Source organism: Melospiza melodia, chromosome 1, assembly GCF_035770615.1.
Source record: "Melospiza melodia melodia isolate bMelMel2 chromosome 1, bMelMel2.pri, whole genome shotgun sequence".
Lineage (NCBI taxonomy): Eukaryota > Metazoa > Chordata > Aves > Passeriformes > Passerellidae > Melospiza > Melospiza melodia.
Window position 1 is genome coordinate 4,959,445 of NC_086194.1, and position 285,568 is coordinate 5,245,012.

The window sequence follows — 285,568 nt, forward strand, 5'->3', positions numbered from 1 at the left end:
GAAAGTCACACTCAGAGCTGCCCCACTGCTGGGAGCATTGCTGTGGGATCCCAGCTCTGAGCCCCTGGGCTGCACAAGAACCAGAGGATACAACCCTGGAACTGCTGTCTGGGCTTTGCCTTTGAGTTTGTGGCACCTCAGGCACCTCCCCAAGCTCCTCAGGGCTTCCCTCATCCACCTAGTATGAATTATGCTCTTACCTACCCTTATGCCCACCATGTGATGCTTGAATTGGGAAAACTTCACATTCCTTGCTGTCTCTGGCCACTTGCTTGGTGGAGCAGAAGGGGAGAATCCCCATCAGACATCTATTTTTCTATAGAAATAGTTTGTGTGGTATTTTCTGAGTCCCTCGTCGTTGGGAGGAATGATGAATCTGACTCCATGTTCTTAGAAGGCTTATATTATATTATACTATATTATATTATATTATACTATATTATATTATATTATATTATATTATATTATATTATATTATATTATATTATATTATATTATATTATATTATATTATATTATATTATATTATATTATATTATATTATATTATATTATATTATATTATATTATATTATATTATATCACATCACATCATATCATATCACATCATATTATGGAATACTATACTAAACTATACTAAAGAATAGAGAAAGGATACAGACAGAAGGCTAAAAGATAATAATAAAAAAGTCGTGACTCCTTCCAGAGTCCTGACACAGCCTGATTGTGATTGGTCCTTAAGTTGAAACAAATCATATGAAACCAATCAAACAATCACGTGTTGGGTAAACAATCTCCAAACCACATTCCAAAGCAGCAAAACACAGGAGAAGCAAATGAGATTATATTGTTTTCCTTTTTCTCTGAGGCTTCTCAGCTTCCCAGGAGAAGAATCCTACACAAGGGGATTTTTCAGAAGATATGATGGTGACAGCAGACAGACTCCTGCTTTTTATCAGTGTTGGATCTCCTTTGGATGAAAGGTAAAAAGGGCTGCCCTGCCAAAGCATAAGACAACCCAACAAACCAGCTTTGGCTGCTTAATGAACAGTTTCACTTTAAAGTGTTGAAAGCCTGTGGAGTTTCAGCACACCACCATGCCAGGAGGACGTGATGGGACCTGCTCTCACTGGTTTGTGCCTTGTATTCTTCAACTCCAATCAGGATGAAGACCTGATGCATTTCATTCCAAGGTGCCAGCTGCAGTTTGGGTTAAAATGAGCTTTTGAAGGGTTTTTCACACTTTCTAATGCATCAGGCATAATTCTGTGCTGCTGGGGGGATGCAGGAGTTTGTATTTTTAAGGCCAAGTGCTATCAAAAAAGAATTTGTCCATTCTATCGAATAATAAAAAAATGGAGGAGCCTCCAAATGCAAAAATTTCGTCTTGTATTAGGTAACTGGCTCTTTCCAGGTGAAAATCAACACTGTAGTGAATTTAACGTGAAAGTGTAGAACTTTAGGTCATACTTTGATTTTAATCAGTTGCTGACAGTTTCTGAGTGCTCCTGGAGGGGGGAAAAGTGCTACTCCTCAAACTTAACAACTGTAAAAACAGTACTTGGCTGTGTAAACACAAAAGTCTCTGTGTCATTTCAAGTGCTGCAGGTTGTCCCAGCTGGCCACCTGATTTTATTCCTCAAGGCTGCCAATCCCTACAGAGGCTGGATCAATGTATGGATCGTGCCAGACCCTGGTACATGTATCTGTATCTTTGGGCACCTCACATGACATGGGGGCAACTGTAGACAGCACTGTCCCAAGAGCAAAACCTTCCCTTGGGAGACCTTTCCTTACTCAGACCCCTAAGGGAACTCCTGTGTTAGAAATAAGCCTTAAAATGTTAAAATATGATGTAAGTATCTCCTAGAGTAGCCTGCCCAGAGATATGTTATGATACAAACATAATCAGCTCAACAGATGGGTTGTTAGGTGTGGGCAAAGCATAATGGGGAGAAAATCAGTCATTTTGGGACCTCCACACTGGGGCTGTTCCTTGTCCCAGTGCCTGCAGTGAAGGCCAATTAGGTGGCAATAAATTAAGGAAAATGACATCTACATATACCTTGTTCATGATTTCCTGGGCATGGTAAAAGGGTACCACTGATTGTGTCCTGCTATCCTGGGCAGGAAAGAAGATGCTGATTTTCTAGGCAGGTCCCAGTTCCTCTGGCTGGTGAACTCACTGCCTTTGATCTGCTGCAGGGCCCACGTGGAAAAGCACATACAAGCCTGGAGGTTTGGCTGAGCCAGCCTTATCTTCCCCTACCAGCAAAAATGAAATAATACACTGGGAAAGCAAGGTGATAACACAGCTGTGCATTCTGCTGATGACAGGCTCTGCCTGCCCTCAGGACATCACCACCTCTCACTCTCTCCCATCCCAGCGGGATGGATTTTCTTTCTGTCATACAGAGTTATCTTGACTGCTACAAACACTTTCCAGTGAGATTCCTCCCAATCCACAGGAGCTAAGGCACAGTTTGGAGAAATTAAAAATGAAACCAGGCCTCTTTAGCAAATTCAAATCCCTTCCTTTTCATTCCTGTCACCAATTCCAGGTTGCAACAGATTCATACCTTCCCCTTGTCCTCTCCTTGCACTCCAACCCTTTGCAGCAGATGACATTGTGTTTCCTGGGATGAATTTACTTATGCTTCAACCTACCCTTGCAAGGGCTTTTAGAAATAGCCCTAGCAAGCCATACCCATGTTGTCCAAAAGTGAATAAAAAGCCTCCTTGAGATGATGTTTTGAAATAGAGCAAGATGTTCTTGATCAGTTGTGCAGCCCTAACTCAGCTGGCCTTCTGGGTCACTCATCTGTGCCCAAGTTCCTGGGGATAAAGGGATAAAAATCCATTTAAATCTACCCTATTCATCACCCTGAAACAACATCACCAGGAAAGATATTGTTTGGAGCTTTGCCTAAATTAGCAGTTTTCTGGGAGCTGAAAATAACTCAAGGTAAAATGTAAAAAGCTTTTTTCCAGATGTTCTTAGAGGGGTTGGGATTCCTTTCCCTTTTGAGTTAAGTGGCAGTTCCTCGTTGCTCTGCACTTTACAGGAGGCTGATTTTGAGTTTTCTCCATCTCCTACTCCAAATATTCAGACCTCAACCCATCCTTTACCAACTGAGGGCACATTACAGACACCTGGATCACAATCAGGCATAGAAGAATGATTTGCATTTTTCCCTCTAATTCACCTGAATCACTCACCCAAACCAGGAGAGCAGGGGAATATCTGCAAATCAATTGTGTCTGAGAGTTCGCTGAGAAAACACTTGCCAGATAAAGGTAAGAAAAAAGAAGTTTAATTCCTTGTGCACAAGATGACAAGACAAGAGGGGAAATCTGGTAAAGTACTGAGACACTGGCACAGCACAAGACAGGCCCAAGCCATGGCTTTGTGACAGCCACAGCCTGGATGAATGAGCCCAGACAGGTAAATCACAAGAGGATAAAAAGTAAGTAGCAGAGTGATTTCAGACAGGAGCTCCCAAGGGTGATGAGAAAAGCAGAAGGAACAGACTGCAAGTTTCTCCTCTTCCAAGGTTTATTTTTGCGTTTATAGAAATCCTGGCTGCTGTGTAGAAAGAACTTCCAAAAGAACTGAAACCCAGAAAGGACCATATTTCCTACTAAAAAGTGTCAATCATTGGGTTATTCCCAGCAGCATAAATTAGCTCCTGTGGAGTTCTGCCATGGCATGTCAGATTGCTTTGAGGACAGAAGAGGTTCATACAAACCTAATCCATGTATATATGTGTATATATATATGTGCAAACCTGGAATCTGGGAGCGTACAGCTCCCCAGGGATGCCCCTGAAGGGTGGATGAATACTATTAAGTATCAGTTAAACATTTTTCTACAGCAAAATCTTTAAGATCTGGAGAGATGAAGGCTGTGATCCACCACCAGGTGCCAAGAAATTGATTTCTATCAAAACTAGCACTAAGTAGAGCCTCTATGATCACAGGGGAAAATTTTTTGGAGTGTGAAAATGCTAACCTTATTCTTCAATTTGGGGACAAAAGGTGTATCTGTAAGAAGAAGCCAAATACTAGCTTTTAAATCTATTTCCTTGTTAGTTTTCATGACTCCTTATAAATAATTGATGGAACTCAATATTGTCATGGGACCACAAGAGGAAAATCTCTAATTTTAACAAAAGATGTCACTGGGTTAAATTGTCTCGGGTTAGAGGTAATAACTTTTGAGAAAAGGAGGTTAGACTCTGTAATCCAATAACCCTCTCTGACCCAGGGATCTGGGGGACGTGTCAGTGGAGTGGGAACCCCTTCTTCTGCTCTGCCTGAAACCAAGAGTGTCACACCTGCACTGCATCCTCCAGCTGGACCCCTGTGTGGAGGGCAGTGTGAAGGATCCCAGGATCTCTGCAAGGAGGGGTTTCTTGGAGGATCTCAGGATCTCTGTGTGGAGGGGAGTGTGAAGCACCCCAGGATCTCTGCATGGAGAGGTTTCATGGAGGATCCCAGGATCTCTGCATGGAGAGGTTTCACGGAGGATCTCAGGATCTCTGCGTGGAGAGGTTTCATGGAGGATCTCAGGATCTCTGCGTGGAGAGGTTTCATGGAGGATCCCAGGATCTCTGCATGGTCTCATGGATTCCAGGATCTCTGCAAGGAGTGGCTTCAGGGAGGATCCCAGGATCTCTGCGTGGAGAGGTTTCATGCAGGATCCCAGGATCTCTGTGTGGAGGGGAGTGTGAAGGATCCCAGGATCTCTGCATGGTCTCATGGATCCCAGAATCTCTGCATGGAATTGTTTCATGCAGGATCCCTGGATCTCTGCATGGAGAGGTTTCATGGGGATCCAGGATCTCTGCATGGAATGGTTTCATGCAGGATCCCAGGATCTCTGTGTGGAGGCGTAGCCCATTTCCAGTTTAATTAGAGTGATGTATCTGCCCAGACACTGCCAAAAAGGGATGACTGGCCCCTTTGTGTATGCATTTTCCACATGCTTCTCCTACTTGCTGGGTGTGTCTGGCTTGTAAATCCCATGTGGCCTGAGTGAAATTACAGCATAAGTATTTCAGCAGAAGCACAGCAATATCCACTGACATGTTTTAGAGAGGGACTGACTTCTAGGTACAGGAAAGAAGTGCAGGAAACACAGAAATGCTTAAAATCAGGAAATGTAAACTGGAAGCAAGTGATATGGTTGGCTTATGTCAGGAAAGAGTGACAAAATAATGAAAAATATCCAGGGGGAACTTCCAGTTGCAGGTTACTTCAGACTGCCTCCAGAAGAACTGGAAATGACCACAGCACATCCAGCAAGGTCACATCTGTAAGGTACAGACTGTCTCCAAACCAGGACATGTGAAGAAAAAAACAACTTTAGCAGGACAGGAAAACAGTGCATTGGGAGAAGCTAGCTTTTAGAAACTGAGCTCTTTATCACTTTTCACCTAAAAGTGAAAGGTTATTTCTCCATTTTCCTTATCTGCAAATTTTACTTGGGTTTTAAAGTCATTCTGTGGATGTTGGCTTTAGCTCTTCTTCAAGAAGAAGGAAGAAGGAGTGACTTCCAGGGTAACATGCAAAGGAGAACTGCATTCCAGTGATACCTGTTTGGCTGCATCTGCAGTAATTACAAGTTAATACATAGTTCTGCCAGTGAAAAGCATTTTACCCAATACCCTGTAAGAGAATGTGCCAGATTGCATAGATGGAAATATTAATGCCTGCTCAGTTGCCTGAGCAAAACAAAGATTTAATGCAATGTTTGTTTTTAAAGGCTTTCCTGAAAACATGGAAACCTTAATAGGACCACTGGAGGGCAGCAATGTCAAAGTGAATCATTCATCATTGCACTTTTAGGAATTACTTCGTGAACCACCCCCCCCAAAAAAAAACCTTGGCAAAAAAATATAAATAATTAGGAATAATTATTTTCTGCTGCCCAGATGCAAGTATGCAAATCAGGGCAATGCCTCCAGAGCAAAAGGCAGCACTGCAGTGTCAGTTCCTTTGATTTTTCACTTCTAAAGAATGCCATCTGAAGCCTACAGGACTTGTCTTGATGCCAGAAAATGCTAAAAATATATATAAAAAAAAGTGGAGTCTTGATGCATTCTGAACTCCAAGAATTTGTGTTTTTTAAAAAAATCAATATACAAGTGAAGGCTATTTTTTATATATTTGTATATACATATATGTGTATAAATATATATATATATATAAATAAATTTGAATTATGTTTACATTTGAGATAGGTACATATTTCTAAATTAATCCATACTGTTGTATTAACACAAAGGGGGCGAATATTTGATTTTTATTTTTAAGTGTCATAAATTTAATCATTTCAAAGAAACCTTTCAAACACTGAGTGGAATCAGTATGATGAGTGGTCCCTCTCTAAAGAGGTCCACTGATATTAGTGAAGATTTTGGGATCACTAGGAAAATCAATGTATGAACTCTTCCCCAAGCATAGAAAGAATGTTATTATTAGTCCAGTGTTTGTACATTTAAGAAATACATGTTCACAATAATTTAAGATTCTAGTTAGACATAGTAGTCCATTGGTTATAAATACAGAAATAATAAGAAATGTACTGGCTGACTTACAGATCCAGGACATAACACCTATCTATATTTTTGATAAAAGAGGAGTAAGGTAAATAAAACTTGATATTTTTGTAAAAAATGTAAGCTACAGTTCTACTCTGCCATTCTGTTATGTACACATAACCTCTTGCTCAGTAACTGAGCTCCCAGTTTGTATTTAAATCACATCCAGCTATTTTATATGCAAAAATGTTCTGTTATTTTCAGTCTTAGAACCAGGAGAAAGAAGGAGCTGGGCTTGTCCTATCATGGTGTCATTTGGTACCTGGGTGCCTGAACAAATCACCTCCTGGACTCTGATTTTGTTACATTACCACTAGAATGACTTTTTATGATCATGTGGCTACCAGAAGAAAGAAGGAGTTTGGACAACAGAGGAACTTTGAACAGTCCCCATGGGAGAACAAAGAATGTGTAGGGACCACCTGGGGAGTGTGAAAATAAATACAGAAAAGCAATATGATCTTGACAAGACAAAAGTCTGATTCCACTTAAAAAGTGGAATAATCTGTATTTTAGCAAAATGTATGATTTCTCTAAGGTCTGTGCCAGGCATTTGGGCATATTTTATTTCAAATTAGCTTGTTCCTGGTCCTGTAGACTGAGCCCATTTGCTGATGGAGCAGGTCAGGTGATCCTGGACAGTTCAGTTTCAGATTAATTTCCTCCAAGAAAAATCCCCCTGTGCTCCACGCTGCAACAGACATCAAGGTGGGGCCTTTGGGAGTCTGTTCAGATCCACATACCCAATCCAAACCTAAAACCCACCATAAAATTCAGCCTTACATGGTACAGAGGGGGAATCCAAGGTGAAACACCTGTTAGAAGTCATACATAGCAGTTAGAGAAGGTGTGTACATTTACACATATAAATATTTATACCTATACATGTTGTACCTATAAAGTTGTTGTTTGAGTTGTTTTTTGGTTTTTTTTTTTTTCCATTCCCTTCATGCATGAGTCTCTCTTCAGCCTTTGGAACTTAAATATTTTATAATGATGATATAGATAAAAATAGATGCAAATTGTTCTTAATGTTCATCATATTTTTATGAAAATGTGTGTCTGTGACAGATAGATATGTGAATTAAACAGTTTTACAATAGGAACTGTGGCATTTATTTTTTAAGTTTATCTGAGTAAATGATGATGGCATAAAAATGGAAATCTAAGGAAAAATATCCCATTGTCATATGGGAAACATATCCCATTGTCATATGGGAAACAATTGTGCATTGCTCTGGAGCAGTGGTTTACACCCCTCCTTCTGATCCTAAAGTTGGCTTCTGGGCAGATGGATCTCACCTTCACTTCCAGATTTTATAGACTGTCGTTAGAAAAACAAAATCCAGCCTCTAAGCTGAGATGATGTGCTTGGCAAGTTACTGAAAGACAGTAAAGATGAAAGTACAGAAAGTTTTTTCCACAGTCAGTTTTCATGTGCTTCTATATACTGTTTTAAACAAAAACATCTGCTTTACTGTCACCATTTTAAAGGCTGGGAAAGAACTCTTTTTTAAAATGCTGGATTTTACTAATGTTCCAGTTAGCAAACAGATGTTAAAATCAACTGTAATAGCACATGATGAGAAAAGTTGGACTTCTAATATGGAAATGTGTTAAAATGTGCATGCAGTGAATTTTAAAGGCAAGAACCTACAAGCCTGCACAGAAACAAAATTGTTTGAGAACACAAGCTGGAACAAGGAGCAGCTGAGGGAGCTGGGAAAGGGGCTAAGCCTGGAGAAAAGGAGGTTCAGGGGGGACCTTTTGGTTCTGCACAACTCCTGACAGGAGGCGACAGCCGTGGTGTCAGGCTCTGGTCCCAGGCAATAAGGGCAGGACCAGAGGAAATGGTCTTGAGTTGCACCAGGGAAGGTTTAGGTTGAATATTCGGGAAAATATCTCTGCTGAAGGGTTTATCAAGCATTGGAATAGGCTGCTCATGCTAGTGGGGGAGTCACCATCCCTTGGAAGACTTCAAAACCCACTTGAAAATGCGTGTAGATGTGGCACGTGGTGACAGGCTTTAGTGGTGATCTCAGCAAAGGTGGAGTAATGGTAGGAGTCAATGATCTTAGAGATCTTTTCACCCTTAGTGATTCTGTGATTCTATGAAAGCTGTGAACCTTTTCTATTAACCTGGTCCTATCCTTGTCGGACATCTGTGATTTCTCTGCCTTAATCTTTGGAACAGGATATTGCAGATTTGCCAAGCCTTCTCTTGGGCAAGCTTTCCTTTTTCACAGGGAAATTAAAACCACATCAGTGTCTCTGGCTTTAATTTGGTGGTTTATTCCAAATGCAGACTCTGGAGAGCTGAGGACCTGAAGCTTGTGACACTCTGTAGTCTCAAGCCCATGTGCCATATACCTAAAAAAAACCCCAAGCTGAATTTCAACCACCCCCATGGCTGCTGTGGGGTTTACACCCACAGCCTTTGGCTTATCTGCTGGTGGAAAAACACCTGTTGGTAAATTCCAATTATTTTTGCCATAGTTATTTTCCGTTCAGGGTATAACATTGCCCAACTTCATCAACAGAGCCAAATGACCCCGTAAGTGATGGAGCAGCCTGGGGCCACAGTTAGGTTCCTTCATATTGAGCAAAAAGAGTGGAGGAAAGGAAAGGAAAGGAAAGGGGAAAGGAAAGGGGAAAGGAAAGGGGAAAGGAAAGGGGAAAGGAAAGGGGAAAGGAAAGGGGAAAGGAAAGGGGAAAGGAAAGGGGAAAGGAAAGGGGAAAGGAAAGGGGAAAGGAAAGGGGAAAGGAAAGGGGAAAGGAAAGGGGAAAGGAAAGGGGAAAGGAAAGGGGAAAGGAAAGGGGAAAGGAAAGGGGAAAGGAAAGGGGAAAGGAAAGGGGAAAGGAAAGGGGAAAGGAAAGGGGAAAGGAAAGGGGAAAGGAAAGGGGAAAGGAAAGGGGAAAGGAAAGGGGAAAGGAAAGGGGAAAGGAAAGGGGAAAGGAAAGGGGAAAGGAAAGGGGAAAGGAAAGGGGAAAGGAAAGGGGAAAGGAAAGGGGAAAGGAAAGGGGAAAGGAAAGGGGAAAGGAAAGGGGAAAGGAAAGGGGAAAGGAAAGGGGAAAGGAAAGGAAAGGAAAGGAAAGGAAAGGAAAGGAAAGGAAAGGAAAGGAAAGGAAAGGAAAGGAAAGGAAAGGAAAGGAAAGGAAAGGAAAGGAAAGGAAAGGAAAGGAAAGGAAAGGAAAGGAAAGGAAAGGCAGCATGACAAGGAGAAAACCTACACCGGGATGGTTTCTATGGAAAATATCAGCGGATTCAGCGGAGCCTGTTGTTAGCAACCAGCGTATACAGCCAGGGCGCCGCAGGCAGAGAGCGCGATGCATGGGTTGGAGTTGATGATGAATGTTCCATCTCCCAGCCCGGTTCCAGCCGCAGGGATGAGCCCAACCTCCCCGTCCCATGTGTGGGCAATCAGGGCAGGATTCAGCCTCTTCCCTCAGCTCCCACCCGCGACCTGCACAGCGGCGGAGGGCCGAACAATCCCCGCCATGGCCAAATCCCCTTCGCAGGTTTCAAGCCAGTATTTTATTTAAGTCACGAGGCTACTGGTCCTTAAAAGTTCACAAGTACATGGCAAGGAAGAGAGGGGCTACGAGCCCCTCAGAGTCTCGGGATCCCGCACTCAGCCCCCCGAGCGCCGGCGGGGCTGTGAGGGGCGATGGCACCGGGGACAGGGAAGGGGGGGGCACCGCCATTACCCCGCCAGGCCGTGCCCTGCCCGCCCGTGCCCTGCCCGCCCGCACGGTCACTCGGCAACGGCGGGGCCGGCAGGCTGAGGAAGGGCCGGGCCGGGCATGGCTGAGGAGAGCCCGAATATCAGCACAGCGGATCACAGCGCCGGGCTGGGCATGGCTGAGGAGAGCCCCAATTCACACACACAGGATTCCGGCGCCGGGCTGGGCATGACTGAGGGGAGCCCGAGTATCGACACAGCGGATCACAGCGCCGGGCCGGGCATGGCTGAGGGCAGCCCGAATATCGGCACAGAGCATCACGGCGCCAGGCCGGGCATGGCTGAGGGGAGCCCCAAATCCGGAGCAGCTCCAGCGCCCGAGTCCGACGCCGGGCTGGGCATGGATGAGGGGAGCCGTAGCGCCGACCCCCAGGTAACGCAGTGGGGCCGGGCAGCACGGGCACAAATAGCGTAGCCCCCAGCAGCAACTCAGCCGTGTACACAGAGCCTGAAAACAGCCACACACAGAGACCTGTCCCGTTGGGACACACAGACACATTCACAGACCTCCTGCACATAGAGACTCCCCCTGCAATCAGCTTCACACACGGAGATCCCCACTGCAAACAGCCACACACACACACACACACACACACACACACACACACACACACACACACACACACACACACACATATCCCTGCACACACACAGAGCCACGTGTAAACAGCATCACACACAGACCCCACCATGAACAGCCTGCCAAACACACAAAGCCTCAGACAGACCCCACTGCAAACAACCTCTCACATCCCTGCTCATACAGATCCCCCATACAAACAGCCTCTCACACACAGGGCCCTGCACACACAAACCCCCATACAAACAGCCTCACACACACAGATCCCTGCACACACAAACCCCCATACAAACAGCCTCACACACACAGAGCCCTGCACACACAAACCCCCATACAAACAGTCTCACACACACAGAGCCCTGCACACACAAACCCCCATACAAACAGTCTCACACACACAGAGCCCTGCACACACAAACCCCCATACAAACAGTCTCACACACACAGAGCCCTGCACACACAAACCCCCATACAGACAGTGTCACACACACAGAACCCTGCACACACAAACCCCCATACAAACAGCCTCACACACACAGAGCCCTGCACACACAAACCCCCATACAAACAGCCTCACACACCCTGGGGCACAAACACATGCCCTGCACAAGGACTGACACACACACACATATCACCTGTACAACACTCATATCTCCCTCCCACACACTCTCCCCACTCCCACAGCCCCATCCCTGCACAAACCATCACACACACTTGCACACAGAGAACTGTGTCCATCACCATCTCCTACACTTCCAGCCAGCACAGACACACAGTCCCACAGCACGCACACACAGACATCCACACCTCAGTGTTCATGTGCACACACATCCCCTTTCCGGGTACTTTTTCCCATTTGCTAATTACAGCTGTTTGTATGCACCCAGTGGTCTCTTTCCATCTTATCTCTTGCTTTAAGCTCTAAACATCCTCTTTTTCTTTCCCCCAGGATATCTCCCATGTGCTGGCTAGTGCCTTTAAGGACCTGTACACTGAAGGTGTTTTGGAGGAGGATATGGCAACAAACTGGATTGAGTCCCAAGGAGGAGACAGTGTTTATCAAGACAGTTATACAGATGAACTAGAGAAGGTACAACTCCAAACCAAGTCAGAGTTTGGAGCTCTTTAGTCCCTACTTAGATCTTCTGTAAAAAAAAAAATTTAAAGGCAGGTGTTGATCCTACAATTGACATTTTAATGGAAATTTAGTTGAGCACAGTTTCCCACAGAACCATTCAAGTAAGGTAATATTCACATGATCCTTCATGATATTATCTCTAGTTGGCTTTTCAGACACAGAGTACAAGCAGTGAAAGCAGTAGCCCTTTAAATGCCTGTTGTACTGGCTGAAAACTTTCCCCTGTACCTGCTGATCAGTGGCCCGGGTTTCTTATCTTGTCATCTCTCCAAAAGATGTTGTCTGTGGATAAAAGTAGAGGCTGATGCTGGATGATTTGAGCCGCTGTTGTTTTTTTTCTGGTTTGTGTCATCATGGAATGACAGTGTTTTAGCAGGCCAGTTGATGCTTGTAAAGTGGTGATGTTTTACAAATATGTCTGTGTTTACCTCTCAAAGACAAACAGAAAACATCTGCCTGTAACAACTCAAATTTCTCTTTATTCACCCATGCCCATGGCAGCTTCTGGCTGAGTACAGGAGCCGACTGACAGAAGCTGACAGAGCAGAAAAGGAGATCATTCGGGCCCAGGCCCGAGCAAAGCGTGAGGAGGCAAGGGTTCTAAAGCAGATGAAGATTCATGCAGGGAAAGATTTCCCTAAACTGGGGCTGCCTCCAGGTGAGGGTTCTGCAGTGTTGCTCCCCAGTACATGCTTATGGTTCCTGGACACCAGTTTGGGGTTGGCTTTACATCAACAGAGCAACTTTGAAAGATTTTGTGCAGAGGTTCAAGTAGAGTAACATGTGTTTAACACTGAGAAACTAAACAACCAGCTCATGTTCAAGGTATTTAATTTGGATTCAGGGGTTACCACCTAAATATTACAAGCATACCTGCCTTGATATGTAGCAGCAACAAACAGATTAAATATTTCTCCAGAGGGTGCTTAGCTGGGTTTGAACTGAATTTAGAATTGTGGAGATGCATGTCCAAGTCTTGGGATTAAAATACCAGATAATTTTCTATAAAATATAATATGTATTGCATTCTGTATAATACAATATAACATATATATTATAATGTATATATAATATATATGAGATATATATAATATATATAAGATATATATAATATATATGAGATTAATATAATATAATATAATATAATATAATATAATATAATATAATATAATATAATATAATATAATATAATATAATATAATATAATATAATATAATATAATATAATATAATATAACAGGGATGAGGTGTAAAAACATTACTTTGGATTGATCAAGATTGTCTCTATTAAGGGGCTATTATTTTGCTTTTTTGATTTTTTTTTTGTTTGTTTGTTGGCTTTACTGTGCAGTGGCATCCTCTTTTCGGTGGATTGTGGATAATGAACTTCTCAGAAAAAATAATTTAATCTGTCCTGAGGATTACATCACTGAGAAATTACCTCTTGCCAAAGCACCAAAAGGTAACTTTTGAAGCAGAAAGTAATTTAGACTTTTTAGAACACTCTATAATTGAAGTATTGGAGTATGTAGCAGATCTGAGTATATTTTTATAGTTTTCTGCCAAAGCAGAAGGGACTCAAGTATTTTAAGCATAAGATTCCACTAAGAACATATTTTCAAAGTATAATTGATAAATTCAAAGCTACTGAGTTCAGATGTTCTTAAATATGATATTTGATCATTATTGCACATTTATTTACAGTTCTTCCCATCTCACACAAAAACTGCATTACTGTTCTGTCCCCATCCAATTTCATTACACAAAAGCTGCAACTACATATTGTATCTAAAGAATGGAAGTAGTTGCATTAAAGTAAAAACTATTTTCAATGAGATAAAATTGTATTCCTTATTTAGGGTTTAAAATTTTCCAGTTCTGGAAATACATTGGTTTTATTTGCACATGCAGGTCAGTAAGGAAAATATTTTGGGCAATGTCAAGATTACTTCTTTTATTTATATGTGAGCCAAGATGAAAGGTTTTAGGATCATTGAAATGAAGTTTTTCAGTCAAGCCAAAACAAACCTTTCCGGGCAATCAACTTAGTCACAGATTTCAAGATTTGTGTTTTGTTTTTTTCCATTCTAATTCCAAACAAAAAATAAAAATCTCACTTCCCTTACAAGGTTAACATATCTTTCTGAGAGTAATATAAGTGTACACAGCCTGTTTAATTAGTGCTTCTGAAAGCTTTCTTATAAAGTACTAAGCTTTGGTTGTACAAAATAAGTTCTAAAAATACATTGAATTCTAGAGGATTTTTGCCAGCAACAAGCCTTAAAATAAACTCATACACCTATGCTTAGACTAAATATTTGCTATTCATATTTCCCTCTTACAGAATTTCTTTTTCTTTGAATTGCAGGAGAATCAGAGCCTGGATACCTGAAAGGGACACATAGACAACGTGCTTTCTCACTGGATGAGACTATCTACTTACCTGACAGTGTGACAAGTGAGTCTTCAGCTCTGTCCTCTGTCCAAGACTCCAGCCTTGAGGCTAAAACCATCAGTAAGGTACATTTTACAATTTACTTTTAGTCTGCCTGATTTGTAAGGCCTGTTGCTCTTCCTGCAACAAATGGTGAATATCAACCCATTGTTGATTTGACTCCAGTACTTATATTTACTCTGTTAAAGAAGGAGAAATACTGTGTTTTCCAAATAAATTTTCATTGCTGTGTAGCTTTAATTACACACATGCAGCTCCCTTTTTCCTCATCCTCAAGATCACTGTGTTTCATTGTGCACTCTTGTTTTTCAAAGAAAACTAAAGACTCACAGAAACGAGCCAGGAAAGAGAGTAAGTCTTGGAAAGCAGAGGAATTGAGTGAGTACCTCTCCAGACTTGAGAAAAGACAGAATTACTTGAAGAATCCACGCTTTTTCCCACCAAATACTCTGGATGGAGGCAAATCTCTTGTAATTTCTCAAGACAAAGTGGAAGAAATCATAGCCAGAAGAAAAGCAGAAGATGCCAAAGGGTATGCAGTGTGTACAGTTTCTGGATTCTGGGCTGCAATGAACAGAGCTCCACTATAGAAATTGCTGTGGATTTACCCAGAGATATTTTGAGCTAAATTTTTAATATGGTTTCTTAATAACAAAGTATGTTGTATTAATGTTGTATGATATTTTAGTTTTGCCAAAGGAGACATTTTGCAATTTCTTGTTTTATCAGTATTTAGAGAACCAGGCAGTAAGATAATGTCTCCTTTTTTTTTTAATCTTTCAGTGATACCTCATTTGTTCCTGTGTTTCTTGCCAGTCCACCTTCTGTCCTGTTTTTGTATGATAAAGCTGGGCAGGTTTATGAGGTGAGAAGGTTCTTTGTAGAGAGTTAATTCTGCCTCCCTAAAGAATTATATCCTATCATGATCTACATATTTCACCCAAAGTTTGGCCTGTCTGAATTTTAATAAAAATCTGAGTTTCTTCTGTATATTGAATTTATGACCCTCTAACTTCCTTGAAGATTTTCCACCACACCTGCCACTGACACACAAACCAGTGAAGACTAAATGGGCTCTTCTCAGTCTCTGCTTTGTTTTGGTACTGTCTGATTCAGCCTCTTTGAATAAACTGGGATTTTGGGGTTGGTTGTGATGATGAAGTAGTTACTCCTAGCAGTAGCACCAGGGAATTGCAAATATTTTAATGAGTGATGATAATTAAAATGGAGCATTTTTTATTTTTTTTTTTTAATGAAGATGACTGTAGAGGTACGGAACATCACTTCAACAGGTCAACATGTGAGACTTATCCCTCCCTCTTCTTCAGTATTTTTCATTTGGCCAGGTAAGGGTTCTTTTCTACCTTTAAAATGTTAACATATAAAATCTAATTTACCTGCTCTAACAAAGATTTTCCAGAGAAGTTCTGTTTGGTTCTGTTAGCCATAGTGCTCACTTCTTTAGAAACTGAAAGCTGACTTGGGGCCATTCACATGCAACTCAGAAGCAGATTGAGATGGTCTAATGAGGAATTCAAGAAGACTTAATTAAAGTGTTTGATGTTAGATTGAATTGTGTCCATGGAATACCTAGATTGAGTCTTATCCAAAATTCATCTAGGAACAGATGGGAGTTTCCACTTTAAAAAAATATGAGGAGAGGGCAAGAAATAACACACTGCAATAAAGAGGGATAGGTTAGAAAGTTAAGAAAATTCTCTTTCCCACAGTAGGATAGCCAGGCACTGGGATAGATTGCCTAGGGAGATTGTGACACCCCAAGAATTGGAGGAATATTTAGAAGTTAGATGCCTCCATGGAAGCCCTTTTGTCTTGTGGTAAAGCAAAGCTGGGAAATGTCTCTAAGTTTCTCCTCACTATTTTCTGTGTTTCTGAGGAGTATATTTCAGACAAAGCAATCTTTGAGCTCCCTGGAACATGTGCACATTCTCAGATTGCACTGCCAGGCCTCTTGTGCTCATCCCTTTTTATCAGCTTGATTTAGGCAATAAATGGGGAGAGTTTCCAGGCATCTTTGCAGAGAAAGATGTGATCATAAATACTACTGCCAATCTGGGGAGGTTTTAATTTTTGTTTTAATTTTCTGCCCTTTTTTTTGTTTGTTTTTATTTTTCCCCCCAAGGAAAATATCCAGGAAAGGGAGGAATGATTGCTCCTGGGATGGCATGCCAGTACACAGTCCAGTTTATTCCTGAATGTCTGGGAGAGTATGAAGATCATATATTAGTGGAGAGTCAAGTATCAGAATCTTTTGTCATCCCAGTCCAAGCTAAAGTATCACTTCCAGTATTAACATGTCAGTAGTGTCCAAATACTAAATTTCTCTGAAGTTAAGCAGACTTGGGTTTTTTTATGTGACTGTCTTCAATTTTGTGTCACAAAACAAATGTGGAAAAAATTGACAGTGCAGTTTCTGCATTTTGATATCTATCTCATTTTCATTTATCCAGATTTATTAGTTATTGAAATGTCATCCTGTTGGATTTTTCCTCAATGATTTGTTCTTGCCATCTTAGGCTCTTCTTGCTCACTATATTAGAGAAGTGAGTAGGGGCCACATTTCTAAGTTTGTGTTTTGTTGATTCCTGAACTCCCAATTTTAATTACTAATTATAAATATTATGGAATTATGATTTAGTTTTTAATTAATGCTATTAATTAATGTTCATTGAATGTGCAATTAATGGATTGGTATACCTGCACCTCTCAGATATCTAAGCTCAACTATAATAAACAGGATTACTTTTGCAAAAATTTGCTTTGATTTTTTTGTAAATTCACCTTACCTGTTATACTGAGGTTTTCTAATAATATAATCTTTTTATCATTCAATAATCTTTAAGGAGGAAAGATCATCTTACATCATTAAAATGTAAGATGAATGTAGAAATACACATCTCACACTGTCCAACTTTGAAATGGGAGGAGTTTGAGGGGGTTTAGGATTGCAAAACCTGGTGTAGTCTCATGCAGTAATGTCTGTAAAGAGTTTTTTAATCAGCAGCCTTTGCTCTCTCTGGAGTCTGATTTTCTGTGTTACTCCTTGCAGTGCCTGACTATATAAACTGTGGTTCCTGCCTTGTTGGAGGAATAAAATCAACAACAATTTTGTGCAGAAATGAGGGAGTTAGGACTGGGAAGTTCTCCATAATGCCAGGGAAAGCCTGGCCAGCTCCTGATTCCGGGGTGAGTGTTCAGAAGGGCAGTACTGGACCCAGCATGGTGTGGGTGCCCTGGTGTGAAGGCTTTTTAAACAATCATGTTGTGTTAGCACAGAAGTCATAAGGCCTTGCTGGGGATGTCTGCATTGTGCCATTCCTTCAGGAATTCACTTTATCCTGGAAACCAATCTCCCTGGATGGCTGTACATCCTTCTTGTGCTCTGGTTTTCCTGTGGGAGAGCTTGCCTTGCTCAGGTGAGGGGTAAACTGAGGCATAGATGAGGGAAAGGAAAACTGGCTCAAACTTTACCCTTGCCCTTGAAGCAAATAGAAATGCTGTCAGCTCTAGCATTGCTTGTAATTTCCTCTCCTTCCTCAACAAAACCATCCCTTACTGACCTTGCTGCACCTGTAGACACAGCAATCCAATCCAGTCCTGTTCTGTCTGTAGCTCCCCATCACAAACCAGGAATGGGCAAAGGAGATAAAATGGGACAGGCAGACTGGCATTTTTGATGCTGGAGAAAGAGAAGATGGGCCAGGTTGTCCCTCCAGAGACTTTACAGTTCCAACTCAAAATGAGTTTTAGGTATGGAGAAACAGACAGAGCCCCTCTCTCAGGTGGAGCTGTTCTGCTGTGAACATGAATATTAGGGCTTCTGACACTGTCATTTGTCTTCAGAGACTGCACTTTCCCTTCTGCTTTCACCAAGGTCATTATAAAGCAGGGAGAATTTTATTTTTTAATTAAGCCATATTTATGAGCCAGACTCTTTTGAGATGTGTGAAAAAAATGTGTGGTATCAGGTAGAACAGTGATGTTGTAGAGTAATGCCTGTTTCAGGTAAATCTGAGTTTTAAACACAGCAATCTGATCCATTTAGTTCATTAATCTGTTTGTTCGTTTGTTTTGATACCTTAGGTGGCTGCCACTGCTGATTTTGTGGTACAGGATCCTTTTGGGATCCAGCCTGCTGGTTTGGAGCTAGCTCCAGGGCAGAATGCAACAGTACAGGTTAGTGCCAACTGCTGTAGAAAAGTTTTTTGCTTCACAAAATAAATTAACAAGCAAGATAATTTTAGAAGACCTGGCTGGACCTTTCAAGTTTGGGTTTATGTGAGCAAAAGTTGATTCTGTTTCTTGCAAGTGTTACTTTTAATTTCTAATTACTGAAACCGTCCTTCAGTTTTTTGAAGTGTATTACTTAGGGGAGAGAAGACAGTTACAGACCTTGCTATTTCCCTTCTCTCTTTCAGGTTGTGTTTTTCCCCTCTTTGCCAGAAGCCTCGCAGCAAACATTCACCATTTTATGTGACAATTATCCAGCCAAATTTGTTACAGTCACAGGTTTGTTCCTAGCACTTTTCTAATTCTGTAGATATTCAGATAATGTGAGTGGTAATTGTTGGCATGAAGTGATGGTAACATTTTATGTAATTGGATTAAGCAAATACTTAATGTGTCCCCTGCTGGTTTTTTTTTTGGTATTGTTATTACTGCTCCTTCCCAGTGCATGGAATACACTGGATTCAGAAAACATTGAGCTCTTAACCTTCAGTAGGCAAAAATCCAAATGTAAAATATCACCAAGTCACAGAAAAGAACACCAGCTGCCAGGTGCAACTCATCTCTTTTACTTTTCTGTCAATAAGATAACTTGACAAGCTATGAAACACGAGGTGTTACAGGGCAGAAATTAACCTCATTTGGACCTTTTGAGGCAGGCACTCTTTGGATTAACTCATGAAACCAGTTCAAATTCATGTAAATGTTGGTGCTTGTACTGTAATATAACTGTGAGTGCTATAACATGAGGCTTGGTTTGTATTTAATGAATCACTTTGTCACATGTATTTACTTTGGTATTTTTGTAATACTTCATTTGCTGCTTATTTCGATTTTAATCTATTGCGCAAAACATCTGGGAGCCACATTGTCAACCCCTGTAAACACCCTGCTCACTTCAGTGAAACCATGCTGATGTGAGTGAGCTGAGGCTGGGGCCCTGAAATCCCTGTCTATGAAATTCATGAACAGAAGGTCTCTGTTAATACTTGTTGATAAACACAACATTAGGATTGTACAACTAACACATTGGAGTTCTGAAACTTGAGGAAGCACCGGATATAATCAATAAAGAACATTAATTACATGATGTGAAATATCTTAATAGTCAGATGGTAAACAGCAAAACCTAATTATTTCTTCCAGGGCTTGGAGAGATGATTGCTCTGGAGCTTTTGTTTGTCACAGGAGGAGAAAGCAAAGCTCTGCTGGGTGAAGTCACTGATGCCACAGCACAGCACCTCATACGCTTTGAGCCCCAAAACCCCCGGAGCACTAAGGACAAGATCCTGGTCATAAGGAACTCCACGTAGGTAGCTGCTGTCAGAGTAATGCTCTGCAGTGTGGGCATGCTGCTAGGGATCTCATTTGTCACACTCTGCTCTCTCAAGCTGGAGAAATTTTCATGCCCTTGATAAACTTCCTACAGAATCTTTGCTTCTTTTTTCTCCTTATTTGGTAATTAAAGTTCAGGGAATGTTGTACATTGTTCAGGTGTTGTGGCAACCATTAGCCAAGGTCAATATATTTGCTTTGATAGAGTTAAATCTACAAAAGATCATAAATATACATGGTTGCAGGAAATACAGGGTGATCCAGGTGAGATTTATCTAATTTTAAATGTCTGCTGTATACACTTGTGCAACTGAGATGAGTGCTCTTTTCCTTTAGTGCAGGGAACAGATGCTTCCAGGCATACAGTTCTGACTGGAACATCTCCTAAAGAAAAATCATAATACATCCTGGACTCCACTGGATCAAAATGGGAGCTCAGTGTGTAATTAACTCACATTAAAACTCTCACATGGTTCTTGCTATTGAGTCCTTACAGATTTAAATATATATTCAGTTTGAAGTCAGCTAATGTTTCCTTATGGACAATTACACCATACTGAACATAGTGACATCCTGATTTTGCTCAGAATCAATCAGACTTTAACAGAAATACACTTGTGCATGATTGCAGCAGATAGAGGCTGTACACTGTCAAAGCAGTGAGCAGGTCAGTGCTGGGTTTAGGACCATTAATCTAAATTGCTGTTTGCAAGCAGTGAATATCTGGAAGTTTATTTTGTGGCCTGGAAATCACACATGCATAATGCCAGAACAGGCTGATGTTTGAGTAAAGAAAGTGTGATTGGTGAACTGGATATTGTAAACTGACAAAGGATGTGACTGAGCCAATTTCCACATTTTCTCTGTGCTGTACTCACCACAGCACTCCCTGCACATCTGGTGTCAGCATTTGTATAAAACAAAGCTGGCCAGGCTGAGAGTAAACTCCATGGAAGCAGGAAGAAGAAACGTTCTTTCTGCTACAGAAAGTGATACAAGAAATTGTAAATGTCCAGTTTTATCAGTGATACTTTCAAATTCCTCCCCCTGACTAAGGCAGAATTTTTGAGGTCAGCATGAGCAAAATTCTCAAACCCATGAAGACATTCCATGGAAAACACTTCTGCTGAAACAACCTAGTTAAGCAACCTTTTCTGGATTACAGAGTGGGGCAGAGCCATGGCTATAATTTTAGATGGAGCCATTGTGTTTGCTGACATGTTAAGACCACATCTTGCATTTGGATTAAATTCAGAATGTGATGTAGGTCATCAGCAGTGATTCAAGGCAAATGTACTGGTGTCAGCAGGAATAGTCTTGTTCATCCCAGATCTTTGAAAAAAGAATTGCAGAGTTTCTGAAACCTGGATTGCATGACAAGTTCAAATAAGGCAAGAAAGTGTTAAGGTATCTTATACATTTAATGAATTTACTTTCACATATTTGTATGATTTATATACTCTGACTCTATGATGCCTCAGCAACTTTGTGACTCACAAAAACTGGGAAGTCAAACCCCTGTAATCTGTAAAGAGAGGAATTTCCTACCTGGAAAAAGAATCTGAACATTTTCTTAATATATTTTACTCAAACATGTCTGACTTTTTAATCATAGCTTTTCTGTTGTTCATTGACTTCTTTGCAGCAATTTAGAGCTTCCCTTCTTCTGGCAGATAACAAAGCCTAATCTGAAACCATTAATACCAGAAGAAACTGCAGACTGTACAGAGGTCAAAAACAATCAAGACCCAGAGTCAGCCTTCTCCCTAAATCCTGAGCAGGGCGTTTTGCTTCCCTATGCAGATCATGAGTTTATTCTCACTTATGCTCCACAGGAGGTATGGCTTGTGATTCCTTCCTATCTACAACCTCCAGCTGTGTATTTTTATTCAAGTCATAAAATCCTTGCTGTGCAACTTTTCTAAATTAAATTTAATTAGCTGGTACTATGCTCTGATAAACAGCGTTCAAAATGTAGAAAGTTACTGAAAGAAAACATGTTTTGACTGCAAAATTTGAGACAGTTTCTGATCTCATGTCATTTTGGGGACTGACTGGACACAGTTCATTTTACACTGAAGTTGTGGACACATCCCCACACTGCAGCTGTGCTGGCTGGTGAAGTTACCACCCTCACCCTCTGTGAGCTCCTCCACCAGCTCCTGAGCCTTCCTCCTCTTCTTGGGGGATGTGCCTTGTACCTACTCCAGCCTAAATAACTTGGTTAACAAACACTGATGATTTAAACTGTTTCCAGCTGTAGTTTTTTAGGCTTGAAATGGGTTCTGTGAACAGCTGAGTGGTGAATTAAGGGGATAGTGGGAGCCTTTGGCAGAGAAATGCTGTGTGCAGCTGTGGGTAAGAGGGGTGCAGGGATGTTGGAATGCAGTTAGCCCAGAGAATGCTGTTCTCTCTGTTTCTGCTCCCCTGTAAATAAGGAGCATGAGCTCACTGTATCTAGAGAAACCTGATCCAAAGAAAGCCCAAGAGTGGGAATGTCCCATGCAGTGTTGATTGACAGACATAAGAAATACCTCCAATTTGTATGGAAGAGAAATTAATTGGCTTTTTAAAAATAAATAGTTCCTAGAATATATATTGAATTAAAATATTCATCAAAATTAGGCTACAAACAAATGAAGCTTTTGTATAGCCCATCAGATTTAAGGCCTTTTTCTGTGTTTCTTTTTTCCCTCCTCCATTAAAATACAGAAGGCATTCTCTTCCCATGATGGAAAAGTCATGTTTCTTACTCCAGATCAGATTGATGGTCAATCAGCTGAATACTCTGGAGCAGTTGGAAGAAACTTCTCAATTAGTACAGCAGTATTGAGCTTAATGTGGGGAGCCTTTGCAGATGCTTGTGTGTAGTATGCAATATACAGGGGAAATAATAACAGGCATGTCAAAAATGAGTATTTTTCTTGGAACCCTATACCATGAGATCAGAATCTGGCTTAATGTTTTGCAGTCAAATATGTTTTCTTTTAGTAACTCCAGAGTTTGAATATTGTTTATCAGAGCTTAGTACTCTGATGGTGATCATTTATCCTTTACATGTAAACCACTCTTCAATCTTTTTTTGATCTTCAGCATAAATGATTACTTGACACTAAAATATTTTTCTCCTTCATCTGTGCAGCTGAAGAGTTATCACAGTGTGCTGCAGATGATAGTGAGGAACACCCCAGACTCACCTTGGTAAGCTGAGAAACATCTCCCATATGGCCACAATTTATCTGTGCTATTATGTTAAGTTATTGGGATTTTTCTTCTTTCTGGTGATGATGGATTGACAAGTATAAAGAATATTATCTGCACAAGTAGCTGTGGTACAAAGAGCATCTCTGATATCCTCCCCCATGCCTGGACACATGCCTGGCCCAAGCTTTTCCTCTCTTGGAAAAAGATAATACTGTCATTTTGTCTGCTTATTTTCCAGGGTTTCCTGCTGTTACTCTTTGTCACAGCAGTATGTCACTTATATACTTGTTCATGGACAGACTGGGACAGCTAGAATACCTTAAAGTATAATGAAGTTTTTAATTGGCTGAGCTAATTGCCCACAGGCAGTCTGTACTTGAGAAACTTGTGATGGTTATCAGTTTTGATCTGGCAATTAAAAGACAGGATCCAATTTAACACAGGTTTAACATATTTAATGATTCTACCATATTTCCTCCCAAAGTTTAGTAGAAGAGAGGATGCTTCAGAACATCCCAGAATGCAGAGTAGAGGATGTAATAGCACTGAAAATAGAAGTTAAAGGCTCAACAGAACCATACAATCTTCTTCTGGAACCATATGCCATTATTATCCCTGGAGAAAATTTCATTGGTGTAAATGTCAAGAAAAAATTTAAGGTTTGTGTGCTTTTCACTTCACTGTTGTCATGTGGTTTGTGTCACTGGATGTCATAGGTGTTATTAGAAGATATCAGACAGACATTGTTGGTTTAGTTTTCCTGAAATGTTTTTAAAGGAGGCCATGAATCCAGAAGGGTCTGCACTGAAATGCCCTACCCAGCCTGCTCAGCCCTTCACTCCAGGCAGAGCCTTTGTTCCTTTTTCATCTCTCTACTTTGATACCACAGAGTTTGACCCTGCTCAATGTTTTTCTGGGTCCCTAACCTCTTGCTTATCACTTTGTCACTCCTGTAGTGTAAAAGTTTTCTAGCTGGGAGGAATAGTCAATGGATGATTAAATAGTTCATAACTGAGGCACTGTTCATGCAAAGAATACAGGAAGCACAGAAGAGCTACAAAAATCACACATGCTGCAGCTTCCTATATATTATTCTTTCCTGCAGGTTCTGGTAATTTCTCTTTGGCCATTCTGGGACAGAATGCTGCTGCAGTTGTCCCTCACACAGCAGCCCCTTCACTATAGATCAGGATAATTTTGATCTTAGACTCACTTGGGAAAAACAGGCCTGTTGGCAAGAGCCAGGCAGGAAGACATTTCCCAGTTAATGGTTTTCCCATTTTTTCTTAGAGATCCTGCTAATCAGCTTTTGGTTTTAAGATTTCTCTCCCTAGAACTTTTTTTTTTTCAATTTATACTTCCCAGTAACCCAGTATAACTACACATGTGGTAGATGTAATTAAGCCACTTACTGATGATATAACAACATCCTTTGCAGTTTCCAATTGGTGTTTTTTAGTCTTAAAAAGATAAGAATTTGAACTATGCTTAGAGATAATTGTACTTCAGAGAACAAAGTTATTTGCTGTAGTTAAGAAATAATGTTTTGACTAGATCTGAAGAGCAGGCCAAACATTTCAAGAGCTTGTATCTCCTTCACAAATAGAACTTTTGGCAAAAAAAAAAGCTGCACTCAAAAGATTTTCAGTTTATGCTTAGAAATTCTGTTACATTTTTAAAAAATGGGGGGGAAGTTTAAGAGTCTCAAATATGATCATGCTCTTGGAATGAATTGTTAATGGATTCTCTTCAGGTTTGAGGGAACACCTTCACCTATGTGAAGGAGACACTGTTAAATAAATGATGACTCAAAACCCAGTTTGCAGTGTATCAGTGCTCTCAGCAAACTGACTTGCTGCTCTGAAAGCTTAAAGTGCATTAATTGTCTCATTAATTTTAATTGTTTCAGCTGTGGAACAACAGCAAAACATTGATCAAGTACACATGGGAGAGAATCACAGACTGTGAGATCATTGAAGTTGAGCCTCGTACTGGTGTCATAGGTAAAGTTTCTGTGACTTGCAAGCAGTAATTAATGAAAGAGACAGTAATTGATTATATCAATTTATGACAGTCACAGAGCACTACAGTGCAAACTGAAAAATTACCTGATCTCCAGCCCTGTGGAGCCAGCAGGAGACTTAACTTGATTCCAGTAGCTTCATGCTTGAAGCAGGTGGTTTCTTACATAAAAGTGAGACAGGAGCCTGGTGTTCTCTCTTCTAGATGTGAATTTCTGCTGTGAATTTCTGCTGGCAATTTCTGGGAGCAAACCTGGGGTCATCAGCCGTAAGCTGCCGTGTCATGTTGAGCTGTGTCCAGAGCCAGTTATGCTGCATATTGAGGCTGCCTTTAAGGTAAGGAGCAGTTCAGTCTTGCAGGAGGATGAGCTGTGTGGCCTGGCCATTGTCCATATAAAGCTTTTATGCCTCTCAATGGCTTGAGAAATCTGAAGTGGTGACAAACAGGAGTTACTTTTGCTATAGTGACTATTGAGTCAATGTTGATATTCCCATAACACACAGAATTTTTCTGCATTACACAGTGCATTTACTTTCTGATATTCTCTGTGAAATCAAATGTTAATCCTAGATAATGACATGTTTCTTAATGAAGCAGTTTTGGCAGAGGTGTCCATTCTAAAGTCTGTTTCCTGCTGTCCTAGGGTCCATCTCTTTGTATTGATGTTCCATCACTCCAGTTTGGTTTGACTAAGCAGGGTGAGACTGTGTCAAGAACCTTTGAGATTAATAATCTGTCTCAGGTGCCAGCACAGTGGAGGATGCAAGAAAGCCAGGTTTTTCTAGCTCAAAGGAATGAAGAGGTAAGTCACTGCTGCAGCTGCCTGTAGTCCCTCCTTAGATATTTTATTTCTTCTGCTTAGGAGTTGTATTATTCATTCCAGCTATCAGAAGTTCTTATTGTTGTAACTTTTTACAAAACTAGTCCTGCACAGTTTCATAAGTGCATGAATGCTTTTGAGATTGAATGCTTCTTTACAATTTTTCTCCATTTCCCTTTATTACAAATCCTCTGCCAGCCTGATCCAAAGAGACACAGAGTATTTCCTGAATGACAATTATTTCAGCTACTGCTGCTGTAAGTAAGAGTTCAAGGCTTTAACAGAGCTGAGACTGCTGAACACTCCTCCCACACACCCACATCAGCATCTTGGACCAGAATCTGAGCCCCACTCCTTGCTGATGCTCTTCCTGTGCCACTCTCCCAACCCTCCTTCCTCACCCTTCTGTCCAAGAACCTTTCCCCTTGTGGCACCTTGCTGCTGCCTGGGAGCAGGTGGTGCTGCTGAGGCTGATTGCTTCTCCTTCATGTTCCCTGTCAGTCCATTGCTTCTCCTTCATTTTCCCTGTCAGTCCATTGCTTCTCCTTCATTATCCCTGTCAGTCCATGCACAGCTGACCCTGCTGTGCCCTTGGCTCTGACTGAAGCAAAGCCCTGCCTCCTTGTGTAGCCAGGCTTCCACAAAGCTGCCACTGTGCTTCCTGACATCAACCCAGGTGGGACTCGAGGGGCAGAGAGAAAGGAAACATCTGAGGAAAAATTAGACACTTGGAAGCCTTAATTAGATTCTGTGGCTTCAACATTTTACCCTTGCTTTGCACATGTCAGAAAAATTTCTGTTCCCTCTCTCGTCTCCCAGGTATCCACCTTCACCATCCAGCCATCAGCTGGAGAAATTCCTCCTTTGGGTCTGTGCACAGTTTCAGTTCACTTCACATCACTGCAGTGCCAGCGTCTCCAGACAGTGCTGGAACTGGAGGTGGAGAATGGAGAAGGAAGGTAAGGAGGAAAAGCAGCATTTGTTTTGTTTTCCCTGAGGTTCACATCTGGTTTTCACTTCAGGTAGTTTTCCCTCCTGCAACAAAACTATGAACTCACAGTGGGGTTGTGTAACCTATCAATGAACTATCAAATTTCTAATATTGCTAAATAAACATAAACATCATTCTTCCCAGCATGCTGTTTTGTGTCTAGCACGTTTCATTAACAATAACAATAGACCATCTGTGTGTTTATTTCCAGTCATCTTCCTGTTTTTGTTGAAGTTCAGACCCCCCAAGTGTGCCTGATATCTAGTCATCTAGTATTCAATGAAATTTATACTGGAGTTCCTGTCAAAGCAACCAATAAACTTTTTAACCAGACACTGCTGCCAGCAAAATACTTATGGGGAAAGGTAAATGCTCTTCTCATGGGTGAAGAATACAGCAGGGATGGAAATTGCAATTTCTGTAGGAAATACAAATAATGACTATTCTTAAAAGCTTTTCTGATGTGTCTTTTGAGTAGTCATTGCTGTTTTATTGGCTTGGAAGCAGAATTTCAGCTTTAGACCAAACTTTATTAAAAGATTAATTACCAGTTGATTTCATTATGTTCTTATGGTCTGTGGATGCCTGGGAAAAATGGATGAGCAGATGTGAAGGGTCATAGGATGTAAAGCTACCAGGGTGTTAAACAAAGTACCATAGTAGTTTAGGGTTTGCACTTAATTTAGTAAAACAAAGAAATTTTAGTGCTTTTGGATTGTGTCTGAATTCTGAATTGTGTCTGAATTCACATTCTGGCTGGGATTCAGCTTACAGAGTAGGAGACCTAAATTTAGTGTCAGTTTTTAAGCTGTGTCTGAACTCTCTTTTCAGTCAATGGAAATTGGTCAGTGCCTTGGTCATTCAGATCTGGCATCCATCACATCTGACATCCAAAGTTTAGCTCAATTTTCTACATAAAAGCACTCAGTGCCCCTCCAGATGTCCTCAGGTGCCCAAGGGATCCTATCAGAGCATGTACATGGTATAGGACCTACAGGAAAACACTTTGGAGCATCTGGAGCCTGGGAGGAATATCTAGAGCATTTTTCCTGATGTGTGAAGAAATGAGTGGAAGCCCTGGGTACATTCCATGCTGGTCACTTAGGGAAGGTGCCAACACCAGGATTGTGTCTCCCCCACATCTGTAGTGGAGAGAGGTGGGGCACATCTGGGACCTGCTCTGGTATCAGATAGATTGGGTGCACCCTGGAAAGGCCTGAGACTGGGAGAGGGGTGGGAGTGGCTCTGCTCCCAGCCCAGCAGCCTCAGTGGGCCCCTGAAGTTACTTGGAGTGAGTGTAGGTATGAGGATCTTACCAGCCATGGGGAATTGTAAAGCCAGTCTGGACAATATGTAGGTGCTGCTGCCTGGAAGTGTCCTAACCCTGAGAATAGCTTGGTGTTTTCAAAAGAGACAGTGTGAGGGAATCAGCATGAGCTGTGTCCTTTCTGTTGGCAGCCCATTGGAAGCCAGGCAGCCTCCTGCTCCGTCGTGGTGTCCCCTGCCAGTGGCACCTTAGGCCCAAATGAAGAGAGGGAATTCTGCATAGAGCTGTCAACTGACACTGTGGTAAGTTCACAAGTTTTATATGATGCACTTTTATAAAAACAGCAACACTGGCTTTTTCATCTCACCCCCATCTGGCAAAAGGAAGAAATTCTGTGTACAAAACCACGTGCTCTTTTTCCCAGACAATATCTCTGAAATGACTTTGCTTTAGGGATACCACAGTTGAAAGCAAGAATTAAAGAAGTGTACATAGTGTGCAATTTCTGCCCTGTTCCTGTTTTCTTCCTTTCTTGAAGTCCTGTACAATTGCTCTTAATGCTTATCACTCTTCTTGGAGCATACAGATCCTCACTTTGGATTATCTGGAATGATAAGGAGCAGAGTGGCATATACAGTGTATATTTGGTTTTCTGAATACAGTTAGAATCTTAACATTTTGATATTTGAAAACTTAAAAGGGGCTGATGGGACTGAGAGTATGCAAAATACAGGAGCAGAGCTTACAAACTCTAGGAATTCAGAAAAATACTTTACAAGGGCATTGAAATACCTGAGCTAAAGCAGCTAAATTCAGGATCTTCCTATAGATATGGTGTCTTAGTTCCCATTACAGTCACTGGAGAATTGGGTTTCATTTATTTGCTTAAAAGTAGGTGTTCTGTACTATCAGAGTTAGTATTTAAAATTATGTATCTGTGGCACTTGGGAACATGGTTTAGTGGTGGCCTTGGCAGTGCCAGATTAATGTTTAGACTCAGTCATTTTAGAAGTCTTTCCAACCTAAATGATTCTATGATTCAATACTTGGAGCATAGGAATTATGTCAGAAATCAGTAATGGAGCAGTTTTAGGCTCACAGACAGCTGCAGGTACAAAGCTGAGAAACAGCCACAAATTTTTACCTCAGTGCTGCCTTCTAAGCAGCTCTGATGCTGCAGAAAATGCACTGAAAACAATTCAGTAAAACCTCTCACAATTCTGTTGTTCTGGGTTTAATCCAGGGAAGTTTACACACTTTTAAAAATAAATACCTTGCCTTTCTTCTGTGATAGATGCTTCATTCCCAAGGAAACTTGATTCTTTGCTTTTCAGGGGGAGCTGAAAGACCTCACACTTTGCTGTAGCATAGAAGACATGGCTGAACCCCTCTTCCTGAGCATTTCTGGAGAAGTGAAGGGACTTCATGTCACATACTCAGTAGCTTCTGGCAGTGGAGCTGACAGGTAATATCTAACTGAATATTATTTCATTTTTCTGATACACAGAATGATGACTGTATTTTGGAACATGCTCATCTTTATATCTTTTCATATAAGTAAATATGTCTCTAATTTGGTAGACTGGCAGGTTATACAGGATAAAAATCTGACCCCAGATAAATCCTTATATGGGTAGAAGTGAAAAAATGAAAAGCAGAAAATGCTGATGGCAAAAATCATAGACTGCATGGTCCTTTTACACTGTGCATCACAACCACATTGCACATTTTTAAATGTCCTGAAATCATCTGTGGCATAAGAACATAAGACCCATGTCTAAATACTACTGTTATTTTTCTGGCAGTGATGAAGGACAAATGCCACAAAGCCCATGTGAGCTTCTTTTGGACTTTGGGTCTGAAGTTGCAGTCAAAGATGTTGTAAAGCATCAGCTGATTCTTACAAATCTCTCAGGAATCAGAGCTCCATTCACACTGGAAGCTGAGTATTTCAGTGCCTGTTTGGTGCCTCCAGAACAAGGAGCCTGCCTGTGAGTCTTGCTGTTCTGCATAATGATTCAAATACTAATTTAGGTCTGGTTTAAACCTGAAATCAGATTAATTTTTTTTTCATGCTCTCCAAGCTACCTGGTGAAAAAAAGGGGGCCTGTCACAGAGCCTGCAGCCAGAAAAGTAAAGTCAGGTATGAAAATATTTCTTCTGTGGAGAGAAAGTGAAAGCCAGCTGAATGCCAGCACTCAATGTGCCAGTCAGGCACATCTTCTCATTGTTGGAGTATTTGGTGAAGTCTAAACTGTTAAATTACTTAATTCCTCTGTTCATTCCTGAGTTTGAAAGCCCAGCTTGTATAAGCATTAGGTCAATCTCTCCTTTTTCCTTTTTCCTTTTTCCTTTTTCCTTTTTCCTTTTTCCTTTTTCCTTTTTCCTTTTTCCTTTTTCCTTTTTCCTTTTTCCTTTTTCCTTTTTCCTTTTTCCTTTTTCCTTTTTCCTTTTTCCTTTTTCCTTTTTCCTTTTTCCTTTTTCCTTTTTCCTTTTTCCTTTTTCCTTTTTCCTTTTTCCTTTTTCCCTTTCCTTTCCTTTCCTTTCCTTTCCTTTCCTTTCCTTTCCTTTCCTTTCCTTTCCTTTCCTTTCCTTTCCTTTCCTTTCCTTTCCTTTCCTTTCCTTTCCTTTCCTTTCCTTTCCTTTCCTTTCCTTTCCTTTCCTTTCCCTCTTTCCTTTCCTTTCCTTTCCTTTCCCTCTTTCCTTTCCTTTCCCTCTTTCCTTTCCTTTCCCTCTTTCCTTTCCTTTCCCTCTTTCCTTTCCTTTCCCTCTTTCCTTCTCTCTCTCTTCCTTCCTTCCCTTCCTTCCTTTTTTTCTTCCTTTTCTTCATCTTTTTCTTGCAAACAACAGTATGAAACAAAGTTGGTGATTCTGGTGACAGTCCACTCCCAGAACCCTCCCAGCACATGGGATGGATGACATGCAGAATGTTTGGCTCTTTCTCTCCCACACAGTTTTCCAGCACCAGTGCAGCAAGTTTTTCTCCCTCAAACCCTTTACCATACCTTCTCCACTGTGGAAAGCTACAGCACAGCCCCATCTGTCATTTCTGATGTGTTGTACTGAAAAATGATAATATTTACAGCCACATGAGACTGAGGGAGGGAGGAAATGGGAGCAAAAAGCTGTGAAGTGTGGATGTGTTTTCTGTATCCAAAATAAAACTTGCACATATTGGTACCTTGCCATAGAGTTTGGTATCTGTTCCACAGGCAGAGCTTTTCAGCTGTTGAGTTAGTGCTTAAGATTAGAAAAATGCTGTTCTGACAGATTCCATGCAGGCCTAGGTAACTCAGAATGTGGAAAGGCTTTGCTCTTTGTAATTAATTCTTTGCATGGAAGAGCACACAGAGGTAAACGGGCAGCTGCTAGTGAACAAGAAGCAGTCAACACAAATCCCAGCCTATTTTTCTCAGTTTTTTTCAAGTAACCAGCTAGTGCCTTGTATATCCCAAAGAGTTCTGGATCAGGTTTCTGGAAGGGTTGTCCTGCTGTAAAATATTCTGGGCAAGCACTAACTCTAAAAACAAAGTAAGACCCACTGCAAAAGGGAACTTGGGTAAAGTGGTACAAATGTGAGCTGTGCAAATGATCCCAGGGTTTCTAAGTCAGTGAGGTTAAGCTGATTAAAGGCAACTAAAATTGTGGTCCTGTGTATTCTTTGAAAGACTAACTTTGTTCCATTTCCTCAGAATTCATGAAATGCTTCTTTGCTCTGCTCCTTCAGAGTTTGCAGCAGCGTTGTTGTCCCAGGGGAAGGGAGCAGCTTTCCATATCCAACCTTCCTCAGGAACTCTGGAGGCTTTCCAGCAGCTCACCATAGAAATAGCAGCTTACAACAACATGTGGGGAGAGTACCAGGATTACCTTGTCTGTAAGGTAGGTGAGGTTTTGGTTTTACCATTGCAGATTTTACACTAATTATATTTCCCAGATGCCTTTCTGTTAGAAATACTTTATCAGTTTTTTAAGCCTTCAGTAAAAATTCAGGATGGATGGATGGATCTTGCTATACCACTACTTTCAGTGAATGTAAGGAGCAATTGTTTGGTTTTAGGGGGACATGTTTATTCTTTGGGAGGTTTTCATGTGCCTTGAAAATGACTGGAGTAGTTTTGATTTATAACATCTGCTTGGGAGCTGGCCAGTGCACTGCTCTGCTCTACCAATACCATAGATTGTGTTGTGTAGAAAAGCAGCAGGAAAGCTGATAAATGCATGAGGTATTGCATTCTCCTGCTGAGAAGAGTTGTTGTTAGCATATAAATTAGAGGTTGTCAAAGGAAACTAGTCAAAATTATTTGAAAATCCAATCAGTTTGCAAAACATAATTTCATAACACAGGAGAACTAAGGTGTTATCTTGATTCTAATAGCAAAAATTCCTTTTAATAGGTTGGACACTTACAACCTAAATTAATTCCTATGCAAATGACTGTGAAAGGCTGTCCAATCTTCCTGCAGGTGACAGGACCAAAACTAGAGCCACCCATTGTCAGGTATAGTGCAAAATACTGTCAGACAAATCAGTAAATGAAATGCCAATGGGCTGCAGCCAACACACACACCTGTTCCATCTTGTGATATAATGAGAAGGTCAGCAAAGTGTCAGTCAAAGCACAGTATCTGCTTCTAGAACATCAATACATTTTTTTTCTGCCAACACAATTAGAATATAATCTGCACTACAAGTCTGCTGAAGTGTGCCAGCTGTCTCTGTTCTGGGCTTGCAGCTGTAGAATTTCACCCAGTGCAGCCTCATCTGGCTCTGTGGAGATGGCAGCTGGCACATGGTGGCAATTCTCATCACCCACAGCTCATTTCTCCCTGGCCCTTTACCTGCACCAGGAGAAATGCAGCCCTGAGGTCAGCAGGGGAAGGTTTAAACCTTCTCATACAGCAAATGGCATCTGCACCTTGGGATGAGGGGTAAGGGCTGGTTTTTGGGGAGCCCCAGCACTGCACATGGTTACTCTGAAATGTCTGAGACAACTGAAAAAAATTGGGGAAAAAAGAAAAGAAACAGATAAAATAAAGCAATATTGTACTTCACAGTGTAGGCCATGTGTGGTGGTGTTCACAGGGGTCCCAGGATGAGGGAAGAGACAAGAATGTTGACTCCATGTTTCAGAAGGCTGATTTATTATTTTATGATATATATCAAGACTATACAAAAACAATACAACAAAGGATTTCATCAGAAGGCTGGCTAAGAATAGAAAAGGAATGATAACAAAGGTTTGTGACTGACCAAGACAGTCCGGACAGCTGGGCTGTGATTGGCCATTAATTAGAAACAACCACGTGAGCCAATCCCAGATGCACCTGTTGCATTCCACAGCAGCAGAAAATCAATGTTTACATTTTGCTCCTGAGGCCTCTCAGATTCTCAGGAGGAAAAATCCTAAGGAAAGGATTTTTCATAAAAGATGTCTGTGGCAGCCATGCCTTACCTGAGAGCCACTCCAGTGCAGCCAGATCATTTCCACTTTTAAACAACTCTTCAGTGATTTCAGACACTTCTGTTCTCTGCATGCACTGACAGCAAGCTTCCCTGTCCAGGTTTGGCACTCAGATCTCAGGAGGGTCCCCTGTGCTTCGGAGGGTCCAGCTCAACAATCCCACTCCCTTTGGTAAGGATGGCTTTTGAACAGCAAACATTGATGCCTTCATTGTGTTCCTTATAGAAATAAAAGTAGAAGGACTCATTAACCTGTTAATTGACAGGCATACTTGTTCCCTAATGAAGATGTTTTTAGCAAAAAAAAAAATAGAGGGTGACTCAATGTGTTGCCACTATGCAATTGCACCTCCCATCCTGATGTAGGTGGGTTTCCCCTCATTAAAATTGTGGGAATTCAGGATTTTCCATCCTGTTTTTATGGATTTCTTACAACACTAAGCCTGGTCAGTCAGGTGTGCTACCTGCTTTTTACTGGCATCATCTGGCTCTTCTGTTCTATCTTTTTAGCTTTTCAGATCAAAATAAGTCAATAACATTTTTTAAAATTTTAATTCTACTAGATCCATTTGCTTAAACAAAATACTCATCGTTTATTTTGATTATAGTTTAGGACATAGAAAGTGGCCAAACTGTAGCAAGCTCTAAAATAATTTTAATTTACAGCAAACATGGGAAACCTAAGAGATACATTTTAATACAAATCCTGTTGCCAGACACAAATTTGATATTCTGGTACCAACTAAGCCATGAGCCCTCACTGACTGGAAGTAATTGTCCTTTTTTCCTTTCCCATTCAGACATCCGGCTGGACTTGGAAGTTTACAACCAAGAGCCAGATGATGAGAAGCTGGTGGACCTGTTGGTGCTCTTTGGAGACCCTTTTCCTCCTTTGGACATGGCTGGAAAGGAGGCTGCATCAAGTGGTAGCCCCTCAGAGTCAAAGGTAGTGTTAAAGCTGGATCCAGCTGCCATTCCCTGTGGGAGCATTTATCCAGCTCTGGAAAGCACAGATGAGGTCAGCTCTTAGGCTGTTTCTTGTACTGCTGCTGAGATACATGATGGGATTTTGGCATGAAGGGTTGAAAACAATAACAGGAGATAGAACTTGTAACTAAGAGCTGGATTGTTAAAAGGAATGTCAGCTCCTCTCCCAGTTAAACATGCAATATTGTGGGTAAGTGGCTTTGGGGATAAGCAATCTGTTTCCAGAGTGAGCTATAAGCAATTGGCTCTCTTTAAAAATGTTTAAAAAGCTAAAGAAATACTATTTAAAATACTGTCAGTGACAAACTATTGTCATTATTACATGAAAGAATTAAAATAACTAAACCTCCTTAATTTGGCTCTGCTTTTCTCATGGGTGCTTTCTGGTGTCAACAAGTGCTGTAGTCAGGGAGCAGAACCTACCCTGCAAATTTCAAATTGCACCTAATGATATGGAGGTATTATCCCAGTGCTAAAATTAGATTGATTCTTTTAGAATATGGTAACATCTATTACACATGAAGTTTGATTATAATGTGGCAATTTAGTGTCTTGAGGGGCTGGCAGGGACAGGGAGAAGGTATCCCCCAGGATATTCTCTATTTCTCTGGCAAAAGCTTCACAGAAAAAATATTAAAATCATATTTTCTCTGCTTCAGCTCAGCATGCACAGTTATTTTGAACAGAGCTCTAACCTTTCTTGTGCACAAAAGGAACAGCACTGCCCCAGAGTGCTGGTTTGTATAATGGGCCAGAGGTGTCAAGATTGGGTAGAACTGGACCCAAGCATGCACATTTTCCAAGGAATTCAGGAGAGCTACTCTGTGGATGAGAAATTTAATGTACAGGACACATCCACGTGTCCAGCCCCTGTGCCAGAAAGAAACTGGAGCTGGCCATGCTTCCTGAGCAGTTCCCTGTGCACATCACTCACATTCCTCCCTTGCAGTGTAACAGTTTTAACCATTCCCCACCCCTGTGTCTCTGCAGCCTCCAGGTTCTGACAGCAAAGAGATGGAAATCAGCAGCCAGGAGTCTGCAGGAGAGAAAAATATCTCTGTACTCATCCGACCTCATGAGGGGGTGCTTGCAGACAGCCCCTACTCCGTTGCTCCAAGGCAGATAGTAAGCTTTTACATTTCCTTTGGGCTTAGTTTTAGCACATTTTCTGCAGGGCAGAGAATACAGAGAAGGAGAAGGAGGTAGCTTTGAGTTTGGTTTGAGGTAGACTATTAAGCAGTGAAAGGAAGGCTTTGGAGATGATCATGAGAGGAGTTTGAAAGGTCAACAGAAAGTGTCCTATCTATATCTGAGCAGTGACCTGATGACTGGACTTAAGTGTTGTACACCAGAGTGACATCTCTGGTCTTCTCACTTGGGCTGGCATGGTGAAATGTGGGAGCCATCCAGCCTGAAGCTGTGGAAACATGCAGAGCTGGAAATCAGGCTGCTGGAAAGGGGTGCTCTGTAGATAACTGGTGAATAAACCATTGTAACCACAGTGCTTCACAAGTGAGATCTGCAAATACACAGTGTCACAATCCCTTAGGAATATCATAAAATAAAGTCAGCACTAGAAAGATCTAGCTGTGACAGGGCTGCCCAAAACATCAGTGTGCCAGTTTTATTTTTAAATATTTTTTGCCAAAGGGTTTCAGTTACAAGTTAAAATGAGCTAAATATTACATAAAAGGAATGATGATAGAAATGAAGCTGCAGTCAGCTCTGAGGTGGCTGAGGCTGAGAAAGGTCAGACAAACAACTGCCTCACTGTGGAGGCAGCTTTTGTGGGGTGTAGCCAGCAGCAATATCAGCATTTAACCTGCACAATTCACCTAAAGAAAGTATCATCTAGCCAGCCTGTAAATCCCAGAAAATCCACTGCAGCTGGCTAGTGCATGTGATTACATTCCCTGCTGTCATGTAAAATTAAAAAATAGCCAAGACTAAACTGAGCTGTAAAATACTTTTAGTTCACACTTGTAACTCTTCAAAAAATGTTTCATATATGAAAGTTGTGGAATAATCACCTAAGGTAGCCAAGGAGTAAGAGTGGGCAGAACTGGGTATTTTTAAAAACAAACAGATGTGTACATATGTTTGTGTACTTAGAGAGTTGGTTTGTGACCGTGCTTAAACTCTGCTGATGCTGAAAAGTGGCCACAGTGATATTTGCAGTTGAAGTCATTGTCAGTTTGGCTGTCACATGTTGGCATTTTCGTGCAAGCCTGAGCCCGTGCCCGGGGGATTGCGTGCTGCTTGTGCAACTCCGTTTTGGCAGCCGAGTCCCGAGGTTCTTGTGCAATCCCCGACGGCTCCGTGCCCTGAACGCTCTCTCCCGGCCGCAGGTGGTTCCAGGAGGTGGCAGCAGCGACATTTACATCTCCTTCACCCCGCTCGTCATCCCCGACACCGAGGCGGAGCTGTGCTGTGCCGCGCTGCTGCTGGGCTTCATGAGCCTGGACAGCAAGGTAAACTGGCTGTCACCGCAAGGCCAAAGGGGAATGTCATTTCCCTTCCTGTATTTATGTACAGGCTGCTGTTACCTGGCCAGTCTGTGTAAACAGTCCAGTTCCTGCCATCTTGTACATCCTTCCTTAACCAGGGTTGTTCATCTGTTGCATTTCTCTTGGAGCTTGGAAGCGTTCTGGGGTGGGAATGTCACCATCTCCTTGCATTGTCTGGGGCAGCAGACCCCAGACAAAAGCCCAGGGGTTTGAAATGCTGTCACAACATCAGGTTTTATTGCTAACAATAATTAACAATGGAAGTGAGACTCAGGACTGCTGAGTCCTGTTCCTGGCTCTGCATCCACCTTCCTGTGTGAATTTGGACAGCATATATCTCCTCTGGGAAACTTCCTCTTCAACAACTGCTGATGTGAGGCTTGATCAGGGTTTTATGAATGGCTCAGTGATTCCCTGACATGAATTGTTGCAAAGGTGCAAGGTGACCTGAATGAATGCTAATAGAATGTTCAATAAAAACAACCCTAATAATCCTTATTCCTGAAGAAAGGGAATACATGATGCTCACTCACCTGGCTTGCAAAGGCTTCATTAATTTCATATATATCAATGTCACTCAGAGTCAGACCTATGGGCCAGAAAAGCCAGGAGTAGAATAATAGAGTCCTGGAATGGTATGAGTGGAAAGGACCATCTAGCTCCAACCCTGCCATGGGCAGCAACATCTTTAACCAGAAAAAGTTACTCCACACTCCATCCAACCTAGCCTTGAATGTTTCCAGAGATGGGGCATCCACAGATTCTTTGGGGAACCTGTTCCAGAGTCTCACCACCCCCAGAGTGAAGAATTTCTTCCCAACATCTGACCTAAACCTTCCCTGCACCTGTATTATCACCCACAGCCATTCAGAGTCCAGCTACTGCTTGGCCTCTGCTGTTCCATCATTGCCAAGCAGAGCCCTGTTTTGGCTGCCAGCTCCAAGCAGCATTTCAGGTTCAGTGCTGCCATTTCTGACAGGATTTCTGTTCCCATCTTGTTGGCAGCTGGCCAGGGGGGTGCCCAGCAAGGTGCGGCGCAGCCACGTCTACGACGCTCCCCCGCTCCGAGTGCACGTGGAGGCTGTCCTGAGACATCCCCTGTGAGTGCCACAGTCACAGCTGCCACCCTCATGGCAGGCTCAGCTGGGACAGGGATGTGACAGGGATGTGACCAGCCCTGCTTCTTTACACTCAGGTTGGAAGTGGAGATGGATCACGAGAGAGGAATGGTGTTTTATTCAGTGGCGAGTGATCTCCTACCTGCCAAGCCTTTCTCTGGAGTGAGTATTTCCCACACTGATGGATTTGGCTGCTTTGTATTGTTGTGCTGCTGGGAGAATTCAGAGCTGTGTGCACATGGATGTGAAAATGCTTCCTAATCACCAGTAGCCTCATTTTCTGTATTGCACATAACAAGAAAGGAACAACAACAACAACAAAAAAAAAAAGCATACAAGCACTTATTAGCCAGGAATAAGAAAAGCTGATCTCAGACAATGCCTGTTTTATTCAATTTTTTTTTTCATTGTAAGGGAGTTTTTAAGTAGAAAAATAAGTTCTGATTTTCAGGACATGAAAGTCCAAAAAGCAAAATGAGTCACTTCAGTTGGGTGACCCTTGGCATTTGAAAACTTAGACTTTATTATGTTACTTTTATTTTGGCTTTTCACTCAAGAAATGTTGAGTAACGCAGGTAGAAAATAGTGGATTGTTTTGGGGTAAAATCCTTCAGATTTTACCATTACCAAACAGAGCAACACAGACCTCTCCAGGGAGTTAAAACTGACCAGTTCTGAATCATTTCTCCCCCAGGTTTTGACAGATGCAGTAATTACTCAGAGTTTGAAACTCATGAATTGTACCAAGGTCCGGCTGTACTTCAGGCTCTTTCTGTCTACACCCTCTATGCCCTTCAGCCTCTGCAGCTCAGATCCCAAAAAGAGCACAGAAACATCCCACAGCAAGAAGGAGGAAAGGAAACAGCAACTGCAACATGTACTTTATCCACAGCAAAACATGCTGGTAGGCTCAAAAATAATAATCCTGTGCCAGATTAGAGAGTTTAGTAATTGGTGTGTTAGTGTGGCCTGCAGGAACCACAGAAAAACACAGCTGGTATAGAAATCTCCCAGTTTCAGGGGAAATAGTGCTGTATTAGCAAATGCTAATTACTGCCATTTTGCCTCCTACATTGCAGGTGCAGGTTTTTTTTCTGTAAATAATCTTTTTTCTGTTCCTGATGTGCTTTTCCCATCAACTCTGACCTGTTGCAAACTCTTGCAGAAAACCCTGTGGGTTTGCAGCTCACTTAAATCAATAGCCATATATATGTTGGACAAATTAAAAGATTTCCAAGGACTGCAGTCTTCCCTCATTTCCTTAAATTAGATGTGGGCAGTGCAAGGAGAGGAAAATTTGATTAGTTTTGGGTGTACAAATTACATTAAAGGAAATGAAGTCCCAGAGTAGAGAATTAGGTAACCTGCAAAAAATGAGTAACTGTTGCATTTTTGAAGTGTGCTTCTCATTTTGCTGTGTTCATTTTGACACACACATCTCAATTCTGCATGTGGGGGAAGAAAGAGGATTTAGATGTCTAAGACAGCTTTGGGAATGTGGTATTTGTACCCTCAGGAACTCAAAACCTTTGGCTTGCTAGAGGCTGTTTCTCCCCTGTGGTTCAGAGATCAGCTGTTCCCCTTTACACTCCATCTCTGTGTACTGCATTCATAGGAAATAGCTGTGGTTTTTTTCTTTAATTGTATTGCTTTGTTCCAGTGGGAATTTGGCTGCAGGCATGACACCTTTGGGTTCCAGTGGGAAAATGTGTGCCTGGGCCTTTGTGTACTTTGGATTTCCTGCACACAGTTGTCATCTTATGTGATGGTCATCAGGATTTCTCTTCCCACAGGTGAAAGTGTCATTCCACACAAGTCTGGAGTTACTCAGGTATCAGCATTTGCCAGAGACCCAGCTGCTTCCTGGATGCCAAGTGCTCCAGCTGGAGAGTGGAGAGAGAAAGCTGAAGTTTCATCAAAATCTGGTCATTGAGCACAGTAACTGCACTACCCAGGTGAGGTCAGGACAGGGCTCTGGGCCCTGGGCAAGGGCTGTTTCAGCAGCATCTCTGACTGGGATTAGGATTTACTCAGCCTTGAATTACTCTGGAGTAAATGGGGTCATCCAGGGAAGTAAATGGCTGTGGGGCTGCTCTCTGCTGATTCTGCAGGTGATTCCCAGGTGGGCTGTGCAGGTTGGGGTCACACCCTGGTACCCCAGCTCTGCATGGCAGCCCGGGTGACACTCAAAGCACCACACACCCAGTCTCAGGATGACTCTGAGACAGGAGTCAGGGCTGTCTCAGGGAACAAGCCATGCCTGAGTCACCAGGCAATGCCTCCTGCAGCAACCAAGGGCTTCTGGAAAGGCTCCTGAGTCCATTGAGCTCCTGCAGTGTGATCATGTAAAAACTGATCCCTTCCAGTCAGAAATCTGTAACCTCTTCCCAGCCTGCAACACCCAGCACACTGCAGGCACTCCTGAGTTCCTTTCACACCAGGTATTTCTGAGGCAGGACCTGTGTGAGACTGAGCACCATACCTAAGATACAGTCAAGTGAATCATAACCTTGGGCAATCTGCACAAACTGAATGACTCACAGTGGGCCATACACAGTCCTGAGGGACCAGGAGATGCTGTAATGTCTGCAGCTCCACAGAAAACCCTAAAAACAAATGAGAATGTTCACTCTGTGTTACTTCATTAAGACCACAGTGTCTGGTTTGAAAACCTGTCCCAAAAAAGTAACACACAAGCAACAACTTCATTCACTCAAGGCTGTAGAATGGGAATTGACTCTATTGTGAAAGAACACAGAACAATCATTCTTGATTCAGTGGTTGGGGTTAAGAATGATCCAGCTAGAGCAGGAATTACTAAAGCTCTGTAAAACTCAGGTGGGTTTTATTCTCTTTTCCCTTTCCCCTGTTTTGCAGCTGGTCCCAGTGACTGCCTACCTCACTGTTCCAGTCCTGGAGCTCTCCTGTGACAGGGTTGATTTCCAGAGCTGCTTTGTTGCACAGACCAAGACAGAACATGTCTTCCTGTATAACAGGAGTGGCTGCAGGAGCTACTGGACTGCTTTGCTGGGTATTCTGGTTTTGCAATTGATTTCCTTGTTACAGAGTTTCACTAAGACTGCATACACTCACTCAATATAGGGGCAAAATGTGATGATCCTGGGTGCAAACATGGTTTGCTTTTGTTCTCACTGATGTGGCCTTTTTCCTTCCTCTCTTTCCCCTCCTTTTTTTTCACAATATTATCAGTACCACTACTGATTTCAGCAGTTACTCCACATCTAACCAAAAGACTGAGTCTCAGCCCTCACAATGCTTGGACATGCTCTGCTCATTTATAAATCAGTCCTGAGGGGCAACAAGAACCAGCAGCTCCTCATGGGTTGTTTCAGCATGAGCCCAATGCTGTTAATAATAGATGTTAATAACAGATTCCAGAGGAAAGAAGATCAGGGCCTTATTATTTCAGTGTGGAGACCACTGATCACTGCCCTTGATGAGAAGATGAAAGCAGAGTCTGGGCACATGCACAGAAACCCTGACAGTGTGAGACATGATGTGTTAGTTGCTCAGCAAAGAGGAGCATTGCCATGAGTGCTGCTTGCTGTACAGTTAGAGGGTGTTGGATGGCTTTGTTTGACATTTGCCCCTTCCACTGCAGATGAACAGAAAAGCCCTAAGGCCATGCAGGTATTTTCCATCTTCCCAACCAAAGGCATTTTGGAGGCACGTGAAGGGGAGGCACCTACCAGAGAGATTCTGCAGATCAGCTTTGCTGCAAGGTACAGTTAACTGTAATTGTGACTGAAATTGTGCTCTTCACAGAGAGCTGGGCTTGTTCAGCCTGGAGAAGGCTCTGGGGAGCCTCAGAGCCCCTAAAGGGGCTCCAGGAGAGCTGGAGAGGGACCTGGGACAAAGTGATGGGAAAGGGGAATGGCTGCACACTGCCAGAGGGCAGGGTTAGATGGGAAAGAACTTTGCCCTGTGAGGGTGGTGAGGCCCTGGCACAGGCTGCCCAGAGAAGCTGTGGCTGCCCCATCTCTGGAATTAAGGCCAGGCTGGATGAGGCTTTGGGCAACCTGTTCCTGTGGAAGGTTTTCCTGCCCAGGGCAGGGGCTTGGAACAAGATGAGGTTTGCTGTCTTTTCCAACTCAAAACATTCCATGATTATATGATGACCAAAAGATTTTAATTTCTTTGTTCTGATTAGGGAGATGCAACTCATTTTAAAAAAATAATTTTTCATTACAAAGTATTTTTGGAGGTTATCACAGGGTGGCAGCAAGTTAGAATAAGTCTATCCTAGTGATTTCAGTGAGCTCTGAAAACTGCTGACAGGGAAATTTCAAGCAAGCTGTAGGTGAGTTATTGCCATAACTCCCATCTCCTTGGAACACAACCCAGTGTTTTCCATCACTGGAGCCACTGATGCTGCAGTGGGATGGAGCCTTGAGCAGCTGCACTAAACTGTCCCTACTTAGAGGAGCATGGTGGTCCAGAATCCTCCCCAGGGTCCTGGCTGCCTAAATTTTTCTGGAATTCTGCTGAATATGCCTAAAGCATTTCTTTTTGTCTGACAAATACACTAATCAGCATGGCTGAAAATGCCTGGAAATACCAGAAAGCAAAGATATTTCTGTTTAGCAACCAGCTCATCTGTGGGCCTCCATAGGAAGAATTCCCAACACAGCAGAGTGTGGGATCAATGTGGCAGTAGGAGATAATTATATGCAAGGTGTGAGGTGATTTTAATAATTCACCTCCCCACTTCAGTGGTCTTTCTGCAGGGGAATTGTTTTATGAGAAGGAAAAAACAAAGACTGGTAGAACAGGCATTTGCTTCAGGCCCTTACAACAGCTGGCACTTGGGCACAGAGAAATGCTCCACAGGAGCACTGAGTGGCATTAGCCTTTGCTCTTCAACTTAGTGCAAAACTAGAGTTGTTGTAACCTTTTTGATGTTAATTTACAATTTGGACTCCACTGCCTGCCCCTTGTCTCAAGAGGAGTGACAGAAACTTTTCCCTTCAAACTTTGTCACAGGGAGGAGTTGTCCCATCAAGGCAGTGCAGGTGTTTGCTCCCAGCAGAGCTTCATTTCATTTATTCACCTAAACCAGAATTTCCCAAGTAGGATGATATTCTCATTCTTGCAAAACATGAATCCAATGTCTTCAGGCACAGAGCTGAAGATCCTTTTCCAACACCTGGTACCCAGGGAACACAGCCCTGTGGACTTGGCACTAACATTAGTGACCTGAGCATTCTTAGGACACCACTGTCCCCTTTTCATCTCATCCCTAAACACAGGGCTGCATGTAGCTGTAACTGAACTTTTTGCTGTGGATTGTAGGAGCAACACTGACTATGAAGCAATTGTGACCATTTCTGGAATGCTGGAAGAGAAGCCTTGCAAGCTGCACCTCAGAGGGAGGGGAGTGCACTGTGGGAAGGTGCATTAAGCAGGATGTGCCAGCAGCTGAGCCTGTATTTTCATCTACTTCTGTTTTTAGTAGGGACTAAAATTTCATTTTAGCAGAATGAAAATTCAGGTTATGAGGAAAGAAATTCTTCTGGTACCTTAACCAGTCATAATCACACTCTGTACTTTTACTTTTATTGCTGTGATAAGCTCAGCTTTAGGCACAGCACAAGGTTTTAAATTGCAAAGCAGCTGTGTAAGTCAGGCCAAAGCCCTCTGCAGAGCCCAGCATACCTTGAATCACAGCTAAAGACTATTCATACCTTAAAGTAGCTTTTGTTTTGCCTCATTTATTTGTTTGACATTAAAATGGACATTGACACATAATAAAACAAGAATTGGTGAATAGGCCAGCATTTCCCAGGCTATTTTCTCAGTGCCTTACATGAAAAAGGGAAGAGAGAACTTTCCCTGGTCTCCTTGGAAAATTACCAACCTGTGTGTTTCATCATGCTTGGGCCTTGAGAACATCCCCTTCAGCAACAGAGGGAGGAACCCTTCTTCATTTTCATTCTTTCCCCCCACATGGTTCCCATTTACTCTCACTTCTCTTTAAACTATTTTAGTATTATTTTAGCTAAAGGTCACTGGAATTCCCACTTCTGAGTTTGTTAAATTTTCCACTTCCATGAAATAAAAGGCTTTTATAAATGGCTCATTATTCCCTCTAAATAATTCAATGTTTTGGCTCTAAGACAGGACCTGTGTGATTGCTGGGTGAGACAGGTTACAGCATGGGATTGTGAAAATATCAGAGAGCTCTAACTCATGATGACCTTCAACTAAAAATCATCATAAAAAGGAAACAATTGTATTGCAAGAACCCAATTGTATTATTAAGTGCAAAAACAAAAGTCAGGACAAAGAACTTCAGTTTGTTACAAATTCAAAGCAGCAACGAGTACATTTCTTTTTCAAGCTGAGTTTCAGTGATCTTTCTGTTCAGACAGGAGAAGAAATAAGGGATGACAAAAGACACAAGATAGAACATGTTTGTATTAGCACTGAAGGACTGAGCTGTCACTGATGTTCATGTGCCTGCAGTAAATGTAATGCTGCTCTTTGCTTTATGTTAGGTAGGTAAATATGATTAAGCACAAGATTGTCCTTGGAGTCACACAAACTGACACTCAGACATGTAAAAGAAGGAATGGCCACAGCCAAATCCTGTCTTCTAGCAATTCACCAGAACCTTTCCATTCTGGCATTTCCTGTGGAAATTATGTTCAGTCCTTCCACTTTCTCCCACTGGAGAGAGGCTTCAGAGCAGCTGCACCAGCAGTGAGCTACAGCCCATCCTCCAGTGTAGGGACAATTTCAGACACAGACAACTTCTGACACAGTTGTAAAGGCAAGGATGTCAAGTCTTTGCTTCAAAACAAGCTCTTTTAAACTTCTTACAAAATGGTGAAACCTTTTAAGGAAATGCTGGAAAAGTCTTTTCACCTGGACTGATGTCTTCGTTTTGAGTGACTCTTTTTGCCAATTTGTCATACAAAAATACTGTCCCATGAACTATTACCCTTTGGTAATATTCACAGAGTAAAAAGATCAATTAAATTTAAAATAATCACCACATCATTCATAATCATCTCACCACAGGCTGTAGTTGAATTTCAGCTGAGCTAATTAGTTATGTCAGGAAGCCACGTGCCAGTTTTGCATTTCCTCACCTTCTTTGCAGAACTGCACCATTAATTCTACTTCACAATTTCTGCCTAAAATGTGTAGATCTAGTAACAAATCCCAGAACCCACTTGATTTCAGTGGCAATCACTTGCCATGCCTGGGGAAGGCAGAGAGGGAGCTGTGGTGGTGTTGTGTCAGCCCTGGAGCTCACTTCACTTCACTTCCCCGGGTACTCGAACACGGCTGCAGCTCCCATGCCAGTTCCAATGCACATGGACACGACTCCATAGGCTCTGAAACAAAGAGCACGTGGAATTAAGGGAAAGAAAAACACAGCTCAGCTTTACATCATCCAAGGAAAAAATAAAAATAAAGAATACAATAAATATGAGCTGTCTACTGCTCTCCTGTTTTGCTAGGAGAGCCCTGGGGAATTCAGGTTCGAAGCCAACGATGGGATGGAGAAAGCTTTACCCAAAGGGACAGTTACCTCATCCAGGGGATGGAGAAAGCTTAACCCAAACTTGTTGTGGTGTGCTGTAATGTCCCATTTTGGCCTTCCAGGTCATTCCCCCAGGTGTGCCTGTGCCTCTCTCCCTTCCCCCTTGCCCCCATGCTGAGTGAGTCCTGTCAATCAGGCTGAACATTCCAGCAAGGCGTCGTGTGGTTGGTCAAGTTCAAAGGATGCCCCTCAGCCCAGGGGTCATTGGCCTGTCTGGTGTCATCTTCCCCTGAGACCCTGCCCCTCTCACCTGGTTGGTGCTCACCTGTACCTCCCCTCCCCCTGTCCCTGAGCTTAAAAGGTGATCAGAGCATGCGGCCGTGTTCTGTTGGAGCAGTTGCTCACGTTCAGACCTCTGTAACCATGGAATAAACCTCTGGACATTAAACCCTCCAGCAGAATCCTCTCCTTTTTCTCTTCACCATCGCCTGAAGCCATTCCTCCTGAGGTAAACGGGGTTCCTACCAAGCCTGGACTTGTTCAGTGCCCAGCTGCAACCACCAGCGAGCCAAGGTATCTCTGGGGTGACACACCGCAGTTGCTGCCTTTGGCCCAGCAGCGAGGGTCAGACTGGCCCAGGCACAATCTAACTGGGAATATTGGGAGCATTATTCCAATACAAACTGGTGAGCCCTGAGCCTGTGGGAGCTGCAGAGGCAGCAGGTGAGGCCAGTGCTGATGTGAGCACTCACCTCTTCCCTCTGCGCTTCAGTTCATTGAGCAGAGTGACGACCTGGCGGGCGCCGGTGCAGCCCAGGGGGTGTCCCAGGGCTATGGCTCCTCCCAGGGGGTTCACCTTCTCCATGGGGATGCCCAGCTTCTCCACACAGTACACAGCCTGCAAAGACACAGGGAGTGATTTCATGGAGGTGCTCTTGTCTTCCTTAGTTCTCAGCTCTGCTCCTGCAGGTCAGAGGCCTGAGCCCAGCCAGACCATCGTTCTCAGGAGGGGAACTGATCCAAGGCAGACAAGTGAGATAAAACTGTTCACTCATCTCAAACTGAGCCCACACACATTCAGACAACCTGACAATAAATCACAGACCTGATGAAACAGATGTTGCAAGTTGGTATGAGAGCACAATAGCCAATTCTTACTTAGTGGACTTTTTTTCCCCAAGATTAAGCTGTATAAGCAATGTCCTGGTCATTTTTATTTGAAGGAAAAGGAAAATAGTCTGCACATGTTATTAACATTTGGCTGAAGATGTAATATGTGGAACAAGTTAAAAATCTTAACCTGGAGACCGAGCTGAAATACATTCAGTTGCCAAGCAATGCAGCAACACAAACATGATGCTCACTCACCTGGCTTGCAAAGGCTTCATTAATTTCATATATATCAATGTCATTCAGAGTCAGACCTATGGGCCAGAAAAGCCAGGAGTTAAAAGGAGATATTTTTGCCTCATGACTATATCAAAGAGAGCAACTGCCTGACAGCCTCCCTCTATGAATTCCAGTTCTACTCCATCTAAGAAAGAGCTCAGCTCCATGTGGGGTATCTGCACTTGAACAAGTTTATGCACAGCAGTGTCTAAAGACTGCAAAACATCCCAGCTCATGGCACTGTGCCACTGAGTCTGCCAGGTTTCCTCAGATTAAGTGTGGTTTCTCTGCAGAGAGATTAAGGATTGAAGGGTTTGGAGAGTGAAAGATAAAGCTCCAGGCAGGCATGGGACTGTAGCCAGGCCAGGCTAAATCAGCCCATCAGCCAATAAAGCTCTTTAATCCAATGAGTGTGGTAAAAAACCTAAGTGAGATGACAAAACTGTACAGAGAAAAATCCATCAAAAACCAAACACAAAACCACCCCCTACACATTGGCCATAATAGAGAAAACAGCACTGAGCACTGAATCCCTTGCCACATGTCAGCTCTTGTTGAGTCTGTGCAGGGATTTACTCCTGAGCTCCTCAAAGGTGACTGAATGACAATTTACACACCAGTACAAGGGAAAGGCATTCCAACAATCTGAGGCAGGACCTTTTTTACAGTTTCAGATTTAACTTCACTGTTCCTGGGGCCAACAGCTGCACAAGCTTGAATAATATAAGCTTAAATCTCAGTGCAAGGAGTCTGATCTGCTTTGCCTGAACGGCAGCTGGTTCTCACCTGCCTTTTCCACAGCAACAGGGATGGCATAGGCTGGCCCTATGCCCATCACATCAGGTGGCACCCCCACCACAGCAAAGGACCTCAGCACCCCCAGCACTGGCAGGCCCAGCTGTGCTGCCTTGGAGCGTTTTGCCAGGAGAACAGCAGCTGCTCCATCGCTGACCTGGCTGGCATTCCCTGTGGGAACAGACCTGTTAACATGCTTTTTGTTCCAGAAAAGCCAGCTAAACCAGAGCAACAGCACAAATGGAACAGCTGAGCTCACCTGCTGTAGTGCTTCCATCCTCTTTGAAGGCAGGTTTCAGCTTTGCCAAGCCTTCCAGTGTTGTGGAGGGTCTGATCCCTTCATCTTGGTGCACAGTGATTGTTTTTTTGTTGCCATCACTATCTGCAACAGTGGTCTTCACTGGAACAATCTCTGTTTTAAACAGTCCCATCTGCTGAGCTTTTGCTGCTCTGGTAAAACAAAAAGAGTATGAAAGGTTAAAATATTTTGGGGGTGAAGTGCAAGAGAACTAAAGTGAAGGAAAGCAGTTAGACAGAGAATGAACTAAGGTGGGATTTTGTTACTGTCATATTTTTTAGAAAAATCTCCTTGCCTGGAATTCTTCTCCTGGGAAGCTGAGAAGCTTCAGAGAAAAAGGAAAACAACATTATCTCATTTGTTTCTCCTGTGTTTTGCTCCTTTGGAATGTGTTTAGGCATTGTTTATCCAATAGGTGGTTGTTTCATTGATTTCATGTGAATTGTTTTGACTTAATGACCAATCACAGTCAGGCTGTGTCAGGGCTCTGGAAAGAGTCAGGAGTTTTCATTAATATCTTTTAGCCTTCTGTCTGTATCCTTTTATATTCTTTAGTATAGTTTAGTACAATATTCTTTAATATATTCTAGTATCATAAAATAATAAATTAGCCTTCTAAAAACATAAAGTTAGATTCATCATTCCTTCCTTCGTCTGGGAACCCCACAAATACAAGAGGATTTGGTACCTTTTCCCTTAGTGGTGGTGAAGACAACAGGCAAATTCTTACTTCCATTCATGGAAAGACAGACTTTTTACCTCTGCATCAACATTATGGGCATTGTCCCTAAATCTGGGTCACAGGATCCCTCATTTCAGAGCAATGTCCCCATTCTGTTCCCATCAACATCTGTGCCTGACTGACCAGCACCACCACCCAACATGAAGTTTTATTTTTTTCAGGGGTACAGCCACACCACAACTGTAAGAGAATAAATGAGCCCTAAACTAGCAGCAGTCAACAACTGTCATGACAAGGCAGAATACAATTAACTAAACCTGAATTAGCTCAAGCCATGTAGATTTAATCTTTCCTATCACCAAGATATTTTAAAAATCTAAATAACCTCTTCAAAGCAGAGCTTATTTAGATTTACCTTCCAGAGGTAAATACTTCAGAGAATACAAATTGGAGACTAAAAGCTTGTTTTACCTCCTTATCACTTTGCACTTTTACCCATAAAAAATGAAAATATTCAATGCTCCCAGGTAAGTGAGAGTTGTAGCAAAGTGCTGAAGGACAGGTCAGTAACTCCACAGATATCCTGAGACCAAGGCCAGAAAGTCACCCCTTGCCTCATGTGAGCTGAGGATCACATTCACAAACCCTTCTGGTTATCAGCTCCATGGCAGTGAGAAAGGCTGGCATGCCAAGTTCCCTGAGAGCAGGGCCGGAATTTAAAGGTTAACTACCCTGTGCAGTGGCTTCCTGTGTTAGATAAATAACTGGACCAGGCTGATGCATGAACAGAGCTCTGAAAGCAAGTTTAACTCTTTGATGGCAGGAACTTTATCACCTGCCACTGCTCTGGCAGCACAGCCCCATGGATTCTGGGGTCAGTTGCTTTTGGCAGTGATTTAACCCAGGGAAAGGTTATCAGAGCTAGGACTGGACTCCCTCAGAGCCAAACACCTGCACTGAGGACAAGCCACTCTTCTCACAAGCTCAGCAGTTCCCTACCAACAGCCACACTCAAATATTCCCTCATGGGAAAGGCTCCTCCTCCTGCTGCTGCCACGTTCAGGTTCCAGTGATCCTGAGCCAAAGCCACTGTGAAAATACCTCACCAGACACTGGTTCCAGAAACCTCCCTGAGGTTTGTCACAGAAACAGAATGGTCTGGGTTGGAAAGGACCTTAAAGATCATCCAGTTCCACCCCTACTGCCATGAGCAGGGACCTTTGGATGCTGGAACAAGCAGGGCACTCACTGTTCAGGGTCTGTGAGATCAGTCCCACAATCCCAGCACAGCTCTGGACTCCAGTTCCCCCATCACCCACAACCCTGCTCTGCATTTCAGTTGGATCCCTCAGGCCTCTTTGCTCACTGTTAAGGACTGGAAGGCAACACAAAGGCTGCACTTCACCAGGAAGTAGCAGTGTGTTTTCTAGCTGTTCCTATTTCTTAACTAAAAGGTTAAAAAACCCCAAAAGACTAACAAAACCAGCATTTACTTCTGTTGGGAAGCCAAGGCAAAGGCATCTTGCTTCTTCCGGGAAACTCCAAACTTCTCTGCCACATTTTCTGAGGTGATTCTGGGGAAAAACATCACAGAGTTAATGCAAGGACCCCTCTCATGGAGCTGCACTGGCTTCTACTGAGATCACACGAGGTATAAGCAATGGCTTTAGCTTGAAAGCCAAAATATGGTTAAACACAAGATTGTTCTTGGAGTCACACAAACTGACACTCACACTTGTAAAAGCAGGAATGGCCACATTGAAAGCCAACTGCTGCCTTCTCAACTCAGAACTGCAGGCAGAAGTTAATCCTGAATCCAATCTAGGACCAGAACAAGGTTCAAATCTGTTCTCCTTGCTCAACAAGCCACTGATCTTAAGACAAGAAAATCTTTGATCAGAGTTGTTGATTCACCTCCATTTCACATCATTAATCTTCCACCACAGCCAAGGATGCCAACACACACAGCTCCAAGCTCACCACCTTCAGGTTGATTTGTAACTGTGGTGTCACTGAGGAGACAGAGCATCTATAAAACCCTTAAACTGTGGCAAGGGGAAACACTTACCCCATAGGAATAAGGCAATCTCGAGCTTTGGGGTTATCCATCATGTTGGAACTGATATCACCAGGGTTATTTGCACTTCTGAGGGACATTGTTTCCACTCTAAACACAAGAAAAATTTGAAATGCTCCATTAAGACTGATCAAAACTCAGTATCCTGACAACATGCTTTCCCATTATCCCACAGAAACACAGCTGCTAATTAGGAACTGGCTGAGGCAGAAGCTCTTTAATCATCAATTTAAGAATTATTATGAAATGAAAACAGATTGTGAGATTCAATTGGTTCTTGCTTCACTAGAACGGGATATCAATGTCAGCAGTTAATTTTTTGTGTTTCCACAGTTAGGAAGGAATTGCTATGATTCTGGCACATTTGTCCTGAAACATAATGAGGTTCAAAGGCTGGAGTTTTCAGTGAGATTGCCAACAGACATAAAAATACCATTCAGATCTTAAGAACAGGTTGGCAGTAGAAAAAGAAGGATTGAGCAAACCATGGCAAAGAGATTTCAGTGAGTTGCACCATTTGTGTTTTGCAATAGAAAGAATTTCAGACATGGATCCCACAGGGTGCAATCTTTGACCCACAAATGAATTAACACATTGAAGATACTCAAATTTACTGCAGAAATACAAAGCCATCAGTTAAGACTCATGAGCTTTTGTAAGATCAGTCTAGATCATGAAGCCCACAATGGGAAGAGAGTTTGAATTCTACTCTGCACCACACAAATACCTTCATGAAGAATAAATAACAAAGAAACTACTCCTGGAAAATGAAAGGCAAGCAGAAAGTAAGGCAGCTTGTACTAAGTGCTATCAGCAATTTAAACTAGCTCTAAGATGGGACACTCCATCACTGACTTCAGCTGCATCTGCTCCTGAAGGAAGGCACAGGACTGGGCTTTAAGTAAGGGAAACCCCAGCTACTGTTTTTTGTGCTTGAATCCAGGGTTTCTCCACTCTGTGGAAGAGTAAGACTTGGGATAAACCCAGCTCCCAAAAGCTATTTGTAATTTATGGATTGTATGTCTTCTGCAGGGCAGAGGCCAGAGAGCTTCCCACAGCCAAACCCAGTGTCTGGCACAGCCAGGGGTGCAAAGGCCATCAGTCCCTTTAAGCACAACATCTTGGTGGACATTACTGTGTGCAGTAACAATTAATGAAAGATTAGAGTCATCAAGTTTAAAAAAAAAGAGAAACCCAGTATTTTGGCCTAAAGATTACTGAATAGTTTCTTTTCACTCCTCCTTCTAAGTCAATGTGTATGTGGTCACTACTATTTCCCCCAAATCAACCTAAAGTTTACATAATCCTCCAAAAAATGAACACAGCTTGTGATGTTAGGACTGAAGCACAGAACAGCTCATCTGTCCAGCACAGGACAGATCCTGTAAGTCTGCAGAACACTGATTAGCACACACAGGGTATTAATTTCTTCACCCAAGAGAACTGCTGGTCTTTCAAGAGGCTAGTTAATTGCAGATTAGCTATAAAGCTAATTTTTTGGCAGGCTATTGCACAGGGACAGTGTTACCTTCAGGCTAAGCAAGCACTGTGAAAATCCTTCCTTACCCACAGGCCAAGCCAATGTCATACGCTCCATTTCGGATGCCACCTGTAACAGCAGTGCATAAATGTTCTTACTGGCAGCAGCAGCAAAAGCATTTGCAGCCCAGCTGCAGCTTCCAAACACCTGAGCACCCACAACAGCCAAATGGGCATTTCCTCACCCTCCTGCCTGCCAGAGGGACAGCCAAGGAGCTGATGGGGCTGAAGGCTAACATGGGGCCAGAGAGAGCTGGAAGGATTCTTCTGGGAGCTGCCTGATATGGAAGTGATGGTGGAACTTATCCCCAGAAAACCAAGTCCCTTCTCTAGGGATAAACTTGGCCACTCGAGGATATAAAAGTATTTAAACAACACCACACTGCAAACTCCCTAGAGCACAAGACATTATCAGTGTTTTACTGCTCAGAGACACTGGAGGACAGGAGGAATGAGCCCTTGGGGTGGGACAGGCTCTGGGTGGATTGAGTCTGATGCCAGTGCCCACAACACCTACCAGCTATGTTGATAATGGCCTGCAGCCCGGAGGAGCACTGCCTGTTCACACTGGAGCACGGCACTGTCTCTGGAATGCCACTGGAAAACAAGGCAATGTTGGCAAAGACTCAGTGATAAAAACAAACAACAACAACCCAAAGCTCTAAAGAGTGCATTTATCCACCTGATTAAACTTGAACCCTCAAGTTCCAGGCAGATCCCTTTATCCAGCTCTTGATCTATTGGTCCTGCACCAAGGGAAAGCAAAGTGCAAAGATAATTTCCTCACTTCAATTGCAAGTGGCTCCAAGTGCTGTTTCCCCATGGGTCTGTCTTCAGAAGGTGCTCAGTAAACAAGGCCCTGCCCTGGAGATCCTGAGCTCTGACCCAGGCCAGAAACCCTAAAAAGTTCTGTAATATTCATAAATTATGGCAAGCTGTGCCTGCACCTCTCTAAAGTGGTAGTTGTGCAGTGATTGAAGCAAACACTGGCAACAGAAATTGACTGAAATATTTGGAATCTGGGATCCAGCAGAAATATCTGGGATCCAGCTCAGTCCAAGCCACTGACCAGCACTGAGCAAAGACAGAAAGATCTGAGCCCATCCATGGTTTGGGGACCAGCAGAGAGAGGTGCAGCCTCAGAGTGCAGCTGGGAGCCCACAGAACATCGTGTGCCTGAGAAGCCCAACACAGGCAGCACAAACAGATCAAACAGCTTCACCTGCCTCCCTGTCTCTTTGCCATCAGCACTCAGAGCTCGAGCAAAGTCCAGTTTCTAGGCAAAAGGGGATTTGCTGTGACTCCTGGGAGTGCATGAGCCCCACTGCAATCTCTGACCTGTGCTGCTCCATGGCTCACTGAGGAGAGCAAGAACTTCAGTCTGGCTGAGAGCTTACCTTAGAAACTGTGCAACTCTTGCAATCAAGGCACCAGCTCCAGGCTGCAGCACATTCCCTGAGTGCAAAGACACAATTCCAGTCAATTGGCTGCACTCCCCTCACAGGCACTGAAGGGATGCTCCCATCACCACAGCTCAGTACTGCCCAGCACCACGTCAGAGCCCCACACCAACAGGACAGGCATGAAATCTAATGTTACACACTAACCCAGCTTCACGAGACTTGTGAGTATCCCACATGGGGAGCCTGTCCCACAGAGCTGCCCAGAGCAGGGGTTCCACCAGGCAGAGGCTGGCACTCACCCACACAGATGTCTCCCAGCACCTCAGGACGGAGGTTGACATCCTGAAGGACAGCTGTCATCACAGCAGCCAGCAGCTCATCAGGTGTTGTGTCCTAAAAGCACAGGGGATCAGCACCACCAGTGACCACCATTAAGTGCCCTGTCACCAGCTCAGCCTCAGAGCACTTCAGAGGGCTGGCCTGCGGTGCTAAGGCAGCTTTACTCCACTCCTTAGCTCACTGTGGTTGTTGTTTCCCTACCACAGTGGAATTATTTGCATGGCTTTACCCCAGGTTTCCTTCAGGCACTGCAACACAGAGGCTGCTTTCTCACCTTTCTTGGATTTATAGGAACACGCTCTGCAGGGCCTTCAAAATCACACAGCTACAGAGATTTATGTGGCAAGACCCAGTGAATGGAGCCCCATTTGTTTTGTGAAAGAAGCAAGGCTGACCCCTCAGCTGCTGGGGAGCACTGCCAGCATGAGGAGACCTGTTCGGGAGGGTGACAAGGAACGAGCAGCACCCTCTGGGCTCAGCCTGGCACCGTGTTCTTCCCCAGCACCCTGTGAATGTCACCCAGGGAGAAGCAGGTTCCAGAAGGGTGGCAGGTCCGTGCCAAGTCGTGCAGGTGAGGGACACCGTGGCAGGGCAGGTGACAGCGGGCTGTGACCGCTGCCAGGGGAGCTGGGGGCACACAACGCCCGGCTCCTTCGGGGGATGCCACTGGCGCCGCCACCCCCAGCATTAAAACCATCACACAGCGCTGGGATTCAGACTCTCCCAGAGCACAGCAGCGGTGTCTGGGGGCCAAACAGGGGCCCAGCACCCAGGAGGGGAGGCGGAGAAGGGAGCAGCCCTTTCCCAGCAGGGATGCCAAGCCCCTGAGGGCACCCGGCGGGCAGGGCGAGATCCCCCGGGCCGTACCTTGAAGCCGCCGCGGCGGGCGCGGCCGATGGCGGTCCTGCGGCCGTGCACCACCACCACATCGTCGGGACTGGCGGCCCGCGGGGGGCCCCCGGAGCACGGCACGGCTCTGGGGGCGGCCCCCGGGCCCGGCGCGGCCCCGGCCAAGTGCCCCAGCACCAGCTGAGCCCGCCGCGCCGCCGCCGCCATCTTGTCACGGGAGCGCCTCGCTGCTTTGCATGAGCCCGCCCCCTCATTTACATACGGGAGGCGGGGCAACCCCTTGCTCATTTGCATTCCCCGCCCACCTCATTTACATGGCACCGCCCCCGGTCAAACCGAGCTCCGTCCGCCAAACAGCACAAGAAAAAACAAAAAATAAAAAGGGGGAAATAAAGGAAAAAAGGAGGGGAAAAGGGAAAAAATGGAAACAAGAAAAATAGAGGAGGGGAAAAAGAGGTGGAAAAAAAAAAAGGACAAAAAAAAAAAAGGACCGAGGAAAGGAAAAAAGAAGAAAAGAAGAAAAAAGAGAAGAAGAAAAAGAAAAAAGAGAGGAAGGGAAGAAGAAGAGAAGAAGAAGGGAAGTACAGAAAAAAGAGGGGGAAAAAGGGGGGAAAAGGGGAAAAAAGGAAGAATGGGAAAAAAGGGGGGGAAAGGAATAGGGCAGAGACAATGGGGGAATGAGGGGAGGAGTGGGAAAATGAAGAATGAAACAGAAATAAAGAAAAATACTCCAAATTTTAAAATAAAAAGAAATTAATTAAAATAAAGGAAAATTGAGTTTAGAAGCACAAAATCCTGTGCAGTGGGAGTCCAAGGTGGAACATCAGGACAGAGGGACACGCAGAACCATGGGCTCAGAGAGCTGCACAGATCCATCTGTCCCAGAAAAAGCCAGAACCATCCAATCTTTGTCACTGCCCCCAGGATGGTGACACCAGTGCCCCCGTGCCCCCCACCCTTGCTGGGAGGTGCTCTGTTGGGAGCAGGGGACAAGCAGCAGGAATGCAGGCTCATGGAGACATTAAGGACAGAAAAGATCTCCAAAATCATCAAATCCAACCATGTTCATCACCAAACCACATCCCACATCCACAATTCCAGGGATGGTGATGCCACCACCCTCCTGCCAGCCTGTTCCCATGTCCTGCCCCTGCCCACCCCCAAAAGGAATTTATTTCTCCATGGACACGCAGCACTGTGCAGGGAAAGCTGCAGGGCCCGCTACAGGGAAAATAAAATAAAAACAAACCAAACAAACAAACAAACAGAAAATGACTTTACATGGTAGAATAATTCCATTTGCTTCTCCTAGTTCCATTCTGTACATCAGAACACTGCAAGGATTTTACAAACCAGAAAGGCAAAGGCACCTGAGGAGTGTCTCACACTCACACTCACACTCACACACACTCACACTCACACTCACCACATCCATCCATGGGAGGACTGAGGTGGTCTGAGGGCCCTGGGAGCATTTTGGGGCAGCCAGGAGCCCCCTTTGGCTCTCAAATCTTTGGGGAAAAGGGAAACACCCTCCCACCATTGAAGGGCTGAGAAAACCCAAACCAAACAGATTTAATGAAAGAAGAGAAAACAGCTTAAAAATTGGTTTGATTTTTTTTTTTTTTAGCTTTGGTGAACACACACTTTTTACCCTCTTCTGCCAAACCCACTCCCAGACAATGCTGATTTTTTTTCCCCTTGTGTTTGTTTCCATCCATCCCATATTACTGACCAGGCTGATGGATTTGGTCCTATTCACAGAATAAAATTCTTCATTCCCCTCAGCAAAAGGAGACTTTTCCCCTCCCCATGGGGGCTGCCCATCACCCCATGGCTGACTGACACAAGCCCCAGTGCTGCTCCAGCATTGCACCCAGCTTCCCAGAAACCTGGCCTGGAATAAATGGCCTTGATAGCTTTCAGAGAGATCTACAGGGAATGCTTATAGGTATTTCTTTTAATTTGTCCAAATAGTGTTGTTTGGTTTTGTTTTTTTTTTTTTTTTAACTGAAATAATTCTTGAAATCATGAAATCTTTGAATGGTCTGGGTTGGAAGGGACCTTAGAGCTCATCTCATTCCAACCTCTTGCCACGGGGCAGGAACACTTTTTCACTTGACCAGGTTGCTCCAAGGTTGGCCATATCCAGCCCTGACCCTGAATGTTTCCAGAAATGGGACATGCACAGCTACACTGGGCAGCCTCCTCAATCTTGCTTTTCTATTCAGAGCTGAGGACATGGACACACCAGTGATGCAAAGTCTTGATCTCTTCCACACGGAAGAATTCAAGGATGTGTTCACACAAACAACCAATTTGTCACTTTCTTCTTAAGTCTGAGCAACGTTTTTCATTTTCACTGAAAACCAGCATTAAAATAAACCCTGTCTGACACACTGGCCTGAGGATGGAGCCTCCTGGTAACTGCTTTTTGGACCCTTTGCTGAGTCGGTGGAAACAGCTAATGCAGCAGAGAAGGGAGGTAGGATAGTGCAATTAATTTATCCCAAACCCCCCAGATCTGATTGATTAATTAATTAACTAGCTTCCAGGGACTCTGTGCGTGCTTCCTGCCCAGGTTTTCCAGCAGGGCAGTGCTGGTCAGAGGCTGTAGCTCAGCTCTGCTTTTGACTGGCCCATTTTCTCATACAACTTCAAACCTACTGAGGGAAGGAATCTGCTTCCAGCTGCCCTCCACTGCTGCAGCTCCGCTTTCCCAGTCTGGGGCTGCATTGTCCTGTAGCTGCTCCCTTGGGCACCACTGATGCTCCACAAGGCACAGAGGAGGTGCCTGGAGGAGGACACACCCAGATTCACATGCATCAGTCCTCTCTGCCTAATTTTAGGCACTCTCTTGGGTTTTAGAGATGCACTGGGCTCTCCCTGCAGCTCTATGTCCAGAACACGATGGCATCCCAGCAGCACGGGCACAGTTCAGCAAACTGTGGCTATGAGCAGAGCCGTCCTTGCTGAGATTCCCGTCAGCTCCCCCCTGAATCCTGATGGCTCCCAGCACAACCTGGCTGCTGTTCAGCCCTGCCCACACAGCATTTATCCCCCACCACCACCATTTACCCATCCCTCAGCCCATGGCAGGGGTCCCGGGCATCCGTCCGCGGGCGTACCCGGCAGAGACCTCCTGCACCCCGAGAAGACCCCCTGGTTCCCAGACTCACACACACACACACACGCCAAGGCAAAGTCAACACGGCTGCTGCATCCTCACACCAGATCCGAGCCGAGCATCACTCCTTGATTGTAACCGCGTAAGGCACAGGACAGTGTGAAACGCCGCCCCGCTCCAGCGGGGTCAGTCCCCTCGTGGACGGGGACGCCCAGGTCCCCCCGACTCTGCGGTCTGAGGATCATCTCCTCCGGCTTGGCTGAAGGCCCTGTCTGTTCCTCTGCAAAAGGTGCTGATGGCCACTGAGCACCTCATTCCCCCGCCGCTCCTGGGGATGCCGCCGGCACCGCCGCCGTGCTGAGGGGACATTCCCCGCTCGCTGAGGGGACATTCCCCCGCTCGCTGAGGGGACATTCCCCCGCTCGCTGAGGGGACACTCCCCGCTTGCCGGGGGGGACATTTCGCTGAGGGGACATTTCCCGCTCGCTGAGGGGACATTTCCCGCTCGTCACACTTCCCCCAAGAGAGCAGTTACTTGGCGAGGGGGACGAGCCCGGTACCGCTGGCAGCAGGGAGGTTCCGTGGTCCAGCACCCGCACAAGGCCGGGACATCCCTGGCTCTGAAGTCTCCACAGTCCCGAGCGCAGCTTGAAAATCCAACAAGGCGGCGGGGCCGAGGCAGCAGCGAGCGAGGAGGGACAGTCAGGACAGCCCCGGGTGAGGCCCGACCTCCCCACACGGCGCTCCCCGGCCCCGCTGGCAGCGCTCAGAGCCCGCAGTTGACAAAGGGGTGCCGCAGCAGGTCCTCGGCCGTCGGCCTCCGCTTCTCCTCCACGAAGATCTGCTTGAGGAAGTTGCGGCAGGAGCTGGAGACGCTGTCGGGGAGCTGGGGGTTGGTGGGCTGCGTGGCGATTTTAAAAATTGCCGCCATGGCCTCGAACTCTGCCCAAGGCGGCTTCTCCGTTAGCATCTCCACCACGGTGCAGGCCACGCTCCTGCAACAGGCGGAGCACAGCGTGAGGGACTGGGGAGATGTCACAGACATATTTTCTGAAAAATATCTTTGCTAGGGTTTTTCTCCTGAGAAACTGAGGCCTCAGAAACGAAATGTAAACAATAATTATCTGCTGCTGTGGAATGTGGCAGGTGCATCTTTGATTGGTCTCATGTGGTTGTTTTTACTTGATGACCAATCACAGTCCAGCTGTGTTGGACTCTCTGGTCAGTCACAAGATTTTATTATTCATTCTTTACTAGCCTTCTGATGAAATCCTTTCTTCTATTCTTTTAGTATATCATTTTCTTATAATATATATCATAAAATAATAAATCAGCCTTCTGAAACATGGAGTCAAGATTCTCATCTCTTCCCTCGTTCTGGGGACCCATAAACTCCACCACACTGCAGCTCAAGTCTAACCAGCCCTGGGACTGCACCTGCCTAAAGTGAAAAAACCTGCAGGAGATGGGCACATAGCCCTGGAATGTCTGGTCCCCTGAAGCTCCCTGGTCACACAGGTCCTTGGCACTCAACTTTGAGTGGGTGGATGAGCCTTGCCTTAAAGCTGAGGGCTTTTCTGCCCACTTTACAGAATCCCAGAATAATGAGGTTGGAAGAGACCTCTAAGGTCATTGAGTCCAATCTATGCCCTAACACCTCAACTAGACTATAGCACCAAGTGCCATGTCCAGTCTTATTTAAAAACATCCAGAGATGGTGATTCTACCACCTCCCTGGGAAGAGCATTCCAGTACTTTATTATTCTTTTGGGGAAAAATTTCTTCCTAATATCCAACCTACACCTTCCCTGATGTAACTGGAGACTGTGTCCTCTGGTTCTGTCAGTGCTGCCTGGTGGAAGAGACCATCCCCAGCTGTCTGCAACCTCCCTTCAGGAAGTCACAGAGAGCAATAAGGTCACCTCTTAGCCTCTTCTTCTCCAGGCTACTAAGTTTCATAAAAAGGTCAGGGAGACACTAAGTTAACTGGCAGATCCTAAGCCTCATAAAAGCTCACTGGAGCATCCCCTGAAGGGAAACCCATGCACAGCTTCAGACAGCAGAGTTTCAACAATAACACGTAGTTCCCAGGGAAGCTGAGCCAGAATGAAACGTTTGCCTACATCCCACTTCATCTCTGAGGTGCACCTGAGAAGGGACAGGTGGAATGAGCAGCAAAGAGCCTGAGAGGTTTCCCTTGGTTTGCTCAAGAATCCTGGTCTCAGCAGAGATACTCTGCCACCTCTATTCATGAATGATCCTAAAAAAAATTAAACTTATCCTATTGATCCTAAAAAATTTAAAAATTGAACATTTGCCTCCCATCAGCCAGTGCAGGTGGTGCAGGGCACATGGACACCTGCTAAGGACTTTCTAGGTTTTCCCACCCAATTAAGGCTCTCTTGGAAGGATTATTTTTTGTTGACCCTCTTTACTTGGGCACCTAACAGAAAGCAGACTGGGAAGACATTGCTTCCTCCTCATATACTGGGAAGATTAGCAGTGTTATCCAACTCCTCCAGGTTCCATCTGCCATCCTCCACAGATCAAAACATTCACAAGCAGCCAATGATTTTAGTTGTCTTTGTGCCTGAGCCACATGCAAACATTCAGCAGCACATTTGGGAAGACCATGAAGATCCCCTGAGCCTCTGAGCTTAGTGCACCCAAAATCAGGGCCACCAAAACTCAGCAGGTCTTTCAGTGAGCTTTGTTATCAACCTGCTTTCCAGAATCAAAAAGCAATTATGGGGATGAGCTGGATGTGAGACTCACACAAGACAAGAGTTTCCAAATGCAAGTTGTGATTCTGAGTGCTCCTGTTTGGGAACTTGGCTACAACAGTTTTACTCTGGATATCTGCACAGTTGATCCTAACACATATCTCCCATTTTCCATCCTTTGCACTACTTCCAGCTACTAGCAAAACCTGTTGCTCCCATTACAGCTTCCCAAAAGGACTGTTGGATTTAAGTAGCAGTGGTGGGGTTTTTACTGTGTTCCTTACCACACATCAGCTTTCCTTCCATAGCCCTCTCCACTGATAACCTCTGGGCTCATCCAGTATGGTGTCCCTGTGACAGATTTAATCCCAGTCCCAGACATGCAGATGGTCTGGATGCGTTTGCTGGCTCCAAAATCTCCAAGTTTCACATTTCCAGCAGAATCTCTCAGAATATTGGCACCTGGGGTGAGAAGCAAAGACAAGACCCCCAAGAAATGAAGCAGGAACATGAAGTGGCTACAGTGAGGAGAGCAGGAAGGGCACAGGCAAAGAGCCAGGCAGGGGGGAGCCCAAAGGGCTGTGGTGGGGCTGCACTCAGCATTATTTCAATTTATTCTCTCCTAAGGCAGCTGCTGTCCAAGAGGTTTGACTCCCACCAGCATCCCCTCATTCAGCAGGTTTCCCAAAAATGAGCAGTGCATGGGGGCCAACAGATTATCCCACCCACAGACAGCAGAAAGCAGCTTCAGACCTCTCCAAATGGCAGAGCCTCTCAGTTCTTGGCTATGTTACACCAGATTTTCAGATGTGTAAGGGCAGTTAACAGTAATGCCTTGAGAGAGAAAACAGCCCAAGATTTTTGGTTTCAGCTGCTTGCTCAAGATTTTCATGGCTCAATCTGGTGAAGGGCAGGGGCAAAAATACTTCAAAGAGCAGATCCCAGCACTATGCTGGATTTGTACTGGGGCAGGGGGTGGCTGGGCTGAGCAAACCCAAGCAAGCAAGAAGTCTCTGTATTATGCACTCACCTTTAATATCCCTGTGGACAATCATATTGCTGTGTAGGTAGAAGACCCCCTGCAGGATCTGCCTGGTGTATTTCCGTGTGACATTCTCTGTCAGAGCACCGTAAGCTTTCAGCTGGTCCTTTATTGAGCCCTGTTGTGAAGAAACAACACACACCAACTGTAAGGACCAGAGAAACCATCACATCACAGCAACTTCTTAAACCTCCCTGACCACTCTGCATTCCAGCTCAAAAAAAAAACCAAAAACCCAAACCCTACTTGTAGAAACAGCAGAAATCCACTAAGTGGTGAACAGAGCAAAGACTTGTGCCCGTGTCCCAGATCCCTGGGGAGATGAAGGTGACACAAGCGGGTGCCTGGCACAGCTTCCTCCTGCCAACAGCACAGACCTTTTCCCCCCTCTAGTGGCTGCAGGGGGGGTCACTGACAGCTCACTGAGAAGGACCGAACTGATGAGGAATTACAACTCAAATGAGAAGATCAACTCGATTAATTAGACTCACAGACTCTTTAAGATTGGAAAAAACCTCTGAGACCATCCATTGCAATCATTAACCCAGCACTGCCAGTTCCATCACTAAACCCAAGTGTTCTTTTGAGCATTTCCAACAATGTTGATTCCACCACTTCCCTGGGCAGCCTGTTCTGATGCCTGACAACCCTTACAGTGAAGAAATTGTTCCCAGCACCCAATCTAAATCTCTGCTGGTGCAACTTGAGGCCACGTCCTCTTTTCCTATCACTTGTTACCTGTGAGAAAAGACCAACTCCTACCTGCCTACAATCTCCTTGCAGGGAGTTGCAGAGAGCCAGCTCTTTAGGATCAAGATAATGAGTCAGTCTTTGAAAGGCTCCTCCCAAAACTCTGCACAGCAAGGATCACCCACAGCCATGAGGGACAACCAGCCCCAAAAGGGGCTGCACCAAGACCACCCACAATAGATAATTTACAAGTCCTTGAATTCCTGACCCAGGCATGCAGGCTCAAACTGGTTTGATGGTATTGATCAAAGAAAAAAGGGAGCAGGGGTGCAGACATTTATCATCTGCAGCAGGTTGATGCCCTTGGCTTCAGCTGTATTTTTGGGCCACTTGGAAATGGATGTATCTCACTGTGCCAGAGCTGGGTTTTAGCAGGGATGAACCAGAGGCAGATTTGGGGTTCACACTCAGCTCTACCTCCAGTATTCAGGTTAGCTGGGAAGTGGGAGGGGAAACCCATCCTGTTTCTGCCTGTCCTGCAGCTCTGGGGTGGATCCATGACTGCCAGTCCTGTTCTGGGAACAGTGGCTGCTCTGCTCCAAGCCAGCCCATCCAACTGTATCAGCTTTTCCACATCCACCCATCTCTACTGTTGCTCTGCCCAGCTACTGTTTTGGCTTCTTTTGAGGCTGGTGGTGATCCTGTGGATGGGCCTCTCCTTCTCTTAGCACTGCTGAAGCAACCTGAGATGCTCCAAATGACCCCCTCAATATAACCTGTATGCATGGTACATTCCCTCACCACAACTAAAAGAGATTTCTTTTTTCTTTTCAGGGGATATCAAGCAAGAAGGGGAAACTGGTTCTTTGAGGCCTGTGGTCAAATGGACCACTCTGTTTTCCAAGCATAATTTAAAAAACAGTTTATGGGCAGGACAGAAACTACAGAGTCAGCTATTAACTGGGGGCCAGCAAAAGAATGGCAGCCTCAGGATGTACCCAAAATTGGCCCTCTGAACATTTTGCCAAGCTGACTGTCTCAAACTGGAAGCTTGGCCAGACCCAGCTTTGCAGAGCTGCTGTCCTGCAAGCTTTGGGAACTCCCTCACTCCCACTGGCCTTGGAAACCAGAGCCCCAAGCTGCTTTTGTCAAATGAGCTGTTGTTGCAGCAGCAAAGTCAATCTGTATTTGGTCAGAGCTCAGCTTTATCATTTAAAAAAACAAACACTGAATTTCCAGCCCTGCTGGACACTGCCCCAGCATCGAATGCCGGTTTCCTGGCTGCTAACAAACATCAGCAAGGGGACTGCTGGAATTCCTGGGATTTACTCCTCTGGGTCCATGCCTTGTGGCAGGGCCTGAAGGCAAGATGCCCACAGGGAAAGAGGGAGGACAGGGTATGGAAGGGACTCAGGCATGGAAATCCACCTGATCACTCACATGCAAGATTCATTTAGAGAGCCTCTAGCACATTTGCCTAACTACTAAAATTATTTGCAACCAAATGACTTAATTGTCCCTTCTGACCTTACAAATCTCTGTATAAACAAGGGTTTATTCTCCCACACTCTGGGGAACAAATCCAGCTGGACAGAAGGGACTTAGGAGAACACATCCTCCAGCAATGTAAATAGCATTATGCTGTTTTACACCACCAGTCTAATGGCTGATGTAATTCACAAGCTCCCAAACACAAAGAGATGCTCAACTCACCCATGCACATTCTCCAGCCCCTGCTTAAACTCCCTCAAAGCATTCTGATCTTTTTCCCCATGACTATTTCATCCTATATCAGCAAAGCCACAAATGAAGCCACTCCAGCACAAGAGGATAATGCTGCCCACAAAAAGCTCTGTCCTCACCAGAGGATTCTAATGAACACCACTGTTTTTAATACACACGTGCTGAAAGCCACAAATAATTGGTGACAGCTGTGGGTGGACAGTTGTACTGTTAGCTTGTCCTGCAGGGAGTTGCAGTAAATACTTAAGGATGGGCTCAGGCCACAGTGTTTGGAGCAGGGTCTGGATCATGTCCCACATGCACCAAGCTCAGATTCCAGACTGTGCACACACCCTGCTCCAGGATTCAAACCTAAAACCTGCCTGCAAAGCTCTTCTTTTCACCCAGTGCTTGTTGAGGGGTTTCACCATGAGATCTGACTCACATCCTAAGCTCTCCCAAGCCTTAGGGATGCATCCACTGGTTTAGTTTGGTTCATCAGCTGTAAAACAGCTCAGCTGGACAAACACAAATTTCACCGAAGTCCAGGAAACTCGAAATCAGTTTTCTGCCGCTCAGGACAATGTTTAGCAGGAATCACACTTACCCCTGGCATGTATTCCACAAAGATGGACAATTTCTTTTCCTCCGGATCCCGCAGGCACCCGTAGTACTGCACGATCCTGTCGTGACGGAGAGTCTTCAACAGCTGAATCTCACATTCTAAAGCATTCACCTCCTGTAACAAACCACACAGGCTTCCTGATGAAAGGGAATGATGTCTTTGGGAACATGATATAAATATTAGTCCATGCTGAGCACAGTTTTTGTAGCAGCTGTGAAGCTGTCCACAAAGCCATTGGCCACATGAGGCCCAGAAATAAGGAGCACGCCCAAAGGGAAAGGTAAGGAGAAAGACAGGGCTTGGCTTTCAGACAGGTTTCATTAATTATTATTACTACTGTTACTTGTGTTTAAGGAGGTTTTCTGGAAAGATTCCAAAAAAGTCACTGAGTAGGATGGGGAGAAGGTGAAGGGAGCAAGAAGGACAAAACAAAGGAAGATCAGACAGACCTGCAAGAGGTGATACCTGACACAGAGCAGGCCAATGTAACCAAGGAACTGGGAGGCACAGAAGTCACCAGAGCACCACAGACATTCAGGACTACTCCAGAGAGGGGAAACAACACCCTGTCTGCACACACAGCCTCCCAGGGGCATGGACACCTCTACCCTCAGCCCTCAGTTGCCCAGGGTGCTGCAGAACAGCCCTGCCCCTGTACTCACTTTACTTGTCTCCTGGCTGTCAGGGTCGAAAGGCACCTGCTTCACTGACAGCTCCCTCCCAGTGTCAGCATCATAGCAGAGATAAACTTCCCCAAAAGCTCCTCTTCCCAGCAGCTTCCCCAGCCTCCAGTTCACAGGTGCCTGCAGGGCTACAGGAGAGAGGAGAGGGTTGAGGGAAGAGCACAGCAGGGAGACTTCAGCATCAGGGTCCACCTGACCCTACAGGGCAGTCAGTGAGTCTCTCTCTCTCCCAGGTGCACCAGGACAAACCAGTTTTAACTACACTGGTGCTATTGGTGTGGGGGGAATGTCTCCCAGTTTGCATTAGTATAAAGCAGAAACAAATCCCAGGAAATTCCTATTTCATTAAGAGTCATTCCTCTAAAAACTGTTTCCTTAGCCAACACTGGAATTTCCCTTCTGCTGTGGGAGTGTTTATCAGAATACAGGATGGCTGAGCAGCAACCCAGGCAGGGACCAGTGAGGAGTTTTATCTCACTGGTCATTTCTAGGATGTTGTCCATCTCTAAACAGGCCCAATATGCACCAGCTTCTATACCATGGGCAATGCTGCAATAGCAGAGGAGCATCTTTGAGTGCTGGGGTGACAGCAATGCAAGGCAAGGAACAGAAACTCTGGATGCATTTGCTCCCACATCCCAAGTCTTCTGGGAAGCTGACAGTCCAACACACAAGCAATCACCTGTAACCCAGCAAGATGAACACCAGCTGACCCCACACAGCTGTCAGCCAAAGGCTGAGTAAGACACAGGGTGCTGTACTAAACCCTGCTCATGACATACAAGCTGGTGCAGTGTGCCTCATGTTGGAGGGGCAATCAAAGTTTACCCATGGCTCCTTAGCTGATGTCCAGCAACATCAGTAATTAGTAATTCAGCAGGTCACAAAAACTTAATTTTGTGCCAAATCCCAGCTCTCCTGAGACCTCAGGCACTCAGGGCTTTGGTGCACTCACAGTTCCTGGCTTTTGTAGGGGAGGTGCTGAAGGCCTGCAGACCCTTTTCAAAATTGTTCCAACACTTGGGCCTGTACTCATCATACTGCAGAGTGCTGAGCTTGCTGTCCCCAGTAAAGCTCTTGGTTCTGCTGGAAGGGACGAGCTGAAACAGGTTCTCCTGTGGGAAGTAACTCCTGGGGAAAGTCCTCCGGCCTGCAGGGGAAAAGGGGTAAAATGACAGCCAGAACACACACAGCAGCTTGGATCCACCTGTCACCACCTTCTCACATCATTGAGATCCTCATCTCCTCAAATTAAGCAAAGCAAGTGTAATGAAACTGAAACAAAGCCATGTGAAGATTTTAATTCAATTTAAGAGTTGATAACAGCAGGCATTACATCTCATGTAGATGTTTCCGGAGGGGTTTGCAACAGTTTAATTACATCAATAGGTGTGTTGGTTGTCAATCACAATTAAACACTGAACAGGCAGAGATTTACATTGAAAATTATCCCTGCTATCCCCTAAGTCCACAGGCAAATGACCACACAGCAGGGCCAGAGCTGCTTTCACAGGGGTGGCAGTGAGAGATGAAACTCATTCTGGAAAGCTCAATATGCTCTCTGAACGTCCCCAGTGCATTTTTCCCAAGGGAATTTTTGCTTCCCACTGCTTGCAGTCTTACACAGTAAAAGAATGAGCAGGAAAAAGATGATGGAGTTGGCCCCAAAGCTCAGAGCTCACCAGCTTAAAACAGAGAAGCAAACAGATACTGCTACCCTGAAATTGCTTGGGGATTTCCTATGGTTCAGTGAGAAACCTGCTGTAAAGGTCACAAAAATCATCCTCAAAAGAAGGCAATTTAGGGGAGTGGGAAGGTTGATACTGCCAGGGATGAGAAATGCCAATCATCCCCATGGCTAAATTAAAGCAGGACGTGTAAGCAGAGGACAGGCTCAGCATTTCCCAAGAGCAGAGCCACAAGGTCTCACAGAGAACACCCTTCTGAATACACAAGTGAATCCCAAAGCACTTGGTGGCTCTCCCTTTATCAGAAACCTCTCCTTCCCAAGTGTTTCCAGTCTCAGGCACTGGCACAAGGCACCAAGGACTGATCACCCCCTCCCTGAGCCCCCATCACGTCCTTACCATCGCTGTAGTCCTTGCGGCTTTGGGAGAGATGGTACTGCCTTGGGAAGGTCCCACCTTTCCCAAACCTCTCACAGAATGGGATGTCAAAATCTGCCAGGAGGGAAGAAGACACAGATATTTCTGAGATCAGCTCAGTATCAAATGCCCAGAGTGTTTCTTATGGGAAACACTGAGTTAGAGGTGAGAAGGAGGAGACAAGGTGCTCATTAACACAACCCTACATACCCCAAGTGAAATCTGCCCACACTCACAAACTCTTCAGTGGAAAATCAGGGTTAGACACACTGCCCTTAGTGCCTCAAAATCAGAGGTTTAACTGCTCACTTTATGGACCCTGGCCCACATTGTTCAAGTCCAAGGCAGGGGATTAACGCAGACCATGCTTGGTTTCCAAGGCATAGCACTAAAACATCTTATTTGCACTTGGAAAATGCAAAAAAAATAAACAGAACTGCCAGGCAGGGTCAGGCCTAGACACATCCACTCCAAAACATTTGTTATGATATCAGCTATTTCCAGGAAAATGCAAAAAAATCCAGCACTTGACTAACACCAGATAACATCTCCCCTCTTTCTTCTCAGATGTGACTCCTCCCCTCTGAAAGCCAATTCAAACCTCCAGAGCTCCAAACTTTTATATTTATTTAATTAAATGCTAGAAAGATAGAATATAGAGAAGGGATTAAAGACCATCAGAGTTTAGACACTGGATGATGAGAGAGATGGATGGACATGCAAGATAAGGACATATTTTTTTAATAAAAACCCCAGCACAGGAAGCCATTGCTGGTAGCACCAAATAACTTGAGATTAAAATATCTGTCATTCCACCCCCTTCTTTCACCTGCTGTTTTTCCTCCATCCAATTCTAATGACACAGCCCCTTCTGACTGTTTGTTTGTCTTAGCCTGGGGCCAGCAGCAGCTCCTCAGAGGCCATTCCTGGCCTCTGCTGTGCTTCGGTGTGATTGCCAAAAAGAGCACATAATGGCTGAAATATGGTCAGCAAGAGGAGCAACAAGGACAGGGCAAGAGGTTCTCAGTGAGCCACGTGTGAGCAACGGTGCCCAGAGGTGTCTCAAAGCAAAGTGCCATGGGGGAAGCATTAAAACCTTCAGCAACCAGGCTGACTGCAGCTTTATCTCTGCAGCTCAATCTAGAAATCCTGCCTCAGGCCAGCAATGAGTTATCCAGCCACAGGCTGGCTGCCATTTGCTCATTTTTATTAGTGCAAGTCATTACAATATTACAGAGTTTCCATTATTTAACCAGCTGGATGTTTGTAAGTGATGAAGCAGTAACCTATGATCTGTGCAAGCACCAATACAGCTTCTCTCCCAGCATTTGCACTATTGCAGATTATTATTCATGCAAGTAGAAGAGGTGTAACTCCCTAGGGAGTTGGGGTTTGCTGTGTAGCAAGTTGAGATCCTGAAGGGGCAACTCCCAGATGAGAAAAGAGAGGCAAAAGCTGATCCTACAAGGCTGTTCCCAGCACCCTGCAGTTGTCTGCAAACACAAGAGCAACATCTTCCAGCACAGATCTCAAGCTTTGCTTGCTTGCATCCATCCACCTCAGGGCCTCAGCTGCCCAGTTTGCACTATTGCTGCTGTCAATTGATTCCCAAACCAGCCCCAAAGGTATTGCTGCAGAATCACAAAGGGTTAACGAAGACAAGAGCAGCCCTGCCTGTGTTTGTTGCTCTGGGCCTTTTGATTTTAGAGAATATTCATGTTTGATCTTTGCAGGGTCAGTTCTGAAAGGTTACCAAACTGTGGAGCTGGTTTGCTTGATTGCTTTTAATTATTTTTCATGCAGTGCCATCTCTCTAATAGTCCAGCCTCTTCACTATAAGCTCTTTATACTTTTCAGCAAATATAAACCACCAAGAGTGCTTACCCATGCAATCAAGACCGTCTTTGGGATGGCTCTTCCTTCCAGGAACAGGGGTTTGGGGAAAGGGAGGGCTGCAAAGGGATGGAAAAAAAAAAAAAGGATTTATTTATTATATCAGAACAGCTATGGAATTAATACACTAGGGAAAGGACAGGATAAACCTCAAGTTGCACTGACCACTGAGCTCCCATCCTCATCCTGCACAAGAATGAGGACTGGTTTTTTGGCTGGATCACAGCTTGTTCTTGTGGCAAACAAAAGGGATGCTGCAAAACCCACAGTCACCAGGCTGAAATGAAGCAGCCAAAGATCATCAGCCCTGTGCAGGAGGCAGCTCAGGAGGGCCACAGGCTTCTGCTCCCTCGGTGTCAAGTGTTCAACCACACACCTCAGCTTTCCATGGACACTGCTGAGCTGCTGCAGGTGCTCACACCAGAGCCCTTCAGCCATGCTCAGTTCATGCAGGCTTCCCTCCTGTCCAACATCACCTCCAACCTTCCTCACACAGACTCTGCATCACCTCTGGGAACACACACCCTCCCATGGGACCAGGAGGGAGAGTGTGGCATTGGTGCCTCAAGGCCTTTAAACTACAGTGACGATGGAAAAGCACTGCAAGGGGATTGCAGAAATCCCAATTTCACCCCAGGCTCTTACAGAGTGAGCTGGGCATGTGGGTTTTACACTTCCCTTTTAACAATATGGGCACAGAGTAGAAATCAGCTTTGTAAAGTGCTCTGAAACCTACTCATGTCAGAGCTGATCCCTGCTGTGGCAAAGAGGAGTTTGTGGTGCTGTTCCTAACCCTCAGCCTGGTGACTTGCTCTGTCATCTTGGGCTGATGCCATCCCAACAACTGGCTGCAAGGCCTCCACCAGCTCTTTGCAGGAACAGTCCTACTAACTCCTCTTCCTTGGAGTAATACAGCCCTCCTTGTGCCTTTTCCAGCTCCTAGACCCATGACTGGACACATCTGCCTGCTTTGGACATGAAATCAGGCCATGCCACCCTCTCACAGACAGAGCTAAAAGCCTAAAGCTCTCCTCTCAGTTCACAGCAGGGTGTTACACACAGCCCAAGCTCCTTCTGCTGTTCTTCTTGGCAAAATCTGTGCAAAAGCAAAGCTGGGGCAGAGAGGCTGGGAACACAAGGAATCCAGCTTCGATACAGCCCTAACAATGAGCAAATACATCACAGGAAATTATTAAAAGCCACAAAAAGGAAATGGACCTTGATGCTGAGACAGGTCCAAAGCACACGGAGCTGCAAACCCCAAGCACGCTACACAATCAACCCAAGGCAGGCAGGCCTGCTGGAACACAGCCTTGGGGCTGGATGGAACAGCAACAGCGGAAAAAAATAGACAACCTTTGATGCAGATGGAAAAAAAAATACACTGCTTCCCAAAAGGACACTGTGTCTTATCCACAGCTCACCCTGCACAGCAGCAAACACAGGGATTCTGTGCACGTGGGAGCTGGGATCCAGCTCAACGGCAGCAGGCACTGAATCGCAGCCTGGCTTAGTACAGTGTGTCCCAGTTGCTTCCTGCTGAGCAGCTAAACTTAGTTACTGCTCATCTGGTGTCCCCAGCACCTCGGCTGACACGTCTGTGGCTGCTGGCACTGCACAGGGGCTGCTGAGTTTGCCAGTGGTCAGTGGAGAGCAGACAGCGTGCCCAGGGAGGAGGAGGCACGGAGAGGCTGATGGAATATTGACCTGGTGACTGCAGAGAGCCAGAGGGAAGGAGGTGCTGTGAGGGTGGTGAAGCACTGGAAAAGACTGCCCAGAGAAACTGTGGGTGCCCATCCTGGAAGAATTCAAGGCCAGGCTAAATGGAGCACTGAGTAACCTGGTCTAGTGGAAGCTGTCCCTTCCCATGGCAGGGGATTGCAACTGGATGATCTTTAAGGTCCCTTCCAACCCAAACCATTGTGTGAGTCTGTGAGAATTTTCATCTCAAAAGGCAAAAAAAGAAAACCTGGTCACACAGGACTAGGCTGTCTTTGTCCAACTCAGATTACTGCAATTAAAATCATTGCACAGACATCTCTGCTAGGATCTGGTTTTCAGCAATAAAGATAAATTTGCTTTACTCAGCTGCATCCTCATCCCAACAGAAATCTCAGGGGTTGCCACTGATCCTGCTGCTCTCCTGCTATAGAGCAGAGGCTGCAGTTCAGCTTGTGACCATGGTGACACACACAACTCACCTGTCCACAGACCTGTCCAGTGACTGGCAGCTCCCAGACAGAGAATCATCAGGGCTGATGAAAGCTTCGAGCATCTGACAGAGAAAGAAAAGGGAAACAATAAAACCATGCACTGCAGATCCCCAAGCTCCAGAACCAGCAGACCTCTGCAGGGTCATCCATTTATGATGCCTTTTTTGCATTATTGCTCTTTCCAGCTGCTATTTGCTGGTAGAAAAACTAAAGCAAAGATCATTAACACCCTGATGTTCAAAGCGTGCAGAGGAGTCAATGAGATTCAAAGTGCTCAAAGCAATTGTGAGAAATAACAATATTTACTACTTTTTCCTTACTACTTAAAGAAAATATGTATCAGGACACAAATGATGTGCACAAGGCCAAGTGGATATTGTGTAGCAGAGGCAGGAGTGCAGCCCTGGGCTCCTGACTTCCCGAGCTGCCCTGGCACACGAGCCCAGCCTTCCTTTCTGCTGATAAGAGCAGCATCATCAGGGCTTTGGCTGGAAGAACAGCCTTGGCACTCACCAGCTCAGTGAAGTCAAAAGCTGCATTTGTGTTGCTTCCTGGATGAGACATTGTACTGGCCAGGGTTATTTATAGCTGGTTAGTAACAATAGAGGGTTTGTAAGGAGTGGTAAACCCTGGAGCTGTGTGCAGCTCCACATGGAGCAGAGCCTGCTCCGAGCTGCGCTGCCATGCTCCCTGCTGGCTGGGACACTCACTAACCCCTGCTCCACAGCTCACTCCTGGCAAAGCTGAGCAACAAGGGTTAAACACCATGTGGAGCCACACTTTGCTGCTTCCCACATGGCTCCTCCTTCCCCAACAGGCTCCCTTTCCCCAGGCTGTTCCCATCAGCCCTCCTCAGCCAGTTGTCAGAACAGCTCGTGCTGTTTTGGCCAGGCAGTCCCAACTGCAAAGTGCAATTTCTCTCCTCTCCTCTTCCTAGTTTGTACCCTAAAACCTCCTTCAAAATGCACCAGGCCAAAGAGGAGCAAGCACTCTGACAGAAACCACTCCCCACCTCTGCCAGCCATGCCAGGTCTCTTCCAGCAGTCAAAGCTGAAACAGACTCATTTCTCAAAAGCATAAAATTGGGAATTGGAGCATGCTCCATACTCAGCCTCTGTTCATCTGCCAGGCTGGTCCCAAGACCACAGTTACATCACAGGCTTGCACAGGGGCATTCCCCAAAAGGCAGCAAGCTCCAGCTTCTGAGTGCTTTTCCATGAGGCACATATGGAAGCAACAGTACAAGAACATTCTGAAGACAAAGCCCATATAGGGAAAAGCAGAACTGCTCAATGAGGAAAGACAATAAACCCCAAACCCCTTTTCCTTGCTTTTAATTCACCAGCAAAGGGCTGTGGGCCACCCACAGAATGATGTTGGGGAAAGGCAAGGACAGCATCTGGGAACCTTCATCCAGAGCAGGCTCAGAGCTCTGAATTAATGGAGCTGCACAAACAGCCAGTGGAGCTGGGCTGATTTACACCCAAGGGGGTGACAGGGACCCTCCCCTTGCACACACACACACTTTGTCTTAATCCTCCCCAACATGTTTTGGAGGCATGTGAAAACAATGGGGAGCCAGCTTTTGGCTGCAAGGAGCACACGATACATCTGCACTCTGACGCTGCCAAGACTCACCCGGAGTGACTTCTTATTTTATTAATGGCTGGATAATAAACTGTTGAAAACACAACTTTGCCATGGAAACACTGGCACAGCCTGCATGCAAATGTGGAGCTAGTGGGTGCTTTTGAGTGTAGGAAATACACATCTCCCCAGGAATATCCTTGAGGGCCAGCATAGCAACCTGATGGATTGAGTTTAGTGCCTTCCAGATGTCCCTCCTGCAAACTAGGGATTCTTGGTCCTGTGTTTCCAAGAGCTTTGTAAGAATGACATGTGCTCAGACAGCCCAGCTGACTTCACAGGATCTACATTAAGCTCTTCAGAGCTACAGGTTGAGCAGAAATGCAAACTGAGAGGGAAGTGTAAGGTGCTCCCACTGTGGTCCCTTGACACTGCAGTTTCCCTCACCATGGGTACCAAATTGACTGGAGGATGAGGTACTGCTCAGCACTGGGGAACTTGCTGCTCTTTTATTACTGAGGGACTGGAATATACAATTTCCTTATTAAGAGAGTTTAAAAAAATATAAATGGGGGAGGGGCAGAAACACAAAACCACAAAGGCTGTGGGCAGAGCCAAGAACTGTAGCTGGAGCTCAGGCAGAAACACCACTTGGGAAGCAGCCAGAGCTGCTGATATCCCCAGGCTGTTGCAATCGCAGGCAATCGGTTGCTTGGCACATTCCCTCACAGTCCTGAGATCTGGGAATGCTGTGGCCACAAGGGCCTGGCAGCTGGTGCACATGTGTGCCCCAGAGCTACCTGAGGTGCCTGACCACATCTGCCATCCCCACTGGCTCTCAGGGCTCCTGGAAATCAGACACTTCATGGGCATGTCAAGCCCAGGGGTGCCCATTCCTGGATAAAGCTGGCCTGAGCCCCAAGCACAGGCACTGCCAGAATGTACAGGTGGGAGCAGCTCTCCCAGCACAGCCAATGCTGGAATTGAGGACATCCCTCTGGCTGTCCTGGACTGCCAAGACCCCTGCCAGGGGGCTCAGAGACCCTGGCACAGAGCCCAAAACACCTGTGGGTTTGATTATGACCCATGGAGCAAATTACCAACCTTACATGAAGATCTGCAAGCCCCAACAGTTTAAGCAGAATGACAGTGAATTTATCACGGGGTGAAAATTAGATTTTTGAGGTTTTTAGAATGGGGGTTCAGGGGGCAAGACGGAGGAATCTGAGCCTGTCCAGCCTTTCTCCTTCTTCCTGACCTCTATCTTCTGCTGTGATGTTGGCACTTTTAGATTGGTTTAGAGCAGCAGCTCACTGTCTAACATAGGTGATAGGTACTGGAAAGTAATTGTAAACATTGTACACGTAGTTTTTAGTATAAAAAGATAACACCACCCTGGGGGCAGGCAGAGCACCTCTGACTGTCATGTTGAGTGGACCTTGGCAGGGCAGGTGAAAGAATTTTACAGATAAGGAACAATAAACAACCTTGAGACCGAGAAATGAAGAGCTCTGACTCCTTCTTCGAGCACTGGGCTGGGAAAAGAGACTTTCTAATGTATCTCAGGGTCACTCTGAGCAGCAGAGACCCCAAGAAGCCAGCAGAGCTGTCCCACAGCAGCCGCCCCCCAGCCCCACTCACGTTCTGGTCCATGGTCTCGGGGATGAACTCTCCCTCGCTGTTGATGCTGGTGTAGGAGCCCTGGCGGGCGATCTGCTGCTGCTCCTCGGGAACGCTGCCCGGCGGCGGCGAGCTGCGCCCGGTGTGCAGGGAGCCTGGCCAGGGACACACACGGTCAGGGAGGGCACCCAGCCACCCAAACCCTTCCAGAAACGCTGCCCCAGTGAGCACACAGCTCCTGGGTGCCAGCACAGGAGTCCAGGGCGGTGTAATAAGTGACACAGACTCTCGAGGCATTCACAGAAGGCCAATTCACTTTATTAACAAACCCATTGCTTTTTATACCCTAGTATAAAATTCCTATCCCTAAAATTGGTCCTTTAATTAAAACACTATCACCGTTGGCTAATTAAGAAACCACCCTTTGGTACACAAATCTCCACAACACATTCCACATGTTCACAACAGCAGGTGCAGCAAGTGAAGGTAAGAATTGTTTATAATTCTTCTCTCTGAACTTCTCAGAGCCTTTCACAGAATGATGCCTGGGAAAGTTGTCTGTTGCTCTCTGTGAGCAGAGAGCTGCTGCCACAGCTGGGTTTGAACTCATGAGGATGGGAATGGAGCTAGAGTTGTGATGCTGTTTATGGGCATCCTCCAAAGCTTTAGCACCAGGGAGGGTTAGTTACTGTGGGACCACACAATGTGCAGCAGACTTGACCTTCAACACACCCTGGATCCTAAGAGCTGTCACTGCATCCAGGTGTGATGCTAGAAAGGAAAGAGCTCTGGGAGTTCTGCTGTGATACAATCAGTCAGTCTCAAAGCAAACCACAAAACCACAAACCCACCTCCCCTTTGACCTCTGGGCATTCCCTCCCTGGAGCAGGTCACTGCCTTGTCCAGGCATGTGGGAAACAGCCTGGCTGTGCTCAGTGCATCACTGAAACACTTGTTATTCGGAAAACAACTTGCACTCAAATCCCCTCTTCTCCCTGCTCTCCCTACACAAAAGTAAAGGCAAAGGAAAACCAGCCCTCAAACCCAAAAATCCCAGGACAGGAATGATCTATGGGATTGGTTTGTCTCATTTTTGGCCGAGGGAAGTGTCTCCCCTGTCTATAACCCCAGAGCCTCTATCCTCTGCATCCTATGCACAGACAGCAAAGCTTCCACTGGCTCCCTCACAGGGCTTGTTTAGAAGGTGATTTCCAGTTTGCACTTGGGAGAGAACCCCACAGCTTCTTTATGAAGATGTTCCATTCCTCCAAATCCACTCTCTCCTTGTTCCTTTTCCAGCTTTAGGGATTGCTGCCCTGCTGCAGTCTTGGCTCTGCTTGGCTCCCTGCAGTCCCTCCCCTCCACCCCTGTGCTGTCATCACTCCAAGGCAGGGAATTGCTGATGGAGATCCTTGTGGATCCGTGCTGGAGCTTCAGCTGGCATTGTGCAACACGAGCTTTCACACAACACAACAACCTGTTTTCATGCAGGCTGCTGAAAAGCACACATCCCTGAGGAGATGGAAAGCACAGGGAGATGCATTTCCTCACATTCTGTATCCATTTTGTGGCACTCTCACCGGTTCTTGGGTTCATTACCATCATTTGCTAACAACATGCCCAGGGCTGAGCACAAGAGAAAGGTACTGGGAGGGAGCCTACCCCATCATGGAGAGTCAACACTGATCAACCAAAAAAACATTTCTGCCTCTTCTGCATCACATTACTGTGCCAGATGGATCTCTGGAATAAATCCATCTCCGTGATCAACACTACCAACCCAAGTTCCCACCTTTCACTTAAGCAGATACACATCAGGAGCTGTGAATGTTAACAGTGTCACACCAGCATTAAGGATCATTAAATCATTGGATTTACACCAAACACACAGATCTGTCTGTCCATGCTACATCTTTCTTCTGACTCCTTGCTTAGATTGTAAAAATAAAAGTCATATGGCTTTGAGTTACATTTTTTTCCTTCTTCCTATTTTCTCCTTCACAGATTTCCTGCAGGATAAGAACGCAGTGAAAAAATCTCCAACTGAAGTAATGCCAAGATCAAGAGAAGAGAAACTCTCGAGTGCTGCAGCACTCAGAATGAACTGGCTTTCCACCAGCCCTAAAACAAAACCAATTGGGAAGTACAGCATCCTTTCTTTGAAGATAAATAAATAAACTTTTAACTGTGAGCAGTTCAGGCACCCTGAATAAATCACTGCATCAGCAGCCCCTCGTTTGCTTAGCAGATGCCAATCTGGAATGCAGCACAAGGACATTGGGGTGGCTCTTGCCCCAGAAAGCTGCTGGAGGATTTAGTGAGGTGTAACTGCTGTGTCTTAGCCCTGCTGAGTATTTCTGTTACTGCTGCAATGAGCTGTGGATCTGCTCATGCACCATTGGGATTTCTTGCTCCAAGGACCCACTTGCTATCCAGAAAGCCTTTGATTATGATTTTACAAAGACCTGTACATGCCCTGTTTGACTCTGAACACAGGGAGTTAAACCAGATTTATCACAAGCACAAAGACTTCCCATGATCTCCCATTAAGCCTTTGCCTGTAACAACTACTCCCAGCCACAGATCAGCTGTGTTTGACCTTCCAGAGTCACATTTCCTGCCAAAAACTTTAAAAGACACCAGCTATTTCCCAGCAGGTAAGGAAATTAAACAAAGTGCTTAGGCTTTTCCCTGCTTGGAAACTGCTGGAGTGAAGCAGATCCCTTTTCAGCCAGGCTGTTTGGGCAGAAGTGCTGCCCAAATTCATTTTTGCAGCTTCACACCTCCAGGAGCATTGGTTGCTGCTGCTTTGCATCCATGCATGTTCTTCCACCTGGGAGAAGCATGGAGCAGAGCTCTGGAGCTCAGAGCTGATTTCTCTCTCCAGTCCCATCCTGGTAACAAAACCTCAGGCAATCCCAGTGCTGCTGGAGGAGGGCAGGAATGGAGAACAGGGGTCAGAGAAAGAGAGCAACATTGGTACTTCATGCAGGCTTAATTCACAGTGGGGAAAACACATTGGATAATGCTGATTAATCCACTTTGAGGCAGAGGAAGAAAGACAGAAAAGTCCAGATGTGCCTGTTTGACACATCACAGATGCTCTGCACACTTGACCTAATACTCAAGAAACAGCAGCAGCACCAGGCAGGGAGAGGAGGTCCCCAAGGGACTGTCCTCGGGTCTATGGGACATCATGCCACCTCCAGTGGGGATGTGTGGCATTCACATTCTCTGAAAAATCCCTTCACCCAGGATTTTCCTCCTGGGAAGCTGAGGAGCCTCAGAGAAAAGGAAAACAATTCTTATCTCATTTACTTCTCGTGTGTTGTGCTCACATGTGGAATGTGTTTGGAGATTGTTTACCCACAGGTGATTGTTCCATTGGATTCTGCTGTGAGTTGTTTTCACTCTTTGGCCAATCAGGGCCAAGCTGTGTCAGGACTCTGGAAAGAGTCAGGAGTTTTCATTATTATCTTTTTAGCATTCTGTAAGTATCCTTTCTGTATTCTTTAGTATAGTATTCTTTAATATAATATAGTATTATAGAATAATAAAGTAGCATTCTGAGAACATGGAGTCAGATTCATCATTCCTGCCTTCGTCTGGGGGAACACAAATACAACAGGGATGGGGCAGGCTGTGAGGCACTTCTGTACAGGCAGAGTGCTGGTCAGATCTCAGCAGCTCTGTTTGGGATTCCCAAACTCAGAGTTGGCCCTGGTTGAGCATCTGACCTCAGATACTCTCTGCAGCAAGGTGCTCTGGGGAGGGATTCCTGCTCCACTTACACACACACAAATGTAAAGCCATAGATTTGAGAGGAGAGCACAGAGTGTCCTGAGGACACAGAACCAGGACAGCACGGAGACTCACAGTCACTGCTGGCACCCACTGGGGCCTTTCACGTTCCCTTCTGCTGTTTTCCTTTCAGAAGTGCCTTTCCTGCAGTATGTGCAGAGCTCGTGGTGCTGCACGTACAGGCAGCTCCCTGTGCCAGCCTTGGCTTCCCTCCACCCCTGCATTCCCTGGCTCCATCTTCTCCTGCTCTTCCCAAACCTTCACCCACTACTGACCAGCAGCAAGCAGGGAAGAGAAGCCCAGGAAGAGCCAGAGCTGGGGAGGGTTTGCTGGCAGCTGCCACCACTCACAGCTGCAGGCACAGGGAGCCCAGCCCTGGGATGACGTTCCCGAGCAAGGGACACCACGTCAGGATGTGCTGCTCCTCTGAGCCCTGGCAGAAACACCAGGCTCAGGACAGGAGAAAGAGAGAAACCTGCTGGAAATTCCTCTCTCTGGTCCTGTCAAGGGGAGTTGTGAGCAGATGGATTAAATCTTCCTTTCTTTCTTCTTCTCCCTGCAAGCCTCCCTCCTCTCCTTGCTGATCTTTCTGAGCATGGATTTCTACATTTTGATTTGAGGCAAATTTAGGATACTTTTTAACTAATAAGCAAGACAGAACCTATTTTCTAGCTCTAAAGCAGCTGGCATGATGCACACAGATAAATTTTCTTCCTCTTCTCAAAACAGAGCAGGTTTCATCCATCCTAACTCCTGCAATGCTCCTGGTCTGGAGAGAGCTGGCAGGCACATGAAACCATGGCTCAGCAGCCTGGTTTTCCATGAAAAAAACCAGTAAAATAAAGCTTCTAGTAAATGTTTCTATTGAGATGGTGATGCTGGAATAGGGCTGTTAAATAATTTTTGGATACTGTTCTGAAACATGTATTTCTTCAAAGTAAATAAAAACAGCCCTCAGTTATCTGAAAATCCAGAACCCCAAAAATTTTCTTTTTTCAGTCCAAGTTCCCTTGGGCTTTTGCTGGCCACCAAAAAACTGGAAGAGGATTTCCACTGAAAAAGTTTATGGGAAAGAAAAAAAAAAAAGAAGAAAATATTGACTTTGCATAAGGTTTTTCAGGGACATGGCATGAAGACATTTTCTGCCCAGCAGAAGCAAAAATAGCTAAATCTTCCCCAGAACATTTCCCTCCCTTCCAATGTGCTTGTGCCAATTACATACAGCTTTATTACTTTCCACTGCTGTTTACATGGCAGAGTCAGCAGAAAAACATGAGACATCTCAGAAACACAGAGAACATGACCCTGAACTACCTTTTAGTATAAAGACACTTTAAATCTCCTTTTAAATGCAGTTTCAAGAGAAAAGCTGAACTGAATTAAGATCCTCTTTTGATAGCAACCACTTTGATGACAGCAGAAGGAAAACACTGAAATGCCTTGTGACTGCAAGGGAAGAAGTTTCTCCTGCAGAATTCCCAGCCTTTTAGGATGCCTTTTGACTATGCACCAAGTTCAGTGAAATCCCCACTGCAGGAAAACAAAACACAGCCTCATGTCTGTCTGTCTGTCTGTCTGTTCCCTGATGCTGGGTGTTATGCTCCATTTGAGATGCTGCTCTCCCTTTCAGCTTGCTGGAGTTTCTGCCCAGTTGCTGGATTGCCCAGTTCTGACTTGGGAGGTCAAAAATGCATCTGCTGGACTGTGAGCATCCCCCAAGCAGAGCTGCAGCAGCTTCCTACAGACCCCAGATAACCAAAAGAGAGGAGTTAGAAAGATAAAGAGAGACAACAACCTTCTGTTGTCATGCTGAGGGCTTGCTGAAACCTCTTGATGGCTTACATGGAAAAAGAAACAGGTATGGCTGATGCTTGGGTTGGTTGTTTTTGCCACCTGACCATGTAAAAGTGCCAAGGATTCAGAGTTTGGCACATCAGCTCCTGAAAACCCCAATATTAGCACACTCTGCATGGCACAGCTGGTGCTGCCCAGTGCTCCTCCTCTGCTACCCTGAATAAAGCAGCACATTGTGTCCATCCCTTCACTCTGCTCTTCAAGCATTCCCTCAAAATCCATTTGTACCTCAGGCTCTCACCCTTGCACAGCTGAAATCTCACCCTCTGTCTGCCTTGCCTTGGCTCAGGGCATTCATGAGGCAGTGACACCTCACAGTCAGTGGTGCAGAGCTGGTCAGGAACCAGCAGCCCCAAAACAGGAAGGACAGGCCAAAGTATGGAAATTAAAGTTGGTAGCAAAAGCTTAACTTTGCAAGAATCCATCTTCCCACTAGCACAACTACACATGGAATCAACCCTGCCCATCATGCTTGGGCTCACAGGTCAGTGACAGCTCCCAGGGCCACAGCTCTTTGCTCATTAACAGCCTAACATGTACCAAAATAAAAAAAAAAGGGCAGCAGAGAAGTTTTGCTCAAGAACATTTTCTGCTGAGACTCTGTGCTTTATGCGTGCATTTCATCTAGTGACTCTGCCAAACTCTCAAAAACCATGTGAGCTAGAAAAAAACCCCAAATCAATAGGAAAAGACAAGCCTGGTACATCCAAACACCAGGCTCAAGGAGAGCCCTTGCACATGTGCCACCCAGCCCTGGCATCAGTGAGAGCTGATGCACAAGGGCTATGCTGCAACTACCCTAGAGGAACATTTTCTATACATCTTGTCTGAGGTGCAGCAAACCACAGGATTTGTAATCAGCACAGGCTATGAAACAGAGAAGGGGGGAGTCCTTGGAGAAAAACACTCTTTTGTTGCACAGAGAGTTTGAAAGTGTTTACTGCCATATATAAGTACAGAGGATCTTTAGAGGATGAAGTATTTCTCCATGTGTATTTCTGAAGGAGGGCCCCACTTTATTCAAGGCTGGCAAGTACTTGCATGAAAATTATAAAGATCTGTAGAAATTCCCCTATAACCTGCACCCAGAGACACAGCAGAGAACATTCACTGTGTGAAAAAGTCATTCATCCTGCCTGTGGGCTGGAATATGAATAATTCTGCTCCTGCTATCCAGTCCTACATACTGCTTTACCAGCTCTGCACAGGGTGCCCTGCTCTCTACAAAATCCTCCAAAGTTCTTCACACAAAAAAATCCTACAGACTGCTGACCAACAGGATTTCAAAGAGCTCAGAGCACTTTAGAAAGCAAGGAAAGCATAAACTCAAGCCCAGAAAACCACAGAGAAAGCAAAACAAGGCTACAAACAAACTCCAGTCCCTGCAGGGCTGCAAGAGCAGATCAGGTGTTTGCCAGCCTGATTTCAGGGGTTGCAGGTACCTGCTTCCAGCACTTCTGAAGGAAAGGGATGCTCCCCTTCCTCTGGAATGCCACCACTGCACACATGCCCATGAGAAACCCCAGAAACAGCTCCCACAGATGTCATTCCACCCACAAGAACACACTGGTGGCACACAGACATTATTTGGTCTTTATGTGGTGGAGCTGGTCCCAGCCCAGGAGCTAAGGAGCCTGAGCCCACTCAGCAACAATATCCTGCCACCTGAGAAAGGGGGACAGAAACTCAGAGACCAACAGATAAACCTCCTCAAGAGATAAACCTCAGTGGAATCAAACTGACTGTAAATTTTTATCACTGCATTTCCCACCCCCAAATGACAGCCCAGGTCCCCCATTCTCTTCACTTGTGTGCTCAGAGTGACTCTGCTCAGCACAGCCTCCAGAACCTCTCTTGCTCAGGCTGAGGATGAGCACTGGGTCACTCTGGGGGACATCAGGGTAGCCATCCAGGCTGGGGTTGTGACAAAGAAACAGGGAGAGGGTGGTGGCCAGGCTGAAGCAGCACAGAGCTCCCCAGGGAGTGCTGAGTCTCACTGACCTGTGGAATATTTGCGCGTCCTCTCCGAGTCTTTGTACAGGGATCCCATGATATCACCCATGGATCTGGAGATCCTCATCTCATGCTGCTTGCTGTTGTTGGGCTGCAGGAGCTGGTGATCAGACAAAGGGAATGATCAGAATTGGCCAGAGCCCTGTGGACACACCATGTGAAACCCTGCATTTGGCTCCCTGTGACCCTATTACCCAAGAACTATGAAAAAAAAAAAAAAGGAAAGAAAGAAGACATGCACGTAATCTAGAGTGATCCAAAAACCATTCACAAACAATTCACATCTGCTAATAAAACAGTCTAGTAAGATTAAGCTCTCACAGATAATGGCAAATACAGATATTTGACATAAAAGACCATTCCTGCACTCCATCATCTCCAGATAAGTACAGAGACTGATCACTGGACTGAAAACATTGCAATCCCAAAATCAGCACCTCTCCTCTGTGCTCCCTAGACTCCAGTGGCAGCTGAGGCACTGCAGAGGTTCCTCTGCACCAGGGCAGAGGAACAGAGAGGGGAAGGTCAGGGAAAACAGGTAAGGGAAGAGCAAAGGAAAGCATATCCAGCTGGTAACCTGGTAGTGGCCAGGTTTTACTAAGATCCTAAGACCACACATTACAGTGAACTGTGATTTTATGGTAATTTGATGTATGACCTCAGAACTGTGTGCTCTCACACACAGGAGCATGGCCACATGCTGCAGGACCTGCTCCCAAGGGCAGGCAGGGATTCACCTGGCTCCTCTGCTCCCAGCAGCTGACTTGCAGTACTGCTGTGCTCCCACAAATTGCCCTGTTTCCACCCAGGGTTTAGGAAACCCCAACTCAAGGCTTAGTTTCCCCTGGGTTTCCTTAGTTTCCCTCTGCACCCTGCACTTCCCAAGCCTCTCAAAAGGAGTGGAGAAGCTCCAAGGGCTGTGAGTACCCACACAAGAATGGGGATAAGTGAGTTTCAAGACTCCCAATCTCTCCAGTACTTCTAGGAAATAAAAAGAAGAAACAAGAGTTGCAACATCTACAAATCCCTTGCTCTACAGCCCGTGCTTGGGGCAGCACGACATGTGCTTTGGCAAGACACTCTGTGCAAGCAAGGTCAGGCTAACAGGCTTAACTGCAAAACCACTGAGCTCAGGAAAAAACTAACAAGTAAATAAAGATGGAAAAAACCCAGACAGTTCTGCATGAGACTGAAGGATTCTCCAGTTTGCTCTCCCAGCTTTTAGCACGGCTGCAGCACGAGGAGGGAACAGTCCCCAGGCTGCTATCCAGCATGGCAAGGGCCAGGGCATCACCCTGAACACAGAGGAGAGGTGAAAAGGAATGGTGGCAGCATCTCTAAAAGGAAAGAAAGCAAGCACAAGGAGTCCTCTCAGCTTTGAGGGTTAGCCTGGTGTTTAACCCTTCACAGGATGCAGGAGCCAGAGGGAGCTGAGCTCAGCCTCTGGGCTGCTATCACAGGAACATTTCTGAGCAGCTGAGCCAGAGCAGGGCTGACCCCTCTCATAACCAGCCTGCCCTCTGCTCTGCACCATCAGGAGACTCCTCTCCACTCCCCAGCAGAATAACAAGGCATCTCAGGCTGCACACAAAGGAGCAGAGAGGGTGAAGGGCTCACGTTCGCTTTCTTTGGAGCGCTCACAAGGATCCGCAGGCTCTTCAGGGAAGGGCTCAGCTCCAACTGTTCCATGGCTTTGTCCAAATCTTCCTGGGATTTCAGTGGCATCAGGAGCTGGAAGGGATTAAACAAACACCACAGGATGGCAATGTCACACTTTTGGGTAAACAGGAGGCAGATTCCTACAGGGAGCAGCCTGGGAATCAGGGGATGAGGGAGGAACCCAAGGAAGTGATGGAAAACGGGGCCCCCCTGCCCTCCAGCTTGCTGAGCTCTAATATTTTCTTCCAATACCTCATTTACCAAGGAACAGATGCAGAAAAAACTCACAACAAACAACATCTGCAAGGAGAAAGCTTAAAGGTCACACCAGCAATCCAGTGTGGGAAAAGGAGAGGTCTGGGATGAAACCTTGGGCTTGCTGCCTGCTGCTCTGGAGCTGCTCTGATTCTGCAGCAGGACCTGCTGCTACCCAGTCCCAAAACAACCCCACAGGTTCTTGCTGAGCTGATGCTCATGCAGTGGTGCTCCAAGACACCAATGAGTTGCACCCAAGGATTTACTCTGGCAGATGCTTTGTGCCCTGCCCCACTGCTGCAGCCTATGTTCCTGCACACTGACACAGCTCCCTAGTGTCTGGCCATCAGGTGAAACCAGGGAACATCCCACAAATAAAAGCCTTTTTCCTTTTGATGTGAAAGGTGTGCATTGCTCTCCTTCCAAGAACCACTTCTTTCACTCCCAGCAGAACAAATTCAGCTTCTGAATTTTACAAATTCTGAATTTGTAAGAACAGAGAACTACACAGTGCTGTGTCTGTCAGGCAGCAAAAAGTGCTGATGTTTTCCTGGGAAATGGCAGAGTATGGCCCTCATACCTCCACGGGGAATGTGACCCTCCCAACCTTGCTGTGTGGTGTACCATGTCCTGCAGACAGCCTGCAAAGCCTCCAACACCCAACACAGCTGCACTTCAGAGGAGCTCTGTGGCCTTCTGCTGCCCTGGGCTAAGATTAAAAGCACAACTTCTTGCCCCTCATTCCAGGATATTCTGCCTAATCTCACAGCAAACAGGCCTCAGCCTCTGCAGGCTGCCTGGGGCACTGGATCCAGCACAGCACATGTTATTCTCATGCCTGTGCCAAAGTACACTGTAACTGCACTGACCAAAGGCACCGAGCAGCCACAGCTCCCAGCAGGCTCTCACTGGGAGCCACAGCTTCCCAGAACTCCTGAAAGGTGGCTCAGCCCTCTGGGTGATCAGAGCTCCTGCCACCAGCCACAGCAAACCCACCTCAGAGCAGCTGCCACACAAGGTGACACTCACAAGCCAAGTGGGACAGCCTGTTTGATCCCAGGGTGTTGCCAAGGGTTTGGCTGGTGGCCTGCAGGCAAATACAGCTCAGACTGGGAGCTCCTGGCCTTGGGGCCAAAAACCCCAGAGATATCTGGGGTACAGCTCAGACTGTGAGCTCCTGTGGCCAAGAACCCCAGAGATATCTGGGGTACAGCTCAGACTGTGAGCTCCTGTGGCCAAGAACCCCAGGGATACCCTGGGGTACAGCTCAGACTGGGAGCTCCTGGCCTTGGGGCCAAGAACCCCAGGGATATCCTAGGGTACAGCTCAGACTGTGAGCTCCTGGCCTTGGGGCCAAGAACCCCAGATATCCTGGGGTGCACTGGGAAGAGCCCTTGCAGCAGGCCAGGGAAGGATCCTGCCCCTCTCCCAGCCCTGTGAGGCACATCTGGAGTGCAGTGCCCAGCTCTGGACTCCAGAGAGAGAGTCAGAGGAGCTCCTGCAGCAGGGCCAGCTGAGGCTGCAGGGAGATGAAGGGATTGGAGCATCTCTCTTATGAGGGAAGGCTGAAGGAGCTGGAGCTGTTCAGGCTCAAGAGGAGATGCTGAGAGGGGTCCCCACCCCTGTCTGTGCCTGTCTGCAGGGAGGGCTCAGAGCAGGGCCCAGGCCCAGCAATGGCACAGGAGGAATGGGCAGGAATGATCCCAGAAGTTCCCCCTGGACATGAGGCAGAATTTCTTCCCTGTGCAGTGACCATACCCTGAACAGATTGCCCAGAGAGGCTGTGGGGTCTCCCTCCCTGGGGATATTCCAGAGCCATCCAGACACAATCCTGTGCTTCTCTCTCTTCTTGTCCCTGCTTAGTAAGGGAGATTGGACCACATAACCCTCTGTGGTGCCTTCCAACCTGACCCATTCTGTGATCCCGTGATTTCCTCTCATCCTTCACTCATATTTGAGTGAACAACCTGCATTCCCCACAGATATCAAAGATGGTACTGAGTATGTCTCCTAAGTGCAGTGCTCAGCCTGCTCCCTTAAGCAGCAGAGGTGGAAAGATTCCCTTGGGGCACTGCTCAACCCTCCTGAGGTCCACAAAGGCTCTGCCTCAGGCAGACCAGGCTCCTCCTCTACACACCCCCAGACAGAGCTGAGAGTGGTGGAGAGCTGCTCTCCCTTGCTTCACCACCAAGCAGAATTTGAGCCCCACCGCTCACCCATCCCTTCCCTGAGCTCCTCACAAGTGTTCAGAGCAATCCCCCAGCTGCTGCTCTGAACAGAATGTTCTGTAGGTCACTGCATCTCCCTCCAACATCACAACATGAACATGTTTGCATGCCTCCTTCAGAGGAGCCAAAAACATCAGGGAGAAATTGCCCTCTTGTAAAAGGGACTGCAGCCAGTATTTAGCTTGGCTTTACCTATTACCCATATCTGGCAAGAAAATTCTGCTCCATTTGGCTTCCAGACTGTGGCACATGTGGATATCAGGAACAGGTATCTGCTGGGCATGAAACTCAAAACAGAACTCACGCAGACCATGGAAGTAACTGCCAGTGGATTTCCAGAAACTGGGTTTATTTGATCTAAAGACTGAGTAGCTGTGATTAACAGCAAAGTTTACCTACATAGAAGTTGCACAAACAGAGCTTATGGGATTTTTTTTCTTGCTTTTAAATAATATCCTCCCCTGGAGCCTGATGTTTTAGTGGGGGACTTGATGGTCTCTCTAGTGCAGGATGAAAAAGTGAGGGCAAAGGCTGAGGTTTCACCAACTACAGCAGCACTGTCAGACCTCACTCTGTAAGACACCACAGAAAACCAAAGAATTGTAGGAAACAGGGTTGGGGAAAAATCTGAGAGGTCAATTAGTTCATCTTCCTGCCCAATGCAGGACCAACTGGCACCAACAATGCTCGACAAATGTTTGTTAAATGTGCTTTTATCTGCTCCCTCCCCCCATAATGGCGCCTCTGCCATTTCCCCAGGCTTTAACTCCCCCTAAGCTCCCAGAATGATGCTGAGGGGCAGCCTTGGAGGTCAGAAGAGAAGAGGTGGCACATTGTTCAGTGAACTTCTGCCCAAGGTCACACCACAAGCTGTGTCTGTGCTGCCGCTGGCCAGGCCAGGCTTTGCTGCTCATCCTCGGAAAGATGAGCCCAGCCTAGAACTGACACAGCCATGCCCCATGGGGGACACCCATGGCCAGGCCCTGCTGTTATCTGCAGCAGCCCCAGGCTGCTGATTCCATGGTCCCACCAGGATGTGATTCATGTGTGCCCCTGCTCCACCCAGCTGGCATGCTCATCCCACTGAGCCTGGCCCCAGGACACCTCCTCCACCAGGACAGGGATTGCCACTCACTGAGATTCTGCAGGGCCCTGCTGACCTCAGTCTGAATCTGCTCTACAAGGTGCCACTGCAAGAGAGGGGTCTGATGGCAGCAAAGAATTAATGCCCACCTCCCCTGGAGCATAAAGGCAGGGTGAAATATTTAAGTGCAATGAGTCTGTGGTCATGTTCCATCTGAAACCTGCAGTCATGACACCCAAAACCCTGACCCAGGAGCCAGACCCTGGGGCGTCACCACGTGTGCACGTAGGCTATGCCCTCAAAGGAAAAAGACTTTCATTTGTGGGATGTTCCCTGGTTTATTGTGTTTCCAGAACAACAACCCTGAGTTACTGCTCCTCACACATCTTCCCAAAGCTGTGGGTTCTCATGAGGTGGAACTTTTAGGTGTAGGAAAACAAAGCACTGCCCTAAGGAATCAAGAGTACCCAAAGGCCTGCTCATGGCCCTGCAATGTGCTGTGCACATGCCCAGAAAGGATGGGATAAAATGCATTATTGAAGCTTCTGTTTGCTGTTGTTGGAAAGAAATCCTCTTCCAGTGGGAAGAAACCTGGAATGAAATGAGTCATTCCTGGAGAATTCAATGGCAGGCTTTTCCCAGGAGGCTGTCAAAGAATGCCCAAGATTAGAAACCTGACTGCATTCAATGGCAAAACCCAGTGGACACTTTGGTATCATGAGGTACCTATTGTAAAAGAATAGGAATTCTCTTTGTGGAGCAAATCTCTATTGAAACAGAAGGGAGAAAATAATAAATGGGGGGGGGGGGGGAAGAAGAAAGGTCTCTTCAAGACCTCTCTCTCCATTCATACTTTAATCAAGTCTCATCTGCAATTAATACTTGAACAGGCCAGCTGCCAGGGCAGATCCAAAAGGATTTAAAAGCCCACCTCTTTGCCATTTGGCTCTCTCCTCCTTCCCAAAAGCCAAACCCACCCTGGGAGCCTAGTGGCTGCAGATGCCTCACAGCAAAACACAGCACACCAAAAGAGATGCCAAGGATTTCCCCCTTCTGCTAACAGCCCTCAGCAGGACCCTCCTTCCACACACACTGCTGGGCTCAAAAGTGGGAAAAACACAGAGGCCTATGTGGTGAATGATGGAGGAGAAAGCCCTCCTAGCCTTAAAATGCAAGGCTTGCACAGGGAGGGTTTCTTGGCTGCTTTCATGTGGCCACAGGGGCTGCTGGAGGAATGCTCAGTGATGCACATTTCAGTGCAGACCCAGCCACAAGAACGTGCTCGTCGTGCTGGGGGTTTGGGTGAGACAAATCAGGGCTGGAGAAAAGAACACTGTGAGCAGCACTGTCCCTCCTGCTCTGCACTTCACGCTCCTGCAACTGCCCCCAGGTGGGGAGGCTGCACATCCCTGATGGAGTGAGTGAGGGGGAAAGACAATGTTCCTCACTTGGAGTCATTCTGACAAAGGAAAGTCGGGCCTTGGAGGCTGAGAATGCATCTGAGCTGTGTTCAGACAACAGCTCTTGTGCACTCACTAGCTGGGAACCACAAAATAAGGTTATTTTCCTTCACATCCAAGTAAAACACAAAATCAGGGCCTTCAGAACAAAGCACTGCTCAATTCTGAAGCTGACAGCAGGCACCCCAAAAGCAGAGAGGAGAAGAGTACCTCATTGTTCACACAGACCAAGTCCATCGTCTGCCCAAAAGCGTCCGTGACCTTCTGCACCACCTCCTTGAACCTGACTGGTCTTGGAAACTGGATAATCCTGTACACACAAACAAATACAACAGTCTCAGTTTAGCAGAAGCATACTGGAATTTGGGGTTTGACTGACAGAACAGAAGAAAGGACTTGTGTTTCATCACAAAGCATGAAGACTGCTCCTTGCCTTTACTCTCACAGAAACGCTGCTCCTCTGCTGTGCCCAAGAGGGGACCTGACAACTCTGCAAGAATATCTACCAAAAATCTTTGGGCAGTTCCTCTGCTCCTCCCTCCAATGTGAGTACAGGTGGGAAAAAAGGAAGTCCAGCAGGGTTCCATTGGAGAAAACCCAAATCAGGCAATGGTCAGTGATTTATCATCTGTTTTCAGCAAGAAGCTCTGAACAGGAAGTGGGGACTCATCCTGTGTCTCTCCTGTACCATCACACACACACCTCTATAGGTACTCACAGCAGGTACAGTCTAACCCTAAAATAACACTACTTCAATTTTCTTTGGCTTCAACATGCACCTTGGACCATCAGCCTGTGTCCTGCCCTGTCCCAGTCACCAAGCAGAGGTGATTCCATGAAAATGTCAAGCAGGGAAGGGCGGACAAGCTTTAACTCCCAGCCCTATTTTTATGGGACCCATGCCCAAAATCTGGTTATCTTAAGTAAGTGTCATGGACTGCTAATCAAAGGACACATTTCTGTAGAGTTCCAGCTCCTCTGTGGTTCAGCAGGACTCAAGAATTAACAAGAGAAAAGGATCCAAGTGTGTGCACCCAATGTCCCTGGTAAAAGAGGCATTTAATGATTTCCAGCTTGGAACAATTCTGTCTGCCTGCAAATCCCAGAAGCTTCTTGAGGCAAATGGGATGATGAGGCAGGGCTCTTGCTTATAAAAGTGCAGCTGATTTTAGGGGAATGAATCCTGCTGTGAGCTCAGCTGCAGCTGGCTGAAGTCAGCAGGACAGTGCTGGGTGGAAAAGGTAATTTTTCCCTGTGTTCACAGGGGACTGGTGTAGGTACCTACCTTTTCTCTCCTTCATATTCAAACTTGATCCTGACATTTCGTTGCTGAAAGAAAAAGCAGAGAATGGTGAGAATGGTCCCAAAGTGCATCCTGGACTGACCCATAGATCTAAAGCTGATAGGAATTCTCAGGGAGACTCTCCTAACTCTGTAAGAGTTTATCTGGTTTACTTAGGCCAAGCTGCCTGGTGGATCCACAGCCTTTGGGGACACTCCACATTGCTGAGGAATGTGCTTGCCAAAAAATAAGTTCTTCTGTAAGCAAGAAGACACTCACCTCTACAACTGTTAGTTTTAATAAAACTAATTAATAAAGCTGAAAATTGATCTGAACTCTTGGGAGCAAGGCACTATTATCAGAGGCCAATATGGCAGGTGTCTGATGCCTGTCCACCTTCAGTGCTCCCCATGGTTTCAGCCCAGTACTTTTCTGCTGGAAACCCAAAATCCAAAGCTCAGAGGATGTTTACTAGAATACAGGAATACTTGGGGTGAAGAATTAAGAAGTAAAAGCAAGCATTCTCTAATGGAAGTGAAGACAATCTAAAATTTTAAAGCCAACAGTGCTGGGATGGTTGAAGGGCTGGTTGCTATTTTGTCGGGACCGACAAAACGCGAAGTGTATCAGGCCCAACACACAATGCACAGCCAATGCCCCCCCTGAACTGACCCACTGCTTTGGTTGAAGGGCTGGTTGCTATTTTGTGAGGACCTATAAAATGCAAAGTGTGTCAGGCCCAATACAAAATGCAGCAAATGCCCCCACCCCGAACTGACCCACTGCTCACCTCAAGAGAAACCACAAAATTTGCCCAAGGAAGAGCCAGTGGAATCACAGGCACACTGAGCACACAGCTGTGCAGGAACCAGTAGAAACCACTTCTCCCATCCTCTATTTGTGCATATTTAGCAGCAATCAAGACCACAAGGAGCTTTTTCATTCCTTCAGCTTCTCAGGCAAGTCTGAGCCAAGCATCCCTCTAGCATCCCTTAGATCATTCCAGGACTTTCTGACGGTCTCCAACACAGATCAAACCCCTCTTTACTCCCCAGACCAGGTCTAGTCAGCCCACTTAACCAGCATTTTCCTCCCCACAGTGCCCACTAGCCTCCTCAAACAGCTCTCTTCCCATGCAGAGAGGAGTGCTGGCCACCTCCCTCCGAGGTGTAACCCCAGGGAGGGCTCGGTCCCATCTCGCAGGGATAACTCCCAGCTGGGTGGGTGACAGCCCTTCCTGAGCACTGCACTTATCTCTGGGCCTGGGCTGCCAGTGTGTGAAGGCACACTTTCCATCCTCTCAGAGGGAAAGCAGAGCTGCAGTGGAACAGCTTTGTTCCCAATGAGGAAAAGGAGCTGGAGCGGCGCCCTCGCGTTTGTTTTTCAACCGACAGCTCCTCGAGTTCTGCAAACACCCACTGAAATTCAGGAAGTCCAGGCTGGAGGCAATTCTGTTGAAAAGCTTAAACAGATTCAGGGTAAACAGGCTGGATCACCCAAAATGCATCCCTGTTATCTCTGCTCGTGGCATTTTCTGTGCTTCCGGAAGGGCTGGGAAGAGCCAGCGCTGGGACAGTCACCAATGCAGCACTCCAGCAGTGATACAGGCCTGTGCTAAACAGGCACTTACATCACATCTCTGGCTAGAGCCAGTCCTCCAGACCCACAAAGTCTGGAGAGTCTCCAGGTTCATTTGCAGAACCAGGCCCAACTTGTAAAAATACCAGATTAATTCTAAACCAGTCCGAAATTGCAAAGGAGAAGAGATGATCATAACCAACCTAGTGCTGAAGGTTCAAATCATTCTGGAGAGACAGGCAAATACAGGTGAGATTGGGATCTTGGATTATTTGGGCTGGAAAAGAAAAGATACAGGCTCTTTCATGCCAATTTTTATTTCCACATGCCTCTCTGAGCAGGCCTGGCTGGTTTATTCCTCCTGAATGCTGGCAATAAATTGGCCAGTGTGGGTTCACTGACTATAACACCACAAAACCTTTCTCCAAAGAAAGAGAGATAAAAAAAAAAAAAAAAAGAAAAAAATCAGGGCAAGGAACTTTTGAGGTTTCTCCTTACAAAGAGCAGGACGTGGAAGGGGAAGAGCTCACACAGCTCTGGCCTCACTGCAGGAAACCTTTCAAAACACAGGTTTCACTTTCAGCACAGCCCCAAACACTGCACGGAGCTGGGATGCAGCACACACTGCCTTGGTTGTGCTGAGCAGCACAGATTTCACAGACAAACAAGTTTTGAAAAACAGCTTGTGGCTGGAAAATGTCAGAACACTTGTCTAAAGCTCCAGAGAGAGAAGAAAATGAAAAAAAATGAGCCACGACCCTGCTGCATCCTTTTCTTCTACATCAACAACAAGGCTGATGTGCCGTGGCCCGGTGCCAGCAGAAGGACGCCAGCTGCCCCACACTGCTCTGCTCTGCCTCTGAGCAGAGCTACAAACACACTGCCTGCAACAGGGAAATGAAAACCCACTTCATTTCTTAATTAGATAACATTTTTCTTTAATATGAAACACAGTAACCTCTTGCCTCCCTCCAAGAAACCAAGACCTTTAGCTCGCAAGCATTTGGAAGAGGGATAAATTCATATTTATCAGTCTGAGAAGTTGATTACAGTTTAATTTTTCAGGCTTCCCTTGGCTTGCTCATGTTTTTGACCTACAGCTCAAGCTGAATTCATCACTGCTATCAGCAACAAATACTTTTTTCCTTTTTTAAAGAAAAAAAAAAAAAAAGAGTGGGCAGTGCCCAAAGTACTAGGAAATCTCAGGGGATGCAAAGCACTTCCTAAATGCTGGAGCAGGCTGTGATTTTTTACACCCATGGAAGTCTGGTTTGCAGCAACTGGTTTAAGATTACACAGGGAGCCTGGGGCACTGCCAAGTGCTGGAGCAGAACCTCGTGTGAGTCTGCACCCAACACCTCAAATGAACAACCAGGGGGAATGCAGGACCAGCACCTTCCACATCAGGAACTCAACACAGCGTGCAAATGTTGAGCAGAAAGAGGTGTGGGCGGTGGAAGCTGCTGGGTCCTACTCACTTTTGCAATTTTGTGAAGAATGTGACTCCCCTTGCACAATCCAGGTTGAATTATTCACTGTCCCTGCCATCAGGTGTCACATGAGGTCAAGGGCAGCCCTGATCTCCTCCAATCAAGAGGTCCTCAGTGGGGGTAGGAGAACAAGCTGAGACAGCCAAAGGCTTGTGTTAAATACAGTGCAGGAGAGGGGTAAGGACAGCCCCAGGCACCAGCCTTAAACCCTGGCAGAACATTTAAACAATACTTTACCTGAGCTCTGGCAGAGCATTTAAACAATATTTTCACCAGCACTGTGAGAGCTCAGGCAGGTAATGGAGCAAACAAGGGAAACTGAGGCACAAAGACAGGAAGGGTTTTGGTTAAGGGTGTGAAGAGAAAGCCCAGCCTGGGGAGGAGAAGGCTCCATGGAGACCTTCTTGCAACATTTCAATATATAAAAGAGGCTTTATAAAATGGAGAGAGACTTTTTACCAGGTCCTGTAGCGACTGGATGAAGGCAACAGTTTTCAACATCAAGAGGCTAGATTGAGGCTGGATATAAGGAAGAAATTTTCTACCACTGGGTTGCTATACACTGGCACAGGTTGCCAGAAAAGCTGTGGGTGCACCATCCCTGGACGTGTTCAAGGCCAGGCTGGATTGAGCAATGTGATCTAGTCCACAGCAGACAGCCTTGCCTTTAAAACCCTTCCCAGCTCAAACCATTCTGTGGTTCACTCTCTGGGGCAGCACAGGGGTAGAGGGAAGCACAGAATGAAGGTGTTTGCCCCTGGGCTGTGAGCACTGAGCAGTTTTACCTCTCTGTGTGTGTTTCACAGAGGAGCCCACGGCCCCGCTGGCGCCTGCAGACCCCGCTGCGACACAAACAAAACCAGCGACAGCCCTGACAGGAAATACCACAGCCATTCCCTTCGTTTCTACAATAATTTCTCCTCCAAAATACTTGTGCTGGCATTTCCTCCAGCCCTGCAAACAAATGGGATTTTACTCCTTCTTGCCATATTCCTCCGAAAGGAAAAAGCAAAGCCGCTGCCGTGGCCACAGAGCCATCACCATCCTTCCAGGCTTTCCTTGAGGTATTTTTGGCTCTTTCCTCAAAATTTTGGATTTTACAGAGAAAAGACCACAACTGCCAAGCTTCAGAGAAGGAATTCAGAGGGGAGAAAGGGGGCAACTGCTTTTGCCTTTTGGCTGAGGTCCATGTACCCCAGCAAGCCGGGCCAAGCTTGGCCCTCAGAGCTGGAGCAACGGCCCTGTGTGCTGGTTTAGATTAAGGAAAACGTTGGAAAAAAACGGAAAAAGTGTTTCCAAACGAGGTGAATCATGATCTTATACAGAGATCCCTGAAGAGCTGACTGCTGTTTGTAATAAAAGCACACACGGAGAGCAGGAAAACAAGCAGCTAGTCCTAAAATGGAAGCGGCTCTGGAAGAGCAGAAGATGCTGAGCACTCTCTCTGCTGAACTGCCAGGGGGTTGCTCAAATTGGGGTACAGATCCAAGCTGAGCCTGTGGAGAAGGCTGTCTAATGGCAGAGGCAGGCCCTGCACCTCCATGCCTGTCTGTGTCACCGAAAAAACTAAACTGCCACTCTGGAAAATCCCAAACTAGCTCAAATTCAAAGATTCCCCCTGTCACGTCCTCTCCTCCTCCTAAACTCTGCTGCCATCAGAAACAGTGCTCTGTCCAGACCCCACTTCTGTGGCTTGTTTTAGACCTGCTCCTGTCAAACCTAACCAGAGCACAGCTTTGCCCATGCTGAGACATCACCAGGATGGGGCCTTTAGAGCACTTCTTCCACCCAAACCCACAGCTGCCTCCCAAACCAACTGGGACAAAGCCTCTGACTTCAGCATTAACCCTTCTGTGGTCAGGAAGGCAGGAAAAATCATCGCAAGGGGCCTCCTATTCCCTTTGGTGCTGCTCATTCCAGCCTTGCTCATACCCACCCACAAGATTTCGGGCACTTATTTTGCCTCAGTTTCCCGCCTGGGTAACACAGGGGCAATGAAATACACTCGCTTTTGTGGGTGTATTTCATTGCCCACACAGGGACAATGAAATATACCCACTTTTGCATGCCACAGGGTAATCAGAGGGTTTGTTTTCACTTCTGTCATTTTCTACTCGCTGGATTAGGAAACAACGAGAAAACCCCGCGGAACCGCGCTCGAGTCACTCCCTTCGCACAAAGCCACAAAGCAGTGGGATTCCTCCTCGACTCCTGGCTCTGGCTGAGAGGAATCAGCACCACAGGGCCAGGCTGGGGGGACTCCTACACTTCCCCAAGGTGCAGCTCGTTTGCATCAGCCCAGCCCTCAGTTCTTACACACCAGACAGCTGGAGCGCAGCCCCGACCACAGGAGATGAGTAACGCACAGCACTGGGAATTATCTGCACAGAACCCCCCCACACTGGGTTATTCAGCAATCAGACAGAAAGCAGTTTGTCTGGCACTGCCCCTTCATCATTGCAGGGGGAGAAGGCACAATATATCCCAGTCCCTCCGGATCCTTGCAGCTTTTTTTCCTCTGAAAGCACCTGAGCAGCTCAGAGGACAGTGATGATGTCTAGAAGGTTCACTGCTGCCTGTTGCAGACATTTCTGTTTCAGACAGCAGCAGAAATCACAGGCTTCAAAGTGTTTATCTAAAGCCACCCACCTGGCAGGGAACAGCCTTTTTCCAGCTGGATTTCTCACTGGTATCACCCTCTTCACACCCAAGTCAGCTCCATGTGCAGACATGGGAAAGCCTCTTAAATCCTTGGGACTCCACTGCCTCTGCCATCTCCAGCCAAGGCTTTCCCAGTCAGTGATTTGCCCCCTTGTTTCTGCCTCCTAGGTGGGGAAATCCCTGCAGATCCCCTCATAGAAACTCCCATCTTCCCCCGTCCACACCAAATCCTCCAGGTGATAAAGCCCAACACCTTTGTAGGCTGCTCAGAAACCCACAGAGAGCCCTACAGAATGAGCTGCATTTTACTGGAGTTACCAGCAAGCCTTGTCTTGCATCCAGCTTGCCAAGGAGAACAGTCCAGAGGTAATTTACTAAAAGAATGACTTTTAGGACAGTGTGACATTTGATGTACATGGGGAAACATTTCCTACAAACATTTAATTGCCGTGGGAGAACTTTCCATGGTGATTAAGGTGGCAGAGGAGCTGCTGGCTGTCACTGGCTGTGACAGAGGCCCACTGACAAGCAGCTTCATTCTGCCAGTTGCCAAGTGCTATTTATAGAAATGAATGGATGTGCACATAAATAGATCCAAAATAAATGCTAATTTAATTGCTCTTTTCTCCCTCCATCCTTTTGTTCAGGATTTCCTAATTATTCGGGGTTTCCCTTCTTATTCCACTCGTCTTTTTCCTTAATGAACACAACGCTGATCTTCATTCTCCTGTTTCCTTCTTCCCCTCTTCAGACACATTTCTATGAGCAAATTCCCTTGTTCAGTCTGAGAGACAGCCTGGAAGGGCTCCTTCCAGCCATGCCAGAGGATGCACAAGGAATAACAGAGTTATCCTATAACAGAATCACTCTGTTATTAAAGGAGGAACAGAGGAATACCAGTGCAGAAGCTGCACCAGGAATAATGTCAGAAGGATCCCTCTGCTCCCAAAGAACAGCTCTGCTTTACCTCACACAGGGAAAGAAAAGGGTTTCCATGGCTGTCCCTATAATTCCCACAAGGCAGAGAGGCAGGACACAAGGCAGTGGCTGCCACACCTGACCAGGATTCAGGGAATTCCAGCTCAGGCATCACATCTGCTGCCAGCTACCTGGGAATTCAAGGGAGGAAAATAAGCCACCCTGTTCTGTTCTGATTTCCAGCCAGTTCTGCCACGAGGCACTGCACATTCAGAAACTCAGCCTTTACCCTAAACTCATTTGTGAGGGAAGAAAACTAAGAAAAGAAAGATTTTTATGAAATTTGCCAAAGGATGTTCATTTCTTAAGATGAACTGAAGCAAAACTATTGATATTTTGGGAAAGAAACATTTTGGAGCACACACAACCACAGGCTGTTTTCTTGTGTGGCCCAGGCCTACGAGGAATACAATCTGGCAGGATTCAATCTTCAACTTGTGTCAAGAGAGCACTGAGGAAGCCCTCCAGGAGACAGGAATGAGATAGCACTTCAGTTGTGCTTCTCTGTGTACCAAAAACTGCTGCAAGCCACAGAGAACTGCCTAGCTAGCCAAGACATTCTTGTTGTGAACTCTGTCTTCCAGTGGAAATTTGGAACACTGACCAAAGGATTCCCATGCCTCAGAAAAAACATTTTTCCACAGAAAAAGAAATATTATTTTATTAATCTACTAACTGAACTCCCAAACCCAAGTAGTTCAATGTGAGCATGTTGCTGCAGGGCCTCACGAGAGGCACCAACAATTAGATGACCAAGAGGACATTTTATCACCAAAATGGCCCTGTGCCTCATTTACCTCGCAAGAAGGGAACTATACAGGGCATCCTTCAGTCCAGCTGCCCAACCTAATCACAGGATTAGGTAAACAATTCAAATCACAGGATTAGGCAAGCAATAAAAAGGGAAAACCAAGTACCAAAGGAACAGCAAGCATGACAACAGCACCTCCAAAGCAATCTCTTCCCCACATCTATTTCTGCCCTAAAAAAAACAATGAAAATAAAACCCTAAAAGTGACCCAAACAAGCTGATTAAACTGAGCTAGAAACATGAACCAAGTTCCCACTAATTCCACCTCCTCTGGCCGCTCCCCACCTCCCGCAGTGCCGCGAGCCAGACGTGTTCCAGCCAGTCCAATCCAGTGAGGCAACAACTGAACATCCTCCAACGCCCTGCACCTCCTGGGACCTGCTGGTCTGACCCCTCAGCTCCGGATGTGTGGGGAGAGCAGGATCCTCACCATCCTCATCTCCTCCATCAGGGAGTTCTGGGCAACCCTGAGCATGCAGCTCCACTCGTGGATAAAAAGAAAAATCATAAAGGAGGAAGTGTTTTTCCAAGCATCAGTGCTCTAATGAGAAGGAAAGTTTGATTCTTATACAGTAAAATATAATAAAATTCCTGTAATAAAATTAAATACAACTGGCAGCTGATATCAGAACACGGCATACCTCCATGGGTGACTCATTAATGAAGATGCAGAGTGGATGGGCAGTGGGTGTGGATTTGATTGCACGATGCCACCTTCATGCAGATAAGAATTCAATCAATGAAAACTACCATTTTCCTTATTTTTGATTAATTATCTGGTTAACTGTGTATGTGCTGCATTAACAGACCAGGTCTCAAAAACAACAGCAGGGATTTCCCCCCATGGTGCAAAACAAATGTTTTAAGAGGAGCCTGAAAAGCTTTGCTACCCTGAAAGCAACTGGAGCTGGCTCCTCACTGTCCCCACCCATCACTGTGCACAAGATGCTGCCCTTGCAGCCATCCAAAGCTGCTCTGGGCTTTCTGCTTCTCCTGCAGCTGCAGGGAGCCAGCCCTGAGTTTCTCTGGTCACTTCTGTAAACATCTTGGACTTTTTTCAGCGTGAGCTGAACACAAACCCAGTGATTCAACTTGGCCAGCTGCTCCTGCCAGGCCACGCTTTGAAACCAGACGTGCGCACGTGTTTTCATCTGCATGTGGCTGGGGAGCCCACAGGGATTCTGGAAGGGATTTTTCCTCCCTGCACCCAGACTGCTTTGTTTGTAGCGCAAGTGACATTAAAACATGCATGATGACAGCAAATGACAATTTGTTTTCTCCCTTGCTAGGCACCCAGCAGTTGTAGTGTTGATTGCAATCTCATTCTAAACCATAGCGCTAGAGGTGGAATTCCATGTGGATTTCTGGCCATGCTTCTCCAGCAGCTCCCCAGTTGTCCCAGTCTTCTTCTCCCTTTTTTCATTGCTATTTTGATAACTCAATTTTTTCTTCACAATTTTCATGTTCTCATATTATTTGCTCCATAGACAAACATGCTATTAAATCCACTTCAGCTATTGTATCAATGTCAGCAAATAACTTCTGACCTTGCTCAAGGGACAATGTTTTCTGCTCACCAAAACAACTCTGAATGCGCAACATGGCCAAAATGTTTAGGAGCATAAAGATAAACAGCAGTAATTCATAATTAAATACTTTATATAAGAATGACATTATTCCTCCCCAAAGAGCCTGGGTGTCTACAGCTCAGAATTGGCAGTCTGTCTTTCAAATATCTGAAGCAAAATGTGCACATAATAAATCTCGTATTTCATTAACACTGTCAATAGAAAACAATTGACTTATCCAAGCCCTAAAGCTGCACAGCCTGAAACAAGTTCTTCAACTTTCAGAGCTAAACAACAGCTGCAAGTGCCTTGAGGTGAGACTTAACATTTAAACCCAGTTTCAGGTCTTGTTGTTAAATTTGTGAATAATTTGGGGCATTACCCTTCTCTGCTCCTCTGTGATATAGGGATGCCTATAACTTCCTTTCAGCTCTTCTAACAGAGGCCATAAACTTTGTAGATTGGTAAAATGCTAATTTTGGTAAAATGATAATTTCTGATGTGCTGAGCACTTGTTAACTTCAGTTCTAACATTTAAACTCTGCTGAGCCAGCATGGCAAGCATCATGCCCTCCTCTGCGGTCTGCTGGAGTTTGGGGTGGCCTGAAGGAGCAAAGCCATACCTGTTTGTTGGAGTGGACACTGTTTTTATTCCTGTTGTTGTCCAGCAGCCCCCCACACTTGCCCAACGCTGCCAAATCCTTCATAATAGAGTTCAGAGCTTCTTCTTCATCTGCAAGAAAAGAAGAGACAACTGAAGCGTGGAAAGCAACCCTGCCCTCGGATGTGCAGAGTGAAAATACAGCACTGCAAATACAAACTTTCAACACAAATGGATCAAAAGACACAATGCCAAGCTTTTCCTGTTAAGAGAGGCATTCCAAGACCACACCACAGTCTCTCCCAGCCCAGTCTGTCTTGAAAACACAGGTTCCTTCATCACAGGTGAGACAGAGAAGGAGATCTCATTGTCCCCTGCAAGAAAGCTGCAGAAGGACTCTCAATCAGGACATGCACAAAAGAAAATGCCATTAAAATGAAAAAAGGCAGTTTTAGATTAGATATTAAAAATAAATTTTCCCCTGTGAGGGTGGTGAGGCCTTGGCACAGCTGTCCAGATAAGCTGTGGCTGCCCCATCCCTGGACATGTGCAAGGTCAGGTTGGATGGGGCTTGGAGGAACCTGGGCTAGAGAAGGGTGTCCTTGTCCTTTCTCCCTCTTCATTGAAGGTGCTCAAGAGCCAAAACTGACCTTCCAAACCAGGAGCAGTGAGAAACCAGGGGAGAGGGCAAGGAATCCATGAGAACAGAGAGAAACTCAGCAGTGCTCGGAGAAGACACTGAGAGCCCTCGTGGGATTTCTGATTTCTGCAGTAACAGGAGAACTCTGAGGAACCATTGGCTTTGAAACCAATCTCCTCTTTTCCAACACTTCAGCATCTGTGGTTGTGGCCTCTTGAAGCAGCTGTGAAGTGTTAAAGGCAAAATACCAAGCACAAGAAGCAAGAAGCCTGTCAGGACCTAGGGCAGGGCACACTGGTGGGAGGGTGTGAGAGCCCACTGCTCCCCCATGCTCCTGCCACAGTCAAGGCAAATGTTAGGCACATGCAGAAATTACTGCAAAAAATATGAATACAGCTACAAATCTTGTCTAAAAATTACTGTCTCCAGGGACAGAACCACCCCTAAGCCAGGCCAGCCTGCAGATTTAACTCAAAGTCCACAAATATGTGAAAAATGACAAAAACCATATGAAATCAGACAGGACTGGACCCAAACACTGAGGATCTCTCCCCAGGGAGGTGTGTGTCCTGGATCCTCCTGCTCAGATATAATACCATCTCCTCCTGTTCTGCTCCTCCTGCTGGGTTCTGTGAGCAATGAAGCTACAAAAAAACTCAGATATGTGAGAAAAAGAATTCTTGTGCATGCTCTGCTCCCAGGGTATATTAAAGAAATCAGGGGAAAAACTGGGGGAAAAGGTTTAAAATCCAGTCTCACATTTCAGAGCTCAGAAATGAGCTCCAATGCCTACACCAAACTCTTAGGAAAAAGCCAATATTTTCCTGTAGGCAATGTGTGTATACATATTTAATATATAAACATATATCTGTATATCAATATTAAAAATATTACTGATAAAATAATCAAATTCATACGTAAGTACATGAAAATGTAATCCCTTTTGCCTCCCACATTATATATATAAAAGTACAGATATGTTTTTCCAAAAGGAGTGGCAGGGAGCACAACCTGAAGTGCTAAAAACTCAAGAAAAAGATAATTTTCTGTTCAAGTTCAGGAAAAAAAAAAAAACACCAAACCACCAACAACAAATAAACACATCAAGAATGTCCCCAAAGTCTGGGTTTGGGGTGGGTTTTTTTTTTCTTGTTGTTGGCTTGTTTTGGTTTTTTTTAAAGGACCTCTGGGACAAGCATAGTTTTCCACAGAAATTTTGTAGTAGGAAAATACCCAACACAAAAAAAAAAAGAAAAAAGAAGGAAAAAAAGGCTCTTTTTTTTTCCTCTTTGTTGGAGGGGAGAGAACAGGGGGAGGGATGAGCTAAAACAAACCCACAAAAACAAAGCCCCCTTACACCACCCTCCAGGAATTTTCCACCAAAGCTTTAATCTCTACAGTGCCCCTCACCCTCTTTTTTTTTTTTTTTTTCTCTCTTTTTTTCCAACGAGTGACAACAAAAGTTTCCTGCACTGCCTGACACAAAACACAATCTGTAGTGTCATGGGCCAGCAGGGCCAGCAGGCAGAGACAGAGTCAAATCACCCAATAATTCCCCATCCCTCTCCCACCTCCAAACCCCCCTGGCAGCATCTTCCAGGACAGGAATCTCTGCTCAACCCACCTGGTTTATATCACATTGTCTTCCTCCTCTATCTACACAGCAATCTTGCCAGAACTTTATTGTAACAGACTTCTGAGTCCACCAAACTCAGGTTTAAAAATTCCTGGTGCTACAAACCCAGTCCATGATACAAAAAATTGCACCAAACACAGGTTTAAAAATTCCTGGTGCTGTAAACCCAGTCACATTTCTTAGAAAGGCTAAAATTCTCTGCCAGAAGTGACTTTTTGCATCTCTCCAAGCACAGCAAAGCAAGGAGAATCCACTCACTTTCAGTAACTGCTTAAATTCATCTGGTTTCAGAAATACCCAAACATCAACTGAATAGACTAAGTGGTGTAAAACTGAGCTCCAGCTGCCCTGAATCAGGTACTGAAGAGAAAAAAAAGGAAAGAAAAGCTATTTCTTGTATTTGACTGTCAAATCAGCATTTTCCTTCCTTTATCTACTAAGAAACCAAAGCAAAAGAGCATTCTGAAAAGCATCTGAGGATTTTTACTTACAAAATATGAGTGTTGATTATCAAAAAACTAAAATCCACTTCCATGACATTACTGCTGCAAAATAAGATAAGAAAACTTCTTCCTATCCAAGCAGGAAAGGCTGCTTTCTGCTGCTGGAGGGTGAAAAACGACTTAAGCACAAGCAGAAATACAATATCTCCTTCAAATAATGTATTTCTATGTGCTTAAGTATTTACCATCTGCTTTTAGCAGTGTGTTTTTACTCCAAGAGAGCCGTGATTTCAGGGAGGCAATGACCAAAACCTCAATGACGGCTCAAAACAAAACCCCCCACACCAGGCTCTGAAGCAACTTCTGAGCAGCAGCAGCAGCAGCAGCACAATTTGCATCATCTCTTGCACAACCCACACTTGCCAGTCCTCTCCAGGCCAGCTCTGCTCAGGGACTGATCCTTTCCAGCCTGAGCCTCCTGCCCATCCTAATGACTGCTCCTGGGGTCTCCCAGCTGACTCCCAAGAAGGGTGGAGGACTTTGTTCCATGGAAAGATGCAGCCAGCTCAGCCAGTGCAGTCAAAATTCAAACAAGCACTGAAGTGAGCTGGATAATTAAATCCAAATGGCACTCCCAAGCCTTTCCAGCAAAAGGGGTGTCACAGGCTGCTCCTGCTCTCTTTGGCTGGGTTTGAGTCAGGACAGGGTGAAGGATGGATGGCTCTCCCAGGGACAGAATGCCAATTGTCAGGAATTGGGAAAATCCTCTTCTCCTGATCCAGCCCTGGCAGGACCCAAATATTCTCCAGCCTTGTGAGAAGGCAACACAGCCAACACCTCCCCAGGCTGTGCCATGGCTCCAGAACAGAACATCTGTGAGTTGCACAACACTGATGAAGTATCCTTGGAGCTCCGTGGGCTTGGGAGACTCCTGGAAATCTCTCAGGTTCCTGCTCCTGGACAAGCTCCTGGCCCAGCTCCACTCTGGCATCGTTCTGCACAAATTCACTTAAGGTACTGTGGGGCTGACAGGATGAATTGTACAGCAAATCCCACTTGATCTCCAACACAACATGAAAACAGGATTATTTTTACCATGGAAGATCAGGACAGAGAAAAGCTGATTATAGAGACAGCAAATATGAAACATAAAAATAAATTGTGTTTAGTACTGTCCCTCTGTCCCCAATGTCTCTTTTTCCATCCTCAGGTTTCAGCTGTTTCCCTTAGTAGGAAACTCATTCCTTTCTTCTCTACTTTCCACCAACACACTTAATTTTGTGCTTTTTAAATCAGCTTCCTGTGACAAAGCTTGTTTGATCACACTGCCAGCCCATCCAACCAAGGATCACTTCCAACCAAAAATAATAGATGTTTCAAAAGATACTAATTTCCCAGGGGTTTGGGGGTGGGGGGAAATATCCACAGCCACACAGAAGCAGAAAGCCAAGAGCACTCCCAAGAATCAATGACCAAAGAAGCTCCAGTAGACAGGATTTATATTTTTATTAAAATACACTCATCCATTTTGGCAGGATCCTTTATCAAAACCAGAATGCCTCCTTCTCTCATCAGGTTTTCAGCTCTGCAAGATGTTAGGGCTTGCAAGTCCCAGGCACTACCAGAGTGAATCTGGTACTGACAGAACCAGAGGACACAAGCTGCATCAAGGGAAGTTTAGGTTGGATATCAGGGAAAAGTTTTTTACAGAAAGAGTGATAAAGTTCTGGAATGGCTGCCCAGGGAGGTGGTGCAGTCCCCATCCCTGGGTGTGTTTAACAAAGCCTGGATGTGGCACTGGGTGCCAGGGTTGAGTTGAGGGGTTAGGGCTGGGTTGGACTTGATGATCTTGAAGGTTTCTTCCAACCCAGACATTCTGTGAATTCTGTGAATCTGGGGCATTTGTCTACTTGGCAAAATCAGCCAGGGAGTGACACCAGAAAGGCAGCAGATGACACATCTCTCTGCCCTTCAGAGACACATTTCCAGGGCTGCTACGTGGCCTTGGCTCCAGCCTGCGTGGGGGAGAGAGGAACCTGGACTTTCAGTCTTAGTACAGCAAGTTCACTGCTCGAGGAGAGGAAAAAAAAGTTTTGAAAAGGGAGAAATAGAAAGCCTGAAGGTCAACAGGGACCACCCAAAACAATTCGAGAGTCAGGAGAGAAAGCAAATGAAGAAGGGACAAAGGAATAATTTAGCTGTGCTCAGATGGTCTAGACACTGCTGTTATTGTTGGCTGCACTAATAGGTCATTGCTAAGAGGCAGTTTATGGTAGTTCCATGAAGCTGCTTCCTTCAACACTGAAATAAAAAAAAATAATAATAAAAAAAAAGGCAGCAGCTGGATGGAGCCCACAGAAGCAAAGCAGATCCTGTAAAACATGGTGAGCTCTGATTTGGGCCTCTCTCACACACACACACCAGGCAGAACCAGGGCTGGGAAGAGTGGGGAAAAGCCCTGGGCGTTGCAGGAGGGAAGAATATTGTGAGTCATCAATGAGCAAGGCAAAGCACACAGCCCCAGGGCCCTGCAGGCACCTGGACCCAGAGAAACCCCAGCTGGGAGCACTGTGAGGATCCCAGGGTGCTTCTCACAGCCGTGGTGCTGATGGAGCCTTTGCCTGGGTAAACTCCAGCAGCAGCACTCCCCTCTCCAGAAGGTGATGCAGCCACTGGGGATGTCCCCAGGCAGAAGGGAGAGCTCTGTGAAAGCTGAGAGGGGGATGAAGAGAGGATGGGGAGCCACAAAATAAAAGTGCCCTTCCAATGGGCTAGACTTTGAATACACAGTGACAAAAATACTGAAATGTAATAAAACATAGTAAATAAATATAAATATGGAGCCACAAGATGATGACTCTGACAATGCCGAAGAAGAGACACCAGCCTTTCATTTTGAAAATACACAATTTTTGGATCGACTGTATACAACATTTATCACTTGGCAAAGGGACCCTGAACTGAAAGACAAGACTCACTCCCCTGGCATCACTCAGCTCCTGCAAAGGGCAGCCCCTGTCCTGCTGGAATCCCAGCTGCACTGCCACAAAGGGAGATGGGCTGGGTTTTATGCCTCATTTGATGGACAGAAATCAGAGACAGACAAAAGCCTTGCTCAAGACCACAGCAGTCTGCAGCCAGAGCTAAACACATTAAAGGAGCTGAAATCCTGAGAGGACTTCACTTGATCTGGCCTTCCTGGCTGTATACAAAGGGCACAGCAACTCATTTAGCAGCCTCCACATCCCAGCCTTGACCTGGAATCACACAGAACAGCCTCTTCAAAAGCCTCAGCTGGAGAGCTCATGCACTCACTCCAGTAACCCCTTTTTGTAAAAACATCTCAATTCCAGTTTGAGAACACAGCTTTGCTTTGTATTCTGCTCATTAGATCTTGATAGCCCTGTATCTTAGAGAGCCCTCTATTCCACATCTTCTCCAGGTACTCACAGACTGATTTTATCTCCTTTTAACCCTTCTTCATTTAAGTAAACGGAAATAACACAGCTTCTGCCACTAGAATGATACTTCATTCATTTCTGCACCCCTTTCCAGGGTTTTGTTTTGTTTAGTTTGCTGTTTGTGGGGTTTTTTTTTATCAAGAGGAAAGAGCAAAGAAGCACATCATGTTCAGTGGCCAAAGCACCTTTTCATGTCTGTTTGCTGTGTGTGCAGGGGCTAACAGCAAACCTGGCCCAGGTGTTCCAGTGGAATCCCACATCTGTCAGGCCAGCAGCCACCTGGGCTGCCCAGTGCCCTCCCAGAATGTCAGTGTCAGACCAGGCCAGGCCTTTCCTGGCCCAGGGAACAGGACAACACTCACTCATGAGAGAGCACACATCAAAGAGCTTGCTGGTGAAGATAAATGCTGCCTTTTCTCCAAAAGCCAGAGGGGGAAGAAGCTTGGAGACAAAGAAAAAGGTTGGAGACAAAGAAGATCCCAGCCCTGGAGTTTCTGCAGTCCCTGCAAACACCATGAACAGGCAGCATCCAGGCCATGCACAAGACACCAGGGGCCAAGTTACCAAACCAGCACAGACTTGATGATTTTAAGGGTCTTTTCTAAATGAAATTATTCTGATTCTTAACAGAAGGGCTCAATCAGTAAGTAAATACCACCATTGACTTTCCCAGTCAATAGGAAGGAGCCCAGTGAGCCAGAGGCTCAGCAGCCTGACCTGGACTGCGACAAAAGCCTCCAAGCAGGCAAAGAAGGGACCCAAACACTCTGAGAGGCAGCTACAAGTGCTGTTGTGCAATTCACCCCCCTTGGAAGGGCTGTCTGTGACTGATCTGTGGCAAGCACAGTGCTGCCTGCACCCACCTAGTGAGATCCAGACAAACCTCCCCATGAATTCAGCCCACATGCACAAAGCACTTTGCCACTGTCTGGAGCCGTGTCCAGAGTCTGATAATGAGAAAAATGATCCAATTCCCCTCCTCCAGAGCAGCCAGCACACACAGCAGTGGAGCATGTTCCCTTTGCAAAGCTCCCCAGCAGCAGCTGGATCCTGCTGGTCTCCCTCTGCATCCCCACCCAAGGGATGCCACGGTCAGCCCCGGGCAGGGCACAGCCCAGCAGGTTGAGCAGAGCAATTCTGCAGGAGGAAGGGAGCAAAGACCCTCCTGACAGGCTGGATTTCTTGGCAGCAGTTTGCTCACTGATGCCTTGAGCTCAGGACACACAAACTCACTTAGGAAAGCAGTGCTGTGATGTGCTGGGGGTTCTTGCAAGCACATTTCTTCTACTCAGGGAATTATCATGCTAAAGGGGGCAGAGGTAGAGGAGATGATTGATTCTCAACGTGACAAACTGATGCTCAACTCCTGCTCTCCAGAAATGACACTGGTTTGGATTTTTGATTTCACTTCTTTGTGAAAAGAAACAAAAACCAAACCCCCATCAAAGGCTTTGGACAGCTACAGAGGTTCCATCACACCAAGTGCCCAACAGAACATCTGTGGGTTTAGGGCACAGTTACACTACCCCACACACTCCTTTTCTTGGGGGTAAAACTGAGTTCCTGCCTCCTATGGAAAAACTGCACAGCTGAACTGGAGACTGTGTTTAGATCAAAAACAACCCTTCCTTTTGTAACCCTGTACAAAATAGTAAAGAAATCAGAGCTCAGAAATGGGCTTGGAGGGGAAGGCAAAAATCTGTTTTAAAAAAGGTAAATCAGTTATTTTTAAAATGATAAAAAATAGTAATATTTGATGAAATATACTAAAAATATTACTAAATATACTAAAATAATATTAAATAATACTACTACTAATTTAATATAATACTTAATAATACTAATAATACTAATATAAAATAATATAATACTAAAATATTATTAAAAATAAAAAAAATTAATATAGTACTAAAATCATTTAGTACAAATAGTACTAAAAATAGTACTATTTGATTTAGTTATATATGTATCACATATATAACTAAATTCAAATCACCAGTAACAGAACCCAAATATAATACTCATGCACACAAACAAGCAGACACCCCCAATGTAATACAGACATGCTAAGGCTCCAGTCAGCTAATGAGAGCATTCAGAAAACAGCAAAAGAGCCGAAACTGTCACATAAAGTCATGTATTATGGCAGAACCCATTTGAGAGCCAGAGTGAGATCATGAAGAACTTCAATGCCCTCTGAATTTCCCCAGGAAAAACCAAAAGCAAAGGCAAAGCTGCTGGGACTGCACCTCAGTGCCCTTAAAACTGAGTGATCAGTACATCACAAACACCAAACCCAAAGCATTTGGGATGGCAAGTTTGATCACAAGTGGAAGTTTCAGTGGTCAGGCCACAAATCATACAAGGAATTTCTCCTGACGAGCTGTGCCATGGCACAATGCCCGTGTTCCCTCACCCCTCTGCAGTGGAAAAGGACTCGGGATGCAGAAGGTGTTTGCTTTAGCTCAGCAGGGAGGGAAAGCAAGGTTACATCTGTGGTTCACCACAAGCCTCCACTCCCAAAACAGCCATCCCTGCACAGTAAAATTCCAGGGGAGAGGAGCCCCTGGCAGAGCTGCTGCTCACCCTGCTCAGCCCATCCCTGGGCACACTCATCACCATGAGTGCCCCTGGGAAAAATGGGTATTTTATGATTGGCTTTTGGCAAATATTACAATGAATATTATATGTGCTGTGTTAAGAGAGTTATGCTGTATTGATTCTCTTAAATAGTGTGTTAAATATAGTTTTAGGTTATAACTATATAAGGTTAAAATAGAAGCTATGCTATGTAGGATACTTTTTTCCTAAAGAAAGGACTCACACTGAGATAGCAGCCACAGGACACCTGAATCTTTCAGAGAAAGAGAATTTATTCCTCCATTGTCAGAAGAAATGAACTTCTTCCCACCTTGCTCAGCCATGAGGACACCATCAGGATTCAGAGGAAGAAGCTGACACTGACCAGACAGAATCCTGTGTTTGAATGGAATTTACGCATCATGTATGAGGTGTATAAATATGCAACAAGTTATTGCTTTTAAGGGTTAATCCTTGGCTAATGTGGGTCCTTTTTCAGGCTCGTGCTGCCCACAAAAAGGTACGCAGACATCTGTAATTCTTTGTTTCTATTGTCTCATATTGTCCTAATCCAAACCGTCCAAATTATTATTACTGTAATTATGTTACTATTTTTATAACCATTTTATTACTATTAAACTTCTAAAACTTTGATTTTAACAATTTATTGGCATCTTTCACACCCTCTACATCCCCACATGCTTGAAGGACAGCACAGCCCAGCTAGGAAGCCAATCTTCCCCCAGGAAAACATCCTGGCAGTCGTTCTCCTTCCTTCTCTCAGCTCCTCCCCTCCAGCAACTCAGGAGCACAACCCATGGACTTGCAGCCACCTCAGAGCCTTCATCCCTTCCTGGCTAATGGGGCAAATTGGGTGGAATTAGGTGGCTTTTGGTGGGGGAAGATTTGCTGAAGGGTTTGGGGAGCAGCTGTTGCCCCCCTCACCCAGGCAGTGAGTGGATGCTGAACAGGAGCCAGGATCTTTGAGCCCAACCATAAACCCAACACTGCTCATGACAATCCAGCCATAAACCCAACACTGCTCATGACAAACCCCTCGTTTCTCATTTGCTTTTGTGAACTAAAGTTACTCCAGGAGAGCTGCAAGCAGGGGCTTAAAAATCTTATATCTTAAATAGCAAAACTAACCACATTTAAGAAGATTTTTGCATGCCTGTAGCTCTGCTACTCCTCACCACTTCAAAGGTGCCAGGTTTCTCATCCCACAAGAAACTTTCACAACTTTTTTTGCTAAATCTGCCCTTTGCTCCACAAACACTAATTTTCCTCTAATGGATTAACATAATTGAATTAAACTTGGGCCAATTATTCCAGCAGTTTCCCCTGCTAAGCTTAAAATTTGCTCCTTCTGAAGAAGGACTTATGTGCCTAAAAGGCAGCCTGGATTTTTCCACCTCTATCATTTGGTCTAATAAAAGATATTACCTCTCCCCACAACCTGTACCTCTCTCTTGAGCACACTTGAAAGGAGAAAAATGTTTACCCAGCAAAGAAATGTAACTGGCAAGTTATTTCCCCTGACTGACTCTGATACTTCTGGAGGTTATTTGAGGGATCATAAAGAACTCATTCTCCCTCCCAGCCCAGCAACTTTCAGTGCTCAAATCCCAGCCCAGAGCCCATGAATTCCTATCTGTTGCTGCAGCAACAGCTGCAACATCCCAGATGTGATGCAGGTCCAATCCCACATTGCCCAGAGCACCCTAAATTTGATACCTGGGCACAATGGGTGCAGTGCCATTGTGGGAATCCATAAAATTAGAGGGTTTTAGGAAAACTGCAGAAGACAGGCCTCAGATACAGCAGAACTGTGAACAGTGCTAAAGCAGCAGTTTTGAAATATGTCAGCAGAAAAAAATATTATTTAAACTGTAGAAAAGATAAGGGCAAATAGAACAATAAATCTATGTATTAGTGCTGGTCTGAAGGCTTTCTAAGCTGCAGAAAGTTTATCTAGCAAGATATTAAGAAGTTTAAGCTTATGAATGGAGCTCTGTGCATTTTCTTTTACAAACAGGTATTGTATTTGAAATAAGCAAGCATTGTTTTAACCAAAGGTACATGTGCTTATGGTAGTTAGACAGAACTACTGTCAATATGCTTTTGCTTTGTGTGATTGGTCGAGAAGCCTATAAAGTATATTGTAAAATTAAGTTTTCTGGCCTGCTGCCTGGATTGTGAGCTGTTAGCATCTTTCCATTATCATAATCATGTAATGAGACTGATGCTGAAAAATAAACAGCTCGAGACACTTTCCATAGCAGCCCTGTCCTGTTGGTGTCTGTAAATAAATTGGCAGCATCATGCCAGGAAAGGGAGAAGGAGACCATGGGCACCTTTTAGCTCAGACACCTCTCAAAAAGAACAAAACCTGAACCAGAAAGCCTGATGTGTCTTATTACAATATAAAGTGCTGCAATTCAACATGAATTAATCCTTCCTCTCTCAGCACACAAAGGGAAAGCTGAGAGCAGTAAGGAAATGAAGAGTGAAAGCAGTGCCTGCTGAGGAATGAGGAAAACACAGCATGGGAGGGTGAGACACCCATGGGACAGGCTCTGCTCTGCCCCCACCAGCTCCAACAGCCCCCAAAATCCCCAAGGAACTGGGCTGGATGGCCAAGGCTGCTCAGACAAGCTCGCAGCAAGCTGCTGTGCCTGCTGCCAGCCCAGCCTGCAATCACACACACTCTGTCAGTACTGCAAACAGCATCACTCTCCCAGATCCCACACCTCAGGTGACCTTTCTGCTGAAGCAAAGTCACACTCTGCCCAGCAAAGCACTAAACCTTTGAGTTATATGGATGTCCCCTGAGCAGAACAGATCAGCCTTCCTGCAGTTTTTATCATCACCATCACACATGCACACACACAGCATTTCATAAACACAGCTGAGAACACTTGAATCATTTTTAAAACAAAAGGAATAAAACTTGAGCAACAAACAAGCTTGGTGCTTTTTGTACCAAGTTGGGCAGGTTTTATAAATATGATTTTTGCTGTGATGTCATGTTTAAACCCAGCAATTTTTAATACTTATTGTGCAGGGTTTTTCCACTGTGTTGCACTGAAGATGCAGACACCTTTAAAAGTGTCATAAACACTCATTTGACCAAATTACAAAGAGTCTTGGACCCTTGAGTGTGACAGTGTTCACAGGGGTCCGAAGATGAGGGAAGAGAGGATCTGACTCCATTTTTCAGAAGGCTTGATTTATTCTTTTATGATATATATTACATTAGAACTATACTGAAAGAATAGAAGAAAGGATTTCATCAGAAGGCTGGCTAAGAATAGGAAAGAATGATAACAAAGGCTCTGTCTCAGAGAGTCCGAGCCAGCTGACTGTGATTGGCCATTAATTAGAAAAACCAACATGAGCCCAATCCCAGATGCACCTGTTGCATTCCACAGCAGCAGATAATCAATGTTCACATTTTGTTCCTGAGGCCTCTCAGCTTCTCAGGAGGAAAAATCCTAAAAAAAGATTTTTCATAAAAGATGTCTGCGACACTTGAGGAGAGGCTGCAGCTGAAAATGAACTATAAAATGAATAAAAAGACTCAGTGCCAAGGACTTGGGCTGGTCCCAAGCTGGCCCAGGGGTACCAGGGCTGGCCCAAGCACTGCACGACACAGAGACACCAGAAGTCCCCACTTCCCCTCCTGTGGGCTCCATGCAAGGTCATGCAACTTCCCTAGAACACGTCTGGGAGTGAACAGTCCTGTGCTGAACCCTGAGACACTGGGCAGGCTATAATTAGGATCCTGGAAAAAAGAAAAAAAAAAAAAAAAAAAAAGGTAGATCTGGAACAGGCTGTCTGAGATCACCTCATCCAACACATCTCCTGTGAAGGGAAGGAGGAAGGAAATTTCCAGAAGGAAATCATTGATGTGACTGCAAATTCTCTGTACTTTCCTTGAAAACGCTCCCTCATACCAAAGCATGGAGTAAACAAACACATATACGAGGAAGGGGGAGAGAAGTGAAACCCTCAAAATTCAACCCGAATTCCTGTGTATCAGCAAAGCTATCACAGTGATTCTTTCACAGACAAACACCTCTCAGTGACACTGATGGGGACACACAGCACCTCACTCATCTGATCCCCACAGAGCGACTCAGGATCTCAAATTGACCCCATCTGGACACATCCTGGCACATCTAACCCCACACAGGTGTGGATGCTGCTGGGGATGAGCCACAGCAATGAACCTTGGTGAAGGGACACGCACAGCCCCTTCCACCCACACCCTACTGCAAGCAGAACTCCAAACCTGCACAAGACTCCAAAAATCCCCAAAACCAGCCACAGTGCCTCTCTTCACCACAGAATTCCCACAATTAATGCTGCCCTGGTGTACCCATATTACATTTGCAGGCTGAAGGCACCTTGAGCAGGTTCTATCAGCCACTCTCTGTACAAGAAATCACCCAAGTTACAATCTCCTGAGAGATGGGCTGGAGCCAGCAACTCCTTCCCTGCTGGTGCTCCAGGCAAGCCTGAGCTTTCCTTGTTAAAATAACCCACATTGCCTTGACAAAGCAGTGGCTTTTGCCTTCAAAGTGAAAATGTTTCTAAAAAATTTTGGGGTTAGTCACCAGGGATTTTAAACTGAAATTTGTCATTCTTTATATTGAAGAAGCAGATCTGGACTTTCTCTTCTCTCCCCTTCCCTTTTTTTTTTTTTTTAAACATAGCTTCAAATTAGTTCTCTTCCCACAAAATCTCTTTTCTAGGTAACAGAGAAAGAGCAAAAACAACACATAAAGCCAGGATGGGTAAATACCACTCTCCTCCTTTCTCCATAGGGGAGAATAAACACTTAAGGCGTGGCAGTGGCTCCACACTTTTTGTTTTCCAAATTCAGACCAGTATCAAACTCTGAATCACGTTTGTACAAGGCTTTTTATGAGGGTAGTTAATGACAGGACAGTGAGAGATGTCTCCAAACTGACAGAGAGAAGATTTACACTGGGTATTAGAAATTATTCTCTGTGGTGAGGCCCCAGCACAGGTGCCCAGAGAAGCTGTGGCTGCCCCTGGATCCCTGGAAATGTCCAAGGCCAGGTTGGATGGGGCTTGGATCACTCTGGGACAGTGGAAGGTGTCCCTGCCCATGGCAGGGGGTGGAACTAAATGATCTTTTAGGTCCCTTCCAGCCCAAACCATTTTGTGATTCTACACATCTGCAAGAACAAACCCTAAATTTAACACATATCTCCTTTTTAATTCTTACTCTTTAAAGCATCATTTCAGCCATCCCTGAAAAGTTTAGGGTGAATTGTGTAACTGCTGCAGATGTGCAAGTGAAGTGCTCAGCTTCAAGCAGGAACCCTCCAAGATCTCTCCTCCTTTCTTGGGTCCCCAGGTCAGGAAGCCATTTAGGCACTTCCAAGTGGTCCCAATTCCTAACAATTAATTCTCTTTAGGAGAAAGTTCTTATCTATAGAGATAAGATGGAAATCATAATGTACCTCCAGAACTACAAATAATTCCCACCTAATAAAGTTTCCCTCAGCACCACACATCTGACATCTGACACACAACTATTCCAGCAGAAGAGGGAGAAGGTGGAAGTAATCCAGGCTACCACTTAAAAAAGCAATATATTCAAGCTTTGTTTGAAACAGAAAATTCCTTGGGAGAAGATCTGCAGGGAATGAAGTTGCTCTGCAGAGACTCCATCTAGAACATGACCACCAGATCACGCTCAGAATAAGAAGAAAATTTGTCCAATTTTGGCACCACTAAAATGCTAAACATAAATCAGAAAGCAATGTAATAGAGCATCTTAGCAATTTCTCCCAGTCTGTTGGCACATTTGGTAGTCCCAACCAAAATTATCAGGCTGCAGAAAATGAATTCTCCAGGGGAATTCAGTTCTTACCCATCTTTCCATCTACATCAGGCCTCCATTCCACCGGTCCCAGACTCTGGTGCCTTATCCTTCTCTCTCAAGCATCCACCCTGTAATGAACATACACAGAGGTTAATTTTGACATGACAAAGGGTCATGGACCACTTTTCACAAGGCCTGTCCCCACCATCACCTGGGAAAGAGAACCTGATTTAGGAATGGAGAGCAGGGTCTGCCTTCCTCTGCACACACCAAAGGTAACACCACAAACCTGGGACCTCAATGGCTTTAAAATCTTGCGGTGAACAACTTGTGCTTCCTTAAGAGCAGAACGTTTTAATTACATGGCATTTTAATGTGTTTTTACATGATTAATGTAACCCTAAAGCAACACCATCTTTAACACTTCAGATTCCACAGCATCCCTGTGGGGTAACACTCACTTGGGGAACAGACTGACAGCAGGACATGCAAACGCAGTGCTGAATCAAAGCAGAAACCTAAATTTAGGCCTTCCAAATGGCAGCCAAGGTTCCCCAAGGCTGGACCAGCTTTCCTCTGACTGCATGGGTAAAAAGCTGAGCACAGGCAGCTCTCAGCAGCAGTGAGTGCCCCATACATCCATCCCTCATGGGAGGTGTGTCCCCAGGAGCCCTCCAGAGTTTCTGCCTTTAATCTGCTCCCAAAACCAGCACAGAAGGGGCTCAGTGACCTCCCATCCTGCATTCAGCCAAATGCCACCCTGCATTCAGCCAAACTCCTGCACCCTGAAAGGTTTTTTTGGGGTTTTTTGGCCACCAATAAACTAAAGCAGGCCTGAGCCCACAGGAGCCTGTCCTGCTCACTAATGAAAAGCCTCATTTTAGACTGAACAAAGGCCAAATCCACCTAAAGATGGGCACCTTTTAAAGGACACTGTGATAGAAAACAAAACCAAATTCCACTTAAGCTGCCTGATAAGCCCTCAGATTTCTTGGTCATAAACCTGTGTGACAGCATAAGAAAAGGGAGAAACAACTCAAGAACTTGATCAGACTTGCAGAGGGAGTGAGACATTCCTGCCCTGCAGTCACTGAAAGCTCCAGGACACTGACACGGATCCTGGAGTGTTAAATATGAGGCATTGGTCACAAATGGGAGGAAAAAGCACTTTGAAAACCTCCTGGCTTGGTCAAATCAATTGAAACACAGCAACAAATCTGAGGAGGACCAGGAATGGTCCCAAGCATGGATTAAAATGATTTTCTGCAGCTCTGATGCCTCAGTGCTGGCGAGCACAGGGATATTTATCCAACCTATTTTTGAGAGAGACGAGCAGGAAGGGAAGGTGATAAGAGAGCAGCAGAGGCATCCAAGTGCCCTGAGAGGGTTTTTCCTCCTCCTGCAGCTTCCTCCCAGCACAGCACCATCAGCCTGAGAGCCCAGGGCCATTTCCAACACCAAGGAGGAGAAAAGGAAGAAACCAAACAGCTTGAATGGTTAAAAATCCTACCTAGAGAAAGAACTGCTCAGTCTGCGCAACACCGAATCGAGAGGGAGCAGAAAACCAGCAAGAAAGCAGAGTGAAAATTCCATCTGATTATAACAAGAGCAGGAAACAGCCCAAACCTTCACTTTTGCTTTCAAAGGTGCTGTGACACTTCCAGGAATTAAGCTGTGTGCATAATTTGCAGTGAGGGCCACAGGCAGACAGTCTGGATCAACTGTAAATTCCTGGGACAGCCCAGGCTGACTCTCCTTATCAGAGCAATAGATTTTTCTAATGCCTTCCTGGAGAGCTTCCAGACCTTTCCAAACCATATCTAGTCACAAAAACAAGCATCTACAGGAACTGTGCAAATGAGCCCTGGAAAAAACAGGGGACCTTTCCATCAGCAGAGCCCTCCCCTGTGCTGTTCTCCATCACCTCTGCCCCAGCAAAGCCCTGGGACGCCCCTGCCCAGCCCTGGTGAGCAAACCAGACATGCACACAGGGCAGGAAATCTCCACACATACACAGGAGAAAGGAGGGTTTTCTGATTTAGCAGAAAATGCTAAATGTGCTCAGTGCTGAGGACAGGCAGCCTTCAAACTGGACTGCACACACTGGTGATTTCCGTGGCTTCCCAAAAATACATACCAGCAGCTTCCTGTTCCAGAAGGACAAATTCCTGTTTCTAGTACAAATTCTGTCCTATTATTATGTCCCTTCCAAAACAGGGAGGGGGGGAAAAATAAGATGGAAAAAAAAAAAAAGGGAAAATCCTTTTCCTACAGATGCTGTTCCAAGCAGCTTCTCCTCGCACTCAGCTCCCTGATCAGCGCTGGCATTTTGGGACACAAAACCTGGGAGCATCTGAAAATGGGCTCCCAGTGGCCACTGCACCCACAGAACCCTGTAAATCTGCTCAAAATCTCCCTGGTGAGCACCTGCCAAGCAGTGAGAGAGCTCAGCAAGATGCTGGGACAATGTATTCCAGGTTTGTGATGTGCATGCAAGAGACTGCCTGCTCCAGTCTGCTCAGGGAACTGCTGGAAGTCACTTCACCTGCAGGAAAGCCCAGAACAGATGCTCTGATCCAGGGGAAAACAATAATAACATAATAAGAACTGAATTATTATAATAATTAATATAGTAATATATCAATAATTGAATATTATATTAATAATATACCAATAATTAATATAACAATAACTATACTTAATATCATAATATAACAATAATTATATCCAATATAATAATATAACAATAATAATATTATGATATTATAACATAACAATATTATAATAATTGATTTTTATCAGTTTTGATTTGCCTGAGCTGAACTTAGCAGAGTGTCTCAACTTCTTCACAGCTCCATGAGAGCAGGGTATGAGTATCTGCATGAGAGATGCATGCAAGGTTATTAATCCAATTTGAACATTAATCCCTGCTTTTCTTTTTTTTTTTTCTTCCCACACTCCTGGCTGGGAAGGGATTAAGAAGACTGAGCTCAAGGGAGACAACAGTTCAGCTATGACATGTCTGTACACCCATGACTCCTGCCTTTGTGGATCTAAATTACAGAAAGCAAAGCAGGAGAGAAAGGGATGGAGAAGTGTGATTTTCTCCTGGATGGAAGGGAAGATAAAACAAAGTGACCAGGGGATTTACTGTGAGGAATTAAGTTAGGAAAGCAGGAAGATGCAGTCCAGCACTGAGAGCTGCTATTGATATTTGGGATTTCCAGTATCACCCACCCCAAAAAGAATTTTTCTTGCCCTGCAGAGGCTCAGCATCCCCCATAAAACACAGATTTCATGTCAGCAAGTCTTGCCACTACTGCAGCACAAGCAAACAGCATCTCCCTGTGCAGTTTATCACCCCCAGGCTTCCAGGGAAAGCAGCACCAACTTATTCCTGCCTGAGCACCACTCAGCACTTTGGTTTGGAGGTGTAGGGACACACCACTGTAAAAAAAAATATAAAAATAAAAATAATAATCCACAGTTGCCCCTGAAATAGGGCTCGGCTGGAAAGCTACTCAAAGCAGCATTGCTAAAATTGGGACTTTCCTTGTTTTTTCAAGCAGCAGGGAACATGTTGGGCTCAGAGAGTTTAACAAGCAAGAGTCAAGCGGAAAAAATCTCTCCTTTTTAAGAGTTGACCACATTAACTTTCAGCAAGTTTCCGGGAGTCCTGCCAGAGCGCTGGAGTTTTGTATACTACGGAACTGTTAAAAATATTATTGTAAATGTTATTTTCAAAAAGCTTCAGAGGCCAGAGCTGGGGTAGTGTAAAAAAACAACAGCAAATGAGATTGTTTTAATGGTGAGAACACAAATGGATGTGTGCTGATAGCTCAGGCAGCCTGCAGGCTTGGCAAAGAGGGATTCAAAGGCAAAGGAGAGTTGGAATATTACAGGTTAGCTGGAATATTTCAGGTTTTCTCTGATCATCCCAATCTCATCCTTACAGTTTTCTCAAAACACTACAGAACATTCAACCTGCTGCACTTAGAACTGTCCTGGAACTTGGATCCATATTCTGGGATACACAAAACAACAGCTAAATTTTGGTGCCATTTCAGACACACAAGACCCTGCCCTGAAGGCATTTTCCACCCAGGTTATCCAAAGGATACACCACACAAGGGAAGTAAAAAATTAGCAATTTAAGACTGTGCATCCTTGTAGATGTAGCACTTGAGGATCTGACTTCATGTTTCAGAAGGTTGATTTATTATTTTATGATAATATATTGTATTAAAACTATACTAAAAGAATATAACAAAGGATTTCATCAGAAGGCCAGCTAAGAATGGAAAAAGAAAGAATGAATAACAAAGGCTTGTGGCACTGACAGTGTCCAAGCCAGCTGACTGTGATTGGCCATTAATTAGAAACAACCACATGAGACCAATCCCAGATGCACCTGTTGCATTCCACAGCAGCAGATAATCAATGTTTACATTTTGTTCCTGAGGCCTCTCAGCTTCTCTGGAGGAAAAATCCTAAGGGGAAAGGATTTTTCATAAAAACAAGGCTTCTTCTCCCCAGTTTGGGCCATGACACCCCAAAACTGCTCAAGAATCTTTCTCACAGCCCCTGCTGCTGGGAGAACAGGTCTGTGTTCAAAATCCATCGTGCTCAGTGGAGATTCCTTCAGCCAGTGACCCAGCCAGGGCAGCTGCACTCGACAGAAAAATCTCCTGAGCCATCCTGTTCCTTCCAGCACAACGTGTACTGACAATGAGAGGTTTGGAACCTGCCTGAGTCCTGCTGTTACCATCCACGACAGCCCTTTGAAGAAGCCACTGAGATCTTAAAACAAATCCTCTTCTCAGAAATTACTTTTTATAAGCAAAATGTTCCAGACAGCACACTCCATCCAGTACGTTATCACAGAGAGGTTTGGGTAGGAAAGGATCTTAAAGATCTTCTGGTTCCAACCCCCTGCCATGGGCAGGGACACTTTCCACTATTCCAAGTTGCTCCAAGCCCTGTCCAATCTGGCCTTGGACACTTCAGGGATTCCAGGATTCTCTGGGTAACCTGAGGGCCTCTCCATCCTCACAGGAAACAATTTCTTCCTAATAACAAATCTAAATCTCTCCTCCTCCAGTTTAAGACCATTCTCCCTTGTCCTATCACTCCATGTCCATGTAAGAAGTCCCTCTTCAGCTCTCTTTTGGCCCCTTGGGTACTGGTATTTTTCTCAGTCCCTTTTCCTCCTTTGCAGTAATATTCCTTTTGCAGTAATCAGCAATGTATACTGGCATATTAAATAGCTTTGATTTTCCATACAGATCTCAAACCTCTGGAACAATGAAACAAAGAAGCAAATCAAAAGGATTAGAAAGGACTCTTCTATCAGCAAAGATCACACACCACAGCCCCATCAGCTCAGAGTTAACCTATTTTACATGTAACAGACAGCTCAAGCAAAGCAAGTGTCCAGACAACACACATGTTCCCCACCTGTTTGGGTTTTTATTTCTATCAGGGTCTGCACAGAATTGTGTCTACTGAACTCACATTTTTTACAGAGAAAATTTGCAGACACTCTGATTACACCCCAAAGCCCACCTCAGCTCCTCTGTGCCTAAATTCAAGTTTTCAAATTGGGCACTGAAGTGACCAAGCCTAAAGGATCCTCAGCTCCCCAGATGAGGCTGAGCCAGGATTACTCACACACACAGCCCTGCCTGTGAGGATGAAGATCTGCACCTAGGGGAGAGCACTGTCCTGCATCATTTTCCCTTCCACAGGACAAAATCCTGTCCTCAGGTCTCTGTGCACTTCTAAATCAGAGGGAAACCCTGATTACACCTACAGAAACCCTCTGATGCCAATGAACATTCCCCTCCAAGTGAACACAGCAAAGGGAAGGTATTTCTACATATAAAATAAAAACCAATGCAGAAGAATGTTGTCATTTCTTCCTCCTGCAGGTTTTTGTTGCCTTATTTTTGTCCTTCTCCTCAAATGACCAAAGATTTTGTGGGAGGGAAATTAAAGCAAAACTGTATATGTGGAAAAGTGAAGCTTCAGGCCCCTTTCTTCCATGTTTCTGGGAAAAACAGGAAGGAGAATGAGCAGAAACCAAAAAGCAGGAATAGATAGTAAAACCTTCAGCTGAAATAAGCCATCAGAAAAGTGTTTGTCTCAGAAAAAAAATATTTCCAGGGAAAAGCATTTGGGAGAAAATCATGTGGTATCAGAAACAAGGAGTGTCCATGAATGGAGCTTTACACCAGAGAACTGCAAAGCCAAGGCTGTGCCATGGGGAGCCTGGCCTGAGAGCTGGAACCTGCACCTGGGACTGGGATTCCAAGGTCTTTCACAGCTGTTTTGGCCAATTAACTTTTAAAACATACTTTACTTCTACTTTTCTACCAACAACTAATTATTTCTCTATCATGCAACATCTACATTGCAGCTCTCCCCAACTAATCATTCTATATCACTAACACAACAGAAAATAGAGTAAATTAAAAGGAAAAAAACCACCGAACAACACCCAAAAATCTTCCATTTTGTCTTCTATCTACTTCCATACTAAAACCCCAAATGCTAAATTGTTCACCCTGTAATAAAATATACTATTATCTATTTTAAGCACTCATCAATTCTAATTCATCTCAAAGCCTTAGAAGCCCTCTCCATAAACAAAAGTTAAAAGCAATGTTTCCTTAAAAATGAAGGCTTATCAAAACAGAGAAATATTCTCTATGCCCTAAGTTCCAACAGGTATCAACTGCATAACCAACCTCATGGCTGATCCAACATGCTCCAAACAGGGATTTTAACACTAAGGGACCAAGCTCTGGACTGGGAAGGAGGGAGATTATTGTATTTGTGGGGTGCCCCACGGCAGGAAGGAAGAATGAATCTGACTCCATGTTCTCAGAAGGCTAATTTATTATTTTATGATGCTATATTATATTGAAGAATATATACTAAACTATACTATAGTATATACTATATATATATATATATATATATAGTCATACTGTAGTATATACTATATATATATATTTTATTATTATCTTTCTGGCCTTCTGTAAGTATCCTTTCAGGATACTTACAGAAAGCTAAAAAGAAGGTAGACAGGAAGGGTAGGATAAAGGATACTTACAGAAAGGATACTTACAGAATGCTAAAAAGATAATAATGAAAACTCCTGACTCTCTCCAGAGTCCTGACACAGCTTGGCCCTGATTGGCCAAACAGTGAAAACAACTCCCAGCAGAATCCAATGGAACAATCACCTGTGGGTGAACAATCTCCAAACACATTCCACATGTGAGCACAACACAGGAGAAGCAAATGAGATAAGAATTGTTTCCCTTTTCTCTGAGGCTTCTCAGCTTCCCAGGAAAAAAACCCTGGGCGAAGGGATTTTTCAGAGAATGTGAATGTGACAGGAGATCCATCCCATGGCCTTGGCCTGGCATCGTGGCAGGACCAGGGCTTTGATGCCACTGTGCCAATCCCCACTCTCACCCCAGCCCATCTCTGACCCACCTTCTCTGCCTTGCACAGAGGATGGAGAACACGCCTGGCCAGGCCAGGAGCCTCCCCCAGCCCCTGAAATGCAGCATTTCCCCCCAGCCTGCAGGGATCAATAGTCCCTGGCAGCCATCCCCCTGCACAGCTTCTCTTTAACGAGCACAGCCTCTCCCCTGCAGCCTGCCTGGCTTTTATTGATCCCAGCCTGACTTTCTGATCGACTGCAAAGCCCAGGGCTCAGGAATAATTGACCACTCTCTGCTCTCTCAGCAGCCACCTGGTTGATTTGCTCCTTCTCTGTGGGCAAGAAGCACAACCTCCACACCACATGGAGAGACCAGGACCCCAACAGTCACCACAAATTTTGGCAGGTCCTCTCCTTGCTCATGCAACTCTTCACATGTTCTAAGTGTTCACTTAGAGGGGAATGTTCATTGGCATCAGAGGGTTCTGTAGGTGTAGCTGGCATCAGGGTTTCCCCCTGATTCATAAATACACAGAGAACTGCCTGAGGACAGGATTTTGTCCTGTGGAAGGGAAAATGATGCAGGACAGTGCTCTCCCTTAGGTGCAGATCTTCATCCTCACAGGCAGGGCTGTGTGTGTGAATAATCCTGGTTCAGCCTCATCTGGGGAGATAAGGATCCTTTAGGCTTGGTCACTTCAGTGCCTAATTTGAAAACTTGGATTTAGGCACAGAGGGGCTGAGGTGGGCTTTGGGGTGTGATCAGGGTGTCTGCAAATTTGTTCATCTCCACAAATTGCTGGGGGAGCAGGTTCTGCCATGCAGCTCTGGATTGAGGAATCTCCAGTGGGAGAAGGCAGAGCTCAGTGAGGGCTCAGTAGCAAGCAAAGATTAAAAGTCAGCTGTGATTTTAGGCAGAAGGAGCAGGCTCTGCACAGCCCCAGGACTCAGCTGCCCCCATGAGCTGCTGGCTCATGCCTGCCATCAGTGGGGTGGTGATGGGGTTATGAAACAAGCACGTGGGGCAGCTTCCACAGAGGCTTTATTCTCATCCTCTGAACTTGCAGTATCACATGAACTCAAGTGCCCTTGCCTTCACAGTAAAAAATGAGCCACCAACAGAGCAGGAACCTGACTGTGAGAACCTTACAGCCTGCAGAGCACAGCCATGGGCTCACAGAACCTCACAGCCTGCAGAGCACACACTGCCCAAAGCTCAGAGCTCTCTCAGGGCCTCCCAGGTCTGCCCTGCCTCTCCTGCCAGCCCTTCCCCACCCAAATTTCCCAAAGCTGTGGCTGTGCACAGCCTGAGCACTGCCTGTTGCCTGCTGCAGTGCACACACTGCAGCAGAGTTGCCCAAGCTGTGCCATCACCCAGTGCATCCCCAGTGCAAGGCAGCAGCTTCCTACGGCTGCACTCACTCTGCTTCACTCCCCAAGCCTGGTGGAGGGAAGGAAGGATGATGACACTGAGGAAAAGCTGGGTCTTGCCTCTAAACCCAGCTCAGGGCATTGCAGAAGTTGAGACAGAGAGCATGACAGCTCACCAGGGCCAAGAGCAGACTGCAGGGGAGGCAGTGGGATGAGTAATTTCCTCTTCTACCACGTCCAGCCTGGTGTGGAGCAATGGAAAGTCACAAATGTGGGCATTCTGTCCAGCTCAGAGAAAGTCTGACCTGGGGACTTTCAGAAAAGAGAAGCCCATCACCCTTGAGAGACCATGAGCCACGAGGGCAGCTGTGCAACACCTCTGAACTGGCAGAGCAGCTGCTCCAAAATCAGGTCACTTATTAGGCACAGTGGGGAAGCAGTCAACTCCTTTTAGAAGAAAGCTCTGGAGAAACACAGCTCAGCTCAATATTGATTCCCACGGCTCCGTTACAGACAGACAGAATTAATTTCCAGGATGGAAAGAAACATATGCCTGTGTATCAAAACAAAATACAGAAGCCTTTCCAGTCCTCTGGCTGCATTTCAATGCAAACCAGAAGGCTGTCATGATAGAGAGATTTCAGTTTTCTAATTAATTCTCCCTGCTGAGAGTTTAATGCCGCTAATTGATGAGGAGAGGTGGTGTCCAGACAGTGCCTGCAATTCCTTTTTACATCTTTAGGCCAAGTTCTCTCTAAATTAAATAATAATAAGGCAGATTTGTTCCCTGTGTGCACTGTGCCCTGCTCCAGCTCCCTCCTCCCTAGGAGATGTCTGGTGGAGGAGGGAAGGGAGGCAAAGCCCATGTCAGAGCTCTTTACAAGTGCTGGAAGTCTTCCTGGAAAACGTCATCTGTGATACTGTCACTTCCACAGGACAAGCCAAGAGAAAGAGCAGTGGTGCCAGGGACACTGCCTGTCCCATGAAACACCCTCCATGCACCTGGGAGAGCTTCTCCCCCTGCCACAGAGCAACTACTCAGCCAAGAGATGTCCCATAACACTTCCAAAACCCACACAAAATGTACTGTGGTGTCAGGAAATGGATCTGCAGAACAGCCCCAACCAAGTGCCTCCAGCAGCAGAAAGATGTCACAGGTGCAGAGGAAGGTTGGCTGCTCACCTGCAGCACGGAACAGTTCTCATCCTTAACCCTAAATGTTGATCTCACACTGGTGTTGACCTCTGGAGCCAGCAAAGTGATCCTAAGAGCAAAAGCCAGCACAGCCTCAGTAGGAGAAGGCAGCTCAGCACATGCCTGGATAGGAAATTCCTGCTCCCATTCCCTACAGGAGCACATGCTCCAGTCCCTCCCTGATCAGAATTTGTCCCTTTGCTCTCCACGCTCAGCAATTCCAACCCCAGTGCTCTGAGCTGCGTTTGGGGAATGAGAAATAAAACCCAACCCACGTTCACCGTGCTGTGGTTACCAAGCAGTGACAAACCAAGCAATGCTGATGGTCCCCAAGCTCTGGGCTGACACTCCAGCACTGCTCTGCTTGTCATGGCAATAGCATTTCCACCTGCACCTCTCTGACACCTCCTCTGGGAGCCTCTGCTGTACATCATGGCCAGCAGAGCCAGCTGTGCAGAGGTCCAGCTGGCTGACCTCTCCTTTCCAAAAGGCTTCTATTTTTTCCCCCCTTTATTATTATTAGTTTTCAAGCCACCTACTCCATCATAAATATCAAGTAAAATTAGCTTATTCCTAGAATGCTATAAAAAGACAAGCTCATGCCTGCACAAACTGACAGCAAGTTAAGGAGAAGGCTCCAAATATGCCAAAAACATCAAGTCGAGAGCTTTTGGCCCTTTTACTGCAAAATCCTATTGCTGCAAGCAACAATTGCAACTGTGCAGGTTGAGTCATGTGTGTGCAGAGTTGGGTGCCTGCTGCTCCTCCTCAGTGCCCTGAGCAAACCCCTCCTGTCTCCCCTATCGATAAATACACACCAGGTGGATGAGAAGATCTCACAGGACCTTTTCCATCTCTTTCCTGCTTAGTCACAGGATAAATATCTCCCAGGTTGTACAGGAACACGCTGCTCTGCCTGCCTGTGGTGGGAGAGCTGCCCTCTGAGGATGCTTTGTTTTCCAGATGTTCACAGAATCCCAGAATGGCTCTGCTGGGAAGGGAGCTCTGGAGATCTCCCAGTGCTGAGGGAGGCTCACCTGGAGCAGGCTGCACGTCCAGGCAGGTTTTGAATACCTCCAGAGGCAGCTAACAGGGATTACCCAAGGGAACTTACACAACAGAGGACTTGCATGAGCCTGGTGCTCACCTTCAGAGAGCTCTGAGGCACCCAAGCAAGTCCCCCAATTCCTGTCCCACAGGAACCTCATTTTTGTACTATCAGAACACTGCTCTGAGGTCTCAAGCCTGCTGCTGTCCAAGATGGAAAAGCATTTCATTTATTTTTGCAAAAGGCAGGTTGGCAAGAGCACAGATAGCAAACATCCAGGTCAAGCCTCCTGTGAGAGATTGTCAGAAAACAGCACAAAAACCCAACCACCCCAGAAAGGGAAATGCAGGGAACCAAAGGGTTTGGGGAGAAGAGGCTCCAATGCATTTTAAGTGTTTAGGTTTACAAGGCAATTTCCATTGGCATTGATTCATGCCACAACAGCAGCAAGGCTCTCTCTTGGTTCTAAAATGCCTGAAGAGTGCAAGGCTTCCACAAGAGACACAACCCAGAGAGCACCTGAGAGCCTCAAAGCCACAGATCTGTGAATTTCACCATGCAAGGAGAAAAATATTTCACTACATCAACCATAAAAAAGACCCCACACCATTAAGAAAAAAAGACCCACAAAAACCAACCACAAAAAACAACCAAAAAAATCCCCCAAAAAAACCCCAGAAACAAAACCAAACAAAACCCAACAAAAACCAAAAAAAACAAAACAAATAAATAAAATCCCACAACAACAAAAAACCTACCAAAAGCCACACAGCCCAAATATCTCTTGCAACAAGATGGACACCAAGGGATGGGGCAGCTGGGAGTAGAAGGTTTTGCTTCATTTCTTGCTGAACAATGGGATAACCCTGAGCATTGCAAATTCTCACAGGATTCTGTGTTTTTCATAAGAACCTTGTTCCTGGAGTCACATGATTACATCAGAATCCACACTTCCCCTTTTTTTTTGTTAAAAAGAAGTATTTGCATATGTCAAAAGCTGAAGGAGTGTAAGTCATGTCTAAAATGCTCAAACATGGAGGAATAGAAAAATCTGCTTTAAAAGAAATAAATCTGTATATTTTTTTGGAGGAAAGAATGTAATCTAAAATTCCTTTTTGCCAACACTATACACTGGGAACCTTAGAATTGGACAGGGAATGACTTAATTTTTGGGAGAGGTGGGCTCCTTCAACATCTCCATCTGTAAATTAGAGATCAAAAAATACAGCTTTGATAGCAACACCTGCCTAGAAATTAAGCAGCCCCTTTGGGGTATCCTGATACTGGCTTTCCTAGTCAAAAGAACATTATGCACTGGGGGACAATACCAAGGCACAGCAGTTTGAAAAACAATAAAATAATAATACAGCAGAACAGCTTTCCAAATTTTGTTCCCACTTCTTTTATCCAGCATCAAGCAGGGTAAAACCATGGAATTCAGCTATGCCAGTTCATCTGCTGGCATTCCCTGCTCACCAAACCCACCAGGTTCACAGCTGCAGGTGGATCTTGCCCAGCAGAAATTTACCTGATGGTAAAAATTAGTCTATAAATAAGGACTTGACTGTGACCATGTTCACAGGAGTCCCAGGATGAGGGAAGAGACGAGGATCTGACTCCATGTTTCAGAAGGCTTGATTTATTATTTTATTATATATATTACATTAAAACTATACTAAAAGAATAGAAGAAAGGATTTCATCAGAAGGCTGGCTAAGAATAGAAAAAGAAAGAATGATAACAAAGGTTTGTGTCTCAGACTCTCTGTCCAAGCCAGCTCACTGTAATTGGCCATTAATTAGAAACAACCACATGAGACCAATCCCAGATCCACCTGTTGCATTCCACAGCAGCAGATAACCAATGTTTACATTTTGTTCCTGAGGCCTCTCAGCAGGGAAAAACCTAAGGAAAGGATTTTTCAGAAAATATCATGGCTACACTTGACCTTCTGAAAAAGGCTGTGCTGGATCTCACAGAGCTCATCCCGTGGTCTTGCTGGGCCTGGGCCAGTGTCACCGTGGCACTACAGGCCCCTGGGCTGCAGCTGCCCACCAGTTCAGAAAAATAAACTGTGGACATGTGTTCAAATACTCCTCACGAGCACCACAAAGAGCAGAAGAGCTCAGGTCACGTTTGTTTCCTATTTTTGCATGGAATAAAACAATTAAGACCCAGAAGGCTTGGATCTGTAATGTGCTAGGCCATGCATTAAATACATGCATATAAATAATATAAATAATTAAATACATTAAATATCCATGGAAAAAAAGAGGGTAAAGACTAGATTTTTGGTTAAATCAGTGTTTTTTATCCATTTTGTCCAACCTAACTAGCAAAGATGCAGAGAATTCAGAGGTGGAGGAGAACATGAGGGGCCTGAGCAGTTGTGGGGCTCACAGCAGCTCCTGGCACAGGGTGCTTGGGCAGGCAGCAGCCCCGAGCCAAGCCCTGGGGTGGCTCCATCACCTCCCTGGAGCTCAGCTTGCCATTCCTCGAGCTCCAGGGCTTTGCTTTTCATCAGCTTTTCACACAAACAGAAGCAGGGCAGCTCCTCCTGCTCGCTGGGCACAGAGCAAGGGAAGCTCAGAGCAAGGGAAGCTCAGAGCAAGTGTGAAAAATGCTTATTTTATTATTGGCTTTTCACAAATATTAAAATGAATATTATATGTGTTCTGTTAGAAAATTATGCTGTATTCATTCTCTTAAGTAGTTAAATACAGTTTTAGGTTATAAAATGAGGTTAAAATAGAAACTATGCTGTGTAAGATTTTTTTTCTAAAGATAGGATTCACAGTGAGATAGCAGCCACAGGACACCTGAATCTTTCAGAGAAAGAGAATTTTTTGCTCCATTATCAGGAGAAATGAACTTCCTCCTGCCTCACTTGGGCAGGATGATGCTATTAGGATTAAGAGGAAAAAGTTGACACTGACCAGACAGAATCCTGTGCTTGAATGGAATTTATGCATCATGTATGAGATGTCTGAATATACAACAGGTTACTGTTTTTAAGGGTTAATCCTTTGTTAATGTGTGTCCTTTTCCAGGCTTGTGCTGCCCAGAAAAAGATACCCGGACTGTCTGTAACTCTTTGTTTCTGTTGTCTCATATTGTCCTAATCCAAATTATTATTACTCTACTTATATTACTATTTTTATAACCATTTTATTACTATTAAACTTTTAAATTTTTAAAAACAAGCGATTGGCGTTTTTCACAGCAAGGAAAGCTCCTGGCAAGGGGAGCTCAGAGCAAGGGGAGCTCCTGGCACAGCTCTGGGTTCCTGCATTGTCCCAGCCCAGCTCCCGGGGAAGGAGCCCAAGCCTGTTCAGTCACATTGTTCTGCTCAGCCCTGGCCCAGGGCCGGCCCATGGAGCTGCTGCTGTTCCCAGCACGGATCTGCAGCTCCAGCCCTGAGCACACCAGGAGCCCTTCTGCCTCCCCTGGCTGCAGAACCAACCCCACAAGCTCCAGCACTGACCATGCCCAGCATTAGAGGCTGGTTCACAGCTATCAAATTCCTGCACCAAACCCTGACTCCTGCCAGCCCTGCAAAGGATGGGCACACCAAACCCACAGCACCACAAATCTCCCTATCCAAACAATCACCTTCTGCCTGCCCAGGATTTCCCCTCCCTTCTCTCTGTCTGCTCTCAGGCGCCTGCAAACAGTGGCTGGGCTTGGGAAGTGTGAAAAATGCCTATTTTATGATTGGCTTTTTGCAAATATTCAAATGAATATTATATGTGTTGTGTTAGAAAGTTATGCTGTATTGATTCTCTTAAGTAGTGTGTTAAATATAGTTTTAGGTTATAACTATAGGTTAAACCTATAGTTTAGGTTTAAAATGTTAAAATAGAAACTATGCTATGTAGGATACTTTTTTCTAAAGAAAGGACTCACAATGAGACAGCAGCCACAGGACACCTGAATCTTTCAGAGAAAGAGAATTTTTTGCCGTATTATCAGGAGAAATGAACTTCTTCTCACCTTGCTCGGGCAGGATGATGCCATCAGGATTCAGAGGAAGAAGCTGACACTGACCAGACAGAATCCTGTGTTTGAATGGAATTTATGCATCATGTATGAGATGTATGAATAGGCAACAGGTTATTGTTTTATTCCTGCCAGCCCTGCAAAGGATGGGCACACCAAACCCACAGCACCACAAATCTCCCTATGCAAATAATTCTGCCTGCTCAGGATTTCCCCTCCCTTCTCTCTGCCTGCTCTCAGGTGCCTGCAGACAGTGGCTGGGCTTGGGAAGGGTTACACAGAGGCTGCTGCAGCCTTGCTGCAGAGGTGTCAGAGCACCTGGGGACCTCCTGCCCTCTGAAGTTGTCACAGCACTCTGATTCTCTTCTGGTTAATGTTTATCTTGCTGCACTTGCTTCTCAAGGATGTCTGTGCTGCTGCCTTTGAACCACACGGGAAAAACGCAGAAAGTGAATCCAGGGTCTACACATAAATAAATAAATATTTTTTAAAATAATAATCAGATTAACCAAACATTAAAACACCTCTTGCTAAGACTCTGCTCTGCTGCACCAAAGTCCCCTATCTGAGGAAAGACAGCCAAAAAAAAAGAAAAGAAAAAGATGAAATTAATGAAATTACAGTTTAGTTTGTAGAATTTCCTCTGTACCTCCTTCTCCTTCCCCAGAAAGATTTGCTCTAAAAGGAAAATACCACTCATCATGTTTCTATCCTTGCGTATTTAAGAGGAGAACCGCAGCCTACAGCTCTGAAATATTATTAGCACCTTTCCCCTTTTTACACCAAACCACGACTAAATGAAACATGCTACAAAAACCAAACAGACATGGAAGTTATGGGTCTTTTTTCTCTTTCATCCCCTTTTTAAAATGAAGTACTTTCTGTGCCAGCTCTGAAAACCAGATCACACATACAAAGAAACGAGTTTGGAAATCCCCCTCCCTCCACCCCCACTGCTATGTGCTAAGGAAACCAGATGCCCAGAGCCAGCCAAAAAATGATCTCAGCCATTCTTAAGAGAGCCTACAGTGCATTTTCATGAGTCATGGAAAGCAACAACTCGTTGCTTTGGTAATGCTAGGTAAGCAACTGGTCACCCATCCCCAAGCAGACCTGCAGCAGTAAGTCACAGAGCAGCCCCTGTCCTGACAGATTACATCAGAGACAGCCCCAAAACAGAGCTCTGCAGCAAGGCACCCTGCAGGAGCTTTTATGGGGCATAAATTGTGTCCCAGGAAAGCATTTAGCACAGCTTGCAGCAGCCAGGATCCCCCATGGTCCTGACCTGGGGTGTTGCCAGTGCTCCACACTCGGGGCAGGCAGAGAGGAAGCAGGGAAGAGAGGGAAGCAGGGATTAGCAAGAATCCTCTTTGGGCTGGAGACACTCCTGACATAGGTGGTGATGTCCTAGAGCCCTTTAACCATTCCTGTCCAAGGTTTTAGAAATCCAGCCCAAGATGGGTCAGGGAGGAGGTCACATCCCCACGCACCAAGGGGAGATCCTGCTCACCACACCCCATGTTCTTCCACAGACAATTTCAGCAGCTCCTGGTGATTCCCACAGCAACAACAGCCTGGGAAGCTCCCACAGGGGTGAGACACCAAACTGCACCTCTCTGGCAACACCTGGCCTGAAAGGCAAATTAATTTCTCAACGTGAACCAGGTACAGGAAGCCTTGTTCCATCTCCTCAAACCTCAGGGCACCACACCACCTCCCTGGGACAGCCCCACTGGGCTCCTGAAAGGGAAGCTCTCCAGCACAGGATTTCCTGGACACAGACTAATACCAGAACTAGCTCATTCTCATCCAGAGATGAAGACAGTCACAATCTTCAGCACCTCTTGTGCTGAGTCCAAAACCCAATTGTGAAAACACACCCTCAGCCCTTACAGGCTCACACCAGATTTTATTCACACCTGAAATGACGGAGGTGAAGTTGCTGAAATATTGGAATAATTAAACAAACATTTTCTCCCTTTTTCTACAGCATCAGCCAGGTGTGTTGTGCATATCTTTGACATTTCAGCTGCTCAGGAAGGGCACTGTGGGGAGTCTCAGCATCACCAATCCAAACAAAAATAAGCAAAAATGGGCATGGGTCCTCAAGTCCTTCTTTCCAGCCATGTCACAAGAGGAGCGAGCAGACCTCAGCCTAAGCCACCAGAGAAGCAGATCCAGCCAGCAAAGCCCCCAGGAGCCATCCCAGCAGGACAGGAGTGGGACAGAGCCCACTCTGTGCTGTGGGTCCCCACCCAGGGAGCCCTGATGGTCCCTGCCAGCCCCAACACCCAGCAGATGTCAGCAGGGCTTCCCTTGGCTGCCTCTGCCAGGGCAGGAGCAGCTCCTGGGCCTTAACAGGAGCCAAGGGCAGAGTTTTCCAGTGCAAAGCCAAGAAATTAACCTGGCAGGATTTGTCTCACCTTGACCTCTACCAAGGCACCACTCGGAAGGGACACAGGGAGAGCACTAAAATGATTCTTTTTCTTCTGGCACAACACAGCTCAGCTCAGGAGCAGCCCAAATACATCCTGCAACAACATCCAGAGCTGGACCTTGACCCTTTCAGTAAAACCAATGATGTAATAAGCTAAGCACAGCTCTGTTTATCTCTTTTACTTGCTACCAGCACTATCCAAAGAAAAATAACTGGGATATCTTGCATATTTCTCTAATGACTCTTGCTATTCTGTTAGCACCAGCACAGAGGGACTAAGACCAAGGAGCAGCAAAGCAGTGGTTTATTAACCACAAGGTGCTGAGGTTTCCCAAAAGCCACTCTCCAAGAGGAAATCAGCAGAAGGATTCCAGTAGAATAAACCAAAGCTGCAGTTCTGTGCTGAAAGGCAAGCAGAAGGCATTGAGGCTGCAGTATGAACACTTCCCACCAGCAAGGAAAGCTCTCCAGGAGCTTGGCCCAGACTGGTATGTTAATTGAAGGATGCTTCATCAAACTGCTCCACAGCTCCACACTACACCAATGCAACAAAAGGAAGCCCAAATCTCTGATTTGAGGTATTGGTTATTCATCATTTGCACACTCCCAAACCTCTCTGTCCCACAGACCCAGCTCCCACACCTCCCTCCAGCCACACACTCCCACAGCATGGTGATTCCAGGGTTATCACCCCTCTGTGGCTAACACTATCATCAGCCCCCATCTGCATCAGCCAGCTGTAGATAACAGCGTTATCAGCTGCCCCCTGCAATGACACTGCACTGACCCTGCAAAAGGGGGACAATTCCCCAGGGCACTCCCCAGGCAGGGACAGAGAGGAAGAGGAGAGAGGCTGAGAGGAAGAGGGTATTTGAGAGTTTTTCTGTGTGCACTTTCACCTGTTCTGCCCTGTGATAACAAATCTCACCCTCACAGCTTCTCCTCAAACAACCCTTCCTTATCAATCACTGCCCCATGCAGGGGATGCCCAAAGCCTTAAATTTGTATCTGGGCAAGATCTCACTGTTAGTAAGAGCTGGTGAGAGCCAGCTGTGCCCATCACCCTGTGTCCCCCACCCTCCTGCAGAATCCTCATGGTTTGGGATAGAGCACCCCTGTTGCCACCTCACACAGTAAAAGGTGCAGACAGCTCACTGTGAAGAATTCAGGATCTGCTAAATTCTTCTTATTTACTGTGCTCTTATTTACTGTGGATGGCACTGCACTATTTCCAGTTCACAACTAGACTGTGATGATTTGACTTCTGCTCTGAAAGGGAAATACCACTCAACATGTTTCTATCCTTGCTTATTTAAGAGGAGAACCGCAGCCTACAGCTCTGTATTATTGAAAGCCCCCAAAACAAGAGTTTGCAGCACAAAAGTAGTGAGCAATCTGAGTAATCCACCATGCCCATCACAAGGGACTTCCATGCACATCCATGGAATGGAACAGTTCAATTGAAAGGGATTTACAGTGATCACCCAGTCCTGACCACTTCAGGACGGCAGGACAAGGACAGACGTCATCAGATGTGCCAAAGCAGCAGCATTTCCTCCTACCCTCTGCACCAGTTCAGCACAGGGTTCACTCTTACACTCAATAGCTGTGCTAAGGACAGTGATCTGCAAATTCTTCACTATTTCCTTGGGGATTTGGGAGCACCTGAAGGCCACTGTGCAGGGCCCACTTGCAGGTGGACAAGACAAACATAACCATAACGAAATAGGAGCACTCAAAGCTTTGCAGGGGCCACAGAGCACTGATGGATTCAAGGCGTTCCTACCTCCATCACAAAGGCTTCTTATCTCACAAATTACTTTCCCAAAGCAACAGTACAAAGTCTTTTTCTCCATGTGAATCACCCAGCTATCAATCAGATGACTTTCTGTCACTTGTCCACGCGAGTATTGCGGAGCGCCTCCAACCCACCCACCCAGGGCTGGATTTTTCCAAGCAATTTGGTGTTCAATCTCCACCTGAAGGCTTGAACCACCCTCCCAGCCCCTGGGAGCTGGCCTGAGCACGGGTGTTTGCACAGCAGCCCACGCAGGAGCCGGGCCAGCTCCTTCCAGGATCTGCTGGAGCCGCCGGGCACGGCGCGCTGTGCCAGCCGGACTTTGGCCCGGGCAGCTCCTGAGCCCGGCCTGGCTCAGCTCCACCCTGCTCACTGCTCCTACAGCTCCTTCTCTGCCTGGGCTGCACTCCCCAGAGGGCAGGGGATAAAATCACACAGGCTCCTGCAGAAGTGATGATTAGTTCTGCGTAAAATGGTGGCCGGCCTGGGGTTTGACTCAGGAGAGCAGAACCAGCCACGGATTCTCGTTAATTCTGAGCCACTTTGTCTCCACTAATATTTATATTAAAAAAGGCGTTTGGGGAAGGCATCTGGGAGCTGAACCCCCTCTTCTAGAGGGTACAGGTGTACCTTTCACTTTTGACCTCTAAATGACTCAGAATGCCCAGGTCAAACCCTCTGGGCTCCCTTCACAGACATTCCAGGTGCCCTGGGAACAGGAGCTGGCACCTGAGACCAGACACAGAGATGACATGCAATGCTGTGTCCCCATCCCTGGTCACAGAGACAGGGATGTAGAGCTGCAAGGGTCCCCATCACGGGCCAGGCTGATGCTGCTTCTTCCACCATCCAAGCCCTGTGGCTCCAGGGGAAGATCCTGGCACAAATCCCCACTGCCAAAACAAAGCAGGGAGCCAGGTAACCCCCTACCTGCAGCCCCTACAGAGTGTTCTTCCCATGCTCCTCATGCCCATGCAACAGGTCTGCTGCAGGGAACAGCTTCCCAGGGCCTTTGAAGAGCAAGGCATCAGTTTTTAAAGGAGATCTTAGCTTTTAATTTGTGTCATTAAAGATGAACTGAGACAGACTGGTTAGATGATAGAATTGTTAAGGCAGGAAAAGACCTCTGACATCACTGAGTCCAATCATTAACTCAGCACTGCCAAATCCACCTCTAAACCACGTCCCCAAGTGCCACATCCACACTGTTTTTGCACACTTCCAGGGATGGTGATTCCACCACTTCCCTGGGCAGCCTGTGCCAATGCCACCCTTGATCTGGGCACCAGCAGCATTTTAGTGACTAACAGGAAAATTATTTGGCTAGAGCAGATCAGAACTGCAGGGACAGACAGAAAACAAACAGAAATGCCCCCATATCCACACTCCTGCATGCTCACCTGCACCTTCATAGACAGAAAACCCCTTATCTTGCCTGTCTGATGCTCACCACAGCACTGACCACATCAGATGAAGGCTCATGCCACATGGGATAGGGGCCAGCCTGCAGAGACAGCGTGGTTCAGGCACAACTGAGATGACATTCACCACCTCTGCATCTCACGCTGCACTCAGCAAAGGCAGAAAAGGTGCCAGAAAGAAATGCTGAACTGCCCTGGCCTGTAGGAAAGGGGACCTACTCCTTGGAGGGACTCACCAAAAACATTTTGGTCACCCATTTCCCCTTGTGGAGGTTAAATATCTAAATAAATAAAGCCTGGGGATTGAGGGTGAAGCTGCCAGGTTCAGTATCAGTGGGCCATCTATAGCTTTCCTCCCTGTCTGGGGAAATAATAAAAATATTTAAATCCATATTCCACTTGTTATGGCTCCACACTGCATTTTCCATCTCCCCAGTGCACAGCTGACATTCTGCACATTTGTGTGCCCACTGTGCTCTGTGCAAAGAGGGGAGTGGAAGGGACTGAGCCCAGCATCCTCCTGCCACTGTCAGGCATCAGTGAGCACCATCCCTGTAGGAGCCAGCCTGGAAAATGCTCGGCCACCTCCTGTGAAGGGCTGGCAGGTGCAGCACAGGATGGGGACATGCATGCCATCTCAGGATCTAAGGAGTCCAGAGGGATGAAATGTGCTTCCTTAGGCCAGATGAACTGCACAGCTTAAACTGGAGTTGAATCTTTTTCTTAATTTTCTTTCAGATGATTCCTTCAGTCTGGAGAGCCGAGGCAGACTCCAAGCAATCACTGCCTCTTTTCTTCTACGTGCACTCCAAAGCCAGCCTGCCTTCCCCGAGCAGTCTAATAAAAGATATCCCTTCTTACAGCAAAGCCTGACTCACTTCCCTCCAGCCTCGAGCAGCAGGTCCCCGACAGCAGGGCCAGATCCAGCAGAGCAGAGGATGCTGCCAGCCCTCGCGCTCGTTCCCACGTCCATCTGGGAGCACATCGCTCTCCATGCTGCACAGCACACTCCATCCCACGGCTCTGCCAGGGAGCCAGACACACCACGGCAGCCTCACCAGGCGTCTTCCCAACGGGAAAATTCTCAGAGCATCAAGTCCAAGCTGCAGGAGAAAAATCCCGAAGCATCAGGGAGCAGCAGGAACGTTCCGGACGGGACGGAGCCGCTCCTCTGGCCGCCGCAGCCGCTGGATTTTCGCGCCGGAGTCGCTTCGTCTGGGTGAAAATCCAGACCACATCTCTCTCTGTGTGAGAACACTTCCTTCACGGGCTCTGAGAGCCTCCAAAAAAATAAATGCATTGCCCATCAGCACACGTTGACATGGCAGAGCTGCGGGTTCCTGGTGGAGATTAAGGAGCCGTGGAAAAAATTGCGGCACCAAAACGCGTTCACACGAGGAAGGTATAAAAGGTTCTTTACATCCACATCCCACCAGGCTGGCAGCCCATCCAGCCTCGCGTCCTGCCTCAACAGAGGAGCTTTTACAAGCTGCACAACCTTCCCAGGGCAAAGGCTGTGCCCAGCTGTGGAGGTCTGCCCTGATCAGCAGGAGCCCTGGGAAACCTTGAATCCCTGTTTATAATTAATGTCAAGTTAGGGGTTCTGGAAATTGGACCATATGACACAGGCAGAGCAAAGCCCCAAATGCAACTGATCTCATGCACACCTGAGGAGCTGCTTCCCAGAGCTGCACTCCATGCACAAATCCTGCATGGAGCTACGTCAAACTGCACATACCAGACTCCAAATAAATCCAGAAGGTGTCACAGAAAGAAATTCCCCCCAACCATTCACTCTCACCAAAGAAGTGAAATGGCTTGACCCTAGAAATCCCTGGGATCGCTTAAACCCTGCACAAATCCCAAGCCTCGAAATCCCAAGTGAGCCAGGTGGTTTTGGTTCATGCACCAGCAACACATGCAAGACCCTTCCCCGAACCAGGAGCAGGTCCAATACCAAAAATGACTGGTTTATAAACAGGAATTGAAGAGGATGATAAAGGCAGCAGCCGAGGGAGAAGCCTCTCTCCGGGCTGTATCAGGGCCAGCAAGATCCGTACTTGGCTGCCCTGCAGGACCTGCCCGGCCGGTCCCCGGCTCCCACCTCGGCTCCGCTCCTCCGGCACAGCCGCGCAGGGCAGGGGTTCGGTGCCGGCAGCACAAATCCTTCCTGAGCATCATCCCGGCTCGTGGCACAGCCCCCCTGCAGCCGCTCGCTCCGTCCGGGTGGAAATCCAGCTTTCCCCGAAATCCAGCTCTCCCCGAAATCCAGCTCTCCCCGAAATCCAGCTCTCCCAGCTGCGCCGGCCGCTCGCACCACGCGGGTCCGGGTTTCGGGGAGCCTTCCTCCCCGCGCTCATCCCATCCTCACCGCTCCGGACAGACGGTGCAGGGACAGCTCTGCAGGAGAGCGAGGGATGGCCAAGAACCCCCGCACCTCCCTGGATGCTTTCCAGGGAGCTGGCACCCAAGCGACCGCATCCCGAAACCGCTGGCTCCACACGCCAGCGCATCCCAAAACGGGTTTGGAGTCTAATCCCGGCGCTCGCTGTCAGCAGCTGCAGCTGGGACAGGCACCCAGGCGACAACCTGGGGACAACAGCGACCCGAGAGCAGCAGCATCAGGCGGGGGTGTGCGGGGAGCCCCGGGGAAGGGCAGCCCTTCAATCCGCTCCGCACCCACGGACACGGCCACCCGTGCTGGGGAGCACCCTTGGGGACCCCCCCACGGCTCCCCAAACACGGCCGCAGGGACAAGCTCCTATTTGGCTAGGCCAGAAAGGAAGGAAGAAAAACCCACGGAAGCCAGACCCGGCTGCAAAACTCTCGGTCACCGCTGCAGACAGTAAAATAATTAAAAGAGCGAAACTATTCACGGAGGCTCGGAGCCAGCGCCCGCGGAAAGAGGGGGTTAGGACGGACGGACGGACGGACCGACTTACCGGGGTCACCCGCGGAGGGACATGCACGGCCACCCGGGGCTGGTGTCACCACGTCGGGTCCCAGCGGCTGGCGCGGCTCCGAACGGCTCCGCTCGGCTCAGCTCCGCTCGGCTGGAGCTCGGCTGGGGCGGCGCACAAAAGCGGGAGGAAGCGGTGACGCGCGGAGCCGCCGCGGCCAATGGGACGGGCACGGGCACGGGGGCGGACCGGCCCCGCCAGGCTCCGACCGACCGAGCGGGGCCGGGCCCTGCCCCGCCGCTGGGGGGCGACACTCGGGGCGCCGAGACCCGGAGCAGCTCCGAAACCCGGGGGCAGCTCCGACCCTGCGGCCGCTCAGAGCCCCGGGGCAACTCTGATCCCCAGGGCAGCTCCGAAACCCGAGGGCAACCCCGACCCCCGCGGCAGCTCCAAAACACGGGGAGCTCCGAAACTCTGGGGCAACTCCGACCCCTGGGGCAGCTCCCAAACTCTGGGGCAGCTCCAAAACCCTGGTGCAACTCCGACACCCGGGTGCAACCCCGATCCCCGCGGTGGCTCCGAAACCCGACGTGGTTCCGAGCCTAGGGGCGGTTCCGAGCCCTGCGGAGCTCCGCGCCTCGCGTTGGCTCCGATCCGCGGTGCAGTTGCGGCCCCCGGGCGGGTTCGCAGCCCTGATGCCCCGTCCCGCAGCCCCGCTCGGTGCCGGCGGTGCTTCCCTGGCCCTGCAGGTGGGATTGGCCCCGGTGAGAGTCGAGGTGAGCTCTGAGACACGGGGCAGCTCCGACCCTCGGGGCTGCTCCAGCCCCTGGGGCGGTTCCGATCCCCGGTCGGCTCGGACACCCGGGGCAGTTCCGACCCTCAGGGCCCCTCCAGCCCCTGCACAGCAGCTCCAGCTCGGGCACCCGGGGCAGTTCCGAATGCCGGGGCAGCTCCGAGCCCCGGGCTCACTCTCCCCCCGGATGATGCCCCATCCCTCAGCCCCCCTCAGTCCAGGTGCAGTTTCCCGTGCTCCTGCAGGTCATGTCAGCCCTGGTGAGACACCTGGTGGGATCCCCGGCTGTGCTTTCAAGAAGGATGGAATGTGACCTCTGTGCTCCAGCTGAGGTTCTCCTACCTTCTGGAAAAACGGGGCTGGGTGCAGGCTGTGCTACCTAGGGCTGACACAAAAAAAAAAAAATCGGGAGATGTTCTGGGATGAGGCTTCATCAGCTGGAATGAAGATGGTGGTATCTTGCTGCAGCAGGGTAGCCTTCAGCAGGGCCCAGCTTTCTCCACACAGCTGGGATGTGCAGGAATTGCTCTGATAACTTGATTTGGGTTTGCCTCTTTGGGGCAATAAAGTCAAACTGAGCCGTAGTTAAGACCAAAGAGCTTTAGACTGTTCCTAAGTCACAGCTTGCTTTCCAGAAAAGCTCAGGGCTCCCTGGGCAGTTCCCTGGGAAGGTAGAGAAGGCTCTGGGCTGTTCTGATCTACACCCACTGTCCCAAATCTCTTTTGTGTGTCCAAGTTCCTTTGGGCTCGACTGTCTATGTGGAAGGAGCCAACAATGGCATAGATGCAAAATTACCCCTAAAAAGGGCCAAGGAGAGGCTGAAAACCAGATGGAAGTGGGAGCTGAGTTGTGTACCAGATATCCCTCAGACTGGTGGGAAAGAGAGAAAATTCATGCAGACAATGGAAAAAGTAAGTAAGAATATTTCTCTGATTATTTCCTTGTTTCCCCATTTAGTAAATGTGTTATGGTGAGGAAGAGGAACAAAGTAAATGCAAGATTTTGGTGGGGGAGAGAAAAAAAAATGGGCTGGATGCTGCAACCAGCCCCATTCCCCTCAAGTTTTTAAAGAGTTACTGCTGCAAGAAAGTTTGAGCCATTGCCTATAAAGGCAATAGAAACCCCAACTAGGGACCCCTCCTGAGAGATTCAGATCTCACATCCTCGTATACAATCGCGTGACCTATGAATAAAATCCATAGAAACCGGTTCTGTATATCCCAAATAACTGCACATGGCTCCAGCCCAAACCTCTCCGGCTTCCCTCACTCCATAAATGATTTTACTAGGGCCAGAAGTGATCTTGATGTAATTGAATAGGTTTCACTCTTTTCTCTCTCCCTCCCCCTGCCCAGAATATTTGTGCAGCTTACAGAGACACGTCCAGGGGGACTGAGCTGTTGCTGGAAGGAACCTCTGACTCCAGCTTGCCTCATCCATTGGGGAAGCAGCGTGAGTGCAGCCTAAGCCACCTGGCTTTGGGAAGGAGGGTGCTTTTCTCTGCACCTTCTCTCTGACTCTTAACAGCTTTTAATAAAATTCTGGCAACTTGGCAAATTTGAGAAGTTAGCTGCTGCCCATCAGGGGTGTATGTCATGAATTCTTGTGCTGCAGATGCCTTTCTGGAATAAATCACATGTGTTTACCTTGGGAACCAGGCACAGGACCCCAGGACTTGAGGTTCAAGTATTACAAGGCACTAAAGTGACAAGCAGCTCCTTTAAAAGCACCTGGTTTTAATGGGAATTTATTCTGCACACACCAATTACTGCTGAAAACTGTAATTCTTCAAGTATCTCTTCTTCCCTGAATGTGTTTGGTGGGCCAGGAGTCCTGCTAGGGGCGTTTCCATTCTAGGGTGTCCCTGAACAATATAAGGATCCTGCTGTGTGTCCAGGCTGTTTCCACTGATGTCAGCAGCTCTCTGCTGATGGGTGTGCTGAGAACCTGCCCCTGGGTTCTGCCAGCTTGAGTGGCTCTTGGAAACATTTCCAAAGCCTGGAGGAAGGACGGGCAGAGGTGTGTGGCTGTGTGCAGAGTTCTGGTGTTCTACAGATGCCAGTTTCTGGACAGGAGTGAACACCTGTTGTCATTACAGTGCAAGAATTCTATTGTCATCACAGTACAAGGGTTCCATATTGCTGGAGTTTTGCACCTCCTTGATGTTTCTTGTAGGCAGCTCCTCCAGGCACTGACTCTTCCTTGCCCTTACAGCAGCCAACTGACTCCAGTTCCACCAATCCACTCTTTTATAACACTCTTCTTATTATGGGCTACAGCTGTGGCCTGTTAACATCAGGCCTGCTCCTAATCCTTAATAATCAACCCAGCTGCAACTCTTTAGGGGGTAAGATTACATTCTATACTACCTTGATTTACTTAGGTTCTATCCCCCTATAACTCCCCCTTTTAATTACAGAGTTGCAGCATTTCTAGAAGTACATATTTAGATAGATTAACATTATGACACATTCATATATTTCATTCAGAACCAATAGATATTAAATGTTCAGACACCATATTATAGTATGAATATATATATATATATTTCTGAGTGTCGGTTCAGTTTTGCAGCTTTTCTCAGTTTATCTTCAAAATCTTTTATACTCATATTTAACAAACATTAATAGCTGCAATTGATAGATTTTACCAATAGTTTAGTATTCAAGTCCTTTTCCCTGAATCCACGGGGTTATATGGTCAAATCCTGTTGTGGCTCTGTACAGTGACATTAAACAGGCACGGGCTGTTCTGTGTCCCTGAGGACAACAGGTGTGGCACACCTTGTACCCACGGAGCCAAACCCTCCCTTCTTTACCAAAACACTGCCCAAACTGCCACCAGGACACTTTCCTTGGTGTCACCATGATATTTTCTGAAAAATCCTGGCAAAGGAATTTTTCAGAAAATATCATGGTGACACCTTGGTGCATACTGTCCCAGTGAATGAGATGAAAACCACACCACACATAAAACCTAGAGATGGGTATTCTTAGCTGACTGGTTAAATAGGTTTCACTCTTTTAAATGAAAAGAGTGCAAAAGTGTTCACTCCAATGGAAAGAGTAAATGTTAGGTGGATATGAAGGTCTATTTCATCCTGATAGCAGCTTCAGTGAAAAGTTTGATGGCACAAGTGGGTAATAGTGAGCTATAAGGAAAGCTGATGGTTCATCCACAGATCAAGAACTTTGCAAATCACAGCCCCAGGCTTGTTCTATTTATGCTTCTCCTTTAATGACGTAAGCATTAGGATTTGCTGTGAGGAGAAAAATGGGAAGATATTTGGCTTTTACCTAACTGCTGCTATTTTGGGCTGTGTTAGGGTTCCTGCAGGAAGTGAACACAGGTCCCAGAGCACTGACCCAATTCTTCTGTGACTAAGTATGCTCCATCTAACCTGAAATTCTCCAATGCCTTCTGTTTGATATAATATCCTTTCTTGCTTCCTGCCCTGAACAGCAGCATTAAGCTCTTGTCTGCCAGGCCAACCTGGCTGAGAATGGTGGGTGAAATCATTCCTATACTTAGTTCCCAAACTGTACAGGAGTGATGCCACCTCAGGGTGAAGAAAAGGAACCAATTAATTAGAGATTGTGAGCTGCTCCTCAGCTGAAGGCTGGAGCTGAGGATGGGGCTGAAGAGATGTCAGCACATAAATTCAAGACTCTGAAGCCAAAACCTCTGCACAGCAGCACCTGGGCTTGGCAGATCTGCATCAGCTGCAGCTCCTCCTCACCAAAAATGAGTTGCAGGTCTGCTGTTTGCTGCAGAAAAGCAGGTGGGAAAGGAGGCTTGGAGCTCTCCTGTGTCCCTCTTATTGTTAGAACCCATAGAAAAGCCACATTTATTTTGCTTAAATATTTCCCACGTGTTCTGAGCAAACTGGGGACTGCCTGATAGACAAACCTGGCACAAACCACACATGTCAGCATTCCTAAGGGTTTTGTGCTCCTCCTCACAAAGCTATGCAGAGGTTTTCTGGAGACAAACATTTGGGGATGGCATTTCATCCCTGCCTCTGCTTCTGTTTCACTGTCACAATGTCATGGAGGGATTGAGAAGGGTGAGAGTTGGGTTCAGCTCTCAGTTGCTGTGGGGCCATACATTTCCCAGCCACCTTTCTCTGCATCTCCTCTTGCATGAAATGTTCCCTGGATGAGATGATCACCTGCTCTGCAGGGCAGATGCCAAAATCTGCTGTATGAAAACCCTCACAGCCAGGCAGGAGCAAGAAGTGATCTCTTGATGGGTTTTGAAACCTTTCTTCTTCCATGGCAGGAAATGTTTTTCACATAAAGCCTCCTGTCCACACCACAAATTAACCTCGTGGTTGGTAGCTTGGGTTTAGCTTTTGGGATGAGGAGGAAATCCTCAAATCCCAGACTCAAAATATGGAATATTTCTAGGATCCACTCCAGCACAAAAGGTAGGTGGCAGCAGCAGGCACTGTATTTTAAAAGGAAAGGGAGAGTCCTGCACTTGAAGACAAAATGCTTGGTGCCCATCCTGGAGGAGAGGGTTCAGGGCATGAAAACCCAGGAGCAAGGAGCCACTCTCCATGCCCTGCCACCCCTCAAACACTTGAAAATTCTGCAACACCCCTTCTTGAGGGGTTGGGAAGTTGCTCCATGGGGAGTCAGAGCAAACAGATGTCCCCAGCCCTCTCTGTGTCCATCCACCTGCTTGGACACAGCTGCCTGAGAGGGATTTCAGATCTTCCAAAGCAAAGGCTGAAGTCTGCATGTGACACACAGAGGAAGCAGCTTGCAGCAGCCAGCAGTGTCAATCAAGCAAAAAGAACAAGTTTCAACTCATATTTCTTCAAAGCTGGGTGTGACTTACACTGAGATTGAGTTGTGAGGATGATTTTTTTTTCATGGTAGTCATAACATGCACTTTCGTAGCTGAATGTAAATTTCCACAGCGCCTCTGTTCCATGACTCACCTTCTCTGCCCAAACAGAGGGAAAAACATCTCCAAAACTGAGAGTGAAAGTGAAGAGGGTCTGATTTCTGGGTAGGTTGTTAAGGAAATGTTGTTGGAGGGCATTTTTCTGTGAAGCTTTTTCACATGTGGGTCGTGCTTGGAACTTGTGTCAACCAAACCAAACTGAGCTGCGTTTGCAAAGTGACTCTGTCACACTGCTGAAAAGTGTGAAGCTGGAAGAATTAACCCTGCTTATCTTCAAGCAGGCTCAGTTTAAACTTCCTCAGGTAAGGTCAGAACTATTCCAGGATTTTTATGGGTTCATCTGGCACCTGAATATTGTGGAAAATGGCACAAGAAATAACATCCTTGTGGCATTTGCAGCTGAGACTGCAGGAAAGCAAAAAATTGCAGTGGACATCCTGTGTTTCCCCAGAAACTTCAGAAAAAAATCTTGAGACTTTCCCTGGAAAGAACCAAGATTGTCCACCCTACAAGTGGCTTTTCTTGAGTAGAGAGTAAGGAACAAGAGAAGGACTGAGAGAACATGGCCCAGACATGGATATGGGCATGTGTCTCCAGAGTGTCCTGCTCTTTGTCCCCACTGATAATAGGATTTTGTTCCTTGAGAATATGACCCTATTTCTCTAATCTAGCTCTTGATTTGAACAATAACCAATCTACAGGGGTGTAGCCCATTATAATCACTGGATTTTGGCTCCCTTTTCATTGGTATTTTGCAGTATTTACTCTACTCTTGCCAGGAGCTTTTCAGGAATATTTGTGCTCCTGCGGCTGAAAGGGGGATCATGTATGAGGGATCATGTATGAGCAGCCATTGAGCCCCAGTTTCTTTGTATTTCTTCTCATTTACCCACATGGAGCTGGATTTCAGGTGCCAGAAATCAAAGGAAGGATTGAGTGATTTACTGCAAGTGGGATCTCTCCCATTTGCCACGCAGTTATCTGCACGCACCAAGTGGAAACCTCCAGTTTTTCCTTTACATCTGTCACGAGGGGGGAAGAAATCACTGAAACAATCAAAACCTGGCTGTTTACACATGTTTTGTTTCACAAATGGACTTGTATAGAAAGTTGCAGGGCTTCTGCACAGACAGCTCCCATAAATCTCTTATCACAAAAGCCATATGTCCTCATTTCCTCATCTGCGGTGAAACACAAGCGGTGGCGCTCTGATAATTAGGAAGCTGGAGGTAAAGCACTCAGCATCCAGCAGGAGCAAAGTGGATGTGGGTGAAGGTTGCAAAACACAAAGCAGAGCAGCTCGGGTTCAAGTTGTGCCACTCATCTGCGCAACTTTCCATTGCGCGCCCGCCGCTCGCGTGTTTGCAAACCAGTTCCTCCATGGAGGGCACACTGAGATGTGGAAATCTATAAAATCAAAGGGTTTTTGAGAAAGCTGCAAAAAAGCAAACCTCAAAAACTGCAGAACTGTCATTAGAGCTAAGCAGTAGCCATAAAATAAGTCAGCAAAAGAATGATGTAAAAAAATAAAAAAGTAAAGACAAATAGAACAATAGTCTGTGTATTAATGCTTGTCTAAAATAACTCCCTAAGCTGCAAAAAAGTATATCTAGAGAAATATTAAGAAGTTTTAAGCTTAATAATGGAGCTCTGTGCATTGTGTTTAAAGGCTTACAAGCAGGTATTGTATTCAAAATAAGCAAGCATTGCTTTAACCAAAAGTACATGTGCTTATAGTGATTAAATAGAACTACTATCAATATGCTTTTGCTTTGTGTGATTAGTCAAAAAAGTTTTAAAATAAGTTGTAACATTAAGTTCTTAGTCTACTACCTAAAATGTGAACTAATAGCATCTTCCCATTGTCATAACCATGTAATGAAACTGATGCTAAATTAAAACAGCTCAAAGCACGTTCCTAGCAATCCTGTGCTGTTCATGATTTGTACAAAGCCCCCAGCCAGCAATTCTGGGGGGCTCTGAGGGTCCTCCCCACTCGGTTTGCTCTGAGCTGGCAGCCTGCTTGCTGGCCTTTGCTGGGCAGAAATCCTTCCCTTGTGAAGGACTCCAGGTCAGAGCTCAAATGGCAGTGAAATGACCTGCTTCCATTTCAGTCCCTTTGGTGGGACCTCCAGACAGCTAGAGGGGAGAAGAACACCCACTGGAAAATCCTTCCTGGAATTCCTGGAAAAATCCCTCTCCTTGGAAGGGCAGATGGCACAATGGGAATTCCCTGCTCCTTGCATGGACCAAATACAGTTTCATCTGGGAAGAAGGAGCAGAAAATTCCCAGAGCACCACTCAGGTTTTTTTTGGCCTCTCCTTGCCCAAAAATCAAGGTGACTGTACCTGTGGCCCTTGTTGGCACTGGTAAAACAAGCCAGTGTCCCTCACTAACTTTTAACTTCTCCCACAAATTTCCATAAAGCCACTCAGAGATGGATAAAAATTAACTGAGAGTGTAGAATTAGCACAGCTGCTGTTATGGCATGTCTGGGTCCTTCCAAACTTTTTTTTCCCCTCAAAAAAGAGACATTTCCTAAATTTCAGATCAGCCAGCAATGGTGAAATGCCCTTTTGCCCAGCTTGGTGTGCTTTGTGTAAGGGGTATTTATTTAATCCATCTGAAACTACATGAGAAAGGAGAGAAATATCCCGGTGGCGAGATAAGATGATTATCTTCCTGGCAAACAATAGGAACGTGGTCAAAATTAAAAATAATTTGATTGCAAATAGGAAGCCTAGTAAAGCAGCAGGACTAGAGGAAACATGACTAATTTTTTTTTTAGCTTGTCTGAACTCACAGAGCGGAGCTTTGCAAGAGCCATAACTTTGAAATATAGATCTGTAGAGAACCCATGGGGGCAGGATGGCAATAGTCCAGCTGCAGTAGTACAATAGGCAAGTTCATGCAGCTGGTAGACCCGACCTAAATGGCTAAATAGCAACAGACAAAAGCTATTTTAGGTGTAGTTTGGTGGGGACTAGAGTAAATATGAGTTGGGGAGGAGTGGAGAAAGTGAAGGCTTTTTTTTTCAAGTCTTTTTTTTATTTGTTTCCATTCCTTTGCCATTCTCCTCAGCCAAACCATAATGGCAGTGTCACCTGCAGGAGCTAAGCTCTCCACACTGAGCCTGTGCTTCACATCCCTGGTGATGTTGGTTCTTCCCATCTCCAGCAAAGAGCCTCATGTTCTGCAGGGCAAGGAGAAGGTGGCTGCATCCCCTGATCCCCTTGGGGTTTGTCCCCAAGAAAAAATTCCAATAGATGTGACACCTTAAAATAGCATTTCCTTCTAACAGTGATTACCCTGCAAAAGTGTTTATGGGATTCCCAGAATTATTGTCTACTGAACTACTGCCCCCTTTAAACAAAACTCAACATGGACCCTCTGTCCAGGGGGGTATAAAGAAGAAAAGGGTGTGTAAGACAGCTGATCCTCAGCACCCATGGCAGCACTGTGACCTCTCCCTCTGTCCCTGGCAGTGCCCATTTCTGCTGTAGACATCCTGAACCACTCACTGAGCTGGGCAGACACAGCTGCAGTCCTTGTCCTTGTGTCACAGCCTGTGTGTCTGAAATTGCCTGGTGACTCTTGATTTTTAACCCAGTGAACAGGAAGTTTTGAATGTTTTTAAATAGCTAAGATTATTTGACTGTAACCCTGTCTATATATATTATTTCTTATGCTTTTAGTAGCACCATTAGGGCTGGTTGTCTGATCTGAAGGCACTCACCACTCAAACTGCCCTGTCAATGGGGAAGTGATGTTACATCCATTTTACAGCAGAAGAAATTCTGCTGCAGGCAGAGGGTTGAAATGGTCCCTTCCAAGAACACATGGAGAAGCACGGAGCAGAACACAACACAGACATCATGTTCTCAGGTCTAGTTGTGACCACAAAACCACAGCTGCTTTTTTGGTTTTTTTTTTTTTTTTTCACTTTAAAAGCCTCTTGAACAGAGATATATATTTTTTTTTTGTCAGCTGAGGGTTGAAGCAAATCCTTGGTTAGCTCTGTTGAATTCCATCAGCCAGGGATGTGAGTACACTCCACTGATATTAAGCTACTTCAGTTGCAGTGGTGCATGTCTGATCCTTTGCCTGGGTGGATATTTGTTTCTAGTGTTTTGAGGATCTAATAAAAGCCAGGTGAGAGTGTGTTGCAAACCTGTGTGCCAGCCATAAGCAGCAGCTGACACCAGAGACTAAACAGTGTTGAAGCCACTTGGCAAAGCTTCCACAGGTCCAGTAATTGTAGGTGGATGAGAGCTTGCAGAGGGTCATTGGGTTCCTGATGGAGGAAACGCTGCTGAAAGGCAGAAGAGGAAATGACAGATTTAATGAGTAGTGGTCACAAGCTGAACTACAAAGAGAAGTCAGTGTCTATGTTTTCCTACAAGGACGTTCACAGCAGAACCAAGGCCAGACAGTCCCTGCACTGCCTCTGATGACGAGACCCCTCCAAACCAGAATGACAAATGGCATCAGGGAAAAGCCTCTGACCTGTAGAAAGAGTGGCTGCATTTCTGCAGGCAGAGAACTGAACCCTTGGAGCAGGGCAATGTCCTTCTGCTTCCACCGGGGAAGAGAGTGCCAAGCCTTTTGCAATCAAAACATCAAAGCATTGTCTCTGGAAGGAAATTGGCATTGAAAGCAGGTTGTCACTGTTCCTAATGGTTCAAAAAGCTGAAAGATAGATCTAGGTGCAGTATCAGACATGCATGAAAAGAGAGAGGTGTTAGGTGGATAGGATTTATCATGCTACTCAAAGTGTGCTTGTCACAAAGAGCCATTAGAGCGCACGCTTGGATGCAACAGGGCTGGTAACAGAATCTCTGGTCTGTCCCTGAGCAGAGCTGTGTTGATCCTACAGTTTTAATGCTCTTTTTGCTTTTTTATGCTTTTATGCAAACAGCTAATGATGACATGATTCGAGATTCTGTGAAGGGCTCAGAGGGAGAATCAGTAAAACATCAAATAACGATGTCAGACTTCTCGTGCGTGACCAGCTAAATGCAAAAGCATCACTCTCACAGAGACTTGAAAGGATCAACAGTTGGGATTTGCTTCCAAAATGAAAAAGGAAAATTTTCAGGCCAATTTGTGCTTCTGACAGGTGGAACACCATCTGAATTGAGATGGTGGATGCACGTTGTGAATGAAATTGGGCACAGGTGATTGTGAACATGGGAGGGGAGGGAAGCAGAGGAAAGGAAAAGAGAAATGTTACAAACCTGGCTATATTTCTGAGATATTTCTGTATATGTTCAGCAAAAGTTATAAAAGGTGACCTTACTGCAGGGGTGATGAGGTACAATCCTCTGACTCTGCTGTCCAGGATGGGTATGACAGGCAGTTCTGACTGTCACACTCAACACCAGGAATAAACAAGAGACCATAAATGGCTGTAATGAGTGAAAAAGGACACCCAAAGAAGCCAGGGGAAAATGACTGCTGGATGATTATTGACTTGGAAGCTGGGGTCTGTCCATGACCTGTTATCCCAGGGGGTTTTCTCTGAGAAACACAGAGCTCACATGCTGCTGTTCACATTGATATCCAATTCCTCTATTACAGGTCCCCTGTGTAACTTTGTTAAAGCTCATAGAGTCCCTCCCAAGTCCCATGAATTGCCTAACCTCAGGACTCCAGGAAAGGAGATGGTTCTTGGAGGATGCTCAGAAGAACAAAAATGACAGTGGACAGCTTGTTCCCTCCATATTGGCAGGGAGATTTTTTTAGGAAAATCTCTAAATAGTATCGCATTTGCTGGTATTGCAAGCAAGCAATGCTTCCCTGCTTCCCAGAGGGAGAATGGAAAGCTGGAACACCATCCTGGAGTAAAGAGACAGGTGTCAGTGAGGAAAAAAGGAAAGCTTTTGTTCTCATTGACTGTGTTCATCTGGATGGAAAATCCAGGCAAGGAGACTGGCAGGCCTGCAGTTCACAATGCCAGGTCTCCTGGTTTCTAACTTTAGAACAAAGTACTCCTGCCCACGCTGCCTTTCCCAAACACCCCTGTTACACTTATTTTCAGAGGATGATTTCATAAGGTCTCACAGAAGCAGGGACTAGGCAGATGTACTTGTAGAATGTGAAGAGAAGAAACTGTATAAGTAAAAAAAACCCTATCCTTTTTCTCATGGTAAAATCCAGAGTGGATGTGATCAACACTGTTTTAGGAATCACTGGCTTGAGTGTGCAGCAGGATTTGTACTCTCCTACAAGAAATAAAAGAAGTAAAACAAAAGAAAATAAAGAAAAGAAAAAGAATTAAAAGAAATAAATAAAACAAATGTCCAGCCTTGTGACAGAAAGGGTATGGTGTTGAGCATAAATCTGGGTTCTGGGCCTGAGCAAACTGCCCATCCCTTATGGACATCTGTTTCTCCTGCCCACTCTTGCTGCCTGGATCACCACATCCAACAGCTGTGTGGGTGCAGAGTCTGTTGTGCTGCTCTTGCTGCCAGTGTTGGGCACCTCACACCTTTTCTATCAACACAAATAGAAAGCTGGCAGAGAGTTAAACCCGCTTTTCTTTCCTCACTGTCACATCAAGAGTTTCAAATCTCCTCTCGGTGTTATGTTGCAGAAGTGTGTGTTTAGTGGAAACCAGGCTTCCTTGCCAATGGGAAATACCCCTTAGCAGGCAGCAGGGCACCCCTTTTTTTTTTGCACACCCTTTTGATGAGGCTCCTGGCCTTGCAGAGCACGTGGGTGGCTGTCTCACAGCTCTGAGTAAGCTGCAAGAGGATGTCAGCGCTGCCAGACTTGGCCCAGCTTAATGTCAGCCAAGACACTGTGGGGGAAGCCTGACTGCAAACAAAAGCAAAGCCAACTGCACTGTTTGTCCTCGTCCAAATGAAGGCAAAGGCAAACAGGGAAGATTTATAAACTGTGCTTTTTTCATTATTTCTAATGTGATAAAGAAACATGTTGTCTTCTAAGCATTGCAGCCCGACAGCAGTGTTTTCCTTGGGCATGAGCCAAAGTTTTGGCTCCTCTTTTCTTTTACCAAACATGAGCCCTCTGGGATGAGTCACTGACTGGTTCTCAACGGGCTGCAGCTGCTGAGCCAGGAAAAGGAGCCCTGGTGCAAGAGCAGGGATCAGGAGATGATGTGTCATGTGGGTTACACAGGGAACCACATCATTTCCCACAGCCAGGCTGCATGCAGAGCACACCAGGCCTGGAGGAGATGGACATGAAGCCAGGACTCCCCAAGACCCCCAGGGGTTTGGGTACCACATTTAATCTCTGGTCAGAGTCTGTGTGGCTTCACCAAAAACTCCACTTCAGCATTGAGGTACTTAAATGAGCTGCAGCAACTCATTGCTGTAAACCTGGATCCTGAATCATCACCAGCTCCTTGCTGCAATGTGTTAACCCTTTCTCCTTTTCTCTCCCATCCCAGGACTATCAGGGAAGCTACACAAGGGAAGCAGGTGGCTGGACAACCCATACACCAAGCATTTCATAAAATCATATAATCATTTAAGTTGGAAAAGACGTCGAGTCCAACCATTAACCCAGCACTGCCACATCCACCACTAACCTGTGTCCCTGAGGATGGTGACTCCACTGCTTCCTTGGGCAGGCAGTTCCTGTGCTTGGTTTCCTCTTATGAGAGTAGCTGAATGAAAAAAAAAAATTAAAGGATCCTGAGGGACAATTCACTGAGTAAGGGATGTGTGACCACTGGTGCCCAATATAGGATGAGGCAAAACCTTTTCACTTGAGCCACTTTTGTCAGTGCTGAGAAACAAGTACATTAAATATTGCAAACCTGCAGCTTGCCTTTTGTCGGTCAGCAGGTGGCAAGCTCGTTCCCGTGGCCAACGCATCGAAGGGGTGGCATTTAAAGGATCAACACTGCCAGAGCAGGGCGAGGCTCGGTGTGGCACAGGGTCGCTGTCACCGTGGCTGAGCCTCAGCACAGCGGGGCCGGGCGGTTCCTTGATGCTGTTCTGTGAAAGATAATGTGAAAAATGCCAATCTTGTTTTAAAATTATAAAAGTTTAATAGTAATAAAATGGTTATAAAAATAGTAATGCAATTAGAGTAATAATAATTTGGACAATTTGGATTAGAACAATATGAGACAACGGAAACAAAGAGTTACAGACAGTCCAGGTACATTTTTCTGGGCAGCACAAGCCCAGAAAAGGACCCACGTTAACAGAGGATTAACCCTTAAAAACAATAACCTGTTGCATATTCATACATCTCATACATGATGCATAAATTCCATTCAAACACAGGATTCTGTCTGGTCAGTGTCAGCTTCTTCCTCATAATCCTGATAGAGCCTTCGAGGCAGGAAGAAGTTAATTTCTTCTGATAATGGGGCAATAAATTCTTTTTTCTGAAAGATTCAGGTGTCCTGTGGCTGCTATCTCACTGTGAGTCCTTTCTTTAGAAAAAAGTATCCTACATAGCATAGCTTCTATTTTAACATTTTTTTATAACCTAAAAAAAATAGGTTATATTTTTTGTAACAAGCAATAATGTATTCATTCTCTTTAGTAGTGTGTTAAATATTAACACACTACTTAAGACAATTAACACACTACTTAAGAGAATGAATACATTATTACTTTCTAACTCACCACATATAATATTAATTTTAATATTTGCAAAAAGCCAATCATAACATGGCTTTTTCACAGAGAAAGAGATTTAAAAAGATAAAGAGGTTAAAAAAACCACAAAACACCCAGCAATAAGAGTGACCAGCCGGGGCAGGCATATACATATACATATACGTATATATTATACGTATATATATTATACGTATATATTATATATTATATATTATATATTATATATTATATATTATATATTATATATTATATATTATATATTATATATTATATATTATATATTATATAGTATGTAGTATATAGTATGTAGTATGTAGTATATAGTATGTAGTATGCAGTACCTAGTATATAGTATATAGCATATAGTATATAGTATATAGTATATAGTATGTAGCAGATATTATATAGTATAAGTATAGACATATATATGTCTACTTCATATATATGATATATATAATACATATTATATATATCGTATATATTATATATATATAATAGATATTTATATATATTTTCATACATATATTCATATATATGAATATATATGAATATATATGTGAAAACATACATTCAGATATATATTTTCATATATATGTGAAAATACATGTGCTGAGCCACAGGGAGCGAGGGAAGCGAGCTCGCCGCTGCCCTGCAGGGATGCGGGACGGGACGTGCCGGTCCCTCGGGATGCGCTGGGGGCGGACACGGGGATCGGAGCAGGACGGCTCCTCCCCGGCAGGGCGGGATGAGGGGCCGGGCAGAGGGGCACGGAGCCGGCCCGGGTGAGGTGGGAGAGGCCACACGGAGGGAACATGTCGGGGACAGCGGGCACGGCCATCTGCGTGCTGCGCTGCGACCTGCGCGCCCACGATAACCAGGTAGGAGCGCCGCGGGTTGGGGCAGGGACAGCGCCGGTGTTTGGGGCAGGATGGGGAGGGATTCTCCTGCGTCCCGCCCCGGCAGCTCTCACGGCCCGCTCTGTGTTTCCAGGTGCTGCACTGGGCTCAGCACAACGCTGATTTTGTGGTTCCCCTCTACTGCTTCGACCCGCGGCACTACCTGGGCACCCACTGCTACAGCTGGCCCAAGACGGGGCCACACAGGCTCAGGTTTTTGCTGGAAAGTGTGAAGGATCTAAGGGAAACACTCAAGAAAAAAGGAAGGTAGTTGAGAAAGCACCGTGCAAATAATACATTTCTATTCTCCTTTTCTTTTTCAACACATACCTGTGCTGTGACTCGGATCATGTGCTCTGGGCTCGGGTGGTGGCTGATTTCAGAGATATTTCTGAGAGCCACAGCCCTTGTGTTAGATACAGCAGGGTCCCGTGTGTAGCCCCTGCTGTGGTCACCTGCAGGGGACAAAGAGCCATCCAGGCTCTGTGCCACATGGGTTTTATTTCTCAGGTATCCCTGAGATGACGAGTGTCAGCTTTGAGTGCTTTACCCTGAGTGCTGACAGTGGGAAACACAAACAGCACAATTTTGAGATGTGGGCAGTTACAGCAGCCACTGTGGCCAGGAGCCTTCCTTGTCCCTGGAGAGCTTTCCCTGGGAGCTGGCTTGACACAGACCAGCATGGAGCCTGGCCTCTGAGACTGGAGAGTTACATTTCCTTATGCCCTGTCCTGCTAAACCCAGGCTCTAGACTGAGATATCTTTGTTTATGATTCCTTTAGAACCATAATTGGGGTAGACCAGGACCTGAAGAATCCACCACATAACATCTGGCTTTGCAGAGCAAAAGATCACGGAGTCATAGAATAGTTTGTGTTGGAAGGGAACTTTAAGGGCTATCCAGTCCAATCCCCCTGCAATGAGCAGGGGACATCTTCAGCCAGATCAGGTTCAGAGCCCTGTTCAGTCTTACCTTGAATATTTCCAGGGATGGGATAACCTCTCTGAGAAACTTGGACAAGGTGGATCAGCCAGCCCTTGAATCCCTTTAGTGTGTGAGGATAAACAGATTCACTTTTAGGTAACAGCCTGGCTTTGTGCCCAGTCATTCTTCCTGAGGCATCCAGAGTGGCAGAAATGTGTTTGACACAAACTAAGCCCCAGAGGCTTACAAACTGTGTTCAGGGGCTCCTAAAAAATGCAGGCTGGTCAAATCCTGTCTGCCTGCCCCCACACAGTGTTTGTGCTCCATAGAAAACTAGGACACAAGTGCCTGCCTGGGCTGGCATGATGGCCTCTTGTGCACATAAATAACAATAACATCAGACTTGTTTCAGGGCAGTATTTTGTATTTTAGTACCCTGGTTGTGAGGAAGGGGAAGCCGGAAGATGTGGTCTGTGATCTGATTACTCAGCTGGGCTCTGTCACTGCTGTGGTTTTCCATGAAGAGGTAAGGGAAATACTCCAGTGACACAGTTAAAAGATAAAATCATGCTGTGAAGGTTTCTTCCACGACCGAGTGGTGATGCAGATCCTGTGTGTTCAGAGCCTTTCTTGGCTGTGGTGTTGTTAACCTTGGGTAGTTCCTGGGATGGAGATTCCCTGCGTGGGAGTCCTCGATGGGGCAGAGGGAGGAAGGTGATGTGCAGAAGCATGAGGAGGGCAAGACCAGAGTGTTTGTGCATGTTGAGCTGCATTTGTGCAGCGCTGGCCTCACTCTTTTGTTCTCCCTAGGCCACTCAGGAGGAGCTGGATGTGGAGAAGGGGCTGTGCCTGGTGTGTGGGCAGCACGGGGTGAAGGTTCAGACGTTTTGGGGCTCCACGCTGTATCATCGGGATGACCTCCCCTTCAGGCCTATTGACAGGTGGGCTGCTCTGTGCTAGCACCCCTCCACTGTCCCTTGTGTTTCTCACTCAGGAGGGTTCCCAGTCCTCTGGTCACACAGGGAAAGGACCTATTAGTCCTTCTGTTTCTACTTTTATGGGGCAGTGCTGTTGTGATCAGGCACACAATGGGGAAGCAACACATTCAGTCCTCTGCACCTGTAGGATTTATGCTTCTGTATGTATAAAGCCAAGGTGTGTGACCATTCATTAAGGGGCTGGAAAAGACCTCTAAGATCATAAAATCAAACCATTAACTAAGCCAAGCCTACCAATAAACCATGTCCTTCAATGCCACATCTGCACATCTTTTAAATCCTTCAGGGACAGTGACTCCACCACTTCCCTGGACAGCTTGTTCCAGCCTGACCACCCTTTCTGTGAAGCAACTTTTCTTAATATCCAATCTAAACTTCACCTGAAGCAGCTTTACAGAACCATTAAATGGTTTGGGTTGGAAGGGACCTAAGAGATGATTTACTTCCAACCCCTCCTTGATGTGTGTGTACTCTTCACTGCTCCCTCAGTAGTCACCTGAAGTGTGGTGGATGGAGTTGAGTGATTCATGGTATTCTGTAGAAAACATATGTAATAAGGGCAGACAAGTCAGGCCATGAAAATGCCTGTTTTTCTCCTTTGAGGCACCAGGAGAATGTAGATTTTTACACTGACATCAGCTGTGTTAATCAGAAGTTAGGTGAGATAAATCTGGCTCTCACGGATTTCCCCACCAGGGCACACCTTAAATTGAAAAGGCACAATTTGCATCAGAAGCAGAAAGAAATTGGTGGCTGTTAGCCCCCGGGGGCATCTCCCTACTGTGCCTGGCAGTGTTCAAAGGGGCATCACAAAGGTGAGAGGACAGCCTGGAATGTTGAATCTGCTCTTGAGGAGGGGGTGTGTGGTGAGTGGGGGTGCAGGGCAGTGACCTGGCTGCTCCCATCTCTGCAGGTTGCCTGATGTCTACACCCACTTCAGAAAAGCTCTGGAATCCGGGGCCAGGGTCCGGCCAACCCTGCGGATGCCGGATCAGCTAAAGCCCCTGGCTCCAGGGCTGCAAGAGGGGAGCATCCCTACAATGGAGGATTTCGGGCAGAAGGGTGAGAAAACTTAATTTGGAAGTTGTTCTAATGAAATCTTACTTAGATTCTGTCCTTAAAAAATATCCTGCTTAGGTCTGTTTTGAAAAATGTGGTTTACAAAGTGAATAATTTCCTGCTGCTCCAGATTGCCAGATGTTCAGCCAGGCTGAATCAGGTACCTAAACCAAACATCTTGCAGTGCATATTATATTCTGTCACAGAAAACAAATCTTCTGTAAAAATGCAGAGGCAGCTAGTGCCTGAGAGATGTATGAAATGTAGTCCCTAAGGGTGATTGGATTATCATGGCCCTTTCAGTCTGGGAGGTGCTGTAGAAGCATCTGTCTTTAGTTGCAGGGTTAGGCAGATATTTGTCTTCAAATTAAAAGAGAGTAGATTTAGATTAGATGAGAGGAAGAAATTCTTCCCTGTGAGGATGGTGAGGCCCTGGCACAGGGTACCCAGAGGAGCTGTGTATGTGCCATCCCTGGAAGTGTTCAAGGCCAGGCTGAACAGGGCTTGGAGCAACCTGGGACAGTGGAAGGTGTCCGTGTCCATGGCAGGAGCTTGGATCTGGATGATCTTTAATGTCCCTTCCAACCCAAACCATTCTGCAATTCTGTGATATGTCTCTTGCTGAAAACCAAAACACAGAGGCAGTGGTTGCCCTTCAAACTGTCATTAAGCCTCAGTTCACCCACTCTGCAAACACAGGTGAAACCCCTGTATGGGAATTTCCTACCCTGCAGCTGGGTAGAAAACATCCTTAGTGATTTTTAATATGTTTGATATGACCCTTATTTTAAAGGAAAACCACACAATCTTTTATGCCCTTTAAGCAGACATCCCCATTGCTGAACATCCCTGGATTTTAAGCTCCCTGCCTTTGAGATGCTTTTCCAGGGGGTAACAAGGTGTTGGTGTTTTCTGTGGCAGATCCTGTGACTGATCCCAGAACAGCCTTTCCCTGCAGCGGAGGAGAGACCCAGGCTTTGATGAGGCTGCAATATTATTTTTGGGACACGGTAACTCTTACATTTCCTTGACTACATCCTCCCCCTTGTACACATGGCTGTGCAAGTGGGTGAGGTTGCAATTTCACTTCCTAATAATATTTCCTTAGCTCCCATATAAAACTTGACCAAGGAGGGAATTAGCATTATTTCAGTTTTTCAGAGAGACTAAACTAGACCAAAAAAGAAGTCATCTGGGACTGGGGAATGTAACCAAATACTTAGGAACCTACTTTACTGGCCATCTCTCTGAAGTATTTTTTTCCATTAACTTCTGGGACTGGGGATGAAATTTTTTAGCTGCTTTACCTTGATTTGCTCCTTCTATGCTAATGTCCCACATAATCAGCAATGTAGTTCCTCTGTTTGGAGGAGTGAAAAGTGGCCTGAGGGGCTGGAATTGCAACTGGGGTGAGGAACAGCTGACCCAAGTTCTGCCTGCAGTTGTAAATAGTAGCAGGTTTCTGTAGTCTGGTTTGAAGTCTTGCAGCCAATAATGACAGCTACTATTTGTTTCCTTGCTTTGGTGGAGTGAAGCTCCTGCTGACTGCATTTTGTCAGACAGTTTTTGAATTTCTTTCTGGTCTAGTTTGAGGAACTGTCTTGAATTTGCCATGTCTGAATTCAAAGGTAGATATGCTGATTTCCAACAGCATCAGACCCCAAGCAGTTTTCTGGATAAAGGAGGGAGCACCTCTCCAGCTGAGATGGGTTAAAAGTGTGCTGTGGGACAGCCCCCTGGGCATCCTTTCAGCTGTGTTTCCCAAACTCCTGCATTCCTTTGCTTTTGGGGAGCATTGTCCTGGTTTAAGCCCATAAGGCAGCTCAGCCCTACAGCAGCTGCTCCCTCAGTTCCTGCCAGTGAGATGGAGGAGAGATTCAGAAGGATTAAAGTGAGGAAGGTCACTTTAATGTTGAGTTAAAGACCATTTAATAGGGAAAGCAAAAGCTGTGTGCACAGGCAAAGCAAGGTGAGGATTCATTTAATTCTTCCCACCAGTGGGCAGGTGTTCAGCCATCTCCAGGAAATCAGGGCTCCATCACAGTTACTTTGGAAGACAAATGGCATCACTCCAAACATCCTGACTTCCAGCTTTATATGCTGAGCATGACATCATATGGTCTAAAACACCCTTGGGTCAGCTGGGGTCGGCTGTCCCAGCTGTGTCCTCTTCCAAATCCTTGTGCACCCCCAGCCTACTCAGGGTGGGGTGGTGAGAGAAGCAGAAAAGGCCTTGAGGCTGTGGGAGCTGTGCTCAGCAGTAAGGAAAACATTGGTGTGCTCTCTGTACTGTTTTCAGCACAAATCCAAAACAACCCCAGATCAGCTGCAATGGAGAAAATTAACTCCATCCCAACCAAAATGAGTACAAGTGGGCATAGCTTTTGCTCTTGGTCAAGCATTTATATAATCAGAGCTGGAAAACCTGTTCCTTCTTTTTTTGTAATGCAAATATTGAGCTACAACAGCCCTTTAGCAGTTGTAACCTGTGCAGTGAAGGTGATCAAGGAGAGGTTGGTCTTCCCTGTGTCCTCTGCATTGTCCATGGAGTGCTCAGAGCATGGAAGATCTGCCTCCTGCTGTAAATGTGTGAGGCACAGAAACAGCAGCGGTCAGAGTTCCTGCAGCTGAGTGCTGGGGGCTGCCACATGTGGAGGGGTTTCATAGTTGGTTTGTAAGTGAAGTTGAGTTAATAGAAGAAGTAACAATTGATGATTTTGAGTGTATCTATAGCAAAGAAGAAGACAAGGTTGTTAGCATGAGACTAGATTAGAAAAGATACATAAAAATTTTTGTAAGCTAGACTACGTGTTTAAGTAGATGTGTATACACGGTTTATTAAATTTTTGTAAAACTTTTACTAATTATATTAACACTAACTGTTTTGCACCAGTAAATATAATAAATTGTTGTAATGTAGTTAATGACTTAAAATTACACTTTATTAAGAGTATATAAGGTAGAAAACACACAAAAAACCCCTTTTTATTTTAACAGTAACAGTCCCACTGGTTCTATAACCCCCAAACAAGCAGCCACAAGGCTCCCAGTTCCACTGGTGCTTTTCAGTGGGTTTATTGTCCAGAATCAGATGGGGCTGGGCAGGGAGCAGCACAGCCAGGTGCACAGTGCTTGTGGATAGAAAGGTGCTGTAGGCTGGAGCAGGGAGCACAGCTTGTGACACACCCCAGAGCTGGAATGAAGATTGCTGGCCTGATGCCTGCCTGTGTGCTGGGGGCAGGAATTGTCAGCTGTGCAATCCTTGCAGGCAGCCGTGAGAGGGAGCCCAGTCCTGCCAGATTGCTCTGGCTGCAGAAGGAAAGAACATTTAGCAGGTTGCTTGTAAAGTATTGAAACCTTTTGTTCTTTTGCTCTCACAGAATCTGGTTGCTTCTTACAAGGAGACTCGGAATGGGCTGGTGGGGATGGATTACTCCACGAAATTTGCACCATGGTAAAGATTTTTGTTGAGACTGGAAAATCCTTTTCTATTTCCATCCCAAACAGATGTTACCTGTCTGCTGAGTGCTGCTGGGCATGGGTAGGGGTCTCGGTGTGGTTCCTTTGGCCCTTTTTATAGTGGTAGAGCAGCTCTGAGGCTGCACTTCCCTGGAACTGCTGCAGTGAGGCAGAACTGTGCTGGGAGCACAGAGGGGACAGGGAGCAGGAGGGACTCAGCATTTGCCTTTGGCTTTGTGCTGCTTTGTGTGGGAAGGGAAAGGCAGGGAGGCAGCACAGTTTCAACCTAATCCTAATTTCCTGAATAGTCTGGGGCAGGTCACCCCACCTCACTGCCATTCTGCAGGGTGAAGAGACACTTCTGATTATTCCTGTAGGAAAAGATCTTTTGTGTGGGTAAATATTTTGATTTTTAATTAGGGGCTTTAGTCCCTGGTGCTGGAAGAGGCAGAGTTAATTCCAGACTGGAATTGAAGCAGCAGCAGAGCCCAGTTCAGCCTAAAGTGAGAGCATCTGGATTCTCCCAGCAGAATTGCAATGAGAACCAAATTTCAGAGGCTGTTACAGGTTGAGATTTCATTTCTGGGCTTTGTGCTGTGATGGTTGCAGTGGATGGCTCCATCTGGTGGCACTTTGGGATCCCAGGACTGCTGGCTCTGTGGAAGTTTGTTATTTGTGGCCTCCACTTGAGTTTTTCCAAGCTGGCCATTTGCTCAGAGCAAACAGTTCTGATCTGCCTGCCCCAAAATGTTCCTCTGTCACATAATCAAAATCAGAGCAGTTCAGCTTGCAGCCAGTCATTCCCATGTCATGCTGGCCTTTAGAGCTGATCAACAATTAAAGGAAAACTCCTCAAAGTCTTTCTTTCTGTTTTCCACAATTCATTAGAACATCCAGTGTTTCCACAAGCTGTGGTGGAAATGGCAGTACAATGCATTTCTAGGAAAAGCAAGGTAAAATCTGTTCTTGATTACCCTGTATGATGGGGCTGGAGTCTGCAAGTTCTTTCCTGTCTTGCAACAGCACTGATTTGGAACAAATGGAAGGGCCTAGGGGGTTGAAATGCCAGAGCAGACTTTTATTCCCTAGTTTTCCTGCCAGGGCTCAGATTTTCAGCAGTCACTTAACCTTGTGTGGTTGCTCAAATGAGCCACTGAGGTTCTGCAGGAAAAGGAGCCCTGGGCATAGGATCAGGGGGTTTGTGGCAAAAGGGCAGGTAGAACATGTGATGCAGAGGATGACATTTGAGATTCTTTTCTGGGTGTGTCATTGGGTTTGTTAAATCATTTAGGCAAAACTCGTCAAACTTGAGCAAAGTGATTTATCTCCATAGCTTGAAATGATTTATCTCCATAGCTTGGAGACTCCTGTAAGAGTCATACTCCAGGAAGGAGAGGATCTTAATTCTTGGAAGGGAATTCTCTCTCTTGAAGAGCTGCAGAGAGGTTACAACTTAACTAAAGCCATTTAGGAAGTCAGGGGCAGCACTGCAAGCTGAACAAAGTTTTTAGACCACAACTCTAGAGACAAAACTGCCCCTCTGCTCCCTCTGAGCTGACACCAAGCTGTCAGTGCTGTGTGGCATTCAGGACATCATTCCTCTGCTTTCAGGCTGGCACTGGGCTGCATCTCACCTCGATACATCTATGAGCAGATCCAGAAGTATGAGAGAGAGAGAACAGCAAATCAGAGCACATACTGGTATGTCTTTGCACCATCAGCATGGCTTGTTTTCTCTGAAAAGGAACCTGGTATTTCATGCACAGAATCGTGATTTGTTAACTCTGTAATTAATGTTTGTTTTTCCTCTGCCTGCTGGCTGGTTCCTCTGGGTTGCACTGTAGTTCTCTTTCAGTACAGATTTATTAGTCTGTCTTTGACACCCAGGGGCTTTGGGCATTTTGTAAGTAAAGATTATGAAAGCCAGTTGTCATTATTATTGCTGGGAAATCTTGGTTCATGATTTTTGAACACAATCTCAGCAAATCAGCACCATCCATCTCTGTGTTCTTATGGGCTAAATGAGAAGGAGGAATATTTACAAATAAAAGCCAAAGGGTTTCTCAGAGTGAGAAAATGAGCCCAAAAGTCTCAGTGACTGTGATTTGTGTAAATCTCATGGTGTTTGAAGGTCCCATGGCCACAAGTCCAGCAAGTGGCTCTGTGTTTGCTCAGCTACCTGGCCATGACCACCACATCAGAGCAGAGGGGAAGAGGGCACTGGGATCTGGGTTTAATGCATCCCATCTTGTGACCCATGCTCTTCCTCACCTCTCAGTTCATCCATCCCTGGGCTGGCCTTGAACTTGTTCAGCTCTGCCCAGACACTGTGAATCAGAACCTGGAGCTCTGATAGAGAAACAGGGTCATGGTAGAAACAGGTAGAGCCTGGCCTGACACTAGACCTGGATGGGAAAAATCCCAAACCATAACGTCTGCGCAAACTCTAAAACTAAATATTCATTTTGGTTTGTGACATTTGCAACATGTCAAACAGCACAGTGGTTGGTGAGGAACAGGCAGAACGCTGCCAGCCATTCTGGCCAAAATGCTCAGATACATTAAAATTCAAATTGACAAATAACATATCAACACCCATGAAGTGTATGTTTGGGGTTTTTTTTTTTTTTTTTACTTCAAAGACAGTTAAGAGAGGAAAGATTTCAAGAAATGAAAATACTCCTGTTTTCCATCTTACAGTCAGCCAGCCTGCTGGCAGCTGGCATGCCATGGTGATTTTAGCATTTTAAAGTGTTCAGTAATTACAAAAATGAAGTTGTCAAGCTCCCAGGAAGTCAATTGTACAATGAAGTACAGGTCATGGTGGCTGCACATTGAACCTCAGTGTTATGACACTGTTATTTAGGATTTGGACAGTGTCCTGTTCATGTTGGACTTTAGGAGGAATTTCTTCTCTGAAAGGATGTGATTAGATTTGGGAGTGGATTTCCCTGGAGGGTGGTGGAGTCACTGTCCCTGAAGGTATTTAAGGAAAGACTGGACTTGGTGCCATGGTCTGGTTGACACTGTGGTGTTTGGTCAGAGCTGGGCCTGGATGGTCTCAGAGGTCTTTTCCACCTTGATTCCCTAATTCTGTGATTCTATTCTGTAACCACATCATCCAGAAGGATCTTGTCAGCCTAAAAATCAGCTGAGCAGAGAGCTTCCCATATGGCATAGAGTTGAAGCAGGTTTCTGAGGTTGATGTGCCATCATTTTATAGGAAGCTCTTTTTATATAAAAGATGTTATATAAAACTGTCCTTTTTTTTTCTATGGGCCTAGCACCTGATCTAATGGGCTGGAGCACTGGAAACCAGTTTTGAAAGGTGTCTTAGAGTCCCTTGCCAAGGTAATTGCTTAAATCAACACAAGTAAATCAACACAAAGCTCTCAGGAATGTGCTGATGTGCTCCTTCCTGCGGAAGTGTGAAGCTCAGTCAGGCCCTCGCCCTGCTCTGGGGAGAATTGCACCCCAGCAGGGATGGAGGAGGAACATGTTTCCTGAAACTGCTCCTGCACGTGAGCTAAGGAAAGCTTCCCAAGTGATTCATGCAGAGTTTGCTTTCCCTGTAAGCCGGGCAGACAGGCTTGGGGAGAGAACTGCTGTCACAGGGAAGATCCCTGAAATCCCTCATGTCACCACATTTCTCTTCACAGAGAAAAGCAAGGCACAATTCTTCCCAAGAATATTTCTGGGTTTCACATTCTCTGAACCTCAGAGAAAGGAAAAACAATTCTTATCATTTGCTGTGCCTGTGTTTGTGCCAAAGTAGAATGCAATGTGGAGATTGTTTACCCAGAGTGATGGTGCTTTGTTCCTTGCCTGTCAGGGCCAGGTGTGTGTGTGTGTGTTGGGACTGTCAGTGACAGTCACGAGATTCTGTGCAGTGTGTGCAGAGTGGAGTGCTTGGCAGATTCAGTTTAGATGTAATGTAATATAGTGTAATACAGCATAGAATAATATATATATATAGAATATATTATAATAAAGTATATATATATACACTATATATACTGTATGTACATATATATTATATATATACATAGTATATATATAAAGTGTATATATATTATATATATTATATATAATATATAAAGTATGTATATATTATATATATACTATATATATAAAGTATATATATAGATATAAAAATTATATATATATAAAAATATATAATATAGTATAATAAAGTAATTAATCAGCCTTCTGATATCAATGGAGTCCTCCTCATCGTTTCTCCCTGCCACAGGGGATATCCTGTTTCAATAACCTTCTTGTGAATAAACTGCACAGTGTTAATGGTGGGTTGTATGGAAGCAAAATCTTTGTTCAGTTATCATATCTGAGCCACAGTGAAATACTGAGATGGTTTTGTGTTTCAGGGTCCTGTTTGAACTGCTGTGGAGGGATTACTTTCGGTTTGTGGCCCTGAAGTATGGCAGAAAGATTTTCTCATTAAGAGGTGTGTATGGATCACCACATTTAGGAGGGTCAGGTCTTCTCTTACAACAGGGAAAGTAAGAGAAGAGGCTGTTTGTAGCATTCACATTTTCTGAAAAAAACCCTTCACACAAGATTTTTCTCCTGGGAAGCTGAGAAGCCTCAGAGAAAAGGAAAACAATTCTTATCTCATTTGCTTCTCCTGTGTTGTGCTCATGTGGAATGTGTTTGGAGATTGTTTACCCACAGGTGATTGTTTCATTGGATTCTGCTGTGAGTTGTTTTCACTCTTTGGTCAATCAGGGCCAAACTGTGTCAAGACTCTAGAAGGAGTCAGGAGTTTTCATTATTATCTTTATAGCATTTAGTAAGTATCCTTTCTGTATTCTTTAGTATAGTTAGTATAGTATTCTTTGATATAATATAGTATTATAGAATAATAAATTAGCCTTCTGAGAACATGGAGTCAGATTCATCATTCCTGCCTTTGTTGGGGCATTCCCAACAAACACAATAGCTGTTGGCATTGAGTTGTACAAATGTTCTTCTCATGGTGCTTGTGTCACCACCCTGGGATGCTGCTGGGAGCTCTCTGTTAGCACAGAAATGCCTCAGCACCACAGTGCTGGACACTGATCCTCAAATCTGATTAGGTGCAGGGAGTATTATTGACAGTATTATTTTCTAGTATTATTTTTTAGTATTATTTGTGGGAAACAGCAGCACAAGGAGAGTGAAGATGCTGTTTCCAGACACATTCCACCTTTCAGCAGAATCCAGGCTTCAGGCTTGCCTGAGTTCTCCAGAGGACCTGGGACAGAGCAGGAACTGACCCAGCAGGGTGAATCCCAAGAAACCAGATACTGCACTACGTAGGAATCAGAATGAGATCTGGCTCCAGCCCCAGTGACAGGAGTGTGCCTGTGAAATGGGATCTGAGCACTCAGTACACAACAAATACCCAGTCCCTGTGTCAGGAGACCCTGCAGGTGATGCCTGTGCTGGGGGAGCTGCTCTGCAGGGCATGCAGCCCTGGCTTAGATGCTCCAGGGCAGCCTGCCTGGCATCCAGAGGGTCACATCTCCCTCAGCATCTGTGTCACATCTGCCAGGCCTGTGTGGCTGTTCTGATGGCACCGGGTGCCAGTGGAGGCCTGATCTGGAATGTTTGTAGCTAGAACTGAGTTGTCCTTGCTGCCTCTGCTGCATTGCACAGAAGGCTGTAATTGCCACTGCATCCTGCAAACATGAAATCCTTCCTCTCATCTTCTCCTATCCCGTTTGCAGGGGCAAAGTGTTACCTGAGGCTTCTGCCAGGTAATTCTGGGTGTAGTACCTGCTACAGAAATAGATTTCACATAAACTTCGTCCTGGAGTAAAGCTGAAAAAGAAAATAACAGCATGGGCCAGAGCACATCTCCACTTGTGAGGTCTGAGTCACTTTTAATTAAAAAAGGAAAGAAAAGCAAACATCAGCAAAACAAATAAATGATATCTAATAGGGCTTGAGCACCCTCTGTATGCAAAAGACACCCCTTTGTAACACTGGAGAGGAGGAATGGATCATCTCTAAACCTGTGCCGAAGGTTTGTTTGTGATGGCACTGAGAGGCTTCACCCTCACTCCTTGTGTCAGCCAAGCTCCCCTGGCTGTGTTGTGGTCTGAGTAGCTGCCTGTGTCAGTATTTCTTCATCAGCAGGTCATTATTTTCCTCCACAGGGCTTCAAAGTAAAGAGATCCCCTGGAAAAAGGACCTTCAGCTCTTCAGCTGTTGGAAAGGTCAGTAGGAACCTCAGGTTTGGCTGGCTGTGTTTTGTTCTCCAGCTGTCTGTTGGGGCTCACAGTGCCCTAACCCTGACTCAGGTCTGTGTAGGGGAGCTACCAGCATGGCCAGGGCTGGCATTTAAACTGGCATCACCAGGGTATGAATGTGTGTGGCCTCCCTTCCCAGACTGACACTGAGCAGCCCACAGGGTGACCCTGCTTTGTGAGGTGCACTGCAGGTAGATTTTGCTGCCCAGGAGGGAGTGTTTGTGACCTGCTGGTCCCTTCTGTTTAGTCACACAGAGGCTGACCAGCCCTTCTTATCAATATTAGATTGCCATGCCTGCTGTGTTTGGTTCTGTTTGCTTTTGGTTACAAGGTTAAAACAGATTTACACTAAATCTAAGTCATGTTTTGTAATCCCACAGCTTTTTCTTGAGCTGTTACAACTTTGTTGCTGTAACATGAATAGCAGGCATAATATCTCAAGACTTGGAGGGACAAACAGATTAAAGTATTAGAACCAGTGCAGTACACACCTCTGTATCTTTTCTCGTGTTAGTGCCACGTGTACCCATTTGCACACAGGATAAAATAAATCATCCAGGCACAGTAAATCTTTTCCTTAACAACAGACAAACTCTGCTTTTCAGGTACTAACCCTGGGGGATTTGTCCAGTACATCCCTCTGTTACTGACCTGTCAAGAATCTTTCTGTTCTTGGCCCATCTGACTATTGTCTGCATATTTATTTTACTCTGCAAAATTCCCTGCAATTTTTCAGTCTGAGATTTTTCTGTACTTTTCTTTTTTCTTCTTGCCAAAACTTAACTCCCCAGATTAATTTTCAGTATTAATTTAACTTCCAGTGCATCTTAGTGGCTGCACTCCAGCTAAACCGCACTGAAATCTCTCCCTGCTGCTGTGCCCTGGCACTGTTGTGGAAATGGCTGTGAATACATGAGCACAGGCTGGTTTATGAGTGCCCAAAAGCATCCTGATAGCCCAGTGCTGTGTTTTGTCTCTGCAGAGGGCAGAACTGGGGTTCCTTTTGTGGATGCCAACATGAGGGAGCTGAGTGCCACGGGCTTCATGTCGAACAGAGGGCGGCAGAATGTCGCCAGCTTCCTCACCAAGGACCTGGGGCTGGACTGGAGGATGGGGGCAGAATGGTTTGAATCCCTGCTGGTAAGATTGAGCCCTTTGTGAGCCTGGAGTTTAATGGCAGGCAGGAGGACAGCCTTGATTTATAAGAAAGGTGATGATGAATAATTTTCAGGCTGATACAAGACTGTGTAGATTCTTTTTGCAGGGTGTGAGCTTCCCCAAGCTCACCTAAGTAAAAGGAATTTTGCCACATTGGAGCTGCCACCAACAAAAATGCAGCCAGGAAGTTTGCAGTAAGCTTTGATCCCCTGTGCAGGGTTTTAGCCAGAGATCTGTTGCACTTGACAAAAACTTTCAAACCTGAATTATGCTGACAATGCTCTGATTTGCTCAGCCCAGAGGCTGGGGAGGAGGGCAGCCCAGAAATAGAACATGGAAAGCAGTGTGTGCTGGCACAGTGTCTGTGCATTGGTGGCTGTGGACTGGGAGCCAGCTAGACAAGCACAGGCAAGCAGGGACAATGGCTGGATCAGCTTCCACTGAGCTCCACCCTGGCTGGAGGCATCCTTCTTCATTCTGGGCTGTTGCAGGCCTCCCTGCCAACTGGAGCACCAGTTCCTCTCATATATCCTTCAGCAGCTGTGTGAGCTCAGTTAAATGGCTGGGTCACTTTTCTGACCCCAGTCCCCATGGATTCTCATGGTACTGACTGAAAAAGGCCAAATATTCACATCAGGCTCACATTAAAGGTCTTATCTGTGGGATACAGGAGGCGACTGGCAATCAGAAAACTTCCCGCTCACTTGGAGTGCTGGATGGGCAGAGAAAGCCCAGTTGCCTTGCCAATATCTGCAGTTAAAAGTGATTTCTTTGTGAATGTATTTTTTTTTAAAACTTCCTTGGAGCTGGGCTCTGACATGGCTTTGGCTGCAGGAGGAAAATCTGGGTGCTCTCCCATACCAGTGCTGTGAGCAGCAGTGGGCTTGGACAACAACACAGTGCTGGACTTCAGGATCCTCCAGAAAGGGGTTTGGGAGCCCCATGCAGTGATGCTTTTCCAGATGAAAGCAAGAGCCTTCCACAAGTGTGGAAGACCTGGAAGGGCTCACACTAGAAAGATGCTGCCTGTGTTATCTACATTTATTCCTAAGGACATGAATCTCAGCCTTGCTGAAGCAGAATTTATCACACTGCACTGACCCTTTCACCAAGGGAATCCCAAGGTGCTGATGGCCACTGTGGGTTGGTGTGGCACAGGCTGATCCTTGTGCCCTTTGGTCCCATCTTGTGTCACACAGCTCTGGTGGCATCCCCAGAGCAGCACACAGGAGACATCAGCTTGGTGGGGAACACATGCCTGTAGAAGGCAGAGGCCAGTACAGAACTGAACTGCTCTCACTTGCCTCTAAAAAAAGGAAAGCAATGCCTGTTTCATCTCTAATACTGCCAGCAAAGGCCCACCAAGTGTTTGTGTGTACTATCCACACCAGTCAGGCAGGGAAACTGAGGCACAAGCTCTCTGCAGCCTGCTGGAGCCAGGGGAAAGGCCAGAGACCACTGGTGTCCTGAACTGAGAATATCTCAGCTCTGACTTCATTGATTTCATTCCCAGGGTCAGGCCCCAAGGAAAGACAGAGAAACAAACAGAACAGAATGCCAGGAAGGGGCAAGGCTGAGGGGGAAATGAGCCTGCCTCCTCCAGGCCCCCTTGGATTTGCCCTCACCTCCCACACAGGCTTTCCTGCATGTTAATCACACAATCAGGCCTCCAATGGCATCTTTCTTCCCTCCTTATCTCGCCAGCTGGAGGAAGTGAGCTGGGAAGGGGAAGCCTGGTGCACAGGGAGCAGAGCTGGCTGCTCACCCTGACCCCAGCACTCCCTGGCTCTGCAGAGAAAGGGCAGCTTGACAGAGCCCATTCCCTGAGCCTTCTGCCATCCTGGAGCATTGAGCTCCTCACTCCCAGGAGAGGCTGAGATCTTGGAAACATCTCTCTGTGGACTGGTTACTGCTGTGGCTGCAGTAAAGAGAGAAGAGAACAGCACTGAACCAACTCTTTTTGTCACAGTGCTTTTGCAGTACAGACACCCCTAGGAATGCTCAGAGATCCCAAACCCTCCTTGCTATCACTTCCACTCCCCTCCTGAGCAGGGTTTGGATTGTCCTACAACTGGAAAACTTCTGGTGTTGGATTTAAGCCACCCTGCCCAGCTGAAGAGCACTCAGATAGGATCATCTTCTGCTCTCAGTTGTGCTTGTTTCAAAAGCCCTGCTCCATTTTATATAAGCATCCTTGAGAGTTTTTATTTGTTTAGAGAAGGAATAACTTGACAATGGGAGAAAACTGCAGTGTTTGTATTGTTTGCATCCTCATATAAACTGTGTGGTTTGTCTGCACAGTCTGAGTTAGACTTCTCTCCAAACTGCCTAGTAGGATCAGCAGAGATGATTTGGCAATGTGTGGTGTCTGGGTAACTGGTCAGAAAGAATTTTCTCTCATATTTGAATACTTTATTTTGGAATATGAGCATTCAAATGCTGTGGCTACTTGTGAAGTCTGCCAAATTGTGGCAGAAAGAGAAAGATTTTCCTTTAAAAGGAAGTAAACTGGGAATGACTCTGGTTGGACTTTTATCTGTTTTCTGACCTAAGGATCATGATCTGAATTAGTCTGGGAGGCTGATCCTAGGCTAAAAAGCAGCCATGCAGGTCCTTTCCTGAGCCAGATGCCTGTACCAGCATGGGGGAGCTCTGACCACCCCAGTCTGGCTGGAGTGAATCCCATGCAAGGAATTTTCCCCCTGAGCTAAAGAATGGATGAGAAGATTGACCAAGGGCCAGCCCAGCTCTTCTGACAGTTTTCTCCCTCTGTTCTCAAGGTGGATTATGATGTTTGCAGCAATTATGGCAACTGGTTATACAGCGCTGGCATTGGCAACGACCCACGGGAGAACAGGAGGTTTAACATGATCAAACAAGGCCTGGATTACGATGGGAATGTGAGTCTTGGGTGGCTGCTTTGCAGGGGTGAGGGCAGGCAAGGACATGTGGTGTTTTAGGGAGCAGAGGAGATCAATGTGCTGTGTGGATGCAAAACCAGTTCTAGTGTCTCCTGGCCAGCAGTTGGGCAGGTTCCTTGGTGTGTACAGGACAATGTAATTTAACAACCCCAGGGATGTCCCCACACCCTCCCTGGTCAGTCTGTTAAGTGTTTCATCACCATTTCTTCCAAGTCACAGCCACATTTCATCAGAGCATCACACAGATACTTCCCTGAGCACAGAGCAGCTTTTTGGAGAACTCAGGAGTTACCTGAGAGAACCATTCCTTGAGAGGTGCTGAAGAGTAGATTAAAGCTGTGACTCCTCTGACTGTCCTCTCTGAAACTGCAGATAAATTTCCCTTTTCTGTGGTATTCACATGTCCTCTGAACAGAGATTTAGCTTTCTCAGGGTTTTCCTGAGAGAAGCTGTGAGAGAAGCGGAGAAAAGAATGTTAAAAATAATTCTTATCTCATTTGCTGCTCCTGTGTTTGTGCCCATGTGTTCTGGAGATTGTTTACCTGAGGTGATTGCTTGATTGGATTCTGGTGATGGTGTTTTGGATTTGTTGACCAATTGTATCCATGTGTGTGTGTTGAGACTCTTGGGCAGAGTCATGGGTTTTCTGTTTAGTCAGTTAGTGATAATTCTTGTTAGTGTGATATAGTGTAATATAGTTATAGTATAATAAAGTAATTAATTAGCCTTCTAATATCATGAAGTTCTACATCTCATTCTTGCTGCCCATTGGGCATTGTAGCACTGATACTTTCCATGTGCTTAGCCAGTATTCACAACTGCATTCCCTGTTTCCACATTATTCCTTAGCTTCACATCAGGCTGTGCTGTTGTCTTTTGGCACTGTAGCTGGCAGGATTTAACAAGAAATCAGAAATTGGTCCTAGTAGAGGACACAGCAGTAGAGTTAATAGGAGAGATTCAGGAGCACAAGAGTGTGCAGCTGAGCTAGTCATCCTATTTTCCTTCAGTCACAGGAAACTTCTTGGGGGTGACTTAATTTAAGGATGTCCTAAACAGGACAGATGAACAGTGCTGAAAATGCACCTTTGCCTCCCTCCTGTGCCTGCAGCATGAGCATGGGAGAAGAGCTCCAGCACCCAGGTCTCTCTTTAGGCACTAACTCTGGGTGGAGGATTTAGCAAATGGGGCTAAGCCTGGAAATCTGGCTGCTCTCTTTCCCATTAACAAAGAGCCTTGCTGGGAAGCACTTAGGGATTGTCACTGAATGGATCCTGTCCTGTTGGTTCTGTTTGCAGGGGGATTATGTCAGGCTGTGGGTGACAGAGCTGCAGGGCATAAAGGGAGCAGACATCCACACCCCCTGGGCACTGAGCAGTGCTGCTCTCTCCCAGGCAGGAGTAACTCTGGGTGAGACCTACCCACAGCCCGTGGTGACAGCCCCAGAGTGGAGCCGACACATCCACCAGAGGCCTGTGAGTACTGGGAGGGCTGGGATGGGCTGGGAGGCTCCAGGGGCTGCTCTGCATCAGTCTCTGACTTCTGCTCTTCTTTCTCAGGTGTAAAGGGAAAAAAGTTCTTTTAATGCAAGCTCACATTGCATCACAGCAGGGACTGTACAGCCAGGATTATTTAGCTCTCTGTCCTACCCACTGTGGTGAAGTTTTTCCTAATATCCAACCTACACCTTCCCAGTCTCAAGCTACATCAGGGAAGGTGTAGGTTGGATATTAGGAAGAAGTTTTTCACCAAAAGAATAATAAAGTAGTGGGATGCTCTTCCCAGGGAGGTGGTACAATCACCATCTCTGGATGTGTTTAGAAAAAGACTGGACATGGCACTTGGTGCTACAGTCTAGGTGAGGTGTTAGGGCATAGGTTGGACTTGATGATCTTAGAGGTCTCTTCCAGCCTCACTTTTCTGTGATGTAAATTTTTGCTTCTTCTCTGTCCTTTGTATAGTCAGCAGGGCTTAGCCACAGCATGTCCTTCTGAGCATCCCTGGCAGCCCCACCAGAGGGACGGGGTTTCTCCAGGACCTCCACTGGTGGGACTACCCCCAATACAGGTGAACAGAAGAGAAACAACCTAGTTTCTCTGGATTGTTCTGTCCTTTCTGTTCAGGAGGTAGAAGTAAAAACAACCAGCTTCCTGCTTGAGTGCATCCAAACTGGAGTCAGCAAGACCTGTAAATATAGGGACTGCTCCTTGCACTTTGATTTTTGAGTGTATCTTCTCTTTAAAATGGGGGCAGAATGAGTTCTGGATCCTGCAACATGTCAAGGCTTTTATCTGCTGGCTGGAATGCTGTTATTGGAGGAAATGGGTATGGAAGGAAATGGATGTAACCAAGAGTTGTGTATAAGAGTGTTCAGCATTTTTCCTTTCCCCCATGCATCTACCCTGCCTCCTCCTGATTGAGGATACTTTGTGGAGGCTCAAATTTAGGGATTGCACCAAGTCAGTGAAGAATGAAGCATGCCCCCATTTTAGGTTTTAATCCCAAGGTGCAGTACCAAATTTTTAGGCCAGATTCCTTTGCCATGAGTGGGAGGTTTTGTGGAAGCAAAGCCTTCTGCTTCGCCCATGCTGTTGGAGGACCTGGATTAGTGACCTCCTGGGATGAGAGAAAGGACTCTGCAGGAGCACTTAGTGAGATACCAGTTTGAGGCAGTGATGAAATTAAAGCCAAAAAGCTTCTCCATCAGGCAAAAGTTCAATTTTGATCAACTCACTTTACCAGAAACCCTGGTATCCTAAATCCCAGCCTAGAGCAGTGCCTGTCAGGCCTTCCTGCCTTTTTGAGTGAACTTGGGAGGCAGAAGTTCCATGTGCACATTCTCGTGGATGTGACCAAATCCACTCTGCAGCATCAGTAAATATCTCACTGTTCCTTGTCATTTGCCACAGGGAGGAAGTCCCCATCCCGGGGGCAGCAAGAGGGGACCAGCACAGCACAAGGACAGAGGGATAGATTTTTACTTCTCTCGCAAGAAGGATGCTTGCTGAAGGCTGAAGGAGTGCTCAGCAGGAGGTTTTGCTGCTGAGAGTGCCTGGATAATGGTTAATCACCTTGAACAAGCTAAAGATACAGGTTTGGCACGGTAAAATAACACAGGATCTGCCTGTCTGGTGTTCCCAGGGACACTCACAGGGTGTGGGTGTTTGGAGGTTGTGTATTAGCACCTCTCCTTACAGTGGTTTATGTGGCAGGTGTTTTCAGTCAGAACTGAAACTTCTTATGCTTATTTTTAATTTATTAAAGTTTTAAACACACCAACCGTTGTGCAGTTAAAAGTTTTGCTGCTGGAATATTTTATCTTCCTCATTTCCACAGAGCTCCACAGATAGAGACTGCAGGGGATGTTCTTTTACTGTGCCTCCTGCAGTATTTTGGAGAAGCACTGTGTTCCTCCTGAAAACTTCCTTGCATGTTGGTTTGGTATCATCCTGGAAGCTGAAAAATGTTCAGTTCATAGCCAAGAATTGTGTTTTGTACTTGGCATCAAAACCAGTTTGAAATGGATCCTTAACCGGTTTTAGGATTTTATTTTTATGCAGAATGTTGTACTTGCTGGAAGAGTTTGGGAATTTGGAGATGGCCATATTTGTGCTGTCATGGGCCATTGTCATCTGAGGAGAGCCCAGATCTGAACACTTTGACCACCAAAGATGGGACGTGGTTCTGGATTTATTGCTACTAGAGATCCACTGGGCCTGTTCTGTAAAGAATAACTGCAATACTGTAAAATCTCTGAATGCTCTGGGTTGATGGGGTCAGGTCTGGGTGAGAAATAAACAGACATTGAATACATGAGCAAGTTGTTGTGCCAAAAGCAGAAAAACCAAGTGATTTTGAACATAAGCCCTGTCAGGGCCACATTAACAATTCTATATTTGTTGTATGTGGGGCCTGGGCAGGAGGGCAAGAATGTAGCCAAGGTGATTTGGGGTGGAATAGTGTGAAAGAGCTTTAGTGACAGCATTGTTCTCTCTGGCATAAGTGTCTCACACAGCACAGATCCCTGTCCAGGCCACTCCAGAGGGCAGGGCACTACGTTTGGACAAAGCCCAGCAGGAGAACCACACAATCAGTTTTTTGGAAAACTCCTCTGAGATCATCGAGTCCAACCTGTGACCCAGCATCACCATCTCAACTGATTGCCACATCCAGTCTTTTTCCTTAACAGCTCCAGGGATGGTGATTCCACCACCTCTCTGGGGAAACCCCTTCCAATGTAATCATCCTTTCTGTGAAAAAAATATTCCTGATGTCCAGCCTGAACTTATCCAGCACAGTTTAAGACTGTCATCCTGCCCTGTCATTTATTACCTGGGAGAAGAGGCCAGCCCACACCTGCCTACAATGTCCTGTGAGGAGGGAGTTTTAGAGGGTGATAATGTATCCCCAATGGCATTCATTTCTCCAGATTAAACACCCCCAGCTCCCTTGGCCAGTCTGTATAGGATATGTCCTTCAGACCATTCCCTAACTCCATTCCTTCTCTGGACCCTCTCCACTCCCTGAATGCCCCTCCTGACTTGAGCCCAGAGCCGGGCACAGCACTCGAGGTGCGGAGCACAGGGGGAAACCATCACTGCCCTGCTCCTGCTCCCACACGGTCCCGATACCGACCCGTCCGGCCCCGCACCGTGAGGGCGGGAGGGCAGAGAGGGAGCCCCGCACCGTGAGGGCGGGAGGGCAGAGAGGGAGCCCCGCACCGTGAGGGAGGGCGGGCGGACGGAGTGAGCCCCGCATCGTGAGGGAGGCAGGGAGGGCGGGCAGAGAGGGAGCCCCGCACCGTGAGGGAGGGCGGGCAGCGAGAGCCCCGCATCGTGAGGGAAGCAGGGCGGGCACAGAGAGAGCCCCGTGGGGCGGTGGAGAGGCGGGGCGAGCCGGGAAGCGAAAGTACCGGGAAGGGGAACTTGGGAGCGCAGCATGGCCATGGCCACGTCCCCGTCGGACCCCGCTGCCAGCCCCAGCCCTGTTGCCAGCCCCGTCCCGCCGCTGGACCCACACGCCGTGCCCATGGTAGCGCTGAACTACGGCGTGCGCCGCCGCCTCGGCCTCTACCTCAACCCGCGGGCGGCCGCGGCCGCGGACTGGACGGCGCTGGCGGAGGCGCTGGGCTGCAGCTTCCTGGAGATCCGGCGGCTTGAGGGGCTGCCCGACCCCACGGCCACGCTGCTGGAGGAATGGCCGGCACGCTGCCCCGGCGGGGCCACCGTGGGGCAGCTCCTCGACGTGCTGCGCCGCTTGGGGCGCGACGATGTCCTGACGGACCTGGCCGGCAGCGTGGGTGAGGAGCTGGGGGAGAGCCCGGGGAATCCCGGAGCCTGCCCTCCTTGATGCCTCGGGAGGGAAGGGATGCTCTTCGTGTTGGTCCTTGCTCTTTGCGTTGGTCTTTCCTGTTTGTGTTCGTCTTTGTTGCTCTGGCCGCGGAGGTGAGGTTACGGAGAAAAAAAAAGGAGAAGGAAAGCCCTTTCCAGATTATGGAGTGACATCGTGTTTGTTGTGGGATGCTCCGGAGGCTGGAGCACCTGTGCCATGGAGACAGGCTGAGAGAGCTGGGGGTGTTCAGCCTGAGCCAGAGAAGGCTTCAGGGAGACCTTAGAGCCCCTTCCAGCGCCTAAAAGGGGAGAGAGGAACTTGTTCATGAATGGTTATAGGATAAGGGAGAATGGTTTTAAACGAAAAGAGATTTAGATTAGATATTGGGAAGAAAATCTTCCCTGTGAGGATGGTGAGGCCCTGGCACAGGTTGCCCAGCGAAGCTGTGGCTGTCCCTGAGTCCCTGTAAGCGTCCAAGGCCGGGTTGGATGTGGCTCTGAACAACCTGGGCTAGTGGAAGGTGTCCCTGCCCATGGCAGAGGTTGGGATGAGATGTCCTGTGAGGTCCCTTCCAACCCAAATCATTCTGTGATTCTCAGAAGTCTCACCTGCCTTCCAGGAGAGATGTGTGCTGTGTTTATCCTAACCATGAGCCCTGCAAAATAACCTGGAGCCCTGGCTTATCCCAAACCTTCAGTTCAAAAGTTTCTCTGTGCCAAAGATGCTCTTAGCCAGGTTAGCCAGGAGACAGTGTGAAAATTATCATGTGTGGATGTAGTGTGATAGGAAGATGTTTGTTGGGGGGGATGAGGGATGTGTGGACCTGGATAATGTCAGGGAAAAAAAATCCATGCAAGCTGAAAAAATTGAGACAGGTCAATGAGAAGAATGAAGGCCCTTGTGCTGTTCTGATAACTTCTTCTTTTTGGGCTCTTTGTATTCCTTGTGGTCAGAGAAATTCAGAGGGAACCCAGCTGTCATCAGAAGGGGAAATTTTTTGCTGAAGGATTTCCAAAGCCAGAGAATTCCCTGAAGGCCTGTGTTGTATAACAGAGCTTACTGAGTTAGCAAGGAGGAAGTATTAAATCTCACTTCCTGTTACTCACGGAGGTAAAGGAAGATGTAGAAATCCATCTCTGTAGAGAGCCTGACCAAGAGGTGATGGAGCACTTCCCTTTGGTCCTGTTCTTCCTACTTTAGATCACAGTCTGAAGGCCAGGTTTTGGGAAAGACAAAAGCATCAGTGTAATTTGTGATCTGCTTATCAGAGATTCCTAGCAAATCTGGGGGAGCTTCCAAAAACCTTGGGACCACCCAGGCTGGTTCTGGCTGATAAGAAGGGACAGATAAATTCTTGGAAGAGGGGCCCACTAAGGGCTGTTCAACAAAAACACTCTCTGTGGCTCAGGAAATTCCTTAACTGTGAATAGTCCAAAAGAGAGATTATGAAAGCAGATTTGTAGATTATATCTGAAAGATAAATTTTAGGGAAATATCTCTGTAAGTTTATTTTATTCTTATGTTCTCCCCTGGACATCTGGTTCTGTGCAGTGCTTGAGACAGGATGAGGCTTGGGGCTGGTGGATCTTCAGCCTGACCAGTGTGACTGTTCCTCTTCTAGGATTTTTGCCTGAGGGCTGCACTGAGAGCCTGTGACCTGGTGCTGGTGATGAGAGCTCTTGGAGAAAGAAAGGAAAGGAAAAGGGAAAGGAAAGGAAAAGGGAAAGGAAAGGAAAAGGGAAAGGAAAGGAAAGGAAAGGAAAGGAAAGGAAAGGAAAGGAAAGGAAAGGAAAGGAAAGGAAAGGAAAGGAAAGGGGGAAAGGAAAGGGGGAAAGGAAAGGGGGAAAGGAAAGGGGGAAAGGAAAGGGGGAAAGGAAAGGGGGAAAGGAAAAAGGGAAAGGAAAAAGGTTTCATGTACTCTTGTGCACAGTATTTCCTGATGCCAGGGGCATCTTTGTGTACCACTGGAACTTCTTCAGTGGGATCCAGCTCAGAATCAGAAAATATCAGTATTGATGTCCCAGCAGCTCTACCCTAACTCTGATCATCCTCAGCAGTTTATTTCTCTGTAGAATCATCTTCAGGGAGGTGAAGCTTTTTGCTTTGATACATTTGTGCTCTTTCCTGCTGAAACTCAGTGATTTTTGTTTCTTCCCTGACCTGTTACAAAAGTGTTCCTTTCCTGCCTGATGGTTACTGGGTCTGTTTTCTCTGTGTTCTCATCATGCTACTGATTTTGTGCTCTAGATTTCATGTTTCTATTCTGTTTTTTTCCAATTTCTCAGGAATTTGTTTGACTGCCAGAGGAATGTAAAGCCTAGTTAGGTGCTTGGTGGAGGAGCACAGCTTGGAGGAGTTTCACTTGATGGTCCCAAAGCATCCCTGATCCTTGTTCACTCTCATTAACCTGTGCAATCAGGTGCTGTTTCCAGCTGGGGACTGATCCACCCCAAATCAGAGGCAAGGAGAGAACACTTGGAGCAAATCCACTGAAATGAACATTTCTGTATTGAGCACTATGCAATGCTGTTAAATAACTGCCTCTTCTTGCCTATTCAGCAGTATTTTGGATTGTGAAACTGGCTCCCAGGGGAATCAAGGCACACTTAGGGTGGTGGCTGTGTGCCAGTCCTTCCTCTGAGACTGCTGAAGCTGTTGGCAATTACAATCATGATTTCAAAGATACTGATTTAGCTGACACACCTCACCAACAGGGGATCTGAGTTGTGGCTTTAGTGAGGAGAGATGTGAAATCTGAACCTTGTGGCTCGTAAGGAATGTGGCTGATTCTCCCCTCTGCAGGACTGGGAAGGCTGAGGGGAGGAGAAAGGCAGATTGGGAATGCCTCAGCCTCAGGAAAAGCTTTGGCCAGATCTGAGCCTTATTAGATTGGAGATAATCCAGTAACAAGATGCAAAGCTGAGACAGAAGCAGGGGGTGGGGCTCAGGCTGGGGCTCCTGCAGACCTGCTTGTGCCAGGCTGTGTTACAGGAGAATTCACTGGGCTCTCACCAGATCCTGCCCTTCCAAGGGATCCTTTACTCTGCTCTTGCACAATCACCTGTGCCAGCTGGTCAGTACTGATTAACACTTGTTGGAGTTTTTTTAATCTTAAGTAAAGGTAGAGTCTCTAGGGAGCTTCATCCTTTTCACAATTCCTTTTTTCAAATCTCCTTTTACTTTCAGTTCTTCTGTAATTACAGAGTAGCAGAGGCTGCAGAGTTTCTTGGTTCTCCAAAGGCTTCACATTTCGATTTATGATTTATTTTTAAACCATGTCTGTTTATAATAGATCTGTGCCCACCACTGACCTGACTGGGCAGTTCACAGCAGTGACTGTGACAGCTCTTTGCCCTTCAGTTATCTCAGGGTGGGTTTCTTTTTCTACTCTGCTTGGGATAAGAGGATCCCTGTTGCTGTAGCACAACATAAAAGCTGCTTCAGGGGCTCCTTAAAATTTCACCTGGTCCTGCTGTGTGTGGTGAGTGTGAACAGCCATTGCCACCTGCAGTTGTCCTGGCTGGCAGAGGCTGGGGTGTGAATCTGCTCTTGTGTGTCTGCAGAGAATTGCTAAGGTCACAAAAGACCTGCAGGATCATGAACCCAGCACTGCCAAGGCCACCTCTAAGCCCTGCCCCCAAGGGCCACATCTGCACATCTTTTGGATCCCTCCAGGGATGCTGACTCCACCATAGCCCTGGGCAGTCTGTTCCAGTGCTTCACCACCCTTCAGTGAAGAATTGTTCCCTAATATCCAATCTAAACCTCCCCTGGTGCAGCTTGAGGCCATTTTGTCTTGTCTTATGGCTTTTTTACATGGACAGAAAGACTGACACCATGAAAACATCCCCAGCTATTTTGTGATTTCAAATATTCCAAAATGCAGAACAATGAGAGCAGATAGCAGAGTTGGGACCTGCTCTGTACCTTATTCCTGGTATTAAAGGTGTACTGGGACATAGTAGAGCTAAGGGGAGGAGGAAGAATAAAACAAGCAAAAGAAAGTACTTCTTAAAATATCAAGAGTGATTTTCAGGAATTAATTGCTAGAGGAGGTGGTGGAGGCAGCATCAAGACATTCAAAAAGAGGTGAGAGAAATTTTACATATTGAAAAAACCAGACAGGGGGTTTCCCTGTAGCATCCCTGATCCCTGAAATAGCTATTCCTGCTTTATGAGCTCCAGCAGTGCAAACCCAGGTCACAGGAGCTCTGCCCTGGCTGTGTGTTTTTGCAGAGGAGGACTGTAAGAAGTACTTGCAGAGGAAGCAGGAAGAGGCCAACCAGCCCCTCCAAGTGCCAGCAGTGGACAGCAGTGTGCCAAAGACATCAGAGCTGATGGGCATCACCACCAGGGATGATCCTTATGGTAAGAGCCCCTGCTTCCACTGCTGCCTCACACCTCCTGTTGAAGTCACCTTCCCCATGGGAAGTGCAGAAAACCTGCTTGCTTTCATAGTTCCCACAAGTTTTCATACCCCAGGCCAGAATGCTTTCTTCATTTTTCCTGTTTCTAAGAGCAGAGAGGGGAAGCAACCCTGGGAAACACTACACACAGGAGCAGGCTGGCACAGAGCCACTGGACACACATGGCAGGGGACTTCACAGAAATGTGTCCCTTAGCCCAGCCTGGCCCAGAGCAGCAGCTGCTGAAAGCTCAAGGGGTTGGAGCCCAGGGGGAAGGGTGTCAGAGGTGATTTCCCTGCCCTGTCTTGGGCAGGTGGAACCACCTTGAATGAAAAGGAAGTGGGTTTGAAGTAGGTGTGCAGTGGGTGGAGAGAGGAAATGTGTTCTGTGTGTGTGCAGCCCTGCATGTGCAGCCAGGTGTGTGCACATGTGTGTGCTGGCCACCTTTGCTGCATGTGTGGACATCACCAACCATCCCCAAATGTCCCCAGATCAATATTCTGTGTTTGTACATGGCAGCTTTGCCTGATGTGACCCCCAAGTTAGCAGCATGCCCCTGCAGCAGTACCCTCAGTTTGCCTGACCTGGCAGACATCCCCCTTCTGCTTCACTGGTTGCTTCTTGGGCTGAATCTGCCTGCTGGGTTGATACTTTCCTCAGCAGCTTTTAGAGCCTGACCTATTTTTTCACTGTGGTAGGCTTTAACTGGCATAAAAAATTGAATTTATCTGTAGTGACATTGATATGGAAAAAAATAACACAATTGGAAACTATCCAGCAGTACTGAGGCACTTAATTATGAGAAACATTGCCCTTCAAATGCAGCACTTTAATATTTGGATAACTGCTAAATAAACAAGAGCTGCCAGCCATTAATGTAATTGGAAAACAGGCCCATTAGGAAATGACTGCAGGTACCCAGGTTTGACATCAGCCATAAGAATGACAGGTTCCAAATTTCAAGGCTCACCCCACAGCTCCATGGACAGCAGATGGCAGGACATTGCTGAATGCTGTTTTGCTTGGGAAGTTTGAATCTCTGTGACCTGAACTAGGGAAAAAGGACCCAGACCAGAAGGATATTATAGATGTGAAACTGTCAGTGAAATCCCAGTGTCAGGGCTCTGAGTTGCATCCCCTGGGGTCCTCTGCTCCCTCCAGCTCCACTCAGATTCCCATAGCTGGACATTGCTGCCTCCTCAGATTTTGCCTGTCTGCACCTCAGCTCCTTTCCCTGACCCCTGCCAGGCAATGTGGGTGTGTGAACAGCCTGGCCAGTGAAAGCAGCCTGATGAGTGTGTGTTACCTCCTGGCTGCTCTGTTAAGGGCAGGAGTCTGGGCTGAAGGGCAGCTCATCTAATAAAAGGCTAAATTACCTTTAGAGTGGCCAGAGCTTTTCTGTCAGACTCCTGATTCTCTGAGTTAAAGTCTGTGGGAGCTCTTGGAAGTTCACTGCAGGAGTGAACTTCATTTATAGTAGAAGATGACAGCTACATTTTTTAATGGTTTCAGGGAGTGGAACAGAGATATTTGATGCCTTCATCTGCTACTGTCAGAAAGACCTCCAGTTTGTCCAGGAGATGATCAGGGAGCTGGAGCAAACAGAGTTCAAACTGAAGCTCTGTGTATTTGATCGGGACGTCTTGCCAGGAGCCTGTGTGTATTCCATCAGTGGAGAACTCATAGAGAGGAGGTAAGTGAACCGTGGCTGTTGGGGCCAGCTGTGAGTGCAGTGGAACATCACATTCACTTTACAGGGATGTCTGCAGCGTGGTGCCAGTGAAACAGCAGAAATCCACAAGAATGTCTTAATGGGCTTTGCTTCATGCTCTTGGCTCAGGAAGGACGACTCAGGCTTTCCCCAGTGTGTCCCTTCATTGTGCTCATGAGGGAGGTGCCACTGTGGTGATGCTACTTATGTTCAATTGCTTTTCTTTGCCTTGTGTGTCATTTATAGACACAGGATCACATAAAGGTTGCACAGTGAAGTCCAGACTGGACTTCACTGTTCCTCATTTTTTGGTACATGAGTGTGTGTCTGTAATCAAGTTTTTCTGTGTAACATCACTATGTGTCTGTCAGCCGTTCCTGCTCTGCAGTTAATTCCTGCTGGAACACAGCCAGGTCCTTCTCCACTGGAGCACTTCAGAGCAGTGGTTTCTGCTCTGTGTGTGGGAATGCTTCTGTTTGTGGGAATGAAAACCATCTCATTTGACATTTTATTTGTCTTCTCCCCTGCTTAATCTGCAGGTGTCGGAGGATGGTGGTTGTCGTTTCTGATGATTACCTGGAAAGCGAAGAATGTGATTTCCAGACCAAATTTGCTCTTAGTCTTTCCCCAGGTAAGATCATAGAAATATCCCATTTACAATTGCACATTATCCTTTTTATTACAATGACATCTAAACCTTCAGCTGAGGTCAGTGGGCACTGTACCACTAGAACTAACAGGGGCTTCATAATTTGGTTGTGCAAGCAGGGGCTTGGGCTGGGTCCCTTGCCCTGCTCTTGACCTTCTTCATGTGGCTGCAAGCAAGAAGCTGCCTGTGCTGCACTGCTCCAGCTGTCAGTGGGATAATGCTGCTTGCTCCAGAAATGTCAGAGCTGCATGTCAGGCTTGTGAAGGGCTTCCAGATCCACAGAAAAAGTAGTATAATAAATCCAGGATGTGAGTAAAGCTGGGAATTAGGTGACAGGTAATGAACATGCAGATTTCAAGGCCAGGCTGGGTGGGGCTCTGAGTAACCTGGTCTAGAAGGTGTCCCTGCCCATAGCAGGGGGGTTGGAACTGGATGATCTTCAGGGCCTCTTCCAACTCAACCCATTCCATTTTATGATTCTTGTAGGGATCCTTGAGTATAGTGGATGGGTAAACAAAATATGGAATGAATGTTCAACTTAGGTTGGGAAATTTTTTACATATTTTGTTCTGAATTGAAAAGCCACCAATTTACTTCTGCCAGGTCTGTTGTGATTGCTGTTTTTTAGCCAGTAGTCATTCTACAGTTGCCTGTGTTGCTGGGGAGTAAGTGCAGCCCAGCCTAATAGTATGGAGGATATGTAGAAAATATCCTAATAGTATGGAGGATATATAGAAAATATCCTAATAGTATGGAGGATATGTAGAAAATACCCTAATAGTATGGAGGATATGTAGAAAATACCCTAATAGTATGGAGGATATGTAGAAAATATCCTAATAGTATGGAGGATATGTAGAAAATACCCTAATAGTATGGAGGATATGTAGAAAATATCCTAATAGTATGGAGGATATATAGAAAATATCCTAATAGTATGGAGGATATATAGAAAATATCCTAATAGTATGGAGGATATATAGAAAATACCCTAATAGTATGGAGGATATGTAGAAAATACCCTGATAGTATGGAGGATATGTAGAAAATATCCTAATAGTATGGAGGATATGTGGAAGAGTATCTGGATATAAAGTCTCTCTTCTAGATGAGGCATCTGACATGATATTGTAAAGGACATGCCAGAGGTTAGGCCAGAAGCTGGTGGCAGAGACAGGAATTCACTTCCTCTTCCTTGACACACTAATTTCATATGATATCAGTTAATCCAGTGAACACTCCCAGGACTTTGTATCAGCCCCCAGTCATCAAGATATGTAGAAAAGTCCTTTTAGTTCTTCAGCAGCTTTTTGTGGGCATCACACCTTCCATTAGAACAGGAAAAGAAGCTCCATCTGTGTGGAATGCCCTGAGCTCTGCCAGTGGGAACACAGGTGGAAGTACAGGCTTAGAGAAGTCACAGCATTACTGTTTGTGTGGGGTGTTAGTGATGCACAGAAGGGTTTGGTGGCAGGTTCTGAGAACCCCATAGATTACTCAGCATCTGCTGCAGGTATGAAATGTTGGTTATTTGCCTCATCCCTGTCTCAGTGCAGGTGGTGGCGGGTGTCCCTGTGGAGAGCTACAAGGAGAAAACTCCTCTGTAGAAGAGCTGCTCCTTCAAGCAGCAGCAGTCACAGGGAGGGTGCTCTCACCTCGTGGTGTCTCAAAACCAGCAGTCCATGTTAGCAGGGGGATTCCTTGGGGAACATCTGCAGCTTGAATAAATCAGGAGTCAGAGACTTGCTCTCCAGAGTGAGAACTGGTTGCAGTATAATCAGATGATGCCCAGTCAGGTAAAAATGCTGGTGTTAGAATGGTAGGTGCTGCTGCCTATTTCTTGTCCCCAACAAACCTCTCCTGGTGAAAAGCGAGTTGAGTTAACATTCAGGCAACACAGTCAAACCTGCACTCAACACTCACCACAATGCAAGAAAGGCTCTTTTGCAAGGTTTTATTTCAGCAGTCTCATGCAGCTGAAGGGGAACCTGGAGAGAAAGAGGAAGAACCAGGTGGAGCAGGCAGCTTAAGAAGGGGAAGGGGTGGGAGGCAGAGCTAAGGGCTGGGCAGAGGGGACTGGCCACCAGGGGAAGGGGGTGGCTTCCAGGGATGCTAAGCCAGTGAGGGGACAGGGGAAGGAGAAACCAGGGGAAGTTGTGACACAGAAGTCCAGGGGGAGTCTGTTTTTCCCCCCACGAGGGCTAACTCTATGGTGAGTAGTTACTGCTATTTCCAGGGCTGGGGATTTGGGGATTGACCAAGAGCAGAGAGTTCATGGGATGCCACAGTCAGGAGCAAAGCTGGATTTTGTGATGTGTGTGCTGTGGTGGGGAGGGAATGGATGTGGGCTCTGCCTGTGGCTCTGTGTGACCCCCTCTCTGTGTGACCCCCTCTCTGTGTGCCCCTCTCTGTGTGCCCCTCTCTGTGTGACCCCCTCTCTGTGTGACCCCCTCTCTGTGTGACCCCCTCTCTGTGTGACCCTCTCTGTGTGACCTCTCTGTGTGACCTCTCTGTGTGACCTCCTCTCTGTGTGACCCCTCTGTGTGTGCCCCTCTCTGTGTGTCCCCCTCTCTGTGTGTCCCCCTCTCTGTGTGACCTCTCTGTGTGACCTCTCTGTGTCCCCCTCTCTGTGTGACCCTCTCTGTGTCCCCCTCTCTGTGTGACCTCTCTGTGTGACCCCCTCTCTGTGTCACCTCTCTGTGTCCCCTCTCTGTGTGACTCTCTGTGTCACCTCTCTGTGTCACCCCCTCTCTGTGTGCCCCTCTCTGTGTCCCCTCTCTGTGTCCCCCTCTCTGTGTCCCCTCTCTGTGTGACTCTCTGTGTGCCCCTCTCTGTGTGCCCCTCTCTGTGTCCCCCTCTCTGTGTGACACTCTGTCTGCCCCTCTCTGTGTGACTCTCTGTGTCCCCCTCTGTGTGACTCTCTGTGGGATGTCCCTTTCAGGTGCTCGGCACAAGCGGCTGATTCCAGTCAAGTACAAGTCCATGAAGAACGAGTTCCCGAGTATCTTACGGTTCATTACCATTTGTGACTACACCAATCCTTGCACCAAAAAATGGTTCTGGACCAGACTGGCAAAATCCCTCATGCTGCCCTGATGCAGAGTCCTGAGAGCTGGGTGCTCTGTAACCTGTCCTGGCTGTGCCTTTGGACCAGGGCTGTGCTTGACACGGGGCCTTCCACCACTTCAGGACCTGGATCCTTGCTTGGAGCCTGTGACTGGGAACAAAGAACTCTCTCCAGCACTTCTTAGAACTCTGAGGGGAAATAAAACAACTGTGTTGGTGTTCCAGGTTAAGTCACTGAGCAGCAGCATCCAGCATTTGTGGAGTAAGCGCTTTCATAAAAATACACATCTAATCTGATACAGGAAGACTCTGTTGTAAGAATTAGCAAGACCTCAGAGCCTCAAACTGCAGGTTTTGTCAATGTTTTAAAGCTACAGTGACATCAAGGCTTATGCACATATTGCACAGGTCTGTCTCCATTCAGGTCACATTTGATTCAGTGACCTTCTACCAGCATTTCATATTCCCAGATTTTACTAAATTTTTATTTTCTCCTTCAGGAGAAATTCAGTCTTAAAATACATCTTTTCAGTGACAGTCTTACTATACAAAGCAGGGGCTGCTGTTGCTCATTGACTTGACCAAGGTCTGCACCTCAGTGGGTCCAGATCTCAAATTCTTTCACCTTTAAAAACCTTCCAAAACACAGCAGCTTTTGGGATGCCTCAAAAGCACAGGGCTAAACACTGAATAAGGAGTGTATTAAATTGACATTTGGGCTGTTTAAAATATGGAAGTGAATGTTACATTACTAGGAAGGAGCCTAATTTAATTAACTGCCACAATAATTACTGTATTTCTGTGACTAAGGCTCAGAGCAATGTCAGGACTGCTCTGCTTGTTAGATTTGGCCTTGAATCCTGCCCGTGGCTAGTGGATCTCATCAGTGCTCCAGGGTGGAGGTCAGGAGTTCTACCCAAAGGAGTGTTTAAAGCAATCCATTGGTGAATTAAACAGATTTACAGTAAATATTGACTTTTTAAATTGGGGAAGAGAGGAATCTCGCTTATGTGTCTGCAGTTGCTTGAACTCTGCCCCTTTGTTCTTTACTTCAGCCACTGACTAATGTTGATTTTACAGCTTAATGTTTTACTAGTTTACATTTTTAAGGTTGCATCTGGATGTGATTTTATTTTCCAATTTTAGCTTTGTTTTAAAGCATTACCAGGGCTGAGACAGAAATGGGCCCCTGTCCCTCCCTCACACTCCCTGTCAGTAAATGATCCCTTGGCAGGGATGCTGCCAAATCCTGTCCAGGTGCTGCTGCTGGTTCCTCATTCATGCACATCATGTTGGCATCAGGAGCCATTTTTGGATAGACTCAGGAGCTGGGTGTTTCCTCTACAAAAGTAACTGCTGCCATCGTGCCAAGGTGACATTTGCACCTTCCTGTCTTGCTAGAACAGGTGAGAAGTCTGTGGGCACTGGAGGAGGAAAGTTAAGCTGATGAGGGGTTTCTGAGTGAGTCCTATTGCCCTGGGGCCTCTCCTGCAGAAGTGGAGACAGCTGCTTGCCTCTGGCTTTCTGCATAATCGTTAAATGTTAATTACACAAGAGGTTCAGGAGGCTGCTTGATCCCCGGGGGCTCAGTGAATTCTCATACTCCGGAGAGCCTATAAACATCAATTATGGGTCATTACTCGCAGGACCGAAGCAGATTGCTCCTGCCCGGAGAGCTGGAAGGGCTCGGGTGGCTCCTGCAGGGGAGCCGGGGCAGAGGAGCCCGTGCTGGACGCTAGAGGGAGGCCATGGCCCACGCTGCTCCCTGCAGGGACTGCGGGTGAGGTGTTTGTGAGGGCCCCAGGACCAGGGGAGAGATGAGAATCTGACTCCGTGTTCTCAAAAAGCTGATTTATTATTTAATATATTAAAGATTATTTAATATATTAAAGAATATATTAATATATTAAAGAATGCTATACTGAAACTATACTAAAGAAATAGAGAAAAGATACATTGGAAGGCTCAACAAGAACGATAATAAAAACTCGTGACTGACTCCTCAGAGTCTGACACAGCTGATGGTGATTGGTCATTAATTAAAACCAATTCACATGGAACCAATCAAACATTCACCTGTTGATAAACGATTTCCAGACCATCTTCCAAAGCAATCAGATAATTCTCGTTTTCATTCTTTTCTGAGGCTTCTCAGCTTCTCAGGAGAAAAATCCTGGGCAAAGAGGATTTTTCAGAAAATATGATGGTGGCATAGCTGGGATGGGCCAGCAGGGCACTGACATGGAAAAAACACAGGTGGGTTCTCCTCCTCTTCCCCTTGCTCCCTCTTCTGAGCAAGGTATACCAAAAACAGTGAGAATTTTGGCAGCTTTACCCTCATGCAGTGTCTGCAGAGTCCTGATGGTTTGGGACTTGGTGTGTTGCATGTGAGAGGAAAATAACAATCCACTGTTTGTAATAAATGGTTTGGTGATCACCCAGCAGGGAAAGTGCTGGTTCTAAAAGGGAAAGCAAACAGAGGAGCTGGATTTCTAAATTTTTTGAGTTCAAATAGATAAATGCTATATTCCAGTTAGTGGTGAAAGATGTTGGGATCTTGTTAGCACCCTGCTTGTGGTGCCCTGGCTTTTCTCTCTGCTTGGCTTGGATGCTGGGAAGGTCTTGCTGTTATGGGGCTGTTGCTTTATTACAATTAACTATTTATGTTACAGGCTAAAATAATTATTTGGGGGTAAAGTGAGGTAACAGCCCTAAAATATAAAATATGCTTTAAATATGTATCCTCTTCTATGTAAACCCCAGAGTTTATGCACTTCTGACACTTTCATATCTGCATTGTCACAATAACTTCAAGTGTGACATTGTGAATGATACAAAATGCAGTTGTTGTGAACCTTTTGCCCATTTCAGTGGCATTTTGGGTGCTCCTCCCCCTCTTTCATGTTCAGTGGAAGGTCAAAATTTTTGGACACCTTTAAAAAAGGGATTTTTAAAATTGTGGTGTTACAAGGGTTCTTTTGTTTTGTCTTTGTCCCTCACTGAAATTGTCTTAGTTGAATCTCATTTATTTTTATATACAGACATATATATATATTTATAATTTTGTGTCCTGATACAAAGGGGGAAAGCATCTGTGTTTATAGGCATTCTGAAAATAGACAATATTTCTGTTTTTCTCCTCAAAAATCCAAACTTTTGCTACTTGTGAAAACATTTTAAAATAAAGAATGAAAACCCAGCAGGCAGAATCTGCTTTGTGGCATTGAAGAACAAAACTGTGTCTCAAAATGAAGTTTAAGGAAGGAAAGACATGGGATAGTTCTTTATTTTCATGTTTTGGCTAAGTAACTTCATCACAGCATCAGAGGGGGTGGTTGGGTGTGCCTGGGAGAGAGAGATATAGAGTTATGTCATGCCAGGAGGAAAATGTATCAAGGAATTGTACTTCAGACATGTGGTTCCTCTCCAGGTCTTGTTTTTTGTTTTGTGATCTGTGTTGCCATCCTGGATTTCTTCAGCCCTGGTGCCCATCAGGCTGGAGGGGATGGAGCCAGGGCTGTGTTGGGGTGCTGCTCCTGCTCCACACCCTTCCTGGAGGCCCCAGCAGGGATTATGGCAGTGCAGTGATCTATCTGGGGGATTCTGCCAGTTTTATTTCCTTTGGCTTGCAGTCAGTCCAAGGCAGGGAAGTAACTCAGACCCCCAGCAGCTGTCAGGCCAAGGCCCTGCCACAGGAAAAGAAGAAGGATCATGCATCATGGAAGTGTTGGTTGGAAGGAATTCCTGGAGGCTGAGGCTGAGCTGCTTTTCCCCATGGGAGGGGCCACACCCTCAGCACTTGCAGGGCCACGTTCCCTATAAAACCACTGAAGTTGTGTCCCTGCTATGGCTGCTATGAACATATGGACAGCAGGGTGGAAACCATCCCTGGATGGATTATTCTAGATGGAAGCTGCTGGCAAGAGCAGCCTGCCAGGAGGGTCCCATTCCCTGGCAGTGCTGGTATCCCATCAGTCCCAGTGCAGCTTCACACCCTGCCCTGCTCTGTGCTTTGGAGCAGTTCATGATCCTTGCCTGTATTTGAGCCTGAGCTCTGGTTCAGGGGGGTTTGAAGGGTCCAGCAGCAGCAGCTCTTTCCCAGCTGTCATTCCCTTTGTGCTGAAGAAATATTCCCAGTCCTCTGTTTTACTTTGGTGCCATTTCCTCATCTCCTGCAGGACAGCATTTACCTGGTGAAACTGCTGCAGAATGTTCTCAGCTTCAGGAAGAAAGGCTGAGAGGTCAAATATTGACCTCAATGGATCAAATTCCATCCTTCATTTTCACCAATGTGAAATTGGTTGTGTTACCATGGGGGAGGCACTGCTTGGTCCAGAGGGCACATTTACAGGAATAAAATTAGCATAGGGAAGAAAGAGTAATTATGCATAAAAAATAGCTGGGAAAATGTTGCTTGAGCATCCTGGAAACAGATTTTAATAAGGCAATAAAAAACAAACCCCACAAGGTTCACACTTCTGGGAAACATTCTCATAGAATTTATTAAAAAGAGCACCTCTGTCACAACATTTGGGGCTTTACAACATGTGCTGTGTACAAATATTTCACTAAAGGTAATTTTCTCTAGGTGTTACAGCCATTTTTGTATCCCCACTAGGACTTTGAGATGACTTTGAACCCAACCCAACCTCTTGATCAGCACTATCAAGCCCAGCCCTGGAAAAACTTGTTTATTTTGCAACAAAATCTGCAGTCAGGGGACTGAATAGTGTTGTATTCACTCCGGGGCTGTGCTGTGCTGTGAAAGGTTAATTAATTGAAGCTGTGTTTAAATCTTAAGCAGTTCCAAAGTCTGATTTACTAACAATGCATTTTCTGTTCTGCAGCAGAAGCCAGCTTAGCAGTGCCTTTTCCTCACCCTGATCCCACTGATACAGCTGCTCATGCCATGGCAGAGGTTGGGGCTGTCCTTGCCCATCTTGATCCTTCCATCTCAGCTGGGTAGATGGTTTCTACAGAGGCAGGGGGTGCATCCCTGCAGTTCAGAGCATGAAGGCTGTACCAGCTGCTCATGGAGTTTTGTCACAGACATCTTTTCATTAAAATCCTTTCATTAGGATTTTTCCTGTTGAAGCTGAGAAGTTTCAGCAACAAAGTGTAAACAATGGTTATCTGCTGCTGTGGAATGCAGCAGGTGGATCCATGATTAGGCTCTTGTAGATGTTTGGATTTACTGACTACTCATGGCAAAGCTGGGTCTTGCTCTCTGCCAAGAGACAGATCTTTGTTATTCATTCTTTTTTGTTCTTAGCTTAGCTAGCCTTCTGAGAACTTCTCTTTCTATTTCTTTTTAGTATAGTTATAATGTAGTATATATATCATAAAATAATAAATCAAGCCTTCTGAACATGAGGTCAACATTCTCACTTCTCTCTCCACCTGCAAAACCCTTGTGACTGCCGTCCCAGCGTTCCTCCTGCCTCACAGCCACTGGAGGGGTTTTGATTCCCATTTCCCCAATTCCCAGTCTTGCTTAGGGTGGGTTTTGTTGGGGCTGGACTGGAAGGACAGAATGAGCTGTACTGTCCATGAAACACTTAACTATGGCTCCCTACAAAAGGTTGCTTGGAACTTTTTCCTGCACTTTCCCAGTGCCTTGGAGAGCAGGACAACGTGCAGTGTGTCCAGCTGAGCCCAAGGACAGCACAGCTGTTCCATCCTGTGCTTCCAAGCCTCCCCTTCCCAGCAAACACAGAGAACCCCCAGTGAGGAGGCAGGTGGCAGATGGCTGGGAGCTCAGAGGCACTGGGAGGAACATGCCAGCATTTCCTCAACATCCAAACCATCCCTGAGCAGACAGATTTTGCACAGCTCTCAGTCCTTCCATGCATTCCCACAAGGAAAGAGTAAAGCAGTGTCTGGCTGGGTGCCAGCCTCCAGGGAAAGATGCACTGGCTCCTGCTGGCTCTTCAGGGGAGTGACTGCTTATCCACCTGTGCCAAGAGAGCAGCAGGGTTCTGCAGAGCAGGCAGTGGGGGACAAGATGCAGGATCTTGAGGAGAACCCTTGCTTCAAGCCCAGTGAGAACATGGAGGCTCAATGCTGCAATTTTCTATGGTTTCTGAGTGAAATCAAAGTCATGAGATGATAAAATAGGTCTTTATCCACTGTTTAGGGTGCTAGTTAGGAATTCATGGGGAATGTGTTCACGCAAATGTGGGGTTACCATGAAGTGAACTTTCACAAAGTTTTTGCAGCATTTTTCTGGCTCTGATCTTCAGCTGTGTCAGCAGAATGAGATGTATGAGCTGCAAGACCTGAGGTGTTTAACTGTTCATGTGCCATTTCTGAGGCCTCAGGAACAAATACCACTCAGGAGGGGAAAAACTGGGAAAGCAAACCTGGAGTTCCACATGCTTTTCCCTGTCCCACTGTGGGGCCATGGCAGACCCTGCAGTCAGCTTTACAGCAACATTTTCAAAAGTATTCAGAAATCTGGGTGACAGATTTAAAACTACTGAATCATGGAAGATTTAGTGTTTGATTTTTGGTAGCACTTAACAGAGACCCACCCAGTGAAATATACAGGGAAATGAGATTTCAAGTGCTTTGAGCCAAGGAATAAACTGGACATTGGCCTTACAATATCAGTCTCAGTAGCCCCAAAACCTTGCACAGGTATGTAAAGACCACAATGTAAAGGCCTTTTGAGATCTTTAGAAAGGCAAAGGAGACAAACATCACATTTTTTTACTTTAAATCTATTTAGTCTTCAAATTAATATTCCCTGCTTTTCCTACCAGTTATTCTCTAGACTCCTTGGTGCCTTCACCTCTGCTAGCACTGCACCTGGCATCTGCTCAGCTGTGTTGTGTTTTTGAGCATCAGGAGTGGAAGTTTTTCAGCTTCCCTCTCAGAATCTCCCTCATCAGCATGCTGCTCTTGGCAGAAGGGCTTGTCTTCAGCTCCAAGACATGCATATTGATCAGTCATTTCCTTTTGTTACCTTGCATCCTGCCATCGATTTTAATTGTTCCCTGCTGAAGAGGAAGCATTCAGTGCACGTACAATTACCAACGACAACATTTTTGCTTTATTTTTCCTTTCCACACCTTTTGCCTGGTGTTGCCTCTGCTCAGCTCTCCAGAGCTGTGGATCTCTCTCCCTCTCAGCAAGCAGCACTCTGCACAAATCATGCAGCAGTCAATTTGTGTCTATTAAATAAATTTCTGATTCTCTGTGACAGCTTTCCCTGCTGCATGATTTCACACTTCAGCAGTTTGTTTCTGAGGTGCCACGTGGGTTTTTTTCTTTTTTTGAAGGGGTGGTGGTGATAATCCATTTTGTTTGCAGATACCTTCCTCATGTCTTCCCAGATCCTCTTTCCTGCTGCTGTCCTTAAGGGACTTGTACAACTTCAAATGACTCCCAGTGAGTCTCCTCTTGTGGCTCCTCCTCAGCATACAGGGCTGTTCCTGGGCTGTTCCCTGGACTTTCCTGCTGCTGAAGTGGAACAGCTTCTCCAAGACAAAGCTGCAGCTTGGTCCTGTACCTCCCACCCCTGTGGTGCAAAATACCAGAGCTGGGAACTGCTGTGATTCATTAATTCCTCTCCTTCTTCTTTCTAAGATGCCTTCTTAGATTGTTCCCATCTTTTAAAAACATTCCTGCACTCTCAGAGGGCTTTCAGTACAAATATTTCCTGAAGGCCCTGTGTGGAAGGACCTTGGTGCCCTCCCACTGTCTCTGATTCCAGGTTTTCCTTTAGATACACAAAAAGGATCCTATTTTTAGCAGCTAGCAGTCAATGGCACAGGAATTCATGAGTAGGGAGGAAAGGATGTGAACTATCCAAATATATTTTTTTTTCAAATGAGATCTCTTTACATTCCTATCACCACAGTAATAAGCCATGAGTCACTGTTACACTGAACTATTAGACCATTATTGTAAACTCATGTCACTAGAATCTGCTAATGTGAACCATAAACCTTGCCTGCCCTCTGCTTTGCTGGTTCCAGTAGATATTGGCCAGTTTTAAGGATAAGAACAGTATTCCCTCACAAATTTTATTCCCAGATGGCAAGAAATGAATGAAATCTTATCCAATCCTATCTTTCCATTCCTAGAGTTTCTCTTCTCATTGCCTTTTAAGAGAACTCCTCTTACTGTAACATTACAAAAGAAGTTTTATTTGATTTCTTCAAAGTTTGCCAGCTGTAAATTGGGACCAAACACTCCCAGCTGAGAGAATATCCATGGGAGCACCTCCAAAACTGCTTTCTGTGCTCAGCCCTGCCATGGCCAGCCCTCCCTGCCACTTGCTGTTGCAGCAGACAAGTCCCATGTGTCCCTGGGCACTTCAATCTCCTTCTGAAGGTGTGTCAGGGGTAATGAGCAGACTGAGTTTTTTCTAGAAGAGTTTTGTTGAATATTAAAATGTCAAAATGGTGTTAAACACACACAGTGTATTTAAGTCCTTGGCCACCCTTCCTCAGCTAGCTGCAGAAGAGTCAGGCCAGATGTATCCACTTGTCCAGCAGGGTCTGGCTGCTTCCACCAGGCTCATTTTGCACTTGGAAGAACCAGGGAAAAAGCTCTGAAACACATTCTCATCCCTGTGCTTAGAAAATGCTTTATGATGGAGATTTACCCTGCACAGAAGAGGCTGGTGGGAAAACCTTTCTGTCCTCAGAAGCTGTGACTTTCCCAGGGTGAAAAGAGGTGCAGGCATGTGAAGTGTCTTTCACTGGCTCCTGTAAAGACAAAGAGGTATTAAGACAGCATTATTGGAAACCAGAGCAGAGCAAGGGCTGATTATTAAATGGTTCAGGTATGTGCTAATCAAGATCTTGTTATAATTATTTCTCAAGCATTGATTTTTATATTAGATTGGAAGGAGGTAGCAATTAATTTGTTACAGAGAGGGTTAAATGGCTTTCAATTTATACACTAAAAAAAATCATAAACTTAGAAGAAATGTGTAAGAAGAAAAAAACTTGTCTTGGAGATAAACTCTTTTCTTGTTTCCTGGAGCTTAAAATCTGGGGGCTATTTTCAGTGAAGGAAGTTAGAGAGCAGCACATAGTTTCTGTGGAGGGGCAGGCTGCTGGGATGAGAAGTGTGTTTGCAGAGTGAAAGCTGGTTTCAGTAAACACCCTGTGAGAACCAGAATTCACCTGTTAAAACTGGGCCTTCAGCTACTTGACTTCAAAGTGACCTCAGAGCTGAATTTGAAATGGCTCAGTGACGGGGTGGAGATACAGGGTAGCACACGGGATCACTTAGGAAAACCTGCTGGTGTGGTTTAGACTGGAATTTAGCTTGTGGTTTGAAAACAACTATTATTAAAAGCTTGCTCCACTTGGAGGGTTTGAAATCACTGCTCCTTCCTCCACTGCAGGGTCTTCACATCATTTCTCCAAAGCAAAGCTGCCAGGAGAAAAAACCTGGAGATCAAGTGCAGTGCCTGCCTTTGTTTGTTGGAGAGGAAACTGCCTTGTATTTAGTTAAGTAATCAGCTGCAGTTTGATAGAGTGAGGTCCCTTCAATAAACCTGGAAGTGTTGCCATGAAGAGAGAACAGCAGGCAAATTCTGCAGTGGAACAAGGTCAGGCATTCTGCTCGAGGACGTGGGCAATAAAACAGGCATTGATGGGATTCCCTCAGCCCAGGCTGTACCAGGCAGCTCCCCAGGCACATGTGGTGCCATTGTCTGCACCAGCCCTGGCAGCCACTGCTCTTACACACAGAGGTTTATGGTGCCTTAAAGAGCCTTAAACCATAAACATGGCAACAAAAGCCACGGCCCTGAACACAGCTAAACTGTGACAGCAAATGTCTCTGCATGGCTGGGCTGAAAGAGCAACTCTGGCTTCAACTCTAGCAAAGAGAAAATTATATATCTGAGAGGCTACATGACCAGAAAGATGAAATCTGTAGGGCATCAATACACAAACTGGAGTTGAAATTAGTTTTCTGTAAAAAGCCAAAAGTTAGTTTATGTTCACAGTTGTGATGATGATCACAGAATTATAAAATAGTTTGGGTTGGAAGGGACCTTTAAAGGCCATTCAGCCCAACTCCTCTGCAATGACCAGGGACAGCTTCAACCAAACCAGTTTGCCAGAGCCCCATCCAACCTGGCCTTTAATATTTGCAGGAATGGGGCATCACCACCTCTCTGGGCAACCTGTGCCAGTGCCTCACCACCCTTATGATAAAAAAATTCTGTCTGATATCTCATCTAAACTGGCAGTCCTTCAGTTTAAAGTCATTGCCCCTGTCCTACTGCAACAGGCCCTGCTAAAAAGTTTGTTCCCTTTTGTCTTACAGCAGAGGTGACAAAACCCATCAAGGACCCTTCCAGGTACTAAAAGTAGCAATGTCTGTGTGCTGAGCATTGAAAACCAATCTGGGTATTAAACATCATTTTTACAATATTACATGGATTGAAAAACCAAGCTAGGAGCTGGACAGTGCCAGTAAGTTTCACTGGAACAATAAGAAATTGGCCCAGAAAGGCAGGAAAGCATGTGCCTGACGAGAAGGGGAGCATTTTGTGTGAGCATGCATTGTGTGCCTGGTGTGCCAAGGCTTTGGCAGTGCAACACCAGCCCCAGGATATCAGTGAAATGCAGGAGCCAGGAGAAAGCCTCCATTCTGCTGCAGAATTGATGGAGGAGGAGCGCCCTGCCTGCCCTGATCCGTGGTGTTTTACTGGAAATCAAAAAATGCAGGAAACCCAGCGCTGGAATGTCTTTTTTTTTTTTTTTTTTTCCTCAGGGATTTTTTCTTTCTCAGGCTGCAGCCTTCCCACCTGAAAGGCATCTGAAGTTTTTCCACTTCTCAGTCTCCCCTAAAGCCCGGTCCAGAGCGGAGGTGGATACACCAGGAAGCTGCTTTTCCACTTCATATTTCCACTAAAATTTCTTGTTATTACAAAAGAGCACTTGATTCAGCAGCACCACTTCACAGCTCTTTTATAAATAGAGGCATTGCCTCTGCCCTGAGGAGCTCACAGCCTACACGAGACAGGCAAAATTCAGAAAATCAGGGAAAAGAGGATGAGCAGAAGGGATGAAAGAGGAGAAGGTGCTGCTTGGAAGTCTGAAGCTGGCTAAGGAATAAAAGCTTTGTGGAATCCAGCTCCGTGTTTTCATCCCTCAGCAGACTCAGCTTGGAACAACCCACTAAATGAATGAGTGCAACAGCAACCCCTGACTTTTGAGAGACTCAAAATGCTGAGTTCATTAAAAAAAAAAAAATTGCAAAATTTATGAGACCTGGAGTCTATGACTGAATGAGAGATCTGGGATTAAAAATATGGAAATGCATCTTTCATGGCAGAGCTGGAAAAATAAAATGTAGCACTCATCTCTCTATGCTCACGTGGCCACTAGTGGTCCTGCCAGTGAACATTTTAAATTTTAATTTTGATCAAAGCCTGTGGTTATTCTTAAAGAACAAGGCACATTGTGGACCTAATCCTACCCCAGTGGTCTAAAGCAGTAAGAGTTTTAGCATTGCCTTCAGGGAGAGGATTTTTCAGCCCAGAATAAGAGAATCCAAAAGATGGTTCTGAATTTAAAAGCATGTGGTAAAATTAAGTGTATAAGCCTCTTTTTGTAGTTGGTGCCTGGCTCAGATCCATTTTTACCATGCTGTTAGCTATCAGAAATATGACACTGGCTACCCCGGTGCCTGCTCTGGGGTAAAACCTGTTTTTAATTGCTATATAAACTCCTTTTATAACATGGTTAAAAGATCACAGAGACGGTTCCGAGCAGTAATTAAGGCATATTTAGCAAATATTAAAAATGGCTCAGCAGGGGAATGTTTAACACAGACAAGCAGGAAAACAAACAGCTTTTCAGTTGGAGGTTCTGCCTTATGACAGAGCCTGTACAGCAGTGATCGAGATGGGGCTGTGGGGCTTTTGCAGAACACAAAAAAAGAGAAAAGGAATGAGCTGGTGTCCTGCATTAGAGCACGAGTGAAAGCACTGTGGTCAGACCGTGCCTTTGGCAGTGGCCCTCCACAAAGCCTGGTTGACCAGAGGAATCTCAGGAATTTGCCCTAATAAACTAAAAATACATGTAACTGATGTTCTTTGACCCACAGAAGGGCCTGACATGCAGCCACAAGAAGAACAGTGACCAGCAAAGGATGAAACCTGATACTCGGATTCCCAGTCGGTTCTCCTGATGGTTACACTCCTGCATTGCAATAGTGAGATGCTGTTTTATCTCTTTTCAGGTGAGAAAATAAAAATAATCCACAAACTATAAACAATTTAAATGTATATATATTAGACAGTGACATCAGCCTTCGTGATTCCGCTCTCTTTCAAATTTCAATTTCTTTTCCTCAATGACCACCAGATGTACTCCTGAGTGCATCCAGCTAAAATAGCTCCGGGTGTGGAGCCTTAAACCGCAGGATGAACGTGCAGGACACCTCCATGAGGGGGTTGGACATATCCACGAGCGCTGGAACTGCAGCATGGAGCAGAGAATTGCCCATCCTGGGGGGCTGCGAGCATACCAGGCCCCCTGATCCCTCACACACTATTTTTAAACACGGAATGTGCATCCCTGTAGCGGCCGGGCCGGGCCGGGCCGGGCCGGGCCCCGCTCCCGCCCGCAGGCTCCGGATCCCCTGACGGCAGGAGCGGGGCCCGGCCCCTCGGGCACAGGGACCCGGGAAATGCCAGCACATGATTGACAGCCGCTCGACCAATAGGAGCAGCGGATCCGGCAGCGGCCAGCCAATCGTGACCCTCCTAGCTCTTAAACAGGCACCCGCTCCCGCCTTGTGCCTGAGGGCGGGGACGATGCTCGCCGCCGCCATCTTGTGTGTGGCATCCCCGCCCTTTCCTTAGGGGCTTCTCCTCCGTACTTTGCCTTGGAGTCCTCCCCTACCGGCCCGTCCCTTGAGGCCGGTGGGGATAACCGAGAAAACCGTGGCGTAGTCGCCTTCTGGCGGTGGGAGGGGTGTTGCCACGCCACGCTCAAGATGGCGTCGGGCGGCGCCCTGCCGTGGCGGGCGGGGCGCACGCGGTGACGTTAGCGCTCCCGGCATGGGCAGGTGCAGGAGGTGGCGGTGGCCGGAGTTGGGCCGGCGGTAGCGGCGGGAGAGGAGGAGGCGGAGGAGGAGGCGGCTCGGACTCGGCCGTGCTTCGGGGACAGCCGGGACACCGCAGCGCCTCCTCTCCGCTCCCTCGCCCCTCGGGGACGCTCCCCCTCGCGGCGCGGAGGGCGGCGGGCGCGGCGCGGCCATGGCCGAGGAGCCCAGCGCGCTGCCCTGGTCCATCAACAAGGATGACTACGAGCTGCAGGAGGTCATCGGTGAGCGGTCATTGGGGTGCGGGAGGGTGCAGGGTGCCCCTCGGATGTGGGGGTGTGAGTCCGCTGAGGGAAGGGGGGGTCCGATCCCCTTCAACTGAGGGGGATCCTGTCACACACCGCGCAAAGGAGTGGGACTGTGCGGCTTCCCCCTCCCTCAGCCATGTGAGGCTGTGAGAGGGTCCGTCCCCCCACACTGAGCTGTGTGAAGGTTTGGGGGGCCCTCAGCTGAGGGGGGTGTCTGTCCCCCTTCTCTGAAGGGTGTGAGGGTCTGGGGTGCCCCTCATCTGGAGGGGTCCCGTCGCACACAGCCCGGCACGGGCTGGGACGGTGTGACCGCCCCCCCTCCAGCCACGTATGTCGGGAGGATGTGAGCGGCTCTGTCCCCTCGCCTTGCCGGGGACTCTGAGGGGCTCTGTGGGACCCCTCTGCTGAGGCTGCTGCCCCTCCTCACCTGTGTGTGCGGCCCGCGGAAGGGGATGTGGGTCTGCCCCATGCCAGGAAGGGATTGTGGTGGTGGCGGGGACGCTCCCCTGGCTAGGGGCTCCTCCCTGGCCTCTGCCCGCTCCTCTGGGCAGGGTCTGGGTCCGCTCGGATCCTCGGACAGGATCGGCTTTGGGGGGCTTTGCTTCCCCCCACGGTGTGGTCTGGGATGTGCTGGGGCTGAGGTTCACTCAGCGGGAGTGAGCTCCGGAGCTGGCGGGGGCTGTCTCCTGCTGGGGCACCCCGGCTCATTTTGGGGCCATCGCCCCTCTCGGCAGGTTCGGAGCCCCGCGCTGCTTTGGTCCCTGCACCGAGGGTTTGGCAGAGCCGCCGGACGAGCCTTTCACCCTGGGGTTTTGCTGCTGCCGTGCGTTTTCATTCATTGTCCTCAGCTCGAGGCCCCATTCCTTGCTCTCTCCATTAAATGATTTTTCTTTTCCTTCTTCACTCTCTCTTGGCGTTAAGCTGCCCAGTTACCAAAGGCCTGCCGCTGTACTGATTTATTGGCTGTCTCGACCATTTTGTTGGGGTGTGTTTGAGGGATATATTGCTCTAGGGCGAGTGTGTGACACATCGGAGGTGGTGCCACAGGTGACTCTAAGGTCGGTGCCTCCCGTCTCACCCTCCGGAGACTCGGAATGAAGCAGGAGAGTGGCAGGGCGGGCTCCCGGCCAAAGGGTTTTAGGAAGGAGGTTAATTCTTTGAGTAATCTTTGTGGAGTGCTTTTATTTGAAGTTTCTGGATGACGTAGCACTGTCATGCCCAGGCTTTCCATCTCTGCCTCGTGGGGAGGTTTGTTTTCTGTTCAGGGTTGGAGAGTTTGTGAAAATGCTGCTTTAAGAGATTAAATTCTTAGCATTGTTTAAAAGTAGGAAGGAACTAAAGCTGTGGAGTGGGGGAAATCCTTCTGGAAATCCCTTGTACTCTGTGGGACCAGGCTTTGTCCTCTCCCTCTGCTCAGAGGCAGCAGCAGTGCTTTAGGAAGGGGACCAAGGGAAGGTGTAATCCTGCAGACCAACCCTTTAAATCTCCTCTGGAAAATGTGTCCTGGGGGGAGGATGTTCAGCCTCCCCGAGGAGCAGGAGATACAGGTGTGGGGAGGAAAGGGGAGAACGTGCCACCGATTTCCTGTGGAAAGAGAACTGAATTTCTCCTAGGAAATTCTTCCTTTTCTTTTGAGGGCCTGCAGAGGGGGGTTTTGTGGTGGCAAAAAGAAAGGATTTGGACGTGAGTAATCAAAGACAGGAGCAAATGCCTCTTTGTAGCTGGGGATGGAACAAGAGGGAATGTAAATACACTTCTGCTCTTGGGAGAACTTGCTGCTGGAGATGCACATCCCACCGCCTCAGAATGCTGGGAGACACACAGAGATGTTGTCTCCTGTTAACTGACAGAACTCAGGGAGAAATCTACAAAAAAGTCAAAAAGCGTTGAATTTCTTCTGTATCTTCCCCGTCCCTCCGCAAACCGAGTGTCTGGATGTCGCCTGCTCGCCGAAGGGTTGTGTTGGCATTTGGCATGTGACGGAGCTGCCCTGAGATGTGTATATTGCAAACATATGGTTTCTCTTTTTAACTTTGCTGTCCCCTGCCCCCCCTTTGCTCCTTTCAAACCCTGCCGTGGCTGCCAGCGGCCTGCATGGAGATGTGACGCAAGTTTCCTAGCACGTATATGATTTGTGGGACAAAATGTCACTGTGTTAACTGAGCTGGACTGCCTTGCCTCCTGCTTCATGTCTCCTGTAAACCTCAAGGGTTTTTTGGTTGAGTTTTTTTATTTTTTTTTCAGCTCTCTTTATAACTGAGGAGCTGTAAAGGTTCTTCAGCACGGAACAAAGAGACGTTCTGCTGTGGAAAGAGATGAACCTTGTACCGGTGCTTTTAAAGGATTTAACTTGTTTCCTGATGAAAAAAAAAACGACATTAGTCTTAAAATTTAGAGTAAATTTTGAGATTACAGCTCAGCTGTTTTTTTCACGTGGAATAATGGAAATCCATTTGTAGCCCAGTTCTTTAATTTGTACTATTTTGGCCTGAAAATAGCCATATGTGGCTTTTATTGGATGTGGATGGTTCCATAGCACTCAAGTGCAGGAATAGAAAAAGCAAGTTTCCCACCTGCAAAGAGACCCTGTACTGTAAAACTGCTCCCTGATTCTGGCTAATACTATATATAAATAAAAAAGGATTACTCAGCACTGGGGATGACTCATGCCATTCTAAAGGTGTGGATTAATATCCGTGTTGATTATGCTTGGTTAGTGTTAATAACTGCTGAGTAGCCTCCTTAGGCTTAAATAACTTCTGGTATATTCTTAATCAAGGAACTTTGATCAGAGGAGAATCTGATTTCATTTTAAGAAAAGATAAAATGCAGGTGGGGTAGAGGAAGCAATTTCAAAAGCATTTCAGAGAAATGTACCCCCAGAGTAGCCAGAGTTCTGCAGGTGAATAGGGCCTCTGGAGATGCTGCAATTTTTATCTAAAAAGCAGAATATAGTCTGTGCTGTGGTTGTGAAGGTGGTTGGTCTTCTGAGCGTGGATTGCATATAAATTACTGCAGGCTTCTTTTTGAAGCCTGAAAAAAAATCGACCTCATGCTGCTTGTGCTGATCAGATCCTCACACATTCAGGTTCCCCTGGATCTCACAATTCCTCTTGGAAATGCTGGTAGCAGGAGTGAAGTCGGTTGGAACTGGGTCATTCTCGTTTTGCTACTTTTCTGGAAAGATTAGAGCCCTGCTGACTGTGGCTGTGTGATTTAGGAGCATCCCCTGTGCTGTGAGCAGCCCATGCCAGAAACAGGAGATGAATTAGTGGTGGGAGTGCTCCCAGGCTCTGCTCCTGTGCCCTCTCCCCCCTGACAGATTCCTTTGCAGGCTGCACGAACAGATGTGCTGGGAGTTTCTTATCCCATCAGAAATCAAGGCTAAATTGAAAATTGAAGTCACCATTTTAGGAATGATTAGTTTTTTTAATGACTGTGGTTCAAGTAGCTTTGGAGTTGGGTTTCGCATGTGATCACGTTGATCTTTTGGGGCTGAAAATTAGATTTCTATCTGTGTTTATCCCAGTCCTGTGTGGGAGAACTTTTTTTTGTGGGTAGAGAGGAACTTCTTAGAATTAAGGTGTCTGCTCTCCCAAATTTTATCAAGATGTCCATGCTCATCTGTCTGGTGCTTCAGTAGGAGTCTTGAGCAGAGAAATCCCAGCTGTTGAAAAAGAGCAGCCTGGAGGTGCTGGCCAGGAGCAATCAGGGGCTTTGGATGTAAAAATCAGGCTGGAAGGGGAGGCTCTTGTCCAATGATACTTCAGGGCTTGGGTTTTTGGGGTTTTTTTGCAGTGTGGTGTTCATTGCTGGCTGTGGTGCCTGTGCTGGCTGCAGCCAGTTTCACACGCCTGATATTTAAAACCCATTCAGGAAAAATGTTACACTGTACAAAATAGAACTGCCTGAGCTCTAAACGGAGTGTTTAGGATTCAGTCTTGGTGCCATATGTTTTGTTTTAGCATTTCCTCATGGATTCCCACTCCTCCCCCCCAGCTTTGCTGAGCAAAATTGATTCCTATACTGTATTCCCAGTGCTCAGGCTGGTTAATTCATTTGAAGACTTTCTTTGTGTGCTCATTTTTCCCACATGAAGTTGGTGGAAAAGCCTTAGTTGTTTTATATTATGTTAAAAGTTACATTAAATTAACTTTGGGCCATTGCAGAGAAGTTAAAAAATGAGTGGTCATTCATAGTACTTGGTCTGCTTGGGAATTGAAGTGGGAGATGCTCTGTACCAGTTTCTGCTGCTTGGATGTAGACAAATAAATCTTGTGTGATCCTGAGTGCAACAGAATAGCCAAGCTGCTCCTGCATCCAGGCTCCCTCTCCTCTGGACACTTGACACATCTCTTTAAGACCTTTGATATCCTTGCCCTGCTGGAATTAGAGCTGAACTAAGTCACTTTTCACCCCTGGGGAAGTGAAAGCAAAAGGTGTTTGCTTGTGCATGTGCCTGTTTTTAGTGCCTCTGTTGTCTGTGTGCTATAGGAAGGAGGATAAAATGCACAAGGCAGCAAAATGAGGGCTTACCAAGGCAAGCAGTGCTGAAGGAGGCTGGCTGGGAAGAACTGGGGTTGTTAGCCTTGCCTGCTGGTTGGAGGGGAGAGCAGACACAGATCCTGCTGCTTTCAGCCATTCCAGGGCATTAGGGAGAAAACAACACCCAGGGTGTTTCATGTGGAAGAGTTCACCTTCCCTGGGCCTGGTTCCTGTGTAGCAGCTGCTTCCAGTACTGTTGGCTACCTGGGCCCATTAATGTTTGACACTTCCCTTTCTCAAGAATCCATGCAAATAGTTGCAGTTTAATGCAAATGTCCTGGCTGCTGCTGGGGAGTGTGGCTGTGCTGTGCTGCTGAGCACACCTGAGGGAGGGCTCTACAAATGCATGCCTGGGAGGCTTCTTGCTCCTGCAGCTGATGAAATCTTGGAGAATCAGCTCCTCCCCAGAACGTTTGTCTCTTTAAACTTGGCAGCATCTCTTTTCTTTCTGAGTGTTAGCAGCTTGCCCACTAAGCCAGTCTGGAGATCTTTTTATTAAAAGATGGAGCTCTTTAAAATGATGGCAATAACACTTATTGCTAATTGTATTAGTGCCTTGCAACAAACTTTGTCTTCATCAGATTTTCTTGGAAGATTTCCCCAAAAATGGACAATATCCATCATAAATCTCTGCACAATAAATTTAGCTGTGGACATGCTAATGGAGTGCTTGGAAATTTGGTGTTATTAAACTTTCTTAATAGGGAGAGACAGACTTGAGGGCTTTGTGGGTGTAGAAGAATAGCTGTTGGAGCAGTGGAATTTGGCGTTGCAAAATCTTTGAAATATCAGGATGCTGGGGCTTTCCAGACCAGTCCAGCCTATTTTCCTGCCTTCCCTTTAGAATCAAACAACTGAGATGCAGATAGGAAGGACTTGGCTCTCCAAGTTGCTTCAGTTTCCTGTGACTTCACCTAAGGGAGTTGAGCCTTGACGTTTGTAAAAACGTGGAGCTCAGTCTCTGTTCCTGGCAGCCACGGGAGAGCCTTGGAGACAGGGTTAGTGCCTGGCTGACAGGCAGCCCAGGCTTGTAATCACAAGGCCATGGCTCCTGTGTGAAAGAGATGGGCTACCTCTGGCAGGAAAACAATGTGTATGCTAACGAGGGGAGCCAGACTGGGAACAAAATCCAACTTGTGTGGCTTGAGTAGGACAAGATCATTTAGCAGATGGTGTAACTGCAGCTGAGTGGGGCAGGGATACAGGTGCCTGACTGGTACTGAGTGAGATTTCTCATGTTCCTCATGTGCATGAACATAAATGAAGGGCCTGACCTCAGTGTGGGGTTCTGTTAGCCCTCAGTTTGATCCCTTATCTGAGCTTGCTTGCCTTGAAACACTGCTCATTGCTGGGGTTTTCATGTTAATCATCACAGCCTGCACATTTCTTGGTTTTAGCTACATTAGGTTATTGGAATAATGCTCCCAATATTCCCAGTTAGATTGTGCCTGGGCCAGTCTGACCCTCGCTGCCGGGCCAAAGGCAGCAACTGCGGTGTGTCACCCCAGAGATACCTTGGCTTGCTGGAGATTGCAGCTGGGCACTGAACAAGTCCAGGCTTGTTAGGAACCCCGTGTACCTCAGGAGGAATGGCTTCAGGCGATGGTGAAGAGAAAAAGGAGAGGATTCTGCTGGAGGGTTTAATGTCCAGAGGTTTATTCCATGGTTCCAGAGGTCTGAACGTGAGCAACTGCTCCAACAGAACACAGCCGCATGCTCTGATCACCCTTTTAAGCTCAGGGAGAGGGGGAGGGGAGGTACAGGTGAGCACCAACCAGGTGAGAGGGGCAGGGTCTCAGGGGAAGGTGACACCAGACAGGCCAATGACCCCTGGGCTGAGGGAATCCTTTGAACTTGACCAACCACACGAGGCCTTGCTGGAATGTTCAGCCTGATTGACAGGACTCACTCAGCATGGGGGCAAGGGGGAAGGGAGAGAGGCACAGGCACGCCTGGGGGAATGACCTGGAAGGCCAAAATGGGACATTACAGCACACCACAGCATTAGGTGGTCCTGTCACACTGGAAAAGCAGGTAGAGATTTGTGGTGATACAAATGCACAAATGAAAAATCCAGTACTTCTTTTCACAACTACTCAACAGCTGCAACAACCAGCAAAGTTTTTTTCCAAATCCTTTCACCACTCCCTGAGGTTCTTAAAGATTATTATTTCCTGGTGTGCACCACTGCACACAGAATTCTTGTTTAATGTGAATTTTCTTGTAATGAAGAGAAATTCCATCCTGGAAAAAAGATTTGGTTATGTATCAGCCTCCATCAAACTGGAGTCTAATGTGCCTTGCCAGGATTTCTGAGACCACTTTGGTTCTACACACTGGTGAGTCTGCAGGGGATGATTCTCTTCCACTCTTAAAGATCCCATCTGTGAATGAAGTGCAGAATAAATTCAGAGCACTGATTCACTTTCTCACCAAATTTCCATGTTAGGCAAATCTTCTTTCACCTCCCATCCCTTACAGTTTTATACAGCTTGTGAAGCGACACCTTCAAAGTCTGATAACTCAGTCAAATTAAAATGCACTTGTGAGGGAATACAAAAAAGTTTTTCTGAATGAGGTTTTAATTTTTTGCCAGATTTCAATTTTCTGCTCCAACTGCCTTATCTTGAGAGTTTGGGGTGAGGGAGAGAAACAAAATTAGTGTTTTCTTTCATTTCACTGTTCCATGCTAGACTGACTTTATAGCATTCTCCCAATGGATATTTCCTTTGGGCAGGAAATGAGCCCATGTAAATTCATTCTGGAAAGAAAAGGTACAAGCAGCATGAATTGAAATACTTCAGTGATCATCTCTCACTGTAGTAAACTCTCCTTGGGTTTTGCCAGAGTTTTGTTGTTTTATAGTCATGAATGGTAATTTAAGGACAAATTTACTCCTATTGCTAGCACCTTGCTATTAATAAAGCTGTGTGGGAGGATGCTGTTCCCATTTCCTCCATCCACAGAGTTGAATGAAGTTAAAACTGCAGAGTGAAAATTTGACCTTGAGTACCCACCTCAGTTCTGGTGAGATCTGAGCGAGCACGTGGCTTTCCCAGTGGTATCCTCTGCTGGCTTGGTGTGTGGAAGAACTGAAGTTGGCTTTTGCCTTAGAGCAGAGCTAATTAACAAATTTTACTGTTCATTACTGGGCAGGGTGGTGTCAGGTAGGAAAATGGGTAAAAAAGCTCTTTGTGAATGTGGAGTTGTGTTGAGGTGCTTGTGGCAGGGTGTGACATTATTGCATCTTGGGGCAGTTCAGCACATATTTTGTAAAAAACATACTGATGGTTTACTAAATATTGGATGAAAGCTCCATAGTTACTGTTGGACAGGTTGTGCATTTTCAATTTTGATTCTCTCTGAGCTAGGCTCTTGTTCATTTTCACTCTTCAGGGGATTTTAAGCTTATTTCCTTAAGTTCTGGGGTTCATTCCAGCTTTTCTGAAAAGGAAGCCTTGCAAACAGTGCAGAGGCTATTGGAAAATGATGGTGTTTGAAAAGTGAGAGAGCACAATGATGGCTGTGGCATGAGAGCACTCACAGAATATTTTTCTTAGCAAAATTATGGGCTGGGCTGTGCTCTGAGCTGATACGTGTTGGGGTAAGTGGGGAACTGAAACTGCAGCTGGCAATTTCAGGCTGTCTCCAGCTTCAGGCAGGAACACACTATTAGGTTATCTCCATGTCTTGAAAATTCATCAATTAAAGACCATGTTCTTGTTGTGGAGTAAGCACCTTTCCTGCAAAATCCACAGAGATGGTATAATGATGTCAGTTTTCAGAACAAACCCAGAAAGCTCCTGTCACTTTGCTGAGACACAGCCAGTGAGGACTCCCAGGGTGGTGGAGTTCAGTGCCCTGCTCTGGCTGATGCCAGAGTGTATAATCCCTGTAGGGAATTAATGAATGCTTGTGCTGGAAATGGCACATGGGGGAATTGCTGCCACACGTTCTGTTCAACACCCAAACCTCCCTGTGACCCTCCACTGCTGGATGGAGCAGCTGCTTCATGGATTCCCCACCACAGTGAGCAGTAACAATGCCTTGTCTCTCACTGCATGTGGCTGAGGCTTGGTGCTTTTCTTACACCACTTGCTTTGTGTTCAGGCTGTGTCTGCAAGGACAATTCCCTCTGAAGGTGCAGGGAAGCTGAACCTTGAAGTTTGTGCTGTCTCCAAACCTTAAAGGTGGTGATCCAGTTGTCTCCAGTTTGTGATCCCTCAAGATCTACCAATGGAAATGGAGTTCTTTGGAATCTTGATGTGTTATGTCTTTACTTCTTAGGCCACTTCTTTGTGACCCTTTCTGTCTCTCACCATGCAAAGTTGTCATAAAATTGCAGAGTCATGGGATCCTTCAGATTGGAGAAAACTTTTTAGATCATCAAGTCCAGTCAATTCCCCTGCACCACTGTGGTCACCACTCAACCCTGTCCCCAAGTACCACATCCAGTGTTTTTTGAACACTCCCAGGCATGGTGATTGCAGCACTTTCCTGGGCAGCCTGTTCCAATGCCTGACTGCCCTTTCAGTGAAGGTGTTTTTCCTAACACTCAATATAAACCTCCTGAGGTGCAACTCCAGGCCATTTCCTCTCGTCCTGTCTCTTCTCCCAGGTAACAAGTGGCTGACTCCCACCTTGCTCCAGCCTCCTTTCAGGGAGTTCTAGAGGACAATAAGGTCCCCCCAGGAGCAGAAGCAAGTTGAAAGGTGAAGCCATAAGTTCCATCTTTCACTAAAGTAAAAATAGTCATTGAGGATGCCAATTGCTGTCTAATAAATAGCTTGGTATTAACAGTTAATAAATACCTTGGTATTGACTTGCAGCAAACTATACTGGAAAAAGCATCTTGAGCATGAGCAGGTTTCCTGTTGGACAGGTCACCAATGCAAATCTTATTGGAACAGCTGAGGGGCCTGATGAACTGGCAACCTCAGCTCAGTTATTTGTCCACATCCTAAGGCTCAGGATGGTTCTTGTTACTCTTGGTTAAGGAATGTAATTTTTAACTAGTGGGCTAATCTTTTGTGCTGAACAGACTGAGAGGTGCAGAAAATCTTTATTAGATCAAGATATTTGCTGAGAAGAAAGGATAATAGCCTTTGAGAGAAGATCTATCTGATACTTAAAAGCTTATTTACCTAAAATAACCACGGTACTATCAAACATCTGCACTGTAAGCAGACAGATTGTTCTGTTACGTGGAAACGTGGCCAAATAAAATATCCTCTACAGCTGACAATTACATTTGAGACAGAGTTCAGAGATAAAAATTGGGAGGGAAGAAAGGAGAGCACCGGCTTGGCTGCTGTAGCAGGGCTGTGTTTTGAGCCTTGGTAATACCTGATGACAGCCAGCATGATATTTACATTGCTGCATATACCATAAAGGCAACTGACAGTGATTAAAAGGGAAGGATGAACTTTCTCCACTGAAGTTGCTGTGTTTGGAAATGAGATGTTTGAGCCTGCTTTCCATCGTGTAGAATTAGCACTGCATAGCTGCAGTGCCCTTTAAATTAGCCAGAGATGTTGGCACAAAATCAAATAAATATAATTGGTTTCAAACTAAAAATCTAATTTAGGCATGCTAATAGCATCTTAAGTAAATGTGGCAGGTCACGCAGGACTTGTGTAACTGGCCCTTGGAGCTTTCTGCAGTGACTGCCATGGGGAAAATGCTTTCTGAGGTGTTCCCCAAATCACCTGGGTGCCTTGGGCAGCTGGAGGGTGTTTATTAAAGGCACGATGGGAATGTCTGCTAGTCTGGACTTCTCTGGGATATCCTGAGGGCTGCAGGGGTCAGGCATGCAGCCAGGAGCAGCACCCTCTGCCCCCTCTCTTCCGTGCTTTGGTGTTTGCAGTGGAGGTTGTGGAGCAATGTCAGATGGGCTGATGCTCCTCCCTGGCAATGCTTCTCTCTGCTGATGCCTTCTGTGGCAGGTGCTTTCCCTGGTCTTTGTTTGCTTGTCCTGCTCAGGTTGGGCTCTGATGCTGGGGGCTGCAGCTCTCACAGGGAGGCAGTGGAAAGCTCTCCTTGGCTGGGTGTGTGTGGGCTGGTGACTGCAGATGAACTCAAACAGCAAAGGGACCCAGTGACAACTTTGTCACGTCTCTTACTGACAAGCTTTGCATGGTCAACACTATTCCTCTCCCTGTGTTCCAGTCCTGGCCTGTTTTATATTGACAGGCTGACCATTTTCTCTCCAAGCCTGTCACTTCCCTGCTTAGTCTGGGAGGATTCTCAACCTGAATGTTTGCTGAAGGTGGAAAACAGACAACATTTTTCTGTGGTCAGGGCCTAAGAGGTACTGAAAGATTTGTGAGAGAACAATGTAGTGTGGGGTGGGGTGAAGATTTCCACAAGACTCCCCTTCCTTTCTGCAGAAACCTTGGCACTGAGTCATTTAGATTACAGTAGCTAACCTCTCTCCAGCTTAGAAATCAATGTCATTTATTTATTTATAGTTTAGAGTTCAGTGGGGCCATGGGAGATGTACCTAGCTGGGGGTATTGCCCATCAGTTCCTGATGGCTCTGAAAATAACACTGGACTTCTTACAAGTGATTGGATTTGGGTTTGTATTCCTTCCCCTGAGTCTGAGACTTGAATTAAAGACTTGGGCAATAGGTCTGCAGCACTGAGTGTTTCTGTATTGATGGACACTGGAGGGGCAGCGTGTTTTAACAAGTGCTGGCAGCACTGTGTGATCTTTGCTGCCTTATCATCCTTCTCCACTGTACATGGAGCACTAGGAATCTTGAGAAATACATTGTCTTACATGGGCACAAACCTCTGAGCTCTGGACATGGTGTGTGGCTTTCAGTGGTATTCTCAACTGTGAGAGCTCTTGTCAAGATGGTGAATAACTCACTGTCAGCAAGTTTATGTGCTGTTCAAATGTTTTGGCTCTAATTCTAATTGGATAGCAGACTTTCAGAATATGCTCCTCCTTATTCTCTGAATTCTTTGAGCATGCTTGATTAATGCTGGAATATCAGTTGTCTGTTGGACACTGCAGGTGCTGACATAAATTAAGCAAAGACTCTCAATATTTGAGAAAGACACATAATGGTGTCTTAATAACAGAAATCTCTTGTATTGTGAGTACTATTTGAAATCTTTGACCTCACAACTTGCACAGAATCTCAAACTACTTGAGCTGTGGATGTACTGGAAGAAATGATCAGAGAGGATTGCAAAGCAATACACCTGCAATTTAAATGAAAGAAACAGGAATTCAGGAGTGAAAACTGCTTTTTCCTCTTCCTCCTTCAATTCTTCAGTAAAAGGTTTAGACTGTACTCATCAGATGTGCTGGTGTGAAATGGAAGTCACTTGTATTTAAGTCTTAATTCTCTGCCTGGACTTGTTACCTCCCCATCCTTGCCTTGCTCAGGGTGTTGTCCAGCACATGCCCTGTGCCTCCCTGTACCTGCAGCCACCTTTGGCTTGAACCCAGCCGAGTGTTCCCAGCACTGGGCTGTGCTCAAGGTGAGCCTGAACCACAAATGAACCTGCTGCATGCAGGGATGTGAGTGAGGCTGGGCTGGAGGGCAGGGTGACATTGTGACATTGACCACACGGAAATGCAAAGTTTTAAAATGATTTATTTACATCAGGGATGAGCTGTTGTTCCTAAAGCCTTTTCATCAGAAATATGAGGGTAGCCACTGCCTTGTAAATGTGAGAGTTCAGCTCTTCAGCTGCCTGCAGCATTGTAGCATGCATGCAGTTCAGGTCTTCATATGTAGTGTGCACTTATGTCTGTGGGGATGGCTGGTTTTCCTCCATCCCCCATATAGGCTTTAAATTTGGCTCCCTCACAACTTTCCAGTTAAATCTGCTTTCACTTTCTGCCTTTGCTTATGCCTCTCTGATTTATTTCTTCTCTGCACTGTATTAGCAAGTGTTTCTCTCCCCCTTCTCCACACAGTATCTTTCCATCTCTTCTGTGGATCAAACGCTGCATGACTCGAGTTGGGAGAAGGTGCACCAAGTTAAACCTGGCCTCTTACTGCCTCTGCCAGGGTTTAAACCAGGGCCTTGTGCTGTGGATGTGTCATCCTTCAGCTTGTAAAGAAATGTAAAGCCCTGTCCTTCTCTCAATAGGCAACACTATTCACAGTAAATTTGTACTGGGAATGAATTGTGGAAAGGTGTCAGTGTGGCTGTGCTGGTGCAGCTCTGGGAGCTTCCTGAGGCTGGGTGCATGTCTGCACTCCCATGTTGCTGTGGGAGGAGAGCTGTGCTCACTCCTTTGCTTTTGTAACTTTTTTGTGTCTTGGCCATGGATTATTGCTCTGCTGCTGCTTCAGTTTACCACAGGCCTCCCAACCACAGAGCAAACCCAGCTGAATTCTCCCTTCCTGGTTTTGCTGCTGTTCCCAGTGTCTCCAACAGCAGCACTCAGAGCCAGCTGGGTGTTTGAGCTCACTCTGAGCAGTGCTGGAAGCCCCCAGTGATCCTCCTGCTGACTGGGGGCTTTAACTCCACTCCTAGAATTGTTAACACTCTTTCTGCAGTCCCATGCTCAGCAGATGACAAAGCTTTCTCAGCTTTGCTGTGAAAGCATTTTCCTCCCCACAGGTAAGCAGACTTTTTGCCCCCTCTGTGGCAATACTAGGAGTATGTCTGAGTCCTGTTATGAATTCCCTTTGGTTTTATTAATGCTATTTGGAGCTGTTATTGTAGATGGTATCTTCCATTTTGTAGTAAGAATTTGGTGTGTAGTGGGGAGATGGCTTGAAAAACATATTCAAGGAGCATTAACATTGCATTACTTCACTCTTCCTGAATCGTGGGGCTTGTGCCAGCAAGACTTTGACATCCAATGGACTCTTGTTACCAAGTCCTGCTTGGGGAAAGGAGTATTCCCACCCCCTGCTGAGTTGGCTGGAAATTCCAGAGTAGGCTTTTTTTTTTTTTTTTTTTTTTTTTTGCTAGCTTGTTTTTAGAAGCAGTTCATTCTTTGCAAGGGGACTCTTCTCACATGAGAGACATAAAACAGAGGCATCACTTTGCCTTCATAGGAAATGGACCAAACAATGCAAGATCAGTCTGAATTTGCAATCCACTATTTAATTTCTGGTTTAATTAGATGTGTGTTTCCCTGTGCTCTGTAAGAATGCATAAGAAGTTCTATTCCCAGTCTTGTAGCTTCTTGTTTTATTGCTGTATTGTCCTTGGAATGAGTAATCAGAGCAGGGCTCCCACAGCTCTTTGGCACGAGGCTCTCAAAGAGCTGAAGCATCCAGAGATGGAGTGAGCCTGCAGAGACAGGAATACCCAGCCTGGCTTGTAAAGCATTGAAGGTTTCCTGGGCTTGGGGGTACCTGGAACCTGAAAGTCACAGCTTGGTGCAGAGCAGCCTTGCAGGGAAGTGTTTTGTGTGCATTGTTCACAAGAGGAAAACCCGGGGGCACAATGACAAACAGAGCCTGCGTCAGCAGCGGCTCTCTGGCACCGCACTCCAGATAGTGGAGGATGGAGTCCAGATCTGGCTTAAAAATAGAGAGGTCGTGTGTGTGCAGGGCAGGCTTCTGTGGAGGTGTCTGGCTGAGCATTGCCCCGTGCTGAAGGAGACTTGGCAATGTGACTTATGGGGCAGGTGGAGAGCAGCATTTCCCCAGCCTTAGAAGAGTTGCTGCTGTCCCCAGCTATCCAGTGGGAAGTTCTAGAGGAGATGGAGATGAATTGTACAGAGGTGGAAGGCCAAGGTTGGGGGAAAAACTGGGAGATCTGATCAGTTAGCAAGGGGAAAAAAAGCTTACCATGTGGGTGGTCAAACACAGAAACAGCCAGAGATTGTAGAAATATCTCTTGTTAAAGAAAATCCAAACTAGACTGAATTCAATGCTGAGGAATCTGATCTAAGCAGGATTTGATCCTGCTTTCTGCAGGAGGATGGACTAGAGGTTCCTTCAGACCTAAATGGTTTGTAATGTTCATTTAACCCTGGGAAAGTATATTTCCTCTTCAGAAGAGATTTGATACTTACCTATTTGATCAGGGTAAGGACTGATGCTACAAGACTGTTATGGAACACATCCCCTGTTGATTGTAACAGCTTTGTGAGCAACTGAGTTGCAATGAAGGGAAACTTTCACATCTCTGAGGGTGCCTGAAGTAAATTTAAGGCTGGGGCAACACTGTGTTGTGAGTCCTCCTACCATGTAACTACTTCAAAGTGCTGTTGCACGTGGTAGGAGAACACTATCCTGGAGCCAGGATTTGATGCTTGTCTTGTGACTGTTTGGCATGACTGTTCATTGCTTAAGCAGATCTCCCTGCCAAGAGGATCTCTGGCTTCAGTTGCACTTGCCTGGGAAGAGGCATCGGTGCAATTCATCCCAGTCTTACTGGGAGAGCTGCAATGTCCTTATGTGGCTGCAGAGATTCACTTAAATTGGAGACAAAGTGTGTAGGGACGTGCTGTGTCCTCTGGTCTGTCCCGTCTTTCCACTCCTCCAATTAGCCTTGAAATAATTGGCTTCCATTAACTTCAGCTGAGATCTCAGCAGGTTTGTCTTTATTTTCAAAAATGGAAGCTTCATGTAAATTGTGGAAGTGTAGCAGAGATGGAATCCGGCCTCCTTTGAAAGCTGGTGCTGGGCTTTCATGGGGAGTGTGTCTCAACTGAAGGAGCTCAGGCTGGAGCTGTGGATGCTGAAGGGACCATGGATCCAGAGGAGACAACCTGGAAAATCAGGCTTCAGTAACTGAGTGCTTGAGTTTTTTTTATTTGAGTTATTTTAATCCTTTCAGAGGTCGGTTTTATTTCAGAAAGAGCCATTTAATCGCAGAAACATGAAAGAAGCAGGGGTTACAAAGGGTATGTTTCCCTCTTAAGGCGGTGTTTTCTAAAGTAGGTCGTGACCCTCTTATGCAGGAATTTTGCAGCTGCTATCCTAAGGGTTGGAACTATATCTGAGAGCCTTAGAGAGGCAAAAGCAGGGGGTATTAAGCAGATCTTAATACCCATTTGGGGTCTCCTTCCTCCCCATCATCCTTCAGCAGAATGATCTCCTGCTTTTCAGGAATAAAGCAGCAAGCATTTGGCTGTGCCTGCTTTTCATTGTTTTGCTAAGCTGTTCTGTTGGGAGAGATTAACCAGGGAGCAAATTTTCTCCGAAAGAGGCAGAGCCTCAGCCCTGACCTTGATCAGGGTGTCTGAGCTGGGAGTGAGTGGGAACCCAGCACAGGAACTTTAATTAACCCTGTGCTGCCCATGGCATCGGGACTGCTGGGAGAGTTGGTTTGTCCAAGTTGTGTTACCCTGGCACAAACTGCCCTTGGGCTTTTTCCTGTCCACAGCAGCCCAGGAAATCTCTTCTCTTCCTGCTGTTGCCCACATATTGGAATAAGGCTCCCAATATTCCCAGTTAGATTGTGCCTGGGCCAGTCTGACCCTCGCTGCCGGGCCAAAGGCAGCAGCTGTGGTGTATCACCCCAGAGATACCTTGGCTTGCTGGTGGTTGCAGCTGGGCACTGAACAAGTCCAGGCTTGTTAGGAACCCCGTGTACCTCAGGAGGAATGGCTTCAGGCGATGGTGAAGAGAAAAAGGAGAGGATTCTGCTGGAGGGTTTAATGTCCAGAGGTTTATTCCATGGTTCCAGAGGTCTGAACGTGAGCAACTGCTCCAACAGAATCCCCCCGCATGCTCTGATCACCTTTTTAAGCTCAGGGACAGGGGGAGGGGAGGTACAGGTGAGCACCAACCAGGTGAGAGGGGCAGGGTCTCAGGGGAAGATGACACCAGACAGGCCAATGACCCCTGGGCTGAGGGGCATCCTTTGAACTTGACCAACCACACGACGCCTTGCTGGAATGTTCAGCCTGATTGACAGGACTCACTCAGCATGGGGGCAAGGGGGAAGGGAGAGAGGCACAGGCACACCTGGGAAAGTGACCTGGAAGGCCAAAATGGGACATTACAGCACACCACAACACCCACATATTTGTTACCTGCTCCTAAACTTTAGATAACTTCCTCAATGAGCTTTTTCTTTTTCTCTCTGTTGGTGTCATCTCTCCCTATGCTTGTTTTCACTTAGCAGTGTGTTCAGCATCCTTGCTGCAGCTTCTCTCCTTTCTTTCTCTTGCCACCCTGGCATTTAACAAACAAACTGTGTGGCTGCAAAGCCTGAAGTGCCCACGTTGCCATGTTTCCTGAACTCTCCAGAGAAGCATGGAAAGCAGGCTTTGTTTGGTCCCAGAAGCTGCTGCTGCCACCAAAGAGCAGCTTGCTTGTGGCACATCGTGCTGCAGCTTGCCTTAATCCTCGCTTGATACGCTTTTGAGATTTCATTGTTTCTCTGTAATTAGTGCTACAGAGGAGCTGAAAGAAATGACGAATTAGCAGGAGAGGGGGGAGTGGGGAGAGCAGGTGGTGATCGAACTAAAGAGAGCTGCCAGAAAAGTAGGAGCAGCAGGGAATTAAATGGGAGGAGTCTCGAGTTCAGATGATTCCCTGCCATGTGCCCAGAAGGATTTAGTTTGGGATTTCATTACTGTTCAAATAATGCCTTCCACTCCTAACAGATCGGGTCCCTGTAGGCTGGGACATTGTCCAGCCCTTAGTGAAAAGCAGTTTTTGCCCTCAAGTCCTACTGAGCATTGATCCCCTGGACTCCAGGACTGGAAAGGAGCTTGAGTGGTCCTGCTTTTAATTAGGCTGCATCTATTGTTTCTGGTAGTAACATCCTAAAAGAATAAAACACAAAGCTATTCTTTGTGTGGTGACTTCTTTAAAGCCCTGCACTTCATCTTGTGAAGGACTTGGTTCACAGTAATGATGTTGCATCTGGATTGCAAGAAGCACCTCTGCCAGTTGTGCTTACACAAACTGGCTTTGACTGGCACAGAAATCCTGGGATGTCATGCTGTGGGGGGAAGCAGGAGTATGGTGACACTATTGAGTGTCTGAGATATCCAGAAAGAGTCTTTGAGCACTGTGCTTATGAGGACAGGTAGCTTTAGAGGTATAAATACACACTGAGAATCCAGCTGGGGAGTGAAAAGGGTTGTGTGACAAGACAGTCCTCTGAGGTGCACAGTCATAGATTCCTCCAGCATCTGGCTTGTGTTTTCAGCCTCTATTACTATGCACTAAGACATCCAAAGAGAGAAATCATAATACTGGCACTTTGGATGTGTCAGCAGCAACATTTCTTCTGGGATCCAACTCTTTCCAAAGACCTGATACAGTGTTTGTTTTTTGTTCTGCCTTCCAAAAGGCCATTGCTGTGGGGAGACCAGCAATGCTAGGAAGTGCAAACTCACTCCTGCCTTATGTCACCATTTCTGTGTGTGTTGCTCTCTTTGTCTTGAGCCCTTGTGGTTTTACTTTTCCCCCCATCGAAGCAGCAGCAGAAACAAACCCAGAGAAGCAGCTACTGAGGGGAGAGGAGTAGGTGAGGGCCACCCAGGATTCCAGTGAGTGGGAATTCATTTGTGCTGGGACTGCTGCTTTCATGCTGGATTCCTGCACCTGCTGGGCACAGTGACTGCTGGGAGTGCATATGGAGGTTTGTTTTGGGGTGTTTGTCCTGTGCTTAATGTTGTGTATTTCAGCCCTGCTCCTGGCAGTCTGACCAAACTCTGCTGTCAAAACCTCCCCTCTTTGCTCTTTCTGATCACTTTCTGTTAAATATCTGCACAGACCTCTCCATCATCTGTTATTTGCTCTAGAACCTGCTTACAGCACTCAAAACTTTGTTTTCAAAGCCCTTTGTAAATAGTCTTGCTGTTATTGCTGTCCTTTTCCTAATAACTTTGTTTTGCCTTGTGCTGTAAATAGTCTCTGAAAAACAATATGTGTGCAAGTAATAAATGGCCTCAGTCTTGAACTTCTTAAAAACCCATTTGCTTTGGGAAATAATAAAGTTTTAGCAACATTAGCATTCTGTGTTCTGCACGCTTCTGCCATTAAAATGTAAACTCCTGAGTACAGGGAGTCCTGGCAAGCTGATGCTGATGTCCAGGGTGCACTGGCCATGCCATATAAAGTGAAGTCAAAGTCCTGCAGCTCCCACTGCAGCAGGTGCTGGTTGAAGATTAGAGGAGCAGAGTCCCACAGTTCAGGGCTTTTCAATTTATTGACTCAGAATGGTGCAGTTTTCCTTTGTCTTTCAGGGCTGAGTTTCAAACTCTTTCCCTCACCTGGAACCTGGTGTAAGAAGACACTTGATGGTGACTGTAGGGATCTTCAGTAGTCTTTGTTTGAAAATGAAAGTTTTTGCTCCCAGTTCATGTGAATGTACTAGAAAAAATCACAAAGCTTGCAAAAATGTGCTTTACCTGAATTACAGAATCTGGAAGTAGTTTTTATAGTATTAAAAATAGGCAAATCTGCTAAAATAGGTGTGTTACACCAAAATGCAGAATAGTTGTTTTAATTTCTCTTTATTTTTATTAAAATTTTTTAGGTATTTGCCTTATGAACATTTGAGCTATTTTCCACATATATGAACATTTGAGCTATATTCCACATTTCTACCCCTATTTTATTAGAGTGGATTTACTCCTTTCCAGTGAAGTGTGTAAATGTGGGGAACCATGAAGAAGGTAGAAAATAAAACAACAAGGTGTCCTGTTGATGAGAGGTGAATGTTGCAACAGCTTCTGGAAGCCAACAAAAGTGAACTTAACATCAAATAGATTTTAAGTCTCACTATTGCAAACTCCCTTGCATGCCAAAGGATATGATGGTGCTGGGTACTTTAAATGCAGAAGTCCCTACTTGTGGCAGTTTGAAGGGCTGTATGTTAAAATGTGCTTTTTTTTCCCTATTGGAATTTAAATGGTCTGGGGCTGTGGTTTTCAGCCCAGAAACTGAGGCAGTGTGAGAGCTGGAGCTGAACCTGTTTGAATGAAACCCACCTCGTGTCTTTGCATAAAATGAAGAGAGATGAGAACAGCAGTTAGTGCATAAAAATATTTGAAAAAATCTCATTAGCGTTGGTAGCAAAGAGTGGCTTGTTCTGACACTTTGGGTGAACACATCAGGTTAGAAGTCTGTGTGACCTCAGTGACAAATCTTTAAAAGTACATGAGTAGAATCACTCTTTTATAAGGAAGCTGGAGTCTGGGGAGGGTTTTTGGGCTGCAGAGCTGTAATGATCCCTGGAAGGGACCATAAAGATCCGCTTGTTTTCCTTCAGTTTGCCCAGGGAGCTGCGCAGTGGGAATGCCTGCAGTGCTCTCACTGGTTTTCCCCTGGCTCTGCTGTCTTTGCTGTACTCAGGGTTTGTTTGGCCTCCCTCCCTGGGTGCTGCAGTGTGTGAGGTGTTGGTAACTCTCTGTTTCCCCCCAGGCAGCGGAGCCACTGCCGTGGTCCAGGCCGCTTTCTGCGCTCCCAAGAAGGAGAAGGTGGCGATCAAACGCATCAACCTGGAGAAGTGTCAGACGAGCATGGATGAACTCCTGGTATGCAGTCACAATTGTCTGGGGGTTGTGTTCCAGTTATTTCTGAGATATCTCTTTGCCAAGTGCCTTAAAACCTTTCCTGAAGTGGGGTGAAGGTGAGGGAGCTCGACTGACTTCATAATTGGCAGCTCAGTTGTCCTGGTTGTGGGACATGGTACTTAAAATGTTAAAAAGATCAACTGTTGCAAAACTTCAGACTGTTTGTTTAGAGCTCAGCACTTTGTATAATCCCTTTGTTTTGAACTGAGTTAATGTGCAAGTGTGAAGCTCTGCTGTACCCACAAGAGCCCTGAGGTTTGAGGGGGATCCAGAGCTGCATGCTTTCAGAACATTTAACATTGAAGGAAATGGCTTTGCTTTCTTTTCCTTTCCTGCAGTTCTTTACATTTTTTCCCATTCACCTGTAAAGAGAAAAACTGAATGAATTAGCTGTTGTTCCTAATCTCTTTCTGGTACTGTTGCCAGCTAAAGGGATCACTGACATACTGCAAGCTGCCATATGGAAATCCCCATAATTCTGAGTTCAGGAAAGGAGACAGAGTCCTTTGGAGCTGCAGTGCTGTAATTTTCTGCTGCTCTGTGTCTCTTTTCTCAAGGTTGTCTCAATGAAAAACTGAATTTTGCAGTAGCTGTGGTAACTGAAATTTCCCTTTTCTTATCTGGCTCCTGTGTTGATGGGTTTGGTTTTCTTCTCTTTGTGTGTGAGCTGGTGCCTCTGTAGTGCAGTGGTTCTCTCATTCACCTCACATCTGGGAGGTCTCTGAATTTAAACAAGGCAGACACAGAGATTCCTGTGAACACTGAGGTGTCTCTACTAGAATGAAAGAGATCTCTGGGGCAAAATTTTCCACAGTAAATACTGGCATTATGGAGATGAGGCCTGGTACCATCTTTTCTTCTGAAGCACCTCTCTAGGATTTTTATAATCCTGCCTTGTCTTTCTGTCCCCCCTCGACAGCTGCTGTAGTTTACCTCAGGCACTTGTTTTGGTGCTTGCAATTAGAAGGTAGAACAGAAACAGAATTTGGGAGTCCTGCTTCCTCTGCATTTGTACAATCTTCAGTAGATCACCTGAGCCACAGTTCCAGTTTCCATCTAGTATCTGATGGTATTTTTGTTGTTATGGGTATGTGCAAATCTGCCCTGGTTGAGAGGAAGGGCCCCATTCAGGCTGCCAGTGCTCCTGAGCAGGGTTGTGTGTGGGCCTGTGTTCAAATCCTCTTATGGCTCATGCTGCTGTAGGGCTTCAAGATCTCTTCTCACACTTGGTCTTTTTGTCCTTATACCAACCCTTGGTGTCCTTTTCAAGCCTTTTGTGTGGCTTGCCCATACTGCCCTGCCTCAGTGGTGTTCCTGAGTGCATTGTCAGGGTGTAGTAATTGAGACTGGGATTCTTTGAGTAATTGCCAATTCTGACTAACAACATCAGCTTCAGAAAGAGACACTGTAGAGACTTGATGTGTAATTTTAGATAAGTACTTCTAATTGCACATTTGAAGTCTCTGGCTGACCCATTCCTCACAATTATTTTTCTTGTTATGGGTGGGTCTGCAATGTATTGCTGTTGTCAGCTCTCCAGAGCTTCCACTTTTGTGACTGGATCTGGTGTGGGTCCTTCTCTGGGTTAAGTGTGCAGCTGTCAGTGTTCTTGAATTTGAAAGTCATGGAAGGGTGGAGGGGCATGAGATGGTTCTGAGCTGTAGCAGCTTCCAGGGGCAGGGGTTGCTGAGGTGGTTGTGTTGTGTGAAAAAGTGTTTTCCCTGGGTTTGTTCTGAATTTGTCAGTCTATTGATCACCAGTGTTTCTCAGTGCAAGAGCCAAAAGAATGGAAGTTCCTGATTTCCCAGCTCTGTGTGCTTCACTTCTTTTCATCTTGTTTCCATATCTGCTTCTACCCTAAAATAAATATTCTCAAGTTTTGCAGTCTTGTAGTCTCCCTTCATGGCAGTTTTCCCCATTAGTTTAATTAACTTTTATGAGCAACGACTTTGTATTGCAGGATTGTGCCTTCCCCACAAAAAAACCTCCAAAGTTAAGTGTAGGTGCTTGCAGGTTACAATTGTTTAAAGAAGCAAATACAAAGACAGATGTGATGAATTCACACTGGGGTATGTTGTGTCCCTGCCTTGCTTTCTCCTCTCCCCCAGTGCAGTTAAAATCACAGAACTGGGGCTTTCATGGGGCTTCTGTTGCTCTGAAGGCATTTGGGCACAGCAGTCAGCTTATGGTGAACTCTGCTTTCCTGCCTGGGGTCAGGTGAGGGCTCTTGGGTTACAGCACTGTCCACTCATTGGGCAGTGTGATAGCAAAGGGAAAATTGTGCTTAAATGATTTTATTATTATTTTTCTGCAGTGCCTCACATTTCTCTGTTGAAGCAAGCTTCCTTATTCCCAGAAGCTGCATAGCCAAGAGGGTAGAACAGACTCACTTTGCTTGGGAGAGGGTAGGGAGACCAGCAAACCATCCTTAAAAAGGTGATTTGGTTCTTGTACACCTCTTTTAGTGTCTGTGCTGCTTAGGGGTTTGCATTTGTAGTTCTTGGGATGGAGGAGAAGAGAAAGGTTAGTTTGGAGTGGGAAATGCAGAGTGTTTCTATCACCAGCTGGATGGATGAGTGGCCTTGAGCTTCCTCTAAGCCTAGCAGGTGTCCCAAGGCCAGGAAATCTGGGATCACATCCTTGCTTTGGAGATGCTGTGCTTAGACTAAGTGCTGTGACTTGGCTCTTTAAAGGTATTGATCTTGATCCTTTTATCTCAATGTACATTTGAGCTGTGTGGGTGGTCAGGAATAAACTGCACACTTGGCATATACTGTATGACATTCCAGGTTAATGCACTAAATTTATTTCTTGCTCTGGGGTATGGAAAATGCAGGAAGGGCCAGCTTTGTTGAATCATGAGCAGGCCAAGTCAAGGGCAAATTGCTGTAAAGAATGTAGACAGCAGGAGTAATGCTGTGCAGAGTTGTGCCTCCTTCTAACCCAGCTACTGAATTAGGTGGTGTTTGTCAGGAATTTATTTCCATGCCTCATTTTCAGCTTTTTTCCTGTACATTTCTGAATGCTCACAGGTCTCTCCCAGCCTGCCTGTGGGATTCAGCTGACAGAAAAGCACAGTGTAGCTTATGGGGATTCTTGCTCAGGGGTGTGACTGGGAGTGGAGTGCAGGGAGAGGTGGTCAAATACAAATACAAATATATGTATTGTTGTCTACAAATGGCCTTGGACTTTTTGATTTATTGCTGAAGTTCCACTTTTTATTTGTCTTGCAACCCACAGTAGTTAACAACCACACTGCTGTGGGTTTGCAAACAGTCTGCTTGCTCATGTGTTGTATTTCACAGCTGCACACCATTCAGAGCTGTGTTTTGCTCTCTTTTCCATTGCGGGATGCTGGTTGCCAATCCTTGAAACAGTGGTGTCACATCTGCCTCAAAATAACCATGCTTCCAACCTTTTTCTTGTATAAATGTTTTCTTGTTTTAAAGAATTACTGATCTGAAAGGCCTTAAATCCCCCCTCTGTCCTACAAACTCTACTTCATTTTCATGTAATTAAAGCTAAGTTTTCTTTCATCCAGATGGAGACTTTTCTCTCCATGAGTAGCAGATGATGTGGCTTGTCAGCTTAGCAGTTCCCAGCAATGTTGAACAGCAGAGAGGGAAACAGAAGCTATGGGATATTTCACATTGGGCTTTCCCAGCTAGGGGAAATGCTGCCTGTTTATTCCCTAGGATGATTCAACAGGAGACAGGCTCAGGAAAGGGCATGGGAGATGTGGTGTTGCTGTTCCTAGAAAGATTGCAAATTCTCCCTGCTCCACAGCCTGACTGCCCTGGGCCTGGCAGGCTGCACACAAGAGGTGAAGGTGCTGCTCTTTCAGTGCTGTGGCCACAGGGCAGGTGAGGAGGCTGAGGGAACAAACTGAGCTGCAGTTAAACAGAAATGTCCTTTAGAATTTCATGGAAATAACCCAGGGACCTTGCTGCCAATAGCATGGAGATCAAACATTGCATGAGATTAAATAAATCAACCTATAGTTGAGAAGGTTAAATTAGATAGGATTTAAAAAAGGGATTATGAACTCCCCTGGTTTAAATCATAAGCCAACTGTTAACTGCCCAGGCTTAGTCAGAAGTCTACCCTCTGGGCAGATAATTGTGTAACTGCTTTTTATAGGGTTTTTACACCTTCTTTTGAAGACTTGGACAGGATATTGAGCTGCCTTTGATCTGATGGAGCACTTCCTACCAGTGGTTTAACCAGACTATAGGGTTGCTGGGGACAAAGCAGCAGATTGCTGTGGAAGTAGTACAGATGTTTCATCCATGCCTGTCACCTGCTGGGAATTGCCATTATAATTCCATTTCCAGGCCTGAGACCTTCATGCTTGCTCCAGGGAAAATAAGTGCCCAAGTGTCAGTGCCAGGGAATCTGATAAATGATATGTGGTTTCTGCATGGTTATTTGATCTGCTGACTTACACGTTCCTTGCATGTTGGGATTGCAGCTTAAGGCTTAAACCTGTGCTGGGTGCAGCTTGGTTGTATTGTTTATCAAAGCAGCAACAACAGAAGTCTTAATTACTGCACTGGTTTAGGTTTTGTTTTGGTTTTTTTTTTTTGTGTAAAGTTCACTATGAACGTCAGAATTAATGGTGGACGAAATCCTGAACATCCTTCTCTTGGAGTGGATGAGCATGAGATGGTGCATGTAAAGAATTTCAGAGAGTTTGCAGCTGTCTGTGGGCACTAATTCCACTGAAAGCATTGCTGAGCTGTAAGCTCTGGTATTGATCTGAACAGCTGGATCAGTGATGGGTTAGCTGGGATGTGGGTGAAGCTGGCTGGCTTGTGTCTGTGAGAGGAGGCACCACTCACCCATCTGCCTTTGGGCTGAAACCAATTAAAAATGGCCATGTAGGAATTGCTGCACTCCAACAGTTCAGGAACACCTGCTTCCTTCAGTACATTGTCACTAATGGTGAAGACTTTGAAAGAAGGAATGACTGCATGAGGCTGAAGAGCAGCCATTAAAATGGACAACTGCTGAATGACTTGCCAGGGCACTATTTTGTTCCCATCACTGAAGATTACTTAATGGATGAACTGGGTTTATCCCTTTCAGAATTGTTTCTTTTCCACTGTTGTTCTAGGGCTAATCTAACTCCTCTCTACTCGTGCCAGTTTAGCTCCTGTAGCACTTAAGGCAAGGGCTTGAACTGGATAATCCAAGGAGTGGGAGCTGAATCAGAATCTCTGATTTTGTGCTTTCCCCCACCTTCTTAAAAAATATCTATTGAGTTAATTTTGATAGAAGAACATGTTTGGGTTTGGTTTTTATTTTAGTTCTGTTGCCACCTCAAAAGGCAAATGAATTATTATTGTCAGTTTTACAACCTTTTAGCTAAACTGTTAAAATTTCTCTTGGAGCAGAATGTGAATGGTTGTGGCTGCCTATAGGACTGGAGCTCTAAATCCTGCTTTAGAAGGATGAAGAGCAGCTTTAATGCCTTATCTCCCAGCTGAAATCTCATGGCATAAGATCTTTGCCAGCCATAGTTGGAGCATTGGTGCTTTCAAGGGGTGATCACATCTGACCTGCTCTGTTTTCTGCTCCAGCCATGCTTTCCCTCCCCACTTCTCCTATGGTTGTGATTCCCCTCAAACAGGGTTACCATGCTGGCAGCCCTCTGGACTCCTCTGAAGTTGCAGGTAGCCACATGAAAGCACTCTGCTGCTCTGCTATCTCTGGAGTTCATGTCAACATGTAGGAAGTAAAACTAAATAAAGCATCATTTTAATCCTGGTAGTTGAGAGCAAGTGCCTCTGAAGCAAGCCTCAGGGGCAGATAAACACAGAGTAAAAGGTGGTGATGTGAAAAGAAAATACCATTAGGAAACTTGAGCTGGTAGCTAAAACACAGCCTTACCTGCTCCTATTAATTCCAACTTCAATTGTGTGTCACTGGGCAAATAAACCCTCCTCCAAAATAGCTGATCTCCAGAAGTATGTCTGACTTACAGGAGACTAATAGGTTGCTTATGATTCTAGATTATACTTCATTGCACTTTTATGACTGTTTTGCAAGCCTTGAAATGTTTCTTTTATTGCCTGTAGAAGTACTGAAAACATTTGTCAGAACCTTTAATGGAAGCCATGGAGGCATTTAGAGCTAATCCCAGTCTATTTGCTTTTGGTATTTGACAATACAGATATTAAAAATATCTCACCCTGGGTGAGCATGTAACCATTTCCAAACCATTGCCTGTGTCTAGACTTGTTTTTGTCGGGAGTTCATTCTCCACAGCTGAGCAGAAAGCAGAGGAATTTCTGGGAATTGGCAGCAGGGCTGTCTCTCATCACTGAGGCCATGGAGGCTGAGGGGGTTGGGTGGGAGAGCTGCTCATCACCCCCTGCATCTGTGGGGGTCTGTACCAAGTGACCCATGGCTGCTGGCAGACAGGGAATGGAGCAGCCCAGAGAAATTATTACAGAGGTGTGCAAATCACTGAGATTTTTATTTGCAGTCTTCCAGTACCATTTTGATGCTGGGGAAAATATGGGAAGCACAGTTGTAGCTCTGTTATCTGGGGCTAGCAATCTTATTAGGGAGGTGGGAAGAGGAAACCTTTACCTGCTGTGACTGTTGTGTTTGAAGAGCAGCAAACTCTCCCAAAAGCTTTGGCAATAGTATTAAAGCTGAGCTTACTGTACAAAATGGCTGTTTTGCTGCATTTTATCATTTCCTACTCTGTTTTAGAGCAGAGCTGCCCAGTGATCCCTGAGTGGGATCCCTGCTTTACTGCAGCCCTCAGCCCCTGCACTGGCCCTGCTGCAGCAGGCTGTGGCTGTGTGATAGAACTGGCTTGGGTTCAGTTATGGCAGGTTTGGGAATGGTATTAAAGCTGAGCTTACCACACAAAAATGGCTGTTTTGCTGCATTTTATCCCTTCCTACTCTGTTTTAGAGCAGAGCTGCCCAGTGATCCCTGAGTGGGATCCCTGCCTTACTGCAGCCCTCAGCCCCTGCACTGGCCCTGCTGCAGCAGGCTGTGGATGGGTGGTAGGATTGGCTTGGGTTCAGTTCTGCAGGAAGCATTTTAACCACAAACCCCTGAGATTTGCCACTATCACTTTAAACAGTTGTATGGGCTGAGCTTTCAGGATGTTGGTGCCTTCTTTGGGGGAGAGCAGGAACCAAGCTTTGATGTAGCCAGTGTGAGATGAGCCTGGAAAATGCTGAAAATGAAATGGGGCTTTGGGGGTGGGAGGGAAACTCTGCCTGGCTGCTGCTCCTTCTGATTGGTAATAATGTAAAAACACTGAAAATCGTGGGCTGGGATGCAATTAATTATTCAGAGCTGTGCTACACAGTTGAGAGATGGATTAATCTGCTTGTATTATACATCCACTGGCTGACAGAGATGTTTAATTGCACACATCAGGTTTGTGATTATTTATTTTCCCTCTTTATGCTTTGGTGCACATGACAGACTTCAGCTATTTTTTTTTTTAGCTGTGTTTCCCAGCCCAGGAAGAAGATTGTGGTAGTGAATGAGAGAGGAAGTTCTTAGAAAATAATAATAAAATGTTAACTGTCACCAAATGCCTGGAAATTTCTGTAGTATGGGGCTGCTTAAATGGCAAAAATCTAATCTAGGTCTAGGATCTTAAGTAAACTTGGTCCAGACTTTGTCTCATTGCCTCCTGTACTCCAGTAGCATACACAAATATATATTAAATATGCAATGTTTGTATACATTTCTCATATTACTCTCTTGATCTCCCAGGGAACGGCTTCAAAATATTTTGAACAGTTTAGTTGAGAAAATACAAAGCCAGCTCCTCTGAGAGTGGTGGATTGGGGCAGGTCTGGCTGATGGGATGGATTACCAGCCCTTGCTTGCTGCTTTCCACCTTGGTTTCCTCTGGTGCCAGTTGATCCTGTGTAGTGAATTTTAATTGTCAGAGAGAGAACTACAGAGAACCACAGAAAACTCCAAAGTTGCTGATTTATTTCCTTTGTGAAAAATGACTTGACACAAGTGAAAGTTTGCAAGGAAGGGAGCTGGAGCTGTCAAAGTAAGCAAAATATATTGTTTGAGGCTGTATTTATTTTCACAGAGTGTTTTTTAGTCAGAGTATGCTACATGGAGATGAATAGCTTATTCCTCTTCAAATATCCTTTCCTGTTTAGAAGGATTCTTCTTTAATCTGCTTGTTAAGTTTCCTGGAAAGTTGGTGCCTCTCCTGGGGAAGCAGAAAGAGGAACCAATTGCTTTGGATTCCTCAAAGGCACCTACTCCCTGAAAAGCAGTGCTAAGTGGATAAATCAACATGAGCCTGTTCCTTTGGAGCTGTGATTGCCAGCTCAGGCCTTGCCAAGGGGAAGCAGTGGCTTTGCTCTGAGCTCAGCCACAAGCAGAGCTTTGTGCAGGAGCAGGAGGAACATGTGCTGCATTTGTGGGGTGTCCTGGGCACGGGTGAGTTCTCCTCAGAGCTCTTTCTTGTACTTCATCCCAGGGAAGTGTTGTGCTGAGAGGGAGGGAAGGGTCAGGGGTGAAGGGCCTTGCTCTCCTCATGGGTGTCCTGTGGAGGAATGGTGCAGCTGAGAGCAAAGTTCAGGGATGGGAGGATGAGTGTCTGGGGTGGGCACAGTTTGTCAGCTTGGGGCACTTGGCAGAAGCACAAAAGCTCAGCTGGGTGCAGTGCAGGGTGCCAGGCTTGGCTCAGGGGATGGCTTTTGTCTATGGACAGCCAAGAATCTGGGAGGCTTTCTGTCCAAAGTGGTGATTTGTGCTTGCATAACGAAATCAGTCAATGTTTTCTGTGGTGTTGTTCCCTCCATAACCAAAACTAAGACTAAGCACAGTCAAAACTCAAAACAATTTAACATCTGAACATATTTCATATTGTCCTGGACTGGAAGTAGCTACTGACTTTGTAATCTCAAAGTGATCTCTCTCTTCTTCCAGCGTGACAAAGGATGCAGCTGTCCTTTGTGCCTTCACCCTAACTGAGCTGAGCCATCTGCTTTCCTGCTGGGAACAAACTTTAGGAATAAGAGGCCTTTTTTCCCCAGAGGCCAATATTTCCCTTTCTCATCCAAATGATAGTCTTCAACAGATTAAGCATCTGTTGCAGAGTGTTTTACTGAAAGGAGAAGTCAGCATGAACTTCCTAGGTCACAAACCAGAGTGAATTTTTGGGAATATTCCATTGTAGCTGTGTGCAGGAATTTTGATTGCCACCACTTTGATATCCTTGCCATGGGTTTTTTGGTTAACTTTTTCTTTCTCTAGACAGACAGGAAGAACATCCTAAAATACCTTTTGGCTCTAGCATGATGGAGCCTGAATGTTTAGAGTATTTCTGGATTTTCTACATTTACCTTCTAGGTATCCTTTTTCTTTGTACCCTTGCTGTGTCTTGAGAAGATAATTCTGTGCCTGAGGAGTGATTACCACTGTGTCCAACTGCTGATGTTTTATTTTTCTCTACAGAAAGAAATTCAAGCCATGAGTCAGTGCCATCACCCCAACATTGTATCTTACTACACATCGTTTGTGGTGAAAGATGAGCTGTGGCTGGTGATGAAGTTACTCAGTGGAGGTGAGTGGTCACATTTCTTTACCCTAAAGGCAGCAGAAAAACCTGTCCTCCCTCCTTCCTCTCTCCCTTCTCTACCTCTTAAGGTTCCCACCCATGAATTAAGAATTGTGGAGTTGTTTAGGTTGGTAAAGACCTCTAGGATCAGAAAGGCCAATGATTACCCCAGCACTGCCAAGTTTACCTCTAAAACCTTGTCCCCAGTGTCACATCCACATGGTGACTCCACCACCTCCCAGCCAGCCTGTCCCAATGCTGAACAGCCCTTTCCATGAAGAAATGTTTCCAAATATCCAATCCAAACCTTCTCTGGTGCAAGTCAAGGCAGCTTCCTTTTGTCCTACTGCTTGTTCCTGGGAGCAGAGCTCGACCCCCCCCTGGCTGTCCCCTCCTGTCAGGGGCTCTGCAGATCCTAAAGGTCCCCTCTGATCCCCCTTTTCTCCAGGCTGAGCCCTTTCCCAGCTCCCTCAGCCCCTTCTGGTGCTCCAGCTCCTTCCCCAGCTCTGTTCCCTTCTCTGGACTCACTCCAGCCCCTCAAAGCCTTTCTTGTCATGAGGGGCCCAAAAGTGCCTGCAGGATGTGAGGTGTGGCCTCAGCAGTGCTGAGCAGAGGGGACAATCCCTGCCCTGGCCCAGGCCAGGTGCCCTTGGCCTTCTTGGCCACCTGGGCACTCCTGGCTGAGTTCAGCCACTGTCACCAGCACCCCCAGGTCCCTTCCCACCAGGAATCTTCCCAGCCATTCTTTGTGAATAATATTTGATGGCAACCCATTCAGCTCAGAAAAACTTCTCATGTTCTGTCCATCAGTAGCAACACCTAACTGGCTTTTGAAAATCACTGTCTGCTTAACACAGAGCCAGTGAAACTTCTCTTTTCTGGATTTGTTCTCTCAGACACTGGAGAAACAACTTTTTTTGAGAGAATGAGTTTGAAAATTTTGTATCAGTAATGTTTTATTTGAAGTCATAATATTTTCCAGGATCCCTGTTTAATTTACAGTTGAGACAAGAAATGGACTCAAGTTCTGGATGTTAACACAAAGTGCTGTTGCTAAATCCTGGGCCTGTCTTTAAGAAGACTTCATTTTCCTGGCACTGCAGCAAACAGGAATTGAGAACTGAAAAAGAAAAATCATTGTTTTCTTACATTTGAAAAAAATCCAACCTGGCTTCTCTGTTCTTGGCTTAATTTTGTGGGCTGTAAAATGCCAGGAGATGATGTGGAAAAATCTGGCTAAACCTGTTTGCATTTTGCACAAGAGCTCAACAATGACCATAAAATATGTCTCTTTGAAGGTGTTCTTTAGAGAATTTTAGCAGTTCTCTTGGAAGAAATCAAACTCCATGCCAGCCTTAAGTCTGTCTTAAAGGGTTTTTAATGTCTCATGTGCTCATGTGTCACTAAGCAATACCCTGTGTTTCCTTAGAGGGACATGTGACAGGTCATTAAAGCCCTGATGACTGTTTGTGTGTGGAAAAGAATCCCCTGCCAGCTCAGAGCAAGCAGTGCTGCTGGGTGTATAGAGAGAGTCTCTATGGGAAAGTTTCCACAACACCAGGAAATGGCATTTCAGGGGTGCTGGAGAGGAGCACCAATGGGTTTGGCCTTTTCCAGGAGTACACAACCTCTCTGAAGAAAATGCACAGCTGCCTCCATCACTTCACAGCAGTTTTCTGTCATGGCTCCTCCTTGACCCTCCAAATGTTGTCTCTGTTTGTTCTCAGTTGTGTGTGGACGTGTGTGTTTTTTATTTTTTTTTTTTTTGTTAGTTTTTTTTTTTTTTTGTGTAAAGCTGGGGAAAAGTCAGACCATCATTATCAAGGCAACACAGATGTAACGACTACACTGGAAAATTTCTGGAAAAATAATTATTGCTTCAGAACCAGCCTGTTGCTGGTGTGAATGATGACCTGCTTCTCATTTAATATTCCCTTTGAATGGGCTTTTATGTTCTTCAGCCTGATAATTGACCCTTGTGCAGCTCTGGCATTTAGTGGGGGATTTGCAGTTAAGGAGTGCTAGGAAATTTCCCTGCTTCTCATTCTGTTGCATATGTTGAAGAGTAGGGTCATTCCATAGAAGACAGAGCAGTAAGAGTGTAATTCTTCCCTTCCTCAACATTTCTGAGAGTCAGTGTTACATTTTCTCACTTAAGAGGAATCATTTGAAGGCTGGAGGAATTGCTAAAGTAAATAGAAAGACTTTGAGAATGACTTTTCACTTTCTAAGCAGGAGGATTCCTTGTGAGGTATTTTCCAGCTGTTTTCTTCTATACTTTTTACTTCTCTACATACTTTTTTATATCTGTGCTTCAGGGATCTCAGCTCTCATAGGCAGATTCTGCAGCACAGTCTTAAGGATGGGGGAAGAAACTTGTGATTGGAGCTTTCTGACTGAAGAGCTTTTTCATTCACTTTTAATGAGCCTATTTTCAGTTGGTCTTAGGCTGAGTGATTTATGTAACAAGAGACACTTCTAAAACTGCCTCTCATTCCTTCCAGCTTAGTTCTTATCAGTAATAAAGTGGCTTGTTTTGCAGTCATCTGTCATCCAGTGGGAAAAATAATGATCTGGATTTCAACAGGAAAAACCTTTGAGCTGGTTTTTAAACCAGAAAACAAAAGCAAAGAAAGAGCCCCCCAAAACAAAACCAAAAACAAACAAGCAAACACAAAACTGCACCAAAACAGAGTACAGCCTAACACTTACATTTTGTTTAGCTGTTTAAAAAGATTTGTACATCCCAATCTCAATAAGTACATATGAAATACATTCTGATGTCCATTCTGTATTTTGATCATGGCTTTTGTTCATGATAATTTATTCTGGGTAAAGTTCAGAATTTTACTGCCTCTTTTCTGTCAGTGTATGCTGATGTGTGATTTGAGGCTGAAACTAGTTTTAATTTCAGCCTACAGACAGTGACCTTATTAATTTGACAAACAGTCCACAAGACAGCCAATCTGTAATGCAAACCTTTTTTGTTGTTGCTGTAAGTGTAATTTAGCTTATTTTCTGGCTGCAGTCTATTGTTAAAATCCTAACCTGGTCATACATGCAAGTGTTTTAGAGATGTCTCTAAGGGAAAATTGTCTAAATCCACAAATTGCAGTTGTCTAACAGTGCCTTGCTCCTCTGACATCCAGAGGGTGCCCTCAAAGGTCCTGAATTACCTGCCTGACACTGTCACTGAAACAGAACTATTTGTACTCTGCTAGTGGGATATTTCTATATTTGCAAGTTGTCAGCAGCCAGGAGGAAGCCCTGGGGAGCTGATGAGCATCAGAGCCCAGGCAGGCTGGTGGGAGCCCCTGCTCAGAGCCCTGTGAGCTGGCAGCCCTGAGCCCAGAGCAGGTGTGGAGCTGCTGATGGCACAAACGTGGCTGTGATGAGAGGCAGTGGTGGGGACAAGGGCTGCTGCTGCTGGGTGCAGTCACTGACAGCCTCTCTCTGGCTGGGGATGTGTCTGTGTCAGCTTTGTCAGGTGCCTGCTCTTTCTGTTCCCTTCATTAGAAGCTGCAGAGCCTTTTCTCTAATGCTGGGAGTTCTGTAGGGTTCTAAGCTTAGCAGCATGAACTCGACACCCCAGCCTTTGAGTCCAGACTCCAAACTAAAATCCAGTGGCTATTTCTAGACAGCTGCTGACCTGCTCTTTGCCTCCCTGGCATTCTCCTCTCAGGAATTTTACTCGTGCCTTTTTAAAGCCTGCTGAAGCCAGTCCTGCTCTCAAACTCCTTTAGCAGGAAGAGGAGCAGCTGTGCTTTTGTTCTTGTGCTTTTACTCATTGTGACCTGCTTGCTCTTCTAAATTCTCCCTGCTTTTAACAAGAGCTCTCATTTCACAGGTGACCCATGGCTGTGGATAACTCTATAAAACAGTTGCTTCTAAGAAACAGCTGGCCCTGGTGACTTGCTACATCACACAACAATTTTTCCTGTCCTAGCCTGCAGCAGATAAAACTTCCGAAATATTTTTCAACTGTGCAAATCCTTTAAATGCTGAAACATTTCCAGATAGGACTCTTGGATATTCTGCCCTCTGCTCTAAGATTAAATCTGCTAAGGAGATTGCTGTATTGAAATAGTTAAACCTTTTATTTTCCAAAAGTTTTTAAGATTAGCTAATCAACTTCTTACTTCACGCTTTGATCTGAAGTTCAGAATGTCAGACCAAAAGAGGTAGGCAAATCTTAGCTCTCTACCAGGGAGTTAGGACATCTTGTTCTGCTTCTGCTGTGTTAATCTCTGATCTGGCTCCTCCTAATTCCAACAGAGTTCTGATCAAAGCATAAACCACAGGTCCTTAGAAATCTTTGTGCTTATGTTGAATTATTTTCTTAGGAGAGAGATATGCTATTTTTAATTCATCTGGAGGGATTTTGATTTTATTTGTAGAAACACAACTTAATTTCAAACAGTTAAGGATGGGGTAAGTCAGAAGCAGGGGATGGCAGGGATTGTACATGATGCAATGTGTGTAGGTACATTGCCACTCCTAACTGTAATAAGAAAAGCATGAAAAATTAGTTTGTGTTCAGATTTTCTCCTCGAAATGTCTTGATCACAACAGCAACAGGCTGTTTTGCTCCCTTTATTGTATTATCTTGTTTTCTGCCTTAATCTTCCCATATTTCTTCTGCATCCATGCACATGCCTGGGGGGAAGGAGGCAAGAAGTGGATGTTTCCTTAGCTTTCCTCTGAGGAGGTTGAACCAGGGTTAATGTCTTTTCCTTTGTTTTGTATAACTTGTTTCCTTTACTTTGCTACTCTCTGGCTGTATCTGTATTCCTCAGTCCCAGAAGAACTGAATCCAAACTGTTCTTCCTTCTTATGCATTTTTTCATCTGTTTGCCAGAGACTGACAAGGTGCAGATTTCATTCTTGGCTCTAATGACATACAGGCTCACTGAGACCACTGGCTAATGCTGAGATGTCTTGAAAGAAGCAGCAGTGACTCTGCCAACTCCCCCTTCTCAAAGTTCAGCCTGTTCAGCATCAGTGTTTGTCAGGTTTGGGGCAGATTTTGGTTCTCACAAAGTTGTGTGGTGATTCCCCAGCACTGTTTCCAATCCTGTTTGTGCCAGGCCTCTAAATGGCCAATCAATGCAGGTAGTGTTACCTGCTTATTTTGTTGTTGTTGTTTTTTCCAGGTTGGAAGTTAGAGAATTAAATTTTCCCATTCTGCCTCCTAGACGAAGTTAAAGAGGAGTTTTCACTGCATTGAACTTAAAGTGTATCTTGGTTCTGTCACTTAAGTTATAATATAACATGCAAGATATGGTTCCCATAGCAACCAGCTCTGCTGTACATTTTTTTTGTTCCTCTGGGGGCATGTAAAATTCCAGCTGGAATATTCCTGCATTTATCTCTGATCTTGTTCCAAACAAGCTTTCCTTTCTGCTCAGGTTTTCATGCCCTTCTCTGCTTCTGCCCCAGTGTGCTGGAGCCCTAAGCAGTGTCACTGATGAGTGTGGATGTTTTCTTCCTCTGCTGAGGAGAAACGTCAGAAACAGGCTTCCTAAATACCATTCCACTGGCTTGCTGGTGTAGGTGAGGTCAAGGAATCATGCTCTGGATTTGGAACAGGAAGCCTCAGTGTTTGTGGTGGTTTGAAAGTGAATCAGTGGAACAATTAGGACTTCTTGCCCCGAGGGTGTGATTACACAGAAGTTTTCTGCAGCAGCAAGCTGGTTCAAGGAGTTCCTGGCTCTTTGGTCTCCACCCTGCCTGGAAAACTGGATTTCCAGTTACTGCAGTGATCCCATTTTATGACGGTTTCTCGGCTGTTTAGGTGACCTGGAAAGGCCCGGGGTGGCCTTGGGCAGCCCGCGCTCCAAAGGACGAGAAGAGGCTTCAGGTTTTACTCGGTCTCGGTGTTTATTAATTGTTTATCTAAAAGATTTTCTCTTGGCCTGACAGAGGTCTGCACAGCAGCCAGCCATGAGCACACTGAGAGCCCCCAGGGCAGTCACCTATCTTTATACTCAAAATTACGTATACAATATTTATCAATTTCCCCCAATACCTTTCACCCTTATTGACCAGTGCACTTTTAGTAATAACCAATCCCAAAATGCCAACATCACCACAGAAGATGGAGGCCAAGAAGAAGAAGAAGAAGGACAGGACACACCCCAATTCCTCCATCTTGCTTCTTTAGACCCCCCTGTACCGAAATCCTAAACCCTGTGTTTCACACTCTAATTAACCCATCCCTACACCATTCACCCAGTGAAATCCTCCCATCCTCATACAGGTGTTGTCTCCCGTGCAGGATCAAAGTCCAGCCACCAGACACTTCTGGCAACATTCCAGGACTCCCGAGCCCCCCAAGGGTGGTCTCGGTCCCTCTGCACATCAGTCCTGAGGTGCTGAGATCCCACAATTTTATAGCATGGCTTTGGAAGTGATGCAGGGCCACAACAGTGAGGTGGTGAACCCTGGAACTTTAATCTCATTTTGTCACCATAGGTAACCTGGTATCTTTGCTAATTCACACAGTTCATGGTGTTGAAGGAGTCAGTTTTACTGGATGTGTGTGGGGTGCAAGTCAGGACTGCTTTTGCTGGGATCCAGGACTGTCCATTGCAATTGGTCTGCCTGGTGTCAATATCCAAAACATGAATGTCCTTCTCTTACAAGCAGTTACAGCTTGGGCTCTCTCAGCTGAGGGTGAGTGTGTACAGATTCCTTCTGCCTCGTCCTTAGGAGCTACAGCATTAGCAGCCTTTGGAGCAAAGTGGGAACTTGTGAGTTTGAGCAGAAAGCCACTTCCCTCTCAGCTGCTGTACAGTGTGCACTGAGAGCCTGCTCTTTGCTGAGGAGGTGCAGTTCCATGAGCTTTGGTGTCAGAGCACACTGAGACACTGGGATGATGAAGGACAGGCCATGCTAAATGCTTTATCAGATTGCACAGTATCTCTGAGGCTTCCTGTTGATGTGCTGCACAGTGTGTATTTGATGGGCAGCAATTTGTTTTAGCTGCATTTTTTCCATATCAATCACTAAATGTTGTCTGCTTTCCTTTGTCTTCTGTTGGGCTTTGAGATCAGTTGCTCGTCACCAGCTTTCTTTAAACATCCTTGTTAATGACAGCATTATTTATATTTATGGTTAGACTCCAGTTCTGACCCTTTTTTCTGTGTCTTGTTTTGTCTTTTCTTGGTATGTGACCCTTCTGGGCTTGGAAGAGCTTTCCAGTCAGCCTCAGCCAAACTTAATTTCTTTTTTATATCTTTCTCTGACTTAGGATTCAGCTTCCTGTACTTTGGGTCCATACTTGCTACTTGTGAATTTTTAATGAGAAAAATAATGAGGGAATTGTTGTAGTCAAACCTAATGCCATGTATAATACACACCAGAGTGCTTCATAGCATTATCTAAAATAGAGGTTTTATTTTAGAGAGGAGCCAAAGATATTTTTTTCTTTTCTGGAACATTGTAGTGGATTTGTTTTCTCCTTGAAAATCTTGTAGCTGTTAATACAGAGCAGGGAACCTTATTTCCAGTGTGAACCTCATCCTCTGGCCACTAGGTTCTGTCTTAAAGTGAGATACAGCAGTTTGCACATGGAGCACAAATCCATAGTGAAACAGTATTTAAGCAGAGATCCAGCTGTGTTGGGATGTGCTCTCTCTTCCCCAGTTACTCCTGAACTGGTTTGAAGCTGGCTCAGGAGCTGGCAGTCTGTGCAGTCATGCTGGTGTTTCCCAGCAGTGTGGTCACTTTGTTAAGCACATCCTCTGCTGTGGTTTAGGCCCTGGTTCCAGTTCAGCTGCATTAGTTTCCAGTTAATTTTAGCAGTTATTGTATTGCTGGATTGGGAACAGGCCCCTGTGCAGAACAGTCACTTCCCCCTTTAGACTCTGATTCCCTCATCTCTTGGTCCAGTTAATGGAGTTGGTGTGGGAATTTGTGTCCTGAGGCAGGGGAGGCCTTACCCTGGTGAGTGTGTCACACACACACACAGACAGACAGACCTCTGGTATCAAATTTGCATGGGATTGCTCAGCCTCATGCTGCACCCTTCTAGCAGGAGGTGTTTTCCTTGACAGTGAAATTCCCATGACTTCTCCTCTCAAAGCAGCTCCTTTCTCTTTGGGGATTTGGTTCTTCTCTTGCTCCATGCCACGCTTCCTGAGCCAGAATGCTGGAACATTCCATGGAGCAGTGCTGGGAAATGCAGCTTGGCTTTGTTCTGTAATTCCCTGGTGCTGTGCTTAATGAAGTTGTAGTTGAGTTGTGAGTCAGAACCAACTCCCAAACTTATTGATTTGTGAGTTGGAAAAATCACAGTTTCATGGTGCTGTGCAGTGGCCAATCCCCGAGCAGACAAAGGAGGACAATCCTAAGAACACTTTTTCCAGCAAAAGGGTGGCTCTTGGGTTGCTTCTCTGCTGTTTCCTGCAGTGGGCATTTTGCTGACCCCTTTTTGCTGTTCTTTCTGCAGAGGACTGACAAGTTCCCCCACTTCTATGAACATCTCAATGTGAAAGTGGTTTTAAAATAAATGTGCTTAAAAAGTGTCAGGCAGGACTGGGAGCAGATATAGCCTGGGTGTGAATCAGCCTTTTCACAACCAGGGCTGCCTCTGTGCATGCCCTCTTGTCTGTCTGCCCTCCACCCCCCTTTCAGGGTTAAATGCAACCTCTAACTTGGCTAAATAGAGGATTTTTTGACCAAATGAGTTTGAGTACACCATATGATCTGCCTCCTCATGTTCCCTGAGCCCTTTGCAGGAGAAGGGAAATGTTTGTGAACCGAGTCTGCTAACGGAGCCGTGGGTGGAGAGAGGACAAAACGAGTATGTGAAGAACCACATATTTTCACTGGACTTCTAAAACAAGTGACAGTTTGTTCTCCAGATTTAGGCACATTTCAGAGGAAAAGCCAGAACAGTGGATGTGGAGGGGCTTCTTTGGTGGGATTTTTTTGATGTCACAGAAATTCTTGTCCAGAATAAGAAGCCTCAAAGTTTGTAAGCTTGTACTCTTTAAATGTGAAAACATGATAGGCTGAAGGCCAGGTGAGTCCTTATGACACACAACAGAAGATGCTTTTCTCAACATAAAGGTGAATTTCAGTGAAGGGGTCCATCTCCAACATCTGAAATCTTAGCTTTCTTCAGTAAAGATATTCTTGTTCGGATGCAGGAAGTCCAACAAATGTCAAAACAACCTGAGTTACATCTGGGTGGAGCCTTTGGGTAAGACCCATGTCAAAATTCACTGCACATGAGAGTGTTTCTCTGCTTGGGTGGGGTAAAGGAAGGCTGAACACTGAGTATGTTTGCATAAAATGTTGGGGCAATGTTATGTAACTTCATTTCTGTATTTTTTTTTTTCATTTTCCTCTGGGGTTTTTTTCTGTTTTTGTTGTTGGAGTCTTCTGTGTTAAGACTGTGTCATCTGCAAATATCTTGAACTAAACAAAGATTTTTTGGTAAGAGGAAGCTGAAGGTGCTGTTCAGGGCAGCCAATTTATCCCTCAGTTTATTTCCACTGGGTTTGCTGGGTGTCTTGGTGTCCAGGTGAAGCTGCTGCCAGTGGGCCAGAGAAGATGGAAGTGAGAAATAGTAGCTCTGCAAGCTTTTAGATGAGCTCAGCAAATACTGCTTTACACCAACTAAGGGACACTGTACACCCATGTAATTGTTTCCTGTGCAGTTTGAATTGTGCAAAATGAGCCTTTGCACATGGTGTTTGTATTCAAACCTTGCAGCTTCTGCTTTCGTAGGAGAGTCCAAAAGGAAAATACTCTTCTAAGTGAAAACTGATCCGCACAATTGTTTTAGCCTAGAAATTCAGTTGGGATAGTTAATAAAATAAATGTTAAAGAGGAAGAGTTTTTTGTCCACCTGAACCTGAAGGGTGAGAAGAAAATCAAACTAAAAACCTCTTTTGGATTTTTCACTTGCTTCAGGAATTTACAAGGTGAAACTTTTAATTCTCCCATGGGCCACATTAATGAGAGTTTCTGTTCTTAAATCCAAAAAGATTTTTGATTGTGAGTTAAGAAGAATTAACTTCTCTAAACTTTTCTAAAACTGAGCCCAGCTTTTCTAAACTAGCTGACTTAGTACTGGGATGTTCTTTCTCTGTAAGTTTCCTGTTCAAAGACAAACAAAGCTGCAATTTATGTTCTCCAGTTGTGCCTGCTTTTCTCGTTCTTTAAGAACTTCCCAGTACTGCTGACACTGCTTTGTGCCCATAGCTATAAAAACCCTTCTAGTCCCTATCCAGCCATTAAACCATAGAAACCCAAGTTTGAAGGGGCTAAATGGCACAGGCTTTGGAAAAGAGGCTTAGCCATCCACGCTGGAGCAATAAAAAGTTCTGAGAAGTGTTTTCAGTGCAGCTGCAAATGCAAGGAGGGCAGCAGGCAGTGCCTGTGGAAAGCTGGGCCTTGCACAAGAGTCACCGGCTCCGTTCGTTCCTGGGTGCAGTTTGCAGAAGTGCTTTGCTCTCTGAAGCCTGGTTTGTCATGGAAGATGATGTAATTCACACCATGCTGGGGAGAGAGACTAAACATGCTTCTAGGGAAGGATCTAAGCTATTCCAGTGCTGTACACAGTGAAGAAGGGACTTATTGTCACAACTCAGCCTCATTTCTTCTCTGTTTTATGATTTCCACTTTTTTTTTCCTGTCAGGGTTGTACCAGCCATAACAGATGAGATTTTTCCTGATATTCCTCTGCACAGAATTTTTAGGAGCTGAAAAAGAGTGCCTAATTTTATCAAGCTTGTTACCTTCAGCTTGAGTCCTGGCATCCCCCTGCTTTTTCCATTTCCCCCTTCAGCTTCTCCAGTACTCAGCACTAAGCCAGCTGTAGCATCAGTGTCTACTTAAAAACCTTCCAAATGTTGTGTGTGTACATTTTACACTTTGGCTTGTTCAAATAACTTCTCAGTGTTCACAGGGCTTTTACAGGCTCTGCCCCCAGGGGTTCTTTGTTGCCTCTGCTTTCCTGCAGCAAAAGCTTCATCTTCTGACTCTGATCCTGACCATCATCAGTGAATTTCTTGTATATTAAACAATGATAAATTACACTTAACTGTGAATCAGTTCTTCTAGTTTAAACTAAGGTGTTTGACTCTTCTCTAGGCTCTGTTTTGGATATTATCAAGCACATTGTGGCCAAAGGAGAACACAAGACTGGTGTCCTGGATGAAGCTTGTATAGCCACAATCCTTAAGGAGGTGCTGGAGGGACTGGACTACCTGCATAAAAACGGGCAAATCCACAGGTATTTTGTTTTTCTCATGTCAAAAAATGTTATTGAAACAGAGTAGCTGAGCACAGTCTCATCCCATAACTTGCTGAGGGCATAAAGAGAGGAAAGTAAAAGTGGGAGCTTTATTAAAATGCAGAATTAAGATGTTTGTATTCTATATACTATGTCTGTATTCAATGACTAGGCCAAATTTGGGTAAATTTTGGGGTGTTGAAAGTTCTAATATAGGGAATCTCTTTCTAAATGTCAACATTCAGCTGCAAAGTGTAGTTGATGGAAAGCTGGAAAACTTCCACTGGCTTTGTTTCTTGCAGAGCTACAGATTACCAAGAGCACTTTGTAGGCAGAGTTGAGCAATTTAATAAAAAGTCCTTCCAGCTCTGATTCTTTTTTTTGAGGTTAACTGTAAGATCAACATAATAACATTTGAATTTGAGTAATTTTATTAACAAAAAAGAAATAAAAATAATGGAAAAACTTCTTCTGTAGGCAAAGCCCAGTTAACTAATGGCCTGTGATTTGACAGACCACTGAAATCCATGGTTCTATGCTGGTGTTTGTCTGGGGTGTGTTTTTAAATCACATTTTCCTCTCTCCTGGTGTCAAGGTGTGGTGTAGTTCAGTAGAAGATGCTAAGTTGGTCTGTTCTGTGTTAAAAAGACTGAGATTTGCAATCCTAAATATGTGCTGAAAATAGAATATACTGCTTGTGGGTAATGTACACAATCCCAGCCACAGACTGCTACTGGAACAGCCTCTTCTTTCTTGGGAATTTTGTGAGCTTGGCTCTCCTCTGGTACAATGCCATTATAAGCATTGCTGCTGCTGTGCTGGAGTAAGTTTCTGTCTTCTTATAGCTGCACAAGAAGAGGTAATTTTTTTGCCAAAATGTTATTTTAATTAGAAAATACAAGAAGTATTCATAGTTTCAATCAAACTGACTGACTTTTGTAGGTTATTTTGGATTAAAAGGCAAGAAACAGTTGGAAATGATTCAGGTGGAATTCTTCTCCCTGAAAGAAGTCTCAAATTTCAGTTTCCAGTCTCAACTGAAATTCTGATTTAACAAGAATCATTGTCTTCATTGGAGCCAGTTTTGATTTCATAGCTGGTTGCTCGTTGCTTAACTTTGTTTTTTGAGATAAGACTTGAGGCAGCTCTGGGAATTTAGAGTAAAGCAATAAACCAACTTGCTTGCCAATTACATGGCTGTAAGTTTTCACTTTGCCATAAGTAATTGACAGAACTGTGTTCATCTGTGACCTGCAGTAGGTTTGCTTGGCTGACTCTGTTATCTTCTGGTGTTGTGAAATTGAAATATATCTGTTAAAGCAGCAGAAACCTGTTAAATCTCAGTTTCTTGGAAGATACTGCATAATGTTTCATGTATTGAGGAGAGGTGGTTCTCCATTTGGCTGGCTGGAATGGAAAAGCAAAACTAGTAAATGTGGTAAAGATTAGAGATAATAAATTTATGTGTGTGGTGTGTGTGGTTTTTTTACTGCACTCAGCAAAAATACTATGTTCACAAAATTCAAACTACTGGTCTGAAGAAAATATGATTCATATTGAATCATTTGGAATTGAACTGGGTCAAACCTGCTGTGACCATTCTCATCCTGCTCATTGCCCAAACTTCAGCAAAGAAATCAGAGCTGTGTCATTGCTGCAGCTTAAGGTTGTGGTTATGCATCAGCCCCTTTGCATGTGTTTCATCCCTATATTTTGGGGTTCTCCAAAAGCTGTGTAATATTGTATCACAGAAAAGGATTTGGATTATCTCATTGTGCTGGGAACAGCAGTCTGGGAAGTTTGGAGAAGTGGGATACAGAAGGAAGGTTGTGTGTGTGATTTCCTACCTGTGATACAAAGCAAGCTGTCATGCCTTTGAGGGATGAAACATGTTTCCTTAATGGAGTTCATCATGCTGAGTTCCATTTTATCCAGATGTGTGTGTGCTGCTGAGGAAAACACAGTTTGAAGTTGCAGTGCAGCTGGGACCTTTGCTCAGCTGTAGGAATATCTGTATGGTTTTCCCATTTTGCTTCATGCTAGGAGTCATAACATTGGCCATGCCTGATGGGAAAGGCAGGTGGAAATCTTGCAGCCATGCCTGGGATGCTCTCAGAGGAAGTGTTTAAAATAACTGAACTTTGCTCCCCTGGGTCAGCTTCAAGTATCTGGCTCTAAAGGAAAGCACATCAAGTGATGGCTGAAGTGCAGATATTGTATCTGTAGTGTGGGGCAGCTGTACTTGGGGTGAACATTAGGCCAGGGCAGGATCAGCTGTGAAGGGTCAGAACTGAAGGGCTTTAGTTAAGACCTGGAACAGCCAGCCCAAAGCAAGCAGCCATCCAGCAGAAAAAAAATGTTCAGCTGGTTACACTAAATCTCCAAACTCTGCTTATATTACACCTTGGAGAAAACAACTTGATAAAATTAGAGACACAGCATGAGTGAGTGACTGTAATTAGCACATCTGAAGTTGGACAGGCAGGCCAGTGGCACAGCCCAAATGATGAATATTGGGTCCCAAATGTAATTTTGTGGGCACTGTAGACCAGAAGTGGGGCTGTAAATCACCACTGAGATCAGAGAACATATTTCTGTCCTTGGAGCTGCTCAATACTTTTAAATTATGCATAATCTTAAATGGGTAAATGAAGTTAACACGTGAAAAACTGGCTTAATGAAATTTTGCTGCTGCTGAATCTTGCTCTGCCTACGCCTGCCTTGAACTTCATGCCACTTCCAATTAAGGTTTGGGGAGCTGTCTTGGTGTGGAAGTGCAAATCCCTGCTTTGGACAGGAGGCGAGTTTGTCAGTATTCTCTAGAGGAGATTAGAAAGCCAAATATCTAGTGAAGGCTTAAATTATAATTTTTTCTTGTTTACTTTCCTAATTAACAGCCAGATCGAGTTTGAAACTTGAATAGACACCATTGTTCAGGAATAAATGCTGAAGTCTCCCACATTGCCCAAAGTGATTTTTTTTTTTGTTTTTTTTTTTTGCATTCATCTTGCAAGGGCTGACGGGAAGTGTCTGAGGCCTTATGGCAAAGACAATGGGGAAGACAAAATCAGTTTTATTTTCATGAACACTCTATACCACAGCAACAATTGATTACAAATGGTCTCCATCTTCTCCAAAATCAGCAGTGCCAGCCTTATCTGGGAGCTGGCAGCTCCCTGGCCTGACTCTGTCCCCTCTCTGGTGCCAGCTGCTGCTGTCCCCGCTGTGGTTCCTGTGGAGCACGGTGATCCCAGGGAGGGTTTGCAATGCCACTGATCCAGCCCATGTTCAGTGAGGGAAGTGCCTGGGCAGCAGCCAGAGCTCTGGGGACACAGGGCCACGCTGGGGAGCCCTGGGTGAGGCTGTGCTGCAGCAATCTGCTCGGGCTCATTTCTGTGGGGAAGTCAAACAGGACTGACAGTGCTGTCAGGGGTCGTTGCCAGGCTAATCTGGGCTGGGTGACACTCAGGGTATGTTGTACCTCTTCCCCATTTAGACTCTGATTCCTCTGTGTATTTGGGGATTAGCAGGAGTTTGATGAATGACTTAGAAATAAAACTAAAGCAAAACCAACCCAAGAGGTTTTATTGCCTAAAAAGATTGATTGGAGGGAACTTCAAGGCTTTCTTTTTCAGGTGCTGCTGCGTATGGCAGGCTGACAAATGAATCGTGCTGATTAACTGCTACAAGGTCTCTCTGTCTTTCTCCCTATTTTTATCTCTGAGCTTATCTTCTGTTCATGATTAGCTGTTGTGTAACTGAATATTTTAGTTAGTCCAGGTGAAATAATACACTGCTTAAATATAACCAGATTCTCCTATTGCAGCACAATAAATGTGATTCTGTCTTGTTTTTGTGGGAAGTGCTTTAGAGTTGCATGCACTTGAACTATTGGCATAGCAGCAATCCAGCTGTTAGTTTGTTTGCTGCTCTACTTATTACAGAGTGAGAGGAGCACCAACATGTTTTATATGCTGGGTTAGATCAGCCTGTGCTGCCACACAAAATGTTTGGGGTGTTTTTGGTGTCTTTTCAAAATCAGAATGTGGGCAGCAGGGTACTGGGACCGCTGTTTGAATGTGGCTTTGAAGAGACCCTGGAATCAATATTCTTGCTGTGCTTTTATGCCACATAGGTTAATTTTAATTTTTTTGGGACCTTAGCACTGTTTTGACAGGGAATCAATTTAATTTTTTGCCTCTTTACCCATACTAAGAGTAAATAACTTGTGAAAAATGAGCATCTATCTGTCTGCACATACACATCACCAATGTGGGATTTTTGCAGGAGCTCACCTCCAGTTACAAGTTTTTGATTTAAGATGAAGGAGCTGTTGGATGCATTTTGGCAGAACTTGGCTGTCCTACAGGATTCAAGTTTAATTTTCATGTAGCTGATTAATGCATTGATAGCCATGCTGGCAGGTATTGTGGTTAAACTGGATTCCAGTGTGCCTCTGGAATAGTGTGCTTTCATGTTTCTGTGGGAGTTCTGTGGGAGAACTTCCAGCCCTCCTCTCTGCAGTGCTGTGATCTTGCTTTGGGGAGTGTGTTTTGGAAGTGAACTTAGGTAGGAGAGGTTTGAGGAATGGATAACAGCATGCAGAGCCTTTCCACCTCTACCTTCCAGTTTGATTTTCAGTCAGGACATCAGTAATTTGAAAATTGGCTGTTGCTTAGCTGTGGGAAGTGCAATTTTTTTATTCAGAGAGGTGTACTTTGGTACTTTGGTCTTTTCTCTCTTGTAGTATGGGATGGGTAGAAATAACCTTTAGAGTTGGTAGTTAGTAGAAATTCTAGAGCTTTAATGTGTAAATAACTCAAAAGCCAGAAGAATAGAAATGTTATCTTGTATGTCTCAGTAGGAAGAAGGAGAAGAGGCTGCTCTAGATTGTGCTGGGTGATTTGTTCCCCAAATAAACACCTTGCTCTGCAGCGTCAAGGGCCCAAGGAGCACTGAACCCCCAGTCTCTGCACAGTCACACTGGGGTGTATTGTGGTGGTTTGGCAAACCAGCATGCTTTCCTGGTGGCTGTTTCTTCCACTGCATCATCCAGAAATTCATTGTTTAAAAAAAAAGAAACTTCCTTGTGGTTGTGGAGAGATAATACAAACCAGATGTAATCCCAAATCTGCAGACAGCCAGAAACAATAACTCCTGTGGAGACAGTTTGCCTCAAAGTGAATAAAGACAGTCTTTGCTCTGAAGTGTAAAAACCTGGGATTTCAACCTCTGATGGTAAAATGTCATTGCTGCAGAAATCACAGGGGTGCTGGGGGCCCTGCAGCAGCTCCAGGTGATGCCCCAGCTCTTGGGAGCTCCCTGCAGTGCAGGGGTGCAGGAGGGCTCCAGGGTGATGCCTGAAGGTGTGGCTGCTGCACTCAGGTGTTTGTCCCCCTGTCCTTTCCCTCACACCCTGGAGCTGCCTCTGAACTTTGTCACTGGGTGTCCTGCAGTTACTCAAAGTAACTTTGGGTTAGTCCAAAGGAAAACCCAACTGGTAGAACTGGTAGAAGTGGTAGAATTGCTCTTGCCTTTTGTAAAAGGGAGAGGATTTTTAGGTTTTTCTCTGTGCTTTGCTACATAGAGATGAGAAGCAGGAAAAATATGGTTAAGAGTGGGAAAATAGAGGTTGGGTGATCTCCTAAAGGTTCTACAGCAGTGACAGATTTTGGTCAGTGATCCATGACTGAGCTGTACACTCAGGTAATGGTGGTTTGTAACAATTCTCAAATTGTCAGGAGTGTTTGAATTTGATGTGTTTCCAGGGGGAACAACCATTCAGTGTCTGCAGCATTGAATGTATTGAGTGAAAATGTAACAGGCTCTGAGCTTTTACTCTGAAGAAAGCCAGTGCCATTCCCACGTGTACAACACTGTTTGTGACATCTTCCTCATGTCACTGCCTTTATCTGCTGTAGATTGCTGAGACTAGGTCACCCATATGGGCTCTTGCAGCATCTCTCCAGCAGCAGAGTAATTGTTTAAATTGTCTTGTTCATCTGTTCTGCTGTGGTGATACATGATGTGAATAGAACTCACTTCAAAAAGACAACTTTGGAAATTGTTCCCTGGTTTGGTGCAGAATTTCTGGCCTTCATAGGTCCTCAAAGCTGCACATGTAGAGGTGCTTTAAGGATTTATTCAGACCACTGCAGTCTTTTCTTTCATGTCTTATGCTAAAGCAGGAGAAAAGGGCCACTTCCTAAATTTGTGTGGTGACATATTAAACACACTAGGAAAATCTTGCAAGGCTGCATCAGAAAATACTGTTTTTATTTACAAAATTGAATTATATCTTGCCTTGTGGAGTTCTAATAAAACTTTGATATTAAAAAGTAAAGTGAATGCTTTAAAAAACAAAAGTTAGACAAAATCCACACACATTTAGGACAACAAACAAAGAACTGCTACAGAGAAATCTATCCCTTCATGGCAGCCTGGAAAGCATCACCAAGTGAGACTGGGAGTGCAGTAAGGACTTGTTTCCCTTGCACAGATTCCTGATTTTATAACTGCTTTCTCCATTTTCTGGGAATAACTGGATTAAATAGAGGGCTTTCTTTCTATGCTGGTCATGCTTAAAGCTGTCACCTTACAGATTTTGGAGAAGGAAGTCTTTTTGACAGGTTTCTTGTGAGCCCTGGCAGTCCTGCCTTCCTCCTGTTGTGTCATGCTGCAGCCATGGCTTTGTAGATGGGGACAGCTCTTGGCTGCATGGGGAATGCCTTGGACTTTGTGTGTACAGAGACAGACTCACTGCTGCTCCAGAGCAGGATGCTGATTGCCTTTGGGAAATGGAGAGCTTTTTCAGCTCCCCTTTGTCAATATTTTGTGGCCTAATTTGATCCAAATTGGTTGTGTATTTGCCAGAATGACTTTCATCTTTCCATCATGGCAGGGAGCTCTGTGAATCACAGACATTCCTGTTCCTTCTGCTACCTGATGCAGCTTGTACTCAAACTGGTGTGATGTACATGTGGTAATTTTTTGGAAATTGCTATTTGTGAATGCTTTAGGAACGTATTCTGATGTGGCATTCACATTCTCTGAAAAAATTCCTTCACCCAGGGTTTTTCTCCTGGGAAGCTGAAAGGCAGAGAGAGGCCTCAGAGAAAAGGAAAACAATTCTTATCTCATTTGCTTCTCCTGTGTTGTGCTCACATGTGGAATGTGTTTGGAGATTGTTTACCCACAGGTGATTGTTCCATTGGATTCTGCTGTGAGTTGTTTTCACTCTGGCCAATTGGGGCCAAGCTGTGCCAGGACTCTGGAGAGAGTCAGGAGTTTTCATTATTATCTTTTTAGCCTTATGTAAATATCCTTTCTGTATTCTTTAGTATAGTTTAGTATTCTTTAATATAATATATATAATAAAGTAATAAATTAGCCTTCTGAGAACATGAGTCAGATGCATCATTCTCTCCCCTTGCTGGTGGACCTGCATTTACAATATTCTGACCTGCAGGAGATCCTGCAGCATGGTGGTGTCACTGCTGTTGCCACGTGAAGCAGACCCATCTCCTTCCACATGAAAGAATTTGACATGAAATGCTGAAATAAGACCACGTTATAACTTGACAATTTCCCTCTGTTACCAATGACTAAGGCAGGGTGTCCCAAAAATATCTGGGCCTCCAGGGGTAGGAAGAGACCTTGTGACTCCACTGCTCACTCTGTGGGTTGCTTTTAATGCAGCAGGTGTTAAAGGGGCTTTGTGCCTTGTCCCCACTGCAGCCCTTAGGAAGCAGGGTCAGGAAATGGACAGGGTGAATAAATGCATTTGTGGAATAAGTCCTGTTACATTTTTAGTTGCTATTCAACATATGAAAGCTTGATTTTAAAGCCTGCTGGGCAGAGTCCTTTCCTTATACAAGAGAAAGAAATGGAAGTTCTGACAGAATAGGGGAAACTTTAAAAGTGGTGTATGAAGCTGGAGATGGAGCTTCTCTCTTGCAGTAACTGCTGGAGGTTGTTAGAAGCGTGGGCTCTTGGCAGGTCCTCCTTGCCATGAGCTGATGTCACAGCAGTGATGTGCTTTGGGCAGATGTGTGAAGCAAAGGCCTCGTTTGAAGGAGGAAGTGGTGCTGTGAGCACTGGTATGGTTAGATCATCTCCATGTTGGGAGGCAGGCCTAGGTCCAGTGCTTGTAGCACTGGTTTCTGATGTGTCTGAAAACTGTTTTTTAAGGGTTTGGGTTTAGCTGGAGCAACTGCCCCACACTGATGTGCACTTGAGGTTCCTGGAGCACTGCTGCTGGGCTGGGGGCTTGGCCATGGGTGGGAGGTGGAGTCCAAGGCAGGCAGGGTCTGTCCTTGAACCACACCTCCCTTTAATCTCTGTTAGGCTTGAACCACGTGGGAAGAGAAGGAATTAATGAGAGCACCAAAGCATCAGAGACAAAGCTGGCACAGGAGTGAGAAGTGTGAGCTGGACACAATTTGCTGAGATAAAGGAAAATTGCTGGGGCTGCGGTAACGGTGCGTGTGGGACAGACAGGGACACAGTGAGGGATGTGACACTGCTGCCTGTCTCACTTCATAATAGAGCCTTGCACTGAGTTAGCCCAGGGTCTGCCACTCTTTCTGTACTGCCTCAGCATCTTCCCAGACCCTGCAGCTATTCAGACAACCAAGATGACAGTGAATTTCAGGCAGATCTCCTGCAGCTTTCTTTAGTGAGTTGTCCCTTGTCTGAGCTGCCAGAGCAACTTGACCTAAAAGAAATCAAATTTGAATCATGGTTTCTCGGGCCCCAAACCCTCTACTTAAAGCAGCAGTCCACTTCTGCAGCACTGGAGGGCAGAAAATCAAGAGGGGTTGTACCTAGTGAGTGCATTGTGGAGCCTCTGAAAGATATTTTGTTTTTACAATGAAGTGCAATGGGAGGTTAATTTCTCATGCAGCCCTTACTGTGGTTTCTGTTTGCCTATGCCAGGTGACAGGATGGAGTTATCCCTCCCAAGAGGTCTTCAGTGCACTCTGAGTGATCTGCCTGGATCTTCTGGGTAGGGCAGGGAGAAAACAAGTACTTGCTGTACTCTTAAAGCTCTCTGTGATGGAAGCTGACAGTCCATTCCAGTGGGCTTTGGCTTCACATGGCTCTGTTTGCAAAGCCACAGTCTGTCAGTCACTTCTGCCTTTCAAAGCTTTGCTTCAGACTGCTTAAAAAAAAAAGGAAAAAATATTTTAAAGGTCCTGGTAACACTGGATTATTCCTCTAACTTTCTCCAGCCATTAAAATGATAATTCAAAAGCCTTTAATTATTCCCACTTATGTAGCTCCCATGAAGGTGTAGCTTCAAAACTGCTTCTACTGTTGTGAGTTTAGGAGTTAATTATGAGTTGCCTTGTGCTGCTGGCTCAGCTCCTGCGTGCAGGCCGTGGTCTTTTAGCACAGCCAGCAGCTGCCAGAGCAGCTCAGAGAAGAGGGAAGCTGCAGTTGCTGTGCCTGCCTGATCCTGGGCAATAAAGCATGTCACTGGGCTGGTCCCCTGCTGGAATCCATGGCAGCCTGGCTGCTGCTGCTGGGCCTGGCTGCCAGTGGCCACGAGGACCTGCTGAGAGGGCTGTGGATGAGCAGGGATGGAGCAAGCTGTGGACTTGGCCCTCTCTTCCCTGCTCTTGTGCTGGGCTCAGCAGGGAGTATGGAAGCTGCTCTGCCAGCTCTCTGCCATTGGAAAACCTTCAAGCTCTGGGAGATGTTTCAGTCTGGCTCTGCAGTTCAGCACAGCACTGTAACAGGCACTAATTGCACCTCACCCAAGAGTCTTTAGGTTCAGTGCTGTGGCATGAAAATGTTGGTGCACACAGCTTTTCTGAGCAGGAACAGGGACATGCTCATGTGCAGCACTTCCAATACAATTGCCTTGAATGCCTTCTCCTGTGCTGCACTGAACGTGCTGACATTTGAGGGGGTAAAAATACTGATCTGCCTGCATGCTGCAAGCCTAGTTTACATTTTGCAGCTCTAAATGTAAAGCTCTTGCCTGTCACCAGCTTTTTATATCCTGGCTTCTAAGGCAAAGGGAAGAGGTGGCACAGGTAACAGCATCTTATTGAAGGGAGAGGAATATTTGATGTAAAATGTCACAGATTGCCTCATGTTTAACTGTATGTAGAGATATTGTCCTGGAAGTATTTTACAAATTACTCAGAACAATGTCAACTCCAGCAATTGGTTGCATTCAGCATAAATATTTTGAGTTATTCATTACCATTAAAAGAAAATAGTAATTGTTGCATCTTTCACCTTCTCTTTTTTTAAATGAAACTTGGCAGGACCAAGCACTCCTTCCTCGTGCCAAATTATGCACTATAGAGTTCAGTCCATGAAAATTTATTGTTGCAGTTGATGTAAATTGCATCTAATGGGCAAATGAGTCACGGCTGTGCTTTGTGCTCTAGAGGCACATGCCAGCAGGGTGGAAGCAGAGGCAGAGCAAACAGGGCTTATCTGTTTCCCCTCTCCTGGGACAGTTTTCTTCTCCCTGCTGGGCTGCAGAGCTCCTGGGGTGACACTCTTTGCTCAGGTCCCTTCTGTTGTGGTTGCAGTGGCTGTAACAACCACCATGGGGTTAGGCCAAGGATTGAGGGCTACAGATGAGGGTGGATCTGAGCACTTAGCAGGATTTTAAGGACTCATTATAATGGGAACAAGCTCAGGATACAGTTCATGTAGTTTCCCTGTGCCCCACTGAACAATTAATTGAGGGGAGTGTGGGAACACATCACTTAAAACTGGGGAGCATCATCTCATTGCCTTCCTGTGCTGCCAATGTCCTGTAGCTGGAGCTTGGCTGTGATTTTGTTGTTGGGATGAGAGTTGTTCATACAGCACCTCATGCCTGGGGCCCAGCCCCATCCTGCAGGCATTAATGTGATGTAACTCTTGTCTGGTGAACTGGGAAGCTAAACCAGTTTGGAATGCAGATGGAGAAGGGTTTCTGCCCTCCTGTGAAACTTTTCAAGGCTGATGTGGAGAATCCAGCTCTGCACTGGAGCAAGTCCAAGCCTCTCTTCCCACTCTGGTTGTGAAGTACAAGGTAAATAAAAACATAATTCTTATTTTGTGGAAAGGCTCTTGAAGGCTTTAGGAGAAAGGGAGATGAAGCTGTTGAGCAGGAGTGTCCAGAGCATTATAGCATTTGTTCAACTATTGACAAGAAAGTTTACTCTAGCCTTCTGTAACTTCATTTAAAATGTGATATAATTATTGTTTATGCTAAAGTTGCTTCCTGTTTCCACTGTAGCAATTATGCCAGAGGCACACAATTCATTCCCAGTGTATCAGCCCAGGATATGGCCATTACCACATTAATGGGAAGTGCCTTCAGATTGTTACACTTGGCAATAACTGTATCCTGGAGTAACAAACTTCTCACCATTCAGCTCAAAAGTTTATAAGCATCTCCTGATGAAAACAAACAGGAAAGCACTGATCATCTTTCCCCCGCCTCTTTCCTTCAAATGCACTTAATTTTAAATATGATTTTAGAGGAGAACCTGCTTCAAAGATGCTGCTGCTGCAGCAGTGTATGCTAAAGGAATGGGTGAGTGCTCACCCAGTGTTAAGGCTGCTCTGTGTTCACCTGGTGCTGCTGCAGTGCTGTTACCCTGGGGTAGGGATGGGAAAGCTGGAAATTGCTTCTGTGGAAGAGAAAGTGACTCCTCGGTGGAAACAGTGACTCCCCAGACATCTTGCTGCCCCATCAGTTTTGGGTGGAGTGTGTCAGGCTGGGGTGAGTGATGGCCCTTGCAGAGGGTGGTCACTGTGAGGAAGTGCCACATGAAATGGTGATGTAATTCTGTAGTTTGACTTGCTGGTTTGGCCTCCTGGATTTCATATTGTGGCCATGACTTGTTTTAATTTCTTGAACCAGCTTTAGGCATCATGTTTACTGACTTTTGTTTCCAATGAGAAAATATGTAAATTTTAATTAATCCAAGCTGAAGTTAAAAAGAAAGCAGGCCTCTTGATCTGAGGGGTTAAAGGCCTGGAGTCTTTGGGCTCATTTTTTCTATGGGATTCAATCTGAGTACTTGTTTTGCTACTTCTTGCACTCCAAGCCTGTCCAGCTTCTCTGCTGTGGTGGGATGGTTTGGTGATAGGGAATGCCTGCTGGTTTCTGGCTGCTGATGCTACACCAGTGAAACCTGCCTGAGTTGTTTTGGATTGTGAAGTGTGTGATAGTTGAGACATCATCCTTAGCTTTCCTCAAAATCTTCCCTGGCACTTCCTTAATGCTGAGTGTGGTGTGTTGTGGGGGCTTGGTGAGCCACATGTGCAGCTCTGCCAGAGGGGAAGTTTGGAAAGGCTGCACAATTCTGCAGGGCCCAGCTTGGGGAAATGCTCCAGCATCCTGGGCTGCCTTGGAGTCCAGATGGAAAAGGAAATTACTCTTACTCCAGTAAGAGAATTAATAACTTCAACAGGCAACCTCATGCATCCTATTCCTTTCCCCATGACCTGGAACTGGCAGGGCCTCGTGCATCCTGGCTGTCACAGGAGAATCAGCTGTGGGTAAACATTTCCAGTAGCATTGCAGAGTTTCCTGAACACCCTGTGTTCCCTCTGAATTAGTGCTGCTGCAGGGGGATTCCTGGAGGTGCCTGTGCCAAGCACATTTCACACCCTGTGAGCCAGCTCCTCACCTAGGACACAGCAGGCTTTGGTGCTGTGCTCTCTGTGTGCCCCTGGGGCTGGATCCCAAAGGCATCTTCTGCCTAAATATTGGCAGGGAGCTTTTCCATTGCTCCTTTTTATGGACCATGAGTTTGTGGGAGTGCAGGGCTCAGTTAGGTTTGTCTCTCTTGTGGCAATTAGCTCAACAGCACCAATTATATTGGATTTAATATGCATGCTAAGGGGGGGAGTGTAGCCACCTGCTTAATTCTGCATTTAATCCCTTCAGGTCCTTCATGTATTTAAGAGCATCCAGTGATGCTGTGTTTTCTGCAATGGCTACCAGGTGCTGGTTGCAAGAAGAAAACAAAAATCATGCTTCTGGAAGGGAAAATCAGCTTCTTGAGGCTATCAGAGCTGTAAGAAACTCTGAAGTTGTGACACATCTTCATTACTAAAGCAAATAAGAATTTTTCCTGAACTTGTTCTCACACCTGTGCTTCAAACTGGGGTTAGGCTCCAGGATGGGCATTGCTAGCAAGAGGTGTACATTTGGCATGACCTGAAATACCAGTTTGAAGGCTGAAGGTGCTGCCAGCTGCAGTTTGGTGTTCATCCTTAGTGGGACTGTCTTATGGACAGTTTTTTCTGCTGTGTGCTGGGGAAAAGCCTTGCCATGCCACTGTCCTAGACTGGATATTGGGAAGAGTCTGACAAATGCTAGTGCTGGAGAGGATGTGTTTAAAATTATCCTGGCCTGTAACTGGCAGTGGCCCAGCCTCCTCTTCAGAACAGCAAAGCCAGGAAGGAGGAGATTTCCAGGGCCTGACTGGGGCTCTTTGGCCAGGCCATCACACCAGTTCTGTTCTCATGATGCACTAGGGAGAAGAGAAAAAAATAGCTTTGGACTTCTTTCTGTATGTGAAAGGATTTGGAATATTTGCCAAAGGCAGTGGAGGGAAAATCTGCTAGTTTTGGGGTTGTTTTCCTCTTTTTGCTCCTGTTCCACGTGGGTTCCTGGGCACTGCAAGCTTAGCAGCCTGTGCTGATGAACAGGGGTGTCAGCTGTGAAGTGCTTCTCTTGCTTTGGCATGTGGAGCAGCCTGTGAAAATAAACTGGAAAACTTCAAAGTGTTTGCAGTGAAAGCAGTGTTCCCCTCAAGAATGGAGGAGTGTTGCTGTTAACCTGAAAACCAGAGCTGTTGGCTAGAAAGGGGAAAGTACAAAACATTCATTGCACAGGCTGGATGTTCTTGTGTTGTTGTTCATTAAAAAAAAAAAAAAAAGATAACAGGGAGACTTTTTTTCACTGGCCAAGTTCATTAAGCCAGAAGCAAACAACATTTTTCTGCTCTCTGGATTTTCACCAGTGTATGGGGCTAAACTGATTTCCTGAGGAAGCACAAGAACTTCTGCAGGGCTGGGGAGCAGTGAGATGTGGGGCTGGGTGAGAACCAGATCAACTCACTGGCTCTTGAAGTCTCTCCCCCTAAAGGGGAACATGAGTATTTGACCAGTGCTGGGTTCACTTTTCACCTTTTTAGCTAACTCTAAGAACCTGGGACAAACCACTTTGCTTGCACTTTTAAGGGTACCTTCTACAAAGTTTTTATTTTTCTTCTCTGTGTGTAGTACCTAAAATATAAATGATACGAATGCTACTTAGTGCCTGCCTACTGAAGTTACAATTAAGTCCTTATTGCTGCATGATTTGAGACAAGAAATACTAATAGAACAAACAAAGGATAAGAAATAATAACCTTTTAATGTATTTTTGTTGGTTGAAGTAAAGATTTAATGACTTCCACTTATTGTTCCTTTATCTTTCTGCAGGGATGTGAAAGCAGGAAATATTCTTCTTGGAGAAGATGGCTCAGTGCAAATTGCAGGTAACTTCCCTGGTAGCTTTGAGTAAACTTTAGGCATAACTGCATATCCAAGGAAATAGTTTACTGATCAAGGAGAGAAACCTGTATAAAAATGTTAGCTTCTAAAAGCCCCACAGTTCATAAAACAAACAAAAAATCCAGCAATAAACAAACCACGAACCAAAACTAAAAGCCAACCCAGAGTTTATTACCTCTTGTTATCTTAAAATACTATTACTTGGAATAATGACAATCAGCAGATATAAATCACTTGATTGTGAAGTCCTCAGAATCAATAGATCAGATAAAGTTCTTGGCATAAGCTAGTCAGATTTTGACATGAGCAAGTTTGTAGGCCTGGAAGTGGAGTGCCCAGAGCTCACTGATTTATCATTGACCTGTGAAGTGGTTTTCCACAGGTCTCTGGTGAAAGGTGGACACATCCATCAGGAGGAAATGGACATATCTGATGGTAAAAGTCATTTAAGGAAAGATCAGCTGGTCAAACTGCTCCTGTGGATGCTCCCTGCTCTGCTTCACTTGAGCTGCATGGCAGAGAGGGTGTTTGAGTGGCTGCCCTGGCCCAGCCCAAGCTGGGGTGAGCTGGAACTCTTGGGAGCAGTCATGCAAAGCAGAACTGCTCAGACAGCTGCTTTAGCTCATGCAGATGTGCCTGGAGATGTCTGCTGCACTCACTGCTGACATGAGCTGCAGCAGCAGAGCTGTGCTGGAAACAGTCCTGGGTGGGGATAGACATGTGGAAAAGGGGACTTGTGGAGTGTTGTGCCCCCTGATCCTCTCCTGCTGTTTTATTTTATTTCATACATGTTCCTACAGACTTCATCCTTCTTTTCAGAAATCAAGAATTATGCCCCATCCCTGAAAACACTCAAAATTGAATGAGGCTCTGAGCTACCTGTTCTGGTTGGAGGTGTCCCTGCCCATGGCAGGGGGCTGGACAAGATGACCATTAAAGGTCCCTTCCAACCCAAACTGAGCTTTTGATTATTATTATTACAGACTATTAAGTAAGCCAAGATTTTTGGAGAGTACATTTAGAACCTGTGATATTTGTTTTTCCTTCTCTTCCCATGGTGCTGTTTTCCTATCCTGAGTACAATTTTTCTCCAGTTCTCCTTTCCTCAGTACTGTGTTCTTCCCATGGATCTTGTAGTGCCTTTCCAGTCCTAGTGCCACCTCTAGCTGGGGAGCAGAGCTTTGTCCCCTCCTGCCATCCTGGCAAACATCCCTGTACATGTGTAACATTTTCAATCCCATCTTTATTTGGGAAGAGCCATGTCTGTGTCTGACAAGGCCTCTTCTTTAGTGCCCTGTCCTGTTGGTAGAGTCACAGCAGTGGTCAGGCCAGTGTGGTGGGAATTTAGGGACAAGGCAGTGACAGTTGTGTGGGGGAGAAGTGCCTGTAGCATTGTTTATTCCTTTGCAATATCTGTGCTTGGCTTTGCATCTTGGAATGAAAGGTGTAGATTTTCCACCAGGAAGCAGAACATGTTGCAATGCAGTTTTTTCTAGGTAGCTCTCCTCTCTGTAGAGGACAATGAGCCCTTTTACAGGACATAACACCTATTTCTGTTTAAAAACCTGAAGTGTCTTTGTGTTCTCTTTTAAATCTCCTGGTTTCCTTAATGCCTGCTGTTACATTTCTGATGAGGTGTAAATAATTCAGTTATGTGGCAGCTGATGGAAGGTAGGGAGTGGCTTCCAAAATGCTCAAAGGAGCAGACTTTATGCAGTGAAATCCTACATTTTTTCCATGATAGGACCAAGATATAACATGTTGGATTTGTAATTGCACAAGCTTTTGATGCTCTTTTGGGAGAGGCTGCAAAAAGCTGTAACTCAGAATGTTTCTGCCAGCCTAGAGAGAGCTGCTTGTGTTTCTCTTCCACAAGGCTGTCAGGGCTTGTCTTTTTTGTATTAAGGCTCACTAGCAATAGATATTTGTATATTTTTTCTGCTGAGCAATTTTCAGTTGATAAATAGATTTAAGGTTGCCTGGTCTTAGCTCTGTGCATTTCAGAGGATTTGTTGTGCCTGTGATTGTACATGTTCCCCAGACTGAACTGCTCGTGGTTTATATGTGCAACACCTAAATGATGAAATTCATCTCTCTGCATATCCTGTGAAAGCAGCACTCAGAGATCTGCAAAGTTCCTCTTTACAAATTCTTTCTCTGAACATGCAGAAGGACCAACCCTGCCACCTTTCATCAGCCACAGCAGGGCCACTAAACCAAGGTCAGAGGGTTCACTGCAGTGGCAGGAAGCACTCCAGTTTCTGTGGAGGCAGCTGATGACTTGAAAGAAATGAAAATAAATGAATGAATAATAGAGAAGAGCCTGACCTGGTCATAACATGAGATTTTGTTTCTGTGGGAATTTCTGACACTTAAGCTTCCTTGCCTCCTGACCCAGGATGAAGTAGCAGAATTTTTGGAGAATTTTTTGAGGAGGAAAAAATGCTGGAAGCAAACCAATCCTAATAAAATAAGATTTGTTTCAGCAAGATCAAAGCACTTGCTTTTTGACAATAATATTAATGCATATTATGAATAATTCTGTTGATTGTTGAGTGCTTCAATTATGGGCTGGATGACATCACTTCGTTCCCATGAAACAAACACTCTAAAGTTTCTCTGGAAAGTTACACCACGAGATAAAAAACAAAAGATTGATCAGCTGTGGAATGTAGCCTGAGGGTTAGAGTGAATGGGGCACCTCCCTGCAAGGAGCTGGTTTGGTATACATGAAAAATTTAAATCATGTGGCAAGGAAGAAAGACTTCCATTCTTTTATAATGACTCCTTCCCTCCTGCCACTCCTCTATCCAAACTGCCTGTGAACAGTTGTTGAGAAGGTCTTATTCAATCTTTGGCTTTTCTGACCTTGTGTTGCTGTACATTTCCTCCTGCTTGACTCAATTCCTGTTCCTTGTCCCTGATGAAATGTAATTCTCAAATGGAAATGAGGAATGTACATCTCAATCTGGAGATCCTTTGAGGGGAAAAAGCCAAGGTGCATTTGAGATTGAGTGGAAACCTCACTGCAGGACTGTACCTCCACAACGTGTTGGTGAATTTAACTGCTTGAAACTTTCACTGTGTGGAATTCATGGCAGTAATTTTGCTGCACTCACTATTACACAGTTCTAACCAGTGGAAATTAAAGCCTCTTTTGTGAATTTTGGGCTGTGCAATTCTGCTAAGGCTGAACAGAAAAAGCAACTTGATGAAGGTGTGTCAGACATTTCTCAGGTTCTTTGTAACCCTGAATTGGTGTTTGTGCATATGGGGAAAGCCACTGTGGGAGCACTGTGAGTTGAGGTTGCTGCAGGTAAAGAGATGGAGAGATCTGTGAGCTCAGGGGCATCTGCTGGAAGTGGGAATTCTAAAAATTCCTCTAATGGCTTGCACAAATTTCCCAGCTTGAAACTCCTCCCCAGGTCTTATTTTTACTTATGACTCTATTTTTAACTGTGTCTCTGCTTTGGCTTTCAAAAAGTGCATCCACTGACCCAAGGAGAAAATTGCCTTTAACAGATCCAGCTGACCAGTGAGACCTAAAGTGAGGCCATTTGCTTCTATCTTAACATTTCTCTTTTTTCCCCAAGGGCACTTGGGCTTGTGGCTTGGCACCAAGTTTTTGGTGCCTGTTACAATTCACAGTGTCACTTTCTCAGTTTGAAGTGTTCTCCTTCACACTGGATTAATCTGCCTTCTGGAGAGAGCAGGACTCTTTCCCAGATACCATTGTTCAGGGCTGTGCTGACAGTGGTTGCAATGTAAATGGAGATAGCCACGTTCCTTTGTGTTCCAGCCTCTCCATGGCAATTACTTCATTTCTTTTAATCAGAGCATAAAACCTCTTTGCTCTGGCATTTATCAGCTCCCTGGAGTCTAAAAGTGCACGGATAAAAACACTCTGTCAACATAAAACTGCATCGGCATCAGTATTGATGCATAAACCAGGAGATGGCTTCTCACAGTAAGCAAGGCTTTGCATTTGTCAGTTTATTTAATTATGCAGGAGCGATAAATTACTGTGAAATGAAGTGAATTTCTTGATAGACTGGGAAGGGATGGGAGAGGTTGAGGAGAAACTCTCCCAGGATGCATGAGACTTGCTCAGTATGAGCCACGCTTCAGCCATGGCATGATGTGGGCATCCTACTGAGACTGAATTCAGACCATATCTTTGTTTTCCCCCGATTTTATCCACTGGGATATTAAATAATGCTGCCACCCACCCCTCTGAGATTGAATGTGATGATACAAGTGTCTGTCTGAGAGCCACACATCCCTCCATGTGTGGAATTTTTTGGTTCTGGAGGCAATAACACAATCTCTTCAGGATTTAAAATCAGGAATTCTCAACGCGCACTCCCGAGAGGTGCCGGCAGTGTCAGCCATGGTCTGGGCAGGCCGTGTTGCCAAGCAGTTGAAGTAGATTGAGATTTCACTAAGTTGTTCAGGACTTGCTAATTGATCCTGGGCAAATTGCCTAACCCCTCTCTCTTTATCTATTTATAAAACGGGGATAGTTAAGGCCAGGCAAAACTTGTGTAACTGAATTTGTGTAACTTTCCACAAATCCATGCCAGCTTGTCACCGGTTCGCTGTGTTCCTGACTGCTCTTAATTCATGGCACTAAAATAGCCCTCTACATAAACATAGAGCTATGATGCAGGCAGTGTCATTCCCCACTTTCCCTTAGGAAACTCTAACTTTGGGAGGTTAAATTGGCTGAACAAGGGGCAAAGCACAAATCTAACTTGGGAGGGGAGTGTTGATTGAAGGGTTCGCTCGAGGAGCTTGTGTTGTATCATGAACACCTTGGAGCCTCTTCTGCCTTTCAAAAAAAGGGCCAAAAGTACTTTTCTCTATAATTGGTAGAGACTTCTAGGGCCTCTCCTGCAGCACAGAGTTGTGAAATAACTTTTTCTTTGTGTCACTGGTACTATCTGTGTTTCCTGAAGAGATGTTGCACTGTTTGATTGTTGAAACCACTTGTGAACGTCTCTGAGGGCACTGGGTGGCGTCACCCAGCCTGGGATTTGTCATCCTGAAGTTCCTTTGTGAAGCAGGAGGACATGTGTGCATTTGCAGATCCAACACCACTGTGCATCAATCTAGACTTTAAAAGGAAAGAAGCCTTTGATTCTTGTTCTCCAGTAATCTTCCTTTTATCTGGTGTCCTACCACCTGCTGCGTTCTCAGCACAAAATTGCTATTTATCACTGCCTTCCTCTTCTTGCTGCCAGCTTCATTCATCTTCAGTGCTCTAAAAGCTTTAGGGTTTGCAGGAAAGCACTAAGTAAAACTACAGATATTTCCTGATGGTGAACAACTGAACAAGAAGGAAGGTGACCAGTGAAAATAACATCTAGTGCTATCTTCTGAAGTGCTTTTTGTTTAAAGACAACTCAAAGTGAGTTTGAAGTCAAAATTGAATTATTCTGTTTTTCTGCCCCTGTTGAAGTTGAAAACTGCTTTAGGGTCTGATTCAAGCACACCAAACTCTGTAGGAGCCCCTCTGGTGTCAGCAGGTTTTAGTCCTGGCTCTTAGTGCACATTCTTCCTTTCTTTCCCTTCTATGCACCTTGTAGGTAGCTACATGTAGTAGCTTGGGCTTTTTAGGATTTAGGTAATGTTACAATATGAGAGGGCCAAGGAGAGATTATTTTAAACAGCTGCCATCTAGATTTGGATGAAACAACCTAGAATATGGTAGAAATGTGTCTTCCTCAGACACCTTCCTGCAGTGGTGCCTGTTGTGATGTGGTCCTGCCACAGCACTCTTATGTTCTGAGTTGTTTGTACTGGCTCTTCCTTTTCAATTTCTGCATTTCCAGAGTGGCCAGAGTAGTTTTTAAGTTTTGACAATTTGGATACCATAGTGCCAGGAATTGTTGCCTCATGGCATGCTTTTCAAACACTACTCTGTAACTTCAATGCCACTGTAGAGTGTCCTGTAGGATATGTGGTTTGCAGCACATTTCTGCTGGAAGAGACAAAATTTGCCATATTTTGTGCAGAGCCTGCATCAGCAGGATTGAAATCCCATCCTGGATTGGTTTTGCTGTGATATGCAAGTCTGGAAATATACATCTTTATGGGTATTGTTTTTTTAGCAATCTTTGGTTTAAATGACTGAAACAGCTCCAACAGATGAATCTTTTCTACTTTGCTTCAGAAAAATAGAAAAAAAAAAAATATCTGGCCACTTCCATGCAGACCATCCAGACACCCTGGAGACTGTTGTTTGCTGTCAGATTGCTGGAAGTCTGTAGTTCTTGGGCTCCTTTGGGATAGCTGACAGTCGGTGGATCCCCAGCAGTGGTGGTTGCTGGTATTGCAAGCCAGCCCCAAGCGTTTCCAATTCCTCCCTGTCTCTGGTGATTCAGTCCTTGCCAGTTATCCCCACAGTGAGCCAATGTAAACCACGAGCTGCCAAGGAAGAGTACAAATGTGTCCACACTTCAGAGCTATCCTCAATTTCATGGATTTCCCCATTTTCTGGAGTTCAATTCATTTGTAATAACCCAGTTCTGCTTTAACCTTTCTGGGGGCAGAGAGACTGAGGCACAGATGGTTCCAACTGCTCAGAAGAAGGAATTTAACCTGAACTTGTGGTTGGAGTTGTGTTTTATTGCTTTCCAGATATTTCCTGAGAGCAGGCACATTCTTATCTGAATAGCTGGGGCTTGGATAAAGTTAGTAAGATGACATTTGAGAAGATGGTCCCAAAGTCATTCCTTACAGGGGAGTAGCACAGGCTGTTTTAGCCCACTGGAAATGAGGGAAATTAATTGGGAAAACATTAAATAAATCAACCATGTAATGAAATAAACTTTAATTCCATTTAAGCTTTCTTCAGATGGCAGATGTAAGGGCCTGATTTCCATCTGGAATTTATAAACCCGGGTTTGATGTGAGATGTGGTGAATTCTGTGTGAAGGACTTGTGTTTTTACTGCTGGAATGCTTTTGCTTTGAATGGCATTTCCTTTCCCCTCAAAATGACTGCATGGAAACTTGAGGTAAGATAATATGTGCAAGTTCAAATCCAGCACATCACAATAAAATGCTGATGGCACTTGGACAAGTTTCTGTTAGTATTATCTTATTTAAAAGAACTTCTGATTGCTCTTGTGTTTAGAACAATAGATCTTGGGAGACTTCCTGTAATGAGCAGTGAAAGGCAGCTTTACTCTGAATCTTTTAGGGAGCTCCTGCAGTTTCTGAGAAAAGCAAAAATGGTAAATGCTCACATGGAAGATCTTAAAGCAAAAATCATTATTGCAAAAAGGGTTTCCAGAAGATTCAAATTGCAGTACTGATGGAGACAGTGATCCATCTAGGAGTGCTAAAACTCCAAGCATAGCAGGAAGCCAAAATACCTTTGGGAATAGAAAAAAAACAGGTCAGCACATCTGCAAGAGCTGAATCCTAATGATAGGCTTTTGTTAGTGCTTATTTTAGCCCTGTGATTTCTATGCAACTTTATTTAATGTCACCTTGCAGTTACCATGTCTGGTACTTCAGTGGGCACTGAGTTCCTCTCCTGGAAGTCTCTGCTGAAGTGAGCTGGAAGCTTGCAGCATCTTCTGAGTGATAATTTCAGAGGTGTTTCTCAAATATTGAAATTCTAATGAGAAGTGACTCACTGCACTGCTGGTGTGATGCAGAGGGAACTTGGGACAGTCCTCATATGGATACCATGACTTAAACATTGTAAGGAGGGATCTTATATTGCAGTTAATTCTCCAATTTCACATCCTTACACCATGGAGTAACTCTGGCTCCTCTGGCCACAGAGGCAAAGGCTTTTACATTTTGCATTGTCAGCAGAGTTTCAAGAATTTTCAAACCAGTTGTGGCCAATAACATTCTGGCTTTATGTTAAATAGCCCTGGAATTTCAGAGTTTGCCCTCCAAGTCTGTCACCAATCTCAAAAATGGCATCTGAGATTTTGATTGCTTGTACTGTGTTTAAAAAAAAAAGTGTGTGTGTGGATAAAGTTATGGGGAATTGAGTTATATATTGAGTTATAGGCCCATTGCAGGCCTGTAACTCAGCAATGCATAAATAGTGTGGTTTGGAGCAGTTCTGTGTTAACAGTTTCTCTGTCACTTGCTTTTTATTTTTATTTTTTCTCCAAACAAAGTGCCATCCTCTCTTGAATGACTTGGTTGCCAGATCTTTGGTAATGCTCTTCTCTGAACAAACATACTTTATTCTGTCCCTGTATGCTGTTGCTGGTAACAGATTCTATTTTCCATGCCATTCTTAATTACATAAAACATGAGGTTATACAGCATAGTTTTCACATAAAAGAGTGATTTGTTCCAAGAAATGCAATTGCCAGGGAGCACAAAGGGCATCCTGGTTTGTGAAAGGTGTTTCAGGTGGGGTGATGCTGTGCAGGGTGTGAATCAGTGTCTGTGAGGTTTCCCTGGGATGCTCAGGCTGGTCTGTGGCACGTTCAGTATCATCTGTCTGAGGTCCTGTTAAAGCACTGAGCATTTCAGCCATGGAGGATTATCAAATAAAACATGTTCTGGTAATAAAACATCCAGAATAAAGGGCTGATAGCTCAGTTAGAACAGTTAAATGCTTTCAGGGGACTTTTTCTCACCCAGCTTGATTGCTGTGGATGTTAGAGGATGCTGCTGGAGGGTCAGAGCAGTTGTGTGTGTATGCAAATGCAAATCCAGCTCTGGCTGGCAGGGCAGGTTTGTACAGCAGCAGGGCTGCTGGGGCACTGTGGGCAGGCTCTAATGTGACCAGTGGGCTGTGAGGGAAAGTGGAATTTTCCTCTTTGCCAGCCAGGGCTGAAAGCTCTGCTGTCCCCAGGAATTGAATGGTGAACTGCTGAATGGCAGTTCGTGTACCAGCACTCAGAGCTAACTGTTGATCATTCCTCCTTTATTAGGAAACCCCTCATGCATGACTGCATGGTCTGGTATTTAATGGGTGGCTGGGAATATGAGGGGAAAGAGGGGACAGCCCTTCAGTTTGCTCAGGATGTGTTCTTAATAAATTCTGCTTTTGTTTTCTTTTCAGACTTTGGTGTTAGTGCGTTCCTGGCCACTGGTGGTGACATTACCAGGAATAAAGTCAGGAAAACCTTTGTGGGCACACCTTGCTGGATGGCACCAGAAGTTATGGAACAGGTGAATTGTTTTTCCCAGTGTCCTCTGAGCTGATCTGCACCTGGAATTCCCTGTTATCAGCAATGACTATGTTTATTTCTAACTAAGATGATAATTTGAAACCCCTGAAGGGTTTTCTTTGTCTTGCCTATTGCAGCCAGACTCTTACTGGGGAATGTAAAGTGTTCAGTAGATTTTTGCCCCATTGCTTCTCTTCAGGCTCCTGCCCAAGGTGAGGATGAGACAGCTCAGTTGTTGCATAAAGAAGATAAACCTGCCTCTCCCTTTTGCATGAATGTGAGGTAGAAGAGAAATATAGAAAATGGAAACATGGTAAATGTGTCACACACAGCTCAGTAATGTGCTCTTCATCTGCAAACATAACATTTGGGGTAGTTAGTTGTGATATGTCAGAGTGGGGAGTTAATGCAGTATAATAACCTGCATTTGACTTCATTCAGGTTTTTAACTTCTTTTTAAATGCTGAGGAATGCTTGCCTCTCCCCCTTCTTCCTCTGCATCTCATAAAAGATGTAATACTTCTTCCCTTTGCATGAAGAAATGCCACTTTTTGTCCTCCACTGCTTCTAGACTGAACTACAGAAGCTTTGTCTGTGTGACTTCTGGTGAATGACACCTGGAAACTTTGTTTAATGTAAAATTGCTGCCCATTTCTGAGCAAGATTCACAGAGAAAATTGTACCACAGTCTTGCCAAGGCATTTGCAGTTGCTGTCGATGGCATTGATGTTCACTGCCATGAACATTCTGAAAATTATCCCTCATGCCCTTAAAATCAGTTTGACAGAGGCCTGGGTTTCTGACAGGTGTGCTAAGCAGAAATATAACTGGCTATAAATGGGTTTCCATTTTTCTTTCCAATTTTTTTTTTAATATTTAAGGATTTGTTTTATTAAAGTAAATCCACCCTGCTACGTTGCTCCTTGCTGTTGTTTCCAGAAAAATATTTTGAAGCTTGGGAGGATCTTGAGTAAGACTCCCATGTATATCTGTATCTAAAATCAAATGCAGCTAAACACAAGTGCCTTAAAGTGCATTTTTTCCAATATCTAAAACTCCCTAAGGAATAGAGAGATAATTTTGGAGTAGCTTAAATATGTTATTGATAAAGGCTTGTTCAATGTTTGGCCTTTTCAGTGGCTCCCCGTGGTGGGACTGAGGGGCCAGTGCATCCCAGCACTGCTGCAGCCTCCTCAGAGTGCAGGACTAACAGGGCAGGATAAAGCAACATTTCCCAAGTCAGGGCTGTCTTTGCAAACTTGATTCTGAACTGCTTCACTGTCATATTTTTCTGGATTTTTAAAAATTTAATTCTTAGTTAAAATAAATAAAAATTGGGTATTTGATGGTTTTGAAGGTAGATCAGAGCTGTCCCTTCCTTTTCTGTCCTGTGTGTCCTGCCCAGAGCTCAGCAGCCTGGCCAGGACCTAATGGTGCTGCTCAGGCTCTTTGCAGCTGCAGTCCTCAGGACAAAAGGAAAAAATGCCTTAAAGAGGGGGCTAAAAATGGGAAATGAAGATTTCAGGGACAATATGAGGGGTGGTTCCCCACAAATGTGTTTCCAAAGGAGGAGGTAAGTTTTTTACAGAGCGCAGTACCTGCACCAAGGCTGTGCAAATGTAACCAGTTGCAAATATCAAATTAAAGCAGTATTTTAATGGGATGCTGATGATGCTGGAGTGAAATCCTTCAGTGTCCGTGAGATGATCTTGCTGCCTTCCAGCAGGTGTCACTCTGAGCCACTGCATCCAGCTGGCAAGAGGGACAGAGGGCTTGCTCTAAGTTAGCCTTTCACATGTAGATATTATCCACCAATTCCATCTGGTTTACTTCAGCACCTTTAAATTCTTCCAGAATGTTATTGTTTGATTGCTCAACATTGTCTTTTAATGTAGGGTCACTCGATGGATTTATGGCAAAAAAAGAAGTTGATGAGAAAAATGAATGTTGTTGGTATAAACTGTCTGCAGGGTGGTGACCAATGTATAGGACAGATGTCAAGATGAACTACTGCAGACAGTTTTGAGCTTTTTAGTTTTCACTTGCAAGCAGGATTATGTGAAATAATGAAAAAACCCTTGCACTGAACTGTTGAAATCTTATCAGCAAATGGAGAGATGTACAGTGTATTGGTGTGCTGCAAGAATAAATGAAAGATGGAGCTAAGAAATGCCCAAAAGTTATTCTCCAAACCTAAAACTGGTGTGAGAAGACAAAACAAACCACCCTTACAGTGTATTTCTTCTTGTCCTGTGCTCTTTTAAATGTTACTAGATATCTGCTTGTTTATTTAACTGACTTGAAATCTGTTCAAAGTCATGGCATCCATAAACTGAGGCACTTGAAGAAACATTTCAGACTTTTAGGGCTCATGAAAATTGTGCTTGAAGAGTGGAAGAAATCAGTGCAAGATATAAATTCCTGTCTCTATTGCAAGTTTCAGTCCAACTCTAGTATTACATGACACATAGTACAGGAGGGGTTTTTGTTTGCCAAGATTCAAAATCCTCTTTAAGGTAGCTTGGGGATTGCTTTTTGGCTGCATCACAAGGAGTGTCTTTCTGAAGCCTGTTAGGTTAGCTGAGCACAGTACCCTGTTAGCTCTGCTCTGATCCAATTTTCATTTTTCCATAGTGTAGTTAGAAGAAACACAAACCATCCTAAGCAACCAAAATGCTTTGATTTTCAGAGCTGCTCTTGAAGTTAGTACATAATGTCTCTCCCCTGCAGAGGAGAAAGCAAGTGCCAAAATATTACCTAATGATAATGAGGAAGTAACTGCTTTGGCATATGAAATATTTTTTCCTGTGCAGGAGGGGAAGTAAATGCTATAAATTTTCCTGAACAAGCCTGTGTTTAATGTCAAGTGCAGAAGCTACTGTTAATTAGTGGAGGGAAACATTAGTCTGCAGGCAGGAATGAGGGGCTTTTACTGGGCTGGTGTGTTGTGAAGTTGCAGGATGGAGCATATTTGCAGTCAGGTTGATTAAAAGTGTAGTGAGGCAGGTGTCCCAAGGGGTAGCAGTCCATCTATTAACTATGAGAGTTTTATTGCACTGTGTAATGAATCTCTGTGGCTGTGTAGAAGTCAGAGCCTGGGTTAGCCCAGTGCCCCTTTATGTTCTGCAGTGGAGTTTATGGCAGAGCAGTCCTGGTTGTACCATGCACAGCCATGATTTTCATCAGACTGTGCCTTCTAAAACACCTCCTGGAAGGTGTGAGGAGCTGGGGGAGAGAAGGGAGAAAGTGTTGTTCCCATCTCTGTAGTGCTGGTCTTTCCAAATTCGTGGGGAAAGGGTGTGTGAAAGGACAGCAAGAGGCACATGATAACATCCTCTAATATTTTTCAGGTCAGAGGATATGATTTCAAGGCAGACATCTGGAGCTTTGGGATCACTGCTATTGAACTGGCCACAGGAGCAGCTCCTTACCATAAATACCCTCCGATGAAGGTGAGCAGATGTCCAGATATTTGTGGAAGATAAGGGATCAGTGTGTTCTCTGCATGTTTTCAGGAATTTGGCTAGCATGTTGCACAGAAGAGTTTGTCCTCTCAACTTAGCACATTGCATAGAAGAATTTGTCCTTTCAACCTGAACTTGTGGATCATGATGGTCTGGGATGTATCGAGTCACCTTTTAAAAATACCCCCCTTCATCAGCATTATCTGAACCTGCAGTTTTTATTTAGATCCTGAGTCTCACCATTCTTAAGGAAAGTGCTGTGTGTTTTAAACCTCTGAAGTCAGCAGTTGTTTTTAGGGTTGTAAATAATGATCTAGAATGCCTTATGGGCACTCAGTGACACTTGGCTAGCCATTCTTTCTCTTGCACTGATAATCCTTCTTAATGCCTGTCAGACATGCTCTTGATACCTCTCCTGTTACCAGTTATCCAAAAGAATGTTTAATTTTGTTTAACACTGACAGTCCTGTCAATCACTGATCCAGTTCAAAGTACCACATCAGTGTGAAACTGTGGTGTTGTCAACAATAGTATTTTATTAAGGTTGAAATTAATGAAATGTTCTTATTTAAACCATGACACACCAAAATTCTTTTTCAAATATCTTGAGCCTTAGATCACCTTATAAGTTTGGCTAACTCTTCGTTTTGTGACTCTTGGACCAGGAGCTGCTTCTAGCCTGCTGCTCATCTCCTTTGTGATATCTGATGAGGCTTTGTCTTGATCACAAAACTTTAAGCCTCTTTGGCCCATCCTCTTGAAGACCAGTTTGGTTCCCCTCCTGAAATGTGTGGTCCTTGGGATCAAACACGAGCATGTGGAGACCTGTTCTACCCCAGGGCTCATGGTCAGAGCAGTGACCTGGGATGTCAGGCCTGTGGGTGTCAAGTCCCTCCATTGTTGGTAATGCAACAGTGATGTTTCACACAGGCGCATAGTGATGGGCCAAAGGGGAGTGGCTGTAAGCTGAAAGAGGAGAGATTTAGATTAGATGTAAGGAATTCTGTATTGTGAGGGTGGTTAGGCACTGGAATGAGTTGAGAAGCTGTGGATGCACCATCCCTGGAGGTGTTCAAGGCTAGGCTGGGTGGGTATTGGAGCAGCCTGGGCTAGTGGAAGGTGTCCCGGGGCATGGCAGGGGGTTGGAATTAAATGAGGTCTCTTCCAACCCAAACCATTCAGTGACACTGTGGACAAACTCTCATTTTTGCAGTCTACCTGCTGAAGTGCTGTGGGAGTTGGGTGTCACTTCTTCAGGGCCTGGGTGCATCCCCTCCCACACCACAATCACAATGGCATTTGGAAATCCAGCTACTCCTCACTCAGAACAGACACATCCATGCCAAATGCATGGACTTTGCACAGGGTTAACTCTTGCAAAACAGAATTACTTCTAAGAATTGTCATCTATGTGCAGGGACTGTTGAGAGGCTGAGTAGTTCAGAAATGCCATTAAATTTCCTACAATATCAGTGGCTGTGGCAGAGCAGAGAGCAGTTCAGGGGAAAGTGCTGCTGGTTTAGGTGCTGCTGGTTTTATTGATATTTCCTTCTGGGCTGTGATTATTGGTAGCATCTTACAGCAGCTCCTGCAATTTTTACTTCAATTTATTGTGGTTTCAATGCACAGGATGGAGCTTTGAATACCAACATCAAGTATTTAGTATCAACAGCACCTACTTAGTGCTGTCATATGCTGGATAGAATTGAATTCCCAATTCTGTGAGGTTTGGTTGCAGTCATGCAGCCCGCAAGAAGCCTTCTCTATTTTATTTATTGAATATAATTTTATTGCACTGCAGATTAATTTTGTTATGCAGCAAAATTACTCATGCATTAAGTGACCCTTCAAGGAGTGGGGAAGAAAGCAGGGAATTCTGTCATGAGCTGTGTAATTTCAGCTAGATTGATGGGCTTTTGCTGCCCTAAGCAATGTAGCTGTTGAAAGCTATTTAAATGTGCTATGTGCTGTTTCCTCTTCTAAAAATAGAGATTCATCTGTATGTAGGTGACAAGTGGAAATGGAAATGAGTAATTTTCTTCCTTTCCTTCAGAATATTTAAGTGATGTGGGGGAAAGAACCAGTTTGCCTTGATAGCTGCTTATGTGAGAAATGTCTTCACCTGCTGTCACATTGGTACATGGAAGTGAACTCATGTATCTTTTTATGTTGCTCCTCTGTCTTTAATTTGATTTCTAGCTGAGAAATACCTCAGGGAGGTACATTGAATCAAAAGCTTTGCACAACTGCTCATCCTGAATGAGGAAAACTGGTAAAATTCTGCTCTGCTTGCACTTTTAATCCCACAAAGCAGACCTGAAAAGACATTCCAGCCTTGTGTTTGACCCACAGACTGCAGTGTGGGCCAAGAGATGGGATGGAATGCAGTGACTTAAATTGTGGGTCTTTGTTGTTTACAAATCCTTGTTGACTCAGATGCTTGATGAAAGTGCTTGTCTAAAATACATTTTCCCCAAGATCTGTCTCTGACAAAATCCAAGAAAGATCTCATTGCCAATAGCAATAATTATTTCAGGTTTTAATGCTGACACTACAAAATGATCCTCCATCTTTGGAAACTGGTGTGCAAGACAAGGAGATGCTGAAGAAATATGGGAAATCATTTAGGAAGATGATTTCATCGTGCCTACAAAAAGACCCTGAAAAAAGGTAAGAATGGATCACACCAAAATAAATTAAAATAAACAAGCAAACAAAAAAACCCCCTAACCCAGAAACATCATTTTGTTCCCTATTTTTTGAAGTTGGTATGCTCTGTGCCCCTCCAACCTTTCAGTCACAAGGAACACAGCAGTCTTGCTGTGTGGAAACAAATTCTGTCCTTATTTTTATGGATAAATGTCTGGCCCTGTGCCTGGCCAGGGCACACATTTTCCATTTGGGTTAATGAGAGTGCATCCCAGTCCAGTGCCTGGGTAGGGCCATTCTCCCTTGGCCACCTCCAGCAGGTGACTTCAGTTCATGTTTTGTTCCCAGTCAAAACTGATTTGTGTTTACAAATCAGAAATTACAGGTTGGGCAATGTGTGTGTACTTGCAAAACTACATAAATAAACTTCTTACATTTTAGCAGTGCAGAGAAGGCTTTCAGTGTAGTTTTGACTTGTTTAATTATATGTAATATTTGATTTGGATGGGAAATCAGGAAAAACACTGACAAATTTTACCAACTTGTTTTCATCAATACAGATTGCTTAAGTGACCTGATGACACTTTCAGCCTTCCTTGAACAGTATCTTGACTGCTCAGTGACGTAGGAAATATTACCAAGGGGATGCTGTGTGTGCTGTGCCATTTTTTAATACCTCTTAGGTTGTTTTTTTTTTTCCTCCTCAGTAAGCAGACTTAATTTGGGAAAGGAAAAAGTGCTTTCATAAAATAATAATAATGACATTTTTCAGTTCCCTCTTGTGTCAGATCCAGGAACACAGGCTTCTCACGCACTGTGCAATAAGTCTCTCTCTTCTAACAAGCATTGCACTTGAAATGCATAATGAATCCAGTGGAGTGCTTGATAAAAGTTGATAGCTGGGTTTTTTTTTCCCCAGCATGACATTTTTTCACCTTTCTAAAGCATATCCTCTCCTTGCAGGTTAGGATGTGTGCTGGTCAGGTTATGCATAATCACTGAATTGTGGCACAGCCCTGCTCTCCTCAAGCACTTCTGGCAGCCACTGGTGTTGTCCTGACTGTGGGAGCAGGGGGTTGGCATATTGCATGGGATTGAATTCAGTGCAATTGCTTTTTCATTATTTTAGGGGCTCCTTGCTCTGAGGTGGATGCCTTTTGTTGGAGTAGTCTGTGATGAAATAAACCCTGTGATGAATGGCCTTTACAAGTCACTGATTAAACTATGTTACTATTTAAGCACTGTTTGCAGTGTGGAAAACGCTGCAAGCTGCCACTTTCTCATGCAGGCTTGAGTCTTTAGCAAATTCCTCCTAAACCAACTAAGGGAAGTCTCTCCAGTATTTATTCTGAAGTCTGACATAAAGGGGAAAATAGTTTATACTTGTTGATGTTCTTTTAGACCCAGATTGATCATCCTGCCTGTATTTAATAGAACTAATTACACACATTTAATCAGGTATCTCTGAAATAACTGGTACTTGCACAGGGTGAGTACTGCACTCCAGTGATGATTCTGTGATTTCCATTTTGAGCAAATTCTTTCTGTGATTCTGTTGTTATCTAAGTGTCTCAAGTTCAGCATCAAAATGGGAGCAAATTCTCCCCACCAGTCCCAAGTTATTCATTGCTTTTGAACAGAATAAACCTTGTTCAGAATACACTGAGTAATTTAAAAGATTGCTGGTGTAAAATTTACTTGGAATACATTGATTTTAGGGGAATTATACAGGAGAAGCTGATGCCCTCACGAGATGCCAACAAGCTGCAGCAGCCTGGAAGACCGTTGGGTTGAAAGGGAGCATTTATAATTGTCTTTTCTACATCTGTTTTTATTGACAGACCAACAGCAGCAGAACTCCTAAGACACAAATTTTTCACAAAAGCAAAGGTAAGAAAACACTTCCCAAACTGATTTGTGCAGAGGCTGTGGAAAGGACTTTTCAGAAGCACGATAGGTGTGGGTGACAGCTTTACTGGCAGGAGTGTGGGCTCTTTCACTTGGAGCCAGCAGAGCTGAGTGGGTTGAATGGGCCATTGTGAAGGAGCAGAATAAAATCCCCTTCTGTATCTCCTGTGTATGCTGTTGTTAACAGAAATTATCTAGGAATTCTTGAGCATTCAGTGCCTTTTGGGTTTGTCCTTCCTTTGTAATGGTGCCACTCTGGCTGCCTGTCCAACCTCAGAGGTCTCTGCTGCAGTGAGTGTAACTTAGATTTTAGTGAACTCTCCAATCAGTCTGTGTGTGAGGGGCTGAATGAGGCCCACTGTGCAAGAGCTACCTAAAGATATTTCATCCTGTGTTGCCTTATGGAAAGTGAAGATGCTGTGATACAAACCAGTGGGAAACTCCCATTTCTAGCCTTGGAGAGAAGTGCCAGGAAGCATTATGTAATTACTGCCTGGGGATTAGTGCATCTGCAACGTGCAAGGTCTTACTGAGGGAGACAGACAGCAGCAGCACAGGGCAGGATTTGCATTTCCATGAGCATGGGGAATGTTTTCTGTTTGCTTATTTTTTTTTTTTTGTGATCAAAGTGCACAGGATTTATACAGAATACAGATTAAACTGTCAAAAAGAGACTGCATGCTTGGCATAGCACAGCAGCATCACCAATTAATCTGGGAGTTTTAAACTCCCAGATTAAGATGCTTAAATGGATTTGGCTGCACCAGGTATCTGTACAGGAGCTGGATGCCCTGGTAAAGCTGACAGGAATCTTCACAGGTGCAACCCAGTGAGAGCTGCACTTCCTCTTCATGAGGATCAGATCATGAAGTGCTGATCTCTTTGGTGACCAGTGACAGGACCTGAGGGAATGGCCTGAAGCTGTGTCAGGGGATGTTCAGTTTGGATATTAGGGAAATGTTCTTCCCCCAGAGGGTGGTGGGGCACTGAACAGGCTCCCCAGGAAATGGTCATGACCTCAAGGCTGCCAGAGCTCCAGGAGCATTTGGACAACGCTCTCAGGTGGGGTTGTTGGGGAGTCCTGTGCAGGGCAGGAGTTGGACTCGATCCTTGTGGGTCCCTTCTGACTCAGGGTATTGTGTGATTTGATAATTTTATGAACCAGGGAAGTCTGGAGGGTGATCCAGTTGATGAAATGCAGAAGTTTGCTTTAGGGCAGGTTTAATTGATGTCTGGGCTCTTGACAGTATTAACTGGGGTTTCACTGCCTGTAGTGGGATTTTAGGCAGCTGATTAGTCTGCATTTGTATGCTGGATGCACACTTGGTGTCCAAAGTGACAAGATGGTTTACACATTGCTGACCTTTCTCCGTTTGGTTCTGCAAGTTCTGGTTCATGTTACACTTCATTGTGTGTTAAATCTCCTTTGTGCTTTCATTAAGCTGCTGGAGACATATTAGCATGGGTGGTGATAGAAAATTAACATTATTGTAAATGAGGCACTGCTTAACCAACCAGCACTGGAGTGCAAAGTGTGCCACTTCACACTTGGGGTTAAATTACTGTCACACATCAGCCACTGCCAAACTGACAGCTGCAGCTTGAGGGCTGAGGAGTGCAGCTTCTATACATCTATATTGAGTCATATATTTAAATACCATCTAGGTTATGTAAAAGTGTGGTTTGATAATGCTGGGAGCCACTTATCAGGAATGACAGTGTCTCTTGAGACTCTCCATCCTGCCTGCAAGCAACCATCCTGGGGGAGCTCTGCGTGGGCAGGGACAGCAGAGCTCTCCAACTGCACTGGTGTGGTGTGGCATACCCAGCCAAATGCCAGAATGCTGGCCTGGACTGCCCTGCTTCCCCTGCTGCCACAAGTTTGGCCCCACACTTCAGCAGTGAGAAAATTGTATTCTCAGGAGCCCACACTGGCCAGGCAGGAGCAGCTTGCTGAAGAGGAAATTTAATACAATAAAGCATCATAGCAGTTCCCCAGTATTCAGTCTGTTGTGATCACTGCATTTACTTCCTCTCTAAACATAAATGCTGTACATTTTTTCAGCCACTTTAAATCTTGCTGTCCCAGTTTCTGTTTGCTCCAGCACAGAGGGATTCCTACATACCAACCTGTCTGAGGTTTGCCTTTGACAGTTGGACAGGCATAAATTTAGGAGTAAGATAAAGCAAAGAGGTTGAATCCAGGTGGTGTAGTAGCTGCAAGTGGAAGAATGCCAAATGCCTCAGCAGGGTACCAGATCCTGCAGTATAAAATGTGTATTTCCAAATAAATCAGAATAATATCCAGCTCCTCAGTTGTTAATTCCATGTCACTTTGCATAAGGAGAGTGCCACTGTTAACTGAAAAGGTATTTAAGACGAAACATCACATACTGCAGCCCAAAGTAGGGGAGTGGTTCATATCCTTGGGGGAGTAGGGATGAAACATGTAAACCACTTTCTGCTAGAAACAACTTAACAGTTACTTTGTCAGAAACAGTGAAGGCATCAAAGAACTGCATTTTCAGCAATGCAAATGTTTGCTATTTTTTTCTTTGCAGAATAAAGAGTTTTTACAAGAGAAGATGTTGCAGAGAGCACCAACAATCACTGAAAGATCCAAAAAGGTACTGAAAACCTCCTGGGCTCTTGCTGTTACAGTTGTACTATTTTTTGAGCTTGTATTCACATTTTAAATAATAACTACTGCAGTACAGCCTTTTCTAGGTAGAGCTGTTAGTTTCAATAAAATAATCAGACACCATGGCAGGTGATGGAAACTGAAGATGTTCTGTGCTATTTCTTCTAAAATCAGCTGTAGAAACTGTTTGCTTGAGATGTAAATTCTGTGTTCTTGTGCTGGGCAGGTCCGGAGAGTCCCAGGCTCCAGTGGGCGTCTTCATAAGACTGAAGATGGTGGCTGGGAATGGAGTGATGATGAGCTTGATGAGGAAAGTGAGGAAGGCAGAGCAGCAATTTCACAGCTCAGGGTGGGTCCTCAAACTTCGCTGTCTCTGTTTTGTTGTCCAGTTGTGGTAGGTCTAAAAATATTTGGGGAGCACATGATACACAGCAAGCTGTAATCCCTTCCCTGGAGTTGGGAGCTGAAGCAAAGGAAGCAGACTGAAGGTTGAAGAAATTGTATTGATCTGTTCTGTCATTGTGGTGGGGCACAGCTGCTCTCATTTAGGAATGTTCAGCATAATTGGAAATGTTAATTCAGACAGCCTGCTCCCAGCTCAGAATACTAATACACTGCAGCTAGGATATTCACTTTAAGGGTGCTGACTGCTTGAGATGCTTTCTTCTGGAAGTGTCAGGAAAGGTTTTATCCTACTGCCCTCTCCAGGATGGAGCTGAAATCAATAGGGCCTGTTCTTATGGCTGATTCCTGAAACGTGCAGGGCCTGGTTCTGCCCCCCCAGTTACACTGAAATCCATTAATCCTGGTAGAAAACCTCACAGCATCCCTGAAGTCACAGGAGGGATTAGTCTTGTGCTTGAAAATCCTCAAGAAAGCACCACTTCCCCCTCCCAACACATATACAAGCCCACCAACAATTCAGAGAAATAATACATGATGATCAGCTGAAAGATTACAATGAATTGTCAGGTTGTTTTCCCCCAGCAGCCACCTGTGTGAGTTTTGGCTATAATGGTTTGCCTGGTCTCTTTTCACTACAGCAGGTGGCTGGAAGTGGACTCTGTTTTAATCATCCTGTAATTGAATTAGTGAGATAGTGAAGGATGTTTAGAGGAAGCTTTTCAGTGTGAAAGGGAAAAAAGCAGTATTGGTTTGAAGCATTTATCCCTTTACAACTTCTCTCATTTCTCTTTCATTAGTCTGGCATCTGTTGCTGTTCTGAATAGACACTTGAATATTAAATGCAAGATTTTGCATCTTTTCAGCATCTTCTGAAATGCTTGGGGTTTTTAAAAGCCATTTGATACAGTAAATGCATTATTTGTGACAGCAACTCTTGTGATTTCTTAAAGAGCTTATTGTGTCCAGCTTCATATTATACATGATCAAGGAAAATCTCTTGGCACCAGGTAGCTGCTACTGAAATTCTTTGATGAATAAGCTGTAAGATACAAGCTGAATTCTTCTAAATTCCTTTTGTAGGCTAGAATACTATCAAATTTTAGGAGGCAATATTATAAAAGACCCTAAATCTGTTCCAGAAATTATTTAGAACTTGTATCTTGTCTCAAAGCTCAGGCTGCCATGGCTTAACACTGTTTACTGTGTTTTGAACAGCACTTACTTGTTTCATTCCTCCTAGGCAGGAAAAAGCAGATTGACACACATGTTTACAAGTTCCTTTTCAAGACAGTTTTTATTTTGATGCTTTGATATATTTTCCTTGTACTGCTGCCTGTCCTGATCACTCTCATTTGGGCTGTGCTTGGCCCTTGCTTGTAGGTCCCTCATTCAGCAAACCTTTAGGGAGGATTTTTGGAGTGGTAGGTCTTGATTCAGTTACCTCCTTGTAGATGTATTTTATAATTTTGGAGGCACCCCATGTGTAACACAGCACTCCTGCCTGTTCCAGGATGTCAGGAAGGGCACTGTGGAACCTCAGACCTCTCTACATGTCTGCCTGGGTACTTGAATTTGATTCCTTTTCAACAGTCCTAAGACTTGTATCCAAACTGCCAATTTTTTGCCATGAATACAGTGGTGTTATTGAGGATTAGTGTTTATCCTGTGTTTTTGGTCATATTTCAAACACTTGGTATAAATTCCACCTGTCTGTAAATCCCTCTGCAATTTTAACCAAGTTGTTGGGTAGAATAACTTGTGTTAACTAGGTGGCACCTTTTTTTCCTGCCCTTGCAGTGGGGGTGAAGTAGACGATTTTTAAAGGTCCTTTCCAACCCAAAATAATTTGTGATTTTGTCTGTACCTGCATTTTACTGCAGTAAAAGGAGGCCCTTCAGACTGACTGTGCCAAAATACTGGAGTATTAACCTGCATAAAATCGTCTACATAAATGGGAAGTGTTGGTATTTTTTACTTATTTCCACTTCACAGAAAAAAAAGGGTGAATTTAATATGTGCAAACATATATTCTACAAGTCTCTTCCTAGGACTGCACCTAAAACAGGCAAATATTTATTATACCCAAAGCCAAAAATATATCCTCAATTCACTGAATATGGTGACTTGCTGGGTCAACATTACTTTTTGGATATAAAGACCTTCTGAACTTCCTCCCTGCATTTAAAACTTTGAATTGAAATTAAGGCAGTTGTGCTCTGGGGGCTTTTAAATTGTGCACTTTCTGTTACCTGATCAGTCTATGCAGTGGTGAGTTGTGTGGTCACATTTCACTGCTTACTCACATCATCTTTGATTACACAAGCAGAAATTAGTTAGAACTAATCTCCAAAGTCATCCTATTTGTGCCTTAGGTAAATGTTTTTTAATGTTTGTCCTGTTTTCTTTCTGTCCATGTGTTTAATAAAATAATAAAATTGTTAAGGTTGGAAAAGACCTCCAGGATTGTTGATAGCCCAGAGCCACTGTGCTCACCACTGACCCTGTTCCCAAGGGCCACCTCTTCATATTTTCTGAGCACCTCCAGAGGTGGTGACTCTGCCACTTTACTGAAAGGGTGCCCAGGAAGAAATCTTTCCTGATATCCAATCCAAACCTTCCCTGGTGCAACTTGAAGCCATTTCTTCTTTTCAGTTGTTACCTGGGAAAAGAGCCTGATCCCCACCTGCCTGCACCCTCCTGTCACGGAGTTGTGGAGACTGAGAAGGTCCCCCCTGAGCCTCCTTTCCTCCAGGCTGAGCCCCCCTCACCTCTCTCAGCTGCTCCTGGGGCTCCAGGGCCATTCCCAGCTCTATTGTCTTTCTCTGGACTCACTCCAGCCCCTCAATGTCCTTCTGGTACTGAGGGACCCAAAACTGAGCAGAGCACTCAGGGTGCCTCAGCAGTGCTGGGTACAAGGGACAGTCCCTGCTCTGCTGGCCACACTCTTCCTGAGCCAGGTGCCATTGGCCTTCTTGGCCACCTGGGCACTTGCTGGCTCATACTCAGCTGACTCTCACCACTTCTGTTGGTCATTTCTCTGGATCAGTTGTCAGCTGAGGGGCAGGGCCAGTGTTCCCATACTCATCTGCACAGTGCTTAGCACACTGATCTTTCCTTTTATGTCATTCCTGGAGGCATCCAGGTACTCTTGGATGTGAGCTTTGTTCCTGGAAGAACACTGCAGCACCTGTGGCCTGCAGGTGTGGAGCAGGGCTGTTTCTCTGGGAGCAATGCCATGTTTTTCATCCCACCTGATAACTGTCAAGTAAAGGCTGAGCACACTGAGATGGATTTCAGGCTTTACTTTTCAGACTGTGTGACTTTTTCCCTGACACTGCCTGCACACAGTTATGCTGAGGGAACTGTTCCTTCTCTGCCTGTCCAGAGGCCTTTCTGAAACTTGCTGTTCTGAGAGTAAGACTTCTTGACTTTTTCTCACAAGAAGCCTTTGAGTCATATGCTATAAATTGCTTTGATCTGCACTCATTAAGATAGTGGCCACTGTCAGTGGAAAAACTCCCTCAGAGAAGGGGCCTGATGAGCTTTTATGTTCTGCTGTCCAGTTTGTACTGTCCAAACAGCAACCTGCTAGACCCTTATGTGGAGAAGGAACAGGGTTTTCTTATTCCCAGCATGGACCAAACCATCCCACCTATCTCCACTAATTGGACTTGTTGGAAGTCAAAGTTGCAGGCTGTCTTAATTGCAGGGCTTTCCAGGAATACTTGGCAATTCCCCCTGCTCTTGTCAAACAGCTGGTGCAGTGCTATCTCTGTTTTACTGATAAGCAAAAGTTGCTTTGCCTGCACTTTCCCCATTGTTCCCTGGTCTCTGTTTCACTGCTGAGTGTGCACCCACCTGTCAATTCTCTGCTTTCTCTCACAAAGAGCACAGCAGAATGCAGGGTTCAAAAGCAGGGAAAGCAGGCCAGGGATTTCCTTCTAAAAAGCAGCACAAGCAAGGCTGATTCCTCCCTCCCACCCTACAAAGGTTCTGTATGTTTTAAGCAAGTTGATTTGGAAACTACCTCCCTAAGTAAGTGAAGGGAACTTGTTTTCTAGCAGAATTCTGCCAGGCAGATCTGTGTTTATCTTTTTCTGCCAGACTTGAGTAGCTTAAAATAGATTTTCCCATCTTGATGCTTAAGTAATTTGATCCAATCTGAGTGATCTTCAAGAATCCTGGATTTTGCTAATGAGTAACAGTGACAGCAACTTAGGGTATTGTGTGCCTCTGTGGAAATAATGACTGCAGGGTTTGAAATGTGGCTGTGTTTCTGGGTGGTACAATGTGACAACAAATTGTCTGGTGTCCCTTTTATCATGCATTTTAATACACATGTGTAACTTCAAACAATTAGGTAGGTTTCTCATGTTCAGTATGGTTCTGACAAGTCCTCCTAGTCAGTAAGCTTCACTGTGGTCCAGGCAATGACATCTTTTTCTCTGTTTTTCAGTCTCCCAGAGTGAAAGAACCTGTACAGAATTCCGAGGTAAGTTATAATTGCAAATGGCTTCTTGAAAAGATGACTCCTAATTATTGCTGGTGTTTCAAGGAACATGCTTTATTAGCCTTTGAAAGCAATATTGTGTGAAGTAGAAGCCAGTATCTAGCTGAGCTCTGTTTGAAGAGCTCCCTATAAAAGGAATCCTTGGCTGTGTAGTGCCAAGAGCTCTTCTTGAAGTAAGTTTGTTGTATGTCTCGTTGAGGCAAAAGTCTGTTTGTTGCAAGGTAATTAATTGGTCACAATAATAATCTGAGCAAAACAAGTATCTTCTCATTTCCTCCTTAAAAAAACCTGCAAACTGCACAAACCCAGCAGAACACAACTTTAGGATGTCTGGTTTGTATTGTCTAATTCTCTGGTTTGGAACCTGTGCTCAGAACTGTGAAAGAATTCTGCACTAGTATTTGATAGCAAACACACCTTCAGTTGTAATTTATCATCTTTCTTCACTTCTGAACTGTTTCTAACATTAGGAATATTACTATGTCTCATCTTTCAGTGATAGGGACAGCTTATCTGCCAGAGACTGTGCAGTGTCTGTCTTTTTCCTACCTGTGTTGAAAGATAAACAGAGCTGTCTCCTAGAAATTAGTCTTGGGTTGGGCTGTCCTGTTCTTCCTTTATTTGTTTCCAAGAAGTGTTTATAAAGGGAGATTTTGAGAAAGACTACAGTTCTGGCACTGTAATTTGACATAAATTCTAAATTAAAAAAAAAAAAAGCTGGAAACCAGGATCCCTTTGGGATGAATTTTCCCATTGGAAGTCTCCTGTCCAGGTTTCCAGCACTGAAGGTGGTTTATATTTCCTACAACCTGCCAGAGTAAGCTGAAGGGCACACTGAAGTGCCATCAAGCTGACAGTTCTTTGGCTCCTGTGCCAAAATTGGTTTCTCTGTACTGAATAACAAGAGATTAAAAAGAGATTAAATTTCCATTTAGCTCATTTTCCCCACCCTCCAATTAATTTCATATGGATTTTTTTTGTTTGCTTGATTTGGTTTGTTTTCTGCAAGAGACTTAAGTCCAATCCTAAATCTTCTCTAGTGGGATTTGAAGAGCTCTAAATTCACTTTCCATTGACACCCAAATTACTCTGACATTTGCTTGGTGGAAGGCTCAGTTGTCAATAGTTATCTCAGTGCTTTGCTGGGGTTTGTTCTCTGAAAGGAACCACAAGTCCAAGCAGGGCTCCTCTGCTCTGAGGGCATGGCTGCTTGAAAATACAAGTAGGACTCAGATTCCAGGAAAGAGGGAGACTGAAGGACAGGGTGCTCTCATCCCAGCTGGATATATCTGTGTACATGCAGCCTTGCCACAGAGTGGAATTTTTGTCCAAGATCCACAGCCATGCTGGTGTCTTGATTTACTGGTGAGTAGAACTTGCAAATGTCAGGACAGAATGGGTCCCTGGACATACGGACACATTAAACTGAACTTCTCTAAGTGGTTTATGTGGCAGACAAGCATTTCTGGGAAAGCTGGTGCTTGATCAAAACTCTTGAGTTCCTTTTCTCACTAAAACTCCTTTTTGCTTGCAGCTGTTTCCATCAGCTGAACCTCCAGGTCCTTCACTCAATGCTCCAGCACAGGCACCTACTGAACTACCTCAGGCTGCAGGACAAGCCCCTGCACAACCTCCAACTGCTGTACCTCCAGCCAGCCAGGCTCCTCCAGCAGCCCCAGCCCCAGCAGCAGCCCCAGCAGCAGCCCAGGTAAGAGCAGACACCCTTCCTTACCTGTTCAATTCCAGATGTGCCAGAACACTCTGGAACAGTGGAAGTTTGACATATTATTGGCAACATTAAAATAGCTTTGATACTTAAATCAACCCCCTTCACATCTCTTTAAAAAGGCCAGTATTTAATCCCTGAATTTTATGCAGCAGTTGAAGCACCAGCAGCAGTGAAGGCTGGAGCAGTGTTGGTGTCAGTGACACTTGGGACATGCACTAATAGAATATCTGCCACTAGTGCCCAATATCTTATTTATTGGTAGCTTGTCCTAAGCTGAACTTCATGAACTTGTGTCTGTGTCTTCTTCTCTACAGCTCTTTGTATCAATGTGCTCTTTTTTATAGCTCTACATTCATTCTTCCTCACAGCTCTGTGTGTCAGTGTGTGTTATTCTTTGTGGCTCTCCTCTGGTTCTTGTTGCTCACTGGTTACTGTTTTGCAGAGCTCTGGGCTTCTCCATGAACCCTTGTTTGTTTTCACTGACCTGGTGGTTTTCAGCTTGAACAGAAACCAGGTTGTGATCAGAAGCCCTGAGCTGCATTGCTGGGCCAAAAGCACCTTGGAGTAAAAAGCTAGTTTTAAACAAAGTGTTATTTTCCTTTTCTCTTGTGAAAAAACAAATGGTCTAGATGAAAAACACTTGGTCAAGACTTCTATGCTTAAATTATCAGCCTGGTGTTGTGTCTGTCTTGCTCCTGCAGGTCTAAAACCCTTGCCTCAGCATGGGCTGTACAGGTGACTGACCCCTCTCTGTTTTATTTGGGTTTTTGTGGTGGAGATTGAATAACACTTAGCTCTGTACTGGAAATATCACAAGTGCTGTAACAAGTGCAGGGCAACTCCTGGATCCTCCCTACTGGAAATCTGCTGCTAACCAATATGAAATTATTTGATTACATGTTCCAATAGTTACTCAGAAGTAATTTAGAATTTAAAATAGGCAGGTATAAAATTGCTGCTAGATGCTCTTAAAGCCTTTGATTTCATGGGAAAAAAATGTAACTGAGAGTACATGCTAATCTGCCAATTCAATTTTTTCCTGATACAGTTGTATCAGGTTTTTAAATCAGATGTTTGGGGCAGGGATTAAAACACAGGAGGTCTTGAAGCTGTCATGAATATCCAAAAACCTTAAGTTTTAATGTAAAGCAAGTAATCTTTTTACATTCTGAAGTCTCCTGGCATTTCTCAAAGTTGTGCAGCTTTTACTCTTTCCAAGACAATTGCAGAGAGCCTCCTGTTTAAGTGTGGAGTTTTCCTGGTTCATTGATCTGTTATCTTTCTCATTGCAGTGCCATGATTCCAATGATGAGTCAAACTCTTACTTGTATCAACTCTAAAGTTATCAAGGTTATCTCTAGTTTTAAAACCAGAGCAAGATATTGTTAACCTGCCTTAAAATGATGTAATCCTATTGCAGGCCCCACCTACAGCCCCCGCTGCAGCTCCGGTACAGGAAGATGTGAGAGTCCCCATCAACCTTGTATTAAGGTTAAGGTAAGGACACAAAACTGACCTGTTCTGTTAATGTGAGCCTTTGTAGAGAGGCCCACTGGCACTCTTCTGTGCCTTTTGATGAATAGGGTGGTGGTTAAGTGCGTGTCAGCTTGGATTTCATCTGCTCTTCTGAAACTGAGACCTGGAAATGCAGTTTATCACATCCACTTTGGTTTGGCAAAACCTGTATTGAAAGAGGTTTTGGTATTTGTGTAAGCATTGCTAAACTCTCATGGAGTGGGAAAGAGGAACTAGCTGGGTTCCCTCAAAGGATTCAGAGATCCAGGGGTTCTGGCCTTGTGCTGGTCCATCTTAATCTTCATGCACAACTTCAGACTCCAGCCAGTTCTGAGAGGGAAGAGCTTTTACCCAGTTCAGGGAGTGGATTCTGGTCTGTGTCACTGGAAACAGGCAGAAAAAAGAATCTTTCTATTCTCATCACACACACTGCTGTTTCTTATTAAAAAACCTGCCTCTCATCTCTGGAGGCATCCTGGCTTTGGTGGGCATTGGAGCGGGGATTCTGAGCTTCACTTCCATAATGTGTGTGCACCTGCAGCCAGTGAGCACTTCCCCCTCTGACATGTGCTCCAAGGATATCTCTGCTGAGGGATCTGAGTTGTTGAGACAGTGGAACAGCATGGCCTTGTAGCAGAGAGGTGGCACTCACCTATCCTGGGCTGCCCCAGGCTCTGTCAGGCTGGGAGGCCCCACTGCTGCTTCCACATGCACAGCAGAGTGATGAGTTTCTGCCTTTGAGGGGGTAGAATGCAATGGATTCACAGACTGGTTATTCAATGACAGCACTCTCTTTTGGCCATCTATCATGCCATGAAATGGTCTCTTTTCATATAAAATTCTCTTCTTTCCACAGGAATTCAAATAAAGAGCTCCATGATATTCGGTTTGAATTCACCCCAGGGAAAGGTGAGCTGCTGGGAAATTCCAGTGTGTGAAGGGGAAGTTTTGTGTTGGGGGTTGTGCTGTTGTGTGAGTGTCTGTCCACAGTGCCTTCCTAAAGAGCTTGCTGTGGTTGGGCTTGGAGCACTGCTATAAAACTAATGGATATGCCTAAAGTGCAGCCCTTCAGTGAATTCACAGCACCTGGTGTGCACCTGATATCTGTCTTTTGTAGAGGGCCCTTCTGCTGTTTGGATTGTACAAGCTCCTTTAGGTTCTGTGTGGTGCCTTCACCAGCTGGACAATTTCTGCTCTGTGGTGATGGCTCTTGGGTTTTTCCCCCACAGATACTGCAGATGGTGTGTCTCAGGAGCTCATTTCAGCAGGTCTTGTTGATGGCAGAGATCTGGTAATAGGTAATTACAAATTAATTTTTTCTGCTCTAACCATTTCAGTCATTTTTTGCATGTTAAAAATGACCTGATTAGTGGGTGATAGGAAAATTTCCTCTGGCCTTGTCCCTACCCCAGTGGCCCTGCACAACTGCTGTCAATTCTGCTGACAGTTCTGTGCCAACATGTAGGCAACCCCCAATTCACAAGAAGATGTTTTACTTGGTAACATTGTGAAGCAAATGTTCCTTGTAATGCAGATGAAGTCTAATTGATGCATTAGCCAAATCATTATCATCTGACAGAGATGCATCACCAAACTGCTGCACAAGCCTGTGCTGCTCACAGGTCCTGTGCAGGAGAGTTCTGGGACTGGAATCAGCCAGGCTTTTTGGGTTTGATTAGGGCTGGGGAAGGAAGTGTGAGTTGCACGTGCCCTGGGGCAGCAGCACGAGTTGTATGGGAGAACAGCTGCCTCAAACAGCAGTTTGATAAATAAATGAATTCTCCTGTGCAGCAGGTGAGACTTTTAAACTGTCAGCACTGCCTGTGTATTCCAACTGCAGCAAGCAAAGCTGCTCCTTGTACACAGGAACAGCTGCTAGTGCAGAATTACTTCAATTTCCAGATGCAGTTGGGCATTTATTACTATTGATCCCATCACATCCTGGGAAAAATAAAAAAAAGTAATTTGATAACAATAACAGCATTTCACAGTTCAAAGCTTTAGGTTTAAGTAGACTGAGTCTAATTGAGATCTAAACCTTTCCTTATCAGTGTAAAAATTCAAAGTTTGTTAAGTAATAGAAAGAGGACTAATGACTTTGGGATGTTTTTCTCCAGCCTGCCCTAATATTTGCCCATTTTCTTTGTGTCTGTGATTTCAGTTGCAGCTAATTTGCAGAAAATTGTGGAAGAGCCCCAGGCAAACAGATCCATCACTTTCAGACTGGTATTTATTCCTGTTCCCTAATTGATCCAGTTGTCCCTTGCAAGGAGAAGGCATTGCATGTAGATGTTTACTGCAGGCATCTGATGTATGCACTCTAAATCCTCCCTTCTTTCCCAAAGCTTCTTACTGGTTGTGTGACTGTAGGCACTTCAGGCTCCCTGCTTGTATCCTCTGAGCAGCACCTGGATAAATAAGCATGAGATGATGTGTTAATTAATATATGTAAATGTTGCAGAGGGGTATTTTGGGGCTTGGGATGTGCACCTGCACAGACTTCTTTTTTGGAGGAAGAGAGTGAGGGAGGGTCCAGATACATTGTACCTGAGGAGGAAATGGGGAAATGAAGAAAAAAGGAAAATAAGAGTGGTGGGCCAAAGAAGAGAGCCAAAACTTGAGGTGGTGAAATTCAGGCGGAGTTACAGTGGCAAAGCGAAGGTGCAACCAGGTCATTGGGAGTGAAGCATTAAGTGCTCTTATTTACTCTTCCTGTAAGGAGTTTTCACTTGTTTTATGCCAGTTATTGCACATATAATGTCTAGTTAGAGCAGACATTGGCAAAA

The 285,568-nt window shown here is 45.4% G+C and overlaps 6 protein-coding genes across 8 annotated transcripts in view; 4 read left to right on the plus strand and 2 right to left on the minus strand.

Moving 5' to 3' along the window:
• Positions 1 to 10,407: 10,407 nt before the first annotated feature.
• DLEC1 (DLEC1 cilia and flagella associated protein) lies at positions 10,408 to 44,442 on the plus strand. The gene is made up of 38 exons (XM_063176136.1): positions 10,408 to 10,719; positions 11,876 to 12,016; positions 12,566 to 12,722; positions 13,415 to 13,525; positions 14,432 to 14,583; positions 14,833 to 15,050; positions 15,302 to 15,383; positions 15,777 to 15,864; positions 16,662 to 16,835; positions 17,589 to 17,725; positions 18,623 to 18,715; positions 18,958 to 19,048; positions 19,913 to 20,075; positions 21,747 to 21,939; positions 23,244 to 23,302; positions 23,790 to 23,964; positions 25,215 to 25,308; positions 25,532 to 25,662; positions 25,971 to 26,129; positions 26,967 to 27,106; positions 27,350 to 27,503; positions 28,597 to 28,707; positions 29,740 to 29,870; positions 30,211 to 30,396; positions 30,490 to 30,548; positions 32,133 to 32,284; positions 32,800 to 32,903; positions 33,967 to 34,037; positions 34,666 to 34,811; positions 35,843 to 35,977; positions 37,201 to 37,323; positions 38,365 to 38,459; positions 38,555 to 38,639; positions 39,172 to 39,381; positions 40,271 to 40,432; positions 41,355 to 41,508; positions 42,100 to 42,220; positions 43,791 to 44,442. The coding sequence occupies exons 1-38, from the start codon at positions 10,408 to 10,410 to the stop codon at positions 43,897 to 43,899; spliced, it is 5,178 nt and encodes a 1,725-aa protein (XP_063032206.1). The 3' UTR covers positions 43,900 to 44,442.
• On the minus strand, positions 44,190 to 55,583 carry ACAA1 (acetyl-CoA acyltransferase 1). The gene is made up of 12 exons (XM_063176499.1): positions 55,380 to 55,583; positions 54,473 to 54,566; positions 54,168 to 54,225; positions 53,288 to 53,367; positions 52,798 to 52,840; positions 51,223 to 51,321; positions 50,648 to 50,728; positions 48,434 to 48,624; positions 48,166 to 48,345; positions 47,359 to 47,414; positions 46,743 to 46,888; positions 44,190 to 45,841 (listed from the first exon to the last, which is right to left on the minus strand). Exons 1-12 carry the CDS (start codon positions 55,566 to 55,568, stop codon positions 45,766 to 45,768), a joined length of 1,293 nt encoding a protein of 430 aa, XP_063032569.1. The 5' UTR covers positions 55,569 to 55,583; the 3' UTR covers positions 44,190 to 45,765.
• A 1,050-nt stretch (positions 55,584 to 56,633) lies between these two features.
• On the minus strand, positions 56,634 to 139,115 carry LOC134429410 (mitogen-activated protein kinase kinase kinase 3-like). 2 transcript variants are annotated; one of them, XM_063176685.1, is made up of 17 exons: positions 139,004 to 139,115; positions 115,386 to 115,465; positions 100,737 to 100,846; positions 91,031 to 91,074; positions 89,956 to 90,055; positions 84,701 to 84,790; positions 83,048 to 83,159; positions 75,413 to 75,546; positions 72,173 to 72,246; positions 69,963 to 70,030; positions 68,061 to 68,153; positions 66,929 to 67,123; positions 65,953 to 66,101; positions 65,273 to 65,404; positions 62,242 to 62,371; positions 61,496 to 61,673; positions 56,634 to 59,483 (listed from the first exon to the last, which is right to left on the minus strand). In XM_063176685.1, the coding sequence occupies exons 2-17, from the start codon at positions 115,387 to 115,389 to the stop codon at positions 59,255 to 59,257; spliced, it is 1,842 nt and encodes a 613-aa protein (XP_063032755.1). In that variant the 5' UTR covers positions 115,390 to 115,465; positions 139,004 to 139,115; the 3' UTR covers positions 56,634 to 59,254. The 2 variants fall into 2 exon arrangements, with proteins under 2 accessions (XP_063032755.1, XP_063032674.1); XM_063176604.1 differs by having other exon boundaries at positions 84,677 to 84,790.
• Positions 139,116 to 154,042: 14,927 nt separating this feature from the next.
• LOC134429191 (cryptochrome DASH-like) lies at positions 154,043 to 174,762 on the plus strand. The gene is made up of 14 exons (XM_063176310.1): positions 154,043 to 154,154; positions 154,267 to 154,439; positions 155,530 to 155,623; positions 155,908 to 156,038; positions 157,009 to 157,157; positions 158,076 to 158,164; positions 160,535 to 160,608; positions 162,225 to 162,314; positions 164,999 to 165,078; positions 166,775 to 166,834; positions 167,850 to 168,007; positions 170,806 to 170,925; positions 172,245 to 172,421; positions 173,856 to 174,762. Exons 1-14 carry the CDS (start codon positions 154,089 to 154,091, stop codon positions 173,952 to 173,954), a joined length of 1,560 nt encoding a protein of 519 aa, XP_063032380.1. The 5' UTR covers positions 154,043 to 154,088; the 3' UTR covers positions 173,955 to 174,762.
• Positions 174,763 to 175,853: 1,091 nt separating this feature from the next.
• Positions 175,854 to 186,301, plus strand: MYD88 (MYD88 innate immune signal transduction adaptor). 2 transcript variants are annotated; one of them, XM_063176798.1, is made up of 5 exons: positions 175,854 to 176,245; positions 180,514 to 180,645; positions 182,196 to 182,376; positions 182,934 to 183,025; positions 185,985 to 186,301. In XM_063176798.1, exons 1-5 carry the CDS (start codon positions 175,885 to 175,887, stop codon positions 186,137 to 186,139), a joined length of 921 nt encoding a protein of 306 aa, XP_063032868.1. In that variant the 5' UTR covers positions 175,854 to 175,884; the 3' UTR covers positions 186,140 to 186,301. The 2 variants fall into 2 exon arrangements, with proteins under 2 accessions (XP_063032868.1, XP_063032940.1); XM_063176870.1 differs by lacking the exon at positions 180,514 to 180,645.
• Positions 186,302 to 199,310: 13,009 nt separating this feature from the next.
• The window catches only part of OXSR1 (oxidative stress responsive kinase 1), an 89,122-nt gene continuing 2,864 nt past the window's right edge, over positions 199,311 to 285,568 (plus strand). The window contains exons 1-17 of the mRNA XM_063176987.1: positions 199,311 to 199,419; positions 219,308 to 219,420; positions 228,925 to 229,033; positions 240,134 to 240,275; positions 254,733 to 254,788; positions 263,853 to 263,962; positions 267,312 to 267,413; positions 269,962 to 270,095; positions 271,916 to 271,964; positions 274,544 to 274,609; positions 274,850 to 274,972; positions 279,485 to 279,520; positions 281,073 to 281,246; positions 282,688 to 282,764; positions 283,639 to 283,691; positions 284,012 to 284,080; positions 284,944 to 285,008. Of these exons, the coding sequence (XP_063033057.1) occupies positions 199,350 to 199,419; positions 219,308 to 219,420; positions 228,925 to 229,033; positions 240,134 to 240,275; positions 254,733 to 254,788; positions 263,853 to 263,962; positions 267,312 to 267,413; positions 269,962 to 270,095; positions 271,916 to 271,964; positions 274,544 to 274,609; positions 274,850 to 274,972; positions 279,485 to 279,520; positions 281,073 to 281,246; positions 282,688 to 282,764; positions 283,639 to 283,691; positions 284,012 to 284,080; positions 284,944 to 285,008 (1,548 nt within the window). The 5' untranslated portion in view covers positions 199,311 to 199,349. The remainder of the gene's footprint in view (positions 199,420 to 219,307; positions 219,421 to 228,924; positions 229,034 to 240,133; positions 240,276 to 254,732; positions 254,789 to 263,852; positions 263,963 to 267,311; positions 267,414 to 269,961; positions 270,096 to 271,915; positions 271,965 to 274,543; positions 274,610 to 274,849; positions 274,973 to 279,484; positions 279,521 to 281,072; positions 281,247 to 282,687; positions 282,765 to 283,638; positions 283,692 to 284,011; positions 284,081 to 284,943; positions 285,009 to 285,568) is intronic.

Coding starts and splice junctions, on each gene's coding strand:
- DLEC1 (XM_063176136.1), top strand. CDS start 10,408: ATGGCTGAGGAGAGCCCGAATATCAGCACAGCGGATCACAGCGCCGGG. Junction 12,017..12,565: donor ATACAGATGAACTAGAGAAG/GTACAACTCCAA, acceptor TGCCCATGGCAG/CTTCTGGCTGAGTACAGGAG. Junction 21,940..23,243: donor TCACTTATGCTCCACAGGAG/GTATGGCTTGTG, acceptor TCATCTGTGCAG/CTGAAGAGTTATCACAGTGT.
- MYD88 (XM_063176798.1), top strand. CDS start 175,885: ATGGCCATGGCCACGTCCCCGTCGGACCCCGCTGCCAGCCCCAGCCCT. Junction 182,377..182,933: donor GGAGAACTCATAGAGAGGAG/GTAAGTGAACCG, acceptor CTTAATCTGCAG/GTGTCGGAGGATGGTGGTTG. Junction 183,026..185,984: donor TGCTCTTAGTCTTTCCCCAG/GTAAGATCATAG, acceptor TGTCCCTTTCAG/GTGCTCGGCACAAGCGGCTG.
- ACAA1 (XM_063176499.1), bottom strand. CDS start 55,568: ATGGCGGCGGCGGCGCGGCGGGCTCAGCTGGTGCTGGGGCACTTGGCC. Junction 48,625..50,647: donor GCCTTGGCTTCCCAACAGAA/GTAAATGCTGGT, acceptor TTGTTTTACCAG/AGCAGCAAAAGCTCAGCAGA. Junction 47,415..48,165: donor TGTTGCTGTGGAAAAGGCAG/GTGAGAACCAGC, acceptor TCTGGCCCATAG/GTCTGACTCTGAATGACATT.
- LOC134429410 (XM_063176604.1), bottom strand. Junction 84,791..89,955: donor TGGTCTGTGTGAACAATGAG/GTACTCTTCTCC, acceptor AATCCCTTCCAG/CTCCTGATGCCACTGAAATC. Junction 65,405..65,952: donor ACAGCCAGGAGACAAGTAAA/GTGAGTACAGGG, acceptor GGTTTGTTACAG/GAGGTGAATGCTTTAGAATG.
- LOC134429191 (XM_063176310.1), top strand. CDS start 154,089: ATGTCGGGGACAGCGGGCACGGCCATCTGCGTGCTGCGCTGCGACCTG. Junction 154,440..155,529: donor ACACTCAAGAAAAAAGGAAG/GTAGTTGAGAAA, acceptor TTTGTATTTTAG/TACCCTGGTTGTGAGGAAGG. Junction 168,008..170,805: donor AATGGTTTGAATCCCTGCTG/GTAAGATTGAGC, acceptor TCTGTTCTCAAG/GTGGATTATGATGTTTGCAG.